Source organism: Homo sapiens, chromosome 1, assembly GCF_000001405.40.
Source record: "Homo sapiens chromosome 1, GRCh38.p14 Primary Assembly".
Classification (NCBI taxonomy): Eukaryota; Metazoa; Chordata; class Mammalia; order Primates; family Hominidae; genus Homo; species Homo sapiens.
Window position 1 is genome coordinate 195,567,290 of NC_000001.11, and position 288,358 is coordinate 195,855,647.

The window sequence follows — 288,358 nt, forward strand, 5'->3', positions numbered from 1 at the left end:
CACAGTATCTGTTTATAACACAATCATAAGAAAAGGGTAGAAAAAGTAGTTTTACATTACCTGTCTCTCCTTCCTTCAACCTTGGGTAGCACAGCAAGGATAGTGATACTTCCCAAATGGGAAAAGAGAGGGAAGTGAGCATAGGATTTTTCCTTGGAAACAGGTACTGGGCCTACACCGGTAAAACTCAGCAAAGCAGATATAGCTCCTGACTCCACGCTGGTAACCATGGGCTTACAGATATGTCCTGGACCCAGGTGGAAATACATAACACCGGTGGAGTAGACTCAATCTCCAGTCGGCATCACTGCCAGCTAACTACAGCAGCCTTAGGCAACCCCAGTGGCAGACAGACCTCAAAAAGACTCCAGGCATGCCCCAGCTCCAAACTAGCCTGAACATCCATGGGATTGCAGCCCAGTACAGCATCAGCCTCAGAAGTCTTTGTCTAAGGGAACCCCTCAGTGCTGCAATGATCAATGTGGCCCTGGGTTAAGGGACCACACCAGATAGTCTATTCAGAAACTCTGGACAGGCTTACTGTTGAAGGGCATACCTAGAAAAAAGTCAGTCTGTAAGGACTAGAATAAGTATCCACTTCTCCACATGTGCAGACATTGATGTATGGCCACAAGGATCAAGAATAATCAAAATCACGGTACCACCAAATGAAAAAAATAAAATAACAGTGACTTATCTTAAAGAAAGGAAGATAAGAAGCATTTGACAAATAATTTAAAGTAACTGTTTCAAATAATCTTAGCAAACTTCCAAAAATTACTGAAAAACAATTCAGTGAAATAAGAAAAATTATAAGTGAACAGGAAAAGAAACTTAACAGAAAGATTGACATTTTAAAAATATGAAACAAAAATTTGGAGCTAAATAATACAATGAAAAACATGAAAATGCAATATAGAAAGCATCAACAGCAGAAATGATTAAGCAGAAGAAAAAATTATAATACAGGTTCTTTAAAAATATGCAGTCAGAAGCAAAAGAGAAAGAAGAAAGCTTATAGGATTTATAGTACAGTATTAAATAAGTAAAGATTTGAGTCATAGGAGTTTAAGAAAGAGAAGAGAAAAATAAACAGATAGAAAGCTTGTTTAAAGAAATAATAGGTGAAAACTTTCCAAACCTGGAGAAAGATATAAAGAATCCAGATATAGGAATGTCTCTGGTCAGATTCAATCCAAATAAGACTACATCAAGACATAGTGTAATTAAATTGTCAAAAGTCAAAGATAAAAAAAACCTGGAAAGAAGCCACAGAAAAAGAAGCAAATAACACATGAAAGAGTTCCAATGTGCTTAGCAGCAGACTTCTCACCAGAAACTTTACAGACCAGATGGAATGACATGATACATTTAAAGTGGCAAACAAGAATACTGTCCTGAATAAAGCTCTCTTTTAGAAATTAGGGAGAGGCCAAGTGTGGTGGCTCACACCTGTAATCCCAGCACTTTGAGAGGCCAAGGCAGGTGGACCACTTGAAGTCAGGAGTTTGAGACCAGTCTGGCCAACATGTTGAAATCTGGTCTCTACTAAAAATACAAAAATTAGCCAGGCACAGAGGTGCGTACCTGTAATTCCAGCTACTTGGGAAGCTGAGGCGGGAGAATCGCTTGAACCCTGGAGGTAGAGGTTGCCATAAGCATAGATTGTGCCACTGTACTCCAGCCTGGAGTACACAGCGAGAGTCCTTTTAAAAAAAGAAAAAAAAGAAATTAAGGAGATAGAAAGACTTGCCCAGACAAACCAAAGCTGAGATTTCATCATTACCAGATCTATCTTACATGGAATGCTAAAGTTGTTTAAGGTGAAAAAAAAGAGAACACTAATGAATACCATGAAAACATAAGAAAATATAAAACTTACTGGTTAAAAGTACAGTCAACTTGAAAATACTATATTATGGTGGTGTGTAAACCACTGATTCCCATTACTTATTACTATGAAGATTAAAAGACAAAATATTAAAAATCATCATAATATAATAATTAGTTAAAGGATATTCTATATAAAAATATGTAAATTGTGACATCAACAATTCCAAAAGTGGGGGGGAACTGGAGTAAAAATATAGATTTGTGTGTGATCAAAGTTCAGTTGTTATCAGTGTAAAATAATTTGTTAGGACTATAATATTTTTTGTAAGCCTCATAATAACCACAAAGCAAAAAAACTATAGAAGACACACAAAAAACAAAAGCAAGGAATCAAAACACACCATGAGAGAAAATTACTTAATCACAAAGGAAGACAATAAAAGAGGTTGAAAGAAACAAAAGATCTACAGAACAACTAGAAAACAATGTTTTAAAATGGCAACAGTATGCTCTTTCCTATCAGTAATTACCTTGAATATATATGGAATAAATTATCCAATCAAAATACAGAGTAGCTGAATGGATAAAAGAAATACAGTTCAACTATATGCTGTTTATAAGACACTCACTTTACCTGTAAGGACACACATAGAAAGAAAGTGAAAAGATGGGAAAAGATCTTTTCCCACAAAATTGGAAACCAAAGGAGAATAGGAGTAGTTATATGTATATGAGATTAAACAGAATTTAAGTCAAAAATTAAAAAGAGAGAAAAATGGCATTATATAATTATAAAGGGGTCAAACCAGCAAAAGGATATGACGAATTCAAATATATATGCACTGAATATTGAAGACGGTAAATATATAGAGCAAAGATTAATAGGTCTCAAGGAAAAGAAAAACAGCAATACAACATTAATAGGAAATTTTAACATGCCACATTCCTAAAAGAAGAGATCATCTGCACAGAAAATTAAAAAATAAACACTGGGATTACACTACATGCTAGACCATATAGACCTAACAGGCATTTAAGGAATATGCTATCCAACAGCAACAGGGTACACTTTCTTCTCAAGCTCACATGGAACATTCTCTATGATAGGTCATTTTTTAGGTCACAAAATAAGTCTTAATAATTTAAAAATTATATAAAGTATCCTTTCTGTTCCCAACAGTATAAAAACGAAAATCAATAATATGAGAAACTGGAAAATTCACAAACACAAATAAATTAGACAACATGTGACCAAACAACCAATACATTGATGAAAGAATTTAAAAGGAAAATACTTTTAACAAACTGAGATAAAACTGAAAACCCAACATATGAAAACTAATAGGATGCAGCAAAAGCAGTTGTAAGAGGAAAGTTTACAGCAATAAACATCTACACCATAAAAACATGAAAGATCTAAAAAAAAAAAAATGCTCTTAAGTTTCACCACAATGAACTAGAAAAACAGGAAAAAAAAAAAAAACTAAGTCCAACATTAGCAGAAGGAAGATCAGAGTAAACCTAAATAAACTAGCAACTAGAAAAATATTGGAAAAAATAAAAATAGGAAGAGTTGTTTCGTGAAAAGATAAAACTGACAAAAATATAATAGACTGAAAAAAAGAGAAGACTCAAATACATTTTTAAGATGAAAAAAGAGACATTACAGCTGATACCACAGAAAAACAAAGCATCATAATAGACTGTTATGAAAAATTATATCAACAAATTGAATAATACAGAGAAAAAATATGTTCCTTGACATACACAATCTGAGATGAAATTATAAAGAAATAGAAAATCTTTACAGTTCAATAATTAATAAGAGTTTGAAATTACGAATAAAGATTCTCCCATCAATATAAAGCTGAAGATCCAATGATTTTCGAGAATTCTACCAAAACTTAAAAAACTAATACCAATACTTCTCAAATTCTTCCAAATAAATTGAAAAACAGGAAATACTTTCAAACTAATTTTATGGGGCCAGAATTACCCTGACACCAAGCTCAGACAAAAACCTTACAAGAAAATAAAGCTACAGGTTAATATCCTTGATGAACAGAGATGCGAAAATCCTCAACAAAGTGCTAGAACACTGAATTCAAATGCACATTAAAAATTTAATTCACTGGCCAGGTGCGGTGGCTTATGCCTGTAATCCCAGCACTTTCGGAGGCTGAGGCAGGCAGATCACGAGGTCAGGAATTCAAGACAAGCCTGACCAACATGGTGAAACCCCATCTCTACTGAAAGTACAAAAATTAGCTGGGCATGGTGGCACGCACCTGTAATCCCTGCTATTCCAGAGGCTGAGACAGAAGAATCACTTGAATCTGGGAGGCGGAGGTTGCAGTGAGCCGAGATTGCACCACTGCACTCCAGCCTGGGCGACACAGGAAGACTCCATCTCAAAAAAAGAAAACAAAATTTATATATATTATATATATGTGATTCATATCATATATTATATATGTGATTCATATCATATATTATATATGTGATTCATATCATATATTATATATGTGATTCATATCATATATTATATGTGATTCATATCATATATTATATATGTGATTCATATCATATATTATATATGTGATTCATATCGTATATATGTGATTCATATCATATATTATATATGTGATTCATATCATATATTATATATGTGATTCATATCATATATTATATATGTGATTCATATATATTATATATGTGATTCATATCATATATTATATATGTGATTCATATCATATATTATATGTGATTCATATCATATATTATATGTGATTCATATCATATATTATATGTGATTCATATCATATATTATATGTGATTTATATCATATATAATATGTGATTTATATCATATATAATATATGATTTATATCATATATAATATATGATTTATATCATATATAATATATGATATATATCATATATAATATATGATTTATATAATTCACCATGATAAAGTGAAATTCATACAAAGGATTCAATAATGTTTCAATATATGTAAATCAATAAACATGATACATCAAATTGATAGAATGAAAGCCAAAAACCGTATGATTACTTCAGTAGATGCAGAAAAAGTGACTGACAAAATTCAGTGTTGTTTCAAAGTAAAAATTCTAAACAAATTAGGTATGGATGGAACGTACATCAACATAATAAAGACCTTAACGGATGAACCCACAGTTAACATCATACTCAGTGAGGACAAATTGGAAGATTTTCACTATGATGTGAAATAAGACAAGGATGCCCACTCTCACCCCTTCTATTCTACAAAGTACTGGACCTCCTAGCCAGAGCAATTGGGCAGGAGAAATAAATAAAAGACATCTAAACTGGAAAGAAAGAAGATAAATTGTCCTTGTTTACACATGACATGAGCTTATCTATACAAAACCCTAAGGATATCATTAAAAACATTCAGAACTAATAAAACATACTTAATACAGTAACAGGATACAAAGTTACCATACAGAAACTAGCAATACTTCCATACACTAACATCAAACTATCCTGAAAAGAAATAAAGAAACAATCTCATTTACAATAGCTACAAAATGATAGAATTATTTAAGAATAAATTTAACCAATGTGCTAAAAGACTTCTACACTGGAAACTATAAAATATTGATTTAAAAATTGTAGAAGATACAAATAAATGGAAATATATGCCTTGTTCATGAATTACAATAGTTAATATTATTTAAACATCTATACTACCTAAAGCAATCTACAAAGTCAGCGCATTCCTTATCAAAATACCAACGACATTCTTTACCAAAATAGAAAAAGTGACCCTAAAATTTCTGTGGAAATGCAAAAGATCCTGAATAGCTAAACCAATCTTGAGCAAGAGAAGCAAAGCTGGAATTACCAGACTATCTGACTTCAAAATATGTCACAAAGCTATAGTAATTAAAACAGTATGATACTGGCATAAAAAAACAGACACATAGACTGATAGAACAGAATAGAGAGCTCAGAAATAGATCCACAAACCTACAAGTCAACTGATTTTCAATAAAAGTGACCAGAACACACATTGTAGAAGGGACAATCTCTTCAATAAATGGTGCTGGGTAAATTGGATATCCACATGCAGAAGAATGATATCAGAACTCTACCTCTCATCACATACACAAATGGATTAAAGATTTAAATGTAAAACTTGAAACTATGAAACTACCGAAGAAAACACAGGAAAAAAAAAAACTTCATGACATTAGTCTGGGCAGTAATTTTTCCAATGTGATCTCAAAAGTACAGGCAACAAAAGCAAAAATAGACAGATTGAATTACATTAAACTCAAAGCTCTGCATAGCAAAGGAAACAATCAGCAGAGTAAAGAGACAACCTACAGAAATGGAAAACAAATCCTTAGAAGCTATATATTTAATATTTTAGTATCTCAAATATATAAAGAACTAGGAACCACTCAATAGCAAAGAAAGAAAAAATAATAACCCAATTGGAAAATGGGCAAAGGATCTGAGTAGATATTTCTCAAAAGAAGACATACAAATGACTAATGACTACATATCACTAATTGTCAGGGAAATATAAACTATAATGAGCTATGACCTCACATCTGTTGAAGTGACTGTTACCCAAAAAATGAAAAGAAAAAGAAAAAAATAATAAATGTTGTCAAGGATGTAGAGAAAAAGGAAACTTTTTTTTTTTTTTTTTTTTTGAGACGGAGTCTTGCTCTGTCACCCAGGCTGGAGTGCAGTGGCGCAGTGGCGCGATCTCGGCTCACTGCAAGCTCCGCCTTGTGGGTTCACGCCATTCTCCTGCCTCAGCCTCCCGAGTAGCTGGGACTACAGGCACCCACCACCACGCCTGGCTAATTTTTTGTATTTTTAGTAGAGACGGGGTTTCACCATGTTAGCCAGGATGGTCTCGATCTCCTGACCTCGTGATCCACCTGCCTCAGCCTCCCACAAGTGCCAGAATTACAAGCGTGAGCCACCATGCCCCAACAGGAAACTCTTATATACTGTTGGTAGGAATATAAATTAGTACAGCCATTATAGAAAACAGTATAGAGGTTCCCCCCAAAATTAAACACTGAACTATCTTATGATCTAGCAGTCTCACTCCTGGGTATATAGCCAAAGAAAATGAAATCACCATGTCAAAGATACCATTTATTACAGTATTATTCACAAGATATAGCATCAACCTAAGTGTCCATCAAAAGATGCATGGATAAAGAAATTGTGCTGTATATATATGATGGAATACTTTACAGCCATAGAAAAGAAGGAAATCTTTTCATTTTTGACAAATGGATGAACCTGGAGGACATTCTGCTAACTAAAATAAGTCAGAAACAGACAAACACCACATAATCTCATTCATCTGTAGAATCTAATAAAGTTATCTCAGAAATGGAGTAGAATGGCAATTACCAGAGGCTGGGGCAGATGGGTAAGGGTAGGTTGGTAAGATATTAATCAAAATACATAGTATTATTGTAAATGGGAAGAATAACTTTCAAAGATCTGTTGTACAGCATAGTGAGTATAGTTAATGAGGATATACTGTATTCTTGAAAAATGCTGAGGTAGGAGAATCCCTTAAGCCCAGGAATTTGAGGTGGCAGTGAGCTGTGATCAACACCACTGCACTCCAGACAGCTCAGCAAAGTGAGAACCAGTCTCTGAAACAAAAAGAAAAAGAAAAATGCTAAGAGAGTGAATGTTAAATGTTCTCAATATAAAAATGACAAATATGTGAAGTATCATATTTGTTAATTAGGTAGATTGAACCATTACACAATGCATATATATGTTAAGACATCTAGCTGTAGGTGACTAATATATACAGTCTCATCTGTCAACTTAAAAATAAATATATTTAAATAATCATATACTAGATAGTATGTGCTGAACATAACAGTATCCCACAATATGAAATTGTCAATAACTTGACATTTTGGAAAATTTGAAATTAGAATGATAATTAAAAGTTATTCTGGTGGAGACACAAGGAATGGGATGAGAGAAAGTTTTCAGAAAGAATAAGCTTCTTGTACAAAGGAAATATGCATAAAAGAGTAAGGCACATTTTCGTAAGGACAGGTTTTAAAATGTTTAGTATGTAATGTAAAATAAAGTAATTTAAAAAGCTTGAAATATAGCTGAGATTATGAACAACCATAAAGCCAATGGCTAATAAGTTGACAATATCTCATAAAGTCTAGAGTGAACCATTTTCAACATTCTGTTTTCTAGAGTTTGTTTTCCCTTCTGTCCATCCATATTTTTTATTGTATGCTCATTTATCCACAACGATAATTCTTTCACTGGTTTTGATCAGAACTCCATGTATATAAAAAATCCTCAATTATCACATATTTTCCTGAAAATTGTGTACTAACAGGATGAAGTCATTTCACCTATTTTAACAGCGCTCTGCCACTTTCCTTCTCATTTTTTCTCTATCTTCCTCCCCAAACTTGTTTCCCTCTGTTATACAAATGAGTTTCCTTTGGAAATCTGGTACAAGTTATCCTTGGATCTAGAAACTTCATAACTAGAAGAGTTACCAAAGTATTCTTCCTCAAAGGTAAGTCTCTAATTAAAGGAAATATTTGAGCCACCTGCTCAGAGAACAGTTTCTATTGGCAAAAATTGCAATTACCTTTGCATCAACCTAATAATCCATTTTATTATATACTATCCTGATGAGAACAAATACTACACACACTTATTGAGGAAAACCTACTCTTTTCCTTACTATTACTTTAACATATGTAAATTAGGGTTTGGTGTGATTAAAAATTGTATAATTAACTGTTATGATTTCTTCTTTAAAATGAAGTAAAAGTAATTATCAAATAACTATTTATTTTGCAGAAAGAAATCTAACTCTTGGATCTTGCGAAACATGCCCTGTTTTCAAACACATAAAAATAAACAGTTTGTACCAATCATTTAACTGAGTGTTTTATCTTTTAAAAATCATTCTTCTATGCAAACAGACATGGGTTCTCATGACCCTAGTATACATTTATTGTTACCTAATTTCAGATCCTTGCTTTCTATATTTGTAATATTATATAACACCTACACAGTAGAGCTATTATAGGAATTATTGATAAAATATGCATAGTGCCTAAGACAGGTGGTAATCAATATTTGAATCAAAATAATGCTCTCTCCTTGAAAACTGCAACACACACACACACGCATACATACATACATCCATAATATTTTAATGTATACATTTTGGGGTAAATGGAATAAGCAAAATAAGTAATTGAACACATGCTCAAAGAAAAATATTTTATTTCAAAATCATATTCATATCAAATATGGTGGTTTTCCAATTCACTATTCCAAATATAGGCCATTCAATACAATGATATATTAAGGCTCAGTTATTCTACATATATACAGTGACTATCTTTTTCCATGTGTTTTAGTTCTGCTTCTGTATTTAGCTGTCAATAAACCAACAGATTAAAGCTGTAGCTGTTACATAGCATTAGAGCTATTCTTTAGAGAGGCTAATAATTTTAATTCTAGGCTTCAGATTTGCCTGTCTAAAGTAAACCATTTTCCATTCTTATTGCAGGTTCATTTCCATTCTGAAGTAGTGGCCATTCATTTTCCCTTTCACCCTCTGAACAGAGCTGTTTGAGTGTATTTAGTTCAATTGACTTTACATGTGCTCCAGGTGCCATTCTCTGCTACAGCTCTGCTTCACTGCTTACAGATGAAGCTCAGCCTAAGCAGTGTTTAATTCCCTAACAAGCTGTCATCTGTGACTTGCATATATTTTTAACTGGGCTACCACAGTACACACAAAGCAATGTAATATTAAATAAAGGTCCATTCTAACTTGAATTGGGTTGGGTATTTCCACAAAGCAAAATAGAAACTAAATAACAGGCTTCCAATCTCTTAGGCCATATAAACGTCTGGACAATGATTTAAAAAGTGATGCTAGAGCAGAGTCTTATTTTCATAAAACAGCTAAAAATTCGTAAACTCATTCATCCCTTTAAAAGATGAATCAATGCACTGAATTCCAATCAATGAACACACAGTCAATAAAAAGCTTCATTGCATTTTTTTTTTTTGACTGAGTCTCGCTCTGTCACCCAGGCTGAAGTGCAAGTGCAGTGGCGTGATCTCAGCTCACTGCAACTTCTGCCTCCCTGGTTCCAGCGATTCTCCTGCCTCAGCTTCCTGAGTAGCTGAGATTACAGGAGTCTTCGTCCATGCCTGCCTAATTATTTTATTTTTAGTAGAGACAGGGTTTAGCCATGTTGCCCAGGCTAGTCTCGAACTCCTGACCTCAGGTCATCCACCCGCCTCAACCTCCCAAAGTGCTGGGATTACAGGCATGAGCCACCGAGCCCTGCCCATTGCTTTTTAAAGGACTGAAAATATTACCTTTACAAGGTGCTTTTTGCATCACAATTATTTCACTGTAAGCCCATTAAAAACTAGAAACAAAACACCATTCATTATTGTTTTGTGTACCTCCATGAGCTAATTTGACATTATAAAGTGGTATATTGTTATATGGGAATTTTTCATTTTCTCACAGACAGTGAAATTCCACTAAGATACACATGCTCCCTTATTGTAGCAATTTTAATTTTCACACCAAAATAAGCCATGCATTTTGTTGTTCTTGTTAAAACCAAACACAGAGAAAATAGTATGTTTGTTGCCATGTTTCCTGGGCCTGCCTGACCTCACTTCCATTACTCAATGTTCACTTGTTTGGCTGTCTAAACAGGGTCAACATGTCCAAGACGCAGTCTTCAGGCTCCAGTGTTATCTGCTTTCCAGCTCAGTCCACCACAGGCATTGCTGACAGGAGATTAGAGTGTACAATGAGAAATAAGCTATAGCATTTTTCCTTCTCCTCTTAAATAAGGTGATGTTTCTGGCAGCAGTTCTGACTCTTCATGGCTCCAGTTTCTCTGCTCTACAGGCCACGCTGCTAGATCCTATTTGGTGATTCCTGCTCTTGGCATCTTATAACCCATAGTGGTACACTGAACAATGCCCCCCCACCAAAAATGTCCACACCTTAATCCCTGGAACCTAAGAATTTGTTACCTTACATAGCAAAAGGGACTTTATACATGTGATTACGTTGAAAGTGTATAAATAGAGAGATTATCCTTGATTATTTGGGTGGGTTCAGTATAATAGGAGAGTCAGAGTTAGAGAAAATGATGCGACCGCAACCACAGAGATTGGAGACATTCAGAGCCAGGCATGAATCAAGAAATATGGGGAGCCTCTAGAAGCTGGACAAAGAAAAGAAATTTTTTCTTCCCTAGAACCTCCAAAGGAACCCATCTCTGCTGACATATTTTGAACTTTTGACTTCTACAATTGTGAGTTAATAAACCTGTGTTGATTTAAGCCATATCATTTGTGGTATTATGCTACAATAACAATAAAACTCAAACATCCATTTATTTCCTTTGCCTCTAAATCCACTTGTAATACTATTTTCCTGTACCTGTTAAACTCTACTGGGCTTTCTACTTTTGACCCTTGAATTCCATTGTAAGAATGTAACCAAACACCTACATTAAATATCTTGTGTGATCCACTTCCAATATTGACCATGACTGAATAACTTGTGTCACTGTAAAACTCTTATCAATATCAACTACAATAGCCAAGAATTTTTTTTTAACCTGAAGTAACAACTGTTTGAAAGCTCTTGAAAGCAACTAAGGTATCCAGGATTTGAAGTCCAATATTCTGAAGAGTGGGAAAGTAACTAGAAGCTTTATTTTTCTCTACAAATTTTTTCTTCAAGGCATTTGCCTGTTCCTCACAGGTGAAACAGAAGTTTAGCACAAAGAGGTAGCCTGGAACCCATTGTATCTCACTAGGCTGAGAAGTCCAGTGTGGGTTTCTGGCCTTACAAAATAAATAAGCATAAGAGTACAAGTTTCTACCTATGTCGGCAAAGGCCATGTGGGAAGTGTAGAGTTCAAACCTTTCCAGGCATGTTATGTCCACCACATGCCAGGGTGGTGTCAGAGAAGGCTAAGTAGTGAACCAGGACTGAATACAGCCAGGCAATAACAAGGCCTCCTCCCAGTGGTATCAATGGAGACCACCAGGAGATCCTGGAGTTATCCATACCCTCTGCTGGTACCAAAGCACCAATGCCCCTCTTATCTGGGATGGAGTCACAGGAGACCTGGTGAAGAGTTAAGACATTTTCCATAGACCGGTGATAACAAGAGCACTCTAGCCTATGTAGGGAATAGTAATTAGGCAATACTATTCCTTCAATAAAGGCAGGTATCACTAGAGGCCTGGGGAAAAGCCAGAACTTTTATTTTAGCTAGGCTGTGTGGAGGAGACCTACCCCACTTGTGTCAATTGCAGCAGTACTTAGAAACTAGACTTTCAACTCCGCTTAACAGTAATTATTCAGGGCCCCCTCTTTCTGCTGAAGTGATATAAGCAGCAGCTAGCTAAACAAAAGATTTAAATAATACTGAAAGCATAAAAACATAATACCTAAAATGTATAGAACTCACTTGAAAATCAATCATCATACCAAGATCCAGAAAAATATAACTTTCAATAAAAAGAGACAATCAGTAGATGCCAGCACCAAGAAGTCAGAGGCTTTAGAATTCTTTGACAATGATTTATAAAAACCATGATGAAAATGATTCACTCATCAGTTAAAATCTACTTTAAACACATAAAATAACTTGAAACAGAGATAGTCTTAGCAAAAATTAAAGATGTAAAAAAGAACCAAATGGTATTTTAAAACTGAAAAGTACAATAAGCAAAATATCCAAGTATTAGAGTTATCGAAGGAGAGAAAAAAGCAGGTAGGGCTCAGCAGTATTCAAAGAAATAATGGCAAAAACTACCCATATTTTGTAAAGGATATAAACCTACATATTCAAGAAATTGAGTGAAGCCCAAACATGAGAAACTCAAAGAAATCTAAATGGAGAAACAATAAAATCAAACTTCTATAGGATAGAGACAAAGGAAAAACCTTGAAAGCAGTCAGAGAGACATGACACCCTCTCTACAGGGAATACTATCCTAAAGACATCAAATTTCTTATTGAAAACCAAAAAGACCATGGGGAAATGACACATCATTTTTCAAAGATTGAAGGAAATGATTTATCAAGTTAAAATTCTACATGCAGTAAAAAGTATGCTTCATGGAAGAGAATACAGAGCCCAGAAATGAACACTTGAACATTTGGTCAATTATTTTTAACAGTGGGGTAAGCATATTCAATGGAGGAAAGGATCAACATGCAAAAGGATGAAGTTAGATCCTTATCTTACACTATATACCAGCATTAACTCAAAAGGTATCAAAAACTTAAACGTAGTATATAAAACTGTAAACCATCTGGCCGGGCGTGGTAGCTCACACCTGTAATCCCAGCACTTTGGGAGGCCGAGGCGGTTGGATCACAAGGTCAGGAAATCGAGACCATCCTGGCTAAGACAGTGAAAACCTGTCTCTACTAAAAATATAAAAAATTAGCTGGGTGTGGTGGCGGGCGCCTGTAGTCCCAGCTATTCAGGAGGCTGAGGCAGGAGAATCGCTTGAACCCGGGAGGCGGAGGTTGCAGCGAGCCGAGATCGCACCACTGCACTCCAGCCTGGGTGACAGAGCAAGACTCCGTCTCAAAAAAAAAAAAAAAAAAAAAAAAAAAAAAAGCTGTAAACCATCGTAGAAATGAATATTAGGAAGTGTTTCATGACACAATAATTTCTTAAATATGAAACCAAAAGCACAAACAACAAAAGAATAAATAAACTGGACTGCATTCTAATTTCAAACTTTTGTCCATCAAAAGATGCAGTTGGTTTATGTTTTTTTTTATTCCTCGCTCCCAATTCCCATTTTTTAATTGAGGTATTTAGAATAGTTACATAGACTGTAGTTATTAATATGCCAGCTCTTAAATCTGACATTTAATCTTGTATTTTTTTATTTTGTTTTCCTTTTTCTGCCTTTTTGTGCATTATTTCAATTCATTTTGGTTTAAATGTGGTGTTTCTGAGCGTTGATATTGGTATTAATGTGTCAGTGGTGGCTTTGGGTATTACATCATATATACAACCTATCACAGCCTACTGGTAGTCATGTTTCCACTTTGAGTGAATTGCAGAAACCTGATCTCCCTTTGTATCCTATTACTTTTCACTATTGAAAATTATTTAAAATACATACTTGATGTAAAATTATTTAAAATATACACTTAACATCCCAGCAGTGCTGTCGTTTTTGTATCAACCTTTAACCATAATTTAGACAACTCAAGAAGCTAGTTGTTTATATTTATCTACATTTGTACTTTGTAATTTGTTCTTTCTCCCTTTCTGATGTTCCAATATTCCTTTTCTTGTAATTTCTTTTCCGTCTATACTACTTTCTTCTTTCCAGGTAGAGCTGCTGGCAACAGATTCTCTTAGTTTTCCATCATCTGAGCTTATTTAGATTTTCCCTTCATTCTTGCAGTTATTTTTTAGTTGCGGTAAAAATGTACGTAAAATAAAATATGCCATCTTAACAATTTTAAGAGTACAGTCCAGTGCTATTAATTGCATTTATGATGTTGTGCAACCATCAACATTGTCCATCTCCAGAACTATTCTATCTTCACAAACTGAAAAAATACATTATATATTAAAGATACATAAAAAATACATAATATATTAAAGAAAGTTCTTCGGACACAACATACTTACGAAATAATAACTTCCCATTCCCCCTCTTTCAAGTCCACCATTCTACTTTCTGTTTCTATGAATCTGATGATACTAGATATCTCATATTAATGGAAACATACAGTATTTGTCTTTTTCAACTGGCTTATTTGACTTAGCATAACTTCTTCAAGGTTTATCCATGTCATGACATATGTCAAAATTTCATTTCTTTTGAAAGCTGAATAATATTATTATGTAACACCACAACTTGTTTATCCATTCATTTGTGGATGGACGCACATTTGGCTCTTTCCACTTTTTGTCTATTGTTACTAAAACTACTATGAACATTCGTGTGCAAATATCTGTTTGAGTCTGCTTTTACTCTTGGGTAGATATGTCAGAAGTGGAATTGCTGGATCACATGATAATTCTACATTTAAATTTTGGAGAAGCCACCATACTATTTTCCAGAGTAGCTGCACCATTTTACATTTACATTTCCACCAGCAATTCACAAGAGTTTTAAACTGAACTAATTTACATTCTCACCAACAGTGTATAAACACTCATTTTGTCTGCATCCTCACCAATATCTGTTATTTTTGACTTTTCAATAATGCCCATTCTGACTGGTTTGACATGGTATCTCATTGTGGTTTTGATTTGTGTTCCTCTAATGATTAGTGATGCTGCGCATTTTTTCATGTGTTTATTTACTGCATGTATATCTTCTTTTAAGAAGTGTCTGTTCATGTCCTTTAATATAGGACCCAAATAACACGAATTGCCAAAGCAATCCTATGCAAAAAGAGCAAAGCCAGAGGAATCACATGACCAGACGTCAAGCTATAGTACAAGTCTACAATAACCAAAACAGCATGGTACTGGTATAAAAAGAGACACAATAGGCCGGGCATGATGGCTCATGCCTGTAATCCCAGCACTTTGGGAAGCCAAGGTGGGCGGATCACCTGAGGTCAGGAGTTCGAGACCAGTCTGGCCAACATGGTGAAATCCTATCTCTACTAAAAATACAATAATTAGCTGGGCATGTGGCGGGCGCCTGTAATCCCAGCTATCTGGGAGGCTGAGGCAGGAGAATCACTGGGAGGCAGAGGTTGCAGTGAGCTGAGATCATGCCACTGCACTCCAGCCTGGGCGATAAAATGAGACTCCCTCTCAAAAAAAAAATAAAATAAAAAATAGACACGATAAACACAAAGACCAATGGAACAGGATATAGAACCCAGAAATAAAGCTGCACACCTACAACCATCTGATCTTTGACAAAGTCAACAAAAACAAGCAATGGGGAAATGACTCCCTATTCAATAAATGGTGCTGAGAAAACTGACTAGCCATATACAGATGAAACTAGAGCCCTAACTTCTTACGTTTTATTAATTATATATATATACACACACACACACACATCAACATATATTTTAAATTTAAAATTATATATTATACTATTACTTATGCATTTTATATATGTTATACTATAACATTATATATTATTTTATTATATATTATAATATAACATATATATTTTATATATGTGTGTGTGTGTGTGTGTGTGTGTGTGTGTCAAGGTGGATTAAAGACTTAAATGTATGACTTGAAACTATAAAATTCCTAAAAGAAAACCTAGGAAAACCATTCTGGACATTGGCATTGGCAAAGAACTTATGACTGAGTCTTCAAAAGTAATTGTAACAAAAATAAAATTTGACAAGGGACCTAATTAAACTAAAGAGCTTCTATATAGCAAACCAAACTATCAACAAAGTGAAAAGATCACCCACAGAATGGGAGAAAATATTTGCAAACTATGCATCTGACAAAGATCTAATAACCAGAATCTATGAGAAAGTTAAACAATTCAAAAAGCCAAAACAAAAATCATTAAATGTTTCTGTCTTAATATAACATTACTAAAATTGTAAAACTGTAGAAGAACAGGTGAAAGGGAAATAGGTGTGGGAATCCTTGTGGTGATGAAAATTTTCTGTATCTTCAATATAATAAGGTCAATTATATTATAGTTTTGCAAGATGGTTTCAGTGGAGAAAATTAATAAAGGATATTTGAAATCACTCAGTATTATTTCTTACAAATGCATGTAAATCTATATGAAAACTTGTCTTAAAGATTATTTGTGACAAAAATGTAATATCTGACTTGGAAAAAATAATGGAAATAATGAAACATTTTCAGAGAAACCAAATTTAAGAAAATGTGTTATCAAAAACCTGCACTAAAAATATATTAAAGAAAGTTCTTCAGACATAACTAAAATAATTTTAGATTAAAAAATTTTAAATTCAGTCTGGTAATGCAGAAGTTTGATGTATATGACTTTTTCATTTGTTTAGTGACTACATTTTATTTATGTCATGTCTTTCTTTTTTCTTCTACTTTTAAAATAATATTCAGTTTTTAAATTCTCACTTTTAACTGAAATATTTAGTCCTATTTACATTTTTCTGATATGTTTGAAATAATATTATCATAACATTATTTATTCTATTCATTCCTTTTTTTTGTTCTTCCCATTGGATTTTTTGCCTTCTTTAGAATAAATTAAATCATCTTTTTATATCATTTCTTTCTCTCTACCTTATTTATTATATCATCTTTTAATAATTATACCTAAGATTACAGTAGTCATTATAAATACATGATATACTGGTGCTTCACCACTTCAAAGCACAGGAAGCAATTTACAATGAATTAAATCTATTTACTCTTTCTCTTGCATTGTTTTGCTACTGTTATCTGGCTTTTAATGCCAGATAAACTCTATACCCCCAAACACATTATTATTTTTAATAGGTTATTATGTTAGTTTTACACATACATTACTTCATTTAGAGTTATTCATTCCTCCCTGCAAGGTTAAGCTGAATTCTAAGAATTTAAATGAGCCACTACGTAGCTGCTACAGAGCAAAAGTCCTTCTGCTTGAGCAAAGTAGAACACAAAGTAAAGGGGACTTTGTCTTACCTTAGGTACCAACACAGCCACAAAAGGGTAAAAAACCAAGCAGACTCTTGAGATCCCTGATTCCAGGACTTGACTCTTAGATGGCATTTTTGGACCTTTTCTGGGACAGAGGACAGCCCACTGCCCTGAAGGGTGAGTCCCAGGCTAGGCAATATTCATGACAAGTGGACTCAAGAGACCTTGGGCCTTGAGGGAGCATCAGCAGTAGCCTGGCAGTACTCCTCATGGCCTGGGGTGGCGGTGGCTGCAGTTTGAGGCTCATCTGTCTTTGGAAAATGGAGAGAGGAGTGGGACAACTGCACCTTGTGGTTTGAGTGCCAGTTCAACCACAGTAGACAAGAACAGCAGTTAGACTTCTAAGGTTTTTGACTCTAATCCCTGAATCCTAAATTATACCTATGGACCCACCTGGGGCCAGGGGGAGCTTGCTGCCCTGAAAGGAAGGACACAGGCCTGGCTGACTTTGTACATTGGCTGACTGTAGAGCCCCAGGTCCTTGAGCAAACACAAGCAGTAGCCAGGGTGTGGTTACAGCAGGCCTTGGGGACCCAGTGCTGTGCTAGCTTCAGGTCTGACTCAGCACAGCCATTAAGGCAGTGACCAAAGGGCCACTACACCCCCAGCTTTAGGTGACTCAGAACAGAGAGAGAGAAAGGCTCTGGTTTTTTTGGAGAAAGTAAGGGAAGAAAACAAGAGTCTCTGCCTCGTGATCCAGAGAATTCTCTCAGATCTTGTCCAAGACCATCAATGTGGACCACTGAGTCTGTAAGAACAGCAGTGTTAGTGGGCTTTGGGTGCCCCTAAAACAGATACGGTTTAGCTCAAAATACCCAAGTCCTTTCAAATATTTAGAAAGCCTTCCCAAGAAGGATAGGTACATGTAAGACCAGACAGTGAAGACTACAATAAATACCTAACTCTTCAATGCCTAGACACTGAAGAACATTTCCTAGCATCAACACCATCCATGAAAATTGACCTCACCAAATGAATTAAATAAGGTACCAGGGACCAATCCTGAAGAAACAGAGATATATGAACATTCAGACAGATAATTCAAAATAACTATGTTGAGGAAAATGAAAATTTCAAGATAACACACAGAAGGAGTTCAGAATTCTACTTTAGTAGCAGAATAGATCAATCCGAAGAAAGAATTAGCTTGAAGACAGGCTACTTGAAAACACATAGTCAGAGGAGACTAAAGAAAAAAGAACAAAAAACAATGAAGCATGCCCACAGGCTTTAGAAAATAGCCTCAAAAGGGGAAATCTAAGAGTCATTAGTCTTAAAAAGAAGGTAGAGAAAGAGATGGGGTAGAAAGTTTCTTCAAAAAGATAATAACAAAGAACTTCCCAAACACAGGGAAAGATACCAATATCCAAACACCAAGCAGATGTAACCCAAAAAATACTACCTTAAGGCATTTAATAATCAAACTCCCCAAAGTCAAGGATAGAGAACGGATTTTAAAAGCAAGAGAAAAGAAACAACATACAATGGCACTCCAATCCATCTGGCAACAAAATTTTCAGTGGAAACCTTACAGGCCAGGAAAGAGTGGCATAACATATTTAAAATGCTGAAGAAAATGTCCTATATTTAAAATGCTGAAGAAAATGTCCTATAATAGTATATCCAGTGAAAATATCCTTCAAACACGAAGGAGAAATAAAGACTTTCCCAGACAAACAAAACCTAAGGGATGTCATCAACATCAGACCTATCCCAGAAGAAATGCTAAAGGAAGTACTTCAATCAGAAAGGAAAGGATGTTAATGAGCAATAATAAATGATCTGAAGGTACAATATTCACTGGTAATAGTAAGCACGCAGAAAAACACAGAATATTGTAACACTGCAACCGTGGTGTGTAAACTACTCATATACTAAGTAGAAAGACTAAACAATGCACCAATCAAAAATAATAACTATAAAAATTTTTAAGACATATTTAATACAGTAAGATATAAACAGAAACAACAAAAAGTTAAAAAGCAAGGAGATGAAGTTAAGGTATATAGTTTGTATTAGTATTATTTTTGCTTATTTGTTTGTTTATGCAAACAGTGTTAAGTTGTCATCAAGTTAAAATAATGGGTTATATGATAGTATATGCAACCTCATGGTAACCTAAAACAAAAAAATACAATAGATACATAAAAAATTCAAAGTAAGAAACTAAACCTTATCACCAAGAAAATCACCTTCATTAAAGGAAGACAAGAATGAAAGAAAGAAAGAAGACCACAAAACAACCAAAAAAAATAGCAGAAATACGTTCTTACTCATCAATAATAACATTAAGTGTAAATTAACTAAACTCTCTAATCAAAAGATATAGAGTACCTGAATAGATGAAATAACGAGGCCCATTGTTCTGTTGCCTACCAGAAACACACTTCACCTGTAAAGACACATATAAACTAAAAATAAAGGGATGGAAAAGTTATTCTATCTTTTTGGAATATCTTGGACAATGGAAACCAGAAAAGAGCAGGAGGTGCTATGCTTATATAAGAAAAAAATGAATTTCAAGACAAAAGCTATAAGAAGAGACAAATAAGGTCACAATATGATGAGAAAGGGGTCGATTCAGCAAGAGAAAATAACAGTTTTAAGTATATATGCACCCAACACTGGACTATATAAAGGAAATATTATTAGAGCTAAAGAGAGAGGTCTCAATACAATAATAGCTGGAGACTTCAACACCTATTTTTAGCATTGGACAGAACTTTCAGACAGACAATCAACAAAGAAACCTTAGACTTGATCTTCACTATTGACCAACTGGATCTGATAGATATTTACAGAACATTTCACTGAACAGCTACAGGGTACGTTCTTTTCCTCAGTTCGTGTATCATTCTCATTGATAGGCGATATGTTAAGACACATAACAAGTCATAAAACATTAAAAAACACTGGAATAATATCAAGCATCTTCTCTGACCACAATGGAATAAAACTAAAAATTAATAACAACAGGAACTTTGGAAACTATACAAACACATGAAAATAAAACAAAATGCTCCTGAATGACAAGTGAGTCAATGAAAAAGTTAAGAAGAAAATAGAAAATACTCTTGAAACAAATGGTAATGGAAACACAACATAGCAAAACCTATGAGATACAGCAAAAGCAGTACTCAGAGGGAAATTTATAGCTATACATGCCTGCATAAAAAAAACAGGAATCATTTAAATAAACAATCTAATATGCATTTTAAAGAACTAAAAAAGCCATAGCAAACTGAACACAAAATTAGTAGAATAAAAGAAATAATAAAGATCAGAGCAGAAATATATGAAATTGAAATAAAAAACAAAAGATATAAAACAAAAAGTTATTTAGTTGCAAAGTTAAACAAAATTGACAAACCTTTAGCCAAAGAAATATGAAAGAAAAAATAAATAAAATCAGAAATTAAAAAGGAGATGTTACAACTGATACTGTGGAAATTCAGTATCAGGATAACTATAATCATAGTGGTTACTATGAGCAACTATATGCCAGTAAATTGGAAAATCTAGAAAAATGGAAACATTCCTAGCACATACAACCTACCAAGATAAAACCAGGAAGAAATTCAAAACCTGAGCAGACCAATTACAAGAAATGAGATTTAAGTGATAATAAAAAGTCTCCCATTAAAGAAAAGCCTGGGACCCGATGTCTTTACTGCTGAATTCTACCAAACACTTAAAGAACTAACACCAGTCATACTAATACTATTCTGAAAAATGGAGGAGGAGGAAATGCTTCCAAACTCATTCTATGAGGCCAGTATTACCCTGATACTGGAACCAGACAAAGATACATAAAAAAAAAAAAGAAAGAAAGAAAGGAAGAAAGGAAGGGAGGAAGGAAGGAAAGAAGAAAGGAAGGAAGGAAAACTACAGACCAACATCTCTGATAAATATTGATGTGAAAATCCTCAATAAAATACTAGCAAATCATATTCAACAATATATTAGAATGATTATTCCTCATGACCTAGTGGAATTTATCTCTGGGATGCAAGGATAGTTCAACATATGCAAATCAATCAATGTGATACATCATATCAACAGAATGAAGGATAAAAACCACATGATCATTACAATTGGTACTGAACAATCACTTTATAAAATACTACATCCTTTCCGATAAAAACTCTCCAAAAACTGGGATAGAAGACACATACATCAACATAATAAAAGCCATATACCACAAAACCACAGCTAGTGACATATTACATGGGGGAAAAAAAGAAAGCGTTTTCTTTAAGATCTGGAACATGACAGGTGTGCCCACTGTCACCACCGTTATTCAACCTTGTGCTGGAAGTCCTAGCTAGATCCATCAGACAAGATAAGGATACAAAGGTATCCAAAATGGAAAGGAAAAAGTCAAATTATTCTTGTTTGCAAATGATATGATTTTATATTTGAAAAACAACTAGAGTCTATGAGAAGACAATTAGAACTAAAAAAATTCAGTAAAGTTGCAAGATAGAAAATCAACATACAAAAATCAGTAGCATTACTGTATGCCAACAGTGAACAATGTCAAAAAGAAATAAAAAAGTAAGCCCATTTACAATCGACACACACAAAATTTAATACTTAGAAATTAACCAAAAAAGTGAAAGAGCTCTATAATGAAACCTATAAAATACCGACAAAAGAATTGAAGAGAACACTAAAAACAAAGAAAAATGTTCCATGTTAATGGGTTGGAAGAGTAAGTATTGTTAAAATGTCCATACTACCAAAAGCAATCTACAGAGTTAATGCAATTTCTATCAAAATACCAATGACATTCTTCACATAAAGAGATAAAAAAGAGGATTCACATTACCTGACTTCAAATTAAAATACAGAGCTGTAGCAACCAAAACAACATGGTCCTCGCTTAGAAACAGACACATGGGCCAATGGAACAGAATAGAGAACTCAGAAACAAATCCACACACCTACAGTGAACTGATTTTCAACAAAGTTTCCAAGAACATACACTGGGGAAAAGACAGTCTCTTCAATAAATTGTGCTGGGAAAACTGCATTTCCATATGCAGAATAACGAAACTAGTATATGGCCATATACAAAAAAAAATCAAAGTGGATTAAAGACTTAAATCTAATACCTGAAACTATTAAACTACTACAAAAAAGCACTGGGGAAATCTTCAGGACATTGGTCTGGGCCAAAATTTCTTGAGTAATACCCCACAAACACAGGCAAACAAAGCAAAAATGGATAAATGAGATCACATCAAGTTAAAAAGCTTCTGCACAGCAAAGTAAACAATCAGTAAATTAAAAGGACAGCTCACAGAAAGGGAGAAAATATTTGCAAACTACGCATCTGACAGGGGACTAATAACCAGAATATATAAGGAACTCAGACTCCTCTACAGAAAAAAATCTAATAATCTGAAAAAAAAAATGGGCAACAGATCTGAATAGAGATTTCTAAAAAGGATACATACAAATGGCAACAGGCATATGAAAAAGTGCTCAATATCACTGATCATCAGAGAAATGCATATCAAAACTGCAATGAGATATTTTCTCACCTCAGTTAAAATGGCTTATATCCAAAAAACAGGCAATAACGAATGCTGGTGAGGATGCGGAGAAAAGAGAACACTTGTACACTGTTGGTGGGAATGTAAATTAGTGCATCCACTATAGAAACAGTTTGGAGGTTTCTCAAAAAACTAAAAAGTTAGTTACCATAAGATCCAGCAATCCCACTGCTGGGTATATATAAAAAAGAAAGGTAATCAGTATATGAAAGAGATATCTGCACTCCTATGTTTGCTGCAGCACTGTTTATAATAGCTAAGATTTGGAAGCAACTAAACGTTCATCAGCAGAATGAAGAAAATGTAGTACATATACACAATGAAGTATCATTCAGCCATAAAAATGAATGAGATCCAGTAATCTGCAATAACATGGATGAAACTGGAGATTATTATGTTAAGTAAAGTAAGCCAGGCACAGAAAGACAAACATCACATGTTCTTACTTATATGTGGGTTATCAAAATCAAAACAGTTGAACTCATGGACTTAGAAAATAGAAGGATGATTATCGGAGGCTGGGAAAGTTAGTGGAGGGCTGGAGGATGGGGGAGGAGAGGATGGTTAACAGGAAAGAAAATATTTGAAAAGAATGAATAAGACCTACTATTTGATCGCACAACAGGGTGACTATAATTGGTAACAACTTAATCGTACATTTTAAAATAACTTAAAGAGCATAATTGGATTGTTTATAACTCAAATAATAAATGCTTGAGGGGAGAGATACCCCATTCCTCATGATGTGCTTATTTCACATTGCATGCCGATAACAAAACATTTTGTTTAGTCCCATAAATAGGTACACCTACTGTGTACCCACATTTTTTAATCTAAAAAATAATTAAATGAGCCACTATATTGAATGAATGTGCTAATATTTACAGTATATCTCAAATAATACTAAAAAGTAAACATGAAGAGGGTAAGTGGAGGGCAAGAAAAGGTGAGAAAACCAAGCGAACTAATACAAATATCTAATGAAAATAGCAGCAAAGAAATTAGTGTGAAAATAGGGTGGGAAGGGAATATAGTGATGGACATTACTTAAGGAGTAAAACCTCACTAGACTAAAGATGTTATGTAAATAGTCTTGATACATTATATATTATGATACTTTTATCACAATGATATTTGCATGTTTACAGCTGTCAATTTATTAGAAACCCAAGTTGTAGAAAAACTGTAATGGAAAACATCTTAGATAACTAAAAATAAGGATTTACAGACTTAAATTATATAATCAGAGCAATCAACTCTGATTTTATTTGATTTATATTTGAATGACAATGGTTTCAGAGCTCTGAATTATAGCTGAAAATTGTTTAGAAGCACTGATTAAAGTTTTAAGCACTTACATAAAAATATATTTTGGAAGATCTTTATTTTTTAAAAAGAATTTAGGTGTCTTCAAAAACATTATAGGAATTCTTGATAGAGATTTGAAGGTAAAAAAAATGTTTTTGAACAACATTTTTTTCTAAGCTTTATAAAATATCGTATTCCACCAGAATTTAATATACTAGAAAATCCCTGTGGAGTGCAACAAAAAGATTTGTATGTAGTTCTTATGTCTTTTTTTCTGACTAATGGAAAACAAATGAAATGATGAAAAAGTCACATTAGATTCAGTCACACATCATAAATTGCCTTTCTTAGTGTGTCATTGTATAAAATGACTCAACGTGCCCCAGGGGAGAATTCCATTAGAACACATACCCTTTTCATTTAGAACCTAAGCTTCAAAAAGCAGAGAGGATAGAAAGTTAGTAACTTCATCTGAACAATTGATGTTATAATAAATGTAGGTAACTGTGGTTGGAAAACAAAGTGAAAACTTACAAAGAACGGAAAATTTCCTTTCTGTAATACTCTCTATGTAACAAGAGGATTGATCAATATCTAAAGGCCTATTTTCTTTATTTGACCACTTAAAAATAGTATAGCCATTATGGAACACATTATGGTAGTTAGTCAGAAAATTAAAAATAGAACTATCATATGATCCAAAAATCCCACACCTGGTATTTATTCAAAGGAAAATAAATCAGTACAGGCATGCCTCAGAGACTGCTGTTTTGGTTCTTAATCCCCACAATGTAGTGAGTCACACAAATACTTTGGTTTTCCAGTGTGTGCAAAAGTTATATTTACACTATAGTGTAGTTTAGGTGTACAAAAACATTATATCTAAAAACAATGTACATGCTTTAATTTCAAAACATATTTTATTGCTTAAAAATACTAACCGTCATCTGAGCCTTAAGTGAGTAGTAATCTTTTTACTGATAGAAGGTCTTGTCTTAATGTTAATGGCTGCTAACTGATTAGAGTGGTAGTTGCTGAAGGTTGGGGTGGCTGTGGCAATTTTTAAAAAATAAGACAACAATAAATATGTAATTACTTCAAATAAAAACTTTACTTAAAAAAGGTTTGTGACAAAAATTTAATATCTGACTTGAGAAAAAATAATGAAAACATTAAACAATTTTTTTGGGGGGCACATTAATTGACTTTTTCTTTCATGAAAGATTTCTCTATAGCATCTGATGTTCTTTGATAGCATTACTCACAGTGGAACTTCTTTCAAAATTAGAGTCAGTCTTCTCAAACCTTGCCACTGCTTTATCAACTAAGTTTATATAATATTCTAAATTATGCGTTGTCGTTTTAACAAAGTTCACAGCATCTTCATCAGGAGTAGATTCCATCTCAAGAAACCACTTTTATTTCCTCATTCATAAGAAACAACTCCTCATCAATTTTATCATGAGTTTGTAGCAATTAAGTCACATCTCATGGATCACTTCTAATTCAAGTTATCTTGCCATTTCCACCACATCTGCAATTGCTTCCTTTACTGGAGTTTTGAACCCTCAGTGTCATCCATGAGGGCTGGAATCAATTTCTTCGAAATTTCTGTTAATATTGATATTTTTACCTCCTCCCGTGTATCATGAATTTCCTTCATGGCATCTGGAATGGTGAATCCTATGCAGAAGGTTTTCTACTTACTTTGCCCAGATCTGTCAGAGGAATCACTATCTACGGCAGGTCTAGCCTTACAAATGATAAGACCTGAAAGTCTAAATTACTCTTTGATCCATAGATTGCAGAATAGGTGTTGTGTTAGCAGGCATGAAGACAACATAAATCTCCTTGTACATCTTCACTGGAGCTCTTGCATGACCAGATACATTGTCAATGCGCATTTTCTTACCAATAGGTATCAAAAGTGGGCTGAAAGTGTTCAGTAAACCATACTACAGACAGATGTCCTGTTAGCCAGGCTTTATTGTTCTTAATGTAGAGCACAGGCAGAGTTGATTTAGAGTAATTCTTAAGAGCCCTAGGATTTTTGGAATGGTAAATGAATATTAGCTTCAACTTAAAGCCACCAGGTGCATTAATTTTGAAAAAGAGTGTTAACCTGCCTTTGAAGCTTTGAAGGAAGACATTGCCATCATTTATTTTAACTGTGAAAGTCCTAGATGGCATCTTCCTCCAATACAGGGCTGTCTACATTAAAAAAAAATACATTAAAAATGTCATTAAGTGTAGCCTCCTTCATCGATGATGTTAGCTAAATCCTCTGGATAGAACTTGTTGCAGCTTTAAACCTCAGAACTTGTGACTTCCACTTTTGGGTTATGAAGATGTCTTCTTTCCTTAAAGCTCATTAATTAAGCTCTGCTAGCTTCACACTTTCCTTTCACAGTTCCTTACCTCTCTTAGCCTCCACAGAATTGGACAGGGTTAGGGCCTTGCTCTGGATTAGGCTTTGGCTTAAGGAAATGTTTTGGCTGGGTTGATCTTCTATCCAGGCCACACAAACTTTATCCATATCACAATAAGGCTGTTTCACTTTCTTATCATTCGTGTGTTCACTGGAGTAGCACTTTTAATTTCCTTCAAGAATTGTCCTTGGCGTTCACAATTTGGCAAACTGCATGGCACAAGAGGCCTATCTTTAACTTATCTTAGCTTTTGAGGTGCCTTCTTTATTAAGCTTAATTATTTCTATTTGTTGATTTAAAGTAGAGACAGATCACTTTTCCTTTCACTTTAACATGTAGAGGCCACTGTATGGTTATCAAATGGCCTAATTTCAATATTGCTGTGTCTTAGGGACCAGACAGCCTCAAGGAGAGGGAGAAACACAGTGAAATTGCCAGTTGGTGGAGCAGTTAGAACACACACAATATTTATCAATTAAGTTTGTTGTCTTATATTGGTGTGCTAAGTGGCATCCAAAAACAATTACGAAAGTAGCATCAAAGATCCCTGATCACAGAACACCATAACATATAGAACAGTAATAATTTGAAATATTGCAAGAATTAGCAAAATTTGACACAGAGACATGAAATGAGCACATACTTTTAGACAAATGACACCAATAGATTTGTTCAATGTAGAGTTGTGACAAACCTTTATTTTCTAAGACAGAAAATATATGTGAGGTATAATAAAGTTCCATAAAACTAGGTGTGCCAGTGTATTGAAGTTATATATGCACACACACCCGTATTTATTGCAGCACTATTCACAATAGCCAAGATATGGAATGGACCTAAGCCAAGATATAATGGAGATATATATATATACACACACACACAATGGAATACCATTCGGCCATAATAAAGAATGAAATCATTTTATTCAGGGCAACACGGATAAGCCTGGAGGATATTATTTTAAGTAAAATAATTCAGGCATGGAAAGATAAATACTGTATGTTCTTACTCATATGTGGGGGCTAAAATGTTGAGCTTATACATGTAAAGAGTAGAATAGTGGGTAATAGAAATGGGGAAGTGGAGGACAGAGAGGGGTTTGTTGACAGTCATAAAATTACATCTAGATAGAAAGAACCAGTTCTAGTCTTCCATACCCCTGTGGAGTGACTGTAGTTAACAATTTATTGTGTATTGTCAAATACCTAAAGGACAATTTTGAGTGTTCCCAACTCAAATAAACAGCAAATATTTGAGATAATAAAATTATTAATTACTCTAATTTCATCACTATATATTGCAGGTATGCACTGAAATATTATTCTGTACCCCAGAAATATGTACAAGTATTACATGTCAATTAAAAATAAAATTAGAAAAATATCCAACAATTATTTTAAAAAGTATATACAAGTTCTTTTGTTAAGTAAATGGTGGCAACATTTGGGGACACAGGTCACAAAAAGTTAAATTTTCTTTTTCCATAAACTGATTATGTGAATTATTTCAAGTGATGGGCTTAATTTTACTACATATTTTAAAATAACGGTCCATGTAGACCCATGCTAAATACCAATAAACCTTCAATTAAATACTATGTTTGTCTGATTCTAAATGATTCTCTGTCTTTGAAACACACACACACACAATTAAAAATTCTCTCAAAATGAAAAAGAATGAAAAGTGTTTTTGCATTCATGCCCTGCTACATAATACTTATAATCCACTTACCGTAACAACCCTCTCAGCTTTGCAAATGATATGTAGTAATTGGTGCACAATCCAAAACCGGTAGGCACTATTCACATAGAATATAATTTGACTGGTACATCCTGTAGCTTTGGTATTTGCCCAAGTATTTACTTTTCATTATAAGGACAAAGAATTTTCATATTGATAATGATGGGCACATATAGACAAAAAAGGATTTTAAAAACAGTGTCCATAATGTTGTCAGTAAAATTAAGATGCTTGCTAGGCGTGGTCTTTATCATTGCTTAATCCCTTTATCATCTAAACTACGTGTGGAGTTTCTCCTTATTTGAGGTTATTTTTTAAACTTTTTATTGATAGCTATTATTTAGAAAAAAAGTGTTAGTATTGAAAGACACAAAAATAAGGACACTATATTTGTTATATGAGCATATATTATCATCCTCATTTCTACTTCTACACCATATCCACCCCTTCATTTTTATAGAATCTCAACTCTTTAAAAGAACCTATTTTTATTTTTTCACTCTCAATTTGTCTCAGCTTTTAGCTGTTGTGTAGTAACAACATTTATAACTTGAGTATCTAGTTTACTCTCTTTTTGTCCATCAAAACTCGTGGACGTTTTGATTTTATTGCATAAACACATTTTCAACACAGTAATTTTTCCAGCCCTTTCTAAGTTCTAGAGCTAAGTTCTTTTCCTTCATCTTTTTCTTTTTTTCTTTTTTTTTTTTTAAGCTTTCCACACTCATGGTTGGTCAAATTCTAGTCAAACACTATCTAATAGTAATACAATACAACTACACTAAGTATAGAGTAGGTCACTTACACACTCATGCAGTATAAAGAAAAAGGTGAAATTAATTGGATTTGTATAATATATTTAAACCATTATGTTCAAAGTATTTTGGACATTGATAAACAGTCCTCAGCAGATAAATGGCATGACTTAACATTATGCACTGTTCATAGTCAAGATGTTAACAAAAAATATATATAGTGTATAAGCAACCTGGAAATTAGCAAAACCTGAGGAAATTGCAAGAATTACAAGTAGCATAAAATATATCTCAGCATCCTAATAAAAAGGTTTTTTGAAACAGTAATCAACTAAGTTACCGAAAAATTAAGAATGACACTTTTCTTGCACGAGAGGAATGAGATTATACCTAATACGCTATTAACAATAAAAACATTTATTTTAATAAAATTATTTTTGATAAGCCAGCAAAATTATAATTTGAAATAATTTTAATAAAATAATTATAGAATATGGCTGTCAAAAAGAGCTCATGATTTTAAAGAGATGACTTGAACCATGCAAATTATAACAAATAATATTATTGTTTTTCCATTGGTTACACTTTCACTTATGTTTTTCACACAGTGTCTAATCTAATATCATTTTTGGAAAGCTGCTGGTATGCTTACTACTGCTTTCTTCTTCTCTTAAAGTAATTAAAAACGACTTTGTTTTTCTGTTTTGATAATTTCAAAACTCTGTGTTACAACCATAATTTCTACATGTCCATTAGCAATTCCCTTTGTAACAAAAGTTATATGCTTTGTCTTTTAAACTAAAATTTATTTTATTTTCTGCCAAAAAATTTTACTAAATCAGAAAATAATATTCTATTTAAAAGAAACACAACTAAAAAGAGATGGTCAAAAACTGAAAGTTCTGGTTTATTCAAAGCTGTTGAACATCATGAGAAAACGTTGGAATTAAAATAAAATGGAATAAAATTAAATATAATACAGATGTAGAAATACAGATATCTCAATTTAAAAAAAAGTCCCTCTAGGCATATCTTCATTGTAGAATTAAAAATATAGACGTAAAATCTATATAAGTGTTTATATGTACATTTATCTCTATCCAAGACTGAAGAAAAAGGCAAATTCATGAGTGGGAAGAAAAAGGCAGACATCTTATCTGCAGCTCATTCTTCTACCTTTGAGGATGCTTGAGGAGAAAGAAAAATAAAAACATGATTTTGTCAAAATTATTTGTAAATATGCTAATCAATCATCTGATGGTCTCTAACAGAAAAATATAATAGAGATTCTTAATCTGTGAAATGTTTTTAGCATGGTCTGTCTGGGCTGCTTATGGTAAATGAACCTAGAATGTATGTATTTATGGGGTGTGGCCAGTTGTACAGTTGACTTGGTGCAAACTTGCTGTTGAGCATGAATAGTGTGCATTTCTTTTCTATTTAGAGTCCAATGACATCACATCAATTGTTCAAAATCATCCACAAGGCACTGACATGACAAAAAGTAGCTTACAGATCAAATCAGGGCTTTCATCTCTCCCTTCCTCCACCAGAGAGCAAAATGTTAAGCATTTTACAGCATATCATTTTCATCATCCCCCTTATATTTATTTTCATTATAAACAAAAAGCCCCTCCCTTCCCTTCCCTTCTCTTCCCCTCCCCTCCCCTCTCCTCCTCTTTCTCTTCCCTTCTCTTCCCTCCTCTCCTCTCCTCTCCCCTACCTTCCCCTCTCCTCTCTTTTCTTTCTTTTATTTTTTCTTTTCTTTCCTGACAGAGTCTTGCTCTGTTGCCTAGGCTAGAGTGCAGTGGCATGATCTCAGCTCACTGCAGCCTCTACCACCCGGGTTCAAGCAAGTCTCCTGCCTCAGCCTCCCAAGTAGCTGCAATTACAGGCTTTTGCCACCACACACAGCTAATTTTTTTTTTTTTTTTTTTTTTCTGTAGAGATGGTGTTTCACCATGTTGGCCAAGTTGGTCTTCAACTCCTGACCTCAAGTGATCTGCCTGCCTGGACCTCCGAAAGTGCTGGGATTACAGGCATGAGCCACCACCATGCCCAGCCAAAAAGCTCCATCTTTAAAGAGTTTCTCTCCTTTCTTTGTCTGATCTAAAATATGCATCTTTTGTTAGGTCGCTGCTTCTCATATAGTATCGTGAGCATTTGCTAATTTTAACATAGCCCATGCTCACTGGACGAGGCCTGCTAGAAAATGCCAGGTTTAGCTATGTAATTATTGAAGTATATAATGGAGATGCTTCACTGTGTAATTATTGGAGTATATAATTGGAGATGCTTCAAGATCAGTATTGTTCCCTTTCTGTAAAATAATTTTCACATGCATCACTGAGGGCTCTGTTGTTTTAAATACGAAGCAGGGAGCTTACCAAAAAAGAACCCAGGAATCTGTGTTGATGTTTCTCAGATTCTAGCATGACTTACCTGTGACACATGTTTACATGCATTTATTTCTTTCTTTTTGGATTTTAAGAACAGTCTGAAAATGGGCAGCATCTCAAATTCTTTGGGTCAAATTTGACAATCTGAATCAGTATATTCTCAACAAATAATGAAGAGTGAACACATTTAGTAGCATGGCTACTGCTTCTTCCACCCTGCAGTTCACTAATCTAAAAAATAAATACATTACATAAATCATAAACAAATTTAAAAAATATTTTTATAAAAAAGTTATTAAATTAAATAATAAAATTTTAAAAATGTAAAGTCCAAATAGGAGCAGGAATATGAGGATTTAATAAGAACTATAAAATGCTCAAAAAAATCAATAAAGAAATCGGTAAAGGCCTCTGGAAGTAGTAAGAATCATGAATTGGTGTTTGTGTGTGTAAAAGTGAGGACTGCAACATGGGGCAGAGGTGGTTGTGAAGCAATGCTGAAAAGACAAGTTAGGGAACACAAGTAAGCTGGATTTTTCCTCTCCAAGGCAAATATTGCCTCAACTTACACCGACAGCACAAGCCATCAGGAACTGTGGGACAAGATAAGGATATTGTGAAAGCACTGCTGAGGTGAGGACTGAATGCTACCAGGCAGGGGTTTACCCACTCACCATTGGGAATTAATTCCCAAAGTCTGTTTTCTTCCAAAATCACAAGCTTTTTGTCCAGGAATAAGTCTTTGACCAAAAGAGTTTCCTGATGGAGATGCAATAAAGGGAAATGGCTACAGGTTGGGACTTTGAGGATAGCTGAGTAAGGAGCCCAGCAGATCCTCTCTCGAACAGGCAAAAGAAAAAATGAACAATATTGTCAAAAACATAATTTAAAGACTGCAAAGTGACAAGGCAAATTTAGCAACACATCTTCAAAATATCTGCTAAATGTCAGAACAATTGTAGTGTGTACTCTGTTAATCACAGGCTACTCTCCCTGTTGCTTCCCTTCTCCACTGTGAAGAAATTCCACATGGCCAAGCAGAGCAGGAATAGCAGCTCCCTTGTCTGACTGCACAAGGTTGACTTTTGTTGGACCAAAATGCAAAGAAAATCCATGCTCAGATTTTAAAAGTCTCATCTAAGGCCACGTAGTCAGTTAGTGGACCAATCTGGCTGAAAGCTCTAAGAATTCTTGCACTTCAGAGGGTCTTAACAGCAAGCCATGCATTTTTTAAATTTTCACATTTGGTTCCCCAACCTGAATCTGCCTGATATCTCTCATTCCTCCTACTTTTTGGAATATTCCTAAATGCAAATCTTACCTATAATCTGTCTTTCATAGAATTTTATACCCAGATACTTTAGTTACATTGTAAAGAACCTCCCCCATCCTCATCATATGCAACATTTTTTACAAATAATTTGTCTCTCCGCTTCGCCTGAACTAAAATATTGGATCTCTTCTGAGATCACTCTTTCTTCTATGTCATCTATAGAAGGTTGCTAATTTTCCTGTAGCCCATGGCCCTAATGTCCCAAGGTGATATAGTGCTATCATTCATATGCTTTGTTCCCATTTCTAGGTTTATATCTTTAGGCAATAACATCTTCAATTGATTTTCATTAGCAGAATTTCCTAAACCTACAGAAATGAGTCCAAATTGACTGAAAATCTGGACTCTGGGTCACAATTTACTTTCTAGACATCATCCTAGATGACTTCTATATCTTCGTAGATGATCAAGTGAATACATTTGTTTCATAATCTCAATACCAAACTGACTTCTATGGCCTGTTTTCCTCACCTTCCTAGAATTTTCCCACCTTAGACAGCTCATTTGGTCATATCATAACCTAGAATTTGGTCGCACCATAATTGTATTAGTCTGTTTTCACACTGCTGAAAAAGGCATAACCAAGACTGGGAAGGAAAAGAGGTTTTAATTGGACTTACAGTTCCACATGACTGGGAGGCCTCTGAATCACGGTGCAAGGTGAAAGGCATGTCTTACATGGCAGTGGCAAGAGAAAATGAGGAAGAAGCAAAAGCAGAAACCCATGATAAAACCATCAAATCACGTAAGACTTATTCACTAGCACGAGAATAGCACAGGAAAGATCAGCTCCCATGATTCAATTACCTCTGCCTGAGTGCCTCCTACAACACATGGGAATTCTGGAAGATACAATTCAAGCTGAGATTTGGGTGGGGACACAGGCAAACCATATCAATAATTTTTTATATAATTTAAAAAACCTCCCCTAATCTTCATAATAAATTAACTTCTACTTTTCTCAATCCCTTATTTCTACCTCTGTTGTGCTTTGGCTTTCTTAAGCTTTTAAATATTCTCTTTCTTTCCTATGATACCCTTTTACTTTTAGCTTCTAGTCCCTTTTTCTTTCTTTCCTTTTTTTTCTTTCTTTTTTTTTTTTTTTCACAGAGTCTCGCTCTGTCTCCAGGCTGGATTGCAGTGGCGCAATCTCCGCTCACTACAACCTCCGCCTTCTGGGTTGAAGAGATTCTCCTGCCTCAGCCTCCCAAGTAGCTAGGACTACAGGCAAGTACCACCATGCCAAACTAATGTTTGTATTTTTAGTAGAGATGGGGTTTCACCATGTGGGCCAGGATGGTCTTGATCTCTTGACCTCATGATCCACCCACCTGGGCGTCCCAAAGTGTTGGGATTACAGGCGTGAGCCACCACGCCCAGCCAGTCCCTTTTTTTAACCAAAATGTTTTTTATTCAACCACAATTGCACTTAACCCATTTAACCACCTTATTTTTTTAAAACTGTTTCTATATTCGTAGAATTATACGTATTAATAGTTAGCCTTTTGCTAATCCTAACATTCATTTTTTTTTCCTGGTGTTTTTGGAGCCTAGATAATCATGATACAGTTTAAATTTGTGGTTTCTAGTCTCCAGTTGTTTATCAATCTTTCTTTGTACTATTTATTCTTTTTAAATAGTCTGATTTTTAATGTTTCTGGGTACACAATAGGTGTATACATTTATGGGGTAGATGAGATATTCTGATACAGGCATGCAATGTGAAATAATCACATCATGAAGAATGGAGTATCCATTCATCCCATCAAGCATTTATCATTTGTATAAAAAGCAATCTAATTGTACTCTTTTGGTTATTTTTAAATGTACAATTAAATTATCATTGACTATAGTCATGCTGTCATGTTATCAAATCGTATGTCTTATTCATTCTTTCTAAATATTAGCCATCTACACCTCTCCCTGCCAGCACCCCACTACCCTTCCCAGCCTCTAGTAACTATCCTTATACTTTATATGTCCATGAGTTTGTTTTGATTTTTAGATCCCACAATTAAGTGAGAAGATGTGATCTTTGTCTCTGTGCTGGACTTATTTCACTTAGCATAGTGACCTCCAGTTCCCTCCATGTTGTTGCAAATGACAGAATCTCATTTGAGTAGTACTCCATTGTGTATATGTACCACATTTTCTTTATTCATTCATCTGCTGATAGACACTTATATTGCTTCCAAATCTCAGTTATTGTGAACAGTGCTACAACAAACATGGGAGTACAAATATCTCTTTCATATACTGATTTTCTTTCTTTTGAGTACGTACCCAGCAGTGGAAATGCTAGATCATATGGTAGCTCAATTTTTAGTTTTCTGAGGAAGCTCCAAACTGTTTCCATAGTGATTGTGCTAATTTACCTTCTCACCAACAGTGTACAAGGGTTGACTTTTCTCCACATCCTCACCAGTACTTGTTATCGCCTGTCTTTTGGATGTAAATCATTTTACCAGGGGTGAGAGGATATCCCATTCTTAGATACATTTCTTAGAAATGCTTAGGATTTTCATTTCTCTGAAGATCAGTGGTGTTGATCACCTTTTCAGATGCCTGTTTGCATTTGTATGTCTTCTTTTGAGAAATATCTATTCAAATATTTTGCCTACTTTTTGATTGGATTATTAGATATTTTCCTATAGAGTTGTTTAAGCTCTTTACTCTAGTTATTAATCCCTCATCAGAGGGGTAGTTGTCTTTTCACTTTGATTATAATTTCCTTTGCTAGGCAAAAGCTTTTTAACTTGATGTGATCCCATTTGTCCATTTTTGCTTTGGTTGCCTGTGCTTGCAGGGTATTGTTCAAGAAATCTTTGCCCAGACTAATGTCCTGGAGAATTTCCCCGATGTTATCTTGTAGTAGTTTCACAGTTTGAAGTCTCAGATTTAAGTCTTTAATTGATTTTGATTTGATTTTTGTATAAGGTGAGAGATAAAGGTCTAGTTTCATTCTTCTGCATATGGAGATCCAGTTTTCCCAGTATCATTTATTGAAGAGACTTTCTTTTCCCCAATGTATGTTCTTGGAAACTTTATTGAAATGAGCTCCCTGTAAGTACGTGGATTTATTTCTGGGTTTTCTATTCTGTTTCATTGGTCTATGTTTGTTTATTTATTTATGTACTATTTTTTATCATTCCAGTACCATGCTGTTTTGGTTACTACAGCTCTGCAGTATAATTTGAAGTCAGGTAATGTGATTAGTCCAGTTTTGTTCTTTTTACTTAGGATATCTTTGGTTATGCTGAGTCTCTTATGGTTCCATATATATATTAGGATTTTTTTTCTATTTCTGTGCAGAATGTCATTGATCTTTTGATAGGGATTGCTTTGAATCTATATATTGCTTTGGGTAGTAGAGACATTTTAACAATATTTAATCTTCCAAACCATGAACATGAAATACCTTTCCATTTTTTGTTGTCCTCTTCAATTTTTTTTCCTCAGTACTTTATAGTTTTCCTTATAGGGATCTTTCACTTTTTTGGTTAGTTAATTCCTAGGTATCTAATTTTATTTGTGGTTATTGTAAGTAGGATTTAAAAAAAATTTTTTTCAGATTGCTCACTGTTGGCATTTAAAAATGCTACTGACGTTTGATTTTATATCCTGCAACTTTACTGACTTTTTAAAATTAGTTCTAATAGGTTTTGTGGGTATCTTTAGGTTTTTTCAAATGTAAGATCATGTCTACAAACAAGGATATTTTGACTTCTTCCATTTCAGTTTGGATGTCCTTTATTTCTTTCTCTTGACTGATTGCTCTAGTTAGGACTGCCAGTACTGTGTCGAATAACACAGGGGTAAAAATGGGTGTCTTTATCATGTTCTAGTTCTTAGAGGAAAGTCTTTCAGTTTTTTCCACATTCAGTGTGATTCTAGCTGTGGGTCTGTCATATATGGCTTTTAATTATGTTGAAGTATGTTCCTTCCATCTCCAGTTTTTTGGCAGTTTTATAATGAAGCAATGTTGAATTTTATCAAATGCTTTTTCAGCATCAATGGAAATGATCTCATGGTTTTACCCTTCATTCTGTTGATGTGATGCGTCACATTTAATGATTTATGTATGTTGAATCATCCTTGCATCCCAGGGAAAAATTTCTACCAATCTTTCTTTGTAACCCTTGAAAATGCCAATGGTCAATGTCATCTCATACTTCCTATGGGATCTCACTGAAATAATCATTACCAATCTTAACCCTAAGCACACTAACCTTTGTCTCAGCTTCTCTCAATCTTTGTCTCTGTCTCTCACAATCTGTCTTTATCTCCTTCCCTAAGAACCCAGGCCTCTTACTTCACAGAGAAAATGAATATTATAAAATAGCAACTCCCTTATGTTTCCATAATATAAAAAGAAAATACTTTGTACATATGTTCCCTTCCTGTAATCCTATATTAGAGTAGTAGGTTTCTTTCCTGTTTAACTTTAATCTGATCTATTCTAGTCTGGATCCTATTACATTTTATATTTTGGGGGAATCTATGTAATTAAATGTTTCCTTTCTCCAAATTCTGTATTTTTATATTTTCTCTCTTCACTATTTTCTTTAGCATACACTTGGCTCAACCCCTTCCCAGCTTACAAATATATACAAACAAACAATATAATCTGAGAAAACTACTCTCCCCTATCTAATTTGGGTTTCTTTTTAGGTGTCACTTTTTCTTTCCTTCATTCCACTATAATTTTCCTAGAGATAAAATATATACAAACTATCTTGCATTAATATTTTATAATAAAAATAGGAAAATTGATAATTTAATAACAAATAAAATATTTACAAAAGAGTCAATGATTTTCCTTAGGACTCAACTCATTAGTTTTTTGCATTTATTTAAACAACTATGGAGAATATATTATTCCTAGTGTCACACATAAATAATTTATACATTAACAATTTTCTTCTCAGTCTCACAGATACCCAGTTTCCCTTTGCTTCCAGAGCCTACATGGAAGGTCGTGATTGGTCTGGCCACTGTGATATGAAGGTAAGTAATGTGTGACATATTGGAGCTGAGGCAGTGAAGATGCCCGCATAATTATCCAGTCTCTGTTCTTTTTGTCAACATAATGGTAGAAGCCTTCTGTAGAGAATACGGAGCTGCAATATGAAGGCCAACAAGTTCACTGAGTCACTGCATGCAGTATAGATGTCCTTAAGAATTTCCTTGTCTTGCAGAGGATTTTGCATGTGTTAGGAACTAATTATTCTGCATAATCCAGGTTGACTGGCAGATTGTTGCCTCTCTTGGGGTTGATACCTTTTCTGAACCAGTATACTTCTCTTTTTGGTGATCTTTCTCTTTAGCCTCTGACACAATTGATTCCATTTGTATTTCTGAGGCGCTTTTCCCCTTGACTTCCATCATTGCCTTCTGGCCTGCTTCCTTGGATCAGCTCATTCTACACATCAGAATTTGTTGTTTATCATATGGACTTTATCTCCTGTTAACAATTTTATGTGAAATAGGATGTTTGGTTTAAATATAACAGACAACACATTTTAACTGGCATGAGCTACCAGTGGATGATAGTTCAGGTATGTTTCTCTTTTCTTAAAAAATTATTTATTTATTTTAAATTAAACAAAATTTTATTTATCATGTAAGACATGTTTTAATCAATATTTCTGTGGTAGTTTCTACACATAATTTAACTACACTCTTTGCTATATGCCCACTTTTGCCCTCCTGATAGTAAACTGACATCAGCTGTTACATACAGGTCCCATATGAAATTCTCAGAGGAAATGTGTATACTGGGATTTCCAGAGCAGGACTATGGCTGACCAATCCTTAGGGATATGAGGGGGTAGTAAGTTTGGTTATGTGGATCAATCATGGGTGCCAAAGGTAAAATATTTGCTCTTAATGACTTCTTTCAGCCAATATTCAAACAAATGTAATGGTGCTCTAAAGTGAAGGGAAGAAGTTTTGTAAGGAAGACCCTGAACGTTACTAGAAAAAGCAAAGAAGGTGAATAGACTGTGACATAGATGCATCCTGTACTTTAATTTGTGTTTTCTTTTTAATTAAGTGTAAACATAATTAACCTGAAGAAATAGATGTTACTCAAATTCAAGAAATTTTGCACTTCATAAAATAATTCTATAATAAATTTAGATTTATCTAAATTTATATTTTCTAATAAATGCTTTTAATTTTTGTTTATAAAATAAACATCAAAATTATAAAATAATTTTAAAATTATACTAGTATATATTTGATTCTGAAAAGTAGCACAGTTTTGATTACATCATCAATTCTGTCACGTCACACTGTTTTGATAGATTAAAAATGGGTAAAACTAATGTGACAAAGCAAAAAAAGATATCAATCTTAATATTTTAATAAGGAAACTTTTGAAGAGTTTAAGCCAAACATTGTTTAAATGAACTTTAAAGTTACAGTTTGTCTCAACATAAAGACAGACACCTATTCCTTATGCAAAGGGCCTTAACACAATGAAGAACAACTGAGGAGAGTATTTTTTCTTCTAACATATCAGAAATATTCACTTAGGTCTGTACATTATACTAATTAAACTTATATTTTTTAATTTCTTTCTCTATAAGGAATGCATTAAAATAATGGAAATGTATCTCAATATTATACCATAATAGGCCAGCAGTAAGTACTTCTTAAATAAATGAATCAATAATATTTTGCTTATTTATATTACAGTGCACACTATCTCAAGTATAAAGTAATTTTTACTTCAATTGTAATAAGAAAATAAGCTCTATAAAATGAGTTTTAGAATAATGTTGTTTATTGAGAATCATGTATAAGCATTATCATTAAAGAAAAAGCTATATATACTATTATTTTAATACTTTCCTGTTTGTGTTTGCATATCTGTGGGCATTATATTACAGACTTTCTCTTGAAGGCTTTGTGGTAACACATGAAAATGGAGAGAAATATAATTTTAAAACCCTCAGGTGATTTTAGAGGGAGTCTGCAGCATATTAAGTAATTATTGAAGATATAGGAAAAATAATATTAAAATATGTACATGCCAACAGGGATTTTTTTTACATAAACAGAATTTTGATAAGATATCTAAAATAAACAGTGGCTTTCTGTGTTCACAAACGTTATGTTTTTGGTGATATTAACAAGGCTAAAATAATCTGTTTAATGAAGAAAGTTTACATATTGCAATGGCAACAGAATTCATTTTAAATTTAAGGAGAACATATGGGAAAGAATTTAGTTTTCTGTACATACTCTCATTTCTTTTCAGTTATCAAATCCAAATGTTGCTTTTTTCATTTAATGTAGGAAACTGACTGGATTCTGTTCTCTTTGTCATGAATAAGTAATTGCGCTTATCTGCCATGGGATTTTTTAACTAAATAGACCAAGAGTTTTCTGCGGGAGTTCTTTAATATATTTTCTATAGGCATGTAATTTAACATCAGCCAATATCAAGTAATCAAATTTCTAGAAATTGATCTCAAAAATAATGTTGAATATTTACTTAGAAAAGAGAAACAGGATTTCTACACATATAAAGCACAGCTGAAAATAGAGGTCAGCATTTTTTGATGTATAGTGTACATAAGCTGCTCAATATATAAATAAATCAATTTTGAAAAGCAAAAAATACCCTAAATATATCAAGCTTAATTCATGTTATCAGAAATCTACAATGGTTGTATGCTGTCAAAACAGTGGCTCTGAAGAAAATTATGAAAATCACCTAGATTAAACACGTACAAAGTGTATTAAAAAGGCAGTATGTGCTATTTTGGTGTACTGATTATATACACAATAACAGAGAAATAAAAGTTACAGTATTTGAAGCTGTTTTTATAGAAGAGGTAGTACTGGAATTAATTCTGGATGAGCGATTAGAATACCCATAGGCAGAGTGTTTGGACAAATATTCTGCTATTTTTTGAGTAAATTATTTTTTGAAGGAAATGAGCATATTAGTAAGACTAAGACGGGAGATCAGGAATGTATTCATTTACTCTTTCAACAAATATTTATGCTTAAAAGAGAAGATGCACAATATATAATCCTTGTGGATGGTTAAAAAGAATAAAAAGAAAAAATGCTTCCTGGTTGCTATATAGTATGAAATGGAGGAAAGAAAATTATTGGAATCGAGCAAGTATATAATATTGGACAGGGGTCAGTAAAAATGCCCTGTGGGCCAAATTTGAACCACCACGTTTTCATAAAGTTTTATTTGATCACAGCCATACTCGTAGGTATGTATTTTCTGTGACTGCTTTCATATAACAATGGCAGAGTTGAGTAGTTTTGACAAAGTCCACATGGTTGACAAAGTCTAATTTTTTTTTTTTTTAAATCTCATCCATGCCAGAAACAGTTTGCCAACTAGTAGAATAAAATATATACAGTTTGGAGCAAGCCAAAATTATGGGTGCCTTAGTGGCAATCCAAAGAATACTAATTTCAATCCCTGGATTGGTAGACCACAGAAAGCTGTTAATGAATGTATTAATCTCTTGTGGCTGCAGTAACCAATTACCACAAATTTGGTGGCTTAAAAAGACAGAAATATATTTTCTCAGTTCCGGAGGCAAAATGTCTGAAATCAGTATCAGTGGGCCAAAATCAAGGTTTTCCAAATTCTGCTCCCTCTAGAGGAGAATCCATTCCTTGCTTCTTTCAGCTGCTGATGGCTGTCTGCACACATTGGTCTAGGTCACATCACTACAATTTTCAAGGTCAGTATCTTCAAATATCTTTCTGCTTAGTCTTCACATTACCTATTCCTGTGTATGTTCATGTGCATGTAAAATCTCTCTCTGCATTCCTTCTTATAAAGGATACATGTGGTAGAAGTCAGGGCCCACATGGATAATCAAGGATAATCTCCCTATCTGAAGACCTTTAACTTAATCATATCTGCAAAACTTTTCCAAATGAGGTAGCATTCCTAGCTTCCAGGGGTTAAAACGGATCTCTTTTTTGAGCGGAGAGGGGATGGGCATTGGCTATTGTCTGAAATAGGATTTTGAAAGTATGAAGAAAAAGAGAGAGAAAGATTTGGAACTGTGAAGAAAAAATAGTGTGATAGTTTCTGTTATTATCTTTTAAGACTCACAAACAGGCCAGGCGCAGTGGCTCACGCTTGTAATCCCAGCACTTTGGGAGGCCGAGGCGGGCGGATCACGAGGTCAGGAGATCTAGACCACGGTGAAACCCCGTCTCTACTAAAAATACAAAAAAAAAAAAAAAAATTAGCCGGGTGTGGTGGCGGGCGCCTGTAGTCCCAGCTACTCGAAGAGGCGGAGGCAGGAGAATGGCGTGAACTCGGGAGGCGGAGCTTGCAGTGAGCCGAGATTGCGCCACTGCACTCCAGCCTGGGCGACAGAGACTCCGTCCCAACAAAAAAAAAAAAAAAAAAAAAAAGGCTTACAAATAGCACTCAAGTAATTTACTGAATCCAGGGATTCTCTACTCATTGTCTTGCCATTGTTTTCCTAATCTTAATAATTACTTTATAAATAATAACCACTGTATAAATAAAAATATTACTGATGTAAGTAAATTGTACAGGGAAAAATTATGGAAAGAAAAAGAAACAAAAAAGATTGAGATCCATTATTTTCATCTAATCTTTACTATATCAGAATGATATAGATGGTTAGACATTATTATATGCACCTCTCAGAAGAGGGATCTATGGCTTGGAGACCTTAAATGATGTTCTTCTGGTTCTTAACTCAAGATACAAGTTTTCTATTTTAGAAACAAATATTTGATGGTGCTCTAAAATGCATGCACTGTGATGTTTCTCTTTCTGGTCAATTTCAATATTCCCAGCTCCTAACACAGATTAGTCCTACAGTAAGTAGTTAATTATCTAACCAAAGGAGTTAAGGACTCTACTCACCTGGACAAGATTCTGGACTTCAAATTGATACTGTTACAGATAAGATATTTGGGAACTTTGGAGGAGATGAGTGTATTTTGCATGTGGGAAGAACATGACACATCGTGAGCCAATGGACAAACTGTAGTAGCTGGCCTCCATAATGACCTCTGGGTTCACTTGTCTGTTTTCACACCCTTGCATGCTTACCTCCCATATTGTACCAGGTTGCTCTGCATGAACAACAATAATATGTAACAGAATTTATTTTTTAAAAAATTTCAACTTCTATTTTAAATTCAGAGGGCACCTGTTCAGGTTTGGTACAAAGGAATATTGGATGATGCTGAGGTTTGGGGATACAAATTGAACCCATCACTCAGGTAGTGAGCATAGTACCTAATTTGTAGTTTTTCAGCCCTTGATCCTCTCCCTGCCTCCTCTCTCCTGTAGTTCTCAGTGTCTATTGTTCCCATCTATATGTCCATGTGTATCCAATGTTAAGCTCCCAATTAAAAGTGAGAACATACAGTATTTGGTTTCTGTTTCTGCATTAATTCACTAGGATAATGGCCTCCAGATGCATGCATGTTGAATTAATATTATGTCACTTCCAAGATTAAGTTGTTAAAAACTGTGACTTCCATCTTGTGTTCTGTATTCCTCAGGTCACTCACTCTGGGCAGTATGAGCTGCCATGTTTTGAGCAACCCTATGAAAAGGCCCACCTGGCAGGGAACTGAGGCCCCAGGCCAACAGCCAGCAAGAAACTGAGGCCTGCCAGCAACCATGTGAATGGTCCTGGAAGTGGAATTCTTCATCCCCAGTTGACTTTTCAGATGTCTGTAGCCCTGGCTGACAGCCTAACTGCCACCCAACAAGACTCCACATATAGGACTCTGGTTTCCAGATATACAGAAAACGCTGAGTGAGATGATAAATGTTTGTTGTTTTTAAGATGCCAAGGTTTAGTATATTTTTATGTAGTAACAGATAATATAGATACACATACACTCATACATACACATATACTAACACGAAATTTTTAACGAACCAAGTTCTGTTTAAAAATTATGGAAGACAGTGTGGCGATTCCTCAAGGATCTAGAGATACCATCTGACCCAGCCATCCCATTACTGGGTATATACCCAAAGGATTATAAATCATGCTGCTATAAAGACACATGCACCCATATGTTTATTGTGGCACTATTCACAATAGCAAAGACTTGGAACCAACCCAAATGTCCATCAATGATAGACTAGATTAAGAAAATGTGGCACATATACACCATGGAATACTATGCAGCCATAAAAAAGGATGAGTTCATGTCCTTTGTAGGGACACGGATGAAACTGGAAATCATCATTCTGAGCAAACTATCACAAGAACAGAAAACCAAACACCGCACATTCTCACTCATAGGTGGGAATTGAACAATGAGAACACTTGGACACAGGAAGGAGAACATCACACACCGGGGCCTGTTGTGGGGTTGGGGGAGTGGGGAGGGATAGTATTAGGAGATAAACCTAATGTAAATGACCAGTTAATGGGTGCAGCACACCAACATGGCACATGTATACATATATAACAAACTTGCACATTGTGCACATGTACCCTAGAACTTAAAGTAAAATAAAAAAAGAAAAATAAAGAAAAATAAAAATTACATTAAAATAAGCATGCATAAAAGGATAGTTCAGAAAGGATAATGAAGAATTCCTAATCTTCCTTAATATTTAAACATATAACAAAATCATAACATTTAGAATAGAGTGATTCTAGTGCATGAATACAAAGATAAAACAATGGAAAGAAGGAAGGCAAATTTAAAAACACAGCGAACTTGATGTTTTCAATGATTGGGGAAATACAGATTTTTTAACAGATCGTATTGCTATGTCTCACTAAAAAATTGAGTAAAGAATTAAATTTCATTTTTACCAAACATCTGACCAAATTCATTCATATCAAAGATCCACTGTAGAAAATTAAATTGGACTAACTTTTGAGAACACAAGAAGAGGGACTGCTTTTGTTTTCCTATTTTTTTCTGTTTTTATAGATGTAAGGGGTACAAGTGCAGTTTTGTTACACAATATATTGCATAATGGTGAAGTATGGGCTGTTTTTAGTGCTCCCATTGCCCGAATTGTCTACATGCCCAGTGATTTCTCATTCCTCGCTCCTCTCCTATACCTGGGCCTCCAGCATCTATTATTACACTATCTCTGTTCATGTCTACATATTATTTAACTCTTGCTTATCAGTGAGAACAAGCGGTACTTGACTTTCTGTTTATGAATTATTTTACTTAAATAATGGCCTCTGGGTTCATCCACATTGCCGTAAAAACATTACATCGTTCTTATGTCTGAGTAGTATTTTGTGGGATATATATATATATATATATATACATATATATAATATTTTCTTCATCCAGTCATCCATTGATGGGCACCTAGGTTGATTCTATGTCTTTGCTATTGTGAATAGTGCGGCAACAAACATATGAGTGCAGGTATCTTTCTAGAATAATGGTTTCTTTTAATTTGGGTAGATAGCCAGTAGAGGAATTGCAGTGTCTAAAGGTAGTTCTATTTTTAGTTCTTTGAAAAATCTTCATAATGTTTTCCATAGAGGTTTACTAATTTACACTCTCATGAACAGTGTTATAAGCTTTCCTTTTCTCTGCATCCTCTCCAACATCTTTTGTTTTTTGACTTTTTAATAATCGCCATTCTGACTGGTGTAAGAGACATTTTGATGGTAAAAGTACTTTGAAAAATAATTGAAAACTGAGAAACCAAAGAAATTTTAGACAGTAAAATTTTTTTGTTATTTTCACATTTCTAGGATTGAAATTAATGAAAATTTAATGAGTGGTAATTAAGAAGGCCTACTGAAACTAGAGTATAGCTTTTTATCTAAAAATTCCATAGTTTGCTTATTTCCTACAGATATAATTGAATGTCTGCATAATATATGCATAAATTTATAGAAAGTTTCTTTTCTAAAAAAAATCAGAAGCAATATGACTAGCTACATGAATCACATGACATCCATAAGAACACTTCCATAGCCATATAGAATAATAAAGAAGCTACATATGTTCTAGTTTAGAAAAATCTACAAGAGAGAGCATTAAAAACAAAAAAGTTTAGAACAATATGTATACTCTAGTACAACTTGTTCGAAACAAAATAAACAACAATTATATGTGTTAATATCTATAACCATGTAAGGCATGAAATTGAGTTCAAAGGATAGAGGCAAAGTCAGATCAGCAGCTGTCTCTTGAGAATGAAATAGAGTATTTAGAGATAAACTTCAAAAGAAATATATTTTGGTAGTATATTATATTATAAATATATTTGGAAATAAATTTTGAGTTTTGTAACATGAGCATTATTATCTATTAGTATTAAATAAATATTTTTGGTTTTATTTTTTTGAGACAGGGTCTCACTCTGTAGACCAGGCTGGAGTTTAGTGGAGTTTGGTGGCACCATCTCATCTCACTGCAGCCTCAACCTCCCACCTCAGCCTCCCAAATAGCTGTGACTACCCACACAGCACGCCACCACACCAGGCTAATTTTTGTACTTTTTGTAGAGACAGGGTTTTGCCATGTTGCCCAGGCTGGTCTGGAACTCCTGGGCTCAAGCAATCTGCCTGCCTCTGTGGCCTCCCAAAGTTACAGGCCTGCGCCATCGTGCCATGCCCATAAATATTTTATTTTTATTTTTATTTTTTTTAATTTTATTATTATAATACTTTAAGTTTTAGGGTACATGTGCACAACGTGCAGGTTTGTTACATATGTATACATGTGCCATGTTGGTGTGCTGCACCCATTAACTCGTCATTTAGCATTAGGTATATCTCCTAATGCTATCCTTCCCCCCTCCCCTCACCCAACAACAGTCCTCGGTGTGTGATGTTCCCCTTCCTGTGCCCATGTGTTCTCATTGTTCAATTCCCACCTATAAGTGAGAATATGCGCTGTTTGGTTTTTTGTCCTTGTGATAGTTTGCTGAGAATGATGGTTTCCAGTTTCATCCATGTCCCTACAAAGGACATGAACTCATCATTTTTTATGGCTGCATAGTATTCCATGGTGTATATATGCCACATTTTCTTAATCCAGTCTATCATTGTTGGACATTTAGGTTGGTTCCAAGTCTTTGCTATTGTGAATAGTGACGCTATAAACATACGTGTGCATGCGTCTTCACAGCAGCATGATTTATAATCCTTTGGGTATATAGCCAGTAATGAGATGGCTGGGTCAAATGGTATTTCTAGTTCTAGATCCCTGAGGAATTGCCACACTGACTTCCACAATGGTTGAACTAGTTTACAGTCCCACCAACAGTGTAAAAGTGTTCCAATTTCTCCACATCCTCTCCAGCACCTGTTGTTTCCTGACTTTTTAATTATCGCCATTCTAACTGGTGTGAGATGGTATCTCATTGTGGTTTTGAATTGCATTTCTCTGATGGCCAGTGATGATGAGCATTTTTTCATGTGTTTTTTTGGCTGCATAAATGTCTTCTTTTGAGAAGTGTCTGTTCATATCCTTTGCCCACTTTTTGATGGGGTTGTTTGTTTTTTTCTTGTAAATGTGTTTGAGTTCATTGTAGATTCTGGATATTAGCCCTTTGTCAGATGAGTAGGTTGTGAAAATTTTCTCCAATTTTGTAGGTTGCCTATTCACTCTGATGGTAGTTTCTTTTGCCGTGCAGAAGCTCTTTAGTTGAATTAGATCCCATTTGTCAATTTTGGCTTTTGTTGCCATTGCTTTTGCTGTTTTAGACATAAAGTCCTTGCCCATGCCTATGTCCTGAATGGTATTGCCTAGGTTTTCTTCTAGGATTTTTATGGTTTTAGGTCTAACATGTAAGTCTTTAATCCATCTTGAATTAATTTTTGTATAAGGCGTAAGGAAGGGATCCAGTTTCAGCTTTCTACATATGGCTAGCCAGTTTTCCCAGCACCATTTATTAAATAGGGAATCCTTTCCCCATTGCTTGTTTTTGTCAGGTTTGTCAAAGATCAGATAGTTGTAGATATGCGACATTATTTCTGAGGGCTCTGTTCTGTTCCATTGGTCTATATCTCTGTTTTGGTACCAGTACCATGCTGTTTTGGTTACTGTAGCCTTGTAGTATAGTTTGAAGTCAGGTAGCGTGATGCCTCCAGCTTTGTTCTTTTGGCTTAGGAAAATATTTTAAAGTAAAAATAGAACATGCAGAGTTTGAATATAGTGTATCAAATGTATTTAATGTTCAACTGCTAAACAAGAAAGTGTGTTTTTTATTGTTGTTGTTGTTGTTGTTGAGTCAGGGTCTGGTTCTGTCACCCAGGCTGAAGTGCAGTGCTACAATCTGGTTTCACTGCAATCCCCCTGTCTCCCCTCAAGTTCAAGTGATCCTCCAACCTCAGCCTCTGGAGTAGCTGGGACTACAGGCGTCGCCCCACCAGGCCTCGCTAATCTTTATTGATTACTAGAGATGGGATCTCCCCATGTTTCTCAGGCTGGTCTCGAACTCCTGGGGTCAAGCTATCTACCCGCCTCCACCTCCCAGGCATGAGCCACCTCCTTCAGCCTTGGTTTCATATTTTAAAAAAGTCTTTCTTGGCTGGGTGTGGCAGTCATGACAACAGGCCTGAAGTCCCAGATACTTGTGAGGCTGAGACAAGATTGCCTGAGCCCAGGAGTGCAAGGCCAACCTGGGCAACATGGTGAGGCCCCATTTCTTAACAAACACTAATTAAAAAAATTTAAGATCTGTAACATAAGACTATATATTTAGATAACTATTAAAATGCAGAGTCATGTGATGAATAATTCTTTTCAGTACAAGAGAGACTCAGGACGTGGCTCATAAAGCGTAGTTTTTCACATAAAAAGTAAAATTGCCAAAATTAGTATAATTTTTAATTTTTAAAAAAGAAAAAAATAGTAACTATTATGGTTACTTATTATTTTACTTATTATAGATGAGGTCTGTCTATGTTGTCCTGGCTGGACCTGAACTCCTGATCTGAAACTATCCTCTCACCTTAGCCTCCAGAGTAGCTGGGACTGCAAGCAAGCACCATCGTACCCCAAAATTACTTATTAATGAGAAAAAAAGGTATTTGCTTGTAATTATACTTTGAGAAGTTACATGTTAACACTTCAGTGAGAAAAAGTGTCAAAAAGAAATCAAATGAGAGAAATAAGTAGCTGAAATGAAAATTTACTCTTTAAACATGGCTGTCAGCCTACATTATTTAATGCCATCACAGTACATTATAATCCACAGAGATGTTAATTAATATGAACATTTTTAATGCGTGCCTTTTAAACTGAGCATTTTTAAAACACATTCTATCAACTTCAGTTTTAGACATGTCACTAATTCATTTTATGTATTTGACAGTAGAGCAATTTAATAAAATTTTTCGAAAATACATTCTATACGTTTGCTTCCTGGAAGCCCAAAAATGGAGGAAATTTTAAAAATGAGTGGTTATAGCTATTTAAGAAAATCTAAAGGTATTAAAAAGAGCATCTTCAGGAATACTTTCGTTTGAAACACTATTAAAGATTCCACAGGAATTATGTGAGAAATTTAGCAGAATGTCAAATGATGGAAGCCTTAAAGCACGTTAGAGAGATTTCATTCCTAGCACTACCTACAATAGTTGTAAAATGAATTATAAAATTCTACTCTACAATTTTTTCAGCAAATTTTTAAAAAAGATGAATAATATGTACAATTTACAGAGAAAAATATGACTATGAAATTAATATATCATGAAATGACATGTACAGGCAAATTGCATTGATAAGTATTTTTATAGAGGAGCTAATATTCTCCACCTTTTTCATTAGTATTTCAATTCCTCACATTCTTTGCATTCTCCGTTTTTTTGTAGACATCCTTTGCATAGTCTTTTCATTCATGTATCTTTTAACTACAAAGAAGAAAAAAGTGAGTTCATAATATAGCTATTCTCCTGGCTCCTTTCACCATAGTTCCAAAGAGCTAATTGAGTGTGACACCCCTTTTCTGCTTGGAAGAAACTGCCTGCTGTCAGCATGATTTCACTTCTTATAAAATTGTCATTGCAGTTTCACCTGTCTCCTTCAGGAAGGATGCCCTGTCTTAAAGAGGAAGAAGCTAGAAAATCTCTTTGATAAGAAATTAAAAGATTTCTGGCCTCTCGTTGAATATGTGAGCCCTGGCATGATTATTTTAAACTATATACCTTAGAACACTAACTGAAGAGTTCATAATATTATATATAAATATTCCATACAGTAAGTCAGTGTTCTCAAATGTGTTTCTCAGACCAGCAAAATAAGCAGCAGCAGGGGCTTGTTAGAAATTGAAACTACGGGGTTCTACCCCAGACAAACTAAACTAGAAATTATGGGCATGGAATCCAGCAATCAGTATATAATAAACTCTCCAAGTGATTCTGATTAATGCACAAGTGTGAAGAAATAAGCTTAATAAAAATAGCCAGGGATAGTAGGAAATACCTGAGTTCTAGAATAGGAAGTACCTAATTGTGAATACTTGCTCTTCCAGAGGAAGCAGTGGAAGATAATTGTTTAATATCGTGGCCTATCAATTGCATTGAAATTGTGTCTCCAGCAATTACAAACTCTAAGAGCTTATGCAAGATACTTAATAATTTGTTTATAATTTCTATTCTCTGTAAATAAGTGATAATGTTAGTGTTTAATGGCTATTTAGTAAGAACTTAATATATACTATATTTTGTTTGCCATATTATTGATTTTATATATTTTCATAGGCAAAATGCTTAATTTTCTGAGCATCAGTCTCTAATTCAAAAAAGTTGGAAAAATTATGTTTGCCTTGTAAGACTATTATACAAACCAAATATGAAAATGTGTAGTATGAAATTTAGCACTGTACTTCAGGATACGCTAAGTAACCAATCCAAGATACCTTTGTATTTGTTTGAAATGATAATCATTTAACTAAGTTTTCACCATTTAATGCTTTTATTGCTAAACATTAATTTCAGTACTTTCTTCACATTTTCTCTTGCTTAAAGTCAGTTTCTATTTGACATTCTTCAGTAGGCTGTATAACTCGTCTTTCAAAATGAATATTTCCTAAGCTGAACTCTTGATTTGCATACTATTTCTCATCCACCAGCCGAAATTGCTGCTCTCACAAACTATTCAAGATCAGTAAATGTCAATTTCTTCTACTCGCTCAGGCCAGACCTTTGAGTCATCCTTGATTTTTCTCTCTCTCTTTTCACTTCATATGTAATCTTTCAAAACTTCCTCTTTTTCTGGTTCCAAATATATATCCAGAACCAGAACATACCTCACTTCTTCCTCCACTTCCACTGTGCCTTGATCACCATTCTCCCTCACATGTTTGTTGAGTAGCCACCTGACTCATGTCTGTGTTTCATCTCCTGCTCTACCTTTATTTTCCAACAGAAGCCAGAGGGATGCTTTTAATAAGTAACTCATCCTCTATCTCTTCTCTCCTTAAACACCAACTACTCTCCATCACACTCAAAGAAAGAGTCAATGTGTCCTAAATCAGTGCTTCTTAAACTATCTGTGGGACAAAAGATAATTTTCCCCCTAGCTTTCATAGACCAATGCTATTGTAAAGATAGATAGATAGATGATAGATAGATAGATAATAGATAGATAGATAGATAGATAGATAGATAGATAGATAAAATATTAATGGAAAAGTTTAAGCCATGCAAATTTAAGTTTAGTGATCACATGCTCGGATGTTATGGTAATATCAAATAGCTATAAAAGTGTTTAAACACATCCCTTCAGTGTCTCTATTTATCTTGGCAACTGATATATGGATCAGTTTTTGAACAGCCCTCTAGCCAGTTGTCTGTCCATACATATTTAATTCTTTGGCCTCATCTACAATTTTGCCCCTTGTTCAATCTGCGAACTGTGCTACTTGTAGGCATGTTTGTCCTCAAGATTTTGCCTTTGTTGATGTTTCTACTTGCACAGTTTTTTTTTCCCCCTGAAAACTAAACATGCAGATCCTCACTTTTTCCACTCAAATATCAACTTCTCGTTGAATCCTTTTCTAAGTGCCTTTCTTAAAGTGTGCTATCCCACACATTCCTTTTCTGTTTTGTTTCCTCGTTTATACTTATCATTATGTACCACATATCAGGTATTTTACTTAATTATGTTAGCTACTGTCTGTCTTCCCAACCAGAATGCAAGCTCCATAAAGAGAAAGCTCATTGATTTTCCTGTGTAATTTCCTGAATGCAAAATACTCGCCAAGGAATGTACTGATTCTAAATTATTTGAATTAAGATACTAAAAGAGATGGTTTAAATTCAATAGAAAGTCTTGAGGAAATGGTAACCCAGACTAGATTTCAGTCGAGATGCAATTTCTAGTTTTAATTGAAGTTGAACATGTCACATACATTTTGTTTGCTCACAATTGAATTTATTTAGCATTTCATCAGGGAATCACAACAGCCATATAACACTGGTCTGATATTCCAGTATTTGCCAGGTTAAAAATTACACACACACAAAAACAAGGCTAAACTCCTGAACCTAACAGTGCTTTTACTCTTCAATACCTCCTGCTCTACCTAGGCAATACCATTTAGGACATAGGCATGGGCAAAGGCTTCATGACTAAAACACCAAAAGCAATGGCAACAAAAGCCAAAATAGACAAATAGGATCTAATTAAACTAAAGAGCTTCTGCACAGCAAAAGAAACTATCATCAGAGAGAATAGGCAACCTACAGAATTGGATAAATTTTTGCGATCTATCCATCTGAGAAAGGGCTAATATGCAGAATCTACAAATAACTTAAACTAATTTACAAGAAAAAAACAACCCCATCAAAAAGTGGATGAAGTATATGAACAGACACTTCTCAAAAGGAGGCAGTTATGCAGCCAACAAACATATGAAGAAAAGCTCATCATTACTGGTCATTAGAGAAATGCAAATCAAAACCACAATGAGATACCGTCTCATGCCAGTTAGAATGGTAATCATTAAAAAGTCAGGAAACAACAGGTGCTGGAGAGGATGTGGAGAAGTAGCAACACTTTTACACCGTTGGTGGTAGTGTAAATTAGTTCAGCCATTGTGGAAGACAGTGTGGTGATTCCTCAAGGATCAAGAACCAGAAATACCATTTGACCCAGCAATCCCATTACTGGGTATGTACCCAAAGGATTATAAATCATTCTACCATAAAGACACATGCACACGTATGTTTATTGTGGCACTGTTCACAATAGCAAAGACTTGGAACCAACCCAAATGCCCATCAGTGATGGACTGGATAAAGAAAATGTGGCACATATACACCATGGAATACTATGCAGCCATAAAAAAGGATGAGTTCATGTCCTTCGCAGGGACATGGATGAAGCTTGAAACCATCATTCTCAGCAAACTAACACAAGAACGGAAAACCAAACACCAAATGTTCTCACTCATAAGTGGGAATTGAACAATGTGAACACATGGACACAGGGAGGGGAACATCACACACTGGGGCCTCTCAGGGGGTGGGAGCCTGGGGGTGAATAGCATTAGGGGAAATACCTAATGTAGATAATAGGTTGATGGGTGCAGCAAACCACCATGGCACATATATACCTATGTACCAAACCTGCACATTCTGCACATATACCCCAGAACTTAAAGTATAATTAAAAAAAAAAAGACTCAGGTATGTTCCAAATACTTTTTAAACATGTATTCTTAGTTCTCTATAACATTATCAAGTCACATATATATACACATATACATATGTATTATGTACATATATATACATATACATATGTATTATGTACATAATACATATACATATACATACACATACACATACATATATATATATATGCATGCCATGGAATACTATGCAGCCATATAAAAGAATGAGATCTTGTTCTTTGCAGGGACATGGATGGATCTAGAGGCCATTATACTTAGCAATCCAATACAAGGGCAGAAAACCAAATATGGCCATGGAATATTATGCAGCCATATAAAAGAATGAGATCATGTTCTTTGCATATATATATATACACACACACACACACACACATATATGTATAAAATCACATATATATATAAAATCACATATACACATAAAATCACACATATATTTTATATATATATATATATAATGTTTTATTTACCAGTCTACCATTGATGGGCGTTTAGTTTGATTCCATGTCTTCATTATTGTGAATCCTGCTGCACTGAACATATACATGCATGTGTCTTTATGACAGAACTATTTATATTCCTTTAGGTATATACCCAGTAAGGGGATTGCTGGGTCAAATAGTAGTCCTGTTTTTAGGTCTTTGAGGAATTTCTGCACTGTTTTCCACAATGTTTGAACCAATTTACACTCCCATCAACAGTGTAACCATTCCTTTTTCTCTGCAATCTCACCAACATGTGTTATTTTTTTACTTTATAATACTTTTTGATATTTCTACAACTTTTAAGTATCCCTAAAACATATTTCCTTCTTTTCAGACCAATATCTCATTGGTTAATAAATATTAATCTTATAATAACAATAAAATACAACTAACATAAGGTTGAAAAAATGCAAATGAGTATTTCCCAAAACATCATCAGTTTTGGGAAGTGTGCCAAGATATTAAAGAGTGGCCTATTGGCCATAAATAATCAGCATCCAATGAGAACCAGCAGCTGTATTTTACAATGGAAATGGATACCTTTGCTTAATTATTCAGTTATTTAAAGGAATTTTATGAAGAGTACATCTGCAGTACAGATGAACAAGTCTATATTTGTGTTAATCTCAGTTATTAAGCTAAACATTAGTGATAAGATCTTAGAAGTGGACAGGTCTATTTTGAGTATGCATTACATTGTACCATTTGTACCATTTCTGTAAAGTAGCAGAGCAGATTTCACTGTGGTGGTGATGCAAACGATTATTAACTTTCATAAGGGTTTATGTAGAGCCATATTTTATATATTAAATATATTTTTTATTATTTATTCACACACTATAAAAGGATCTCATTTACAATAATTTGAGTCTTTTATTTTGATACAAGGTGGGTATTTACAATTAAATTAACACAGGTATACCAATTTAGATATGTATGAAAGAAAACAGGTTATTTTATCTCATTTACTAATTCACTACACCTTGTGCAAATTAAAGTGTATGTGTATTTTCTGGTAGACACTAATGAACACTGAAGAAATGTCAGTTACAGGGCAGAAGTAAGGGTGGTTGGTAAAGAGCTTAAAATAATTAGAAGTTAACAGTCATATTATCTTCTTAAGGTTTTTGATGTGGTTTGGCTGTGTCCCCACCCAAATCTCATCTTGAATTGCAACTCCCACAATTCCCATGTGTTGTAGGAGGAACCTGGTGGGAGATGATTGAATTTTGGGAGTGGATCTTTTCTGTGCAGTTCTTGTGATAGCCAATGAGTCTCACCAGATCTGATGGTTTTAAAAAGTGGAGTTTCCCTGCACAACCTCTCTTCTTTTCTTGTCTGCCATCACGTGAGACGTGCCTCAGGTATGTCTTTATCAGCGTCATAAAAACAGGCTATTACAGTAAATTAGTACCAGTAGGAAAAGGTGTTAATGAAAAAGCATCCAAAAATATGGAAGTGACTTTGGAACTGGGTAACAGACAGGAGTTGAAACAGTTTGGAGGACTCAGAAGAAGATAGGAAAATGTGGGAAAGTTTGGTACTTCCTAGAGACTTGTTGAATGACTTTGAGAAATTGTTGATAGTGATATGAGCAATAATGTCCAGGCTGAGGTGGTCTCTGATGGAGAAGAGGAACTTGTTGGGAACTGAAGCAAAGTCTTGTTGTTTCAGCAAAGAGACTGGTGGTATTTTGCCCCTGCCCTAGAGATTTGTGGAACTTTGAACTTGAGAGAGATGATTTAGGATATCTGGCAGAAGATATCCTATTCAAAGCTAATCATTCAAGAGATGACTTGGGTGCTCTTAAAGGCATTCAGTTTTAAAAGAGAAACAGAGCATAAAAGTTTGGAAAACTTGCACCCTGACAAATGAAAAGAAAAATCTCATTTTCTGAGGTGAAATCCAAGCCAGCTGCAGAAATTTGCATAAGTAACAAGGAGCCAAACATTAATCGCTAAGACAATGGGAAAAATGTCTCCAGGGAATGTCAGAGGTCTTCATGTCAACCCCTCCCATCGCAAGTCACAGACCTAGAAGGAAAAAGTGGCTTACAGGGTCCCCGTGCTATGTGCAGCCAAGGGACTTGGTGCCCTGCATCCCAGTTGCTCCAACCATGGTTGAAAGAGGCCAACGTGGAGCTCAGACCGTGGCTTCAGAGGGTGCAAGCCCCAGTATTTTGCAGCTTCCACATGGTCTTGAGCCTGCAAGTGCATAGGAGTCAAGAATTGGGGTTTGGGAACCCCCACCTAGTTTTCAGAAGATGTATGGAAATGCCTGGATCCCAAGGAGGGATGGGCTTTTCATGGAAAACTTCTGCTAGGGCAGCATGGAAGAGAAATGTGGGGTTGGACTCCCACATAGAGTCCCTAATGGGGCACCACCTAGTGGAGCTGTGAAAAGGGGGCCACTCTCCTCCAGAACCCCAGAATGGTAGATCCACTGGCAGGTTGCACTGTGTTCCTGGACAAGCCACAGACGCTCAACACCAGCTCGTGAAAGCAGCCGGGGGTGAGGCTGTACCCTGCAGAGCTGCAGGGGCAGAGCTGCCCAAGACCATGGGACCCACCTCTTGCATCAGTGTGACCCTGATGTGAGACATGGAGTCAAAGAAGATCATTTTGGAGCTTTAAGATTTGACTGCCCTGCTGGATTTTGGACTTGTATGGGGACTGTAGCCTCTTTGTTTTGGCCAATTTCTCTCATTTGGAACAGCTGTATTTACCCAATGCCTGTATCCCCATTGTATCTAGCAAGTATCTAACTTGCTTTTGATTTTACAGGCTCATAGGCAGAAGGGACTTGCCCTGTCTCAGATGAGATATTGCACCGTGGACTTTTGAGTTAATGCTAAAATGAGTTGAAACTTTGGGGCACTATTGGGAAGGCATGATTGGTTTTGAAATGTGAGGACATGAGATTTGGGAAGGGACAGGGTTGGATGATATGTCTGTAACCAAGCAAAAGTTGGGTGTCCCCCACCCAAATCTTGTCTTGAATTGCAACTCCCACAATTTCCACATCATGTCATGGGAGGAACCTGGTGGGTTGTGATTGAATTATGGAGGTGGGTCTTTCCTGTGCTGTTCTTTTGATAGTGAATGAGTCTCACAAGATCTGATGGTTTTAAAAATGGGAGTTTCCATGCACAAGCTCTCTTCTTCTCTTGTCCGCTGCCACGTGAGACATGGCTTTCACCTGCCACGATTTTGAAGCCTCCCTATAGACATGGAACTATAAGTGCAATAAACCTTTTTCCTTTGTAAATTGCCCAGTCTCGGGTATGTCTTTATTAGCAGCGTGAAAACAAACTAATACAGTTTTCTTAACAAAATTCCGTATTATTTACATACATGTGTGTATATCTACTTGTGTATGTGCATATGTGTAAGAATACATGTCTGAATAATTGTGGCATTTAAATACATACCATTTTTAAATATTTTATTATAAGTTACTTGAAGTGGACACTTCCCTGAAATAGTTACTCTACTCTTTTAATATTTAATCTTATGAAGAAAGAGAGTATGCTTACTATTTTAACAAGATAAAAATGTTTGACTTTAATATGATAATTTTTTTCATGAATATTAAGAAAAACAGACCATGGTAAAGGTTTCTAACTTTGTGCCATGTGGCAAACTGGCACAACATATACCTTCTGCAAATAGAATGGCTTATAGAAAAATCCATTGAAAAGATAAATTCTTGTTCCTCCTAAACACCATCATCAGTCTCAGAATAGTGTTTTCCCTTTTTGCAAAATTATACCCAATAATTAAACAATAATAGAACAAAAAATATCTTATTGTGAACTCTCATTTTGCATTCCAGAAGCATTCTACCCAGCACCAAAGAAAATCACAATTCTAAGTAAATGATACGTCTTTTTCAATATCAAACCAAAATTATTTCTGAAGAACAAGTTAATTTAGTCTCTAGAAGTACTGATACAGCCAAGAATATTAAAATAATCAATGAGCAGCGTGTTACCGATTGGCCTCCTTTTTGTCAAGTCTTGAAATAGACTGTTTATTCTATGTGCTTTCATGATAAGCCTCTTTTTACAAGTTACAAAAGTTGAAAAGCTCTGTATAGCGTTCCTACAAAATGAGTTATTTATTTAGAGAAAAAGGTTTTTCCAAAGGAAAAAATAGATAAGGCAACATAAGTTCTTTAAGATAATTTTGGATAAATGAACTCAACAAAAATTAGTACTTTAAAAAAAATCTATTGTATAAACTTAAGATTCATGACAAAAGAAGAAAAGTCTCTGGTTGATTACATTTTAGGAAAATACAAAAAGTCCAATCCTTGAAACTTATTTTAGGAAAGGATTCCAAAAAAATTCTTTGAAAATGTATTATGAAATGTATCCAGAAAATGTCTTAAAAATAAGTTCTTTCATGTTATATAACTAATATTGTGTATTTGATTTAAGATTCTAATGTTTTCTTTATTATTTGAGGTCTACCATTTAGGTCAGATTATAAATATATAAACTCTAATTCAATACTTTTACCATATAGTTCTTCTTAGAGGCATTTACATATTATCTATGATAGTTATATATAATATAGATATCATATATATGTGTGTGTCATATATATATCATATTTATTTGTGTGGTTTTAATTTCTACTTTTATGTTTCTTCAGATAATCAATTATTTTTTCTAGACTTGCTATCTAAAGTTCATCCTCGCAATTTACTGTCTCGCCCTCTGCCAAACAATACTTGTAGAGTTTAAGCAAAATAATTGAAGCCAAACTGCATTATTGTAAAATTGTCATCCTTTTTTATTCTGAGATACGCATTTTCCATGCTAACATTTCTGAAAATACAATATGTTTTAAAATCAAAGTCATGAACATATGCCAGTTACCACCAAAGTGATAAGCTATGATGCAGTTATCATTGTCTACGCCAATTTAAAATTAGCCAAGTCTAGAAGGGATGTGAATGTCACTTCAGTTAAATTTTTGTATTGATGTTTTCTCTCCAATTTGAACATCAGGTAATGCAAGTAAAGGAAGAGAAAGTAGCCAAAATATAGACTAGATAATGATTTTCAAAATGTCAGAAATTTGTGTGGCTGAGATGCACTTGTGGAGGATTTTTTAGTAGGACGCCAACAATCTATTTGCAAAACATTTCTAGGCAGTGTTCTGAGAAGTTATGTAATTTCCTCCAATGATGCACTAGTCCAAAAGGGGAAGAAAACCCAGTTTAACCAAGCAAAAGTTTCACAGGAAACCTTAATATTCTCTATAGAATTTGTAATTTTACTATCTGTTCTAAATGTTAAGAACATAAACAGTATCAACATGCAAAAGCAAGTCACGTGTTATGTTGATAGTTTTCATAATTGCTATGTCACAAGTAAATTAAATAAAACTTTAGACTTTTGATTGAAAAACAGATTAAAATTGTAAATTTTACTTAACATTAATTGGGTTCTTACTATATCATGATATGTATTTTCAATGTATTACACTTACAAATGCTTTTTATTTTACAACAGCCTTATGATGTAGGTACCATTATTCACCCTAGTTTACTAATGAAGAAACCAATGTTCAAAGATTAAGAAAACTGCTAGTGAAGTACAAAAACAAGAATCAAACTTAGTTTAACTGGTTCTAGAGAACACCCTCTTAATATTTGCCTCTCAATATTTCCACTAAAGAATAAAGTGATAAGTTGTTTAACTTACTATGCATTTTTGTTTGTTTGTCTACTTTCTGTTGGTGAGAATTCTCTTCTTTTGGAAAATGGATTTTATGCCCACTACCATAATTTGGCTTTTTTTCAGAGCTTCCAGGTATTTCACATGATCAAGCTGGAGAAAATAATTATTCTTCTTGTTTTGATTAGAAACATGGTAGAGTTTAGATACATAGCCCTAGCTTTTTCTGGCAACCATTATTCCTGCTCTTTAAAAACAAAAACAAAAACAAAAGAAACAAAAAAACAAGTCTACCAATCTGAAACAACAACAACAACAACAACAATTGAGTTAATATGAACACATATTTTTGATGCCAGCATACTACAGGCAAACACCTCTTAAATCAATCTAGGAGTGGTCAGGAATACAGAGCCACTTTAAATATTACATAAATAAAGGAGTTGATATACATTTAATGCTTGATTTACATGAATATATAAAGAGCTGGGTGAGAGAAGATCAAGAAGGGAAATATTTCCTGAGGACCTCATTGTGAAACACTGAAGCAGGTTTCCACAGGTTATTGGAAAAATACCGCTACCACCTGTGTACGTGTCAGAAAAGAAATGCTCCCCTAGGCCCCACCAAGAGAAAACCACCTTAGCACATTTTGGCAGACAACAGGGACTAACTCTGTCACATCCATGAGTGTAAGCAGCACTCAGTGTGGCCTCAAAGCCTACCCTTGGGTCCCACCAAGGGAGTGAGATGACCACCCTGCAGCACATTTCAGCAAAGAGCAGGAGCTGATTGTGACATGCCCAGGAGTATAAAAAGCACTCAGCTAAGCCTTAAAGGCCACCCCAAGGCCCTGCCTGGGCAGGCAGTCAAAACTCAACCGTGTATTTCTACTAAGCACAATGGCTGGTCTTGCATATCTGAGCAGTGGCTCCACCCAACATTGGGGCTGCTTCCCACATCCCTATCCAACTGTTGAACTCAAATAGTGGTACCATCTGTCCAGAAAATACACCCTGTGGCCAAGCCTGATTACAGGTTACTGTAGGGTCCATTCACCTACTTATTCTAATTGCAAAGCTCAGTCAGTGGTCTCATCAAACAACAGAGCTCAGCCAGCTGCTCCACCTGAACTAAGAGCAAAGAAAACAGCCCAGCCATTTATAGAATGTGAAAGCAAGCTCTATCTGTTCAGGGTCATTACCACCTGGCCCATTCAGAACCACAGGATAGACTAAATTCATGAAGATCTATCCCCACCAAAGAACACCTATAAAAGCTAGAAGATGTAGCTGTCTCCTCAAATGCAGACAACAATGCAAGGACACAACAATGAAAAGATGCAGGAAAATCATTACCCTTCCAAAAGACACCAAAAAAAACACCAACAATGGACTCCAAATAAATAGAGATCTATAAAATTAAAGACAAAAGTTCAAAATAATTCTGTTAAGAAATTTCAGTGAACTACAAGAATAGATTTTTAAAAATTAAGTGAATTTTGGAAAATACATGAAGAAAATTAGAAGTTTGAAAAAAAATTAGAAAAACAACAAACAAAAAAACCCATCAAAATCCTACAGATGAATACAAAGACTGAACTTTAATATGCAACAGAAAGGTTTAACAATAGGCTTGATCAATTTGAAGAAAGAATCTGTGAGCTCAAAGACAAAACATTTGAAAGTATCCAACCAGAGGATCTAAGAGGAAATTAAGAAAACAACAATGAAAAGGAATGAAGGCCTATGTAAATTATGGAACACCATCAAGAGACCAAACCTTTGCATAATAGGGATTTATGAAGGGTATGATACAGCAAAAGGACCAGAGAACATATTTACAGAAATAAATGTTGAAAACATCCCTAATATAGGGAAAAAAGCCAACATCCAGGTTCTAGAAGTGTAGAAATCTCCAATCAAACTCAGCCTAAAGAAGAGTTCACCAAGACACACAATAATTTAACTCAAAAATTAAAGACTAAGAAAAATTCTGACAGGAGGAAGCAATAAGAAACTCATCACATGGAAAGGAGTGCCTATATGACTATCAGCAGATTCATTAGCAGAAATCTTACAGGTCTAGAAGAAAAATGAGATGAAGGCCAGGCACAGTGGCTCACGCCTGTAATCCCAACACTTTGGGAGGCCGAGGTGGGCGGATCACGAGGTCAAGAGATCGAGACCATCCTGGTCAACATGGTGAAACCCTGTCTCTACTTAAAATATAAAGATTAGCTGCATGTGGTAGTGCACGCCCACAGTCCCAGCCACTCAGGAGGCTGAGGAAAGAGAATCACTTGAACCTGGGAGGCAGAGGTTGCAGTGAGCCAAGATCGCGCTACTGCATTCCAGCATGGTGGCAGAGCAAGATTCTGTCTCAAAATAAAAAAAAAAAAAAAGAAAGAAAAGAAAAGAAAAATGATGTGATATAATCAAGGTGCTAAAGGAAAAAAAAAGCTGCCAACCAAATATATTTTACCCAGCAAAGTTGTCAGACAGAAATGAGACAGATTAAAAACTTTTCCGGAATGATAAAGGCTAACAGAGTTACTAACCACGAGAATTGCCTCAGAAGAATTGCTAACAGAGCCAGTTAAGCTAAAAGGCCACTAATTAATAACATAAAATTTACACAAGTAAGCACAAAACACAAAGGCAGAACCCTATTTGAAATACTGTAAGGACTGTAATGGTGTTGTGTAAAGCAATTTTCTACCTAGTATGAGGGTAAAAGACAAAACGGTTAGTAACAACTGTAGCTGAAATATATTAGTGAAGAGATAAATATTAAAACTTATGAGCTGGGCACAGTGGCTCATGCCTGAAATCCCAGAACTTTGGGAGGCCAGGGAGGGTGGATCACTTGAGGGTGGGAGTTCAAAAAAAAAAAATTCTCAAATAAAAAAAAATTAACATATTCCCCAAGGAAATGGAAAAAGAAGAACAATCTAAGCGAAAGGTTAGCAGAAGGAAAGACATAAACAAGAGCAGAAATAAATAAAATAGAAACTAGAAAATGATACAAAAAATAACAAAATTAAGTGTTCATTTTTGAAAAGATAAAATCAACCAACCTTTAGGAGGACTAAGATAAAAGAGAGAAGACCCACATAAAGAAAATAAGAAATGAAAGAGTCTATATTATAACTGATATCACAGAAATACAAAGGATTATAAGAGGCTATTATGAACAGTTGTATGCCAACAAATTGAATAATCTAGAAGAAATGAATAAATTCATAGACACATACAATCTACCAAGACTGGATCATAAAGAAATAAAAAATCTGAACAAATCAATGATAAGTAAAAAGACTGAATTAGTAATAAAAAGTCTCTCATCCAAAAACAAAACAAAACAAAACCACCTCGAGATTTGATGACTTTACTGCTGAATTCTACTAAACATTTAAAGAATACCAACCCTTCACAAACTTAAAAATCAAAGAGGAGGGAATACTTCAAACTCTTGTTATGAGGCCTGCATTACTGTGTTACTAAAGCCAGTTAAGAACATTACAAGAAAAGAAAATTAAAGGCCAATATTTTTGATGAACATAGATTCAAAAATCCTAAAATAAAAAATACTAGCAAACTGACTTCAAAAACACATTAAAAGGATCATTCAACATAAGCAAGTAGGGTTTATCCCAATGAAAGATTGTATTTCATTTATCTCTGCTCTTTATTATGGTTTTCCTTTTGCTAACTTTGGGCTTAGATCGTTCTTCTTAGATGTGATGATGGACACACACTCACAAATCAATAAACATGGTACATTACATTAATAGAATAAAAGATAAATATCATATGATCATCTCATTAGATGCAGAAAAAGCATTTGATAAAATTAAGAATCCTTTCAGTATAAAAACTCAACCAATTAGGAACAGAAGAAACGTACCTTAACACAATAAAGGCCATATATAATAGTCCACAGCTAACATTATACTCCATGGTGTAAAATTGAAATATTGTCCTCTAAGATTCATAAAAAGATAAGGATGCTCACTCTTACTATTTCTATTCAACATAATTTCAGAGTCCTTGTCAGAGCAATTATGTAATAGAAAAAATTAATAAAAGGCATCCAGTAGGAAAGAAAGAGGTAAAATTGTTACTGTTTGCTGATGACATGATTTTATAGATAGAAAATTCTAAAGATTCCACCAAGAAACTGTTAGAACTAATAAACAAATACAGCATAGTTAAAGGATAAAAAAATCAACACACAAAACCAATAGCCTTTCTATTAACAACAAACTACCCAAAGAAATCAAGAGAACAATCTCATTTACAATAGCTAACCTCCCAAAATAAATAAAATAGTTTCTAGTAAATTTAACCAAGGAGATGAAAGATCTATACACTGAAAACTTTAATGAAAGAAATCGAAGACACAAATACATAGAAAATTATTGTATGTTCAGGGTTAATGAAAATTATATTGTTAAAATATCTATACTCCCCAAAGTGGTCTACAGATTCAATGCATTTTGTATCAAAATCCCCTGTTATTTTTCATAGAAATAGAAAAATAGTCCTAAAATTTATATGAAATTACAAAAAAATCTGAATAGCCAAAGTAATAATGAGCAAAAAGAACAAAGCTGGAGACATCACACTACCTGATTTCAAACTATACTACAAAACAATAATAAAACAGCATGGTACTGACATAAAAACAGACATATTTACGAATGAGACAGAATAGAGAGCCCAGAAACGAAACTATGTATGTATGTTTAACCGATTTTTTACAAAGTTGCCAAGAATACACAGCAGGGAAAGGAAAGTTTTTTTCATATTCACATGAAAAAGAATGAAATTAAATGTTTTTCTTACACCATATATAAAAATCAATTCAAAATGGGTTTAAGACTTAAATGTAAGACCTAAGACTGCAGTACTGCTATAAGAAAACAGGGGAAAAAACTACAAAATATTGATCTGGGCAATGACTTTTTTTTTTTTTTTTTTTTTTTGGCTCCCAAAATGTAGACAACAAAAGCAGAAATAGCAAATGGGATTGCATCACTTTAAGAATCTTCCGCACAACAAAGAAAGCAATTAACAGAGTGACGAGCCAATCTAGAAATTGGGAGAAAATATTTGTAAGCCACACCTCCAATATGGGGTTAATATCCAAAATATATAAGGAACTCAAACAAAATTTTATAGTAAGAAAACAAATAACCTAATTGTATAAAATAGCAAGGGACCAGAACAGACATTTCTCAAACGATGACAGAAATGGGCAAAAGATGTAAGAAAAAAATGCTCAACATCACTAATCATTAGGAAAATGCAAGTTAAAACCATAATGAGATATCATCTCATACCTATAAGAAGGGCAATTATGAAGAAGATGAAAGATAACAAGGGTTGGCTAGGATTTGGAGAAAATGGTAACCCTTGTAATACTGTTGGTGGAAATATAAATTAGTAGAGCCATTATGGAAAATGGTACAGAGTTTCTTCTAAAAGCTAAAAATAGAAATATTATATGACTCCAAAATCTTGCTTCTGGGTATTTACCTAAAATATTTGAAATCTGTATGTCTAAGAGATGTCTGCCCTTTATGTTCACTGCAGCCATTTTCACAATAATAAAGTTATGGAATCAACCTAAGAGTCCATCGACAGATGAATGAATAAGAATAAAGACAGATGAATATGTCTATGTGTTATATATACACAATAGAATACTACTTTTCAGCCTTAAAAAAGAATTTTGGTCATTTGCAGCTACATCAATGGAATTGGAGAACATTAAGCTATGTGTAATAAGCCCGGCACAGAAAGAAAATACCACATGTTCTTAACTACATATGAAATTTAAAACCATCAAACTCATAGAAGCAGAGTGTAGAATGGTGGTTACCAGAGGCCGGGGGATAGGGGGAATGAGAAGAAGGTGGTCAAATGGCACAAAACCTCAGTTAGACAGAAGGAATTTTTTTTCTTTTTCTGAGAATCACAATGTGGTGAATATAGTCAATAATAGTGTATTGTGCCTTTCTAAATTACCAAAGGAGTAAATTTCAAATGTTCTCACCACAAAAATGAGTATTGGGAGGTAATAAATACATTATTTTGATTTAATTATTCCACATTGTATTCATATATCATAATATTACCTTGTACCTCACAAATATAAAACATAATTTGGCAATTTATAAATAAGTTTCAAAAAGAAAGAAAAATAGTGCTTACAAAGAAGTCTGAGAAGCCACTGGGTTGGCCATTGCCACCTCTCAAAATAAATAGCTTCTCCCCCTCCCACTTTCCAAATATACTGTTTGTTACTTTCAGTGGCAAACTCTAATCTAGAATCCTAGAAAGGAGTATCTTGTAAACGTAGCTTCTGGGCTAGCTATTCTCTGCAATGCAATGAGAAGGAGACGTTTCAAGTCAGTGCAAACATGCAAAATTAACAACTGGCAGAATGTCACACTATTTTTCTACAAATTGCCTTATTATGGCAAACAGTGATTTGGTGTTATTGAGTGAGATCAGAGAAAAGGAAGAGACAATAGGAAATAAAGAAATCATGGAGCTTGGAAAGAAAGATATGGTTGTCTACATTTCTTGGATAATTTAATACCTATGAAAAATCATTCCAGTAAAACTTAGGTTCATAATCGCTTGCCAACTTCATGTATAATGACATCTATCTTGAAATTTCAGCAGCAGTTACTACTATGAAGAGTTTATCTTAAGACTTCTCATTAACTGAAAATTACTTTACTTCTGGAATACCTCTGACCACAAACTTGGATGCCTCTAAAATAGTCACACTGAGATGGCTGAGGATCAACAGTATCTGATCAACTTTATTTCATCTCTATCTTTCAATATCCTTCTTATTTGTTTTTCTTACGCCAGTTATTACCTTGATTCTTTAGTGTGTGTGTGCATTCACCACTCATTTTCCAGTGAATGCACCTTAGTTCATTATTTTTCACAAATGAGTATAATGTCATTGTATGGTGTTAATCATATTGTTCCTAAGCATATGGGAAGTTTTAAAGTTTTTATTATTTAAGAAAACATTATGAACATACCTGTAGATATCTTCTAGTACATATTTGTAAACAGTTCTTTAGGACATTAACTAGGAAATAGAATTAAGGGTTAATGAGTACTGCTGCAACTTTACTGTTATAGATAATGCCAAATGGTTTCTATAACAGTTCTACTCTTTTATGTGATTATCTTTTGATATTTGTGGATTATATTTTTTAACTAAAGTTGGGGCAGCTAGGAAAGAAACACCTTTCTCTGTGTCAAGAATATAAAAATATTCTCTTAAGCAGTATTGAATTCTATTGCTATTTTATTCTAATATTATAAAGTTGCTTTCCACTTGGTATATATTCCACTTGGAATATTATATATTATATATATAAAAAAATGTATGCTTTAAGATAGTTCAATCTCATTTATTTCTACCTGAATGGCTGTTATATTTCTCTATCTTACTCAATACTGATAAAGATTCCCCTTCTCCTTTTTATGTTCTCATATAATGTTATTCCTTCTACATGATTAAAAGTTAAACATACTTTTTATATCGTTATCTTGGTTCCCCTTGAGATTTCACCATTACTTTTTCCTGAAAAATCAAAATGAATTACTGTCCCTCCAGACTGTGATACAACTTAAGTACTTTAAAATACACACATTAGGGGGTCTCTTTCTAGCGTTATATTTTTGTCCTTACACAATATAATATTATTATTACAAAAATAGGTAATATTGTAATATCATTATACACAAAGACATTAGATTTACCTATTTATTAGTTTCTTTACTCACTTTTCCTTCTTGAATCTTTGACTTTCCTTTTAGGCTTGTTTCACTAATGCACCACCTTTAACAATTACAAAGTTGTTTAGTGAAGTTATAATGGTGGTAATTTCTAAGATTTTTTTGCTCTGAAATGATTTATTTCACAATTTACTTATGGATGAAATTTTGTTACATACTTATTTTTTCTCAGTTCTTTAAAGATATAATGCCATTACCTTTTTGCTTCTGTTATTAGGGAGCAGTCTGCTGTCAGTTAAATTGTCATTTATCTGTAATTGGTTTGCCTCCCTTGTAGATTGAAATATATTATTTTTGTCTACAGTTACATAAACACACTGTAATGTGCCTAAATTTTAATTTCTGATCATTTATCTTTTTTGATATATGTTGGGTCTTTGGGTTAATGTTTTTTAAACATGAATTTGGAAAATTCATTTTTGTCTCTTGAAAAAGTTTCCTTTTTTGCTTTCATATTATCCTCTTTGGGGACTCTATTTTAAATGTATGAGAGATTTTTTCAACTTTACCTATTTTCAATTTAATATTTTTTCTCTTCCGATATGCCAAATATTCCATTTCACACATCCAGTGATATTTGCAGTATATATACATATATACCACACATGTATACACACACACACACAGATACACACATATATATATATCACAATTCTATGAGGGTGTTACTATTGTCATCTTCATTTTATAGTTGAAAAAATTCTGGAAAAGCAGGTTTAAGCGATAAACCCAAAGATTGTCTGTTCTTAAGTGTCAGAAGTAAAATTGAATAAAGGTAGTCTGAATCTAGGGTACTTTCTCTTAATCCTATGCAGCTCCAATCATGTGACTGTAAAAAGAGAAAATTGTGAATTTCAGCCCATAGGAAAATAACGTATGTAACATTCAATTTCTTTCATTCACATTTCTTTCCTTCTTTACTGATGCCTAATTAGCATATAGCTCAATTGCCCTAGATTTATTTTTAACCATGTCTGATAAAAGGTGTAAAACATAATTTAAACGTTTTTACTTTGTGTGTGTGTGTCTCATTTATTTTGTGTCTTTGGGTGGTTCTGAGAGAGGGAGGAATGGAGAAGGAGAGAGAGAGAGAGAGACTCTGTTTTGAAATGTGCTCAATAATTTAGTGATATTTAATGGCTTTATAATAAAATTCGCAATTCTTTTTAACAACAGTTATACTAATAAAATTGTTCTGACCTTTACTTATTCTAATAGAAGCCTTAAGAAAACTTTTAACTAAATCAAGAAGGTGAATTTGAAGCAAAAATGTGTTGAAAATTTATTTACCTGTGAATTTTTTTTTGGAGCCATTATGTTCAATCACAAAATATTTATTGACTATCTTGGAGAACCTTGAAGCAAGTTTAAGGTAGGCTAAAAGATTTCAAATGCTTCTTTCAGGTAGAAAAATGAGAAACAGCTCAAGCTTTCTTGAACAGCATTTATTATTACTTGAGCAATCAAATAATTCTATAAAGTACTCTGGGAAAAAATGAAGTATTAATTGCATTTTAATATTCATCATAACATATATATCTTGATGCATCAAACTTATGATAGAAGTATATAGTACCTTTTCTATTATGCATATATAAAATGCACTGTGAACCCTTTATAAATACAGTTTAAAATATGTGCATGTTTATTTCATGGTACTCACACCAAATTGTATTATTCCAGATTCTTGTAAAGCTGTAATTGTTGTAGCTTTGCTTTAAAAGCATGTTATTGATCCTATCTATGATTTTATATAGACACTAGTAAGAAATGCTAACTCCTACAATTTTATCGTTGTCCTTATGGGAAATAATCATCTACTTTACAAGAAGTAAATTATGATGCAATTTCTAGGAATGCATTGGAGTTATAAATTTAGATTGCATATAGATCAAAATTTATGTATACCTTTGATTCTACGTAGTTAACTGGTGTTTCTTTGTTAAGATATTCAGAAGGAAAACAGATTAAAATACAAGTCTTAGTGTATAAATGTTTTGAAATTGATCTCTAAGGTCTCTTAAAAAAAGTCTTGGGGCTATTTAAGCAGACATTAAATATCACATATAATGTACTGTATAATAACCCTGTCTAATTGCAATATAGCAGTTACAAACTTTACATGCAAATTAAGCTATGATCATATATATTTAATACATCTTTTAGCTGCACTTATGTCTATTGCTCAGAAAGTCAAATTTATTTAAACTCACTATTTTACTCTTAACTTTTTACATACATGTTCAGATCCCAATCTTGATTATAAGAAAAATTATAATTGTCTAGAATTAAACTCATATTAGAGTTTGACCTAGATCATGAATCTGTTTGTTAAAAAATCATATTGTATTTTGTGCTCTGGAAAACAATGCATGTCAGAATTCATGTATCTTAAATCTGTGAAAGGATTGAAACTTGAAAAGCAGATACTTATGTCCTTTCAATAATGGTATATTGAGCCATAATGGAAAGGAAGAGATGATAATATCATATTTAAAAATCCATGAAGTTCTTTAATGCAAAGGAGACTGACTTTAGCAGCATTAAGCACAGAGCTGCTGACATAGCGAAGGATTACGCTGTAATATGAAACAGTATGATTAAGTGATATGCAAACTTCCTACCAGAGGAGCATGCAGGATACCGGAACATATGGTTCTGGACGTTTTTTTTGTTTGTTTGTTTTCTCTCAATAACTACAGATTCTGGCCAGAGATTTCTGTTGATTCATACAAAATCTCTTGATTAGAATCCTCAGCCATCTGCTGTAGGATGGCAATGTACGAAAATGTCAGCAGAAAGAGCAGAACTTAAAGCTTATTTGTGGAAAGGATTTAAAGCCAGCATAACCATGAATAAGACAAGGTGATCAGCTTTAATGTGGTCAGGAGCTAACATATGTTGAGAGTAAAAAGGGGATGAAAAGTTGGATAAAAGTATTCTCCAGAAAAAGCAAAGACAACCATATAAACACATCTCTACTGTTTATAGTTCTCTATTGTTTATAGTTAACACAGCTGCTGAACCTTTGTTAGACAGAAGCAGAAAAACAATTTACACTGTAATATTCTAAAACTGAAATTTTCTGAAACATAAAACTAATAATTATTTATATTTTATTACAGAGGAAACCTGGGTACATAAATATTAACTAATATTTACATAATATTCTAAACTATTTTAGGATATTCCATAATACTTAATAATGTAGATTTGATAACTACCATGTCATTGAAATTTATTCTTTATAAGTCATCAGTAGTAATCCAAATTTCACATGCAACTTTTTTTGTCTTTATCCTTTTGACAAAATCTTTTACTCTCTCAAATTATTCTCATTTATCTTTCATTACAGTACATATATCTGATTTTCCTCCTAGTCTTTTATATTTTCTTTGGTGTCAGCACTTATTTTCACTTCCCAAAATACATAAATTCCCCCAAATATTCTATTCTTTTTTACATGTCCTGTCAGTTTCATTCACCCTGACATGATTTCAACTACTAGGGTTATTCATTGACACTCCCAGAATTTTCTCTCAAAGTTGATAATCCACCTATTAGCAGTATATTGAACATATCACCATAATCTTAAAGTATAGACTCTACAAAAACAAACCTTAAAAACGTCTCCAATAGATTTTTCCACTTAACTAAAAAAAAAAAAATTGAAAAACCACAGAATATATCAGCTTTTTTTCCTGACTTTCCTATTTTGGTAAAGTGTAAGGTAATAATCTTAGCCTAGAAGAAATGAAAAGAAAACAATTCAAGAGTTGTAGGTATTTTTAAAACACATAAACATAACTGGGCGCAGTGGCTCACGACTGTAATCCAGCAATTTGGGAGGTCAGAACTCACTTGAGTGCTAGAGTTCAACATCAGCCTGGCCAAAATGGAGAAACTGCATCTCTACAAAAAAAAAAAAAAATACAAAAAATAACTGGGCTGGTAGTGCACCTGTGGTCCAAGCTGAGACCACAGGAGCTTCAGGTGGCAGGTAAGAGTATCGCTAATCCCAGGAGGTTGAAGCTGCAGTGAGCCGTGATTGCACCGCTGCACTCCAGCCTGGGCAACAGAGCAAGACCCTGTATCTGAAAACCAAATCTAAACAAAGTACGTAAACATGAAAGTTGCTAATGCCAATATCAGTGAAACTTTTGAAACACTCCTCTCTTGTACATGGTTCATTTGGCCCAGGCTTCACATGGTTTAGACAGTAAACAGAGTGGACACTATTGCATTAGTATCCTAATTAAGTTGGATCTAAAAAGCAAGAGGTACATTAGTAATCTAGCTAAAACTAACAGGCTATCATAATTAACATTTAAAAATAATAGTAATTAAGCATGCTGAATATGAACAATATGTGCCAAATCAATAAATAATTTCTTCCCTATTACCCTTGTAATACAATAGAACACAGACTGGAAAAAATAGACATGCTTCCCTCTGAGGGACTATTCAGAGGGGAGCCTCCCTCTTTTTTCTTTTTCTTTGATTCTTTATTTACCCATCAATGAAGACTGACCCATGATTTGGTAATCCAGCCAGGAGGTCACTACTCAAGAATGGTGCTGACCATTTGACCCTTGAGTATCTTTCTTGTACTTCCCTGCATTCAACTGGAACTGCCATTTCCTGAAATCTCAGTCTCATATTTTGTCCATACTAGGGTCAAGGCAGCTTAAACCCTGGCTGCTAGAGTTATGACTGTAGCCCCATGGTCCTCCTTGACTAGGAGGGCAAGTGAAGTAGACATATCATAATCACATTTTATTATAATTAGGTTTATAGAGACATAGTATGAGGTCCCCAAACTACAAATAGATCCTTTTGCAGATTATCAGTCTAGGTTTATAAGCAATAAAAAAAATCCTATTTTGAAGAATATGTTAGAAAATCTTTGTGACAGTAGGTTAGGCCAAGATTTTTCAAAGAGAACAATATAAACACAAGTTACAATTAAAAAGATAAAAGGGAATTCAAAAAAAGGGGAATATTTTCAAAAAAATTATTAAGATAATAAGAAGGCAAGTACACTTAGAGAAAATTTTTGAAAACTTATATTTGACAAAGAGCTTATATCTGGAATACTTACAGAAGTCTTACAACTTGACAATAAGAAGATAAACAACTCTATTTCAACAAACTTTCAAAATAAATGTCATATAAAAGTCCAATAAGCACAGAAAATACAGTCAACATTGACATTCATGAGATAAATGCAAATTAAGACAAAAATGAGTTATCAATACACACCCACTAGAACAGTCAATGTTAAAGACTGACATTAGAATCAACATGGTTAAACTCCATCTCTAGTAAAAATACAAAAAAAAAAAAAAAATTAGCTGGACGTGGTGGCACATGCCTGTAATCCCAGCTACTTGGGAGGCTGAGGCAGGAGAATTGCTTGAACCTGGGAGGCGGAGGTTGCAGTGAGCCAAGATCGTGCAACTGGACTCCAGCCTGGGCAACAAGAGCGAAACTCCCTCTTAAAACAAACAAACAAACAAACAAACAAACAAAAAGACTGACATTAGAAATGTGGATGAGAAAGTGACCCAACTGGATATTTACTAGATTACTGACGTGAATGCAAAGGGGTACAGGCACTTTTGGAATAAGCATGGCAAAAGGTGAACAATGCTTTCTGTATGGTCCAAATATTCCACTTCTAGGTATTTACCCAAGAGAAATGAAATCATATACACACACAAAGATGTGCTTCCAGATAGCCAAAATCTGAAGTAGCACACGTACCCATAAGTGATAAACAAATTGAGTATTTCCATTCTATGATATAATACTCAACAATAAAAAAATTAATACATGTAACAACATGGATGAATTTTATAACAATATTTCAAGTGAAGAGTTAAACACACAAGATTATGTACTGTATAATTCCAAACAGATGCAATTCTACAAAAGCAAAATTATAGTGACTGAAGGCAGATCAGAGGATGCCTGGGGCCAGGGGTGGGGTGCAATGCTCAAGTACAATAAAAAATTAGAAAAATTTATGATAAAAAAGGCGTTATTATGATTATACAACTGTAAACTGTTATATAAATTCATCAAAGTTTGCATAGAGTGAGTGAATTTCATTGCATGAAAATAACTTAATTAAAAAATCCTCTCAGCTGGGCACAGTGGCTCACACCTGTAATCCCAGCACTTTGGGAGGCTGAGGTGGGCAGATTGCCTGCGCTCAGGAGTTCAAGATCAACCTGGACAACATGGTGAAACCCCGCCTCTACTAAAATATAAAAAAAAAATTAGCCAGGAGTGGCAGCATGTGCCTGTAGTCTCAGCTACTCGGGAGGCTGAGGCAGTATTGCTTGAACACAGGAGGCGGAGGTTGCAGTGAGCTGAGATCGCACCACTGCACTCCAACCTGGGTGACAGAGTGAGACACCATTTCAAAAAAAAAAAAAAAAAAACCTCTCTAGGCTGTTTATTATCTAAGTGTCACATATTATTTTTTACAGCTTTATTGTATGTTTGGCAAACAATAAATCCCAAATACTTAAAATATATATTTTTGTGAGTTTGACATTTGTATACACTCATGAAACAATCACAATATTCTGGATGATAAAAAAAAAAATCCATCATTCATTTCCTTGTGTCCTTGTGTCCCTTTGTTATCCATTCCTCCCCATCTGGTCCCCAGGACACTGATATGATTTGTCTCACTATGGATCAATCTGCATTTTCAAGAATTTTATATAAGTAGAATAATACAGTATGCAGCTATTTTTTTCTGTTTCTTTCAATCAGCATAAATGCTTTGAGATTATTGTAGTTGCCTAAATAAATAATTTGTTCCTTTGCACTGCTAAGAAATACTGCATTTTAGAGATATACAACTGTTAACCTAGTCAACTTTTGATGGACCATTTGTGTCACTTCCAGTTTGAAGATATTATAAATAAAGCTGTTATGAGCATTTGTAAAAGTATTTTTATTTTCTTTTCCTATTGTAAATACTTAGGTGTTGAATGATTGATTCATAGGGTAGCTACATGTTTTACCTTTTCAAGAAACTGACAACCTTATTTCTAAATAGACTATATCATTTTTTATCTCTGCTAACAATGTATAAAAGTAACAGTTCACATTTCTGACAACATTTGTTATGTTTATTCTTACTTTTTAATCTGAGTGTTGTTTCTGAAAATTGAGATTGTTGTCAGGATTAAATAGATAATTTTTTTTTTTTTTGAGATGGAGTTTTGCTCTTGTTGCCCAGGCTGGAGTGCAATGGCGCGATCTTGGCTCACCGCAACCTCCGCCTCCCAGGTTCAAGCGATTCTCCTGCCTCAGCCTTCCCAAGTAGCTAGGATTATAGGCATGCACCACCAAGCCTGGCTAATTTTGTATTTTTAGTAGGGATGGTGTTTCTCCATGTGGGTCAAGCTGGTCTTGAACTCCCAACCTCAGGTGATCTGCCCACCTCGGCCTCCCAAAGTGCTGGGATTATAGGAGTGAGCCACCACACCAGGCCAAATAGATAATATTTTTAACAAACTTAGTGTATCTGAATTTTAAAAAATCTGTGTATTAGTCAGTTTTCACATGCTGATAAAGACATACCCGAGACTGGGAAGAAATAGAGGTTTAATGGACTTACAGTTCCACATGGCTGGGGAGACCACACAATCATGGCAGAAAGCAAGGAGGAGCAAGTCACATCTACATGGATGGCAGCAGGCAAAGAGAGAGAGAGGTTTTGCAGGGAAACTCCTGTTTTTATTGCCATCAGATCTTGTGAGACTTATTCACAATCATTGGAACAGCACAGAAAATACCCATCCACATGATTCAATTACGTCCCACAGGGTTCCTCCCATGATACATGGGAATTGTGGGAGTTACAATTCAAGATGAGATTTGGGTGGTGACACAGCCAAAACATATCATTCCACAATCTGGCCCCTCCAAATTTCATGTCCTTACATTTCAAAACCAATCTTGTCTTCCCAACAGTTTCCCGAAGTCTTAACTTATTTAAGGATGAACTCAAAAGTCTACAGTCCAAAGTCTCATCTGAGACAAGGCAAGTCCCTTCCACCTATGAGCCTGTAAAATCAAAAGCAAGTTACTTACTTCCCAGCCACAATGGGGGGGAGGGGCACAGGGGGCACTGGGTATAGGCATTGGGTAAGTACAGCCATTCCAAATGAGAGAAATTATCCAAAATAAAGGGACTTCAGGCCCCATGCAAGTCCAAAATCCAGCAGGGCTGTCAAATCATAAAGCTCCAAAATGATGTCCTTTGACTCCACGTCTCACATCCAAGTCATGCTGACGCAAGAGGTAGGCTCCCATGGCCTTGGACAGCTCCGCCCCTGTATCTTTGCAGGGTATAGCTGGCTGCTTTCATGGGCTGGTGTGGAGTGTCTGTAGCTTTTCCAGGCACACAGTGCAAGCTGTTGATGGAGCTACCACTCTGGGGTCTGGAGAAGAGTGGTCCTCTTCTCACAGCCCCACTAGGCAGTGCCCCAGTAGGGACTCTGTGTGGGGGCTCTGACACTACCATTTTCCTTCTGCACAGCCCTGGCAGAGGTTCTCCATAAGGGACCCACCCCTGCAGCAAACTTATTTCTGGGCATCCAGGAATTTTCACACATCCTCTGAAATCTAGGTGGAGGTTCCCAAACCTCAATTCTTGACTTAAGTGCACCTGCAGGCTCAACACCACATTGAATCTGCCAAGGCTTGGGGCTTGCAACCCTTTGAAGTCACTGCCCAAGCTGTACCTTGGCTCCTTTTAGCCCTGGCTAGAGCACTGTGATGTAGGGCACGAAGTCTCTAGGTTGCACACAGCAGGAGGGCCCTGGGTCTGGCCCAAGAAATCATTTTTTTCTTCCTAGGCCTCTGGGCCTGTGATGGAAGGGGCTGCCTCAAAGGTCTCTGACATGCTGTGGGGACATTTTCCCCATTGTCCTGGCAATTAACCTTTTGGCTTCTCATTACTTATGCAAATTTTTGCAGCCAGCTTGAATTTCTCCTTAGAAAATGTTTTCTTTTTTGTATTGCATCATCAGGCTGCAAATTTTCCAAACTTTTATGCTCTGTTTCCTTGTTAAAACTGAATACTTTTAACAGCACCCAAGTCACCTCTTGAATGCTTTGCTATTTAGAAATTTCTTCCACCAGACACCCTAAATCATCTCCCTCAAGTTCAAAGTTCCACAGATCTCTACGGCAGGGGCAAAATGCCGCCAGTCTCTTTGACAAAACATAGCAAGAATCACCTTTACTCCAGTTCCCAACAAGTTTCTCATCTCCATCTGAGACCACTTCAGCCTGGATTTCACTGTCTATATCATTATCACCATTTTGGTCAAAGACATTCAACAAATCTCTAGGGAGTTCCAAACTTTCCCAAATTTTCCTGTCTCCTTCTGAGCCCTCCGAACGTTCCAACCTCTACCTGTTACCCAGTTCCAATGTCTCTTTCACATTTTTGGGTATCATTTCAACAGACCCCACTCCCAGTATCAATTTACTTTTTTAGTCCGTTTTCACAGGGCTGGTAAAGACATACTAAGACTGGGCAATTTACAAAAGAAAGAGGTTTAATGGACTCACAGTTCCATACTGCTTGGGAGGCCAAACAATCATGGCAGAAGGTAAAAGACACATATCATATAGCGGCAAACAAGAGAAGACAGCTCGTGCATCAAAACTCCACTTTATAAAACCATCGGACCTCATGAGACTTATTCAGTATCAGGGGAATACCATGGGAAAGACTCGCCCTCATGATTCCATTACCTCCCACCAGGTAGCTTTTGTGACACGTGGGAATTGTGGGAGCTACAATTCAAGAGGAGATTCGGGTGAGGACATAGCCCAAACCGGTATCAGGGCACTAATTTAATACATGAGGGGGTCTGCGCTGTTGACATAATGCTTCCCAAATGCCCCACCTTCTAATACCATCATAGAGGGGGATGGAATTTTACCATATGAATTTCTGGGAGACCCAAACATTGTGTCCACACATAATCCTTCTTATTACTAATCTTTTTATTTGAGTGTCAAGCTACACTAATGAAAACAGACCCAGAGTTATACCTATTTGATTAACAATACTGAACTGGTCAGGATCAATTAAGTAAATAAATAAATGTTTCCTTGCAAGCATACACCAACCAGGCACATTCGCTTACTACCTTCTGCAACACTAAATGCATGAAGATAAGGTCAAATAAATGAAAACACAAAGAAAGCAGATGGCCACATATGTATCAGCCATATACAATGCAAGGGGAAAAAAAAGCACTCAGCACAGTAATAAGAGTGATGTTTCATGCAGATAACATTAAAATTTGCAATACAGATGAACCTGTGACAATCCCTCTAATGCAAAAACTTTATAAAATGTACTCAGAAAACTTCATTCTTTCCATTTTTGTTCTGGTAAGCTAAATGGAAACAAGTCTATCAATAGTTTTCTTTTTTTTCCTTTTTTTTTTTTTTTTTGAGATGGCATCTAGCACTCTCGTCCAGGCTGGAGTGCAGTGGCGCCATCTCCGCTCACTGCAAGCTCTGCCTCCTGGGTTCACGTTGTTCTCCTGCCTCAGCCACCCGAGTAGCTGGGACTACAGGCGCCAGCCACCACGCCTGGCTAATTTTTTGTATTTTTAGTAGAGACAGGGTTTCACTGTGTTAGCCAGGATGGTCTTGATCTCCTGACCTTGTGATCCACCCATCTCAGCCTCCCAAAGTGCTGGGATTACAGGCATGAGCCAGCGCACCCGGCCGACCTATCAGTAGTTTTAATAATATTTGTGTATATATTCACATAGATCTCTCTGTTTCTTTTTCTTGATATATTTTTCAAAGCCTGTAATTCTCTGCAAGAGAAGGATCTTTTTTATAATGTCCATAAAACCTTTCAAATTTCCTTCACATATTATCATAAAAATTAAATCTCAATAAATAAAAACCACAGTTGTATAGGCTGAATTATCAGAATACAATGGTATTTAAGTAAAAGTAACAGATGGTGAGAAAGAAAGATTATGTAATACCCTAAAATTTGAGAGTAAAGATAAATGTTTAAAATTCATTTTGCATCAAAAGGAAAATCAAAATTAAGATTGCAGATTACCTAAAAATGGTGAAAATTAAAGATATAAATTTCAAAATGAGCAAAATAATGGAATAAAATAGATTAATATTTATAACTTTATTTTATTATTAAAACAGAGTATAATAATGTTAATAAAGTTTTAAAATATAAATCCTTCTTATAATGAAACAGTATAAAAATCATTTAACTCAAATTTTAAAATATTTATTTTACTGGTTAAGTTAAACTTGTAAATCAAGATAAGCATTATACAAAATGAAGAAAGCAACAGGAAACATAATAATTATAAAATATAGATTGAAAATGTTTGAAATCAATACATAAGTATAAAATACACCAGGACAAATGAATTGTGCAAAAGTTAAGAAAAAAGAGAACAAATATAAAAAATTACACAACATTAAAAATGAGTTAGCTACCAATATAAAGATTTTTCAAAATCCTAAGACTGATTCATACCTATCTTTGGGCAATAGGTAACACCAGCAGATGGAATATTTATCAGAAAATTACATATTTTCAAATACAGCGAAGAAAAAAGAAGGAAAAATAAAACTATATACACAGAAATAAAATTACATGCTTTAAAATGATTATTACCAAAAAGTAATTTACCAATAATTTTTTTAAGTAAAGGTTATTAAATTTTCAAAATAAATGATTACTCTTATGTTAGTTAAATTAATTTCTCTTATTTTACACCTACCATTTTCACTTAACTATATATAAGTAAACATATATATGGTACCACAAGTTCCTAAATATCTTTTTCTCTTTATTATAAATATAAACATCTTAATTTTCATTACATGACTATTGATAAGCAGTGATACAGTTTTCCTGCAAGAATTTCATTTGTTGAACCAGCCTTGCATCTCAGGGATGAAGCCAACTTGATCGGGGTGGATAAGCTTTTAGATGTGCTGCAGGATTCGGTTTGCCAGTATTTTATTGAGGATTTTTGCATCAATGTTCATCAGAGATATTGGTCTAAACGTCTCTTTTTTTGGTGTGTCTCTGCCAGGCTTTGATATCAGGATGATGCTGGCCTCATAAAATGAGTTAGGGAGGATTCCCTCTTTTTCTATTGATTGGAATAATTTCAGAAGGAATGGTACCAGCTCCTCTTTGTACCTCTGGTAGAATTCAGCTGTGAATCCGTCTGGTCCTGGATTTTTTTGGTTAGTAGGCTATTATTGCCTCAATTTCAGAGCTTGTTACTAGTCTATTCAGAGATTCAACTTCTTCCTGGTTTAGTCTTGGGGGGCTGTATGTGTCCAGGAATTTATCCGTTTCTTCTAGATTTTCTAATTTGCATAAAGGTGTTTACAGTATTCTCTGATGGTAGTTTGTATTTCTGTTGGATCGGTGGTGATATCCCCTTTATCATTTTTTATTGCGACTATTTGATTCTTCTCTCTTTTCTTCTTTATTAGTCTTGCTAGCGGTCTATCAATTTTGATCTTTTCAAAAAAAACAGCTCCTGTATTCAATGATTTTTGAAGGGTTTTTTGTGTCTCTATCTCCTTCGGTTCTGCTCTGATCTTAGTTATTTCTTGCCTTCTGCTAGGTTTTGAATTTGTTTGCTCTTGATTCTCTAGTTCTTTTAATTGTGATGTTAGGGTGTTGATTTTAGATCTTTCCTGCTTTCTCTTGTGGGCATTTAGTCCTATAAATTTCCCTCTACACACTGCTTTATATGTGTTCCAGAGATTCTGGTACGTTTTATCTTTGTTCTCATTGGTTTCAAAGAACATCTGTATTTCTGCCTTCATTTCGTTATTTACCCAGTAGTCATTCAGGAGCAGGTTGTTCAGTTTCCATGTAGTTGTGTGGTTTTGAGTGAGTTTCTTAATCCTGAGTTCTAATTTGATTGCATTGTGGTCTGAGAGAAAGTTTGTTGTGATTTCTCTTCTTTTTCATTTGCTAAGAAGTGTTTTACTTGCAATTATGTGGTGAATTTTAGAATAAGTGTGATGTGGTGCTGAGACACACCTGACAAAAACAAGAAATGGGGAAAAGATTCCCCATTTAATAAATCATGATGAGAAAACTGGCTAGCCATATGTAGAAAGCTGAAACTTTCGAGATGGATTAAAGACTTAAATGTTAGACCTAAAACCATAAAAACCCTAGAAGAAAACCTAGGCAATACCATTCAGGACATAGGCATGGGCAAAGACTTCATGACTAAAGCACCAAAAGCAATGGCAACAAAAGCCAAAATTGACAAATGGAATCTAATTAAAATAAAGCATTTCTGCACAATAAAACAAACTATCATCAGAGTGAACAGGCAACCTACAGAATGAAGAAAATTTTTGCAATCTATCCAACTGACAAAGGGCTAATATCCAGAATCTACAAATAACTTAAAGAAATTTACAAGAAAAAAAAAATAACCCCATCAAAAAGTGGGCAAAGGATATGAACAGACACTTCTCAAAAGAAGAAATTTATGCAGCCAATAGACACATGAAAAAATGCTCATCATCACCGGTCATCAGAGAAATGCAAATCAAAACCACATTGAGATACCATCTCACATCAGTTAAAATGGTTGATCATTAAAAATCAGGAAACAACAGATGCTGGAGAGGATGTGGAGAAATAGGAATGCTTTTACACTGTTGTTGGGAGTGTAAATTAGTTCAACCATTGTGGAAGATAGTGTGGTGATTCCTCAAGGATCTAGAACTAGAAATACCATTTGACCCAGTGATCCCATTACTGGGTATATACCCAAAGGATTATAAATCATGCTACTATAAAGACACATGCACATGTACATTTATTGCAGCACTATTCACAATAGCAAAGACTTGGAACCAAGCCAAATGTCCAACAATGATAGACTGGATGAAGAAAATGTGGCACATATACACCATGGAATACTATGCAGCCATTAAAAAGGATGAGTTCATGTCTTTGCAGGGACATGGATAAAGCTGGAAACCATCATTCTCAGTAACTATCACAAGGACAGAAAGTCAAACACCACATGTTCTCATTCATAGGTGGGAATTGAACAATGAGAACACTTGGACACAGGGCGGGGAACATCACACATCCGGGACTCTCAGGGGGTGGGGGCTGGGGGAGGGATAACATTAGGAGAAATACATAATGTAAATGATAAGTTGATGGGCGCAGCAAACCAACATGGCACATGTATACCTATGTAACTAACCTGCATGTTGTGCATATGTACCCTAGAACTTAAAGTATTATAATAATAATAAAAGAATTTCGTTAGCCAATTAAATTACTTAGTTTTTTAAACATTTCCATTTTTTTCACTTTAAAATGCCAACTGTAATTATGCAGCTTGGATGCATCAAAATTATATTTTTCACTTATTTTGTTTCATGGCTAATGCATTTATCTATTTTATCAGTATTTTATTTTACCAACCACTATTTTATTTTCAGGATTGGTGGTTATATTTTTTATTTTAAATTAAATATTTTTCCCTGTACTACTTATTGCAAGTTTTAGTAAGTAATTAATAGTTTGTTGTAAGGATATGTTTACTGCAGTGTTGCTTTCCCCTTCGCTTTTCAGATCACATAATTTGGAGAAAATATAAGGCAAATTTTAGTGTGAAAATATGATCACAGCACAGAGAGACTATTATTACTAGTTATGAACTACTGGTATTAGATTTCCCCTCCTGTTGAATAACCATAAAACTAGAAAAAATGTGTGCAGCAACTCTTTTCAGGTATTAGACAATAGATGGCATAAGACTGTAATGCCTGAGCAAAAAAAAAAAAAAAAAAAAAAGAAAAAGAAAGAAGAAAAACAACCACAAAGTGAGTTTTACATTCATTCTTGCACTCTGCCTTGAAACAATTTTCAGATATCTGCACAGGGAGCATGGGAGATAGACTCTAAGGTCATGCCATTCCCACTGAGCTAAGGAGCCAGATATTGAAGTTCAGAGCTGCTGAAGCAGCTACAACATGTAAAGTAGGTTATTTACCATTGGAAAGGGAGATGAAAGGTAGGCTTCAATAAAGATGTGTAATTATTCCCCATCATCCCTGTTGAGAGCTGGGTTGCAAATAAGGTAAAGAGCACCATAAGCCCCATAAGCCCTTGCAGAAAGTTGCTACTACAGGGTTTAGAAGAGAAAGTTAATCAAGATTGTACAGTGCTTAGGGATATTGAGGGTATACACATGCTAGAGTAAAGTGATATCCTAAATACTCAGGGAATTAGTTTTAGGAGCAAGAAAAGTCATTGAGGAGTATTGCTTTTGGCCAAAAACTGTGTGTGATCCTTCAGGCCCAAACATGGGCAATTACACAGAATTATCTGGCAGGTTTCATGAGGGAAAGCTACCCTCCCAACACCAGACTTGGTGCACAGTCAATGCACTGCAGTCTCTAAAGGGAAGCAGTGCAGCCAAGAGCTCAGGCCTCATGCTTCTCTAGCCCATCATACATTTTGCATATCTACATCCTAGCCCCTGTACCTTCTTTCCTAGGCCTCTTTATCTGAGGCCTTGGACAGAGGTATTACTCAGTCACCTGTGCTGAGGCCTCCTTTGAGGGTAGTAAGGAGATCTTTAAGGACATTTTATCTATCCTGACTCAGTACCTAGTACTTTTGCACTCCTAGCCCTCCTCCCCTTGCTGTCTCCCCAGGGCCTATAAAACTTCCAGAGCCTTTTGTTTGGGGCTCCCTGGACAGTAAGATGACCCATGAATATGGTCAACTTATCTTTGATAAAGGGGCAAATGCAATGCAATAAAGCAAATATAATTTTTGAGCAAATAGTACTAGAACAACTGGACATCTACATGAGAAAAATAATAGTCTAGGCACAGAATTTACACCATTCAGAAAAATTAACTCAATGTATACCATAGACCTAAAGGCAAAAGGAAAAGCTATAAAATTCCTTGCCAGGAGAAAACTTAGATGACCTTGGTTATGGCAATGACTTTTTAGCTACAACAGGAGAGACAAAATCTATAAAATAAACTATTGATAAGCAATAAAATTAAAAACTTCTGCTCTGTGAAAGACATTGTCAAAAGAGTGAGAAGACAAACCAAAGACTGGGAAAAATTATTTGCAAAAGACGTATCTGGTAAAGGAGGTTTATCCAAAATATATAAATAACTCAAACTCAACAATAAGAAAACTCAAAAAATAGGCAAATAAACTGAACAGACACATCTCCAAAGAAAATATATAGATGCTAAGTAGCATACGAAAAGGTATTCAATATCATATGTCACTAAGCAACTGCAAATTAAGACAACAATATGATACCACTATGTACTTATTAAGTGGCCAAAATCCAGAACACTGACAACATCAAAAGCTGACAAGGAAGTGGAGCAACAGGAACTCTCATTCACTGCTGATGAGAAGATAAATAGTATAGCCACTTTTGAAGACACTTTAAGTTTCTTATAAAACCAGACTTATTTTTATCATACAATCCAGTGATAATGTTCCTTAATACTTATTCAGATGAATGAGAACTTATGTCCACACAAAAACCTGCACATGGCTGTTTATAGCAGCTTTATATGTAAACCTGGAAGCAATACAATATTCTTAAATAGCTGAATGGATAAATAAACGGTAGTACATCAAGATAATAAAATAACTATTTGGTGCTCAAAAGAAATGAGCTATTAAGCTATGAAAAGACACTGAAGAAAGATAAATGCATATTACTAAGTGAATGAAGCCAATATAAAAAGCTACATATTGTGTGATGCCAGATACAACATTCTTGGAAAAGCAAAAGTATGCAAACAGTAAAAATATCAGTGGTTGCCAACTGGGTGGAGGAGAGAGAGGAATAAGTAGAGTACGATAATTTTTAAGGCAAAAGAATTTTCCTGTATGATATTTCAATGGTGAATACATGTCATTACACATTTGTCAACATCTATAGACAGCATATCACTAGAGTAAATCCTAATGTAAATTATGAACTTTGGGTGATAAGGGTGTAACATAACTTCATCAATTGTAACAAATGTAGCACTGTGATGGAGAATGTCAATAGTGGGGGAGATTGTGTGTGGATGGGGATGGGGTGTATGCAAATGCTCTGTACTTTCTGCTTAATTTTGCGGTTAACCTAACACTGCTCTTAGAAAGGTAAATTATTTATTATACTTAGTAATAGTTATTTATAATAACCATAATTCAGAATTATTTATTAATAAAAAATGTAAAAATGAAGACAGCTTGGGCAATCAAGAAGTTATGTCTGTGTGGTGTGTGTGTGTGTGTGTGTGTGTGTGTGTGTGTAATTGAATTTCCTAAATGAATGAAGAGAGAGAAAGAGAGAGTGAGAGAGTATAGGAATAAGGGTTAGGGAAGTACATTGAAGAAATGATAATCAAAATTTTATTATATCTGTTGAAGTAAATTCAAAGTTCCAAGAAGGCAAACAAATCTCAAAGGGAATTTTAAAAAGACTGCATGTCATAGTCAAGCTTCTGAAAAATAAAAAATAAATTTTTAAAGATCGATAGCATCTAGAGAGAAAGATCATATACTTAAAAAGTTATGAGACAGACAATTTCCTACATATTATTAGAAATCATAGAAGCCATAAGACCAAAAAAAAGCATACTTAAAGCAATAAAAAAGAAATAGAAACTGTTAACTAAGGATTCTATATCAAGTAAATATATTCTTCAAAAGTGAAAGTGAAGTAAGGCCATTTTCAGATAAAAGAAAACTAAGGGAATATTTTGCTTGCAGACCTGTTTTCAAGAACTAATGTAGAAACATCTTGATGAAGAAAGAAAATTATACCAGGTCAGAAACTTAGATGTGCAAGACAGGATAAAGAGAACCAAAAAAAGTAAATTTGTGGGTAATTATAATGGACTAGGTTTTTTTAACCTTATCTTGATATTATTAAAAGTGACATGATTGATAAAGCAAAAATACCACCACTGAAAAATGGGGAACATAATGTATCTATTTCACCGAGGATATGACAAGAAGAGATAATGAGAGTCCTAAAGACTGGAAAGGAAAAATTTTTATTAACAGACAATATTATTGTCTGTCTTAATTATTCTAATGAGTTTACCAAAAAATGTTTGAAAAACAAAATTTAGTAAACTCACAGGATAAACAATCAATATAAAATAATCAATTATATTTGAAAATAGTTGTAATCCACAATTACTATAATTTTAAAGTAAATATTTCAATTAAAGAACGCCAGTATATAAAATATTTAGGAACAAATTTAACAAAATATGTGAAAATTATCTACATGGAAACTGATAAATGTTACTGTGAGAAATTAAACACAAACAAATTGTCACTTGAAAAAAATTGAGATAGGGTAACAAGTTAGAAATCTTATAACACTAATTTTAAGAGGTATAATAATGTAGCTAAAAGTGACAATGTGTCATTGAAAAAGGATATATGTATATACATACTTGTATAAATCAGTGGAATAGAATAAAGAGCAGCAAAATAGACATAGATATTTAAGGTCAATTGATTTTCATAAAAATGCCAATGGAGCTTTTTTTTTTTTTTTTTTTTTTGAGACAGAGTCTCCCTTTTGCTGCCCAAGCTGGAGTGCAGTAGTGCAATCTCGACTTCACCACAACCTCCACCTCCCCGGATCAAGCGATTCTCCTGCCTCAGCCTCCCCAGTAGCTGGGATTACAGGGGTCTGCCATCACACCCGGCCAGTTTTTGTATTTTTAGTAGAGACGGGGTTTCACCATGTTGGCTTGACCTCAAGTGATCTGCCCGCCTCGGCCTCTGAAAGTGCTGGGATTACAGGCATGAGGCACCATGCCCGTCCGCGAAGGTAATTTTTTTTTTTTTTTTTTTTTTGAGACGGAGTCTTGCTCTGTCACCCAGGCTGGAGTGCAATGGCAAAATCTCAGCTCATTGCAACCTCTACCACCCAGCTTCAAGCGATTCTCCTGCCTCAGCCTCCAGAGTAGCTGGGATTACAGGCACCCGCCCACATGCCCGGCTAATTTTTGTATTTTTTATTAGAGACGGGTTTCACCATGTTGGTCAGGCTGGTCTCGAACTCCTGACCTCAGGTGATCCACCCGCCTAGGCCTCCCAAAGTGCTGGGATTACAGGCGTGAGCCAACACGCCTGGCCCTGTCAAGGTAATTTAAAGGAAAAAAGGATAATCATTTTAACAAATGCTACCAGTATCATTTGTTTATATCAAATGATTATCGTTTTATCCTTTAAATTCCTGAGTAGCCACATGAGAAAAACAAAATAAACTGAAACTTCATCCTCAAAGTTTACATAAAGTTTCATTCAAAGTAGATATGAACTAAAATGTGAAAGACACAAATATAAAATTTTAGAAGAAAATCAAGGAATATTTTCATGAACTCGGTATAGGCAAGAGTATATTAGATGGAAGCAAAAGTTGTTACCAACAAAAAATTAATTATAAAAATTGTTACTTCTTAAAACATTTTGCTTTTCAAATGTTAGCACTAAACAAATAAAAGACAAAAGACAGCACTCAGGCTGGGAGAAATTTATACACACACATACATACATATATGCATATGACCCAAAATATTACGTACAGATATATAACAAACACAGAAATATTAGAAGATCAGACTCTAATACAAATTATGTTTGAGATCTCAAGAGATCCTTCACAAGTTATATAAATAGCTAATGTATACACATTTAAAGATGTTCAACATAATTAGGCAATAGAAAAATGGAAATTAAAACCACTGTTAGCTATAACTACACACCCACTGTAATGCAAAAAGTTTTTAAAAAGGACAGTACTAGGCAGGGCGTGGTGGCTCAAGCCTGTAACCCCAGGACTTTGGGAGGCTGAGGTGGGCAGATCACGAGGTCAGGAGATTGAGACCATCCTGGTTAACACGGTGAAACCCCGTCTCTACTAAAAATACAAAAAAATTAGCCGGGCTTGGTGGCTGGCGCCTGTAGTCCCAGCTACTCGGGAGGCTGAGGCAGGAGAATGGCGTGAACCTGGGATGCAGAGCTTGCAGTAAGCCGAGATGGTGCCACTGCACTCCAGCCTGGGCGACAAAGCGAGATTCCGTCTCAGAAAAAAAAAAAAAAAAAAAAAAAAAAGGCCATAGTAAATGTTTGCAACTGTGTAGAACAATTGGAACTCTCATACAAATCTTATGGGAGTATAAAATGGCCAACTAGAGAAAACAATTTACAAGTTTCTTAAAATTTAAATATTTGACCTAGAGATTCCAATCTTAGGTATTTCCCCAAGATAAATTAAAACTTATATCTCCAAAAATATTATATACAAATGTTAATAGCAGTTTCATTTATAATAGCCCAATCTGTAATTAACCCAAATGTCTGTCAACAGGAGACTAAATAGGGAAAATAATGGTGAAATAATGTGAACAAATGGTGAAATGTTTGCTAATTCTAAATGGTGAAATAACGTTTACATTTATAAAATGGAATACTATTCTTATATAAAAATGAAAAATATGAGATACACAGCATCATAAAATAATCATATAGATATTATATTGAGTAAAATTATATTTTTAGCTACACAAAAAAATACATATTGGATTCTTCAGGATAATTTAAAGCACAAAAAAGAAATAAAAACTGTTAACTCAGGATTCTATATCTAATCTATTTTACTAGATATAGAATCCTGAGTTATAAAAAGTACCCTGAGTTATATAAAATATGAAATTCAAGAATGGATATGGGGAGTGGGAGAAATATTTGCAAAGCTTTAGGGAACATTCAGGGAATAAGGAGATATTCATTTTATAAAGATTCATATTGCAATGTTGTATATATTGGTCAAATCTCAATTCCATTGACAATAATAGATACATCTGTGTAACATACATTTTTCAAAAATTTAATTAATAAAGATTGTGCATTAAAAGTAGTGTCCTCTACAGGTCTATGTCCAAATTAGTAGTATTTCTAGAAAAAATATACAAAAAATAAATCCCAAATTAATTTAATGTTGATTCTGGAATAAATTCCATAAGAAAATAGTTTGGTATATTTAAAGATGTATTCATAGAAAATCTTTATACTACCAGTTGGAGTAGCAATCCAAAACTCAAAAATTTGATTAAGTGTCATAATTTATCTACATATAATTCATTACTCTTAGGCCTTCAATTCTATGCCATAATAGTTACATTATGTTAAGTGAACAAACTGGTTATATAATGATAGGTGTAATAAGAATTCAGGCAAATGTTTAGGAAAAATATTCTGAGGTTAAAAGAGTAAAGAATATTTCTTCTTTACATCCAAAAATAAGTACATATTGTCTTAAAACTAACAAAGAAAACAAACTAATAAAAAATACAGCCTGCAGTATTAGGCTTTAATTTAAAAAGAGCTTATTGATATAAATGTTCTTATATATTTTCCAATGACAGTACAAATAATAACTGCTTAAATAATACACACAAATACACATTATATATTATTAAATATGCAAATGATAATAGCCTTTAACCTTGTAGAAACTTTATAATATAGCAAATTTTCTCATTCCTTTTCCTGAGGCTATATACATTTCCATTAAAAGGGAAAATTCTTTCAAACAAGGATCACATCACTGAATTTCATGGTTTGACACAACAAAATTTTTATAGCATTCATTTGGATTTTCTTCCTAGTTAATATTATAATCCTTCCAAATGTATACAAATTATAATTAAACCAAGCATACACATTTAATCAATAATAGCACCTAGAAATGAACTCAAAATCCACTAATAAAAGTTATTAATTATTTAAGTTTTTTTATTGTGAATAACTTTAAATTCACTATATGCTGAGTCAGAAAAACACTGGCCTAGGGTTTATTATCTTTGCATTATTTATTTTAAAAGATTTGGCAAATAATAACATGAACAAGATATGAGGAAGAAAATGTTCTATTTAGGGAAACAATCTCATTTCAATGAAATTAGAAGCAATGATTTGCATACCAATATAATTAAAAATGTGCCTTATTTGTGCAATAAATACGGTTTGGCAAGATTTCTACCTGGCAGTGTTTGTACATTAACTTTAATTGCTGAATGCCCTGGGAATGACTGAAAGTCTTTCTTTAAAAATAATTGACGTTTCAGATTATGATGATGCTTCCTCTAGTTGGGCTGAATTAATAGAATTTCATCTTGTCTTTATCAGTGATTCCTAAGTATTTTTATTTTCTTTACAGAGGCTAATCCCTGTCAATAACAGATTTTAAAATGGTGCTTTTCATTGTGAAGCAGTAAGCTCACAGTCAATGTAAAAGTGAAATCAAATGCTAAGTGACTTAACAGGAAGATAATAGGCTGTGAGACATAATCTTTAGACACTAGAGTTCTATTATTTAATATTTTATTAGTAAATAAAATATAGTTTACACTATTACTGAATTCAATAATATTGTTTGAAAGTTTATTTTTTAACCAATGATTTTGCTGTAGTGAGATGCCATTCTCCTGAATCTGAATAATATACCCATGTCACACCTGTCTAAAAAGTCACATAACAAATTCAATGAATTCAGGAAAGCATTCCTACAGTTTATTGCCTTCCATAAATAAATGCAATAACTCATAATCCCCTTAGAGATACGCCCCCAAATGAAGAGGTTTGTATCATTCCGAAATGGTACAGTGGGACAGTAATTTTATTCAGAAAGATGTACTCTTCCCCTTTCAACTATCTCATTTTGCATAACATTGTTGCCTCTGGGTCAAGAATAAAAACTTGTGATTGAAAGAAAAAATAACTTGGGAAATAGTCCTGTCAGTCATGTCATTTCTGAATAATAATAATGGTGATAATGATAAATATATTTTAGAGCACTGTTCTCTCTAAAAGTTCAAAGCATCTATGAAGGTCAAGAACAGAGAGTTACACCCTTATTCATTCTACCTGATACAAGACTACAGTGGTATAATGTGGCAAAAGTATTTATATAAAAGGGCACTTTTCTCAATGATTGACAATGGTTCTCTAAGAGCTGTGTGTCTGTCATCACCAGAATAGCTACTTAGCTGAAGACCACAATTATTAAAGGCTATTGGAATCCATTTGCATGTGTGCATGCCGTGTGTGTGTCTATGCATGTGCACAACAGAGTTTCTAAATAAATGGGACAAAAGTAATACAATTTAATCAACCAGGGCAGTTTATTATAAGTATTTTAAGGAAATACACTTTTTTTCTGGGATAAGTCATAATATGTTTGATTCAGCATAGATTGGATTCCAGGTGAATCAAAAAGCTGCCTTAAATATAAAAATGCTTATTTGGGGATAGGTAAGATATCGCTGAATATTTGCAGTATAATGCTATTTAATTTCAGTTAAACATATACTTATTCTATATGTTTTTCATAAAATTGAGCTCTTTATTAATCATTTAAGAAGTGAAAGACCTTTTTTAGTATTGAAAGATAAATATGATAATTCCAACGACTCTTGTAATATTGGATGAGAATATGAATGCTCGTTATAGAATACTGTATTTGTTTTATCTGCTATAAAGTGTTCAATTACAAATGTAAATCATTTTGTCTTCATTTTGGCTTTATCACCCACTTCTGTGATCATTAATTTGTGAATGGTGATCTTACTGATCTGTATCTCTTTATCTTAATTGACTTTTTATTTCAAATATAGATCCCCCAAAATAAGCATATGGCTAATTTATTTAAAAATTTAAAAAGGTAATTAATATGTATTATGTATTTTAAGACACATACCATTATTTGAACTGATATAGAAATTGTTATAATATTCAATGCTTTTATATATTATGAAAATTTATGCATATTTTCCTCTGTCTTAGGCCAATATTCTAGAAAACAAACTGAGAAAACCTTAAGTGGCAATATTTAATTGGGTGTAATCTTTGGGTTCTGAGAGTGATGGCACAGTGATATGCGGCTGGGAGGAATGAGAAGCAAATGTATGGTGATATGTTACTGAGCTGGCTGCCACTTTGTGAAGAGCAGTGACTGTCACTGAGCCATGTGAGACAGCCCTAGGAAGTCCCTGGGAAGTGAGACAGTTATATAGAATTGGTTCCTATGGGCACTGGGATGGAGCAAGTGAACAAGGGCCCAGAAGACAGGTAAGTTTTAGCAAATATTATGAAACACAGAAGATGTGCCCTATATAGTCTGTTTTATTTGTGGTTTTCAAATGTGATTGTGCCCCACTAGTGTATCTGAATCCCATACCAACAAATGGGACACCACTTAGTAAAACATTTCTTTACTAATTGTAAAATACAAGCTAAATCAGGCAGAATCTAAGTAGACACCAATCTCAATCTTCTAGAATCTTTAAGAAAGAACATTAATTTTAAAAATAAAATGAAATAAAAGTTATAGCCTCCTGTGCTGCAACTCCATTCATCACATCACCACCCATTCTAGACTTTCTTCATCCTTGGCCAACACTCCAACTGGCAGGGGCAGTTAGACATGCGTTAGGTGAAGCTTCTAGTTCAACATCATCATTAGTATCCCCTAGAACAAAATGTTTTCCCTCTGGGAACTAGGATACCATCCCTGGCAAAACTTAAAGCTGCAAGAAAGAGAAACAATAATTGCACAAATGATTCAGTGGGTACGATGGCCAGATGTGTTTTACTGTTTGAATCCCTCATTTCCATGGATCATTTAATCTACTTATTGGAACATGCCACCATATATTGGCAAATGATTCAATGTATGTTGTCTTTCCTGGTATAACTCCACAAGGTGTTCCCCAAAAACTTACATATGCCTTCAACACTTCTAACGGTCTGGTTGTTTCTCAGTGATAAAGCATAATGTAAAGCCAGTGAGATCCATGATCCTAAGCTTATTGTTCCAATTCTTTGCATAGTATGTGCCTCCTGGTCTGAATCAACATTGCTTTTGATACCATGTTCATGAATCAGGCATTCTATAAGCCCTCAGACTGCATATAGAGACAGCACGATGAAGAAAATCATCTGTCTCTCTAGAATGTGTATTAAATCTGGTAAAATGAATAGCTACACCTCTCAAAGTGCAAGAAATATAATGTAATTGACCAGCTCTTAGGTGGCAGGCAGTTTCCTATGCATTATCAAGGGCTCAGCATCTTTCTTTTCTGCGAGCAGGTTGGGCATTGATGAGTGTCAAAAGCTAGATGCCTTGTTAAGAAGAATTCCATTTTCTTAGAACAATGCATAGTCCTCATATTTGTTACTATGTCCACCCTGCCCATGGGCCCACTTTAAATAACTTAGGTGGCACAGGAAAGAAGCTATCTAATTTCCATAGCATATACTCTTCTCCACCTGCTGGCTAAAAAAAAAAAAAACTCATCTGTGCCATTGCTATCCTTTGACATTTAAATGAAACACAAAGATTCATGCATTTTTACTCATGAACAGAAATTCATATATATATATATATTATATATATATGTATACATTTGTGTCAGAACTACCTCGCACTTATCTTCTAAGTTGTTCATGCCAGCCCACTGACCAGGTGTTTACAGTTACCTTGCACAGAAGATAGGACATACATGTATATATATTCCAGAACAATTTTCTTCCATAGGAAGTAGATAACCAAGTTTACTGATTGCACCTCTATGTACCAGAAAAGTTTTTCTCTACCTTTATCTTTTGGATCCATGCTGATGTGCCAGTAATATGGTAACAATTCATTTCCAGTTAATGCTATCATAAAGGTTTAACTCTTCATTAAATTGTTTTTGAAACTAATTCCTTTCATCTCTCCTTTATTTGGTCTTATTATTGTATTAGTCGCAGTTCCCTAGAAAAACAGAACCAATAATCTATCTATCTATCTACCTACCTACCTACCTATCTATCTATCTATCGATCAATATATTTATCTAGCTAGCTAGCTCCATCTTCTGCAAGCTGGAGAAACAGCAAACCCATTGATGTACTTCATTCTGAGTCAGAAAATCTGGCAACAAGGAGTGCTGATGTCCAAGGGCAGAAAAAGATAGAAGTCTCAGCTCAAACATAGAGAGTGAATTTGCCCTTCCTTCTTTTTGCTCTGTCCCAGCCCTCAGTGGATTGGATGATGCCCACCCATATTGTTGAGAGCAGACCTTGTTTGCTCGGTCTACTGATTCAGATGCTAATTTCTTCTGGAAACACCACATAGACACATCCAGAAATAATGTTTTACCAGCTATCTGGGCATCCCTTAGCCCAATCAAGTTGACACATAAACTAACCATCACAGGCATCATGAAGTCTTTGTTGTATATTCAGGAAGAATGTAAACAAAGGTAAGTGACATTGAGTTTTACCCACCTGTCCAGGTGCATTCCTTCTCTATCTACTAAAAGCTGTTCCCAAATGTGCTATTAATAGAGAAGAACAGAACGATGTCTTTCAAAAAGGGATTATGACCAAGTTATTCCCATATAATGTTTTAATGAGAGCTAGGCACTGCCTATAGAGCTGACTATAGTCCCAGCAAGTTGGGAGGCTGAGATGGGAGGATAATTTGCTGCCAGGAGTTTGAGATCAGCCCAGGCAACATACTGAGACCTCATCTCTAAAAAGTTTTAAAAATTAGCCCGTTGTGGTGGTACATGCCTGAAGTTCCAGTTACTCAAGGGGCTGAGGGTGAGAGGAGCGTTTGAGCTCAGGAGTTGGAAGTGCAGTGAGCTATGATCATGCCACGGCACTTCTGCCTGGGCAAAAGGGCAAGATTCTGTCTCTTAAAATGCATGTGTATGTGTATACACACACATGTACATACATGTTTGTGTGTATATATATTTTAATTAACAGCAAGAGAATAATTACAGCTAATACAGTAGCAATGTAGACAATATGGTAAAAATTTACTGTTGTCCTTACCATACAAAGATGAATTGGCTTTAATGTAAGTTGCAAAAAAAAGAATGGGCACAAACTAAATCCTAGACACAGTGTTACCATACCAGTAAATATAAAATATCATACCAGTAAATACCATACCAGTAAATATAAAAATATAGAATAGTTGAAATAAAGAATATATTCTTGTTATGTTTACAGTAGTCCACTGATTTCCACCATAACCTAGTTGTTCTATCAAGAGGCCTGACAGATAAATTGAATGGCGAATATCACCTTGTATCTTTCAATATTTGATTGTGACTCTAACTTTTGAATTCATTCAGGAGCACAGTATCTCTTCTTATTTTCTATCATAAAGATAATGTGTCACGGTGGTAGGCAGTTCCTGGGCCTTCATTTGGCCTTTTCTATTACTATAATTATCTTAATCCTTGGGTCAAAAGTGTATGTAATGATATGTTAGCTGTTAGGTTGACAGATGCATTGATAAACAGACAAAAGTGTATCAATAAATTAAACATAGTATAGATTTGTGAACAAACTGAGCCATCAATTGATTCCAAACCCAATTTATCACCTTACCTCCTTATGCCACAGCCATAGGATCAAAAATAATTTTTGGTACCCTGACATCAAAATTTACTTTCCTAAACTTACCATTTTATTACTGCAAGGTCTAAATAACATTGAAGCAGGTGAATCCAGTCCACAGTCTTCATAATTATCACTGCTACTCATATTAAGTGTTATGGCTGCTTGCCCTCTCAATGCCTTAAAGTCTACGTGTTTCTATCTTAGTTAATCACAAAAAAAGCTTTTAAAAATGCTATGTCACTTCCTGCCAAGAATAATTACTTTCTCAGTTACCAAGAGGAATGATGCCCATATTGCTTTCAAACAAGTTTGTAATTAAAATCCAAAATAATATCTTGAGCATCTATCATTTAAAATTATGTTGTATAGTGATAATCTTCGATCAAGTAAGTTCAAAAACAGAGAAACAAAAATATAAAGGAAAGCTTTGCTATTAATGTATTGATCCTTAGGAGGCCCAGGCAAGAAGAGTGATACTAAAATAAAATGTGGTAAAGAGTTGAAAGAAGATATTAGTTCATCTGTTACCAAATTCTATTTCCTTTACAAAGACTGCCACTATCCTTGGAAAAATCCATTAGATGAAGACATTAAAAAGGAGTTTACTTTATAACCACCTCCCCTGTGCACTCTTTCACTGCTCAGAATTTGTCTGACCGGTAAGTAACCCCACCACACTTCTGTGTAACTGAATTTGGTCTATAGGCAGCTTCTGGGCAAATGAACAGGCATACTCAGTGTCAGTCACAACCAGGGTGGCTCAGCTGGAATGGGGGATAAGAGTCCAGGAACAAGTTGTGCCTCAAAGAATCTGAAGCATTAATGCACAAAAGGTGCGCATTAATAATTCAGCAACACTCAACATGGATCAGTCTTAAAAATATAAAGGGGTGTTTATAACCTAAATTAAGGTTGAAGACAAATAGCTATACATGTTATCACCACTAATAGGCACTGTAACAGTTATCAATGTATTGCCCCTCATTTCCAATCTATCCTTATTTACCCTTCTTTGTGATACTGGGGCTGCACTCTGAATGCCTCCTTTGCTAGATAGGACAAAAGAAGCTATGTCAACAAAGGCTACTGGAGTGATGATGCAAGGCTATCACGAGAAGAAGGAGCTCCCCTTATCCTGGGGTTCTGTTTCTCCTTCAGCATGGTTGCCCGTTGGTGGTATGCTGGAGGGCATGTCACTGACCTCAGTAGTCCTAGCAGATCACTTCTACCTTACTCATATGTACCAGTGATTTTTTTTTTTTTGCTTACTCAGGGGCCATTCCTTTGACCAGCTTTAGCCCACCTTCACTATCCAGTAAGTTTTTCAGCACTTACTGAATCATTCCCATGGACTAACTTCAGCCCGCCTTCCAGTGAATTTCTCAGCTGCCTACTACATACTTTTTGTGAACCAGTTACAACTAAAGCTCACCATTTGGTGAATTTCTCCACCACCCTATGAGTCATTCCTTTGACTCAGCTCCAGACTGCCACACTTTCCAGCAAGTACCTCTACTACACAATATCCAGTTTCTTCAGTCCAGTTTTGGCCCAAACCTCTGGCAAGTTTCTTTGTCACCAGTACTCCATTTGTTTCTGTCAAAGCCATGACCTGACTGACAAGGTTATAATCTCAACACCGGGGAGCTGAAAAAGGGAGAAAAAGGGAATCATCTAAGTGCTTAATTTCTTTTTTATTCATTCTCTCTTGGTCCTAGAGATAGCAGCCACTTTCTTTGTTATTTATTTTTTTTTTATTCCTTAGGGTGCTCCTGTGACCAATTTCACCTCCTTTTTTCTAGCTAATAATTCCTTTAATTTTTCCCACACTTCAATTCCTGGTATAGGTGACTGTACCTTGACTAAAACAAGTACGATCTTCTTAGTACTCTGTTGGTTATTTGAATGTCTTTGGCATACAGTGATTTTATTTAAAAGCCAAATTGCATTCCATCTTGGAGCTACCGTATGAATGTGAGTGTGACTCTGGATAACTGTTGTCCGTGGTAGAATTTTACTTCAAAATTATAAGTTGTAACTTGATTTTATGGCCCTGGCTTAAACACTCTAACCTGGGATTCTTTCATCTAGGAACACTCAGGCTTAAAACTGAATGTGTGCGTGTGTGTGTGTTTGTGTGTGTAATGTGTATGTGCACACACAGTTCCAAATCAATTGACATTGTGACTCTTGCATAACAGTTTTTGTGCACTGGTGATAAACTTAGTGAGTCATTCTTCCTCTCATTCCTTCAAAGTTCTACTCAATGTCCCTTTACAGAAAGTCTTTTACTACTAGCATTACACAGGAGTCTTTTTTATTCCAATACTGCTATTTTTCAGAGGGGGTAGTATTTCTAAAGTGATAAGGTAGTTGTTCTGAAATTCAGGTTTTTATAGTAAATATCCATGATTCAAGAGAGCTGGTATGGACACCATGTCTGAAATGAGTGTCTTAAATACTGTGACCATCATTCTAGTGTTTTACTTACTAGTTGACATATAAGAAGTTAAGAGAATGAAATTTTTCAGTGCAGAGAACAGTGAAAATATTAACATGTCCTCTTTTTTTATTCAAACTATTTACTTAACATTTTGATGAAAACTTGCTCACCTCCCATCCAAGAAAATCAACTGTTGGTAAGTTACAGTATTACTAACATTACATTTTGCTTGGTATGTAGAAGTGAAATTCCCTAGATATCATTTTACAAGTACTGATTCTGCAACATGCAGTAATTGAGGTTTCATTTATTTTACAGGGCACACAATATGCTGAAATTGCATTATATAGAAATACAGTTCATTTAAATATAAATTTTCTAGGAGAGCAAAATAATCTACATTGTCTGCTAAATTTCTTCCCCACTAAAATTATATTATAATTAATCTTCAAATAATTTTAGAATAGCAACTATGACTATCAAATACTTTACAGCAATAAACATAACTGATTGAAAATGGAATTTTTCACCAATTTTCCAACTGAGGAAACTCTACTCTCTAGAATAAAATAATATGAAAATTAAATTGGATATTATATCCATAAAACTGCATTTTTGGAATGCAAATGTTAGTGTCCTGTGTACAAAATTAATTAAAACATCAGTCTTTCCCAAATTACAACTGTATAATTTCATTGCTGTTTATAATGATTCTTTCTACCAATTTATGTTCTGGAAGAAAGTAAAATTATATCCCAGAAGCAAAGATGAAAACTAGCACCAACACCATCATTTCAAAGTGTCTTCATTCAAAAATTCACTGTGTTTTTAAGATCTTGGTTTCTAAACTCTGTCCTTGTGTATAATAGTGGAGGCAACTCTAAATGGTTATTTAACTTGAAAAGACATTTGCAAAACCAACCCCAAGAATGAATAGAGTTCACTTTCTTGAAAAGCTGAATCATGAAATTAGCTGTGACAAAGTACATGCAAGCCTGAAGCATGTGATTTTTTTACATTTTTCTTCACATGCCATATAGCTTCTAAAATCAAATGATCCTATAACTTCAAAGGAAGCTGAAATCTTAAAAATTAGTAGTACAAGATGTAAAAGATGAAGGAAAACATCAGACAGTATTTAGAGAATCATACCAATAGATAAATAAATCATTATGTATGTAACTACTCCATTAAGCCCTACTAACAGTGCACTTTCCACCAGAGAGACAAAGAGGAAGGTGGACCCAAGAAGAGTCCTGTAGCCTTGGCTGTGTATAAGCTCTGTGCTAATTAATTCCTCATGTCCTTTTCCCACTTCTTACTTACTAAAATCAATCTAGTTTCTTCAGGCATTCTCACATGATCCAGGGAAATGTGGCCCCCACCTCAAGTTCCAGGAGTTAAGATTGTGATTCTTATAAAACAAATATAGTAATACTTTTCCTTCCAAGAATGAATGATTGGCTTATGAATGGGCAGGTAACCAAATAAGGGCCAATGAAAAATAAGAGAAAATTAGTCACAAGATTTATCAAAATTTTTTTCTCACGCCTAAGAAAGTCATTGAAGCACATCGTTTCTATGTGTGCTCCATAAGGGGTCACAATTTGGTTGTGACATATAAAATTACTGCAGCTACTTCCTCCAAGCCTGTAGATTAAACTAACATAGACAAGCTAATGTTACCCCTACCTCCACCTCAACTTTTGAATGTCTTTTTTTTCTGAACAATAAATTTCCACTTGTTTAATCCAGTTTAAACTGTGCTTTCTCTCTCTTACAGCTAAGAGCAGCCCAGTTTACTCAGTATATTTTAATAAGATTTATTATTTTTCACTCTGGAAATGCTTGATTTGGTCCATCTAAATAAAATCAATATAATAACTTCAAATACATATGAATGACAGTTATTAAATTTGACTGTAGGTTGAATAAAAAATAAACAACTATTTTAAAAATATAAATATCAATTCATATAGTCAGAAATGACTGCATCTTCATCTCTTATAAGAGAGGATCAATATTCGATTTTATAAAACCAAAAATGACTAAAACATGTCCTGTGTCTTCAAAGTGTCGAAATCAGCTGATAAAAGTTAAATAAGTAAAAGCATTTCATATCCACTCTGTTTTTATTTTTCAAGAATAAAATATATAATCGTTAACTACAGACTCTTATACTCATTTTTCCTGTCTAACTGTAATTATGTATCCTCTGACCAACATCTCCAAACCTCCCAACCCTGCAACCAACTAGCTTCTGGTAACCACTATTCTACTGTCCAGTCTTATAAGAATTATATGAGGTAATGCATTTGTTACTTAGCTAGATTTAACAATTTCACAATGTATATATAACTTAAAAATCATGTTGTCTATTATAAATATATACAAGGTTATCAATCAATTTTTAAAAATTAATTAAATAAGCAAAGTATGATCTAATCAGTAGACTTGGCCTTAATGGACAGAGTACAAAATAAAAGGCTTCGCTGAGCATATAAAAGTCAGGAAAGGTTTTGATGAATTAAAGTAGGCAATGTTGGAGGAAAAAGAAAGAAATAGGAAGCAATTACAATTGTTAAGGCAAGATGAAACAAGTTCCTGGAGTTTGGCAAGGCAGTAAATATTGAAAACTGTGAATGCAGTTGTTGATTTATTGATTGTATTGAATGAGAGAGATGGAAGATTCCAAGATTGCCTTAACTTGCATCACTACTTAATAGATGAAGTCACTAAATTGAAAATGATATATAAGACAAAGAATAAGTTGTGTATGTGGTTGATTATAATGAACATGTTATTTACATGTTATCTGAAACCCCCTTTATTATATTTAGGTAGAGATGTCCAGTAGCAATTAGAGTTCCGGGCTTGGAACTAAAAAGATGGAGTTTAAAATATCTAATCAGGAGTCATTGGTACATACGGTTAAAATAATGAGATTCGATGAAAAATGCTTGACGATTCTGAAAATGGGAAAAGGAAACATGAAACACTCAAAAACTGATATTTGATAATCTGTCAAAAGAAACAGATTCAATAATGAGAACTAAAAAGCTATGGGCAGAAGGTTTATAGGAAAACCAGGATGGAGTTATTGATTTCCTTTGTCAGTTAACAGAGTCCACAAATGATTGTGTTCTGAGAGGTTGTCTAGTTTTACATTTGTGTGTGTGTGGTTTTCTGGAAGAAGCAGGGTACTATAAGTGTTTCCATCCACAGTAGCCAGAAATATCAGCCCTGAGATCCCCAGATTATTTTGTTGAGGTCCAGTAGCCTAATGCCCATGGTTCTCTGGATCAATAATGATTTTTAAACATGAGTCCATGTTATTGCTGGCTTCTTTCTCAGTCCCCATGTACTGGGAAATACCCCCTACTCTTCCATTATTATTATTGTACTTTAAGTTCTGGGATACGTGTGCAGAACATGCAGGTTTGTTACACAGATATACACATGCCATGCTGGTTTGCTGCACTGATCAACCCATCAACTACATTAGGTATTTCTTCTAATGCTATCCCTCCCCTAGACCCCCACCCCCCGACAGGCCCTGGTATGTGATGTTCCCATCCCTGTGACCATGTGTTCTCATTGTTCAACTCCCACTAATGAGTGAGCACATGTGGGGTTTGGTTTTCTGTTCCTGTGTAAGTTTGCTGAGAATGATGGTTTCCAGCTTCATCCATGTTTCTGCAAAGGACATGAACTCATCCTTTTTTATGGTTGCATAGTATTCCATGGTGTATATGTGCCACATTTTCTTTATCCATTCTATCATTGATGGGCATTTGGGTTGGTTCCAAGTCTTTGATATTGTGAACAATACTGCAATGAACATATGTGTGCTTGTGTCTTTATAGTAGAATGATTTATAATCCTTTGGGTATATATATCCCAGTAATAGGATTGCTGGGTCAAATGGTATTTCTGGTTCTAGATCCTTGTGGAATCGCCACACTGTCTTCCACAATGGTTGAACTAATTTACACTCCCCACCATTCCTATTTCTCCACATCCTCTCCAGCATCTGTTGTTTCCTGACATTTTAATGATCAACCACTCTAACTGGTGTGAGGTGATATCTCAACGTGGTTTTGACTTGCATTTCTCTAATGACCAGTGATGATGAGCTTTTTTTCATATGTTTGTTGGCTACATAAAGGTCTTCTTTTGAGAAGTGTCTGTTTATATCCTTTGCCCACTTTTTGATGGGGTAGTTTTTTTTTTTCTTGTAAATTTGTGTAAGTTCCTTGTAGATTCTGGATATTAGTCCTTTGTCAAATGAATAGATTGAAAAAAATGTCTCCCATTCTGTAGGTTGCCTGTTCACTCTGATGATAGTTTATTTTGTTGTACAGAAGCTCTTTATTTTAATTAGATCCCATTTGTCAATTTTGGCTTTTGTTGCCATTGCTTTTGGTGTTTTAGTCATGAAGTCTTTGCCCATGCCTATGTCCTGAATGGTATTGCCTAGGTTTTCTTCTAGGGTTTTTATGGTTTTAGGTCTTACGTTTAAGTCATTAATCCATCTTGAGTTTTGTATAAGGTGTGAGGAAGGGGTCCAGTTTCAGTTTTCTGCATATGGCTAGCCAGTTTTCCCAACACTATTTATTGAATAGGGAATCCCTTCTCCATTGCTTGTTTTTATCAGTTTTGTCAAAGATCAGATGGTTGTAGATGTGTGGCATTATTTCTGAGGCATCTGTTCTGTTCCATTGGTCTATATATCTTTTCTGGTATTAGTACCATGCTGTTTTGGTTAGTATAGCCTTATAGTATAGCTTGAAGTCAGGTACCATGATGCCTCCAACTTTCTTCTTTTTGCTAAGGATTTTCTTGGCTATACGGACTCTTTTTTGATTCCATATGAAATTTAAAGTAGTTTTTTCTACCTCTGTGAAGAAAGTCAATGGTAGCTTGATGGGGATAGCATTGAATCTATAAATTACTTTGGGTAGTATGGCAATTTTCATGATAATGATTATTCCTATTCATGAGCATGGAATATTTTTCCATTTGTTTGTGTCTTCTGTTATTTCCTTGAGCAGTGGTTTGTAGTTCTCCTTAAAGAGGTCCTTTACATTCCTTGTAAATTGTATTCCTAGGTATTTTATTCTCTTTGTAGCAATTGTGAATGGGAGTTCACCCGTGATTTGGCTCTCTGACTCCCATATAATAATAGTGGGAACTTTAACACCCCACTGCCAATATTAGACAGGTCAACGAGACAGAAAATTAACGTGGATATTCAGGACTTGAACTCAGCTCTGGACCAAGCAGAGCTAATAGACATCTACAGAACTCTACCACCCAAATCAACAGACTGTACATTCTTCTCAGCACCACATTGCACTTGTTCTAAAATTGACCACATAGTTGGAAGTAAAACACTCCTCAGCAAACGCAAAAAACGGAAATCATAACAAACCGTCTCGCAGACCACAGTGCAATCAAATTAGAACTCAGGATTAAGAAACTCACTCAGAACCACACAACTACATGGAAACTGAACAACCTGCTCCTGAATGACTACTGGGTAAGTAAAGAAATTAAGGCAGAAATAAATAAGTTATTTGAAACCAACGAGAACAACATACCAGAATCGCTGGGACACAGCCAAAGCAGTGTTTAGAGGGAAATTTAGAGCACTAAATGCCCAAAGGAGAAAGCGGGAAAGATCTAAAATTGACACCCTAACATCACAATTAAAAGAACTAGAGAAGAAAGAGCAAACAAATTCAAAAGCTAGCAGAAGACAAGAAATAACTAAGATCAGAGCAGAACTGAAGGAGATAGAGACACGAAAACCCCTTCAGAAAAGATCAATGAATCCAGGAGCTGGTATTTGAAAAGATTAACCAAATAGATAGACTGCTAGCCAGACTAATAAAGAAGAAAAGAGGAGAATCAAATAGACACATTAAAAAATGATAAAGGGGATATCACCACTGATTTCACAGAAATACATACTACCATCAGAGAACACTATAAACACCTCTACACAAATAAACTAGATAATCTAGAGGAAATGGATAAATTCCTGGACACATACACCTCCTCCAAGACTAAACCAGGAAGAAATAGAATCCCTGAATAGACCAATAACAAATTCTGAAATTGAAGCAATAATTAATAGCCTACCAACAAAAAAAAGCCCAGGACCAAACAGATCCACAGCCAAAATCTACCAGCGGTACAAAGAGGAGCTGGTATCATTACTTCTGAAACTATTCCAAACAATAGAAAAAAAGGGACTCCTCCCTAACTCATTTTGTGAGGCCAGCATCATCCTGATACCAAAACCTGGCAGACACACAACAAAAAAAAGAATATTTCAGGCCAACATCCCTGATGAACATCAACACAAAAATCCTCAAGATAATACTGGCAGAACGAGTCCAGCAGCACATCAAAAAGCTTATCCATCATGATCAAGTTGGCTTCATCCCTAGGATGTAAGGCTGGTTCAACATATGCAAATCAATAAACATAATCCATCACATAAACAGAACCAATGACAAAAACCGCATGATTATCTCAATAGATGCACAAAAGGCCTTCAATAAAATTCAACACCCCTTCATGCTAAAAACTCTCAATAAACTAGGTATTGATGGAACGTATCTCAAAATAATCAGAGTTATTTATGACAGACCCACAGCCAATATCATACTGAATGGGCAAAAGGTGGAAGCATTCCCTTTGAAAACCGGCACAAGACAGGGATGCCCTCTCTCACCACTCCTCTTCAACATAGTATTGGAAGTTCTGGCAAAGGCAATGAGGCAAGAGAAAGAAACAAAGGTATTCAAATAGGAAGAGAGGAAGTCAAATTACCTGTTTGCAGACGACATGATTGTATATTTAGAAAACCCCATTGTCTCCACCCCAAATCTCCTTAAACTGATAAGCAACTTCAGCAAAGTCTCAGGATACAAAATCAATGTGCAAAAATCACAAGCTTTCCTATACATCTACTCTTATTTCTACTGAAGTTTTTTTACATTTTCAAGCAGCTCACTTAAAAAGAATTAATTCTGGCAAGTAAAAGCTTTCTTTCACACACAATTCTGAGCCTCAACAGAATCTAAAAATGCATTGCCATTACCAGAATCTGGGAATACATTAATTTTAAACTTCAGACTTCTTATGCCCTGTCATAGGCTATGTCAGCAAGCAATGAATTGGATCTGTATTTATTTTGTCCCCAAGCTTTCTAAGTGGATTCCATGAAGGTCTGTCCCAAGGTTTGAACTGAAATGTTGACATATACTAAAACCTTCCCCTTTATTGGGAGCTACTCACTCACTATTCTGTTTCTAAGATCCACCCTGCTGATATGTATTGCTCCAGGTTATTAATCTTAATCGCAAAATGGTATTTTGTATGAATAAACTGTTACTTATCCATGTTCTTTTGAAACATGTGTATTTTTAAATCTGATTAAGCTACCAGAAAAGCCTATTTAGTGGTTTACCATCATCAGTTAAGTTGCCTTAAAAATAATATAAATGATTATTTTCTAGTATCAGCCTTTACAAATTTATGGAATATAAAATAGAATTACTGAGTTTATTTAAGAAGTCATTTGTGAAATGACCTTAAGGAGTCCAAACCTGAACACAATCAAGTATAGGTTGTAGGTTGCAACAAACAGTAAAATGTAAGCAAATGAGTTTGAGGTAACTGTGACAAGTAATTCCAAGAGGAATAACACCATGATTTTTAAAACCATATATAAGTAATACTATTTAATCTACATAACAATGTAATATTATCGTCTTTGTTGAAACATGAGAAAATTAAGGCAGAAGGAGTTTATGCACTTTTCCAATTTTAAAAAGTGAATTGTGGACTTTGGACTTAAACCTAGACACTCAGACTCCAGTCTGTATATCTAGAGGAAATATGTAGAAAATATATTCTAGATTACAAGATAATGGAATGTTGAAAGTGCTATCTCAGTAACAATTTAAAGGCAGAAATTCTACACACATAAGGAAAGTTGTAGTAAATCTCATCAACTTCTAAGGACAATAGAATACCTGCATCAAACTACACTTATAAAGATCAGCCCAATAACCCTGAAACATTTTTTCCTCCTCTCCGATTCAATCAATTTTATATTTTATATTAGGCCTCTATCAATATAATTATCTTGCTAGATAATGATAGTAAAATTAATGTTAGAACATAGATAATATGCAGGTACAAAAGGCCACAGCAACTAGACAGTATTTCTATGCATTAAACTATAAGAGTATAAAACATGTCCAAAATAAGAAAATGAAAATCAAATAACCGAGTGAGAATCATTCAAATAATCAAGTAACCTCTCTCTGAAATAAAGGATCATAATTCTGATCTTAAATTTTAATTAGTATCTACAAATGGGTTTAGATTATTGGCACTTATTGAAATCAGGAAGCATATTCTAAGTATATCTTCTCCTGAACTTTTAGTTCAAACATTTTCTTTTCTGTTGTGTTTTAATGAAACACATTATCACATTAAAGGGCACATTTTAAACACTTCACACAGACATACAAATAGGCTTTATGTTTCAATAACACTACATGCTATTTTCCTGAAAGGCTCATTTCCAATATCCCATTAAATAATTTAATATATAAATAGTATAACTAAAGCAGTTCTAGTGCACTGGTTTTTAGCACTGCTTAAATGGCTTGATTTCCAGGTCAGTAAGTACACCTGCTAACTCTGTTCTCCTTAAGCCAAGCTATTCATCAAGGGAAGCAGCAACTTTTTCCTTAACTGTTTTTTCTTTCACCATAAATTCTACTCGGTCCCCAGAATTTTCAAAGGAATGAAGGAGGTTCATATCATCCTGATATATTAGAATGCTGCTACGCAGGTAGAAGAGACTTGTTTCACTTCTATAAGCTTTAGAGGTTAAACTTTAAATGGCTCCTAGTGTTAATAGCCTAATATTTTTATTATCATAATATGAAAAGATTAATTTGAGGAAAATATTAAGATAATAATGAAAAATTAACATCAAGTTGAACTACCGATTTTTACAAGTGAAGGGTTAAGCTTCCAATATTAAATTTTTATAACTGAGTCATACAGTTAAGTCAGTTTTATATCATTAAAACTTAGAAACATAAAGAGTAATTCAAGTAGAAAATGTAAGATAAATGGATGAGCTGAAACTTGCTTTTTAAAGGGCTGAGTTAAATTAATGTGTGTTAAATCATGTTTAATTAAGGGTAAAGGAAGACATGCTTTTTAGAGATATTTGCTTATTGTGACATTTAAAGTCAAGGTGGGCAGCATTAAAATATTCCTGCTACATAAAATAGAAGATATGATGTGTTATTGGTACAAACTGACTATCAATACTTTAAAACACCTGGGAAAATTAACATTTACTTTAATTATAATTGTTTAAAATATGATTACTTACATTTTAAAAGCTTCATAGTATACTTTTTAAAGAAGTCAAGTTATCTTAAACATATTCTTGGTGATTTGTGTTACTAAATAGAAGAGTTTCATGGTATCTATTACTTATAACAGGGTATTTCAGAAGTGATAAAAACATACAATACCATTAAGATTTCATACAGTTGCACTAGGTTTTTAATAACTGCTATTTATTGAATTGTGATTATGTGTATCACTTTAATACATCGGCCGTAATTACAGTAAAAACCCTGAAGGATGATACTGTTATCTTCCTTTTGCCAATAATAACACTGAAGCTGTGAATGAAAGCGACTGGCTGATTTCAAACACAGGTATAGCTGACCTCATAGTTTGTGTTGTTTTACATATATGGTAATCATTAGATTAGGGGCTTGAGCAATAAATAAAGGCTCCCATTTATTTTCAGAATCTATGCATGGGCACCAAAACACAGAAGAGCTTTAACAATTCCATTTAAATTTGAATAGAGGGAGGAGCCGAAATATGTGTGGGCTGACTTATGGCACCAGGGTAGAGGATGTATTAAATCCTGTATATAGTCATGCTAGAAAAAAAAATATGGCATAATTGAAACTATTGAACACTGTCTATCAAAAAGAAGGGATTCTAGTTGAAAAATTGAGATTAAATCTCTTCCAAAAACAAAATGCCAGTCTAATCTTAATCTTATCACATGTCTACCTTCTTTCAGTTTATACTATACCTTGCTACCTGTACCTTAATGATATGGTAACAGCATCAGCACAAAAAAATCACCCAATGCATCTTATTTTTCTACTATTATTTTTTGTACTCAGTCTTTCACAAATCTCCTCATCCCATTATATTTTTGTATTTGCTTCATGGTGATTGACAAATGTATATGTTTACATTTTTTCAGTGATATTCGTATTGACATACATACCAGAATTAAAGTCTAACTTTCCCAAAGTAACACCATTATCTTCAACAGTTATTTCCAAAGAATGGAGTTGGTCTCTTCCTTGCTACCCAGTGTCGTCCTTAGCTTTTATAACACTACACTTGATTTTATCATTGTTCTTTCCTTCTCCTAACTTCACTATTATTATTATTTTTATTTTTTTTTTTTTGGAGACGGAGTATTGCTCTGTCACCCAGACTGGACCATGGTGGTGTGATCTCGGCTCACTGCAACCTCCACCTCCCGAGGTTCAAGTGATTCTTCTGCCTTAGCTTCATGAGTAGCTGGGATTACAGGCGCATGCCACTGCGCTTGGCTAATTTTTGTATTTTTAGTAGAGAAGGGGTTTCACCATGTTGGCCAGGCTGGTCTCAAACTCCTGACCCTCAGGTGATCCACCCACCTCAGCCTCCCAAAGTGCTGGGATTACAGGTGTGAGCCACCATGCCCAGCCTTATTTGTTTTATACCTCTTTTATATTAGTATCTATATGCTCCAAAAATAAGTTAATTATCTTTCTGCTTTAATATCCTAAATTATTAATTCTAACTGGTTTTCCAGTCAAAAAAACATTTTTCTTATGATAATAACTAGTTTAAAATTGTAAAGTATTAATGTATATTCCAAGTCCCAGTCTATTTCCAGCTTTATATATCAATACTATCATTTATAAATCTCACTTTCCTTTCTATTGAAATAGTCATTCACAAAAAAGGCATTGTGTTTTTCATACACAATGCCTTTATTTTAACATTTTTGCTTCTCTAAAATTGCTTCACTGTACTTTAAAAAAACATACACCATGTTTCAAAATCTGAGTCACCACCTCTTCTATGATGTCTTGTTGACGTTAAATATATTCTGCCTTTTTGGACTATTATAACAATCAGTTTAATTATTATTCACAGTAGTAATCACCTTGGATTATGGTGACATGTTTGTGTCTCAAACTCTAGAAATCATTTCAAACTTCTTGGAGGAATGATCTTGATATATATACCTTTATACCTTTGTTAACACACATCTGTTTGTGTAGTGAGCATTGAGAAAATGTGCTTTGGGATAGATGAGCTACTAGAGTCCAAATAGAGTAATTTGAAGTGTAATATGGATTAAATGTGTTTATTTTGACAGCATGGAACGAGGTGCTCAAATATTCATTATTTAATTATAAAATTGAAATGTGTTAAATCGACTACTGTAATAAGTTTGATGGAATTGATTTGTAATTTGTTATGTCCCCTACTTATCAGATTAACTGGACAGAAGATTCACATATACTGACATATGTATTTCCAGTGGAATGTGTCAATCTCTTGAAACTCAATTCACAATTGAACAAAAATGGAGAGAATCAAAAATTGAGATTGCTTTGCATTCTGAAATTATGTTTTCAAAATTTAGAAGCATCAATAATGATGCAAATCTTAGGATCTGATTATACAATGCCAAAAATTAGCAAAAAAAAAAATTGAATGTTGTGCTCAACTATTCATACTGACTATTTCTAATAAATTAACTATTTTTTATTTCACCCTTATTAAATTGGTTAATTGTGGCATTATAGTTATAACTTAAAGTTGTTAAAATCAAGCACTATATGAACTATGAAGAATCTTTTACTTAAAGAGGATTAACAAAAATATAAATCCTAATTGAAAAAGACATGAATTAAATGTGAAAATATAGACCAATTATACAGATGTTTGGAAATATTAACCTAGTTGATATATTATGAGCAAAATATGGTTAATTTTTTTTTCTCTTTTCAAGCAAAGAAAAAAAATCCCTGGCCAGATTGTAAAAAGTGAATCATAATTTTACATATGGAATGGCATTTATAAAGATAAATTCTATTTTATGTGTTATTAAATTTTACTCTAAAAATACATTGTTTTCTCAAAGATGAAAAAAATCTAAGTAACTATCTATATAATTAATTTTGCCTCTGACGTTTATTTATTTGTGACCATTATTTTATTGGCTCAAACATTGTGTTTATTATCAAAAACCATTGCCATCAAAAAGCAGAAATGATTTTAAAAATAGCTAGAATATTCTCTGTATTCTACTTAGCAGAGTTATCTTTAAACCCATACTTTTAAGTAATGACTTCCAAACTTGGGACTTTGATTTTAATTCAAAATTCAGAACTAGGAAAATTAAACATTTTGATATACCTCTGCAAATGTATATCAATACGGTTGGTCCATTAAAACTTTAATCATGTATGTAGAAACTAGTCTAAATTATTTGACAGAATTGAATGTATAATCAAAGTTATTGATCTATTAGCTTTATATTGACACAGCCAAAACACTCATTTTGGCCATTATACTATTTACAGCAGTTTCTATCAAAACATCCTGATTTCTTGAGTTTTGTCCTTGAGAGCAGCTGAAACTTCTTAGACTGCAAAAGCAAAATTACCTGGAGAAGAAGGTATTTTTAAACACATGTTTTCCCAAAGAAGGCAGCTGCTCACTACATGAATTCTTTGAGCACTGCCATGCTCAGCAGTTAACTTTCTTTACTTGAAGGTACCAGGGCAAGGAAGATAACCTCAACACATTGTTCTTCTATTACTGTTACTATGTTCTCAGTACTATTAAAAGGCTGATATTTGACAGCAAAGAAATTATTTTTTTAAAACAATCTTAGAAGAAAGGAAAGGTTTTTGTGTTTTTTAGATAAAAAATATTATTACCAAATCTTCAGTCACTTTAGTTATTCTTTTTTCTTTTTCTTTTTCTTTTTCTTTTTGAGACGAAGTCTTGCTCTTGCTGCCCAGGCTGGAGTGCAGTGGTGCAATCTCGGATCACTGCAACCTCTGCCTTCCTGGGTTCAAGTGACTCTCCTGCCTCAGCCTCCTGAGTAGTTGGGATTACAGGTGCCTGCCAGCACTCCCGGCTAATTTTTTTTTTTTTTTGTATTTTCAGTAGAGATGGGTTTTCACCACATTGGCCAGGCTGGTCTAACTCCTGACCTCATGATCTGCCTGCCTCAGCCTCCCAAAGTGCTGGGATTACAGGCGTGAGCCACCACACTGGCCTAATTATAATTTTCTAAAGAGTAGCAAAGAAAGTCTATCTTGTATCTACAGAGAAAAGAAACTTCTGCCTAGAATATTCCTTTTCCTTGAGTTGTTTTATCACTTGTTTTTTAAATACTAACTTTATTTTCATTTTATCCAACAGTGCACTGATATTGCAATACTGAATATTATTTAAGTCAAAATTAAGATAAGTGTATTTTTATCATGTGCTTTGCTTTTGCATATAAGGATGTGTAAATACATTGATTACTTGATTGTTTATAGAAAATGTTAATAAGTACTGACACTTTTCTTATACATGCAAATCTGTTGCCAAGTATGATAATTATACTAGGCTAAAATCACTCTCGTATAAAATTTATCTATGTATTGGCCAAATGTGCTTCATAATTGGCAGCAATTGAGACCTGTATTGATAGATATTTGTAATTAGAATGATAATCATTTGGACTTGCAATCAAGAAGGCCCTGTATTAGGTTGGGTGGGAAAGCAGAATTTTTGGATAAGCAGAGAAAAGCAAATAAATTCCAAATTGGAGTGCCAGAGAATCTAGCAGTTAATTAAACTAAGACTGCTCTCCTATCATCTGGCCAAATAAGAAAATAATTACATTTATTTTCTTTATGTCTAACATCAAGTCATCAACTGCATAGTGCTTTTCTTCCAGCCAAGCCAAGAGGTATGTGTGAGGGTTCACTGTTGAACACAAGCTACCCCTAAAACCTGAGTCTACCCGGGTGCTTGCCTGGAAGACTGATAATGGCTTGCTAGTGGCAGGTAGCTAGAGTAACTCATTCTTCAATTATCCAAACTCCAGTCTTAGCATTTGCTTCCCGATTCTTTTTGAAAAGAACCTAACTGACATATATACAAGCATTCTTTTCAGTTGGCTGTAGCTTTCACTCTATAATACAAATAAACCTTTACCAAATAATAGCTTTTTAAAAAATTATATATATGTATATATATTTATATATATAAATTATTTCAGTGGCTAACTTTGAAAAACCGATTATTTCATTAAGATACATTAAACTGAAAAGAGTAATTATGTGTAGGAAAAAAATGCTCACACAAAATGCTTATGCCCTAATCCCGGAGCCTATGAATATGTGACCTTAAGTGGCAAAAGAGATTTGCATATATCATTATTTAAGAAACTTGAGATTGAGATATCACAGGTCCTTACAAGAGGAAGGAAGAAGGTCAGAGTACATGAGATGTGGAGATGGAATAAGATGTCGAAGTGATATACACTGAAAATGAAGGAGGATGGGGCCACAACCAAACATTGCAGTGTCCTCCAGAAGCTAGAAAAGGCAAAAAACCCAATTCTCCCTTAGAGCCACCAGAGGAAATGCAGTTTTGTAGAGTCTGATTTTAGCACAGTGAGACCTATTTCAAATTTCTAACCTCCGGAACTGCAAGTTCATACATTTGTGTTGTCTTAAGACAAGAAATTTGGGGGCAATCTATTAAAAGAGCAACTGACAACTAATGTGCCCATTAGAAAATTGTATATAGAAACTAGAAACTGTAAAAAATTCATGGAAAGAATTCCTTGGTAATATTGTTTAGGATGTTAAACTCAGGAAAGAATTAAGTTTCTCGGCTACTAATTGTTTCATATAAGCATTTACTTATTTATCCCAGTATGTGCATATTTATTCCAGTAGCACCTTTTTTGCTGCTGAATCTTTATGAATTTTCATGATTTTTTTTCACTTGTATCAACAATTGTGTCCTGTATAGTATTTGATATTGGGAACATGTTACCACTCCTCAACTGATCTTAACCAGAAATTGACATAAACCATGGTGCTCATCTACTTTTAAGTTTACATTTTTGAGTGACACAGCAAACAACCCTTGTTATACAATATATGACAATATATGAACACTTTGAGATTTATTTTCATAGACAATTATCTGTAGCTTTACTCCAATATATAGGCATAGCATGTAGTTTATATAAAGTATAAATGTTAGGTGTCCTGTGTCATTTAGGACTAAAGCATTTTAATTTGTGCTTTCAATGAGCTTTTTCCCAATCTAAGCAGTGAGCAAATTGTCCTCTCATATAATGTGACATAAAGAGTGGAAACAAAACAATAATCTCCTAGCAACACATGCAAATGGACATCGCACAAAAATCCCATAACACTAATGACTTCTAATCATAGGCAAAAAGACCTAAAGACCAAATTTATACACTTTCTGTCTTTAAGTTTTTACAATCATTGCTTTAAATTAAAATGAAAACTTTCAGATAACATGTTTCCATTTCATAATGTTGTGTTACATATAGTCTCCCTAATTTTTATTATGAAATCCTTTGAAGCTATTTTATTTTGTTACCAATAATTCATTAGTTTGATTTCGAGCACAATGCTCTTTTCAATATCCAAGAACCATTGGGAAAATGCTATATTATCTATAATTTAACCAAATAACTTTATGTTTAATTTAATAAATAAAGCCACTTGTTCTGTTTTCAAATTCAGTTATTCCATTTTCAAGCTGACATAAGTTAGATCAATGAATATGTAATTAAAAATTGGTACCAAGAGATCTCAGAACTAGTGATTATAAATCAAATAGGAAAGGTAATTTTATTAGTATCCTATTGGTGAATTAGCTTCCAAATTCTCCCGAACTTAGTGGCTTAAAACAACAGAAATTCATCATCTTACAGTTCTGTAGGTTAGATGTGTGACATGGGTCTAACCAGGCTAACATAAAGGTGTGTGTTCTGGAGGTCCTAGGAAAGAATCTGTCCTTGCCTTTTCCTGCTCCTAGAGGCTGTCCCCAATTCCTTGGCTTGTGGCCCCCTTGGTCCATATCCAAATCCAGCAACAGTTCACCTCTCTGATTATTCTTCCATACTCACATCTTCTGACTGTAGCCAGGAATGATTCTTCAGTTTTAAGGACCCATGTCCTTTTATACCAATAGAGTGGTATATAATTAGGTTGGGCCGTACTGGATAATCCAGGATCATCCCCTCATTAAGTTCCTTTACTTAGTCACATCAACAAAATCCCTTTTGCCATGGACTGTAACAGATTCACAGGTTCTGGGGATTAGGATGTGGATATCTGTGAGAGTCACTATTCTTCCTACCACAGTAATCTTCTACAGCATTTTTTAAAAAATCAGTGATTTGAGGAACTTGAGAAAGCTAAGAGGCAAAAGAAGCAAGTTTGACTGTTGACAAAATGAATGATTTTGGCAGAATATCAGCTATTCTTATAGAGATAACTATAAATTCCTGCATTAAAAACAAACAAACAAATGAAAAAACTAAACCAACCAGTAAAATGTGAAGACAAACAGAGATTTGCAAGAAATACATACCTAGAAGAGTGAAGGCTTTTAGCTAACTCTAAAAATAACATGAAGCAATATAATCTTACAATGTATCTATTCAAAAAGCTGAGACACCATTTTAGGCAGGCTTTACACGTGTACAATTTTCAGAATGTGGAGTCTGGTGATTTAACAAATTTCCGAGATGACCAGATGAGAATAGAAGGCGATAATAAATTAGAATGTATCAAAAAGAGGGTGATTACAATGACAAGTAGAATGAACGCATGCTGGATGCAAAAGAGTTAAAACAACTAGAGATGGTAAACTAGGAAATGAGAATATTGATAAAAATACAGTGATTATCATCATACTCTAGAAATACTGTAAAAGAAACTAGTATTTAGCGGGAGGCTATTCTCTTGCCACTGCAGTATCTTTATCTGATTGTTGCAAACTTATTCCATCTTTATATTTGTATAAAAGGCTTTAAAAATATTCTTGAAATAAAGTAGCAGCATACTTAAACTCCTAGCCATGAACTATAAATGATGATTTTTTATGAAAAAGTAGTCTGAACAATAATAATTTAGAGGAAACTAATATACCCAACACACTTGAATTACATATCTCTAAAATTCATTACAATTCTCATTTATAATAAATTGGTATGTAAAGCTAATGGATTTTTCAAAGAATATCTTTTCTATATTAACATTGTTGCTTTCAGTAACTTTCCATTTATTATAATTACTAGGGTTTACAGATTAGTAAATTAAAAATAGGAACTTCAATAAAATTTGAATTTAAAATAAACAAAGAAAAAGTTTTTAGTATAATTGTGCCCCATGCAATATTTGTCATTTATCTGAAATTCAAATTAAACTGTACCACCTGCATTTATCAGACAAGTCTAATTAATTTTAAAAATACAAACATAGAAAAAGAGCAGCCATTAACTGTTGCAAGAAAGGCTATTCCAAACCTTCAAGATTTATTTTAACAAAAAATAAAACTTTATGAATCAAGTAAAGTTGATGATTATTCACTTTATATTAGTCTCTGCTTTCAGTTTCTAAGTATGTTTCAAATTTATTTTTCACTTTTTATATTTATTATATTGTTGTAGATGGCTTTTGATATATTGCTACTTATTATTATCATTTACTAAAAGGAAATTAAGTAGCTCTGCAAGATCTACAAAGAATAAATTTATCTCCATGCAAAAGTTGATCCAAAAAATCAAATTAATCTGAAAGAGAAAGAAAAACTATAAGAAACTAAAATAGTTCTATTTATAGGCTTAAATGTGTAATGATGCTGCATCCAAGGTTCCCTAACTTGGGATCCAACAATTATGCCCATTACAAGGGCCTGGGATTACATCTATATTATAAAAGTGGCTGCTATTTTGGGATATTAACAAAGTTTCATTAATAACTGTATTCAAGGAAGGAAGAATTATGACAACACAGGATAATGATTTAGAGTTTAGAGGGATAATATAATCTTATTTTGTTAAAAGAACAAGAGGAAAAGAACAAAACCTGACATAATACAAATGTATTAAATCATTTTGATGATATGCTAAATCTACATAGTGTAAAATGACATAGAAAACTTGTTCTGCTGATGTGAAGTAGATAGTTAAGACCTTTGACATATGGGAAAGGGAAATGGTTTTCAGAAATGGTAGACACAAAGTTGGTAAAAGAAATGTGGTGAATAATAGAGCCCCAACATAAGGATAATTGTTTAGAGATTTTGGAGGGGTATGGGACACACTCTGAAAATGTGCTTTTAAATCTTTTGACAATAAAGCTAATGGAGAAATTTATGAATAAAGCAAGAGGGCAGCCACAAAGCCATGATAAAATATGGCTTTTCTGCAATTTGAATTTAAATACAGTACCTTAACATGTCCTACCCTAGGTTGCCTTCTTTATTCATGCTTATCTGTTTAGATCCTCCGGGCTTCCAGTATTTTTTATGTGCCTCCATTTATAATTAGCTACATAGATGAGTTTTAATGCTACTTTATAACATGAGTATAACATCTTATACTATATAAGATGAGTTTAATAGCTTTTATGCTATTGCTATCTTATTCTTTTGACTATTCTTAAAAAATAACCCTAATATATAATTGGTAGTATCTATTATCCAAATGAGTTTCTGTAGTTTTTAAACAAGTGACTATTAATAATTGTGCTAAAATATAGTTGGAAATCTCATTGAAATTAATAGCTGAGGCAAGATAAACTTCAAAACAACACAAGATGAAAGATGATGAATTTTACTTAACAATGTACACACTTAAAAATATATGATATGTTAATGAAAATGTTATCCATGAAATAACTGTTATTTTTAACACCTGTTAATTTTTAAATAATACTAATACAATAAGATAGATGTCATGACAACAAAAGTGACTGACAATCACCCAATGAGCAAAGTTCAGAATCTATTTTAGAATTTATAGGGACACAAGCTGGTCATTTGCAGTAAAAATTGCTGTGATGTAGTTTCAAATCTGTGACCTTTGCTAAGCCCCTGGGTTCATTTGCAATAGTAGTACCTAGCAATGTCAAGATCAATACATGCCAACCATTCTATTTATTTAATACATGCTACCTCATTTAATACTGAACAGTACTATAAATAAATGTTAATAATTATTTCCATTTTAGAGATAAGAAACTGAAGGTTAACTAACCTTTTCAATGTTATACAGTGAATAAATGATAAAGCTGTATTTCAGACCCAGGTTTTCTTGGTTTGGGACCCAATAATTTCTGATAGACACTAAATGTCTGAGAATTTGTTTTGTGAATTTATTGCATTATTATAAATTCAAGTGCAGGAAAGCTGCACTTAGGAATACTTTAGGTGTAGCAACTCCCAAATATTTGCAGGTAGCATCATATCTGGGGAGTCACACAGGCAACTGATTGGCCATTTGGTGGTTTAAAATCAATATATTCAGCAACTATGTCATTACTAGTCTTTTGGAAATAAGTATAATTTTTGACAGTGACAAATACTGACTTTGTGATACCCAGAATTATGACTGCCTGTCTTTCCAGTTCAAGGACAATATAATAAAACAAATAATAAATTTTTAAAACTAAAAGCAATGCATTTTCATTATTTGCATATATAATATAATTACAGAAAAGTTGCTTAAAGATGAGAGAGATAGAAAATAGAAGACAAAGAAAGAAGAAAGTCATCAGGGGAAAAAAAGACAAGAAAGCAAGAATTTAAAATTGAAATGTGGTAATTCTACTTGTTGATCAACCTACTGGGTATGGGTCTTGGGGAAAGACTGCCATGTCTGCCAGCAGCCCAGTTCTTGAGCACTTCTCTTGAGCACTTGAGAGAATATAGCCTCCTGGAGTGTGAATTTTATTTTTAAAGTTTGTGTGTGTGTGTGTGTGTGTGCATATGTGCATGTGCACACATATATTTTCCAAGATGGTTTTAATAACTATCTTATCTGGTGCTTATATGAAACAGAAAATTTAAAAAAAAACTGTTTCAAAATTGAAGAGAAATACATGATCAAATTTGCTGAGAAATTATATGTCAGATTACAATGTGATATCTAACTATGATCATATACATGTTGAGGAAAAAAAAGAAATTAAATTTGAAGGGACTTATAATTTTGCCTGAAAGGTTTCATCCAAATATTATTTCTAAATGATTGCTATTTTAAAAAACTGCTTTTGGAAAGAACATCAAAATTCTCTTTCCTTATTTATTATACTCTTTAGAAATTAATTACGAAATATATATATTTTTTTCTTCAGGCAAAAAGCTACTTGCCCAAGTTCAATTTACAAACCACAAACTTCATAAACAACCAAAAAGGCATACTTTTTTTTATAAAAGAGACCATTTTTTGAGATCAGATGAATTTTAAATTTTTAAAAATTATATGATACACAATAAAACAAAACCTTAAACTCACCCGCTCTGCAGAAAATTTGTGTCTCATACATGTTAAAATTTGTGAAGGATATAAAAAGTCATTCCCTACTTCAAAGCTAACAAGTTATCCTGCTACAGCATTATGGAAAACACAAGATTCCTGAGTCAGAAACAAAGGAGTCTCTCACTCATGGATCAGATGGTAGCATTCGCATCAGTTCCTTTTGCCTCCCCTATCCCAGTACCACAGGGATGATGGCAAGACGGGCCCAGATCCATGTGCACACTCAATAGGTTTGTCTTACATCTGAGGATGCCTAAGGTTAGGAATCTTCAGTCACAGCTGGGTGATGCTAGAAAGTTGCCCAACTCTGCCCCCAGAGGAAATATTACCTTAATTATTCTGTTCAAGAAATAATTCTGAACCCTGGCTTGGAGGGATACACTGTTTCTGTATTTCTAGGCTGTTTTTATTTAACATCCTTGAACAGATGGTCCAAAACAGAATTGGATTCAAAATGTGCAGAAATTTGAAAATTATGGAGAATTATCTCCCAACAATATGCAAATATCAGAATATTTGGGGGAAAATAGAGTTTTTTAATAAAAAAGTCATTGTCTACAGGTTAACTATCATTGAACTCATCATATTATCTTTATCACTGTGTGGCAGGAAAGAACAAAATCAATGTGATGGATGATTTAAGAAATTTCAATCTAAATTTGGTCATGTGTGATTTTCCCTTTACATACTGAGTTTAAACTTAAAATATTTTTCCACTTCCTTCATATTTAATTTCCAAAACTCCTCTGAGAGTTGTGGTTGTTGTCACTATAGTTGCTGTCGTTCTTGTGTTATTATTTTTACCTTCTTACATATCAGACAAATGAGGTTCATAGAGGTTAAGTAAATTTGCCTTAGGCCATATAGCTAAAGGCTTTTGTTTTTTTAATGTACAATGCTGCTTTACAAAAATAATTACCAAAAGATGACAGTTCCTTAGTTTACCATAGATATGAAGATTTTAAGAACAGATCATATTGATTTTGAATTCAGCTGGAAATTAGCTGGATAATACAGGCTTCTTCGAGGAGAACTCACAAAGTGTAGTGGAAAAAATAACTTCTTAGAAGATAGCACGATGCTAAAATAATTTTATCTCCACTATTTATCATCACAATCATGGTAACAACTTAAGTTTCCTTTCCATATGTCTGTAAAGTGGTGGTAACTTTAGTTGCCATAGAGGTTTATCTGCAGATTAGATTAGATACGACATGTAAAATTAACAGCATATAATTGGTGTTCATTAAATTGCAGTAATCATTTTGATCATTTTCTCATTCTGAAAAAAATGTCAATATGTCTCATTGTTTCCTTCTTTTGTAAAGCTGCTAGACATAATAAGCCTGAGTTGTTTTTGTAAATTAAAAGACAGAATTAGAAAACATATTTCCAGATAGAATAAAGATATGCTCCATTAGTTTTTTTATGGCATCATAAATCAGTGTTTCAAAATTAAGTAATTCAAGAGACCTTTTAGCTATTAAGATGTTGGTTCATGTTCTAGTTCAAACACATGACTTTAGTTCAGCAAAATATTACAATATGTTAGTGATTTGCATATTTTGTGTGACATGCTAACTCAAGTATATCAAATGATAATTTTATGCTCACCTTAGAACTGCTTGCAAAAAATAAGACGGTGTGTAATTCTCTAGAAACTCATTTCTAAATGTGTCTTAAAATTATACTTTATTTTCTACAAGAAACTTTTTCAAATATGCGTGCATTTTCCTCTTAATTATTAAGTTTCATATTTTATATTTTCATAGATATTTTGTATAATGTGAGTGGCATTTTGATTAAATCAGTAGCAAGTGAATTTTATGCAAATATTACTAATATCTTTTGAATTGGAAAAGGTGACTATAGTTTTAATTGTATCATTCAAATAGACTTTTAATCATATTCTTAAATTAATATGATGTGTCACTATACATTTTACACAAAATGTATCTGATGTCATTACAATAGCGCAGATAATCACATATAAATTGCTTTTTTTCTCTACAAAAACACAGTAATAGAAGTACTCATAGCACTAGCAGACCAATTACAGTCCAAAAGTCAAATCTAGCCCACCGTCTATTTTGACAAAGTGTTTTTTGTTTGTTTGTTTGTTTGTTTGAGACGGAGTCTCGCTCTGTCGTCCAGGCTGGAGTACAGTGGCGCGATCTCGGCTCACTGCAAGCTCCGCCTCCCGGGTTCACGCCATTCTCCTGCCTCAGCCTCCCGAGTAGCTGGGACTACAGGCGCCCACCACCATGCCCAGCTAATTTTTTTTTTGTATTTTTAATAGAGACGGGGTTTCACTGTGTTAGCCAGGATGGTCTCCATCTCCTTACCTCGTGATCCGCCCCTGCCTTGGCCTCCCAAAGTGCTGGGATTACAGGCATGAGCCACCGCGCCCAGCCGACAAATAAAATTTTATGGAAAGCAGCCAAACTGATTCATTTATATATTGTCAATATCTGCTTTCTGGGGGGTGCAGTGGCTCATACCTGTAATCCTAGCACTTTGGCAGATCGAGGCGGGAGGATCACTGGAGGTCAGGAGTTTGAGACCAGCCTGGCCAACATGGCAAAACCCTATCTCTACTAAAGATACAAAAATTAGCCAGGCATGGTGGCACGCTCCTGTAATCCCAGCTACTTGGGAGATGAGGCAGGAGAATCGCTTGAACCTGGGACGGGGAGACTGCGGTGAGCCAAGATCGCACCACTGCACTCCAGCCTGGGTGACAGAGTAAGACCCTGTCTCAAAAAAAAAGGCAACAATATATGTTTTCTCACAATGACAAAGAGAAGTAGTTATGATAGAGATAATATTGCCCTCAAAGCCTAAAATATTTACTTTCTGATGTTTATCATTTTAAAACTGTGCTGGTCTCTGCATAACACAATTATATTTGCATTATTTGAAAAATGTAAAAGTAGTTTATCTTGTAGGCAAATGACATTGAAGTATATAGGCCAAAGCATCAATGATTCCTATCCATTCTCAATATCTCACCCACCATCACTCTCCCACAGAGAGTAACCCTTTAATTAGTGTTTATCCATTTCAACTACTTTATTTTAATTATCTAAAGGGAATTTTCATATTTTAAAAATAGCTGAAATTCTATAGAAAAAAGGCAAAATACGCCCATAAATTAAATCTAATGTTCCAGCTTTCAATAACACTTAATCTACACTTGCCCTGTCCTTTCCTGAATCCCATAAATAATCACCATTATTAGTTTGATATGAGTTCTTTCAGGCTATTTTGAATATATTGATATGATTTTTACTTGTAGAAATAGGTAATTGTGTGGTATGTGTAGTGTTTGTATCAATTTATTATATATTATGTACTTTTCTGAAACTGCCATTTTTCACTTAACAACTCGCCTTGACCATTTGTGGATACTGGCATGTTTACACATTCGGCATTTTGTTTAACTTTTTCATTAACTGCCTGGATCATAATTTTTTAAGATTATTCTACTGAAAACACTTAAACTCTTACTAATTTCTTAGTAAGGTACATAAGTCTTACTTCCTGGTTGAGGAATAAGTTGATTGTTTCAAATTGGATTTTCTTGAATGATTGCTAAGTTGGTCATTCTTTATTGGTAATTGTAGCACTACTGTATATTGCATATTTGCACAGTTTGATATATTTGCCACTTCACTATTATTTTTCTTATTTAAGGTTAGAAAACCACATACACACAAAAACATTCTATTCACAATGTCAAACAATTCACCAAAAGTACTAAACATGCAAGGAAGTAGGAAAAGGTAAACCACATTTAAGAGAAAAATGAAGCTAATGAAAATGATTTAAAAATGATTACTATAAATATGCTTAATATTTATAATGAAATCATGAATATTTGAAGAGAAGCAAAAACTATAAAACCAAAACAAAACTACTAGATATAAAGATACAAAATCTGAAATGAAATATTCATTATTTTTGGTTAATAACAAATTAGGCACTACAGAAAAAAATATGAAGCAAATTGAAGCCATAACAATGAAACTAAAATTAAACCTGGGGAAAGAAATGTTAAAAATTAAATAAAGCTTCAATGAGCATCAGGAAAATATTAACTGGTTTAGAATATATATATACATGTGGGCTCCAGAATAAGAGAAAAACAATAGTAAAATATTTGAAAAAATAATGGCTGAATACATTTAAAATTTGTTGAAAAGTATAAATGTTTGTCAAGGAGTTTAAGGAGGGGGGCTAAAAAGGGAAATATATTCTTGTATACAGCTAGCATCATACATTAGGGTGAGAATGAAATGCATTTTTCCTAAGACTAGAAGTAAGGCAAGAATATTCACTTTCAATATTTTTATGCGACATTTTACTGATCATCTTCAAGCCAGTGGAATAAAACAATAAAAAGAAAGAAATGGATTATATGTCAGAACAAAAGACATAAGACACTTTATTTTGCAACATATCATGTTCATCAAAAATTCTAAAACAGGAGTCTGCAGACTTGTTATAAAGGAAAAGTTATTAAATATTTTAAGCTTGCAGCATATACAATCTAGCTAGCAACCATTCAACTCTAAAACTGTGGTTCAAAAGCAGCCATAGACAAATGACTGTGTCTGTGTTTCAGCAAAACTTTGCTTACAAAATCAGGCAAGGGGAGACACCAGAAGTAGAGTGATCAGAAATTCTGGGCCCATCTGCCCCAGAAACACCAAAAAACATGAGAAAACAGTCAGAACCAACCTTATTGTGTCTCTTGAGGCTATTTATGCTCTCTCTGAAACATGCAGAAAAATTCTTACCAGACTGTTCCAAGCTTCTGGTGACTTCCTGGCAATCTTTGGCATTTTATTGCATGTGGATGGATAATTCCATTCCTCTGTCTTCACATGGCATTCTCCCTGTGACTCTTCACATGGTCTCTCCTCTGTTCATGCCTGTGTCTGTATCCAAATGTCCCCTTCTGTAAGAAAACACCAGTTAGACTGGATGAAGGTCTACCCTGACAGCTTTATTTTAAACTGCTTACATCTACAAAGACCATATTTTCAAATGAGGTCACATTCTGAGGTAATGCAGATTAGGAATTCAACATATGTATTTTGGGAGGGGGTGTAAAATTTGACCCATAATCTATTGCAATAAATTAAATAAACTAGATGAACATATTTTTAGAAATAAACAAACTACCAAAATTAACTCAATAAATAGAAAATCTGAGAAGACTCAATAAAGGTAAAGAAAATGAATCAGTAATCAAAAACATCAAAAAAATCCCAAAAAACAAAATTCCAGAACCACATAGTTTCACTAATGAATTCGATCAAGCATTTTAAAAATAATTAACACTAATCTTTCCCAATTTATTTGCCCCCAAAATATTAGTAGAAAATTAACTTATTCTACAAGGCTAGCATTATATGGTACCAAAAATAGATAAAGGCATTATAATTAAAGAAAACTACATATCAATATCCCTTATGAATATGAGTGAAATAATTATCAACAAAGTACTAGCAAACTGTATTGTTTTTTACTATTTTTTGACTGTCTGTAAGAAATCACAGACATAGTACTTTTGTAAACAGCATATTAAAAATGTTTTATTTAATGACCAAATGGAATTTGTATCAGGAAAGCAAATGTGGTTCACAATAAGAAAACTAATTAATATAATAAACCACATTAATAGAACCAAAAGGAAAAAAACAAACAATTATCATTTCAATTGATGCAGGAAACATAATAAATTTAATATTTTGTCACAATAAGAACATTCAGATAACTAGGAATAGAAGGAAACTCCCTGAACCTAAAAAGGGCAGGTATGCAAAACTCTTAGCTAACATCATGTTCAGTGGTAAAAGTCTGAAAGCTTTGCCTCTGACATTAGGAACAAGACAAGGATGCTTGCTTTTGCTATGCTATTAATATTTACCATTGTAGTAGAAATTCTAGTCAGAGCTATTACCCAGTTGAAAAAAAAAAACCTATCCAAAGTGAAAAGAAAATAGTAAAAGTGTCTATTTGCAGATGACATGATTCCATATATAGATTATTCCAAGGTATACACACACACACACGCACACACACAAACACACACAAATACACATACCAAAACTGCTAGTGCTATAAGCAAATTCATCAAAGTTGTAGGATAGAAAATGAACCCAAACAAATTAGTCCTGTTTCTATATACTAGCAATAAACAATTAGAAAAGGAAACTAAGTGAACAATTCCTTTCCCAATAACACTAAAAGGAACCCAGAAATATCTAGGAATACATTTAGCAAAGAAAGGTAAAGACTTGTTTACTGAAAACCAAAAAATATAGCTGAAAGAAATAAAAGAACACCTAAATAAATGGAAAACATTCCATGTTCATGGCAGTAATATTGTTAAATTGACAATACTACCCAAAGTGATCTACAGATTCAATACAATACTTATAAAATTAATTGAATCCTCATTTTGATGGCCTTTTCTTTTGGGAGAAATGGAAAAGCCAATCCCCAAATTCATATGGAGTTGCAAGGGATTCAAAATAACCAAAACAATCTTAAAAAGGACCGTGTTCTAGATTTCTAAACTTACCACAAAGCTACAGTTAGTTACCAAGACTCTGTGGAACTGGCATAAGCATAGATAAATAGATCAATCAAACAGAATTAAGAATCCAGAAATAAACACATATATTCATGGTCAATTCATTTGCAATAAGAGTGCCAAGATCATTGAGTGGGGTAAGAATAATTTCTTCAAGATACCGTCCTGGAATAATTGGTCATCCACATGCAAAGAAGGAAATTAGACTCCTACCTCACATCATATACAAAATTAACTCAAAGTAGAAAAACAACCCCAAATATGAGTTAAACAATTAAACTCTAAGGAAAAAATAGAAGTAAATCTTTATGATCTTGGATTTGGCAGTGGGTTCTTAGGTATGGCAGCAAAAACATGAACAAAAAAATGGACAAATTGGATTTCATCAAAAGTAAAAACTTCTGTGCATGAAGGGACATTATAAAAAAGTAAGACAAACTATAAAATGGGAGAACATATATGCAAAGCATATACCTAATACAGGTCTTATATTCAGAATATATAAAGAGCTTCTATAACACAACTTAAAAACAAAGGACCTAGTTTCAAAGTGGGCAAAATGCTTTACTGGAAATTTCTCCAATTAAGATATGCCAAAAAGCACATAAAAAGATGAAAAACATAAGTCATTGGGAAATGGAATTCAAAACCATAAGGAGATACTCTCTCACTTGCTATTCCTTGTCTTTTTCTATTATAGGATTCAAAAAACAGATATACGATACAGAATATAATTTTTTTCATAAGAAATTGTTTTAGGTTTTGATTCTATATGCATTTTTATATTTTTTTTATTTTCCTAGTATTACCTATCTGTTCAATCATGATATGTTTTTAGGATAGCTGTGGTTTTTGCATTTATTTTTAATTGACACATAATGATTGTACATATTCATGGGATACAGTGAAATGTTTCAATGCATGTATACAATGCGCTGATCAAATCAGGGTAATTAGCGTATCTATCATCTAAGACATTTCCCATTATTTTGGGTAGGGAACATCCAAAATTTACTCTTCTAGTGATTTTGAAAATATACAATAAATGGTTGTTAATTGTAGTCAACCTACAGTGCTACAGAACACCAGAATGTCTTCCTTCTATCTAGCTGTAATTTTATATTCATTAACCAACCTATGGCTATCCTCTGCATCCTTTCCAGTTTCTAGCAACCAGTATTCTACCCTCTACTTCTGTATCATTTTTTTATTTTATAAACTTTTTATTTTTTTGCAAACTTGACTCTTTTGTAATATTTAGCTTAAAACACAAACATTCTAAAGCTGTACAAAACATTTTCTTATATCTTTATTCTATAAGCTTTTTTCTATGTAAAATTTCTTTTTCTTTTTTAGTTTGTAAATGTTTTGTTAAAAATGAAAACACAAACACACACACATTAGCCCAGTCCTACACAGGGTTAGGATAATCAATATCTCTTTCTTCCTCCTCCACACCCTGTCCCACTGGAAGGTCTTCAGGGACAATAACATGCATGGAGCTGTCATCTCCTAGGAAAACAAGGCTTTCTTCTGGAATGCATCCTGAAGGACATGTCTGAGTCTGTTTTATATTAACTTAAAAAAATATGACAAATAGTCATATTGAAATAGGAACACTCTTACATTGTTGGTGGGAGTGTAAACTAGTTCAACCATTGTGGAAGACAGTGTGGCGATTCCTCAAGGGTCTAGACCCATTTGACCCATTGATCCCATTACTGGGTATATACCCAAAGGATTATAAATCATGCTATGGTATCATTTTTCTTTGCTTCCACATATGAGAACACTTTCTGTTTCTGCCTTATTTTACTTATCCTCCAAACTCATCCATTCTGTGTAAATATCAGATTTTCATTATTTTATGTAGCTAAATAGTATTCCATTGTGTTTATATAAACATTTTCCTTATCCTTTCAACTGTTGATGGGCACTTAGGTTGATTTCATGTCTTGGCTATTGTGAATAGAGCTGCAATAAACATGAGAGGGCAATTATTTCTTCAACATACTGATTTTCTTTATTGTGAATATATACTGAATAGTGGAATCGCCTAATATTGTAGTTCTATTTATAGTTTTTTTGTGAAACCTTCATACAATGTTTAATAACAGTTTTTTCGGTACCATTTATCAAAGAGAATGCCCTTTCTCTAATGTATGTTCTTAGTGCCTTTATCAAAAATTAGTGGCTATAAATTTGTGAATTTATTTCTGGGTTTTCCATTGTTTCATTGGTCTGTGTTTGGTTTTATGCCAGTTCCATGCATTTTTAATTATGATAGCTTTCTAGTATGATTTGAAGCCAGGAAGTATGATGCCTCCAGCTTTATTCTTTTTGCTGAATATTGCTTTCCTAAAGTCTTTGGTCTCCATATGAATTTTATAGCTTTTAAGCATTTCTATGAATTGGCATTTTCATAGGTATTGCATTAAATCTTTAGATCTCTTTTGGTATTATGGTCATTTTCACATATTAATTCTTCCCATCCATCAACATGGGATGTCTTTCCATTTTCTTGTGTGTCCTCTTAATTTCTTTCATCAGTGTTTTATAGTTTTCCTTGTAGAGGCTTTTCATGTCCTTTGTTAAATGTATTCCTAGGTTTTTTTTTTTATATATATAGCTACTGTAAATGGGATTGCTTTGTTGATTTTTTATTCTGCTATTTTGTCATAGTGTATAAATACACTACCAATTTTTGCATGTTGATTTTGTATCCTACCACTTTACTGAATTCATTTATCAGTTCTAAGAGGTTTTTTGGTAGAGCTTTTAGGATTTTCTATATGTAAGATCATTTTGTCTGCAAACAGGAACAATTTGACCACTTGACAATTTGACTTCCTTCTTTTCAATTTGGATGCCCTCTATTTTTTCCCTTGCCTAATTGAACTGACTAGGACTAGTTGAATAAGAGTGATGAGAGTGGACATCCTTGACTTATTCAAGTTCTTAGATAAAAAGCTTTCAGCTTTGCTCCATTTAGTATGATGCTAGCTGTGGTTTTGTCATATGGCCTTTATTGTGTTGAAATATGTTCTTTCTTTACTTAGTTTTTTGAGAGTTTTTATCGTGATGAGATGTTGAGTTTTATCAAATGCTTTTTATGCATAGATGGAAAAATCATATGAGCCTCCCACAGAAAAAGTGCTCAATAAATATCTGTCATTGGTGAAAATAGATTATAGATCATATTTTGTTGGAAGTTTGGAGGCAAAGTCTCAAAGGTAAACCTATAATTTTAGGCTCATTCCCTCCCCCACAATATTTGTTGAATACTTAACAAATATTGTTGTTTTTTCTTCATTCTGTTGATGTGATGGATCAAGTCTGTTGATATGAGTATGTTGAATCATCCTTGTATCCCTGGGATAAATCCCACTTGATTATGGTGAATAATCATGTTAACGTACTGCTGGATTCTGTTTGCTAGTATTTTGTTTAGGAGTTTTGCTTCTATGTTTATCAAGTATCTTGGCCTATAGTTTTCTTTTGTTTTTATGTTCTGGTCTAGTTTTAGTATCAGGATACTGTTGGTCTTATGAAGTGAATTTAGAAGAATTTTCTTCAATTTTCTGAAAGAGTTTTGAGGAAAATTGATATTACTTCTTTGATAGAATTCCGCAGACGAGCCATCAGACCTTAGACTTTTCTTTGATTGGAGTCTTTTTTATTACAGATTCAATCTTGTTACTTGCAATTGTTCAGGTTCAATCTTCTTGGTTCAATCTAAGTAGGTTGTATGTATCTATGAATTTATCCATTTCCACTAGGTTTTCGATTTTGTTGTCATGTAGTTGTTTGTAATAGTCTCTCTAATAATCCTTTTTCATTTTAATGGTATCAGTTGTAATGTCCCCTTTTGTGTTTTCAATTTTATTTATTTGAGTCTTCTACAGTCCTTTTAACTAAAACATTTTGTTCTTCTCAGGGTTTACACTTTTTGGGTGTTTTCATTGTGTGTGTGTTTGTTTTGTATAGGAGGAAGTAAGCCATAAGCTGAAGAAATCAGAAGGCCTCTAGAAGCTGGAAAAGGCAAAAGGAAAACAAACAACAATAACAACAACAACAACAACAAAACAGTTTCCCCCCAAAAGCCTCCAGAGATAAACTTAAACATTTAATACCATGAATTTAGCCTGATATAACATATTTTGGACTTCTGAAATCCAGAACTGTAAGATGAAAATTATGGGTTGCTTAAGCTGTTAAGTTTGGTAATTTTTATAGCAGAAATAGGAAATTAATAAGCTTCCTAAACAGGTAATACTCAGCAATTAATTTAACATATGTTTTAATCCCCGTGTCAGGAAAAGGAACATACAAGTCTATTAAATGCAAAGGTTTATTAGCAAAATGAAAGAAGTAATGCATATGAAATATTTATCCCAGTGCCTGACAGTTAAAAGTGTTTGGTAAATGTTCACTTATTCAACAGAATGTTTAGAGCACCTACCATGTGTTATTATCTATTCTAAGGACTGAAAATATATTAATGTATAAAAGGAAAAATAAGGCTCTGTCCTCACATCATTCAAATTATAGTAATATTGTAGCATAGCTAGCATTTAAAAAATGTTTTCCTGTGTTTCATCACCTCTTTTAAGTGTTTTATTTTTCAAGTACTCTTAATTCACGTGTTCTTCACAGCAATCATCTGAGGTAAGTTGTATTATTAGCATTCATATTTTATAGATAGAAAGTTCATGTGCCCATAGTAAATAGAATGGCTGGGATATAAACCCAGACCATTTGTCCTAGAGTCCGTGCTTTGAAATTCTAATTAATTCAGCCTCTTACTGGACTATTATTGTTATTAGATAATTTAGTATTCAGTGTGAAAGACTTAGGTGTGATGCGACAGAATGTGTTTAGCTATACTAAAGAATGAAAACAGTGAGGTTGCTTTGTGGAGAGGAGGCTTACCACAATGATAGCAAATGAAACTAACAGCTGTAAAGAGCACCATCAAGGTACATTACCTAATCCATTGTTCTAGCATCATGCAATGAATTTGGGATATAAAGAGAAAATGTTAAGTGACAAGCTAATATTGGTAGTGTACATTCTTTTTTAATATTTAAAAATAACTTTTGATACCTCAAACAGCATATGGAAAGTGGTAGATATTTGAATATTTCTTGAAATTACATCATGGTTATTTTTTAATATAGGTTTTTTTTTTTTTTTTTTTTTTAGATGGAGTCTCACTCTGTCGCCAGGCTAGAGTGCAATGGCGTGATCTCGGCTCACTGCAACCTCCGCCTCCCAGGTTCAAGCGATTCTCCTGCTTCAGCCTCCCGAGTAGCTGGGACTACAGGCACGCACCACCACACCCAGCTAAATTTTTGTATTTTTAGTAGAGACAGGGTTTCACTATGTTGGCCAGGATGGTCTTTATCTCTTGATGTCGTGATCCGCCCACCTCAGCCTCCCAAAGTGGTGGGATTACAGGCGTGAGCCACCGCACCCTGCCAAATTTAGTTATTTTTAATAAAACATTATTTGATTTATTTTCACTTTGCAATGATAATTATAGAAAGGTAAATATACTCCTAGGTATTCAATATGATCTTTTTAAGATTTGTTTTCACTTATTGGTTTTGATCTTAATTTGGGGTTAAGGTTAGTTTTATTCCTCTCTTTTAATTTCCTAATATTTGTGTTTCTGTCTCTTTTAAAATTTATCTTAGAAAGAAACTGGATTTTTAAAACTTTATTTTTATTTTTTGAGATGGAGTCTCACTCTGTGGCCCAGGCTGGAGTGCAGTAATGCGATCTCAGCTCACTCCAACCTCTGCCTCCTGGGTTCAAGCAATTCTCCTGCCTCAGCCTCCCCAGCAGCTGGGATTACAGGCGCCCTCCCCCACCCCACCACATCCGGCTAATTTTCGTATTTTTAATAGAGATGGAGTTTCACTATGTTGGCCAGGCTGGTCTCGAACTCCAAACCTCAGGTGGTCTGCCCTCCTCGGCCTCCCAAAGCGCTGGGATTACAGGTGTGAGCCACTGTGCCCGGCCTGGATTTTTGAAAGTTTAAATGCTTTCTCTTTTAAAAAGCTAATTTGGAGAGAGGGACAATTACCTTTAATGTTCTTTGATAAGGTTCTTATACTTCAAAGCTATAGGACATGATTAGCCTAAACCTTCTGTGAACTTATGCATGGTCACAGTCATAAATTCATAAGGCTGAAATGAAATGTGTATTAGCCAATAATGTCAATTTATGGTCCTAAAATTGTAACACCTCAATAACAGACTCAAGTTCCAAATTCCAGAAAATTAATGGTAGACTTATTTTCCCATATTAGTTGTATATTTTTCCTGTTCTTATGTTTTCAGTTATTTTCTAATGGAAGTTTAAGTATGCCAAGGATCAACATGTCAAACTTATGCCATTTCAATCCCAGTTTTGACAGTATATCTCTGTTACTAATTTCTACTTTTTTTTCCAGTTAGGCATTCAGCACGTTATATTTATTTATTTTAGTGGAATATATGTCTAAGTAAAACACAGAGAGGAAGAAAGAGAGGGGAGGGAGAGGAAGGGAATAGATCATTGACCCTCATAACTTAAGAATATAGTTATTTGACTAGATGATTGAGATTTGAAAAACCAAGAAACAAGCAATATAAGCAATAAGAAACCTTTCACTTACCACCCATGCCCAGGCTGGAAAGCAAGGAAAAGACTGAGTGGAGGCAATGAAAGAAAAAGGCTTTAGGCCCAAGAGAGGGGATAGGATGCAGAGGGCCTTTGTGGAAAGAAATGGAGAGACTTTTGTGAGATGCCACTGTCCTATCCTCTATATTTCATCACCAATAATTGGGAGTCAAGGCAGCTCACACATTTTGTTCATCAGAGCACCTAAAGCGCCTAAATCTGAGAAGCTACCTAGATTGTCTTATCCATTAGTTTCAGGTTCAAAGCAGGTCATTAATAGCTGCAAAATGTTTAGGCTACTCAGCCATGCCAAAGACAGCAAAGTCTACTTTCACTTTGTTTTCACTTTTATTCCATGTTAAGAAAAAAAAAAAAAAAGGCTTTCTGTCACCAAAGACATTCTTAAGTTCCTTCAAGAAAGGGAATGGGCTCCTAGACACCTATTGTTATACTCGGAACAGTGCTTCAGTGCTTCCAACTCTTAACCAATAATGACGTCCTCCAAAATCTGTGATATGAAAGAAAAAGCCCCAGGAGCACCCCTACCTCTCAAACCAGTTTTTGGATCAAATTTAAGCAAACCATATTCATGTTGAGGAAGTTGGATATTACCCTGAAAGCAATTGTCAGAATTTAAGTGTTTTAAACAGGAGACCAGCATGGTCTTTTTTAAAATTATTTTTTATTTTTTAGTTGTAGGACTATCACTTTTACTGCAGTGCAGAAAATGAAAAAAATGGAGATAGCAAGGTTAGGAGAAAGTGTAAGTGTAGAAAGATCTGGGGAAGGTCCTTATGACTGCAAAGATAGTATATAATTTTCAACAAGGTACTTCTTAAAATTTAGTTTATTTGTAAATTAAAAATAAATGTCATATATTTATGTTGTGAGATTTCAATTATATCATACCTATGACCATATTACGTGACCATCTTATATAAGCTCTTCCACCAAAATGTTAATTCCTTGGGGGTAGAGAGTTCATCTTCTTTTTTTCATATATGTGTTTCATCTAAGTGTATAGTAAGTCTTAAATAAAGGGTTCCTCAATAAAGGGTAAATGTATAAAATATTTATCAATGTATAAGTGGTACTATTTAAAGTAAGCCTAATTCCTTTGGGCTATCAAAATTTATAAAATATTTATATTTCTTTATACTTCAGTGGCTTTTTATAAGAAAGTATTATCTGGAGTGCACACCTTAGTGTAAAATTAACAAAAAAAGGAAGATATTAGACTTGTAAGGAATTTTGCTCAGATGACTAAATGCATGATGTGCACAGATCTAAGATAGATGGGAAGATATATCAATGGGAAAAATTCATAGATATCTTCAACCACCAAAATATTACAATGTACTGACAGGAGATAATTATTTAATGCTAATATTTAGCAATCAATTTTATTTGACTTCTTAATTATTTTTCCTGTGCGTACATGGTTAATGACTTTACAGTTCTCCCCCAAGCTTCTTTGCAATATTCAATCTTTGAAGCTTGAATGAAACTTACCTTTGGAAAATAAGGAATTTTTAATTTGCACCTCTGGGAATGTTATTTATTATGGTCTATCATTTGCATAAGTAATTTCTTCAGCAGCTTATTGATAAAATAGATTTTAAATACAGGGCTGTTGCAACTGCAAAGGAACCCAATGAATTACATTGACAGTTTAATTCAAAACTCATTTTTGCAGATGGGCCAGATGATAGCCCTAGCTTTAAAAACAACAATTAGTTCAGTAAATATAACTGTTTCTTACTAGAAATTTTCCCTATGTTTTATAATAAATTAATTACTATATTCAGAAGTTAACCTTAAGTTAAAACTTTATGACACCTCTCAGAAACAGTGAATTAAATGTATCTGTGTACTAGTGGTATAAAATGGTATTTTATTTAATACAAGTAAAATATTTCAAATAATAAACCACATATTTAATAGAATAAAAATTACTTGAATGTTTATTCTCTGTATGTTTTCTATCTAATAAAAAGGAGCCAACACAGTGGTTAAAAGTACATTCAGGCTGTCTTCACAACCTAGGATCTGAAGGACCCAGGGCAACTCATAGTCCCTCTATGCATCGATTTGCACATCTCTAAGAAGACAGTAAAATTTTTTATTTCATAATATTTTTAGAAATATTCAGTTAATATAGTATCTTAGAATATTTTCTTATATGTAAACAACGTTATGGAAGTAACTTATGATTATTATTAATGGTTTATTTAATAATATAGTCATTAAAATTGCTGAGTATCACAAATTCAGCCATAAAGCTTGAGAAGATCACATGAAAACGATCATTTATTTTAATGCCATGTGCCATGAAAATTAAGCAAGCATCCCATGGCAGACAAATGTGCATGTTAATTGTTATCTACATTAATCATTAAAGCTGTATATTTTAGCTAAGTCACGTTGAAAGTAAAGAAGTTCATAAACTTGATACCGTAACATTTTGACTCCCACAGTGTCAGATGATGAATTTAAACTCCAGCTGAGGTATAGCTATTATGTTGTTTGGCATAAAGTAATTTATGATGAAGATTTTAATGGGAAAACAGTAGATAATTGCATGTTTCTTATCCAGTTTAACTAAACTTATCTCTTTTATTCTGTACTAATGCACAGACAATCTTCTTATTGACCATCAAGGTGAAATAATTATGCACATTAAATAATTTATTGAAATAGAATTCACTAGTATCAGTCCTAAATTTCACATATTATTTTAAAGTAACAATGTTTCAAAATATTGTTCAACATTTAAAAAATTATGCATTATTGTTTTGAAAATGTACTTCAAAGCTTTTGACTGAAGATATAAGAAAAATCCTCTCAAACCTGCTTTCACTAAATAGAAATTCAGAACTTAGGTGTTTTTACTGTTGATTAATTCATTCACACAATGATGACATCAAGGACCCAGATTCTTTCCCTCCTTTTATTTTGTCATCATGAGCATGCCATACACAATAATTACCTGAAGCATAAGTGAACAAACTTTCCTATGTCTCACCTTAAGAAAAAGAAAATGTACACAGAAATACCACCAGACTTCCCTGTAACTCTCATTCACCAGAGGTGCATCACATGCTAACATATCTGGTAAAATTCACCCCCAATATTTCACGTAGGTTCTTTTCTATTTTCTCTAAGTGTCAGCCGGTCTGAGAAATAAAGGGACAGAGTACAAAAGAGAGAAATTTTAAAGCTGGGTGTCTGGGAGAGACATCACATGTCGGCAGGTTTCGTGATGCCCCGCAAGCCGCAAAACCAGCAAGTTTTTATTAGTGATTTTCAAAAGGGGAGTGTATGAATAGGGTGTGGGTCACAGAGATCACAGGCTTCACAAGGTAATAAAATATCACAAAGCAAATGGAGGCAGGGCAAGATCACAGGACCACAGGACCAGGGCAAAATTAGAATTGCTAGTGAAGTTTTGGGCATGCATTGTCATTGATAACATCTTATCAGGAGACAGGATTTCAGAGCAGACAACCGGTCTGACCAAAATTTATTAGGCAGGAATTTCCTCGTCCTAATAACCCTGGGAGCGCTACGGGAGACCGGGGCTTATTTCATCCCACCTCTACAACCATAAAAGACAGCCACCCACAAAGCGGCCATTTTAGAGGCTTCCCCTCAGGGGTGCATTCTCTTTCTCAGGGATGTTCCTTGCTGAGGAAAAGAATTCAGTGATATTTCTCCCATTTGCTTTTGAAAGAAGAGAAATATGTCTCTGTTTCACCCGGCTTACCAGCAGTCAGATTTTAAGGTTATCTCTCTTGTTCCCTGAACGTTGCTGTTATCCTGTTCTTTTTTCAAGGTGCCCAGATTTCATATTGTTCAAACACACATGCTCTACAAATAATTTGTGCAGTTACCACAATCATCACATGGTCCTGAGGCAACATACATCCTTCCTCAGCTTGTGAAGATGATGGGATTAAGAGATTAAAGTGAAGATAGGCATAGGAAATCACAAGGGTATTGATTGGGGAAGTGATAAGTGTCCATGAAATCTTCACAATTTATGTTCAGAGATTACAGTAAAGACAGGCATAAGAAATTATAAAAGTATTAATTTGGGGAACTAATAAATGTCCATGAAATCTTCACAATTTATGTTCTTCCACCATGGCTTCAGCTGGTCCCTCAGTTCGGGTCCCTGACTTCCCACAACACTAACCCCTAAGCCAATCACTGGCAAAAGGAATGGAAATCTCTTTGGCTTAGCACCAACTAGACTTTGCATTTGAACAAAGGATGGAGCCATCTTCCTTAAGACACTTAGTGAAATGATGAATTAATTAACAAAAAGGAGATTGTGCTACTCAAACAATCCCTGCTTAAACAATCAGGAGCATCTTACTCTTCAAAAAGCATGAACTACAGTTGTACACAATCACCTACATATTTGACTATTTATAGATTAATAATGCTAGACTATGTTAAAGCCATATGTAATAAAATTGATCAATTTAGCATTGTAACAAGACTAATTTTCAGATAATTTAATAATATCTTCAATTTATTTCTCAACTTTGACAATTGTTGTTTGACAAGAATATTGAGAATGTATTATATGCCATGCCTGAGTAAGGTGTTAAATATATTCTCCTAACAAGTTTAGAGTGACAAACCAAACATTAAACAAATATACAAATAAGGATATAATATGATAAATGATATGAAAGAAATTGCAAGATGTGGTGAAAGAAAATAGTGGTAGTGGCAGCTATGTTAGATTGTATGACCTTGGGGGTCTGGGGGGTCACACTGAGGAAATGACATTTAAAATGAGTCCTCATTTAAAGAATGGGGAGTAGCATCCCTGCAAGAGAGCAATCTCTGCAAAAAACCTTAAGGAGAAATAAACTTTTATGTGTACAGAGCAAATAATTTTTAAAAAGAAAATTTCAAAGTAATTATTAGAAATCATATAGTTTAGTAAAGATTTTATTAAGCCTCCTTTAATTTTAAATTTACGTCACTAAATCTTTGGTACAAAATACATTCTATTTTTGCCCTTTAATTATTTTTCCTTTTAGCTAGGAAAGCATCAAACTTCTGGAAAATGAAATTAGCAAATAGAAAACAATGTTCCAGTCTTGCAACTTCAGCAAAATTATGTGTTTAATTAATACTATTTGAAGGACATTTCCATATTCAGATTAATATAGCATAATTGAATCTTTACAGAGTTATCAAATAAATAGGATCTACAATGGCACTACTTTGACTGATAATTGTTCTTTGAAAGACATTCATAGTGATTCCCGCCTTTAGTCAAAGCCACATATATTCATCTCAGTGTTTACACTGTTTCATCATTTTATGAAGGAAAAAATTTATATAGAATGGTTAAGAGTTTGCATTTTACAAATCTTGTAAATTGCATTTACAAGAATGTAAATGCAATTTAGCATTTTACGTTCTTGACAGAGCAAGAAAAATAGAGGATTCCTGATTATTATAATCAAGGGAAAATGTCCTTAAAGTCTGTGATTCTTTGTGCTTGTCGAAGAAACAAATGAAATATTTTTCCACTATTATTTATCATTGTCTGGCTAGAGCCTCATTATATTAGAATTTTCCTAATTCTGCCCCTTGCATTTATGTGAGCCTGAGAAAAGTCTGTAATTGCTATAAGCATTGGTTTATAAGCTATAGAAGGGCAGAAATGTTTGTTTTATTTACTGCTATATCCTAAGCACCTAGAATAAAGTCCAATACATAGCAGAAATCCACTAAATATTTAATAAAATAAAACTCTTTAATGAAACTAACAATATTTATGACTATAAATTACATAATGCATTTAAATGTATGCAATCAAATGTAAAATCTGGGCTCTACCCTTTATAATTAAAATAACAAGTATTTTTATGAATAAATCTCATTTTTTCTCACATTAGAAAAGACAAGAATTTCATTCTTTAACTGTTTCAGCACATATTTATTCCAAAACAGTTTCAGACAGAAAAGACTGGTTATGCAGATATTTTAAAAATCAGATTTATGTCTTACCTACACTAATAAACTTAATAAGGTGGCTTACGTGATGAGGTCATATGATTTGCAATTTCTTAGTGGCATAATAAAGCCATTGAAAACATTTACATTTTGTGAAACTCGAAAGGCATTAATGATTAAGTGTAGTCATGAATGATTTCATTGGCTATTGTAATTTAGATTAAGATGTCATACAAGGTTTTAGTTACACAAGAGGAATAAGTTTTTGAGATCTATTGCACAGGATGATAACTATAGTTAATAATAAAGCCTCATATTTTTAAAATTGCTACAAGAGTAAATTTCAAATGTTCTTACCACAAAAAATAATAGGTTTGTGAGGTGATAGATATAAGCTAAATTTAATCATTACACAATGTATACATATATCAAAGTATCATATACATGTATACAATTATAATTCATCAATTAAAAATAAAAATATAAAAAGAATGAGAAGAAAGATAATACTATATTGATTGACTGGGGTAAACATGGGAAAGGAAATTAAACAAGATCAAGTGAAGGACAATCAATGGAACTATGGACAGTTGTTTTGAATAAAATGAAATTTGAAGTTAATGACATCTTCCATCAATTTCATTACTTTAGTGTGGCCATATGGGAAAGAAATTTTATATATTTTGCTTGGAGCCCCCAAACCAAAACCAAAATATCAGATATAGGTGAAAAAAAACGAGAAAATTTGTGTACAGCAAGAAAAACAGCAGTCATTAATATTGTCCTAAAATTAAATGCCTTAAAATGTAATGGATTTCAGTCACTGTGATTGTACACACAGTTGAGCAATAATTATTTGTTGACATTATTAACAAGATTTATTTATCAGGTATTAGTTTGGCTAAATAACACAAATATTCACTTTCACTTTCAATAATGTATTGTGAATGAATATTGACAGCATCAAGTTTAATTGTGTTCTTCAGAGTGTACCACTGATCTTCGGAGATGGAAACTTTCTTCATGTACATTGTATCTGATATTTTTCCCCCACAACTATCTGTTTTGTTTCTGTTCACCTTAGTGTATAGTATTGCATATCCTTAAATCCACGGAAAAACTCACGACTTATTTCTATTTGCTTCCTAGTTATTTACTGAAAATGTTCACATCATGCTGAATATAGAAAAATTGATACGTATAGACTAGAGGGTGGATGGGCCCAAGAGCAAACCACAGAGTAAAGTTAAGGTGTGAGTATGCAGATGTGATAGCTAAAAATTAAATCATATTTTTATGGTAAATGTTGAACCTTGGGTCACCAGTCTATAAACATTATTATCATTCAAAACCCAAATGGTGCGCTATTACTGGGGAGAACTAATAATAGATTTTTTACTGAATAGAGATGCATTTAAGAATTATGCTACAAAATAACTTTTCATTAGGAGTCAGGATGGTGGATACCTTTGCTGGGTGGGGAGAAAACAGTGACTGGATAAGGCTACTAGAGGGCTTCAGGGAGGTTAGCATTCTTTTTGTATTTGGGAGCTGGTTAAACAGGTATGTTCAGTTTGTGAACAGTCACTGAGTTTTACTTTTATTAGAGGTACACTTTTCTGAACTAATTTAATATTAATAAAATGTTTACTTAAGATTACTACATATTCATGACCATCTGAGATTACAAGAAGATTTGGCTTTATATATTTTTGACATTGTTACAGTGAGAAAGGGCATGTTTTATAATAGAAAGGATTTTATTCTGTTTAGTCATTATAACTAATTTGTCTACAAAAATCAGTAGCATCTCTATATGCCAATGACGTTCAAGCTGAGAGTCAAATCGAGAATGGAATCCCATTTGCAATAGACACACACACACAGACACACACCCTAGGAATGCATTTAACCAAGGATGTAAAAGATCTCTACAAGGAGTACTACAAACCTTGGCTGAAAGAAATCATAGATGAGACAAACAAATGGAAAAATATTCCATGCTCGTGAACTGGAAGAATCAGTATCACTAAAATGGCCGTAATGCCCAAAGCAGTCTACAGATCCAATGCTATTCCTATCAAACTACCAATGTTGTTTTCCACAGAACTATAAAAAAGGAAACTATTCTAAAATTCACATAGGACCAAAAAAGAGCCCCAAGAGCCAAAACAATCCTAAGCAAAAAGAACAAAGCCAGAGGCATCACATTACCTGACCTTAAACTGTACTTTAAGGCTATAACCAAAGCAGGATGGTACGGATACAAAAACAGACAGACCAATGGAACAGAATAGAGAACCCAGAAATAAAGCCACATACCTACAATCATCTGATCTTTGACAAAGTTGACAGAAACATCCAACGGGGAAAGGACTCCCTATTCGATAAATGGTGCCTGGAAAGCTGGCTAGCCATATGCAGAGAATAAAACCACACCTTTACCTTTCACCAAATACAAAAATTAATTGAAGATGGATTAAAGACTTAAAAGTAAGACCTCAAACTACAAGAATTCTAGAAGAAAATCTAAGAAACATCATTCTGGACATCGGCCTTGGGAAAGAATTTATGACTAAGTCCTCAAAAGCAACTGCTGGCATGTCCAGCTTCCATCCTGAGCCATGTTATTACCATACACTGTTTTGGCATAGACCATGGGTCGCCTCTTAGCATAAACTATCAAGTGTGGTCAAAGGGGCCCATCAACAACACAGAGGCACACCCGTCGTTCAGGAAATTCCTAACACTCAGGTTTACAGGTTACCTTACAGGTGCTGGAGCAAAGGCTCCATTTCTCATTGAGTAAAGCTATTTCTTCACTACATACTTATTCATCTCTTATCCCCAGTACCCAGCCTAGTATTTGGCACATATTGTCTTAACAGTAAATCTTTCAGAAATAAGATGGTGCAAATCTTTTAACATAAGATTATTCAGTGTAAGGAAAATGAGTAGAAACAGAATTTTCTGTTTCTGTAAGCATAATCTAAGGAATTTAAGCATTAATTTGAAAAAGAGAAACCTTGAGATATCTCATTTTACATATGCCCTCTCATGTCCATGTACATATTTTACTGTAGTTTAAAACTAGAAAATATATTTTCTTGATGCTTACTGATGCTTACAAGGCTGTAACTTGACGAGAGCTATATTAAATTGCTTTAAATTGTTTATACTTGATGTTTACATATCAGAGGGATGTTGACTTAAATGGATTAACTGTAAATTCAACCCTCCTGCCAAGCTATCTCCAAACGTGGTCTCCCACCTGACTATGCATTCATTAGCCCGCCTACTAATAGGCTTGCTTCATCTTGCTCAAGTTCTAACATCAGCTAAGGTCTTCCCACCATGGGTCCTCTTCCACTCTCCCCATGTGGGTACTACTTTCCTTGGCTTCTCATAATGGCTTTAACCTCGAGTAGATTTTAAAAGCTATCATGCAGAGATGAACATAGTACAACAAATCTGTGAGGATTGGGACTTCCTTCATTTTCATAAAAGTAAATACAAAAATCAAAAACACCATTACAGGGCTAGTGAAAGCAGTCTGAAACATAAAACACTCAAGATAACGTGAAAAGAATATGGATTGTAAAATATTTTAAAAGATAGCTGAATATAGTACTGTTATACATCTGTATTGTGTTCCCCCCAATATGTTTTTAAAGAACTCTGAGAAATAAGCTGATACGTACAATAACTGCAACAGACAATAAAACTGAAGAAAAACAAAACAAATTCTGATTGAGAGCAAGAGAATGTGATGAATCTAGAAATCTCATGCTAAAATATCTAATTAACTGTTCGAACTCACAAAATAGAATTGATAGTGTATTAGAAAAAAAAATCTTTTTGAGAAAATATTCTCACTCATGTCAATACCTATGATAAAGTTTTCAATTCCAGTCCTTTATTTCTCCACCCCAAACCACTATCCTCCATTTACCCAGTGATAAGAGTACACTCTTATCACTGGGTAAATGATATTATGGCCTAGTCGGTCATAATATCCAACTACCTGGCAATAATGAATGCCACAAGTCATGCAAACATCACCCCATCAGAGACAGTTAAAGGACTTCTATGGAATTTTTATTTGGAAGTCCATAGAAAAACAATTTTCACTGTATTTAGAGAGCAAAAAAAGGTTGTTTGTGGCTTTCTTAACTGTCATGCAAAGGTTTTTCTGAGAGAAAAACACAAATTAAGAAGGCATGTTAAGAGATAAAAGATGGAAGACAAGAGAGTGAAACCAAAAGACACTTCATATAGTAGGTCTTGGGTCCAGTTCCAAACCCCTTGCTCTTCAGATCTGCTGAGCTGCCATTGAGCCAGTTACATGCATCACTTCACGGTGCCTTTTGTCTACTCTACACCTCTTTCCCATATCTCCCCAACACTTTTTTTTTTTTTTTTGGGCTATCAGAGCTTACCTCTAGTAATAATAGGAGCTGAAAATGCAAGGTACTTTCTCAGCCTTAATTATATTTGAGCACAGATACAATCCCAGCCTATGGCCCTGCAGAAGTGTGTTGATAAAGTGTGTGAAGATAATTCTCCTTTTGCTTCAGGTTTGTGCATTGTTTGAGAATGACTGGATGCTGGTGACAGTGATTAAGTGATAAAAAGAAACATGGAGACATTGACTCTGAGCCTTAATATGATGGAATTCTTGAATACCTCCTAGACCTGTCAGTCTGAAAAATTGTGTTAAATATAAGAAAATGAAACCTCCATTTTTAAACACTTCTAAATTTATTTTTGTTAGTCCATTTTGCATTGCTACCAAGGAATACTTGAAGCTGGGCAATTTATAAAGAAAAGTGGTTTTGCAGGCTGTACAAGAAGCATAGTGTCAGCATCTGCTTTGGGTGAGGGCCTCAGGAAACTAACAGTTATGACAGAAGGCAAAAGGGCAGCCAGCATATGGCAAGAGAAAGAGGAAGGAGGTATCAGGCCTTTTAAACAACCAGATCTTATGCTGTCTCATAGAGTGAGAACTCACTCATTAATGCGATGACAGCACCAAGCTATTCATGAGGGATCTGCCCCCATGAGGCAAACACCTCCCACCCCACGAGGCCCACCTGCAACACTGGAGGTCACATTTCAACATGAGATTTGGAAAGGAAAAAACATCCAAACCGTATCAACGGCCTGCTACATACAGCCAACTGAATACTAAATCATATACCTATCTGTTTTAGACTAAAAACATACTCCTAACAAAGCACTTAACTCTAAAAATCATAAAACAAAAAGCAGATTGTCTACAAAGTAGGTATCATGAGGATGTGGGTACAGGGCCCACTTCATAATTTGTGTATCTCCATAAATTATGGATGCCCATGTTCAAAATGAGGGCTTCTTATTTTAAAAACAGGAAAAAGAGCCCTGTTAAAGGTATTAAAATATATATTATTTTCTTTCTGTGGTTTCCCTTTCAAATTGCCATGATGCTTTTTATTTATCTTTATAAGAAAAAATGTAAATTGTATATTATTTGCATGCATGCTACCATTTAAGTTTATATCATGTGATATCACTTTTAAATATAAATATTAGAGCAACTAAATTTGCAGAATCACAAAAATTGCACAATTCATATTTTTAGCTTGTCCCTGACAGTGCCTCTAGCAGGCCTGAAGAAAAAAGATGTAAGCCAGATTCAGGAAGGTTTGAACAAGAAAGAAAGGGCCCTTCCAGACCAGGAGCCAACCCAAGGGTATGCACTCTATGGCAGCAGGGATGCTCATGGGACAAGTATAAACTCACAAAGGCTCCTGAGAGTGCCACCCTTGATGAATGGCAAGCACCAGGCCTGACAGCTAAAGGATGCCACCTCCTGCCAGCCTCCGGGTGGATTTGCTACAACCTAGCTGGAGATGGTGTCTAGGAAAGCCAAGTCTGTCATCTCCCTTTGCTACAGGCGCATGGTTACAATCCATAGTAGAGGCATCCCCCAAGGGTCTTTTAACCTTTGCTGCAAGACATGGTAGATACTAGATTGAGGGTGGGACAGAAGTTGTAGGTTCTCTTTCGCAAGGACACAGTCGAGCTGGATGCCTACCTGACAAAGCTGGGTGCTGTCTGGTGCTGTCTACTCAGATGAGGATGGCTATTGCCATCCACTACTGAAACACTTCAGTGCATGTGTGTACAACCTCCACTTTATCCATTTCATGAGTACCTAGGCCCCTGCTGGGAAGAGAGTGATGACAGGGAGAGGACATGTACATGAGTTGAGGTTCCAAGCTCTCAGCACATGCCCCATTATTCCATTAGGCTTCAAATAAAAAACACAAGTTTACAGATCAAATAATTTCAAGATAAGAACAGAGCATTAAAACCAAGCATAGAGTCCTTCAGAGTATGGAGTCAGATTGACTACGGAGGTCTCATGCCCATAAAGCCACATAGCCAAGAGCTGTGGCAGCCTCTAGTTGCTGAAAATGGTCTCTGAACAACAGTTCAAAGAAAATGGGAACCTCAATTCTCCAACTGTATATAAATTAATTATTTCAACAAGACCTTGGAAGAAGATTCCAAGTTTCATTTTCCCCACCAACACACCTTGATTTCAGTCCCATCATGAGTCTCTGAGCAGAGAATCCAGCCATGCCATGCTTGAACTTCTAACCTATAGAAAATGTGGGATAATAAATGTGTGCTATTTTAATATGTTTTATGTAATTTGTTACAAAGCAAGAGAAAACTAATAAACACCCTATCCCTTCTGCTCAACTTAAAGAAACCTACAAATCCTACACATGATTAGGAGCATAGTGTATAGTAGTCCACTTTTACAATCGCAATAATTGTTGGAACTTTTTCTATTAAAAATGTGTAATTTATATGTATGTTAGAAGTTTTTATTTTAATCACATCAGATTATGAAAATCATGCAAATAGCAAAGAAAGGTCATTGTAAGTTATTATTAAAAGGAAACTTTCCAGTGTGACAATGAATATGTCACATATCTAAAGTCAAAATCATTTATAAAAGTGACGATGGAATGACAAGACATTGATGAAAGAATTCACGTTTGTTTAAAATAGCTGTTATAATCCAACAATTCAGCTATGAATAAAAACAAAACTGTATAAATACTAAAAATCAGAACAGCCAACAAGATGCTGTTGGCTCATGCATAATAGCTCGGTTATTTCAAAACAATTCAGTTAGAAAAGAAAATAAGTCTGTAAATATTGAAAATGAGAATAATTTTCTACAGAAGAAACACTTTTTTGCCCACGAGACCCAGAAAAATTACATCAACTGTAATTTTTAATTGTTGTAATAAATGTAATATTAATTACATCAACTGTAATTAATAAATGTTGGTTTTGATTTAAAAATCCTAAAATAAAGAATAAATTATTTTTCTATAAGGTGTATTTGACAGGTTAGAACATATAATGAAGATAAATCCTATTAACAATAGCACTAAAAATATAAAATATCTAAAACAAAACAACATTGGAGATTTATGTATAAAATTACATTGTTAGGTAGATCAAAAGGTGGCAAGTATGGGCATGGACATACATTCTTAAATTTTTATTTCACAGATTTTGATACTTGTTCAGTTATTTATGTTATTAGTTGCTTGTTCACTTAAGTTATGTTAACATATCACTGTTGGAACGTTTATGGCTCCTTTGCTATTCAGTCTTATCTATTCTATTTTATTCCCATCTATGACACTAAATTTGCCTTGCATTCCAATAGACCATTATGTGTTAATTTTGTATATATTTTATATATCTGTGTTCTTTCAAAATGTGTCATTTTATTGGTATGCATTTAATCCCATGTTCGTTTTTCTATATCACCCATTTTATTTTTCATGGAGGAATCTGGTTTTGAAACCCATCCCTATTACTATATGTGCATCTAATCTATCACTTAATTATTTCATGATAGTTCATGGTATGCACCCATCATATTTGTCAAACCACTCTCTAATGACAGAAAGCTGTATTACCTCCAAATCCGGGCACCATAAATAATGTTCAATGAACATGCTTATAAATATCCCACTTGGAATACTGTAGGGATTTATTTGAAATATGCCACTACCTCTATATTATACATTATGTCTACATTTAATTTGCTTGAATATTTCTAGATTGATTTACAGAATGACTGTTTTCTGGGCTTCCTCCAGCCAGCAATGCATGGAAGTGTCATATCACCAACATCTACCAGCAAATTTTTTGACTTTTAAAGTTTTAAAACTTTAAAACTTTGACTTTTAAAGTTTTAAAAATTTTTAAACTTTTGCCAGTGTAGTGGATATGGCTACATTTTTCTTTTAAAAATTTCCATGTCTAAGCATCAATTATTTCAAATATATTCTTTTTATTTGTTTCCTTTTATAAATTGCCCAGTTATACCATTTACCTGTTTCACTCTTAACTCTCCCCTCTTTTTATTGATTTGCAGAAGTCTTTATATATTCTAGATATTGTTTCATTTTTAGACATTGTGAATATTCTCTTACACGTGTTCTCTTTCTATTCACTTTGTGATTTACTTCATTAAATAAAAATTCCTTGATTTTATTATAATATATTTAATATTTTGCACATTATGTTTTGCTTTTGAAACTTTGAGAAATCCTTACTACTGGGTGCTTTGGCTCATGCTTGTAATCCTAGCAACTCAGGTGGCCCAGACAGGAGGGCTGTTTGAAAAGAGGTGTTCAAGGTTACAGTGAGCTATAATCACCACACTCCAGCCTGGGCAACAGAGCAAGACCATATCTCAAAAAAAGTCCTTCCTCAATCCGAATTCATCAAGATATTCTACATGGTATACATGCCCAGATTGCCCTATGCCAAATGTCAGTCCAAGTAAACAGCCTTGCCAGCAGAAATGACTTACACATTTTACCATTGTAGAAATGACAGTTGCTGATGCCATTTTTTAATCCATTTCATCCTTGAAAGAATAAGAATTTTAGGAGTGATAACTGTATATGAACAGGAAAAAATCTTTAAAAAGGATAGTTTACATTATTAGTAAAATATATTGACAATATTTGCATTCAACATAAATCTTTTTACCAGACTCCAAGTTCCACTGAGAAGCTATAAAAAAAAAAAATCTAAAGGCTTGAAAGATTATAAAATCATACAGAATTTTAATCTGCTAAAATTTATATTAAGAACCAACATCTAGGAGTACAAATATATATTTTTGCAGACATCTTATATAATGCTTTTGGAATGTTTGAGGTAGAAACATATCTTCTTTCTCTATCTGCTACCCAAATACAGGACATTATCCACCTCTGTAATTCTTCTGAATAAGATACTTTAGAATCAACTACGGCATCCCTGGTTATGAAAGAACTAGAGGAAGTTCTATGACAAGTTCATGCTTATTTATGCTTGTTAGATGTGGATAACTATGACTAAGCATTAAAGCTACAAAAGACAGTGTGGTAAAACCAAAAGGTTATTTTATATCCAAGGAGAAATACTTTGTTATACATGGCTTGGACTATTTGGATTTTCTCTGTATCAGGTGAAGCAGACCATTTTTAACATATCCCTGTAGTCTTCTAATATATTCCGGAGCAATTTCTGGATGAAATCACCATTCTTCTGAGTTGCATTTTTACTGTTTCAATTTTCCTAAAATTTGCTCCTTTAAGGTAAATGACTATCTAACAGAACATTAATAACAAAGAATTTCACATGTCATTCTCTTCATTGACTTGCAAATGCAATCATTCATGTTCTCTTTTGAAGGTAAAGGAATACAGTATATCACATTACAGACTGCAATTCTCATTAGGCAGTTGTGTGAAGAGCTAGTTCTGTTTCTAATTCATTTCTTGGAGAATCCCACTGAAAAGTATCATATTTTGTATGAAAGGTTAATCCTATCCCTCAACCAGAAAAGAATAATCTATTTTTCTTGCTGAGGTATAAGTAATAGAATTAAAGACAATTGAAGACTCAATAGCAGAAAAAGGAGAATATCTGAATCCACAAATCAAAGTATGAATAGCCGAATGACTTAAAACAGAAATATGCATGAATTCAAGACAATGGAGAAATAGAATATATCCTGGTTGTAAAGAAAGATTTAGGCATATTAGCTAAATTAAATTAATTAAAAATTAGACTTTTATTTTCCTTAGAGGATTGCCTCTTAGACAGGAAATGTCAAAGGTGGGGTGTGTGTGTGTGTGTGTGTGTGTGTATTCTAATTTGGGGGCATATATTTCATCTTGTTTGATCCTGTAAATAAGTTCAAGCTTGTACCACTTGCTGCATGACTGCCAATAAATATAGAAACAAGGCAGTGAGGCAAGGAAAGTGACTTCAGAGGTCCAGCAAACCAAAAAGATGAACTTCTGTTCCAAAGAACCATCTTCAGTTAGCATGAACTTTAGGCTCATTTTTATTTTAAGGGAAGGGGGAAGAAAGGGGATTGAGGTCAAGAGGTGACTGACAACCTCAGACATCTGGGCATCAGCAAGGGTCCCAGTAGGTTGTGAAACTTCTTTGTGCTTGGTCAGCTGACCTCTGTTCAGATGAAGTAGCTCAAGTCATAATGTTGCCCTAAATCTTCACCAAAATACCATTACTTGTATGTGTACTTCCTTATCTCCTTGTGAGTTAGTTTTGATAAAGGAACCGTTATTTTTTTTTTCTTAAAGTTGAACTACAACCTAAACTTCTCCTATAATTAGCTGATCTACAAGCAAAGCTAAGCAGACACTTTTAACGTAAAGGATATGACCACAGGAGGCAGGGAGTCAGAGGAAAAATGGAGTCAGTCATGCTAAGCTTCCTTCCACTATTACAATCATAACACATTATAAAAATGAAGTGAATATAATGATAAAAAGATTACAATCAAATTGTTAATAACAACTGAAATTTTTAAAAAATTTGGAGAATTGGACCAAAGTATCCTAATTGACTATATGAACCAATAAAAAAATATTTTCATCAGGTAACAGAAAATTAGAAAAAAATAAAAAAGAAGAGGATAAAAAGTCAGATGTCCAGGAAATGCTTGGAAAAGTGATATTACTATTCTATTTTTTTTTGGATTTTTAGATAAAATCCAACACTACTCATCGATCAGTTAAGAACATTAATATCTTTAACAAAATATGCCCAGCTAGAGGAAAATTTAAAACAATACCATCTCAAAGGTCTCTCCAACTTTAGAGCTATTGAGAAAAAGAGAACATCTAATTTGAGAATGAAGACCCCAAAACCCCAAACCAGTTTCAATACAAATTTATCAAATTTTCTACTCTTCTTAGACACTGCAGTAAAAAATGTCTTAGTCTCAAAATCAATTTAAATGAATGAAAATAAAGTATCATTGAAAAAAATGGGGACTTTTTTTTTATTCTGTTTTATGAACTTCAATTGTCATTTGTTCAGGTTGCTCTACACAAAGTTTTTCAAATGTGTTTTTTTAATTTTTGAGAAACACAATATGAGGCTTAGCTGTGATTTTCAGCCCGGAGACATTATGAGTTTTTTTTGCTAGTTCTGAATCATTGTGTTAAAATTATGATTTGTTTTAGTATAGTGCTTCAGGAAATAATAACAACACTTTTAGTATTTCAAATAATACTTTTAAATAAAAAATCTTAGGAAGGTTGAAATTTCTGAAGTTGGCATATAGTGTTCCTCATGCTAATATGCTTCTTGAAAGGTTAGAAACATTTAGAGGTGCCAGTAGTTGTTCAGGGCACAAAGATACCATAAATCTTTCTCAGACACATATATATATGTGTGTGTGTGTGTATGTGTGTGTGTGTGTGTGTGTGTATATATATATATATATAACACATTAATTTTTCAGTATTTTAGGAAAGATTTAAGAGTATAATATATATACTCTTAAAATCTGATAAACTCCAAATGAAATTTATATACTGGTGGGAGCTGAGCTCATTTCTCAGCTCAGCATTTCTCAATGCTTTCTACTGTGCTAAAAGTAGAGAAAATGTTAACGAACAACTAAAGAATAAACAACACTGCCTTATATTAAAGGTACAGATCAGCAAACAGAAATGATGCCTGTTATATAAGGAATTTAGCCTCCAGTCCAGGCAAGGCTTCACAGGGTCACAGGTTGAGACAAGGTTACAAACTTCCAGAATCCCTTTTGTAACATTTGCATGTGCTTAAGGGAATGTGACCTCAGTGGAAATGGCTCACATTAGCCAAATTCATAGGAGACTGACGTGACCAAATGAGAAATCATTAATGTATAAATAAAAATGTAATTCTAAAAGAAAGTGTAACACTTATTTTCCTTGTTTGACACAAATATTCTCTGGAGAAAAATCCTCTTGAAAAGCACAAAGAAACTACAGTTGGGTGATGATAATAATTAGCACTTGTGACCAGAGGAGTCTGCATCTGCTGGGCAAGGCTGCCCTAAGGACCAGGGCTGAAGACACCATACAACATCTTTGCTCTCAAACTTTTACTTTTCTAAAGATACTCCCCTTACTGATCACACAGTCTTTTTATGAACAGGACACATCATAAGAAATTGAGAGAAGGCAAATTAGGTTAATTAACTTCTTACATAAAATCTCAATGGACGGGGGGACAGGATGACTGATTAAAGCAGAACTGAAATGGTCAAAATGGATTGGAGGTCCACTTTTCCACTTCAGAAGCTTTCTCATTCCACCTCCATTCCATTTCATCTCTACAGAACTCTGGAGCTTCGCTAACAAAGACTGAAAAGTTTCTGGATTAAAGAGAAGCAGTATCCTCTAGTGGTCAATGATAGAATCTTATTTGCCCACTGTTTAAAACCGAAATTTCTTTGTTCCTAAAACAGCATATTAGTATCTTATCCCTATACCAGTGTGAATGAGCTAGCTTATCCTTTAGTAAAAACAATTCTCAAATCTCATTGACATAAAATATAAGGTGCTTGTTTCCCACTCTGTCATGTTTTTCACAATTATCCTGCATGTTTTTTTTTTCTTACTCCAGACTCAACCAATCTCTGGACATTGCTGGAAACTGCAAAGAGGAAAAAAAGAACTTATATAGACCCTAGAAACTTCTACCCAGAAGTGACACAACTTAATTCTGCTCACATCTTACTGACCAAAGTCACAAGGCCGAGGCTGACCTCATGGTGCAGGCTCATGTAATACTGATCTGGAAAACAATATTAATGTGATCCAACACACAACTAAACAACACATTTCCTACAAACCTGAGAAGTGCTTAAGGAAACTGTATCGCTATCATTTTTCAATGTAGCTCAGAAATATTATGGTCCCATATATTCTGTTAATTCTTAAATCTATGGTAAAGGTGGAGTTGGTGCTGGTGGAGGAGGGGGTATGTGGTTTGTGATCATTTTGGAACATTTGCCAGCAGCAGAATTTTGTTTATCTTTCAGTGTGGATTCCTCAAGGTAGGAATAGAATGGGCACAGTTCCAGCAGTGTTAGAAGACATGGCAGCACTTTCTGTATATTTCATTGTTTTCTTGAGTTTTAGTTTGTGTTCCTGTTTTCCTTAAATATCAAATATGTTTATTTTCTTACTGGTCCTGGAATATAAACCGCATAATTTAACGAGAGGAGCATCTTAAATGTGATTGAAAGCCTCACTCTCCTGGGCAGGCTGGCAAGCATTACGTTCAGATGTCTGTCATTAAAATGGCATCTTTGGTTTTTCCATCATCATTGTTAATCACTAGTAATGAGAATTAACTACTGGAAATAGATAATGCCTCATGAACCTGTCAAAGTCTGGAAAAAGATACTGAAAAAGATGCTATATACTGCAATGGTTTTTAAATATATATATATCTAAATAAAAAAATGCTTGCTTATCTATCCAGATACCTTCAATAGTTTTTCAAAAAATAGTTTTCACCTGGATTGGTATTTTAAAAATGTGACCCACAGAGGCATGCCCCTTTATGAGCTGTGCAACCTCAGAGAAGAAAGAGCCAAGAAATGTGTTCCCAAGTGCGAGGGCCTCTCCTCTGCTTTCAACAAAGGAACTACACTAGTTTTTATCTGTATAATTTTATTTAGATTGCTTAGGTTTTCATTTAAGGAAAGGCATCATGGCTAAAAACAACAGCAAATCAAAACAAAAACAAATTTAAAAAATAATTGAATGCCACTAATCTATATGATGTAAAGAACTTTCAAAGAGGCACTATAGCATAGTGATTAAGACTGTTCTGAAACTAGAATGCTTCGGATAATGTTCTATAGCTAGAATGCTATATAAGCAGGCCTGATAGAAGTGTTGGTCTGATTATTGATTTTACAATTAGCCATTGATTTATTTAGAGAAAAGATAAACAAAGCTTGTTTTAAAGTGTATATTTTAAAAATTAAAAACATAGCAAAAATGTTGTTTGTTAAAATATTCATTATTTGGGGGAAAGTTTGAAAACAAAATGAATTCCCAAGTTAAGAGAAAGTCTCAATCTTTAACAATTAACAAGTTAGCATAAATTACTAATTGACATTACCAAGTACAGGTAATTTTCATGTAAAAAGAAAGTAGAAACAGCTTTAAGAGGTCAATGTATCAACTTCTCGTGATTCAGAACTCCAAAAGTTTGTTGTTTAGGATGTTTTCATATTTTTCATGTATATTTGTTTTACACTATCAAAACCTTTGTGGTAATTACCTTAATAAATTTTTTAAAAAATTATTGTTTTATATGACCAATTTATATTTCTTATTTAAAAAAAGTTTGTAATTATTCCTATTCCTTCAGAGAATAGAGCTTCTGAAATTTGTTTTTACTTTTATGTCAGGCCTCTGAGCCCAAGCTAGGCCATCATATCCCCTGTGACCTGCACGCATACATCCACATGGCCTGAAGCAACTGAAGATCCACAAAAGAAGTGAAAATAGCCTTAACTGATGACATTCCACCATTGTGATTTGTTCCTGCCCCACCCTAACTGATCAACGTACTATATAATCTCCCCCACCCTTAAGAAGATTCTTTGTAATTCTCCCCACCCTTGAGGATGTACTTTGTGAGATATACCCCCTGCCCGCAAAACATTGCTCCTAACTCCACCGCCTATCCCAAAACCTATAAGAACTAATGATAATCCCATCACTTTTTACTGACTCGCATTTTGGACTCAGCCTGCCTGCACCCAGGTGAAATAAACAGCCTTGTTGCTCACACAAAGCCTGTTTGGTGGTCTCTTCACAGGGACGTGTGAGACACTTTAAATTCAAGATAACTTCTATTTCAAAGTCTCAAGAAGTATTTAATAGAAAATTCTATCTCCCTTTCAGTTTAAAAAAATTATGAAAGATGTGCTCAAAATCAACTCCAGTACAATCTGTAAAGATTCAATATATCTGACAGAAATAGTAACCACATCCTGAATTTGAGAACATACACCTACATTTTTAGTTTCTGCTTAGTATATAAAAAGCTGAGAAGACCATTACTTCTACTCTATTACCAAGGGTGGGGGTGGGGGGTTGAAACAAATATACAATCTACTGTAAAATTTAAAAAGCAGACAGTCATTGACAGACTATCTCCATACTTTTAGTTCCTACGTAACAAACTGTAACACAACTTATTATGAAAACAAACCAAGGCCTGGAGCAGTGGCTCCTGTGTATAATCCCAACATTTTTGAAGGTGGAGGCAGGTGGATTCCGTGAGCCCAGGAGTTTGACATCAGCCTGGGCAAAACAATGAAACCACATCTCTACAAATATACAAAAATTAACCGGGTATAGTGGTGCATGCCTGTAGTCCCAGCTACTGGGGAGGCTGAGGTGGGAGCCTGGGAGTTCAGGGGTGCAGGGAGCTGTAATTGTGCCAGGGCACTCCAGCCTGGGCAACAGATTGAGACCTTGTCAAAAAAAAAAAAACAAGGAAAGGAAAGGAAAAAGGAGAGGAGGAGGGAAGGAAGAAGAAAGGCAAGGCAAGGAAAAGAAGAAGAAAGGCAAGGCAAGGAAAAGAAGAAGAAAGGCAAGGCAAGGAAAAAAAGAAGAAAGGCAAGGCAAGGAAAAGAAGAAGAAAGGCAAGGCAAGGAAAAGAAGAAAGGCAAGGCAAGGAAAAGAAGAAAGGCAAGTCAAGGAAAAGAAGAAGAAAGGCAAGGCAAGGAAAAGAAGAAGAAAGGCAAGGCAAGGAAAAAAAGAAGAAAGGCAAGGAAAGGAAGAAGAAAGGAAAGGAAAGGAAGAAGGAAGGCAGGCAGGCAAAACCATGCTTATTAGTATAGTCTTGTAACAAACAGCTGGTTTTCAGCCAGACACAAACAGCTGAACTTCAGGCAATCACAGGTAGCCAAGGATCAGACTATGCCCAAATAAAGCAAATGCCTCATCACACCATACCCAGATAAGGCAGATACCTAATTGTAGCCAATCAGACAATTTCCCTTTTTTGTTTTGTTGGGGAAACCAGCCCCACACCGCCGGGCGGGTACCCCAAGTCCAGCAGAGACAAAGGAATTAGAAAGAGACAGAATAAGAGTTTAAAAGGCAGGTCCAGGGGACCGGAGCAGAGGCTTGCTCACGGCCCAGAGCTCTCAGCCTCCACCCAATTTATTGGTTTACAAGCTCTTTGTTCTCAGGGCAAATGGGAGAGGTAAGAAGGGATGAGGAAAAGAATTAATCAGTAAAGGAGAACTTGTGAGTCATTCAATAAAATGTATAGCAGTGGCGGTTTCTGTCAATTTCCTCGAGCAAAGGCGTGTGTCTAAACTACTTAAGCTCTTACCAGGACCGAAACAGGTGGGAGCGGGTTTCAGCAGGAGCCAAGTTGTTTGATTATACTCCAGTACTTCAAGGGAGTGTTATCTCCCCACGCACCCGTGGCATGCCCCGAGCTGTTATGCTCTCGGGGCATCAAGACATGAAGGCAATAAGGATGTGTCTGGAATTGGTGGGTTCTTGGTCTCACTGACTTCAAGAATGAAGCCGCAGACCCTCGTGGTGAGTGTTACAGTTCTTAAAGGTGGCGTGTCCGGAGTTTGTTCCTTCTGATGTTCGGATGTGTTCGCTCTTCTGGTGGGTTCGTGGTCTTGCTGGCTCAGGAGTGAAGCTGCAGACCTTCGCAGTGAGTGTTACAGCTCTTAAGGTGGCACGTCTGGAGTTGTTCTCTCCTCCCAGTGGGTTCGTGGTCTCGCTGGCTTCAAGAGTGAAGCTACAGACCTTCACGGTGAGTGTCACAGCTCATAAAAGCAGTGTGGACCCAAAGAGTGAGCAGCAGCAAGATTTACTGCAAAGAGCAAAAGAACAAAGCTTCCACAGTGTAACAGGGTTCCCAAGCAGGTTGCCACCGCAAGCTCAGGCAGCCTGCTTTTATTCTCTTATCTGGTCCTACCCACATCCTGCTGATTGGTAGAGCCCAGTGGTCTGTTTTGACAGGGTGCTGATTGGTTCCTTTACAATCCCTGAGCTAGACACAAAGGTTCTCCACCTCCCCACCAGATTAGCTAGATACAGAATGTCAATTGGTGCATTCACAAACCCTGAGCTACACACAGGGTGCTGATTGGTGTGTTTACAAACCTTGGGCTAGATACAGAGTGCCGATTGGTGCATTTACAATCCTTGACCTAGCCATAAAGGTTCTCCAAGGCCCCACCAGAGTAGCTAGATACAGAGTGTGGATTGGTGTATTCACAAACCCTGAGCTAGACACAGGGTGCTGATTGGTGTGTTTACAAACCTTGAGCTAGTACAGAACCTTAGCTAGACATAAAGGTTCTCCACCTACCCAGCAGACTCAGGAGCCCAGCTGGCTTCACCCAGTGGATCCAGCACGGGGGCTGCAGGTGGAGCTGCCTGCCAGTCCCGTGTCGTGTGCCCACACTTCTTAGCCCTTGGGTGGTCGATGGGACTGGGTGCCGTGGAGCAGGGGGTGGTGCTCGTTGGGGAGGCTCGGGCCGCACAGGAGCCCGTGGAGCAGGGGGAGGTTCAGGCATGGCAGGCTGCAGGTCCCGAGCCCTGCCCCGTGGGCAGGCAGCTAAGGCCCGGCGAGAAATTGAGCACAGCAGCTGCTGGCCCAGGTGCTAAGTGCCTCACTGCCCAGGGCCGGTGGGGCTGGCCGGCCGCTCCGAGTGCGGGGGCCGCTCCGAGTGCGGGGTCCACCGAGCCCACGCCCACCCGGAACTCGCACTGGCAGACAAGCACCGCGCGCAGCCCCGGTTCCCGCCCGCGCCTCTCCCTCCACACCTCCTCGCAAGCTGAGGGAGCCGGCTCCGGCCTTGGCTAGCTCAGAAAGGGGCTCCCACAGTGCAGCGGCGGGCTGAAGGGCTCCTCAAGTGCCGCCAAAGTGGGAGCCCAGGCAGAGGAGGCGACCAGAGTGAGCGAGGGCTGTGAGGACTGCCAGCACGCTGTCACCTCTCAAGGAGACTTTTCTCCTCAGAGGCCGCCCATGGCTCCCCATGGGTGTCTCACACAGGGGAGACCAACTTATCTGGCATCCCAGAAACTCTTTCCCACATGTTTCTTTTCTTGGCCTATAACAGCTTACTGCTCATGCTGCTGGGTGGAGCTCTCCTAAGCTCCTCTGGTTCTGAATGCTTTTCAATTCATGAATCATTCTTGGTTCAAGCAAACTGTCAAATTTGTCTAAAGGCTTTCTTTTTACACTACAAAGATCATGTATTTACTTGAGCTTATTAGAGACCTAAGGTCACAAGGCAACCAATTAGTTTGAAATCTAAGGAAAGACAAAGACTTAAAGGAGAGACAGACAAAGACTTAAAGGAGAGACAGACAAGAGCTTCCCTGGAGCAGACTGTAAGATGAAAAGAAGTCCGGCTTAAAAGAGGGTCTGGTGATTTTAGCCACACTTTTAAGAACTTTCTAAAGGTCAGGTGACAAATTACTAGACTAGAGTGAGAAATTAGAAACCCTGAAACTCGTGAGGGGAATTTGACCTCACAAAGAATTTCTTCTTCATTGGCCTCAACAGGGGTTCATGAGAGATATTGAGATCAGGGTAGGATACCAGAGAAGTTTCCTAGAGTGTTGCAGGCGTGTTGGAGGGAAGTAGCTGCTGCTACAGAAGAGGCACATACCTCTATTCCGTCCTTTCCCCTGTGGAATGGAAGCCTTTGTTACAGTAGAAAGAGCAGCAAAATCAATATACTTCAAGGCGAATAGTAACCACAAGAAACCATCTTAAGCCCAGAGTGACAAACATCCTTGACCACTGAGATAGGATCTTGTGAAAGAGCTGGAAAATTCTTGTGACACAAGGCTGGTTATAGATTCTAGAGAATTGTCTATCTTGGGAAGAAAGACAAAGATCACTGAGAAAACCAAATCTAGACAAAAGGTATGCCTAAGAATGAGACTGAACCAATAAAATGAAAACGCCATAGAACTAAAAAGTTGGTATATATTATTCCAAGTATATGGATAATTACAAGAAGAATATATAATCTAAATATTACAGTTAAATACAGAGATTGACATTAAAACTTTGAAAAGCACAACCAACTGTATATTGTCTCTAAGACATCTACTTTAAATGTAGCAACTCAGAAAATTATAGTTGTAGACTTTAACATTCCTTTCTCGGTAACCAGGAGAATCAATAAAATCAGCAGGGATTTAAAATATTCAACCAAAACTATCAACCAATTTGATATAGTTTATATTTATGCAACACTATACCCAACAATGAAAGAATATGTACTATTTTCAAGTGGGCATGGAACATTAATTAAGATAAGTTGAATCCTGGATCATGGTTAAGTAATTGAAATAATACAGGCCACGCATGGTGGCTGGCTGGATGCGGTGGCTCACACCTGTAATACCAGCACTTTGGGAGGCCGAGGAGGGCGGATCACCTGAGGTCAGGAGTTTGAGACCAGCCAGACCAACATGGCGAAACTCCATCTCTACTAAAAATACAAAACCTAGCCAGGCGTGGTGGCACATGCCTGTAATCCTAGCTTCTGGGGAGGCTGAGGCAGGAGAATTGGTTGAACCCAGGAGGCAGATGTTGCAGTGAGCCGAGATTGCGCCACTGCACTCCAGCCTGGGCAATAGAGCAAGACTCTGTCTCAAAAAAAAAAAAAAAAGAAAGAAAAGAAAAAAGAAATAATAGAAATAATATAACGTATGTTTTCTGATCACAGCATAGTTAAACTGGAAATCGATGAGAGAACAAAAAGATATCTCTAAACTACCCAAATACTTGGAAAGGAAATATCACCATTCTAATTAACCTGCAAGTCAAAAAGAAACAGTGGATATTAGAAAATATTTTAAACAAACTGTTAATGAAAGGACAACATATAAACGCTGTGTGATGCAAACTGACCGGTAAAGAAAAATTTATTAGAAAATAAAAATATTGCATAACAATGAAAAAGCTTCCATTTAAATGATAGAGATAAAAACAGGAGAAAATTAAACAACACAAAAATAAATAATAAGTGCATGTAGAAATGAATACAGTTAATTTTTTTTAAATAATGGAAATCAATAACACCAATAGGGGGTTGGTTGGAAAGAACAATACACTATAATTGCTAAATCAAGCCACTTAGAGCAAAATAAAGATGAAAAACACAAATTACCAATAAGTGAAAGAGGGGATATTATAACACATGCTATAAACATTAAAATGATAGCACTATATTAGGCTTATGTAATCCTATATTTTTTAATAAGTTGAATTCATAATTTTAAAAATTCCAACAACCACAAAAATTCCAAATCAAGGAGTCTTCAATAGAGATTTCTTCCTGTCATGTGTAGAAGAAGTAATACCAATTGTATGCAAATTTTCCAAAAAATTAAAGACTAGGGAAAAGTTTTCATTCATTTTATGAGGTCTGCAGTACTCTGACACAAAAACAAGACAAAAATAAGAAAACTAGAGGCTGTTATTACCAATAAAAATAAAAATAAAGAAAATCTCCAGCAAAATATTAGCAAATGAAATCCAGCAATATATTAAAATAAAAACATATCATGACCAAGTAAGTTTTATCTGGCATACGTAAGACTGGTTTAACACTTGAAAGTTAGTATATTCACTGTATTAACAGATTAAACTAGAAAAATGATGTAATTCTCTTGCTAGAGAGAGAAAATACATTCGTTAAAATTCAACATTCATTCATGATAAAAATGATTACTAAACTAGGACTAGAAGGAAAGTCCTTTACCCATGCTGAAAAAATTTGTACATAGATCAATGAAATAGTCTGCATTATTATTTTATTTTTATTAAGCTATTACATTTTTAAACATATTTTATACACATGTTCTTTACCAAGTATGTGATTTGTTATTTTTTATTTCTTTATGTATTTTTTGCCTGTGGCTTTCAGCAATTTTTCTGGAAGACAGGAGAAATGCTATCGTTTTTGCCTTTCACAATTGGTAGAATTCTCTGATCTTTAGATTTAGCCTGATATATCTTTTTCTGTCTTTTTATTTTTAACCTATTTTATCTTTAGCTTTAAATAGGTGTCTCATAAGCAGCGTACAAATAGGTCATAGTTTTTTATGCAGTCTGACAGTTTGACTTTTTTTCTTGAGACAGAGTCTCACTCTGTCATCCAGGTTGGAGTGGTACAGTGGCACAATCTCAGCTGACTGCAACCTCTGCCTCCCGGGTTCAAGTGATTTTTCTGCCTCAGCCTCTGGAGTAGCTGGAATTTCGGGTGCCTGCCATCATGACGAGCTAACTTTTGTATCTTTAGTAGAGACAGGGTTTCACCATGTTGGCCAAACTGTTCTCCAACTCCTGACCTCAGGGGATCCTCCTGTCTTGGCCTCCTAAAGTGCTGGGATTACAGGGGTGAGCCACCCTGCCTGGCCACAGTCCGACTTTTAATTGGGGTATTTAGACTACTTACAATTAATGTAATCATTAATGTGATAATTACCTTGTTAATTGTTTTGTACTTGGAAGTTCCATCTGTCATTTGCTTTTTTTCTCCAATTTTCTTCCTTCTTATGCACTAATTAAATGTTTTCATTGATCCTACTTTGTGCTGTTTGTTGGCTTATTAGCTATAAATCTTTATTTTATTATTTTAGTGGCATGTTATAGTGTGTAGTGTACATTTTTAACTTATCAAATTATCACAGCCTATGTTAATGTGATATACCACTTCATATATAGTATGTAATCCTTGCAACAATGTAATTTCATTTCTCCTTTCCTGGCTTACATGATATTGTTTTTATGTATTTGACTTTTATATTTGACATGTTACAAGCCTCGCAATACATTGTTATTATTTTTGCTTAAACAGTCACAATCTTTAACACAAATTTAAATAATAACAAAAAATATTATTTATATTTACACATATATTTATAATTTTTAGTGCCCTTTTTCTGTGAGGGTCTAATTTACTATATGGTTATCATTTTACTGCTACCGGAAGCATTTCTTTAATTTTCTGATGATTTTTTTCGGATACTTTTTTATGTATTCTAAATGTTTTATTTTGTCTTTGTATTTTGAAGATATTTTCACTAGTTAAATAATTCTCATTTGGCAGTTATTTTCATTTCAGTACTTTGAAGGCATTGCTTTACTGTCATATAGCTTGTACTGTTTTGACATGAAATCTTCATTTTCTTTATATTTGATCCTCTATCCATAGTTGTATTTTTCTCTGATTCCTTTAAGTATTTTTTCCCTTTTATGGATTTTATGTAATTTGCTTATGATATGCCTTTTATAGTTAACTTTGTTTTTCTTACTATTTGGGTTCATTGAGGTTTTAGGCCCTATGGGTTTATGGTTATCGTTTTGGAAAATCTTTGAAGATTAGGTCTCCAAATTATTTTCTCTCTACTTTTGTCTCCTTTAGCAATTCCAGATACTTATATAAAAAGATGTTGGTGGGTAGCCTACGGATCTTGATGTTGCTGTCTTTTTTTTTAATCTTTATTTCTCTTCAAGTAGTTTCTATTGCTACTGTTTCAAGTTTCCTAAGCTTTTCTTCTGTAAAGTCTCATCTGTCATTAATCCCATCCAGCATGTTTTTCATCTAGAATTTCTTCTCACATGAACCCTTATTTAACCTCAAACCTTTCTCCAAGTTTCACCTTCCTTTCAATAACCAAATCCACCTCCAAACCGACCTTTTTATCCAGTGACAACTCATATAATATTATTTTTTGAATTGTTTAATTCCTCTTTGCTCCAACCTCTCCTTTCCTAAGTGGGGCATAGAGCTCAAATTACTTAATCATAAAGTGGATTTACTTGTCTTGTTCCTCAACCAAAATAGCCACTGTTCCTAACGTTATCTATGCTTATGCCTCTTTCCTAGAACTCTCATTGTGGTAGACTTGAGGGGGATCATTTGAGAGAAATAATATATTATTTTTGCTTGCATTGATCTATTTATATAAATCTAACTAGTCATATCATAAAAAACTTGGTTCTCAAACTAAAGACAGGAAAATCTGTGTGTAAAACCAAAATGTAGTAAATCCTTATCTTATGTGAAAAGAGTAAAAAGACACAATTTCATTTATAAAAAATGGTTAATCAGAGAAATGCAGATTAAATTATACTTTTTAATGTCCATAGTGTCTTTAATTTTAAGATAGCTGATCAATAACCATTCCTAATTCTTTCTCAATTTGTGTAAAACTGTTCTTACAAAAATAAGATTAAGTATAAGTTTATAATAAATTTGGAAATCATAAATATTACACAAGAGTTAGTTTTTTTCTCACTAAATTCTGCTAGGACAAAAGTATGGGGTTCAGGTGAAAACACACCTACTAGGATAGCTCATTAGGTATCCATAACTTAGAGGCCCAAGAAACAAAATGTGAACAAAAGTCATTTATATGTGAATCTCAAGTAAAACCCCCAAAATCCAATAAGCAGAAATTAGTTAAGGAGTAAGTAAAGGAAATTTGGCTCTAATATACATATTTGAATTTTTAAATATTATTTAACATAATTTTATTGTAAAGTTGTATATATTCATTTTCTTTTTCTTTTATTTTTATTAAATGTGGAATCTTAAGTTTTCATCATATAATTATCTCCTCTCAAATTTCTCCCAGTTTGTTTCCATTCTGGTGAATTACTAAAATTTGATAGCAGCCTCTTCTATTAATGCCATTTTATCACACACTGGTTGCCCAAAATTCTAAAAGCACAGCCAGATTGTGTAATTAAGGAATCAAAAGAAAGAAGAGAGAATCATGTCTGAAAAGCACTTATTAACATTAATTCAATACCATAATATTGTAGATTATTAAAGAAGCTTTGAAGAATTTAAGACAGTTGCCTTGGCTCACAGCATGTTACTATCTAGTTAGCAATACAACATAATTTTCCTAACTGCAAGTCCAGTTTTTTTATATTACTCACTACTGCCCTCTTAAAAGGATATCAGGATATCTAAAAAGAACTGTAAAATAGTATTTTTATAACATTAAGAAATGTATTTTTAATTGATAGATAACAGTTGTGTATATGTATAGGGAAGAATAGTATTTTGACACAGGGAATATTGCATAATATAAGCATTCTGGAGAGCAAATTTTTGTATGGTTTTATGCTTGCATTCATCAGTCTGGATTTCACTTGTCTTTAATTACTTCACTTAATTAGCTCAAACCATTGGTATATCCAAAATAACAAAGTTTATGTGATGTTTAATTACCTTCTCTTACAATTTGCATGAGAAAAGTACCTGAGTGTAAAATAATTTTGTTATGTCTATGATGTATATGTGGTGCTACCCTCCACCGGAAATTGATGAATGAGGGTAGTTTATAAACAAAAGTAAAATGAGCCATAAAAGATGATGGAAGTTTTTGGAAGTCATTTTTGGAAGAAGTTTTTGGAAGTTATTTTTGGAAGAAGTTTTTGGAAGTCATTTTTGGAAGTTTTAGAAGTTATTTTATGCACCTAATGATGAGAGAAAAAAACTCAGAAATGTCTACAAAAACTCTTCAAGACCATTTATAGCTTTTAAAGAGAGGTAGTTGAAATGTGGAATCTTTTTAAAAGAAATATAGACTGGGCCCGGTGGCTAACATCTGTAATCCCAGTACTTTGGGAGGCAGAGGTAGGTGGATCGCTTGAGTCCGGGAGTTCGAGACCCAGCCTAGGCAGCATGACAAAACCCCGTCTCTGCAACAAATACATAAATTAGCCAGGTGTGGTGGCACATGCCTGTAGTCCCAGCTACTTGGAAGGCTGAGACAGGAGGATCCTTTGAGCCTAGGAGATGAAGGTAACAGAGAGCCAAGATTGCACTATTGCACTCCAGCCTGGGTGACAGACCAAGTACCCTGTCTCAAAAAAATTTGTTTTAATTAAATAAAAGGTGTTGGTATTTTTATACTATGGTTTCTATCCTGATGCTGAGTAGGTTCTTATATTTTCTTTGTGTTAGCTTTACTAATACTACTTCCTATACTGTTCTAACCAATTACTTAAGTACAATGGTATTTGAGGAATTTCATCGAAGTTTTGTTAAGATCTATAAAAGATCTCTTTTTAAGACTATAAACATACTTATATATTTTATTATAAAATGCATACTCTAAGTTCTTTGAACTTGCTGCTCTTGAAAGTTCTAGAAGTGGGGAATATTTTATAATAGAATCAATTACTAGGAAACAGAAAGCATTTGTTTCTCATACTAGGTCTCAACATATGTTTCATCCGTTTCTGCAGGAGCAAAAATTAGTTTACAAATTCAAGTTTACATGACATTTTACAATTTAGAATATTGCTTAAACATAGCTGATGCTGCCTTATATACACCTATAATAGTAGTGAATTGTATTTCTATTTCTAAAATACCTAATTTAAATAAAATATTGTCTTTGATTATTATTTTCTTTGTATTACTATAATACATGCAAAATATGTATATTCGAACCAAAGTGGCACATTAAATGACAGTTTGTTATTTCTTCTGTGATTTTTATTTTATATCACACTTGCCATTATATAAAACGGCATTATATAAAAAGAAATATTTTCTAGACATAAAAAGTTGAATTTCTGATTATTAATCTAAAAATAATTACTGAGACATTATAGTTGGTGCCTAGGACACAACAATGAAAACAACAGACTTGGTCCCTGCCTAGACATAGTTTACAACCTCTGTTCCCTGACTATGAATGATAAAAGACAGATTTTTTTTCCTCTAGCATTTCTTTATAACCACAAAGAACAGATTTTATTCCATAGGTTGTCTCCTCTCCTTCAACTTTGAAACCTGTTGCAGAGCTTTTGATAGTTAACTATTATAGGAGTAGGAACTAACTTTATTAAAAAACATGTTTTAATATGCTTCACATACTTTTTCCAAACTCTTAATAACGTATGTTACATATGTATAGATACACAAGAACAATTACTATTTTACTGTCAAAAGTACTGTTTTGAAAATTCAAAGCTCTTCTGATACACCAAAGATGTTAGACAACATTTCGTGTTTTCTTTTATTCTTCATTTGTCTTAAATTCTTGCCTAGATTTCATTTATGTTGTAAATTTTGCCATGTCATCTTATTTTTGTTTAAATCCAATCTTTCAATATTTATTCTGTTTAGATTTACCAAATGCTAGACATTAAGCAAGAAAAAGGTGAATGTTATAGAGTACATTCCTTTTAGAAACTCTTAATCAAGATTAGAAGAAAGGCATATATAAAGAATGTTTCATATATTCTGTATGATATAATTGTGTGAAGTAGCTGGGCATGGTGGCTCACAACTGTAATCTCAGCATTTGGGGAGGCTGAGCTGGCCGAATTGCTTCAGCTCAGGAGTTTGAGACCAGCCTGGGAAACATGGTGAAACCCTGTCTCTACAAATAAATACAAAAATTAGCTGGGTATGGTGGTGTGTGCCTGTATGCCTAGCTACTCAGAAGGCTGAGGTGGGAAAATGCTTGAGTCCAGGAGCTGGAGTTTGCAGTGAGCTAAGATCGCACCACTGCACTCTAGCCTGGGCAACAGAGTGAGACCTTGTCTCAAATAATAACAACAATAAAATTGTGTGAAGTATAGTTAAGTTTTTAATATCTATCTATTGATCTATCAATATTATTCCAAATGAAGACACTATGTTTCTGGAGCAGAAAAGATTATTATTTATTTATGTTGTAGTAGGTAGCCAGTCAGACATAAGAAGGACAGGAGAGGACCCCTGCCCCAACCAGGAATGTCAGGCAACCATCTTGTGATGATCAGGCAGTTGTTAACCCGTCCCTCAAAAATCATAACTGGTCACAGCCCATGCCAGGGAAAGGCAGTCTCCCAATAAACAGAAACATCTGAAACTGGGGACCAGCAGCTTCCTGATAAGATCTCAGGAGTTGGGTGAGTGGGATCAAGCATGTGCACTAACAGGTAAAATGGCAGAGTTTAACTGGTATATGACCTCCTTGGGATATTTTACTGGTAAGGGGAAAATGCCTCAAAGTGAGCATGCACACAATTCCAGGAAACACACTATGCATAGTCCCCTCCCAGGCGCTAGCCAGCCACTGCACATGCAGACAGGCCACCCCAAGGGAAGAATCAGGGGAGAAGAGATGCAAGACCCTAGAAATGTGCCAATGTATAAAAGTGCAATTAAAGCCCAAACAGGGCACGTGATCTCTCAAGCCGCCTACTTGGCCCTCTCTCAAGTGTACTTCATTACTTTTTATTCCTGCCCTAAAACTTTTTAATAAACTTTCACTCCTGCTCTATGACTTGCCTTGATCACTTCTTCTTCCTTGTGCCCCTCAGTCGAATTCTTTCTTCTGAGGATGCAAGAATTGAAGTTGCTGCAGACCCATGTGGACTCACCACCACTAACATAATTTGGTGCTGTGACCCAGATACATTCCACTGCTAACATACTTTGGTGCCACGTGACTCGGATACATTCCCTAGTGGTAAGAAACCTCTACACCTCACCTTTGGCTAGAGATATTCAACCCCCATAAATAGTTTTCTTCTCCCCTTTCACTCTTCTCTTTATTAACCAACCCCAAAATGATTCCTCTCAGACACATATGGCTCTGCTCCCACCAACTGATCTCTTCACTCACCCTGATAGGTGGCTTGTGGGGGTGGGAAGAACCTTGGGGTCTGCATCAAGTAGAACTGAGGCCCTAATGGCCCTCCTGGACAGGACGCTCATAAGAATGGTAGAGCTAAAGCCTAAAACCGTGCAATGTCTGGGGTTTCATCTGCTTTTTCAACTAAAATTGTCTCTTTCCCAAAAACCTACACTACTTATTCTCCCATTTTCTCTGTTTGTGTTCCAAAATGGCCTTGAGCACACACTGGACCATCAACCTTAGGGCAAATCTTCCTCTTTGCTTTCACTTCACAGGCCACCTGGCTTCTCAAACACACGCTCCCTGTTATTTGTGCTTCCACAGCTCTTACTGCATTTGCCCAGCAGCAAAGACATGGGCTCCCTTGCAGATACCCCTTGAGATTTATACTTGTTCTTACCTTAACAGCTAGGATGACCACCACCCCTGGTACAGACACTGATTGGAATACTGTCTCTGCCAGCATCTTATGACTCACTATACGCTTTTAGTTCCTGTTACATCTCAGGGCCAAGTTTCTTAGTGTCTTTTGAAGCAGCTTGTTTACCAGCACGGGGCGACACTCTGGACCTTTAAGGATCCCACTTACTTGCTTTTTTGAGTTAGCACCCCTTTGGGAAAAGGTAAAATTCTTCCTGAACTGTTTTGAAGTTTCTATCCCAGGTCCCAAATTATCCAAAAGTTACTACTTCACATCAAGAGGGCAAATAAACATTGCCCTCTCGAATCCAAGGGCTGCTGTTTCTGCAAGCATAAGAAGGCTTTCCAGGAGTATTCCTCTCACTTTCTCCCACTTCCTCCTGTAGCCTGCTTTTCTCTAATTACTTCCACACCCATCTCAACTTGCATCAAGACCTTCAAGGTCACATTCAAAGCAAGAGGGAACAGAAGTCCAGCCCCCTTGTGGCAGTTAACTGAAAAGCAGGCTTCTCATCTACTTAAAGAACATGGGAAATGGGAATCTAAGAAAAGTGATAATCATTTTGTTGCTAAAATGCTCTATGAGAGAGTCACTATAAGGTCATGGAGACAAAGATATAGGCCAGCCCAATGCCACATGCCCAAGAGATCCATAGAACAGAGATAAAGTTTGGTCCCCAGCTAACAGATTGACATTAGAACAGAGGTGAAGGCAAGATTAGGGGTATACAGTAAGACCAGTTCATTCCAGAACCCCAAGGATGAACAGGGGGCACACTGTTCGCTCCAGTATCTCCTCTGTTCTAAAGTGGGTAATTGTGGGGATGAGATGAGACCAAAGTTAAGAGTACATGATAAGACCAGTTCATTCCAGAACCCAAAGGATGATGGGGGACCACATTCATAGGAAAGTAAGATGGAACACCTTCTTTTTCCTTTTTTCTCCTCTCTTCTTTCAGATGGGTAATCACGTCTCCATAGCACAGGCATGTCCTTTGGTGCAACCTCAAAAAAAGGGAAAAGTTTGATTCTCCCAAACCTTAAAACAAATAACTCATTTTCCTTTGTAATACTGTTTGGCTTAAAAATGAACTGTGAGGAAATTACAGAAGACAGCCTTGAAACCCAGTGCCTTTATGCAGGAGATACTCAGATTAGCCTCTTCAATCTTTCATAACTGAGAACAAAAACAGGAAGACAAGGGTAAGAAAAAGAAGAAACATAGGGACCAGAGGCAAGCTCAACTATTGGCTGCTTTACAAGCTCTCCAGCGCCCTCCTGGTTGCCCTCAGAATACCCTCCCAGGTAACTTCCAGTGGTGCAAGAAGCAAAGCCACTGGAAGGCAAACTGCCCCAATAGCATAAATGGGAAAAAACCCCTCATGGCTTGCTCCCTCTGCCACAAGCTTGGAGGCTGAAAACAAGACTGCTCTGAGGGCGAAAGTTCCCCTAAGACAGAATTTCAACTCCTGATAGACTTGAGGTTAAGGGGCTCTCTGCTCTGGCTGGCTTCCAAATCAGACATTGTCATTAAAAGGACAAGGGCAAGGGCAACTCCAAAGGCCACAAGTAACATCACAAATTTCCCTTTTGGGTTCCAGAGCTGCCTACTCTGTGCTAATCTCCTTCTCTGAGGAAGTCTCCTTCAAGTCCTGTTGGGTAATAAGGAAAAATAGCACTCCTCTTTCCAAAAGAAGAAATTCACACCCCTTTATATTACTTAAAGGACCAATTATCATTCTCCCACCAGTCCTGGGGAATGTCTAAACACTCCACACCTGTTGGAGGAATCATAAAGTTTCCAAGATGGGTGCTCACTTAATATTTACCCAATCTCTGAATTCATCCTCCCCTTTTATAGCCCCATTCCTCCTGGGAAAGCAAAGTAAATCTTTAACCAATGACTTTAACCTGGACAGTCCTACATCAGGGATTTCAAAATAGCCACCACTTATTTGGACCAGCCCTAGCAAAAATTGAACTGAGAAATCTCTTGTGGGAGGGGTGGGGGTAATTTCTACAGTATTTAGATAACCTTTTTATTTGCTCCTCCTTAACAGGACTCACACAGCAATATGAAGTACAAACCATAAATTCCTACAAGAAGGTTATAAATGTAAAGAGGTATTTTTGTAAGGAAGGTTACAAAGAAAAGAGATTTTTATATCAGAAATTATCTTGTATAGTAAATTCTTGTCCTAAAGTAAAATAACTGGTTGTTTAAAAAGGGATGTTTAGGAAAAGTCAGAAAGTTCAAGCATATAATAGATGGTCTGTATACGTCATGAAAATATTCATGAAAGGGAATTTATAAAAGAAATATTGTACAATTTAAAAGTTATTAGGCTTACTGAATGCTTCCTAACTTGCAACTATGTATGACTTTCAAATATACAACTTGCCTGCTTTAATATTAGGTAAGGCCTGGGGACATACAGAGTTAGCTATGTCCCCCCGGCTATGCTGGAAAGAGTCAGAACTTATCTGCACTTCTGACTGGTGTACTAGGCTCTAATCCTGGTATAATTAGAAACATTTACCATATTTTTCACTAAAAGTAAAAGTTGCTAAGAGTTAACAGTGTAACACGTATTTGAGATTACCTGAAAAACAGTGTTAGATAAAAGGCATGTAAGGACAGTAAGATGTACTTAATTTTAAGACAACATAGGGATGAGGATGTTTTCTCCTAGTTTAGATGGTTGAAGGATTGTTTTAAGTTAAACAGGATAAAGCTAAAGTTTGAGCAAGTTTTACAAGATCTGTAAAAAATTAATGTTTTAAAAAATTCTGTGTGTGAACATATTAGCTAAAATTAAAGGGATGTTATTCAGTTTTCCAGAAATTGAACATTGGAATAAAAGCATAACATTGTTTTCTTAGAGAATTATCCTGCTTTTTAAGAGAAAATTGTAAATAGTTATAAAATGTTTATGAAAATCTTACCTTATGGTCAAATAGATTAAGATTGGATACATTTGTCTATAAAGTTTTATTAAGGATTTGGTTTAACACCAATAGTAGGCTAATACAAAGGTAATATCTGGCTTTATTTGGACTGTATTTGTGTAAATGTGTTATTGATATGTGTTCCAAAGTACATAACACAATGATATGTGTTAAAACTCCTATCATTCTGATAAAACTTAAATAGTAAATGTTATGTGAAATTATTGTGTGCCACCAAGGTAACAAATTTCCTTGTCAATCGTAACTTTCAGTATGGTTGTCCTAAGACAATTTGTGATCTACAGACAATTGTTGTCTTACTTTAATCCTCTTCCAAAGGTGGTTTTATAATCAACTATAGGTCTCTAACAGGTGATCTTAAAGGCAGGTTTATAATAACTTTCAAGACTGTGACATTAGAATAAAGGAAAAAAACTTTCAGGACCATCATGGAGAGTGGAAATATTCACGAATATAAGCATAACAAGACTAAACTAATAGAAGACTAAAATCATCCTGTTATGATTTTTTGCTTAAAACTGCTAATCTTTGGCTTTTCAAATCTAAAAAATTTTTCTTTTGAGCTGTTTTCAGTTTTTAACAATTGACTATAGTGTAATCCTATAAACAAAATTTGGAGCATATTTCTTTCTCTCTACGTAATTTCTCCAGAATTTTGAAACCATTTTTGAGTATTATTAACTTATAGCCATATGGCTATTTGCATAAGTAATCTAAGAGTCTTTTTTCTTTAGCAACAGGACACAATTGGAGAAACTATTTTACCAAGACTTTGACTGGAATGGCCTGCTTTTCTTTAAGGAATCTAATTTATCTATGGAGCCAATAAAAGCCCCTTGAGAAAACTGGCCTCTCTTACCTTCTCTACACAGTCACTGTACAGCTCTTGTGGTAAATAAAGAATGTCACTTTCTGACAGGACCAGGAGCCCCAATTTATCCTGTGACCTCAAGAGGAGAAAAATTTATCCAACTCGCACAGGTACTTGGTGACACCAACCTATGGCTGGGCTTAAGGCTTTAATAAAACTCTTATCTGAAATTTCCTATGAAATGAAGTTACATCAAAGTCAATTTAAAAAGGAGCCTATATGGCAAATAATTGCATTTGTTGTGCTTTATGCAAATAATCGAGCCAAGTGTAATAAAACTAAAGCTTAGTTTGCAAACAAATCAGTCCTATCATCATTTGTTTTTAAGAAAATTGAACACTGAAGAAAAAAATTGTTTCAAAAACTATGGTATACATTTTATTAGATTCTAGTCTCATCAGTTATTTTTGAGTTTTTGTCTTCAATTTAGACTAACCCTGCTTAGCCTTATGAACCAACTAGTGATCTCTGGCTTCAGGTCAGAAGAAGCAATAGGAATGGGTAATATAAAAAATCTGGATCAATATTGTGCTTCTGGGAACATAATGGAATTGTCTAGCAACCCCATGCACCCAAGTCTTAGCAGACATAACTATAGCCACCAGATACCTGGGCTTGTTGGAAGCCTCTGAATTTTTTGGAGCTGCCCTCACCCACTTATTTTGTTTTTACATTCTTCTAAATCTAATAACCCAATTTGTCTCCTTTCACCTTCAGGCCATCAATATCCAGATGATCCTCAGTGAGGGATACCCTCCTGTCAATATTCAAGAGTCATTCTTCTACAGAAGACCCTACACTGTCCATAAGTGAGAAATGACAGGGGCAAAACACTGCTGCTGTGTCCTTTGGACCTAACTGGATAACACTTTCACTAACCCATGGAGTTACTTTCATGCCCTGATAGCTAACAAGAGGCCAAGACTCACAGAACAACCACCACCACACCTGTCTGCAGTAAGCAATTACCGAAGACAGATCTTCGTCCATTTGTCCTAAAGAATTGGGGTCTTTGCGCCTTGATGGGTGGAATACTATGGTAGGTAGCTAGTCAGACATAAGCAGGGCAGAAGAGGGCCCCCTTCCCCAACCAGGAATGTCAGGCAACCATCACATGATGGTCAGGCATTGTTAAACTGCCTCTGTAAAATAATTGTTCACAGCCCATGCCAGAGAAAGGCAGTCTCTCAATAAAAGGAAACACCTGAAACTGGGGACCAGCAGCTTCCCGATAAGATCTCAGGAGTTGGGTGATTGGGCTTAAGGGTGTGCATGAAGAAGCAAAACGGAAGAGTTTAACCGGCATATGACTTCCTTAGGACATTTGACTGGTAATGGAAGAACACCTCAAGTGAGCATGTGTACAACTACAGTAAACACACTGCTCATGCTTCCCTGCCAAACACCTGCAGGCCACTGCACAAGTAGAAAGCACACCCCAAGGGAATTATCAGGGGTGAAAGGAGAAAAGACCCCAAAAGTATGCCAATATTTAAAGCCTTAAGTCAAAGGTCAAACCATGCACTTGATCTTTCAAGTCACCTACTTGGTACCTCTTCCAAATGTACTTTACTTCCTTTCAATCCTGCCCTAAAACTCTTTAATAAATTTATCTCATGCTCTAAAACATACCTTGATCTCTGCTTCTGCCTTATGCCCCTCAGTTCTTTGTTCTAAACAGCCCTTTTTTTCTAAGGAGGCAAGAATTGAGGTTGCTGCAGACGCCTACATATTTGTCGCCAGCAACATACTTTGGTGCTGTGTGACTCAGATAAATTCCACTACTAACATTTATAGCAAATTGTTCCAATTTCTACTCCTGGACAAGACAATGAGAACTAGACATCATTCTAAGCTTAAAGAGGCCTATGATAGGTAAGAAATTTCAAAAATATATAATTCCTTATTGATTTAAGAAAAAGAGGCAACTGTCCCCTTTCCACTTCTTAGAGTATCTTCTTGGAAAGTAATGGAAATAATTCTAGTTACTTCCTCTAACTGTTTGGAATGCAAATAAATCCTGCTAGCGGAAAGATAAGATCACTGTTTCCAGCTAAAACACCCTAGGGATGCCTCTATGGCCCCAGGATCTTGTGAATCTTTGATATGTAAACACACAGCTCAGGACAGGCAAATCTCTCTAGATTTCTCACTCTTTCTTCAGTTATAAATTAATTTCTTAAGTCTTGTGCTTTAAACCCAAGCCCCAAATTCCACTAAAATTTGCCCACAAAATCCTAATGGTGCAGAAATATTGAAATATTTTCTCTACAGCCCTATAGGTACATCCAAAGTGTTATGGAGTCACATTAAGGGGAGGTACAACCAACTTGGATGGATTAGAGATAGTTATCCAAAGAATTGATTCTGAGTCTTAAAATATTATCTCTTAATAAAAAGAAAACAAGTTCAGTACAGTTACATCCCTTGCCCAAGTTCATTTAGTACTAAGTATTATTTGCTACTACCCTTCACAGAATAAAAAGTGAGTAGTAAGAGGGATAGTGAGAGGCCGGGCACGGTGGCTCACGCCTGTAATCCCAGAACTTTGGGAGGCCAAGGCGGGTGAATCACTTGAGGCCAGGAGTTCAAGACAAGCCTGACCAAAATGGTGAAACCCCATCTCTACTAAAAATACAAAATTAGCCAGTTGTGGTGGTGCACGCCTGTTATCCCAGCTACTCGGGAGGCTGACACAGGAGAATCACTTGAACCTGGGAGGCAGAGGTTGCAGTGAGCCTAGATTGCAACATTGCACTCCAGCCTGGGCATCAAGAGTGAAACTCCATCCAAAAAAAAAGGGGGGGCGGGGGTGGATAATGAGCGCATTCCAGGCGAAGGGGAAAACACTTACAAAGACGCATTAATATAAGTAAACTTCAAATAACATGAAACTTAAAATGTACATATACACGTAGAAAAAGATAAAGCAGAGATTTAGGTGTGAACCAGAACTAAAATTCTAAGCCCCCCAGTGACTGAACAGAACCCCCCTTGGTCATGAAGATTTCAAAGAAACCTGAAAAACTAGTTCAGGTCATGACAGAAAGGGAAGTGTTGGATATGCTTCTTTGTACTCTCTTTTCTTCGGAGTTTAGACACAACTGACTAGCATTAACATTGAAATAGAGATCATAAGACTGGCAAAATAGGCTTTTGGTACCAATAAGACACCAACACCAGCCTGACTCTGATATAGCATCTCATGACAGCAGGCCCTGAAGGAAATCAAAGAATGTTGACTTTATTAATTTAAATAGGAGATTTTATGGAAAAAAGAAATTGTGAAGAATAGGCAACAAGGCAATTTTGGATAGGATGAGCAATAAAATCATGGAATCAGATGATTGGAAGAACTCACAAGACTTCACAGAGCATACTCCTTGAAGGTGTTTTACATAGGCAACAATTATGGTATAACTGGAAAAATAAAGAACATGAAACAATTGGAGCCCTATTGACTTTGAGGTACTTCTTCCTAGGGTCATAATTACACAGGACATGTTTTATCTTTAGTTTATAAAACCACCACCTAGATGTGTGCAAGAAGTTTCAGTTTCAGGGAGGTCAAGCAAAGATTCCAATGGGGTTTTTTATGCCTTACTGATCATATAGCCAAACGACACATTTTTACCAGTGACATCAGACAAAATTTATGAATAATCAAGCAAGATCTGCATGCCTCCAGGGGAATTTCAGATGTTAAACAACATATTTTCAATTATTAGTCAGCCCACTCACCCTATTTGGGCAAAGAGTCAGTACTAGACTTTCCATCATTCCTGGAGATAAGCATAGAATTCCATCAGTCCATCTTTAAAATAACTCTGTCCTATAAAATTTGAAATATAAAACCTACAAATACAATCAAATAAAAGAGCCCTATAAGAACCTACATATGTAATACTAAAGGTTATGAAAAAATGTAAGATTTAAGAGTAAAACATAGAGTAATGAAAATGTAGAAACAAATTGTATCCTTGAAGAGTATATACCCTAAGAAAAACATGATAAAAGTAAATGAACTTAAGTTTCATGTATCTGTCAGAAATTTTATTGGAAATTTGATTCAATAGTAGTATAATTGTATATATGAATCTGGATCTTTGGAAGGAGGTCTAAGATGAGATAGAGAGAGAAGGAGATAGAGATACATAGATATCTGATATTCGACTAGGGTATTGATGGTATATGAAGAAATAACATGAGACTGCATGAAATCACCAAAAGAATGAAGGGTAAATTAAAGTAAAAAATAATTAGAATCAAGTGACAAGGCACCAGCCCTTAACATTCTACTGTTGGACTTTGGAGAATAGCAGTGAATCAGCAAGAGGCAGAGATGGAACAACTAACTAAGAAGGAGAAACTAACAAGAGCACGTGTTGCCCTTGCAGGTTAGTAAGGAAGCTGTTTTAAGAAAGGAAGAATGATCATTTGTGCCCAGTGCTGCTACAAATCACGGCCTATGAAGCATGAGACACGACTATTGCATTTTAAAATGTAGAGATTGTAGGTGGACTGAAAATAGAATTTGATGGATGGGTGAGATTGCCAGCATACAGAGCAGGATAGACCATGACAGGAATGGGTTAAAAAGACTAGTGAAAATGGAGGCATTTGGCGGGGCGGGGGTGGGGGGAGGGGGGGCGGGGGTGGGGGGAGGGGGGCGGGGGCAGGGGAGATTCTACAAAGATACTGAAACCAAGCAGCCAGCCAGAGATATGTGAGAGAAACTGGAAATACATCATTTTTGTAGACAAGGGAAAGGAGTATTTCAGCAAGAAAAGCCTGAGTTAGATGCTGCTACAGGTCATATTAAAAAAGAACAGAAAAAATGTCTGCTGGGTTTAGCAACGTGTTCCTCAGGCCATAGAAATAGTGTTTTGATAGAATAATGGTTACAAAAAACAGATGGGTGTGCATTGAGGAAGAATCTTCTCAAGAAAACAGAGTTGGTTTTCTTTGTGTAAAGTTCCTATTTCTTTTATGATGCTAATCTCATCACAACTGTGATACTTCACCCAATGGTAACTATGTTTAGTATACTGATATTAAGGAAGGTTAATTCTCTCCGCTGTCAGCAGCGCTAGAATTTGTCCAATACAGGTGCTTCCTTTTGAATGAGAAAAAAATGCTGGAAGTTGAGTGCTAATTAACAGTCAATTTATAGTGTTGAAAAATGGATGCTTACGTCTCTGATAAAACAAATGATGATAAACTAATTTTAAACACTAAGGATCACAAAAAATCTTGTTTTCAGTAACTAGTTCTACATAAAAATTTGAATAAACTTCCTCCACCAAAATAGCTGTCATTATTTCCTTTAAACCTAAAACCTACACATAATACCTCTAAAGCAGAACAACCAAGTCTGAATATTAGAGAAAAAAATAAAAGCCCTAAACACCTGAACATTAAGTTTATAGATAAATACCATTGAGTTAAATGAACCATGGTCCCTTTAAGAAATGCTGTAGGAAGAAAAATAAAATATGGTACACTGATTCTGCTGACCACAACCAGAATACTTACACTGTAGTTGTTGAATAATCCAGTGGACTCCATGCTGTCTTTAAAACAACTGTGTACCATATTACTAAATAGTCATGAGGATAAACTTTTCAATTAGAGTTCACTGTTATTTAAAATTTTACACAACAAGAAAATACTGTGTATTTCAATAAACATTTATGGTAACTATGTACCTGACATTTGGAGTTCCAATTTATAAAACTGTGCTTTTTTATTACAAATATAGCTCAGGCTGGGTATGGTAGCTCACTCCTGTAATCCCAAGACTTCAAGAGGCCAAGGTGAGAGGATCACAAGAGCCCAAGTGTTCAAGACAAGCCTGGGCAACATGGCAAAACCCCATCTACGCATAAAATACAAAAATCAGCTGGGTTTGTTGGTGTACACCTGTAGTCTCACCTACTCAGGAAGCTGAGGCTGGAAGCTTTATTGAGCACAGGAGGTTGAGGCCATGTTTATGCCACTGCACTCCAGCCTGAGCAACACAAGGAGACCCTATCTCTCTCTCTTACTCTCTCTCTCTCTTTCACACACACACACACACACTACATATGAGCCATACACACACACGTCATACATTCAATGATTATGTTGGCTCTTTTAAATAATTGCACACTAAAATTCATTTCATTGCAGACTGTAGGTTTAGGTATCAAAAAATAATGTTTTTGATAGCAGCAAGAGCAGACAAATGCCTGGGCAAAAAGGGACAGGTACCCAGTGAAACCCCACCTTCAAGCCACAGTTTAAAGCCTGAAGGCCAAACTACAAGTCAAATCCATGGAACAGATTAAGAAACTGTCTTCCTCTTAGGTACACTTTCCTTTGATTGATCATGGGGACCCTTCACCTATTTTACGTACACCTACTATTCCCTAATTGTTTTTACACTGCTCACCTTTGACTGGTGGCTTTGTTTTAACCTTTCTTGCATACTCACGAACGAATCAGCACACACTCCCCTATCCTGTGCCTATAAAAGCCCCAGACTCAGCCACACTGGGGAGATGACCTGACTTCAGGAGAGACGACCCAACCTTCCCAACCCCTCTCCACTGAGAGCTGTTTTGTCACTCAATAAAATTCTCTGCCCTCATCACTCTTCAATTATCAATATGACCTCTTTCTTCTTGGAGGCAGGACAAGAGCTAGGGACCCACTGAACACAGGTACCCAGAAAGGCTGTCACATTGGCCCTCTGCCATTAACCCTCATTGGCAGACAGCAGATGCCGCACGTGAGGGAAGCAGTGGTGGGGCTGAGCTGGTCCCAGAGCTGTGGACCAGAATGGGGCAGGGACTGACTGAGCTGCTAACACACTGCCATCTCTCAGCCTGCAGACTGTGGTACTGAAAGAGCTAATTACCATACTGTAACACACCCTCCAGGGCTTTGGGGTCAAGAGCACCCCTCTGGGTGCAGCCACATTCCCCTCGGGGCGAGACTCCTGGTCTGGCCACAGGCACCACATGGAGCCTGCTTCTGTGTTGGCACTCAGAGTGGCCGGCCAGATGCCACTCTTGCCTGTTCACATGCTCCCTCTCGCCAGGAACTGAGTGCAGGGTCACAATGACCACGGGAGAAGCAGGCCAGAGTGCAAGCCAGATGAGGCCCAGCTGGCTGAGTAGATGGGGGCCTTCTGTTGCTAGTCCAACAAAGAGACTAAGAAAAATCCTGCATCGTTTTGATTTAAACTCAGCTAAGGTATTTTATAGCTCATCCTCTAGTCTTTTCCTTTTGTTAGTTAGACCTGTAGGTAATAGTACATTCAATGGGAAGTAACTGCAAAAATTTACAATTTGCAGAATATGAAGAAAACATTTTGCAGTATTCATGGTTATCTTTCATTTTTAAATAATATAAATCTTGGAGAAAAAGCTTGAACCTAATCTAAACTTTTACCACTAATAGAAAAGTAAACTGAAATACCCTAAAACTTGACTTCTAGATGCCAAATAATTTATTACACCTATCTATCTATTTTTATATTAAGTTTTTTAGTTAGGATATATATAGTGAAATGTACCCATGTTAATTTCAGTTCTGTAAGTTTTGACAAGTATATATACCTGTGTAACCACCACTATAATTAAGCTATCAAACATTTACATCACCCAAGTGTTCCCTTGTGCCCTTTTGCAGTCAATGCCTTTCTCACACATCAACCATTGTCAACCAATGATATTTTTTCTGGCATTGACATTGACTTTTCACATAAAATTTCACATAGAATTTCATATAAACGAAATTATATGGAAAATAACCTTACAGGCTTGACTTCTTGCACTTTGCATAATGCTTTTGAATTTCTCCCATGCTGTTACTAATTTTTTCTTTTCTATTGCTGAGTATTATTTCATTTTGGCTATACCAAGACTCATTTATCCATTCATGAGTCAACAGACATTTTAGTGTGTCTTACATAAAGCTGCTATGATGATTCATGTCTTGTATGCAAATACTTTTTTTTAAACAAAATTTCTCTTGGCTAAGTACTTAGGAGTGCAATTACCATCCCATTTGATATGTACCTATTCAACTTTACAAGAAACTGCCAAATTATTTTCCAAAGTAGCTGTGCCATTTTTCATTCCTGCAGGCAATGCATGAGAGTTCAAATTGTTATGCTCATCAGTATTGTATATGGATATTTATATTTGCTTCCTTTTTAGTCAATCTAGTGGCTACATAGTGCTATTTCATTTTGGTTTTGCTTTAAATTGCACTTTTATGATGTATATTATTGAATAGTGAAGTCGGAGAGCTTTTTTCTTAAAGGGTTAAAGAAGAAAAAAAATAAGCTTGCTGGCCATGCATTGTATCTCCAACCTACTCAACCCTGCCATTGTTGTTCAAGAACAGCCAGAGGCAATATATAAGAGAGTGGTTGTGGCTGTGATCCAATAAAAGTTTATTTACAAAAGCAGACAGCTGGCTACATAATACCTGTAGTTTGTCACACACTAAATGTGGAACATATTTTTATGTGCTTCTTAGCAATCCATATACTTTCTTTTGTGAAAGCTCTATTAAAACTTTTGAGCATTTTTAATTGAACTTTTGCTCAATAATAAGTTTTATTAATAGTCATCGCTGAGTTTTATAACATTGCTTCAATTTAGATAGATGAGATAGATAGATAGATAATATTGTAAATGCATTTTTGAAAGCTGAGGCTTATATTTTTATTTTCTTCTTGGTATTCTGGAAAAGCAGATGTTAACATTTTTAAAGAAAAAAATACCAATTTATTTTTGTTTTATGAGTCTGTGTCACAAGTGGAATACCTTATTCTACACCAAAGTCACAATGATTTTTTCCTAACATTCCTTTTAGAATTTGTATAATTTTAACTTTTAAATGTAGGTCTAAGTGAAATTTTTATATATAGTGTGAATGAGCAAAGTTTATTTATTCCCAAATGGATATTCAGCTGTTTTATTACTATTTGCCCGAAAAGAGCATATTTAGCTGAATACTTTATCTTAACAACATGGTGAAATATCAATTAATCACAGATATGTAGATCTATTTCCTTTCTATTGATCCACTATGTTCACAATCTATCATTATGCCAATAACACACTGTCTCGATTGCTGTAGATTTATATTGTCTTAATGTCAGGTAGTTAAAATCATCCAACTTTGTATCTGTTTTTCAAAATCCTTTTGACTATTATTCACCATTTGTATTTCCATATAAAGTTTAATATTAGCTTTGCGTAATATATAAAATTCTTGCTGATATTCTGCATGAAATTTTGTTGAACCTATTGGTCAATTTCAGTAAAACTGACAATAATAAATTTTTAAATTAATAAAAAAATTTAGAGACAGGGTCTTTCTCTGTCACCCAGGCTGTAATGCAGTGGTGCAATCAAAGCTCACTGCATCATCAGACTCCTGGGCTCCAGCGATCCTCCTGCCTCAGTCTCTCAAGTGGCTGCGACTACAGGTCCAGCCATTTCAATCTTCTGGGCTCAAGCAATCTTGCCTCGGCTTCCCAAAGTGCTGGTATTATAGGCATGAACCACCCTGCCCAGTCAGTAATGAATTTTACAGTTTTCAAAATATATTTCTCCATTTATTTAGTTTATGTTTTGTTTCTTTTAGCAGTATTTTATATTTTGCAATGTAAAGAAAACTTGTGCACATGATTTAATACATTTAGTCTGAAACATTGCATAATTTATTTGGTAATAGATTTATTGAGATTGAATTCACATGTCACAATTTGCCCATTTGAATTGTACAATTCAATGGTTTTTAGTATAGTCTCAGAGTAGTGTAACCGTCACCACAATCCACTGGAGAACAGTTTTATCACCCCAAAAGAAACCTTATGTCTTCTAGCATTGAGTCTCTAATTTCCCATATTACACACCAGGTTACATTAAAAAAAAATACCTACTGATCCACTTTCTTTCTCTATAAATTTATCTATTCTATACACTTTCTGAAAATGGAATTATATAATATGTGATCTTTTGTTACTGGCTTTTTTCATTCATTTAATATTTTCAAGAACCATTCAAATTTTGTGGAATGTACTAGTCAGTAATTCCTTCTTTTTCTGCTGAATAATATTTCACTTTCTGTTTATACCACATATTATTTATTGATCAGTTGATGAGCAATAAGGTGGTTTACACTTTTTGGTTATTAAACGTTTCTAAAAACATTCATGTACAAGTTTTTGTGTGGACATATGTTTGGTGGATCACATGTTAAATTTATGTTTAACATTTTAAGGAACTGCCAGGCTGTTTCCCAAAGTGGCTGTAACATTTTACATTCTCACTGGCAATATGTGAGTTCTAATTTTTCCACATCTTTGGCAAAATATGCTATTATCTGTCTTTTTCATTATAGTCATTCTAGTAGGTGTAAAGTAGCATATTGTGGTTTTGATTTGCAATGTTATAATCTCTAATGATATTGAAGGTCTTATTCTGTGCTTGTTAATCATTTCTATATCTTCTATGGAAAAAAAATCTATTCAGATTCTTTGTTAATTTTTTAAAAATTGAGTTATTTTTAATAATGAGTTGTAAAAGCTCTTTATATATTCTGGATACAAATTCCTCATCAAAGATATGATTTGCAAAGATGATCTTTCTTTCTGTTTTGTGCTTTTATTTTCATGCTCAGTTCTACTCCACTGAGTTGTATGTGTCTCTTTATGCGCGTACCACATTGTGTTAAGTTTTGTAGTAAACTTTGACATCAATAAGTAGAAGTTACCCAGTTTTGTTCCTTTTCATTCCCAAGATTGTTTTGGCTATTCTGGTTCCCCAGAACTTCCATATAAATTTTAGTACCAGCTTGTCAATTTCCAGAAGCCAGCTGGGATTTTGTTAGAGATTGCACTAATGCATTAATTGTTAAAATGACAATAATAGGAAATATTGTCATTTTAACAATATTTAGTCTCTTTGCCATGTACATAGAGTGTCTTTCCATTTATTTACATTTTCTTTAACTTATTTTAACAATGTTTGGCAGTTCTAAGTGTATAAGATTCCACTTTTGCACTTTTGTTAAATTTATTGCTAAGTATTTTATTCTTTCAGATGCTATTAAATTGGATTTTTTCCTGCAGTCTTGCTCTGTGGCCCAGACTGAAGTACAGTGGCATGATCATAACTCACTGTAAACTTGAACTCCTGGGCTCAAGTGGTTCTCCACTTTAGCCTCCTGAGCAGCTAGGACTAACACGACCAACTAAGTTTTTAGTTTGTTTGTCTGTTTATTTCTCTGTTTGTTATAGAGACACTCCTGCTATTGCCCAGGCTGGTCCCAAACTCCTGGTTTCATACCGTTTTCCTGCCTTTGGCTCCTAAAGTGTGGGGATTACCTGCCTGGCTGGGAATTATTTTCTTAATATCATTTTGAATTGTTCATTCCTGGTGTGTAAAAATATAGTTGATTATTTTATCCTGTATCCTGAAATTCTGCTGAACTAATTTATTAGTTCTCTTTGATTTTTAGTTGATTTCTTAAGTTATTCCATATGCAACATCATGACATTTATGAATTGAGATGATTTTCTTTATTCTTTTTCAATCTAGATTACTTTTTTTCTCATATTTTTACATAAATGTCCTGGCTGGCACCTCCAGTACAATGTTGAATAGAAGTCTGCAAGAATAGATATTCATGCCTTCTTCTTTTTGGAAGATCATTGAGTCATTCATTAATCACTAAGTACAAGGTGAGCTGTTGATTTTTTGTAAATCCTCTTTTTCAGATTGAGGAAGTTCCCTCCTAGTATTTATGTGTGTGTGTGCGTGTGGTTCTAATCATGAAAATGAATCAGAGTTTGTCAAATACTTTTACTCTTTGCATCTATTGAGATGATCAAGTGGTTTTTGACCTTTGTTCTACTGATATGGTGTACTATATTAATTTTTTACATATTAAACCAATATTACATTTCTGAAATAGATCCATTTGTATATGGTGTCCACACATCTGTATATGTTGCTTGATTCAGTGCTACTAGTATTTGACAAGGGCATTTTTGTGCGTATATTCATTCATAAAAGACATCTGTCTGTAGCTTTCTTTTTACCTGATGTCTTTGATCTTCTTTTAATATCAGGAAAATACTAGTCTCATTATTATTTCTTAATGTTATTTATTAATAGACCATTTTCAAATAGAAATAATCTACGGTTTTAAGATGTCCTGAAAGCCTGACATTTTAGCATGCTTTTATTTTCTAAAAGTATGTTTTTCTTCTTGTTATCCTTGTTTATTCCTTACAATAGCTTTTTTTGTTAAATTAAAACTCAATTTGTTATGTAAATTTAATTTTTCGAAACTGAAGTAGGCATGCTACAGGATAAATTTTCTAATGACACAGAGCTCTGTGTGTGGTCACTTTTGGTATACTGCTAGAAAATATGGTGGTTTTGCACTCTGAAATTTTCTGATACAGTTTCCTTTCTCCACTTGTATCTATAATCTATCTTTTTTTTTCCACTTTTATCTGTAGCTTCTCTTTCTTTTGTTCTGTTGTTGCCTCTAATTGGCTTACTTTGATTCCATTTCAAACGATTTCTCTTCAGTTTGCTGTCCTGTCCTAGAAAACAGTTTAGCTGATCAGTTTTAAGTGTTTACTGTGACATTACAGCTCCAGCCATGGGGAACCACTATGAACTCCTTGTACTCATCTGCTATTGGATTCGGCAAAACTACTTCCCTTTTTCAACTGTTATTTTCAAACTGGACCCCATGTTTTCCATTAAATAGCTGTTGGCTATTTAAGGATTCTCCTATTATCATGACTATCAAATACTGTATTGAGTCTCACTACTTTTTCTTTGCACATATAATATTTACATGAACGTCTTGTGGTCATTTGCCTTTTGCACTTTTTGAGGTTCATAGGGATACCTTGTCTCTAGACTTTATTGTAAACAGTGTTCATGGGTTTTGAGTTTTACATATATAATTGCTCTCCTGTTTTTTTAATGTTAGGATTTAGAAAACTATGCTGCAATCTTCATCTTCTCAGATTTTCTTTATTATCTCTACATGCCTTCAAACAATTGGCTAATAAAATGCTTTTCAGTCACTAATTTTGGTTCCTAAAGTTATTTTCTCATTAATTTCAATGTGATTCACCAAAGATGAATGTGATTAGTTATGGTCACTATACCAGTTAACTGTTAATATTAAGAGACATGTTTTTAAATTTTCTATGATTTATATCAATCTCAACTTTAAGAAACAGAAAATATGAGTTCTGCAGCAGTTTCAAATGGGAAGGCTTAAACTAAATGAATCACAGGCGATATCTCTGAGACCTGTATTATAAAAAATTAAGTTGGTTGTTTTCACTGTTTATATTGAAATATTAACTGAATAAAATTGAATAAATAGTAAAAATAATTCTTATTAGCCAAATTTTGAGGATTTAACCCTGTTCCTACATATTTGAGAACTAAGCCAAGGTTCAAGTGAACTGATAGAAAATGAAGATAAAGTTCAAAATATTCTTTTAAGTTCAACAAAGAAAACACTAATGAAGGAAATAATTTTGGTATGTCTCAGGAAATATTAATGGAGTGACAAAGTGCTTAACTATTCTATAGATAATGATTTGTCAGTATTTATTACGAGACTTAGTTTGGCCAATATAGTGACTGTAAATTGACCCTTACTGCTATGGGAAAAATAGCAGTCTCTCCCTGTCTCCCAGGCTGGAGTGCAGTGGTGCGATCTCGGCCCACTGCAAGCTCTGCCTCCTGGGTTCATGCCATTCTCCTGCCTCAGCCTCCTGAGTAGCTGGGACTACAGGTGCCTGCCACCAAGCCCAGCTAATTTTTTTGTATTTTTTAGTAGAGGCAGGGTTTCACCATGTTAGCCAGGATAGTCTCAATCTCCTGACCTCGTGATCCGCCTGCCTCGGCCTCCCAAAGTAGAACTAGCTAAACTTTTATTAACGTGCTCTACCTAGTTCACATTCTCACAATTTCAAATTGAACTACATCACATCCTGAGTAGAAAATGAAGATATGAACAATATTGCAGATAAATATTAAAACTGAAGATATTAACACCCTTGCCAGTTATTTGTTGACATTTTTCACTCTTGATATTGGTGTGGTTTATTATAACATTTGGCTTAGCACCTAAGTTTGACAATGTTTTACAAAATCCATTCTTAAATTTCTGCAGTCCTCTATCATAGCAGATGACTATCTGGTATAAGAAAAGAAAAGAAAAGTTGGTCATAAAATAAGTTAAACACTCCTCTCTTTTGTTTGTTCACTTATGAGTTATATGTGAAACACATGAGAAAAATTCATGATTTTGACAATATAAAGGAAAATAGATTTTAAAAAAGAATGTAACTGCCTGTAAATATAAATAATAATTGGTTTCAGTAGACAAAAAATAATTCTTAAATATGATGAATAATCCAGTTGTAAAATGTGTATTATTCCTATAAGTTGGTTTGAATACAGACGTAAACATATATGTAAAATTTAGAAGCAAAGTAGTAAACAGAAAACGCAATAAGTAGCTGCCGCTAACTCAATAAATTCTTAGAGTTGGAGATTGAACTTGCTTTTTTGTCCCCAAGATCACATTCACTTCATCTTATGTTCATGCTTTCTCTTTTGCCAGGAAATATGTTCCAACAGATTTTGCCAACAATTTCAATATTTCTAAAGGTAAAAAATGAAAATATGAAAAAATAAGAAAAATATATGAATGTTACTACAGAATATATATACATAAAATATATAACAGTGTATAAAATACATTCAAATGAAGTTTTGGCCTATAACTTATACTCAGTTTGTTACTGAATTGATCAAAGGCATCACCATGTAAAAATTACCCTCCTCTTATATTGCTGTTATCCCATATGAGATTATATTAATATAAATGTGCATCACAATTTTAAAAAATAGAAAGATAACTTATTAAAATTCATGAGTGTTTTCTCCCTGTATGACTTCAGGCCCTGGGCATAAGGAACATGTGAATTTTCATGTCAAGGTTGAAAAATAAATCCCATTAGTATAGCAGTAATCAATTGGATGTATTTAGCAGAGAAAATAAAAGGTTTTTTAAATACAGAATATGTCCCTCTATAAACTAATAAACATTTATTTTAGAAATATATTTTATAAACATGGAAAAAACAGGCCAAATATAATGTGAGAATTTTTATATTGATCCATAGCAGTTTCTACTTCTGCACATTTAACCAAATGTCTTAGTTTGAAGGTAATCAGCCAAGTATAATATGTTCATATCATATTAATATTATGCCTTATAAGTAGGGAGAAATGTAAAACAAATTTCTGGGAGTTTTTGTCCCATGTAAGGACCCCTAATAGTTAAAAGATGGAGTACTGGGGCAAAGAATCCACTGAGATTAGATAAACAAGAAAGGTACAATAGCATTTATTTTTATAAAAGAAACAATTTTGCATGTAGCTTTATCTTTAAAATGTGATGCTAGTTTCAGGTAATGGTCCTCAGATCTAATTTCTATTTGTTTAATCACATACTATTATTTTGCATTACCTGGCATTTTTCTTGTAAGTAGTTATAAAATCTGCTAATGCTTCTACATGCATTTTAATAGAAAAATATTTTTTGTATTAAAAATAGAGAGCCATTTTAAAAAATAAGAATGGGTGTAGAAAAGTCAAATTAGGATAAAAAACACAAATAAGTTTTTTATGGTGAATATTTATTGCTTAAAGTATTTTGAACTATTTTACAAATCTATTACCCTTCAATACTATTCTCATGTCCAGTTTAATGCTGATACGGTGCAGTTAATTGAATCATGGGGGTGGTTCCCCCATCCTGTTCTCATGTTAGTGAATAAATCTCATGAGATCTGATGGTGTTATAAATGGGAGTTCCCTTGCACCCGCTCTCTTACCTGCTGCCATGTAAGACATGCCTTTGCTCCTCCTTTGCCTTCTCCCATGATTGTGAGGTCTCCCCAGCCATGGGGAAATGTTGAGTCCATTAAACCTCTTTTTCTTTATAAACTACCCAGTCTCAGGTATGTCTTTATCAGCAGCATAAGAACAAACTAATACAAATGCTGAGGAAGAATGATGTGATTTTTTCACTCATATAGTTCCTCTTCCAGTGGTTTGGTGAAGTTGTTAGTAGCAAAGGCAGGATGAAGATTTTGTAAAGAGTGGTTCAAAAGGCATAGATTACCCTATTTGATGAAAGAATAAAAAAGTCCACTTAGGTGAAAAGCATTTTTCAACAGATATTAGCAAGTTGCTTGGCTGTTGGAGACATTATTAGGCAGGTGATGGGTATCAGTGGTCCCAGGGTTATTCTTAATGAACCCATCGGTAGTAGAAAAAATTACCCACTTTATTGCCCATTTTAAAACTTTGACACATAAAGATAACTTCTGGATGACAGAAACTCTTGTTAGATGACAAAATATGTAGCAAGGATTATATCTTTCCAGCAAAATAAATTTATCTTTCATATTGTCATTCACAAATATTGTAAAATCTTGTATTTATTTATTAACATCTTCACATGTCCTACTTCTGAATTTCTTGAGGGTAAAGCACAATTTTAATTTCTGTTTATCTTTACATCACTTAGTACAGTGATTGGCATATAGTACACTACATATGTGTGTGTATTTAAATTAATTATGCTTATAATTAAATTACAGAAAAAAGAAATGTTGATATCAACTCAATGCTGACATTAAATAATCATATTACTTACAATATATTTTCTTTGACATTACAAATTAAATATTTTGAACAATAATGGCAAACTCTGAAGGAGGGTCCAGTTTAGAAAGACTATATGAATAAAAACTTATTTGGTATGACATTTCCAAATTCTATTACTTTTTGAGATAAGTGAATGCTTTATGGCTTGAAAAAATAAGTCTCTGAATATTTTTACATTCACTTTGGCCTGCAGTGCTTTTTCAAACAGATATAAAAGCGGAATTATGCCTTTAAGCCATTAAGGTCAGGATGTAAATTTTCAACATGTCTAAATTACGGTTAGCCTATGAATAATTTCTAGACAAAGCACTTACTGAGATGAATATCATGCCCCGGTATCTCAAAATTTCACTGAAAACAGAAAAATACACGTCAGCATGGAGTGACTCTCCATAAACATGTCAAACAAACCCAGAGAGAAACAAATAAAAGTAAGGCAGAGAAGGTATCTGTTTCTTATGAAATCATTTCTTGTGCTATGCCATAAAAATTAAAGTTATATCTTCACTATTATGTGATATAATATATATTCAGTCAAATCATTTAAGATATCTCATTTCCCATATCAACCATTTTATAATCAGATGCCTATTTCAATCCAAACACACACACACACACACACACACACACACACACACACACACACACACAGAGAGAGAGAGAGAGTGAGAAATACGTGGTTAACATGTATTATCTAAAAAAAGCAACCTGAATTTTACACTGTTTCAATGGAACAATGGTTTTTAAGTAAATCAATGAATCATAAATATTAGAACATGCACTTACTGAGATGAAAGTGACAGATAATAATTGGCACCTGGTTGTAGCTCCTATGTGGGATTGCACAATTTCAGCATGTAATTTTCATCTTTGCCTTTAGACTCAATTTCACCACAGCATTCACAAATCAGTAGACACTTAAGGAATGATTCATTCTAACCAAACCTTGTGGCTAGTCTAGATTAGAATACAGTTCTTTGCAAGCGGAATGATAATTTTCATATATTTTCAACAGTCAAGTAAGCTATACTGAATGTCTCCTTCCTGATATCAAATCTCTTAGGTTGTTAGCCAGTAATAAGAAAGTTTAATATTAATCACACAGTCATGCTTAAAATAAATGTCATACTTTAATAATGAAGTTTAAAGCCATGTTACCTCACTTCTTTTTCTTATTTCTCCACTGCCATTTCCCTATCAAGTAAGTTGTACTCATTGTCTCAAGAGAAGTGTGGATTTAACATAAAACAAATAATTTAATCAATTGGTGAATTTTAAGTGACGGCAAATGCAATAGTATGTGATCAAACAAATTTTAATGAATGTAAAGTTATTTTGAATAACATTAAATAATTTTAACTTTAATAATTTAAAATTTCAGTAAATTGTAAATAGAAAATATTCCCATATAATTATTAGTTCTCTATTGTTAATATCTTACATTAACATGGTGCATTTATCAAAATGAGGAAACTGCCATTGACTCTTTATTATTAACTAAACTCTAAACATTATTTAAATTTCTTTTTTTTCTGGTTAACATTCTCTCTCTGTTTCAGAAATTTGTTACATGTACTCAGTCTCCTCTGATGTGTGACAGCTTCTCAATATTTTCTTTTCTTATTTTTTCATACCTTGATAATCTTGAGGATTAATAACATAATAACCCATTTTACAGGTCACCTGTAAAATGTCCTTCAAAATGGGTTTTTCTGACAGTTTTTTCATGATTAGATTGGGGTTATAGGTTTTTGAAACGAATACAACAGAGGTGATGTGCTCTTCCCATATATCAGATTAAATATGATATGCACATGAGACCATTAATAATTTACCACCTGTGTAAGGTAGTGTTTGCCAGGTCTCTGAAAGCTAAAGTTACTGTTTTTCTCTTTGCATACTCTCTTCTTTGGAAACAGGTCACTAAGTCTAGGCCATCCTCAGAGGATAGTGACTGGCTGGTAATTAAGCACTTCTGGAGGGGGCAGTATCTATGTATATTATTTGGGCTTCTGCAAGGGAGGTTTTTTTTTTCTTTTTTCCTTATTTGTTTGTCTATGCAATAATTTATATAGGTTTGAGCTCACATATATATTTTATAGATTGAGTTATTGTGCAATACTACATTATCTATCTCATTGTTCAATTTTCTCCAGCTTGACCTTTTGGAGCTCTCTCAGATTGAATCCAGTGTCCCTTTGGCATGCCCCTTCTACTTTAATTTTTGAGGACTTTGTTACCTTGTGGTTCTATTTGAGCTCAAGGCTCACTTGGCATTTTCCCTGCCTTAGCCTTAACATGAGATATTCATTCTAAGAGTGCTTGTTTTTATTGGTTGGAGAATAATTAAAAAAAAAAAAAAAGACAGGATTGAGGTTTGTTGCTCAGGCTCTGGAGTGCAGCAGCACAAGCATAGCTCACTGCAGCCTCAAACTCCTGGGTTCAAATGATCCACCTGTCTCAGACTCCTGAATAGCTCAGAGTACAGATGCACACCACCATGCCCAGCTAATTATTTATTTTTACTTTTGGTAGCGATAGGGTCTTTATATGTTACACAAACAGGTCTCGAACTCCTGACTTCATGGGATCCTCTTGCCTCAGCTTCCCAAAGTGTTGGAATTGCAGGTATGAGCTACTGCTCCCAGCTGAGAATGGCATTTAAGTGCCAAAATCTGAGTGCTTCGTATGCTCATTATTATAGGAGCATCATTTTAAAGCAAACATATTTTACCTTTTAAATTTTGACTCTTGAGAGAAGGTTTTTTGTTCATTAAGAATTCTAAAATGTTGAATATATGTTGCGAAAACAAAATCTTTTGGATTTCTACCTTGTCTTGAAGGATTTTAAGATGAACTTGAGAATAGATATTGGCGTGTGGTGGTCAAATGAGAAAAATTTCCCTTCCCAAATGGATTAACAGTAAAGACTAGATGGTTGGCAGAGAATCAGAGAGTCTGTGACTAGATCTCATAGACTCTAAGAAGTGACCATCTCTTCCCTACACTTTGGGTTGAACTAAAAAAAAGACAGGGAGGCTAAAAAATTCATAAATAGATTTGAAGTGTCTTGGGGGCATAAATGGCATCACTGTCCTTTCCATAATATAACCCAGTAACAACTAAATCTTCAAAAAGTATGTTAAACATGGTACCTTTGCCAAAGGCTCAAGCAGCTTGTCTTTAGGACAAGTAGAGTCATGATGTATGACAGCTATGTCTAGATAAGAGTATTTGTAGGCATTCTCAGATGGTCAATAAAAACAGTGGGTGTCAAGAACCTAAACCAGATGAGTTACAACATAGCTGAGGTCAGGGAGAAAGAGAGAGGTACCTGTCAAGATCAGTATTGCTCCAAGTATTTCAGTTCTCCCTGTAGGCCTAAAGTAAGATCAAAATGTCTTACTACTTGTGCCCAGATGGGACCTTGGGGCTACTTCTGGTTGATGATTGTCAGCAGAAATGGGAAATGGGATATTCCATGTCTAGAATGAGCATTTGATTTCCAATAGTAGGCTCTCCAAAGCACTTTTTCCCTTCGTTTACAGCTACCAGTAACATATCACATGTCTTTTCTTTTTCAGATAATTTTGCTGTTATCATGAGCACCACAGAAAAGATAATAACAATAAAAGGTAGAACTATGCATTGGCCCTTGAAGGACAAGTAGCAGAAGCAAGAAATGAAACCATTGAGATTTTGAGGTTGTTACTCCAAGCATCCCGGGTAATCTTGACTAAGACAGAAATAAAAGCAGGTGACCTTCCCTTAATTCCAGGACAATATAGAGCTCTAAAAAGTAATTCTGACTTGGGGAGAAATAATAGAGAAATAATCCGCAAACTCTGAGTTTATAAAGAAGAGAAATAAATTGTTTAATAGAGTATCATGGGCTATATTATTATTAGTCACCTTTAACATATTTGCGTATTTGCTATATCTGCTGATATGTAAAAAATAAATTAGCTATTCAGCCACACAAAGTAATGGAGGAGCTTTAAATGCATATTACTAAGTGAAAAAAGCCAGTCAAAGGACTACATATTGTATAATTACAATTATATGAAATTCTGAAAAAGGCAAAACTATATAGAGATAGTAAAAAGTTTGGTGGTTGGAGAAGAGAGGAGGACCAAATAAATGAAATACAAGGGAATTCTAGGATAGTGAAACTATTCTTTATGATTCTTTAATGGTGGATGCATGACGTTATGCATTTATCAAATCCTGTAGAACTTTACTACAAAAAGAATAAACCATAATATTTGCCAATTTTAAAAAGTTATGCAGGAAGTCAGGGTATCCTAGGAAAGAATGCAGATTATGACAAACATGAGGATTTCACTGTATTACAAATGAAATATTCTAACAAAGGTGGTGAGGGAAAGGGGCTGACGGAAGTAACTGAAAATAGAGTCTACATAACTAAAGAAAAAGACGCTGCACATAAGCACTCTAATAAAGTTTCTTTTACGAGGACAGTTTAACAATTTTGATGATACTGTACATGTGTACTGGCATTGAACAATTAAGAAATGAATGGCAAATGCGAACCTGATTTCTGACTGCTGGAGTGGAAATTTACAGATCAGCAACAGGAGGAGCTATATTGATCCATGCTATAATGGGTTAGAGTTGGAGATATTATTAAGAATTCATGTTTAACTAAAATAGAGGCAGATGGTTAAATACAGAAGTATTTATAGGTGTGTATACACACTCAGGTTAGCAAACACTTATATTGTATATTCCTTTGCTTCATTGGCTAAGAGAAACTAAAAGAAGCAACATCCCAGTAGCAAAAGCACGTTTAGTACCCAAATCTTGATTTCTAACATCATTATCCAATAAGATGAACAAGCGTTCCTTGGCAAAATGGCAGATTCTAGGACTGAGGCAGAAAATATACAAGATGAGTTTAGGGTGTCTTACAGTACCCGAAAGTAAAGAAGTGCTAAAGGAAAGAAAAAAATACATTGATGGAACTATGTCAAAGTGGCATAGGAACCATCTGCACGAGCTCCCAAAGACCAAAACTGGAATAATTTCAGCAATTTCATCTCCACCTGCCAAATCCATCACCTCAGTCTAGTCATGAGGAAAACAAGACAAATTCTGATAGAATAGCAGTCTAAAATATACCTGACCAATACTTCTCAAAAACTGAAAAGGTCATCAAAGCCAAAGAAAGTTCTGAGGAATAGTGGCTGCTAAGATGAGCTTAAAGAGATGTGACAACTTCATGTATGTTGTATCCTTGATGGTATCTGGAATAGATAAAGGACATTCAGTAAAAATTAGGGAAGTCTAAGTAAACAAAAAAAACTGTAGTTAATATAGCATATAATATCCCTTTATTAATTGTAACAAATGTAGACTACAAATGCAAGATGTTAATAGGAAAAACTGTCTTTTGGGTATGTTATGCTCAACTTTTCTAACAACCTAAAATTTTTCTTAAAATGTTTATTTAAAATGGTATATACAGTAGGATTCTTATAACACTTATATCCTTTTATTTACCTTCTATCTCTATATATTTATCTGTCATATATATATAGATATATATACATATATACACACATAGCTTAGAAGTCAGAAGTCAGACAAAATACAATTTTGTTTAAATGATATTCATTTTAAAATTAAGATTTTACCACTTCTGAAGTTCTGGTGAATATCAGCATCATGTAAGAAAATTATTGGAATACAAATAAATATCTAAAATTTTATCTAAAATTGTAATTTTATTATTAAAAAATTTGCAATTAACTTTAAAGTTACAAATTGCAGGGCTGGAACTATGATTTCTCTGCACTGATGGCTGCCAGATTACTTCATTACTCTTATGTACATTACTGAATACCTTTTTAAATGAAGTTTAGTGAATGAGGAATTTTTTTTAATATCTCACTTTTTTTATGGTACCCTATTTGCTTCATTATATCTGGACCAATTTTGAATAATCTGATATGGTCTCATTTGTGATTTCCTTGTTTTTTCAACCAGTTAAAATTTGAGATAACAAAAGTAACTTCTATTTTATTTTACCCTCGCAGAATGTGGGTATTTATAAGTAGGATTTCTTTCAAAATTGATGGTATGAAAATCATTAAATTTTAAAACATTACTTTAATTTAAAATTATTAAAGCTTTAATAACATTATAAATATTGAAATATCAAATAATTATACAAGATTAGAATTACAATATCCAAATGCTATTATTATTTTATCAATCAACTTTTTATAAATATTTGGTACAAAGACTATAGTATTTTTCAAAAAATTCTCCAGCTAAAATACTTTCTAAATACATTTTAATCGACTCTGAAACTTTATTATGTTGTTTTGGTAGGAATTAAACAATTTTTATAATCATTATTATCTCAGCAATTGAGTAAATAATATACTTTTATGTGTTTATTGAATAATATAATTTTAATATAGAAAGAGTATAAAAAACCTTTACTCCAAATTACACATAAAATGCCTTCCTATAAGTGAAAGTAAATGTTTGATATTATTAGTACATTCAAATCCATAACTCTTTGTATCACTAAAGTTGTTAGACTTTATAAATCAAGAACAAGTTTATTTATGAATATATATAAATTCAAAATAATGAATGTAATAAATAGTAATACCATTTTTATATTATTAGAAATTGTAATGAGTATTCATCTGCTCATAGGACTTCCAAAAAGTGATTTTCTCCAATTCTGAAACAAAACGTAAATGTGTTCTATGTTTAAATCTATTCAAACTTTTCTGTAACTTTTATGCCAATGTATCTGAAAGCATATTTACCAGATGCTCACTAACATCCTTGCATTTTTCTCTCTTATATATGTTTGTTTCTGTCTTAAAAATAAGCATGTATAATTTTTACACTATTTGTAACATTATAATTTTCAAGTGTCACTCATGATCCAACATGAAGACTGTTTTTATCTAATAAAAGGTTGGAATGTCCTTATTCATAGCTCATACTCAGAAAGGTCAAGCAAAATTAGTACTGCATTTGTATTTACAAGATGTTAAACAATTACTCACAAGTAGGCTAATTTTAGTACCTTTGTGCCATGTGGAGATTAATCCCTTTCTTGAAGGTGTCATGTAGATTGTTGTTTGTCAGTTGATTGTGCAATTGAACAGTTTAATCACTTCTTGCTCTTCATTGCAGGCAGGAAGAGTTGGAAATTAGCTTTAAGAAGTCTAAATTTAGAGACATTGTTTAAGCTGTAACATTAGAAAATTTCTTCATTAAATTATCACACCCCTGTGCATACACACAAACAAAAATGGATTAGTTTAATAGAAAGACTAAATCAAAACTTAACTAGTATTGTTATTTTTGAGACAAATATTAATGCCAGAATTTTGACATTTTCTAGTGTCATATATGTGCTAATGTACTATTTTGTCATTTTGTTTGTGTTTGAAATGGTATATATACTATGTAAACTAAATTATTTATTAGGCATTTATTTTGTTTAAGAGTATATAGTAACATCACAAATTTTATTTTGTAAGATAATATTTTGCTAAAATTGATCTCAGATTCATGATATACAAAATAAAAGTAATAGAACCTCAAACTATCACTATCTATGTTGTCTTTGGTTGCTCTTTTATATAATATTATAATTAAGAATGGAGAGATTTGTTTATGTTGCCATTTATGACACCATTTGTGTTGTGTTGCAAACTTAAACTTTGGAGCAGAGAAACTTGCTGAAAAAAAAAACAACTTGTATAAATTAAATAAGAAACTGAAACACATTTTAAATATTTTGATTTCAGGTCATATCTTTTAAAATTTTATTTCTTTTCAGTGTACATCAATTTTTAAATTTTGATTTCTTTTATCTTATGAAGTTGAGTACTTAGATCATTTATGTTCAGTGTTTTCTCTACTTTTTTCATCATTAAATATTACCTTTTTCTTTCCTTATTTTATTTTTTACAAGCATGCAACAAAGCAATTCCTTCATGCATAGTTACTGGATATGTAAATCATTGCATTTTATTTTGAGGCCACTACATATGAAATCCCTTTAAAATCTGCATTCATTCAACCAACAATTTCATCTCTGTGCATACTCCACAATTAATTATGTGTATGTGCAATGAATTTTCCTCATGGATATATAATCACATTGCTGCTAATAGAAGAAGAAAAAAGGAAATAACACAAATATCCAAATCTTGGATCTTAGGAAATTAAGCAATGCTATAATCATACACAATTTCTTTGGGTTTCCTTAAACTTTCATGAAAACATTTAACAGCAGGCAACAATGCACACTATGTGTTAGTGTAGAAGAAGGTAAGATTAATGATTAAAGATAAATCAACCCAAAAAAATTCTATACATAAAAACAACAAATAACGTAAAATGCTAAAATAATCTATGTAAAATCTTTCAGACTCAAAAGTAATGTTTACGTAGAAGAAAAGAGAGAGCTATACCTCACAAAAAAATATTAGCTCTGTCACTAGCTATCAGTATGATCATTAACAATTCACTTAACCTGTTTGGGTCTCAGTTCCTAATAGTTAAAATAGGGATAAATACAGATGAGGACATATTAACTTCATAGATTTTTGTGACTATGTTAATTGAGGTAAAATGCATTTTTAATCTATTTGTTACATGTTAAAAATCATTATGAAGGTATAATTGTGATACAAAAATTGTACATATTTTGTGTACATATTTCGATACATTTGAACTTATGTATACACTTATAATACTATCACCACAATAAAGGTGCTAGACATATCTATCACCTCTAAAAATTTCCTTGTATTCTTTTTGTGTGCATGCGTTAAAAGAATACTTATCATGGGCACTATCGTCTTAACATATTTTAAATTTGTTAAAAGAAAAACTTTAGACACAATAAATTTAACAGTTTATTTGAGGAAAAAATGATTCATGAATCGAGCAGCTCTCAGAATCAGGTTTGCAGAGCTCCTCCTAGCAGTGTGAGCAATGAGATTTTGGTGGCCGCGGAAAGTAGGAACGAGAGAGCTGGAGCACGCCCCCTACCTCTTTGGCCTCTGTGGTTGCTGGCGTCTCACTCAGGTTTTTGGGTGCCACTGTGTTCCCCTCATCCAGACCCTGGTACTTGCAGCGGAAGCCGCCTGTGGTACACCTGGTCCAGCTGCAGCCTCGCAAGGAGCTGGTGCCGGTGCCGGTTCCTGGAGCTGCATGCCCTGCCGCAGCAGCTGGCGTGCCTGGCTGTGTGCAGTGGCCAGACCCCACGATCACTTGCTCACAAACCCCTTGCCACTCTGTACCTGGCTCTGTGCCTGGCTTGCCTTTGGCAGCCGTGGGATCCAGGGTGGTAGCGTGAGCCGAGTGCAGCTTGCCAGGTCGAGTGGGTGGAACCAGCCCAGCAGGCATGAGCAAAACTCAAGCAGAGGTACCACCGGCTACTGGGGCTGGTGAAGCAACACCCCAAAAAGTCCTGCATCATTTTAAGTGGCTCATCCGGGATCTGTAGATGTGTGAGTAAAAGCGGACTTGCTGCTTTTCTGTCCTTTTTTTTTTTTTGAGTCCCTAAACTCCACAATAGCTAAAATGAAAGAAAAACACCGGGCCTCTGTCAGCCAGTTAAGGGCTGTCAGACTTAAGACATGGAGGACAGGTTTGCAGGCAAGGACACTGTCAATCCCCCTGTCGCCTTCAGGTGTTGGGAAATGTTGGCTTTTTTCCAATCCAGTTTCCCTTCTCAGAGGTCTAGCCATTGCCTCGGCGTGGAATAAGGTCCTGGAGGAAATGAAGGCATCTGGCTGAGGCCACACCTTGGTGTTGCCTGAGGGCCCCTAGACCAGCTCCAGTCCCTGACAGCCCATTAGGGTGTCAGCACTAGGATCTCCAGTCTTTCCTATCACATTTTCTGTCTTTCGTGGTTGTCATAACTCCTATCTCTTCTTTGTATTCAGTGTTGAGGATGTTGTTTCAAAGCACAGAGATATTTCTGGGTAGAATCAGCACTTGGCTTAGTCATCTGGAGTATAATTCAGAGCAGTATTATTTCTGTCTATTCTTAGAATCAAGAGGGATGTAACACGTGAGAGTTTTCTTTCCCCTGTTGAAGGAACCCATTTCCAAACTTTAAAATGTGCTCTCATTTCTTTGTCTTACTGCACTGATTTCTGAGCTCCTTTCCTCTATTTAACTTCTCCATTTTAGTATATTTTTCCATATTTATGGTAAGTTCACCATGAAAATAACATTAATTAGTTATCTATAAATATATGTTCATGGATAGTATACAAATTTATTGCATTAGATTTGAGGCATCTAGCCATAGAATCACTATTTTTTCTTTGAATTTTGATACAATTAATCAACATGTGTCCTTGTATTAAAAACATTATATTTGTAACACACTCTCTTATGTACCAGTACCATTAAATGGTTATGCTTAGAATTTTCAGTTTATATTTACTGGACGGTCATGCATAGACTTTTTTGGGTATGTAATAATTCTTTCTTAACACTTAGAAAATTTACTTGAAAATTTGAAGGACACTTTTAGACACATAGTCATAGATTGTTCTAACTTACATGACCCTTATGCATATGTTAGGAAGACAATACAGGTTAATTAATTGGTTAAATGTTTCTAAAATGTCTTCACAGTTGGCTTACCTTTCTAAAACACTTTTAAATCATCTGTCATTGTCTTCTTTTTCCAAATAATTATATTTTCTATGGCAACAAGAGAGATGATATTGCAGGCTTTCTTAAAAGATCACTTCACTCTTGTTTCTAGTGTTTTCTTCCAAATCAATAAATACGGAATTTTAACAGAAAATGTTAAAGATGGGTTTTGAACAATGAGAAAATATATTTCTTTCTCAGATGTTTCTTAGGTGGAAAGAAGATTTCTGATCTACAGTCATAACACCAAGATTGACATCACTGTTACTGTTAAGCCAGCAGTAATTTTGTGATGTTATTGCTTGCGTGTTGAATTTAATGATACTAATATATTAAGAAAAAATGTTTACTTGAGAACCTTTGAAATGTAATACATGCATAGTGTAATCTCATATTGAGTTATGTTTATTTTCCATAATAAACCATAGTCAGCAATATCATCTTACTATTTTAATAAATAGTATGATACAATTATCTAGAATATTATCTAGAATTTTTATTACACTTTTGTAGGCCTGAAAATGCTTACTTTATCTCTCTCTGTCTCTCTCTGTCTGTCTCTCTCAGATCTTTTTATCAGGTTCTGATAAATTAAATTTAATATTTTTAAATAGAAACAAAACTTTGGAAGGATTAATCTAAATTGGAAATAAGTTTTTTCCAGAATAATAATGAAAAATGAACCCTAAAATTTTCTAGATACAGTAACTTTCAATAATAATTATATTTTGACATTTTATACTGTTTTCATTCAAAACATTTATTTAATTTTCAACATGAAAAAGTTGATTACACCTAGGAAAGCTTGGAAATCACCATTCTTGCATCTTCATATTTTCCCTTTTGAACTCAATAATATTGTATTCATAAAATACAATATTCATTAAATACAATATAGTATTTCTGCGTATTTTCCATTATTAAGTGGCTTTACAACTTGTATATTCTTTCTCAAGAACTCTTTTGGACACTAGAATTACTTATGAAATTATGCACTACTGATTTATATTTAAACACTTATAACTTATTACCTACTTTTAATTAAAATATTAACACTTTAAACATGAAGCTGTAGGCATATATAATATAATAATAGAACATAAATATCTCTATCCTCAATACTGCTTTCTAAAATTGACCTCTGATAAAATATGGGGGTAGTCTTTCAGATGCTTTGCTATGTTTAACTAGCAAAGTGTAAATTGCAGAATAATATACATTTTATTGTGCTATTTTTTGAAAATAATACAGGTAATATATTCCTAATGTATATTATTACAAAATAAGTCATAATGAACAAATTGCTATAAAATATGATTTCTGTTACACATGTATTATATTGAAATTTATGTAGTCACTACACATAAATTGTTTAAAAAGTTTTAATTGTTGAATAGTATTCTGTTACTGAATGTGTTAAAGTCTGCCCAGATATCTTAGATGTTGAAACTTACTCTCCTTTTGTCAGGGTTATCATTTATCCGTTATAAATAATGCTTCAATAAGAATATCTGTGCATATATTTCTTTTTCTTTTTCTTTTTTTTTTTTTTTTTTTTGAGATGGAGTCTTGCTCTGTTGCCAGGCTGGATTGCAGTGGCATGATCTCTGCTCACTGCAACCTCTGACTCTCGGGTTCAAGCGACACTCCTGCCTCAGCCTCCCAAGTAGCTGGGATCGTAGGTATGTGCCACCACGCCCAGCTAATTTTTGTATTTTTAGTAGAGACAGGGTTTCACCATGTTGGCCAAGATGGTCTCGATCTCCTGACCTAGTGATCCGCCCGCCTCAGCCTCCCAAAGTGCTGGGATTACAGGCGTGAGCCACTGTGCCTGGTCCTGTGCACATATTTCTATCATTTGTAGGAAGGATTCTACCAAATAAAACCTTGAATATTAAAAGTTTGCCTTAATGTATGTACATATTAATTTTATATCTCTACTGCTTAATTGGCAACCAGAAAGCTTGTGGTGAATTTTATTCACAGCAATCATGACTCAGAGTTCAGTGCTGAGTCATAGGTTGAGGACACTTTAAAATTTAGAACAAAACTATTAGATAATCTATACTGTAAGTGTTTAGTTTTCCCTAGTTATGCTGTATTTGCATTTTTATATGTTTATGAACTTTTAAATATTTCAGTTGGTGGAAATAAAGTGTTCAATCCCCTTGTTCAGTTTTGTAGAATTTTGTTTCACTTTTAGAAAGCTAAGACAGTGTCTATGACAATCATATATAAATCAAATTGTGCATTGTATACCATTTGTTTGTTTGTTTTGGTAACAAATACATTTTAATGCTCTCAACATTTTATCTGATGTTTTTACATTATATTTGATGCAATGTATGAAGAAAAATTGATATGTAGATGTTTTTTCTACAATTGTATATTTGTAAAACATCTATATATCAACTTACATGTGAGCAGGATTTATTTTTATGTTTAAAATTTTTGAAGAACTTTCACTTTATTGTTTGCTTGATACTTGGTGAGGTATTTTTATATGCACATTTCGATTTTTCATAAGATCAGGAAAGTAGACTTCTATTATAGCACTGAGTATCTTTTTCTGTCTTATTTTTTCTGGTTTCTTTGGACATCATTAACATGCATGAGTTTGCTCTTTTTTTTTTCCTCTGCAATATTCTCAGTTACTCATTTACCTTGGCAATCTACCTGCTTTTCTTTCTTATTTTCCAAAATATTAATTATTCTTGCCTTGACTCATCTTAATTCATATTCACCTCAACTTTTTTTATTTTTATAGAGCTGAAATTTATATAACATCCAATTAACCATTCTAAGGTGAGCAATTAGTAGCTTTAGTTCATTCACAATGTTGTACAACTACCGTGTCTATGTCCAAGCTTTTTCATCACCCCAAAATAAAACCCTATATTCCTTGATACGGTTTGGCTCTGTGTCCTTACCCACATCTCAACTCGAATTGTAATACCCACATATCCAACATGTTAAGAGAGGATACTGTGGTCCCCACGTGTTGAGGGAAGGAAGTGATTGGATCCGAGGGCGGTTTCCCCCATGCTGTTCTCATGATAGTGAGTGAGTTCTCGCAAGATCTAATGGTTGTATAAATGTTGGGAAATTCCTCCTGTGTCCTTTTTCTCTCTCCTACTGCCTTGTGAAGACGGTGCTTGGTCCCCATCACCTTCCGCCATGATTGTAAGTTTCCTGAGGCCTCCCCAGCCATGTGGAACTGTGAGTCAATTAAACTTTTTTCTTTATAAATTACCCAGTCTGAGGTAGTATTTCTTATAACAGTGTGAAAATGGACTAATACATCCATTAAGCAGTTTCTCCCCAATTTACTTATTATTTCCTGAGTCCTGGACAGCCACCAATTTACTTTCTGTCTCTATGGATTTAACTTTTCTGAGTGTTTCATTTAAATGGAATCGTACAATATGTGATCTTTCATTTTTTCAGTTAGAATAATTTTTCCCAGATTTATCCATGCTGCAGCATGTATCAGTATTTCACTCCTTTTATGGTTGTATAATATTCTATTGTATGTGTATTTCACATATTGGTTAGCCATTCATCCTTTGAGCTATGGAAGGATATTTGGATTGCTTCAACTTTTGGCTATTTTGAATAATGTTGCCCAAATGGCCCTATACAATTATTTGTTTTAGTACCTGTTCTCAATTATTTGAGTTGCATAGGAGTGAATTGCTGAGTCATATAATGATTTGATGTTAACTTTCTGAGGAGCTGCTGAACTGTTTTTGACATCAGCAGAACTGATTTATAATTCCACTAGCAATGTCCAAGTGTTCCTATTTCTCCACGTCCTTGATAACATCTGCTATTTTACATTTTCGTGATTATATCCTCTATAGTAGGTATTTCATCTCAAATTTTTACTTCATAATCTCATTTAATCTTGTATTTTACAGAATTTATCTTTTCTTGATGTCATAATGCAGATACCATACAAAATCATGTTTCCAATGATAGCTCTATTCAAAGTGTTTTCTTCTTTTTCAAGTTGTTTAGAATCTTGTTTAGTTATTCTCTTTCCATGGACACTTCTCAGGATGTTTTCAATCACTCTTATATATAAAAGCAAAACATCTTATGGGGAAAAAAGTCCTGTTTTTTTGACCACTGCTGTAATGTTTATCTCAAAATTATAGTAATTTCTAGAATTAGCTGATGCAAGTTATTCATTCAGGAATTTATCAGACTGTGGAATCTCAGGAGAAAATGTGTGCTGTGGGATACTGATACCTAAACAGTGTAGTCAGTGTGGTTAAACTGACATCTTGAGAATTATCTTCATATATCTCTACATTTTTTCTTCTTATCAGTACTCAAAGTATATACTATGACATTTGTTAATTGCTGAATGCCTCATTAGCAGTGAGATACTCAGTGTTAGGGGTGACCCAGGTTCCTAGGGGCTGCCTGAATTTTGCAATGGCAGTTGCTCTTGTACCTTTTCTGCATTGCTAGTTATGTGAGCTCTGGGTCTGCACTAGCAAGATGTAATCCATCTGCCTCTAACTCCACCCTTAGTTCTATTTTTTGCACTCTTAATTTATAGAGAGTCCTAATAGTTTTCTATGAGTATGACCACTTCTTTTTACCTCAATATACCCACTACTTTCTCAGGAAGGGTGTTTTTTGAATCCCCCAAGTCCTTTTTTATTCTAGAATAATGTGTACTATATTTAAAAGACATTCTTCCCTCCTCTAAATTCCAATACTAATACAGTTTCTCTGTCTTGCATTCTTTTTCATACTATGCATCCTTTATCACTCAACAAACATCTAGTCATTGCTTCCTAAGCATCAGACTCTTTTAAGCACTAATTAATTCATTTGCTTTCTGGAGAGGGATGAGGGGCTGGATATCCTGCTCTCCTCTGCAGTCACCTTAGTTGGCATTATTTAAAAATTTGTTTTAAACTTTAATAATTCATGTGGTTTTCTGTAATCTCCTAATAGGCCAAAGTGTAAGCTATATTTGTTAGTCAATCATATTTACAGAATATACCACAGATGAAGTTACCCTGCCTTTAATCTATAGAGGGAGTATAACACAATTTAAGAACATTAAGTTGAATATAATTTGGCAATAGAAATTTGGTAACTATTATTTACTGGTTGTTTAAAATTTTAGGCACATAATGTAAATTTTATACCTTGTTTTTGCTTTCTATTAAATAGGGTTAAAATGATTAAGATCATGAACTTTGGAATTAAGACACACCTAAGCCCAAATCCTGGCTCTCACACTTAAGAATTGTGAAACTCCAACCAAGTTACCCAATTTTTTCTATTATTGCTTATTGTGGAATAAATTGTGTCCCCTCAAAAGTCATACATTAAAGCTGTAAACCTCAGTACCTCAGAATGATTGTATTTGGAGATAGGACCATTAAAGTGATAATCAAGTTAACACAGGGCTGTTAGGGTGGGAGCTAATCTATATAACCGGTGTCTGGTATAAGTAGAGGTCGAGACAGAGAGATACCAGATTCATGCACACACAGAGAGAGGGAACCATGTCAACACACAGCAAAAAGGTGGCCATCTGCAAATGAAGGAGAGAGGTCTCAGAAGAAACAAAAGCTGTCAATATCTTGATTTCTCACTGATAGCTTCAAGAAATGTGAGAAAGTACATTTCTGTTATTTGAGCCACCCAAACTGTGGTATTCTGCTATGGAAGCCCTAGGAAATTAATACTGTGGTATTATCTTTATAATGAATAATATGTCTCTTGAAGTATTTGTATGAGAATTGAGTGAGAATAAGGTATGGGTAATATTTAGCACAGTGCTTAGCACAATATATGTACTAAAATAATAGTGGTCAGTAGGACTCATGTTATATATGGTGTATGGTTAACATTATATGTATTTCAGAGTTAAATTGTAGCATATTGATTTTCACAATATGTTAGCTGTGAAAATTAGTACTGTACAAAATCATATATACACACATGTGTATGTGTTTGTGTTTTTCTGTATGTGTGTGTATGTGCATGCCAAGAGAGGTATAGAAAGGTAGAGCATTAAATAGCCTTTAGTTTCCAGTATTTCCCCGCTGAATCACAACTTCTTATTTTCCCAAAGGCGTATCCAGATAGCTTAGAGCTGAGAAAATTTTTAAAAACCCGGCAGGCAAGGAGACTGCAAGAGTTTGTAGATTTACAGGTTTACAAAATCTACTCTATTGATCTATTGGGAGCAGTTGCAGCAGACTGGTGATGAGAGTGGTTGGCATCCATCAGGGAGGTTGTACACATGTTGAGGATAAGAAGGCCAGCTTGGTAGTCAAGAAGCATTGGAATGGATCTGAGATCTGCTACCTTATAAGATTGCAAATTTTTAAAGTTATAAATATTCTAAGGTACGCTTTTCTCACCCTTGACTTAGGAATAAACGTGCTTGTTTTACAAAATTGCTGAGCACATAGCAACTCTTAAAAATAGGACACTTATAAGGATACCAATATTTTTGCTAGTAATAAATATTAGCTTCATTTTGATTTTAAATAGGCAAACAAGTCTCTGGCCTTAGTAGTTTGGGATCCTGATTTTCTTTCATTTGCTATAAATAAGACCTATAAGGGGTCATGTTTTTTAAAACCAATTTAAGTTATTTATAAATAAAGCAAATATCCTAAGACACTGATTTTTTCCCACTTTCCTAATATTGATCAATAATTCAGTTCATTTGTTCAAACTTTAAGGTAATTTATTTAGCTCTTTATTAGCATAAGTATTGAATTTTTAAAAATCACCAAATTTAACTTTGGTGACTAGATAAATTCAGTTTTAAATCCTTCCAATTTTATAAAAAGCTCAAGAAAAAAATGAGGTAAAGCCAATTCATCTTCAGTAAAATAGACACATTCTTGGCTAACATACTTCAAGGAAAAAAAAAGTTAAAATTGTAGTACAACATGCACTGTGTACATAAAATTGTATGGATATACATAGCATTGTTCTATTTTTTATACTTCAATTTGCAGACAGAAAACAAAGAAAATGCTTACTTTTGGGAAAAAACATAAAATGCAAAGGGATGATTATTTTAGTAACCATTGATAAAATTACCAACTATCTGAGGCAAGTTTTGTCCACTTTTCCAGGTTTTTAGATATCACTTCATTTCACATGCTATAATCTCAATTATCAGCTAATATAGTATAGCATCTGATGCAGTTACTTGATAGTTGTTTAATGTTAAATGTTCTTCTCCCTCTACCAAAGCAATAGATTGTAATACAGTGATAACTTCTCTGTTTGGCAAAATGTCACTTACATTAAAAAACCAAAACATTTAAAAAGAAAATTCTAAAATATCTATTGTTTTAATTTAATATTGAAAGCATAAATATTTCTTATTATTTTCTTATCATATTTTATGATTCTGACACAAAGAATATGTAACAAAACATTCAATTTTTTAACAACATATGAGCACATGAAATAGATATTTATTAGCTTACATTTTTATTTTATGCCCAAATTTTAATGAATGCACATAATTGAAATAACCAATATGTATTCAGAGTGATAGATTCCAAGTTGGTCCCTAAAATGAGTTAACCTACCTAAATGCAAAGCTCTTCAAATAAACTTTATGTGCTATGTGCTGTTGATTTGAGAAAAGTAAAAGACATAGATAAATCCCTTGCCTACAGTTTTTATGATCTGCAAGAGAAGGTACAGTTATATTCACAAAATACTGTGAAGCAGACACAAAGCATGCTGATGACTACAAAAAACACTCCAAGTGTTTAACAATAAAGAAATTGTATTGCTATTGAAAACTGAAACTACTAAACTAAAAACATTTGAAATTTTCAGTTCAATATCAAATTTTAAGGTCGAACTCATAGATTTTTCTATTGCAAAAGCATTTTAAAATTTTCTATTGGTGATTGTCTTAATTTTGTTCAATCTATTCAAAAAATTTGTATTTTTAAACTTTTTAAATTGTTGAATTAATCTATAGAGTGCATGGTACATTTGTTGACCTCTTATAATTTTAGCAGAGAGATCTAGAGACAAATTGCTTATTAATACCTCACTACTATTTCAGATGCAAATTAATGGTGTTTAAGTAACAATTTTGTTTTAGAATAACTCACAGCAGCATGAAAGTATACATTGTCCATGATAATGAGATATTAACAACAACAAAAAAATACCACCTAACCCATGAAATGACTTTCTTACAGAGAAATAAAATAATAAATCACAATCTTCAGCTTTATCTGGATTTCCATCTTACCAAAAGCAAATTGTAAAAGACCAGTCAGTAACTAACATCTTCCAGAGAAAAATAAAGATATATGTAGATATCTTAATATTTTATATATAAGATAAAGATTATAAGTAATATAAGAAAGATAAAGATATATATCTTTACATATATATCTTTACAATGACTGCTGCATTGTAATTAACAAATCAAAATTAGTTTACTTTTAAAAGCATGTGAAGATATTCTGAAGACAATGTTTAAATTCAAAAGACTAAGACAGTAAAATTTTTAAAAACTCTAAACCATGAACTGTGTTTTCTGGCTTTAATTAGAAAACTATAAGGATTTTTGGTGGTATTATAAATCACAGTATTTAAAGGGTTATAGGGCAAAAAATTAGTAAACATATTCATAAGTAAAATTTGTTAATACAACTTATAAAAATTACTTTACAAAATTTACTAAAATCGGAACAGAAAAAATATGCAATGTGCAAGATATGAATTTATGAAGATGTGAGTTATCAGCTCAGGAACCTGTTAAAATGGCTAGTATCAAAAACATAAAAATAACAAGTGCTGGTGAGAATGTGGAAAAATTGAGACTTTTGTACACTGTTAGTGGGAATTTAAATGTGCTCAGCCATTATCAAAAACAGTATGGAGATTCCTCAAAAAAGTAAAAGTAGAACTACCGTATGATCCAACAATGTCACTCCTGGATATATATATCCAAAGGAAATGAAATCAGTATGTTGAAGAGATATCTGCACTCCCATATACATTACAGAATTATTCACAATAGCAAAGATACAGAATCATCCTAAGTGTCCCACAGTTACACGGGTAAAGAAAATGTCATATATATACATAATGGAATGTTATTCAGTCTTAAGAAAACAACAAAAGAGAACTGGAGATCTTGCTATATGCAGCAATGCGGATGAACATTATGTTAAGCGCAAGCAGCCAGTCACAGGAGGACTAATACTGTATGGTTCCTCTTATATGAGGTATCTGAAATAGTTCAGTTTATGGAAACAGAGCATAGGATGGTGGTTACTAGAGGCTGAGTGGGTGGAAGGAGGAACTAGGAAATTGTGGCTAAATTAATACCAAGTTATACAAGATGAGTACATTCTAGCAATCTGCTGTGGAACACTGTCCCTGTAATTAACAATATTATATTGCACACTTAAAAAGTTATTAAGGGGGTATGTCATGTTGTGTTTGTGCCACAATAAAAATAGCTTCCAATTATGTAAGTAATCTTGAATAAAGAATTTGCCTCTAATTTTTTAGAATATAAAATTATTATATTGTGTTGAATTCTTGTATGAGCACTGTTAAAATAAAGTTGCGATTACATTTCTTTCAATAGTCTATGCTTTCCATGAGTACCCAGACTCTTTTTTTTCATAAATGTTGACTTAAATACAAATCTTTAAAATGAATTCTAAGTATTCTAGTTTACTCATATGACTGTTTGGGTTCTAAATTTGTACACAAATTTCAGAAGAAGGAATTATCCTACTGTTTCCTTCCTTTTATAATTGTTGTAAATTCTAAGCATTACTGTTTTTGTCATTCTGGAGAAAGAATGGAAACAATAATAATTTTTTAGATCATTTGAAAACTAGCATGTAAATATAGATGGGGAGTGCTACCCAAAAATTAGAAATTACCCAAATTTTCTATTATAATGGGCGCATATATCCTACGTCTAAATATCCATTATTTCTTAAAATGCATCTACACTAAAAATTTAGTATGTGTGTATTCATGATAACCTGTCAGAAGTAATGAAGTTGCCCACAGGGAGGTGGGTAAGTAATTATTACTAATTTTCTGCAAATACAAACTAGGTATTTGAATAAATGTGTTGGAACAAAGAAATACAAAGCAAACGAAACATCCTTAGTATTTAATAATATTAAATATTTTGTAAAATATATTACAACAATTTAGATAATTTTTTTTTTCGAGACAGAGTTTCACGATCTCAGCTCACTGCAACCTCCACCTCCCAGGTTCAAGCGATTCTCCTGCCTCAGCCTCCCGAGTAGCTGGGATTACAGGTGCTCACCACTATGCCCAGCTGATTTTTGTATTTTTTTTTTAGTAGAGACGGGTTTTCACCATGTTGGCCAGGCTGGTCTTGAACTCCTGACCTCAGGTGATCCACCTGCTTCAGCCCCCCAAAGTGCTGGGATTACAGGCGTGAGCCACCGCACCCAGCCTAGATAATTTTTAATGCATAATAATAAAACTAATATTCATAAATCCACCTGAAAATTAAGTAGCAGTTGAACATTGTATAATATAATTGATTCTACCTATGTGCTCTTCCCATCCTATCTTCCTGAAACACCTCAGAAATACCACAGACCTGAAAAATATTAACAGTCCTATATTTTGTTAAAATAGTTGTACACACATGCATACACAACTGAATAATATTAATTTAGTTTTGATTATTTTTGAGCTTAGAAGTGATTCCTAAAGATAATAGTCCTCACTATGTGGATTTTCCCCCTTGCATTATGTTTGTGAGATCTATCCCATGTTGTCACTTAAAACGATAATTCAATCCATTTTCACTCTTGCAAAATATTCTATTGTGTGGATATCCTAAAATCAATTAAGAATGTTTTTTGTTGTTATAAAAACTAACACTATTAGATTTCTTGTACATCTTCTGATAAATATATGCAAGAGTTTCCCTAGGGTATGCACTTAGAGAAGGACTTGCTAATTTATAATATATTTACAGTTTTAAATGTAATTATAAACTGTTTTGCAAAATAGTCTCCTAGTTTTATATTTCACAAGAAATTATGTGTTTCTGTTACTCCACACCCTAGCCATTATTTGTTATTGTCCAACTAAGTATGAAATAAAACCATGTCATGGTATATTTTACAGGCTCCAATTAACATCTTTTATTATTTTAAAAAATATATGTTAAGTCATTTTACAGCTACTCTTCAGTAGTAGCAAACAACTTTGTTAGAAATTTTAAATCTAAGTTATTGTTAAGCAACATACTTCTGTAACAATTTTAATATGTTTTAATTTAAATATCTGTTTTACCGAGATGTTTTCCTGAATGTTAGGAATTAAATGGTTTCACCTTTTATATGGTCCCAGACCACCTTCTCCTTCCCTTATTCTAGCCTACATCACACACTATACCTGAATTTATTCTTTCTCAGTAGAATATAAGCTCAGCATGTCTTGAATATCATTGCATCCCCAGGCATATAGTTGGCAATCAATAAATATTTGTCAGCTGAATAAATGAATAAACTTTTAGTTTAAAATGTTAGAGAATTCTACAGAATTGTTTACTAAATTTTGAGTCACTCATGAATGTAGAGAATCACTACATGAATAATGAGCTGTTTCTTTTGATGTATTTTCATTCCTCTATTTCTCACCTTGACAAATTTTTTAATCACTAGAGAATCCTCCAACAAGTCTTCACAAATGCTACCAAATGTATTTTGTCTCTGTTCTATTTTCTCAAAATGCTTTTTTTAAAAAAAGAAAAAACAAACCCGAATCCATGAACATCGTACGTGGTACTCAACACTAGGCTAGAAACAGAAGACAAAGGCCTGATAATTTTTACATTGTAGGTATTTAAAACTGTGCCCCATAATGTACTTATTGCATTGTATTTTATGAATTTTATTCATTTTAGCCTGACACAGAATGAGAAGCCTTAGAATTGAGTTTTCATCTTTGGGGTCCTGTGTATTATACTCCTTTGTGTGCATGCTTTCAGCCTGATACTGGACAGAAATGAATGCCGAGATGATTTATTTTACTCAATAGATGTATTTGTATTCAATAAAATTTTAAACTTAGTAACGATCTGTAGAAAACATACTATTTAAAACTTATTTTAACTGCTAAATATGTGAGACAAGACACCATAAAAATAGACTTTGTGTAAGAATGAAATTATGAAGATAACAAATATGCAGAATTTAGACTAGAATTTTAAAATGGAAGCAAGCAAGAACCTGAGTAGCCTTATGTAGGGATAAAATGGTTTTACTGGATTTAATTAACTTACCCTATAAGAAATGAAAATCAAAGAATCATTCTTGTCTGAACTGAGCTATTAACATAGTTTTAACTGCAGTCTTTATGGCTTGAAAGTCTTAGAGCAGATGGTAAATTTATAGTCCTTTTGCCCCTATGGAGAAGAAAGAAGGAGAAAATATAGTGCAGGAGCTTTATGTGTTTCATGAATAAACTCAGAATGCAAGTGGTTGGAACCATTTCTTAATGGTGTATGAAAGTTATCATCATATATTCTATAGCAATATAAACAACACATATTTTTATGCTCTGATAAACTCTTTCATAAATAAGAGGAAGGAGCTGATTTTTCTGAAATACTGACAACAATTTTACTGGAGTACCCAAAAGAAAGAAATGAATGTGTATGCTTATTTTCTAATTAATTTTAAGTATGAAAGCATGAATATATATATATATATATATATCTGATGTGTATAACATGATACGTTTCCCTGAGCTGTTATTCATTATATCCACAGAGAACTGTATTTCAATGTGTAATGTGTCAAGATATTGTCAAAAAGCTATATCTATATCTGCTATTATAATATATATATGATTCATGATATATATAAATTGATAAATTTATATGTTACATACATAAATATAAATATATATACATACATATATATATTTAGAGAGAAAGAGAGAGAATTGTTCTGTCAAACTATCAAGTCAGTTATATTAGCCACAGATAAATGGTGATATATATACATGAATGTATATATAAGCATTATGTTAAAACATATTCTCCAGAGCTATTAGTTCACCATATCCAAATGGGAAGAATTTGCACAAATACACAGAGCTTTAAGGAGTAGAATCAAGATTCAAATAGTAGTTATACAGCTCCAATAGCTGCATGCATTTTAAACTATTACATTATATTTCTAAATTCTTCCTATATACCATTTAAAGTATAGCCTCGTGTGATTTTTTCTTTTTATATTTTATAGCTATGCCGTTAATGCTCCTTATGGTATAAAACATACATGTAATATAACTTATAACATTATCCCATATATTTATATTTATTTTGAGACATTCAAATATAATTTTCTTTTAAATATATTGTTAGATAAACTCAAAACAGAACTTGTTATTTAGTTATTAGAATAAATTACATTGCGAAACTTCTGATGGTAAGCCATTAACTATTTTTCTAATGACATTGCTGTATCATGTTTCAAAGTCTCATTTATCTGGTAAATCTTGTCTTAAAATACACCAATAATTTGTTGAAATGTAACGTTGGAAAAGTGCTTTAACAGTCATTTGATTATATTAGGTAACAGTGACTATTGAATATCTCAGTTAATATATTTTTCATATTATATAATTTCAACTTCAATAATTGATTGTCTATCTTAATAGCACGTCATATAAATGAATCATATATACATAAACATAATAATAATATTAGCTAACATTAACTGAGCACTTCCAATGTAGCAGTCATTAATGCATTTGCTTTTTATTTTATTATAATATGAACACTAAAGCAAAACAAAAATATTCTAACATCATAGGCAGTATAATGGCGGGAAAATAAAAAACAGAAACAAAATTACATATGATGCCCCAAATATAATACATTAACACAGTGGATCATATTAAAGTTTTTTTTAGTCTGGAGGGTCTATATATAATTCAGGTTAAATGAAGAAAAAAAGCAAAGCACAGCTTCTGCTATGTGTTAGAGTCTTTATTTCCTGATATTTACAAATGGTTGTACTAGCTACCATTTGTTGAGTTATTGTTTGCCAGGCATTTTCCCTCTTGCCAACCCTTTGCTGTAAATGAATTTAGTTTACAAATAAAGTTATAGCCATCCAGAGAAAGTAAATAACAGGACTACTATACTTCAGAATGAGGATTTAAATCTAGGTGTATGACTACATTATATTTTTTCCATCAAATTAAGCTGCATCACGAAGAACTGAGAACTATTCTAATTTAATTCTGGCATTTTTATATAAGATGAGATCCAGAAACAATTTTATTTTATTTCCAAAAATGTGTTGAACGTCCACTATAAGAATAACGTATTTAGATACATAGGTTGGGAGGAAGAGAGGAAAATATAAATTTAACATTACACTATGCACTAAGTTACAAGTTCTGTTAAATCTGTTTCTTTTGGTATACTCTGTTTGCCTTTCGTGTTATGATCTGATGATGATGGACATGATTATAGAAGCCATTTTCTTTGTTGTTATGGGAAGCACCAAAAAGCCTAGGCTTGAAGTAAAAAGATTCTCTCTTACCATGTTTCTGCCTGGATTAGACTGTTAACATTGGATGTGAAAAAGGGCTGGCAAGAACCAAACTGGGCTTAGCCCATGAGGATTTTACTGAAGTGGTAATGTTACAGCACCAGTGGTGCCACAGCTCAGGCAAGGTTACAGCTCTGTGATTGCTCCCGTAGATCAGGGGTGCCTCATAAGCAGAGTTCTAAGAATAGCAACTCAGGGGCAAGTTTGCAGTCATATTTATAATAACCTTTAGTGTCACACAGATTAAGGGGTGGTTTATGCAGAAATTTATAGGAAAAGGATGGTAAATTGTCGGTGGTGACTTTCCATTGTAAAGGACGGGGTGGTAACTCCCAACTGTTGCAATGGCAATGGTAAACTGACATGGCACGTCTTCTGGAAAGCTGCTTCTGCCTGTCCCTAGCTTCTGCTACTCCTCAGTTTGGTCTGCTGTCCGAGATCCACCTTTGGAGTTGAGTCTCACCTGCTACCTCAGATGCAACACTCAGAGATTTTACTCTGCAATTATTTCACCACCAATATTAAGTAATGATCAATTAAGTTAATGATCAATAGCTTTCCAAGTTTAATAAATTTAATAATTCATGTTTCCAAAGCACCAAAGACTGATCATATAGATTTCTAAAATTTTCCTATTTGCATGTATGATCCTGGCCCAGCACAATTCCCTCAGACTAGGCATCAAGTTCTATACATTATCTACCCCCTCCAATAATAGCTTATCTCTTTACCAAAAGACATAATTTGCACAGGTACAGAAATATTTATTTTTATTTTCTTGATAAAGTATAACTATCACTTATTTACACTCCCAGTACAGATTTTAATATAATAATTGGAATCCTATTTGAATGCAGTCTCATGTTATTAAATTGGTTATGCTGGGAGTAATCTCAGTCATGCTATTATTTTTGGTCCTTGTTACAGTGGCTAGCTTCCAGAGTAAAATAAGACCCAGGTCTAAAATATCTGGGAGAACCAAAAGTTTTTCCAAATATTTATATTTTTCTAGTTATATGCTAGATTATTATAAAACCTAAGGGTTCTAACCAGACAAAACACCTCATAGGTGCCATAAAATAGCCTTCTCAAAAGTTAATGTATATAAATTAAATACTGTATATATAAATTATTCAGAACAATAATACAATGAACAACTATGAACCACTACTCATCTTATGAACTATAGTATTACTTGTAACATTACATCTACAATTGTGCGTTAAAAAAATTACTACCTTTTCTTCCACTAGATAAGAAATTTTTTGATTATTAACCCCATGCCCTTAAAAAGTAGTTTTATTACCTATATATGAGTCCCTCATAAATGTATTAATTGCTTTCCATATTTAACATTATGAAAATGTTATCATACTATAAGGAATATTGCTCACATCTGTTTTTACTTAACATTAGGATTCTGAAATCTAATCATATTTTTGTATGTTGCTTTAAGTCATAACTTTTTACTACTGTCTAATATTCCAGAGGATACATTTGGCTGCAGTGCTATTTGAAAACAAGCAAGACCATGAACTCCATGTAGTTAATGCTTGATGGGAGAAGGCAAGGCAAGAGATGAGAGTTGTCTATTTAAGAGTAGAATTGAAGCTCACAGACTCTGGGAAGTATTTGGATATTCACATTCTTGATCTGTTAGCCGACAGCCTTACTGTATGATCAGGCAAATTGGCTCTATATGACTGAACAATAAAGAATACCCTAGAATAGATAAATCTTTATGGTAAAGAATATTCTTGTTTGGAATAGTTATTTATGGTGAGAAACATCACTGAATGTGGCATCTAGTTACAGAAACATTTTGGGAATTTAGAGGAAGAATTAAAGTGAATGATGTAGTTCTTTCTACTAAAAAAAAAAAACAAAAGAAAAAAGGAGGAAGAAGAAAAGGAGGAATGGAAAGGGAAGGGGGAGGGAAAAGGAAGCAGAAGAAGGAGAGGAGGAGGAGGAGAAGTAAGAAAGACAGCAGGAGCAGCAGCCTCCACGTGCCAGGTCAGATGAAGGCTGTAGTCATAAAGCATATATTTTCTCTCTATAGCCAACTTCCTGAGTTCATAAAATGAACAAGCGTGTAGGTGTTCAGGCCATGCATCAAAGTGCTGAGAGGTACCACTTTCCCTGTGAACTGATATAATGATTAATGTGACCAAAATAATTTACCCGATGACAATGGGAAATGAATTCTGTGAAGGTGGCTGTAGGTAAAATTCCCTAAGGACAAGGACTGGAGCACAGCTGGCTCATTTGACCAGCGGCTAGCACCCTTAGAGGATACAAAGCAATTTTGATATCTATTCTACTTTAGCTAATGTATTCTGTAACAGAAGTAACCAACACTTACAGGTTTGGACAAGGAAATTCTTTATCAATTAAGGACCCTTTTATATGTTTCTTCTGATCAAAATATGCATTTTGCTGCCACCAAGCTACAGAAATTGGCAAGAAAAAAATAGTCTTACCTACTCAAGCCATATTCTTAATTACCCTTGGAACAGTGGTCTCATTTAAAATTCAAATATGCAATTAAAACCTTCTTACTCAAAAAAAGTGTTAAATAAGCTAAGACTAAACAAATGCATCCTAAAATTGAATATGAGAGAAACTAAAATGGATGTTCAACTGGGAAGTCTTCTAGGATTAGAAAGTAGAAATTAGCGGGTGGAATAAAATGCAATTACATAAGTATAAATCTTTCCTGCATCAAAAACTTTCATTTTGCCTGATTCAGCGTTCTCAGGCCAAGGTATAAAGTTACTTGTATCCAAGGAAGTTTGTATATCAGATTCAATGCTAGGCAATTGAAACATATTAATTCATGTAGTATATTTGAAGGAAAAAATGTTTATCTCTATTTGGAGGATGATATTGATGGTTTTGCTTGCTTAGTTGTTATGAGATACAGATTATTTCCATTATAAAGCCATTATATGCATCTCATACTGTTGTCTTATTAGAAGTACATGAAAAATATTCTGTCCACAGAGAACAATAATTTCAGTGGAAAACATTTTATTCTGTTCTATATTCTACTAAGGGCAGCAACTATTAAGATGTAGTTCAAATGGCTAAATGTTTCAAAGGAAACACACTACATTAAGAAATCTACACTATGACTTATAGAGGTAGCTAGATGATAGATACATAGAGATAGATGGATACACACACAACAAGTAGAGAGTATCATAGAAGCAAATGTCCTATAACAAAAGAAGAAAATGCAAGTTAATAACAAGTTGGTGTTATTATTGTGAAATTAACTCTAAAACTCCCACATTTTCAAATGCATCTTAAATTTTGACTAATATTTTTATTTAATGAACCTGCTTAGGGTAGCAGTTAAAATACTTCTTTACTCCTATACATTTGATCATTTCAGAAATTTTATGCACATTCACACCATATTTTGTTTCATACAAGAAAATACTTAATCCTATTCATTTTAAGGTACTTGATATGCTTCTTTAAGAAATGCAAGAATGAACTAATATTTACCAGTGCCCATTAGACTGTGGAATGACATTAAGAACTATATAAAACAGGTGAAATAAATATTGCCCTGGAAAGGCAAAAATTTACAATACAAATGTTAAGAAACCTTTAATATACATGGAAGAGAGATGCTGGAATTAAAAAAATATTCACATCAAACAGTAAGAATAGTCACCTCCAGTCAAAATTTAGGACATGGTAGGCTTTTGCCCACACAGTAATAGGAAAATATATTTTTAAATTTAAATATTATTTTAAGTTTAAATTTAGATAAATGATAATTTCTAGGGAGGAAGAGAGAGAATTCATTCAGCCACATGCTGTAATGCTTGGATTTCAGAAACCTAAAACAAGTGAATCTGAAATATGCCCAATCTATCCGAAACTGCATTTCTTTTATTTATTTATTTATTTATTTTTGAGATGGAGTCTTGCTCTGTTGCCCAGGCTGGAGTGCAGTGGCGCGATCTCGGCTCACTGCAAGCTCTGCCTCCCGGGTTCACGCCATTCTCCTGCCTCAGCCTCCCGAGTTTCTGGGACTACAGGCGCCCGCCACCATGCCCAGCTAATTTTTTTTGTATTTTTAGTAGAGACGGGATTTCACCGTGTTAGCCAGGATGGTCTCGATCTCCTGAACTCGTGATCCACCCGCCTTGGCCTCCCAAAGTGCTGGGATTACTGGCATGAGCCACCGCGCCCGGCCCTGAAACTGCATTTCAACCTCTTCTTAGATAAAATAGTGACAAGATCAAAGACTTTTGCAGCTAAACAAAGGAGAGCTGAATTTAATTAATGCTGCAGCCTTATCTTAGGACACTTAGATTCTTAAAGGAATCTGAATGATCAGTCCAAGGTTCTTAACAAAGGATCTACACTCTCTGAAAAAAAAAAAAAATAGCAAAATAAGTTATATTTTCCTGTCCATTGTATTTTCAAATCGAATGTCTGGATTATAATAAATTATGAATCAGGTGAAGAAAAAGGAAAATATGATTGAGAAAAAAACAGTAAATAGAAGGAGATCCATATATGATGTATATGATCGGTTTTGTAGAAAAAAGACTATAAAATAACTATTATAAATATGCTACAGAATTTGTAAGAAAAGATGTATATAATGGCAGAAGAATTGGCAGATTTTATAAGTTACATGGGAAATCCAGTTTAAAAAATTGAATTTCTATTCTCAAAAATTTTATCTGAAAAAATGCAGTAAACAACATAATGCTCTTATATATATATATTTTTCAAATAAATACTAATGGGTCATGGAATCTTTAATACAATCTTTGCATGTCTACCCTCATATAAAATACTATTTATGTGAAATTCATAACATACATTTTAAAACAGTTTTAATGTGAAATTATTCTGTCATGTCATAACTATATACCCATAAGTTAAAGTCAAAATACTTTAGCACTGTTAAAACAAAAAAGCAAACAAACATTAAAGCACTAGACATATTATCTTTAAACAATAGACTATAAATGACATTTTCCATAATGTCATTTAGTATAGTGTGGTATTCTATTAAAAATTGTATAAATGTACATTATCTAATCCTTTACAATGAAAGGCATTACATATCCATTTTAATTGTATAAAACTCTGTTGAAAACAATCTTTTTACATAACTCGTATTAATCATTTTAAAAATAGCTATTCTCATGTTTCACTGGAAAACAAATGAATTGCCAGGCCTACAGAAGAACTAAATAATGACACACTTTCTGAATGCTATCTTATTAGTGATCCACTTGACTTTATTAGCCTACTTAAACTTATTTTATTAAGTGGAATAGTTAGAATGTTTAAACATATATATATATATATATACACTTATGGTAGATGATATAACATAATGATGTATGGCTGGGAATATAAATAAAACTCTCTTCATCACACAATTGTGAATTAAATGCTCAACTATAATACCAATAAAAATGTAATGTTGGGAGGTGATGGCATTTTGAATGCTTAGTCAAATATATACATCAGCCATTCTAAATTACAGGCATGAAACAATCAGAATGAACACAAGCTGTAAATAATTGCTATGACTGTTCTAGGGCATATTAGATGCATGACGAGTTTGCTTGAGAAGAAGTCTCACTCTGTCACCCAGGCTGGAGTGCAGTGGTGTGATCTCAGCTCACTGCAGCCTTCACCTCCCAGGTTCAAGCGATTCTCCTGCCTCAGTCTCCTGAGTAGCTGGGATTACAGGCACCAGGCACCTTCCACCATGCCCAACTAATTTTTGTATTTTTAGTAGGCATGGGGTTTCACCATGTTGGGCAGACTGGTCTCGAACCCCTGACCTCAAGTGATCCACCCACCTTGGCCTCCCAAAGTGCCAGGATTATGAGAGTTAGCCACCACTCCCAGCTTGGATTTGCTTTTACATTATTGACATAGTTTGGAGTGACTCTACCCAAATCTCTTTTTGAATTGTAGCTCCCATAATCCCCACGTTTTGGGGAGGGCCCCACTGGGAGGTAATTGAATCATGGAGGTGGGTCTTTCTCATGCTGTTCTCCTGGATGTGGGTAATTTCTCATGAAATCTGATGCTTTTATAAAGGGGAATTCCCCTGCACTTGCTCTCTTTGCCTGCTGCCATATAAGACATGACTTTGCTCCTCATTCACCTTCCACCATGATTGTGAGGCTTCCCCAGCCATGTGAAACTGTGAGACCATTAAACCTCTCATTTATAAATTATAAATTACCCAGTCTTCAGTATGTCTTTATTAGCAGCATGAGAACAGACTAATATGACTACATACAGTGGAATTAAAATTTAGAAAAAAATATAAACATATTTGTATGTTTGAATCAGGAGGATCCATCATAGTTGTAGTAACTTGTACAAATGTATTGACCTGTCATTAAGTAAAATATAAACATATATTGATTTCAACAGAATAAATGTTTCAAATTTCCATCAGAATAATTTCTCATTTTACTTAATGACAGGTCAATTACATTTGCACAAGTTAGTGTTTCAGTTAGCTATTGCCAAAATAATGTTGCACAATAAGCAGGCAACAAACATTACTGACAGAATAATAAATATTTTGCTCATGCATCCTGGGTTAACTGGAGCTAAGCTAGGAAAGTTTGCTGATCTCGGGCTGGGTTTACTCTCAGTGTTAAGTTTCAGGTAACTGTCAGTTCACTTAGGATGGTTTCAGCTGGGGTAACATAGTTTAGTTCCCTTTGTCTCTTGTCTGACATTTACCTGGTGCTGGCATGTTCTGTGGTAATAGCAGAGTAAGAGAGAGTGTTCCAATATACAATGCCATGTTAAGCCTCTGTCTGTGTCATATTTGTTGACATCCCCTGACCAAATCAAATACTATGGCCAAGTTCCAGGTGACAGGATGGGGCAAATCTGCATGTCCATGATGAGAGGCCAGTGTAAAGTAAAATGTGTAAACCTGTAATGTAATCCAACATTGCCCAACTTCACATGTGCATTTATTCACATCCTTCTCATGAGCAAACATGCTCAACTCCCCAAGTCTCATTTAATCATGGGATCACCTTCAACACCTAGGAATTTTAATTTGACACCAAGGGTTAGATATAGATCCTCTTGATTCAGAGAGCTACAAACACATTTTAAAATGTTATCTGTATCCTTATCGAACCAACATTCAGCAGTGAAGAAGACAGAGTTCCATTTGAGAAGGAGAAGAACCAGAGGTGTATAGGAATAAGTAGTCAATAAAAATACTGAAACCCCGCTGGAACAATGCTTACAGGTCCCTGTAGTGATTTTATGCAAATGGTGAACTTATTTATAAACTAACAGAGAAATTATTCCTGGGAAATTTTACCTAAAAATAAATCTGGAGGAAAAAAAGAGAGAAAAATATATCCCCCAAATTACTTAAAAACCATGTCTTGATATATTCAAATCAATTTTCTCTGTTTAATTATTATTTTTATTGTTTTTTTAATTTACTTTAAGTTCTGGGATACATGTGCAGAATGTGCGGCTTTGTTACATAGATATACATGTGCCATGGTGGTTTGCTGCACCCATCAACCGTCATCTAGGTTTTAAGCCCCGCATGCATTAGGTATTTGTCCTAATGCTCTCTCTCCCTTTTCCCCCAACTCCCCAACAGGCTCCCGTGTGTGATGTTCCCCTCCCTGTGTCCATGTGTTCTCATTGTTCAACTCTTACTTATGAGGGAGAACATGTGATGTTTGGTTTTCTGTTCCTGTGTTGGTTTGCTGAGAATGATGGCTCCAGCTTCATCCATGTCCTTGCAAAGGACATGAACTCATTATTTTTTATGGCTGCATAGTATTCCATGGTGCATATGTGCCACATTTTCTTTATCCAGTCTATCATTGATGGGCATTTGGGTTGGTTCCAAGTCTTTGCTATTGTAAATAGTGCTGCAATAAACATACGTGTGTATATGTCTTTATAGTAGATAGTCATTTTTCTAAATATCACAATTATTTAGCACACTGGTTACATATAGCATATTTATAGGTCAATATTAAACCTAACAATGTAGAAATATAGTTAATATTAAGCACATTGGGTTATTTCTTCTTAAAGTATCTTATAGAGTGCCTCATAATAAATATATCTCCATTCACATTTGCTGCAAATACATAAAATAACTAGGAAAGACCTAAAGAAACTTGTGAACAAATAAATTGGTTTATTGTATGAAAAATACTACAATAACTTTTCTTAGAGCCATTAAATTAGTCTTTAAGTAATGAAAACATATATATTAGAATATAGATATCTCACTTTTTGTCAGAATAATTTGTATATTTAATGAAAATTGTAAAACATTAAACAACTTCATTTTTAACTTTTACTTTAGTTTCAGGAGTGCATGTGCAGGTTTATTATATAGATAAACTCCTGTACGGGAGTTTGTTGTACAGATTATTTTATCACCCAGACACAAAGCCTAATACCCAATAGTTATTTTTTCTAGTCTTCTCCCTCCTAACACCCTGCACCCTCCAATAAGCCCCAGTGTGTGTTGTTCCCTTCTAGGTGTCTATGTGTTCTTACCATTTAGCTCCCATTTGTAAGTGAACACATGTGGTATTTGGTTTTCTGTTCCTGTGTTAGTTTGCTAAGGATAATGGCCTCAAGCTCCATCCCTGTTCCTGCAAAGAAGATGATCTCATTCTTTTTTATGGCTGCATAGTATTCCATGGTATATATGCACCGTGTTTTCTTTACCCAATCTGCCATTAATGGGCATTTGGGTTGATTCTATGTCTTTGCTATTATAAATAGTGTTGCAATGAACATATGTGTGCATGTGTCTTTATAGTAGAATGAATTATATTACTTTGGATATATACCCAGTAATGTGTTTTCTGGTTCCAGTGGTATTCCTGTCTTTAGGTCTTTGAGGAATCACCGCACTGCTTTACGCAATGATTGATTTACACTCCCACCAACACTGTGTAAGCTTGCCTTTTCACCACAACCTCATCAGCATTTGTTATTCATTTATTTTTTTTACTTTTTAATAATAGTCATTCTGACTTGTGTGAGATGGCATCTCATTTTGGTTTTGGTTTGCATTTCTCTAATGATTTGTGATATTGACCTTTTTATCATATGTTTGTTGGCTGCATGTATGTCTTCTTTTGAAAAGTTTCTGTTCATGTCATTTGCCAACTTTTTAATGTTTTTTTTTTTCTTGTAAATTTGTTTAAGTTCTTTGTAGATGCTGGATGTTAGACCTTTATCAGATGTATAGTTTACAAAAATTTTCTCCCCTTCTGTAGGTTGTCTGTTTACTCTGTTGATAGTTTTTATTTTTATTTTTATTTATTTATTTTTTGCTGTGCAGAAGCTTTTAAGTTTAATCAGATCCCATTTGTCCATGTTTGCTTTTGTTGCTATTGCTTTTTACATCGTTGTCATGAAACCTTTGCCGGTTCCTATGTCCAGCATGGTATTGCCTAAGTTGTCTTTCAGGGTTTTTATACTTTTGGGTTTTACAGTTAAGTCTAATCTGTCTTGAATTAATTTATGTATATGGTATAAAAAAGGGGTCCAGTTTCAATCGTTTGCATATGGCTAACCAATTATCCCAGCACCGTTTATTCAACAGGGAGTCCTTTCCCATTGCTTGCTTTGTCAGCTTTGCCAAAAATCAGATGGTACAGCTTCATTTTAATATAAATAAGTTATATTAAATTTATTTAACATTAAAAATAATAAAATGTTTAAAATGTTAATGAAGAAAATAAAATGAGTGAATAATTCTAGACAAGTGATGTTAAAACATTTATTAAAAATGGTTATTTGTTCCAGTATCCACTAATGAAGGATTAAGTAATTCAGAACTACCTTTCTGCTGAAGACAAGAAAAACCGGTAAAAGGTTTTTTTAAAAACTATAATTGAGGGCAATAGAGTCTGAAATATTTCTAGGACACAATCCAAAGAAGAAAGGCGTCTCAAGGAATAGAGCCCAGAAACAAGAACAGCTTTTCCTCTGCAACTTAGCCAATTCTGTAGCAGCCAACTGAATGTTGGAGAGTTTGAGCTTTGCAGCTGTTTAATCATCTCACTGATCAAGGGAAAGGAAATTGGAATGCAGAGCCTGCTAAATGGTGAGGGTTTAGAGAAAGTGGAAGAGGCTGGCAAAAACTTTACTTGTGGTTCAAATCTGAAAGTCTTCACTCTAGCAAGAGAAGGAAACCCAGTGACTGAAGTCCAAATTTGAAGCTGACAATATCTGACATGTAATAAAAAGATAATTGGGCATAATGGAAAAAAGCAAAGACAGTACAAATGTTACTGATAGGAGAAAACAAAATAAAATACAATAGAAGGAGATCATCACAGAATATTGGAGTTATAAATACAGACTTTGAAATATATGATACACCTTTGGGAATTAAAATTTATGCAAGAAGTCTCACTAATTTTGGTTCAGTCAACGTCAATGAGACAACTTATAAGAAACTTGGAACTAAAACAATTTTGATCTTTAATTCATATCATAGATCAAAATAAATTCTGAATAATTTTAGTATATAAATATATAAAATTGCACAACTGGAAGACAGTTTAATATAAAATAATATGACATTCAATTTAGAGAGAAATATGTTCTATTTTTTAAACTGATACATTTATCATAAAACAAATTAGTTATTTAAATTAAATACATCAAGTTAGAAGTTATGCTTTGTCCATCCTGTTCCCAGTTGATTGTGGAGTATTGCCTTGGGAATATGATTGCCAGGATAGTCAGTGGTTACCTCATTTACTAATTTTTATGTAGGCAAAAATAGAAAATAATGCAGTCAGATGAATATGTGTCTTTTGTGTTTTTTTTAACAAGTATTTATGGTATATCCTTTGTGCCAGGGACTGAGACATCTATTCTGGGTACCTCAGTATACAAATCAGCTAAATCTCCAAGAAATTAGAGGGGAATTCTTGGACACTTTAGAAACACTCATATAATTTAGGGCATAGTCATAGTCAAAGACAATAGAAGATGTGTGGTGGTGATGGCAGTGGGGGCCCATCTGGAGCTGCCACTGCCATGACACCGGCTGCAGTGGAAGCAGCAAGGCTGGGGCTGTGTGCTCCATGGAGCCGGCAGGAGCTGGGAACAGTTGGGATCCCTGACCTCTTCTGAGTTGGAGGGGTGGGAGCCCTGCCCTCCTGGGCACAGCTACAGCTACCCAGCCACGGCTGTGGACCCTGGAATTCCTGCACTCTCAGGGACCTGGGAAGCCTCCCTGGCCCCACAGGCACAGAAGTGCTTTGCCACCACTGCCTGGAATCTCCCTGCTCCCAGTGCCCACTCCAATTTCGGAGCAAAGGTGAGGCCCAGGCTGGGCGCTGTTGCAACCCAGCTGGGTGTGCATGCGCTCAGGGAAACACTGACACTCCAGCCCCCTGCTGCTTTGGGCCCCTCTGGTTGGGCACCAATGAGCATGGGAGCAAGGCTGAGGGGGAGCTGAAGGCAGCTCAGTGTGGGCCTGCAAGAACCCTTGGCACAAACAGCTTGGTCACCATGTGCACCATGGACAGGAGGTTGGTGGCGGCAGGAGGCAGACAGGCTCCTGGGTAGAAAGGGGTGGGTCCCCGGTGAAGTCCCACCTTCAAGCCAGAGACTGCTTGAAGCCTGGGGACTGAGCTGTCAGTTCTGCAGACCAAAGTGAGAACTTATGATGCTTTTATAGAGCTGCCGTGGCCACCTGTGGGCCAATCAGCACCCACTTCGTCTCCTCTGAAGCCCATATAAATCCCAGACTCAGCCAGATTCAGGCAGTGGACAGGATGACCTGCCTGTGGAGAGGAGCTACCTATTGTGGGTCCCCATTCCACTGACAGTTGTACACTGGTCGGGACAACCTACCTGCAGAAAGGAGCTACCTACTTCGGGTCTCCTGAGAACTGTTCTGATGCTCAATGAAGCTCTTCTCTGCCTTGCTCACCCTCCAGTTGTCCCTGTACCTCATTCTTCCTGGACATGGGACAAGAACTCAGGATGCACCAAATGACAGGACTAAAAGAGCTGTAACACAAACAGGGCTGAAACACACCCTGCTACTTGCCATGTTGCGAGTGGCAAGAAGAAGAGAAGAGTTGTGGCCTTTTGGGAAGCCAAGAGGTAGGGCCTTCCTGAGCCAGGGCTGTGACACCCTCATTGGGGTTCTGAAGTTCCTGAATACTCCAAGATTCTGGACACCACTGTGTTCTCCTCATCCAGAAGTGGATGCCCACAGCAGAAGCCATGTACAGTACATCTGGTCCAGTAGCAGATTCGCATGGAGCCACTACCTGTGCCTGGAGCTGCCTGCCCAGCCCGCTGCAGCAGCCAGCATGTTTGGCTGTGCACAGTGGCTGGACCCCATACTCGCTCATCTACACACCCCTCACTGCTCCATGCCTGCCTTGCGCTTTGCAGGTGTGGGATCTGGGCCAGTAGAGTGAGCGAGCAAAGTCTGTTAGGCTGAGTGGGCAGAACGAGCCCAGAAGGCATGAGCAATACTCAGGCAGAAGGCGGCACCAGTCAGAGAGGATTCTGGCTGGTGAAGCAATACCTTGAGAATCCTGTGAACAGTGATATAATGCATTCCAAAAAGTTGACTTGCTTTTCCCTCTGAATACCTGTAAGTCAGTATAGCTGTTGCTCTGATTAGATAGGTGTAAAAGTAAGTTTTTGGGTTTTTTTTCCTACTGATGTCATGCTCATCTCTCAGTTATCTATACTAATATGGAGAAGCAGTAGTGTGGAACATCCAGAATGCCTGATCATCATAAAGTCCTGAATGGCTGCAAACAATTTATACGCTATATGTTTTAGAAGCATCACCTTCCTGGTAATATTTTGCTTCAGTGCACATTAAAATTAGTTTGCATTCCCTATATACACAGTGTCTAGGTGATGAGGGAACAAGTCCAGGAAGTATGAAGGATGGTTAGCAATAGCCCTTTTAGTAGATAATACACAGAGCGCCAATCTGTATGTAGTTAACACACAATTGGCAATACATAAATCTGTTGCTATGATTGAGGTTACAGAGTGTTATATTACTCTATTATTATGGTCTGTATTTCATCTTTCCTTAATCATGTTTAGGAGAACCTAAAATAACTTACATGTGGAAGCATATTGTAAAATCTTATATTTATTGCTTAAGCAGAAACAAAACTATAGCAGTCACTAGAGATGAACAGATTACAGAATAAGGTCATTGATATTTCTCTAAGTATACTGGTAGCTCAGGGAAAAAATAAAGCAAATTTAGTTAAATGTTGGTTAATATAATGTACTGGTTTATGTTACTTCTGAAATTTAAAATATTGACTGTTCACTTTATGAAATTTTAAAATTCAAAATGGGTAAGGGAAAAAATATAATAATAGTAGCATCACTAACTAGAAGAGAGTGTTGCCAATACTGTATATATTTCCTTCATCTTAAGCAACTATTTTATTTTATGAGAACAAATTGATCACATTGAACATTGTTTTTTAATCCATTTTCACTTTTTATGCTCTTATATACCCTATTATTTGACTGTATGGTTTTAATACTATTATATTATTTATTAATAAAGTTAAATATTAAAATTAAGGTTCTATTATTGAATACTAAGGTTTCCTGAAAAAATTTTTAAGGACAAGGGAATATCTTGGGGTTGTTACAAGTTTGGTCTTTAAAAGCAAAAATCTTGTGTTTAAATTCCATTTCTATATTTTGTTTGCTGTTATTTATTAAATATTCAATTCCCAGTCTCAGTTTTTCTAGGTAAATTATTATAAATTTAATAAAATCATCTCCTTTATTATGCTGGCATTTTTTATTTGATTATTTGTATTTACTTTCATTTATTTTTCTTATTTTGAAATGGAGAGAATCTTTAGAGCAATGTTAATAGAGGAGATAAACTGCTGATTTATATAGAAACACTGATAAAAGAAAAACTTCAGCCAAATTAAATTTAAAGGAGTTTAATTGAGCAATGAACAATTCATGAATTGAGCAACCCACAGAATCACAGCAGATTCACAGAGACTCCAAGGGTGCCTTATGGTCAGAACAAATTTACAGACAAAAAAGGGAAAGTGATGTACAGGAATCGGAAGTGAGGTACAGGAATCGGAAGTGAGGTACAGAAACAGTAAGATTGATTACAGCTCGTAGTCTGCCTTATTTGAATGCAGTTTGAACATGCAGCAGTCTATGGGTGATTGTAGTATGGCCGCTGGGATTGGTCAACACTCAGCCATTATTACAGGTAAATACTATTAAGTCAGATTTTCAATTTTGTCTGACTATTAAGCTATGTTACAGTTCATCCACAAGGCCTCAAATATAAATGTATGGAGTCCTTCTCAGGCCATATTTAGTTTGCTTTAACAACACCTTTATCTGTTTCTACCTTTTTGTATTGTTTATCAGTTTGAAATAGGTAATATCAGTCCTTAAGATATAATCTTTTTCTAGTTTACTTGGAAATGTTTTTATTTAAGTCAAAATATATTGTGAATATCATAAAATAGCTCCATAATTAATTGACATTAACAAATTATTTTTCCTTTTGATATATTTGTTTCACAACCTCACTTATTTATTTATTTATTCAAGAAATATTTATTGTGAATTCATGAATTAAGGCAATATTCTATGTAATAAGAATATAATAGTGAAAAAATGTATAAAAATTTCTGCCTTCATGTTGCTGTGTTTTAGGAGGAAGAGAATAATAATAAAGTTAAATGATTAATAGATCATTTGGTAATAAATAATGTTGAGAAAAATAAAAAAGAAAAGAATTTCAGGTGTTAACAATGGTATGCAGTACATTGTCTCAAACAGAATTGACAGAGAGGATGTGGCTGAGAGGGAAACATTTGCATGACAGCCTAAAAGATGTGTTAAAGTAAGCCATGCAACAAGTTGGGAGGAGTGTAACAGACAGAGACAACACAAAGGAAAGACCACTTACCTGGTTTGTTCTGAGAAGAGCAAAGGGACCAATGAGTTAGAAAAGAGGAGTCGACGTTGAGTCAAAAGAATCATTAAAACGGGGGAGAGAGGGTATATCCCCTACAATCCACTGGGAAACTATATGTCCCAAAACCATTGATAAGGTTCTGACTGGCAAAGGAGTTTATTTGAATTCCAACTTTACCATGGGAGAGATTGTAGGGAGGCAAAGGCAGAAGCAGGAAAACCATTAGGAAGCCATTACAATAATCCAAGCATGAGACAGCAGAGACTTGGCTGAGATGGTAGAGTTCTGGAGGCTGAGAAGTGACCAAAATAGAAATACATTTTGTAAATAAAACACAGGAGATCATATGGTGTGGTAAAAAAAATAAATAAATACATACATACATAAAAAATAAGGAATCAAATAAAACCCAATGGTTTTTGCATGCATCCATATAGATAATAGTTACACTTACTATAATGAGAAAAAATAACAAGGAAAGAGCAAGTTTGGTAGTGATACCCTTGGGAGGTCCTGAAATGCAAGTAGTAGTCAGTGTCCAGGCTCTTGACATCATCTTAAGAAGGAATTCAAGAATGAGTCAGGAAATAGTGAAAGTTCGGAGATTTATTGCAAAGCGGAAAGTACACACTCAAGAAAGTGGAGTGGGGGTTTACTCAAGATAGAGTCATGCAACCGGGTTTGGAGTTTCTAACTTTATGGATTTCTTTAACTTCAGCGTGGAGCATTCATGAAAGTTCCTGGAAAGAAGGAGAAGAGTTTTCGAAACCCTAGTGCCACACAATTTTACACCAAATATGGGTGTTCTCAAAACTGTCATGGCAGTGCTGGTCGTGTGTGTGATTTACCGTGATTTAGCAACTTACTTAATTGCTGTGTGTCCTCAGTTCTATCACATGTAAACTAAGAGTACTATCCGCACTTATCTCATGGGTTGACTGTGATGACAAATCAAATAGTTTGTAGCACCTCATATGTAGTAAGAGTGCATAATGAGGTCCCAGGAGAAACCTAGGCCAAATTCAGTGCCATGTTGGTTCCGGTCAGTCTTAGCCAGCTTGGTTCACACCCTGTTTTTCAGGGTCTTATCCATCCCTCACTTCTGCAGCTCTTTCATCCATCATTTCTGCAGCTCTTTCAGCCGTTTCCTTTTGCTTATTCTTATGAAATTGCTGCCTAGAATTTCCTATTTTCCAGCAACCACCCGATATTATTCCTGTGTCAGCAGGGAGTGAAAATCTGGCATTTGGTTTTGGAAAGATTAAGTTTGAGAAGATTCTAATTTAAGTGGAGATGTGTTGTAGGCTGATGGATACTTAACTTGAAGGAGTGATCTAGCTAAGAGATAGAAATATGAAAGTGATTGCCATATAAACAGTATTTAAATGTGAAGACATCATCATTGGTGTGTGTGTGTGGGTAATAAGAGGTACAAATGTTTAAAGTTTAATAGATCAAGTGAAACCAGGAGAAGAGACCTAGTAGGAGAGACTAGTAAAGGGAGCTGAATATTTTCAAGAAAGCAAGTATAGTCAGTGTTTCAAGGAGCAGAGATGCATCAGTTGCAGCATATGCAGCTGATAGGACAAGTAAAATTAGGACTGAGAAATACCACTGGTTTAGAAACATAGAAGTTGTGTGAGGCCTTTTTTTTTTTTTTTTTTTAACATAGTGGAGCTGAGAGTCTAATTAGAAAGGATTTAAGAGAGAATGGAGGAAAGTACTGAGAGGCAGAAAGTACTGATGACACTGTCAAGGAGTTTTGTTGTAATGTGGCAGTATCCGTAAGATGGATATGGGGTGAAGAGAGGAGCATTTTTAAGATGGGAGAAATTGCATCATGTTTGATGCTGTTGAGCACGATCTTTATGAAACATTCCTACTAGAGAAAAAAAAATTCCTACTAGAGAAAAAAAAAAATGACACAGAACAGAGACAGTAAATTTCTGGAGGACTATTTATGAGCAGGTAGGAGAGATCTCACCTGGAGCACAAGTAAAAGGTTTTACCTTTGGTAGAAATGCAAACAGTCCATTCATAGTAACAGGAGGCCAGAAAGCGAGCAGCAGTCCAGATTAGAGTTACCAAAGCCCTGAGATAAAATACAAATTGCGTACTGCTGCAAACGCCAAAGGAAATTTCTTTGGTCGAACTTGCTAATTAGTAAAAGAAGAACAAAAAGCCAGCTCGATAGGTTCAAGGTATACAAACTCATTGCAATCCAAACAATTATTCCCATTCCCATTCTCAAAGTCCCAATATTTGCCAATAAACATCTTACATTTTATATATAAATTATAAAGAGGTAGTAAATGTAATATCTATTACAAGTTTAAATTCTGAAAATCAAAATATGGATCTGGATTACCTCAATTTTTTGGCTGAAAAATGGCAACAAAACATCTCTTAGCAGTTATGGAATCCCTCTAGTTTTCCAATCATGTCTCGAACTAAGAATAGAAAAGCAGGAGCATAGTTTATTTCTGTAAATTATCTTGTGTAATGAGAAATGTGAACAAACCAACAAGTTCTGTGTAGTCATGTCTACCATATTACAGCCTAGAAACTATTGCTCCCCCAATTCCTTACCTTCAGTAGACACTTTACCTCAGGACAATATGGCCAATAATTTAATAAGCTCTTTTTCCTTAATATATAATGGATTATCCATATCACTCCTAATGATGAGATCATTATGACTTTCAAATCCAAACATGTCAGATATTCTTCTCAGATTGCATTTATCATGTATTTTGCATGGATCACTTTTCACTTAAAAATATTACGAGAGTTTAACAGGGAAACATCAATTGTTCAAGATATTTCAGACTGGAAGATATTTAATTCAGATATTTGGAGACATGCAACATTTCTAGGAAGGCTACTACCACTAAAGACATTTTTAAGTGTAGAATTCACAGATAACTTTTACCAACAGTCTCAGTTGCTGCAGCCCTAACAAAATGATTCACAAGATAACATACAGAAATCTCAGCCAATTTCTTAAATCCAGGGATCTAGTTATTGTTGCCAGTGCAGCAATTATGGCTCCTGCTTCTTTTGCCCTTTCAATCTTGCATTTCACTGGCAGAAACGCAATAATCAGACTTCCAATCCTTGGAATAAGATAATAGAAGGGAGACTGTGGTGCTCATTTTTCAATAGACAATTTAGCCCAGATATTGAAATCCTCCCAATTATGTGAGGAGTAATGTTGGAAAGAGGGAGTAAGTAAGAGATAAATCTTTAAGAAATAAAGGAAGGTCATAAACTAGATTTTGTTCTTAGTTTTTAATATTATGTCTAAAAGCTTATGCCATTATCTCTCTCCATATGAAATGTTATTTGTTATTTTTCTCTTTTTATGTCCTAACACTGACATTTTCAGGTATGTTTTCCTGACTTTATGAAAACCAATGAGAAGTTCTCACTTGTCTTTATGTCCTGAAAGAGCTTCCATTACACATTAGGTGCATTACACCTAATGCAAGGTGTAAATTAATTGCACCTTGAATATTTCAAACTCTGAATATTTTAAATTAACTTCTGCTCAAACTACATCTGTTTGGAGAATTTTTAGATATAAAACTGACAGCACTTCAGTTTTCTTTTCTAGTCATTCTATGTAGTTTTTCTACCTTTTTATTAGGTGTTTTATATTTTTAAGGATAATCTTTAATTTTACATACATTTTATTGTTAATATTGATTTTGCATGATATATTTTCTTTTTTTGAAAAGCAATGTTGCCTAGTTATTAATATTGTGAGCTCAAGGCTGAAAGTGCCTGGAATAACAGCACCCACTCATACTGGTTATGTGTTCTTGATCTAACTTGCTAAGTTGCTGCATGTCCTCAGTTTTCTCACATGTAAACTGAGAGTACTATCAGCCCTTATTTCATTGGTTGACCATGATGATAAATCAAATAGTTCATAACACCTTATGCATAGTAATAACCAAGTTAACAATTGTTATAATGACTGTTTCAACACTAGACAAGGTTATCTTTGCTCTTAACTCCTGAAACTCAGGTTTTATGAAAATGGGGAAAAAAAGTTTTACCTCTTTTTTTTCTATACTTCACCAGTTCACAGCTTTTTTATTTGTTTGCTTGTTTTCTCTTTAATAGGCTACACAGTTTACACTACAAGTCCCCATGTCCCAGCTTCGCCATTGGCCTCCTGAACCTGAGCAAGTGAATCATAAAGCCTCGTAATGCTGGCAAGGCCTGGAATCTCCTGGGAAGCTAATTGGTGATCATGAGACTATATTGCTTTAAAAAATTCTTTTCAGTAAACTATTTTAAATTCACTTTCTGAACTCACCTGCTGACTGAATGAATCCTGATATGGTTTGCTCTGTGTCCCAACTGAAATCTTTTTTTATTTTTTCAATTTATAAAGTTTATTTTGCCAACGTTAAGGACACAGCTGTGAAACAGCCCCAGGAGCTCCTGATATGTGCATAAGGTGGTCAGGACACAGCTTGGTTTTATACATTTCGAGAAGACATGAGACATCAATCAATATATGTAAGATGTACATTGGTATATTGGTTCAGTCCAGAAAGGCAGGACAACTAAAATTGGGAGGGGGCTTCCAGGTCATAGGTAGGTAAGTGACAAATGGTTGCATTCTTTTGAGTTACTGATTAGCCTTTCACTACCCAAGTCTTATCTTGAATTGTAATCCTCAAGTGTTGAGGGAGGGACCTGGTGGGAGGTGACTGGATCATCAGGGCAGTTTCTCCCATGCTGTTCTTGTAGGGAAACAGTTCTCATAGGGAACTTTCTCGTAGGGAGAAAGTTCTCATGAGACTGATGGTTTAAAAGTCGCAGTTTCCCATGCAATCCCCCTCTCTCCTGCTGCTTTGTGCTTCTCCTTCTGCCACGACGGATCATAAGTTTCCTGAGGACTCCCCAGTCTTGAGGAACGGTGAGTCAATTAAACCTCTTTTGTATAGAAATTACCCGGTCTCAGTTAGTATCTTTATAGCAATGTGCAAATGAACTAATGCAGAGAATTGGTACTGAGAAAGTGGGGTACTGCTATATAGATAACCTGATAACATGGAAGTGACTTTGGAACTGAGTAACTGTCAGAGGTTGGAACAGTTTGGAGGGCTCCCAAGGAGACAGGAAGATGAGGGAAAGTTTGGAACTTCCTAGAGACTTGTTAAATGGTTTTAACCAAAATGCTGATAGTGATATGGACAATGAAGTCCAGTCTGACGTGGTTTCAGATGAAGAGGAGGAACATATTGGGAACTGCAGCAAAGGCACTCTTGTTATGCTTTAGCAAAGAGACTGGTGGCATTCTCCCCCCGCCTTAGAGATCTGTGAAACTTTGAACTTGAAAGAGATTATTTAGGGTATCTGGCAAAGGAAATTTCTAAGCAGCAAAACATTCAACAGGTGACCTGGTTTCTTCTGAAAGCATAGAATTATATGCATTCACAAGGAGATGATTTGAAATCGAAACTTATGTTTAAAAGGAAAGCAGAGCATAAAAGTTTGGAAATTTGCAGCCTGATCACGGGGTAGGAAAGAAAGACCCATTTTCTGGGGAGAAATTCAAACCTGCTGCAGAAATCTGAAATATACTGCAGAAACCCCTGATAAACCCATCAGATTTCGTGAGGCTTATTCACTACCATGAGAACAGTATGTGAGAAATCGTCCGTATGATTCAAATTATCTTACACCGGGTCCCTCCCACGACATGTGGGAATTATGGGAGTACAATTCAAGATGAGATTTGGGTGGGGACACAAAGCCAAACCATATCATATATGTATATATATATATCACTGTATATAAATTTAAACAGCTAATATAAAGAAATGGAAATGCAAAAAGAGGAAGAGAAGAAAAAATAATGGTAAACAAAAAACATAAAAATGATTAGAACTAAGAATAAGTCCAAACATGTAGTAGTCTTGATTTGTATGACTAGATTAAATTGTCTTATTATAAAACAAATGCTCACGTTTGATACTAAAAATTATATAACTTTATGGTATTTGCAAGATACATCTAAAACAGAACACATAGAAATAAATTTGCTGGAAATAAAGAGAATAAAAAAATATATACCTGCCATACAACCCAACAATTCCACTCCTAGGTATCTACCATAGAGAGATGAAAACTCATGTTTCCGTAAAGATTTGTACACTGATGTTTATATTTCCTATTGGTAATAGACAAAAATTACAAACTTAAACATCCATAAACAGGTAAATCAATAAACAAACAGTGGAACATGCATACAATGGAATACTACACTGCAATAAAAGGAATAAACTACTTATAAGAAAACATAGTTGAATTGCAAAGCCATTAAGTTGATCAAAAGAATGGAGGCATATAAGAATACATTCATAATACAGTATGAATTAATTTATTTGAAACTCCAGAAAGACAACTATTTAATTTATGGTAATTGCCTGGAATGTGAGAAAATATTTGCTGGGTACAGGTGCAAGGGGATTTTGTGGGATGAGCTAAATGTTCTGTATTTTGATTTTTGTGATGATTATTTGGATATATTGATTTGTCAAAGCTCACTTAAATGTGCAAGAAAATGGATGCTTTTCTGCTCAATGAAATAAAAGAGGATACAAACAAATGGAAGAACATTCCATGCTCATGGGTAGGAAGAATCAATATCGTGAAAATGGCCATACTGCCCAAGGTAATTTACAGATTCAATGCCATCCCCATCAAGCTACCAATGACTTTCTTCACAGAATTGGAAAGAAACTACTTTAAAGTTCATATGGAACCAAAAAAGAGCCACATTGCCAAGTCAATCCTAAGCCAAAAGAACAAAGCTGGAGGCATTACGCTACCTGACTTCAAACTACACTACAAGGCTACAGTAATCAAAATAGCATGGTACTGGTACCAAAACAGAGATATAGACCAATGGAACAGAACAGAGCCCTCAGAAATAATGCCTCATATCTACAACTATCTGATCTTTGACAAACCTGACGAAAAACAAGAAATGGGGAAAGGATTCCCTATTTAATAAATGGTGCTGGGAAAACTGGCTAGCCATATGTAGAAAGCTGAAACTGGATCCCTTCCTTACACCTTATGCAAAAATTAATTCAAGATGGATTAAAGACTTAAATGTTAGACCAAAAACCATAAAAACCCTAGAAGAAAACCTAGGCAATGCCATTCAGGATGTAGGCATGGGCAAGGACTTCATGTCTAAAACGCCAAAAGCAATGGCAACAGAAGCCAAAATTGACAAATGGGATCTAATTAAACTAAAGAGCTTCTGCACAGCAAAAGAAACTACCATCAGAGTGAACAGGCAACCTACAGAATGGGAGAAAATTTTTGCAATCTACTCATCTGACAAAGGGCTAATATCCAGAATTTACAATGAACTCAAACAAATTTACAAGAAAAAAACAAACAACCCCATCAAAAAGTGGGCGAAGGATATGAACAGACACTTCTCAAAAGAAGACATTTATGCAGCCAAAAGACACATGAAAAAATGCTCATCATCACTGGCCACCAGAGAAATGCAAATCAAAACCACAATGAGATACCATCTCACACCAGTTAGAATGGCGATCATTAAAAAGTCAGGAAACAACAGGTACTGGAGAGGATGTGGAGAAATAGGAACACTTTTACAGTCCCCTTGGTGGGACTGTAAACTAGTTCAACCATTGTGGAAGTCAGTGTGGCGATTCCTCAGGGATCTAGAACTAGAAATACCATTTGACCCAGCCATCTCATTACTGGGTATATACCCAAAGGATTTGAAATCATGCTGCTATAAAGACACATGCACACTGATGTTTATTGTGGCTCTATTCACAATAGCAAATACTTGGAACCAACCCAAATGTCCAACAATGATAGACTTGATTAAGAAAATGTGGCACATATACACCATGGAATACTATGCAGCCATAAAAAATGATGAGTTCATGTCCTTTGTAGGGACATGGATGAAGCTGGAAACCATCATTCTCAGCAAACTATCACAAGGACAAAAAACCAAATGCCGCATGTTCTCACTCACAGGTGGGAAATGAACAATGAGAAAACTTGGACACAGGAAGGGGAACATCACACACTGGGCCCTGTTGTGGTGTGGGGGTAGGGGGGAGGGATAGCATTAGGAGATATACCTAATGCTAAATGACGAGTTAATGGGTGCAGCACACCAACATGACACATGTATACATATGTAACAAACCTGCACGTTGTGCACATGTACCCTAAAACTTAACGTATAATAAAAAAAAGGGTGCTTTTTTTATTTTTATGTATAAAATTTTATGTATAATTTTATGTATAAAAATTATATCTCAGTACATAAAAAGCTGGAAAAAGTAAAACAAAGGACTGTCATGAGAGCACATACGAGGAATAGCTAATTTGGTTTTGGAAGCTAATAACAGGCTTTTCCGGGCAGAGGTATCAGAGCATTTTATTCTTTTTAAAGTGAGATCTATGAAAAGAACAAGACTGTGCTGGTAAAAGTGAAGGAAGAAAGAATATTCCAGACAGAGGAAGCCATCCGCACAGATTCAGGGAACAGATGAGAAAGACAGTGGCTCATTTGGAGAACTGAAAGTAGTTCAACAGAGCCAGAAAGAATAGATAGTGAGCTGGTGTGATAAAAGAAGGAGGTAAGGGTACTTGGGAGTGCATAAGTGAGGCTGTCTTTATTTTGCTCTTGAACATAAAGGATACTTTGTCCAGGTGTAGAATTCTTGGCTCACTAATCTTTCCCCTCTAGCAGTCTGCATTTGTGTTCATTGTCATTTGATGCTTAGTGTTGTTGAGACTTCTAAAATTGTCTGGAGTTTGTTCCACTTCAGGTAAACTACATTTTCTCACTCATTGAAGGTAAGGCTACGTTTCGATTTTGTTTTCTCAATATTATTTTTCCAGATAGTCAATGAATCCTATCAGTTCATTGTTCATTTTTATTATTGCCAATCCCTTTATCATTCTATTGTCAACTATTATAAATCTTACCAAACATACATTGGAAGCCTTACATCTGTTCTTCATGTTTCTTCTTTTCTGATAGTTTTATAAACTCCTTTTCCACTTATAATAAATTCTAAGGGAAAGTTTTATGCCTGTTATTCTCTCCTTATTTGATTTTCTGTTTTATTAATAACTCACTGGTTTTCCTTCTTCATTATTAATCTAATTTAACAATTGTTTTCTTTACCAGCACGTGATCATTCCCTTTTCATTACTACCAACTTTCATTTCATAGACACAATGTCCTCTTAAAAATAGTAATAACTAACAAAAAAGAGAGGGAGAGAGAGATTGATTGTAAGAAATTAGCTCGTGCAATTGTGGGGGTTTGCAAGGCAGGTTAGCAGCTGGTAACTGAGGCAGGATTTCCATGTTACAGTCTTCAGGGAGAATTCCTTCTTTGGGAAACCTCGATTCCACTTATAATGTCTTCACGTGATTGAATGTGGCCCTTTCCCATTATCAATGGGACTGTACTTAAAGTCAACTGATTGTAAATGTTAATCACTATGCAAAATAACTCCACAGTGACATCTAGATTAGTGTTTGACCAGGCAAGTGAGCACCACAGCCTAGCCAAGTAAATAGACCATCATGCAGTATAATTGACATGAGTTACTATGCATATATATAAAATATTATATTCATATATCATATCATATTTACATGGGATATTCTTGGTCCTCTTATTTCTTTTTCTATTCTACTCCTTATAAAAACATTTATCCTCATTCCTTCAAGTGGTTATATTTTTATGAAATGCACCATCATTCTGCTCGCCCAAATTGTTGCTTGTATTTTGTCTTTAATCAACAGAAAGTTATGTGAATGTCTGGATTTGGAGGTAGAAATGAATTCTGTCAAATCAGACTATGTTAGATAACCTGTCTCAAATTCCCATCTTACAATCTTTTATACGGGTTAAAAAATTAGCCCCTTTAATATAAGAAATATGTTTATAATAACCCTTCCTTGGTGTGCCTCACCTTGAATGCTCACTTAAGTTAAAAGTGACATTAGAAAAAAAAAAGTATACCTTCATCCAAAATTATTCTATGAAATAAAAGCAAAAATGTCCCTATCACACATAATCAAAGTGATTCATCTGGTAAGCTAGATATAAGCAAATTTTGGAATTTTGTTAAAATAGTTAAAGATAAACTATGTTACCTTTCAGAAAAGTAAAGGGAGTGGTCAGTGACTATTAATAAAACAAATAGTGCCATCTACTGTCAAAAAATTCTATTATGAAAGTTGCCATAAACATCATTATTTTTCAGTGTGATAGTGCTATAGTCATTTATTTGATATTCTAAAATTTCCAAGAATTTTTATTTATTTCAAATAATCACAGTTAAATTTCTAGTTCTGCTAACTGGAGTGGAATTTACATGTACTTAAATCAAATGACTGCCACTTTACAAAATCACTGTCATCAGGAAGCAATTTTTTAAAAGTGTTTCTTTGTGCTAAGAAGTACACGATGTAAAAACAACAACAACAACAAAATGCTTGTATCCTTTCCAAACACCATACACACACATGACTCAGTCAGAACTGCAGAAATGTAAGGATAACGATACTAAACAAGAGGAAAAATGAAAAAGACAGGAAAAAGCCTGGTCAAATTATTAAAGAAGTGCAAGCATTGATGCAACTTACTGATAAAGGTGAAACTGTAAAGTATACTTTAAAATAGATGCAGTAAGTAGAATTAGAGTTAGCTTCCATCACCTTTTAATCTACAAATGATTTTACAGAGAAAGCAGCATTAAAGATCTTTGTGGGCAATCAAAACAGTAATTTGAGAATAGCATTATACACTGCATTTAAGTAGGATTCAATAATTTTAAAGTGCAGGGACAAAATTTCCTCATATGGCTCACTAGCTACATTGCAAATTTCTTGAAATCAGAACACAGAAGTGCAGTCCTGTGCTCGCAATGCAGACTTGCAGGGTGTAGAGGCATAAATGGCTCCAGAGCCAGGGACATGGGTCCAGAGGGGGGTAGTCTCCAGAAGACTCCTTTCGGGCCTATTACCATGCCTCAGAGGTCCAAGTGGGGCATGGTGAATATATTATCCTTTATATTATATTTCTTATATGTCTACAACTGCCACTTCATGGCACTAGGACTAAAGGTTGGCCAAAGTACAAGATATTTGTCTTATCTGATGACAACTCTGTGTCCTGGACTCTCTTCCAGAATAAGACCTTTCCTGCAGCACTGCTTGAACTCCTCTTAGCAAGAGGGAAACATGTGAAATGCTACCAAAATAGAATAGAAGTAAATTCTTATTATATTCCTTTGTTCACTCATATCCTGAAGTGCATCAAATCAGGTTTTCTCACCTGTATAATGCTGTATTTTACTTGAGTTGGAATAATTTTGCTTAGAAATAAATAAGTAAAACAGCACCTGCCTCCAGACCTAGGGTCCATCAGGAAAAATATAAGGTATATGAGGTGTATGCTCTAAACCCAAGGCCAACATGTATAGGAAAACCTTAAGTCCTTCAGTGCATGTGCTTGGATGAAGAAGGTAATACAATTGTAGGCAACTGCAAGAGCAATGTAGGTAAAATTCACACCTACAGGCAGTCGTGAAAATTTTCCCAATATAAACTTGCACTTCACATGCACTTTTGTGGTGTGAAGGAGAGGAACTGGTGAGAAACTGATGAGAAATGATGATAAGCAGACTTTTACTGGAACATTGCTCAATCCCCTCTATAAGGCAATGATGCTATGTAGACAATCAAACATGAAATTGCTAGAAAGTTTATAGATTGATATAATCTATTTTAATGCATCTAGGATTCAGGTAAGCTGCGAAAAAGTAGTGCCAATATGTTTATTTTATAGGGGATATTTAAAATTAATTTTATTCTTTTTAAAATTGCAATGGTACCCAAATTCCCTAACTTCCTATGGTAGGCTGAATAACAGCTCCTAAAAATATCAGGTTGTAATTCCTGGAATGTGTAAATGCTATCTTATATGGAAAATATACCAATATGTGATTAAATTATGGAGTTTGAAATGAAGAGATTAACCTGATTTATCTGGGTGCATCCTACATGAGATCACAATTGTTCTTAAAAGAGGGAGGCAGAGGGAGGTGTGACACAGACAAAAGAGAAGGCCATGGGAAGACAGAGCAAGAGAGGGTAAAAGATGCTGGCCTTAAATATTGGAGTAATGTAGCAACAGGCCAAGGGATGCCAGCAGGAGTTGTAGGAGGTCAATACCTTGATTTTGACCCAGTGATACTGACTTCAGACTTGTGGCCTCCAGAACTGTGAAAGAATAAATTCCTGTCGTTTTAAGTCACTGACACTGATTTTGTGGTAGGTAATTTGTTACAGCAGCCACAGGAAACTAATACAATCTGGGTGAATTTCTCTTTCTATAATGAAGGATTCTTTCATAATTAAAAATATAACTTTAATATAGTTGGTATTATCAGCACCATGCTATAACTTCTGCAAAAAAGCTCTCTAATCCTTATATCTGTTTTCTTGATAAATCATACTGTTCTCCTCCCTGCTCACTGTATTTCAACCATACCAGATCCCTTAATGGGAAAGGGTATTTCAGACCTGGGCACTGGCTGTTTCTTCTGATTGGAGTACTTCTACCTCAGACATCATAATGATGAACTCTTTTGCCTTCTTCAAGTCTTAGATCAAATTATTCCTTTTTACTGTTTATATTCCAACTAGTGAGGGATAATGTCCCTCACTATCCCCTAGGAGATTGATTCCAGGAAGCTTGAGGGTACCAAACTCTGTGGATGCTCAAGTCTCTGATAGAAAATGCCATAGTATTTACATATGATCTACACAAACCCTCCTGCATATTTAAAATAGTCTCTAGATTACTTATAATTACTAGATTACTTATAGTCTCTAGATTTATATAATCTTATAAAAGGGTAAGATTACTTATTACTTACCCTTAATACAATGTAAATATTGCGTAGCTTTTATACTGTGAATTTTAAAATTTGTATTATTTTCATTACTATATTTTTGTTTTTTCTGCATATTTTTAATCCATGGTTGGTGAAATCCATGGATATGAAATCCGCTCATATGGAGGGACTGAGAACCAATCATATTCTATTCAACACTGCAACCTCCTTTCCCACCCAGCATAACAGACTAATTGTACCCTGCTTCTTCTGCTTTATTTTCTAAATCTCATTTCAATCTCTAAAATGTTATGTAATTTACTTAATTGCTATGTTCATTTTATATCAACTTTCTGCCTCTTCTACTATGTTATCTTCTTGAGAGAGAAGATTTTAATCTCTTTTGCTCACTAGTGTATTCCCAGTGCATAGAACAATATCTAGCCCATAACAGGTATTCAGTAATTTTATTCTTGAATGAATAATTGAAGGAAAACTTTTAAAAATCCATTACCATAAGGTAGGGATGCAGAGAGCCTAAATCATACTAAAGTGAATTTCAGCTTTCAGTTCAAGCTGACATATTATCAAATCTTCTTATGTTTTTATCATTTCAACTTCTGTTCTGTGCTAGCTAAAGTCTCGAACTTGGCTAGGTGTAGTGGTTTATGCCTGTAATCCCTGTGCCCGGGGAAGCCAAGGCAGGAAGATCATTTGAGGCCGGGTGTTCCAGACCAGCCTAGGCAACATAGCAAGGCCCACCATCTACAAATGATATAATAAAATAACAAAATTAGCCAGGCATAGTGGTATGTGACCTCAGTCCCAGCTGCTCGAGAGGCTGATGAGGAAGGATCACTTGGCCCAGTAGTTGGAGTTTGCAGTGATCTGTGATCACACCACTGTATTTCAGCCTTGGTGAGAGAGCAGACCCATCTTTGAAAAAAAAAATTAAGTCTCAAACTTTATTAATAGTGTAACAGAATGAGCAATACTTTGGAGACATGCTGCTGCTATATATATATATATATATATATATATATATATATATTTTTTTTTTTTTTTTTTTTTTTTTTTTTTTTTTGAGGCAGATTCTCACTGTGTCACCCAGGCTGGAGTGCAGTGGCGCCACCTCGGCTCACTGCAACCTCTACCTCCAGGGTTCAAGCAATTCTCCTGCCTCAGCCTCCCAAGTAGCTGGGATCACAGGTGCCCACTACCACACCCAGCTAATTTTTGGTAATTTTAGTAGAGATGAGGTTTCACTATGTTGGCTAGGCTGGTCTCAAACTCCTAACCTCAAGTGATCCACCTACCTCTGCCTCCCAAAGTGCTAGGAGTACAAGTGTGAGCCACTGACCCCGGCCCTTATATTTTTCTAATTATCAAATAGGCTGTGAGAGTTTCTATTTACCTAGGTCCTCAAAGTGTCTTTAGGAAAAGCTATACCCTGGACAAAGGCAGGTTGGCAGAAATACCAGGGGTTGAGCTTCTGCAACAAGTTTGGGTCATAAAAACTGCCACTAGGCCTGTCAGGCAACTTCCTGAGTCAATAAAATCTCACATTAATAGATATAAAGAAAAAGCAATTGAAAATTTTCCAGATAAACTGGATTCCATCTGTAAAGAGGAAAATCTGTTTTGTGGTCCACTTAGTTAGCATCTTCCCTGATCTATTCATAAGAGAAATCAAAAGGAACTTCCAATTTCTTTATGGAAAGGGGCTGAACTACTAAAAGAATGTATCACTTTAAATAATGAGGAAACAGTTTGTACTATGATATGATATTGTGAAGCTGTACCCTGTAAAAGAAGGAGAAACTGACCATGCTCTGACCTGAAGGAGCATGGCACCAGCAAAAAAGACCTGTAGGGAAGAAAGAATCAACATAGGAAGCTGAGGATGTGGAACTTCAGTAACTACCAAGTGATAGATGAGCAACTCAGGTTAACTTATCAGGGAAAGAGAATGTCCTTTAGCATGAAGGTCATAGCCATTTGGATGTTGAGGACATGCAACACAAGCAATTTTTCATACCATTTTGTTTAAAATTTATATTTCCTAGATGGTATTTTCCAGAGTTGTTTAAAACTAACTTTTACATTTGATTACAGAATGTTTTAATTTCGTAATCTGTGACACATTTTCTCCGTCTGTTCTTTAGAAATGCATTTTAACAATAAACAGATCCAATTAAAGAAAGTTGTGTTTTACTTTCCTTTTTAACGATGATGTAATTATTCAAATTAGAAATTAACATTATGCTGGCAGGTTTTGAATACTATTTTTGGAAGAGGTGAGAAATTTATCACCCTATTCTATTTCAAAAAGGTGCGTTTTAACTTATATATTTAGAATTAAATGGTTAAAGATGATTCTTTCAGGGAAAGTTATAGATCATAGGATCCTAGAATGATAAATCAGGAAACAAGGGTAGAAAAAAAAGAATGAAAATATAAAAAGTCTTTTGTTACAACAAAATCTAAGAAATCTAAATAACAATTCAGAAAGAAATTTGGAGAGAAGTTTGCAATAGAAAATGTGATATCCAAATAATTGTGTATCAGCAAAGATTAGAGAAATAACAATGTGGCATGCTCATGGTAGAAATTTCTCCTGAATCAAATTAAGTATGTTTGTATAGTATATTAATTCTGCAAAGAAAAATTATCAGATCATTAACACAACCTAGGATTTCAGGATGAATGAAAATTAAAGATTCAAAGAAAATGTTAATATATTTGATTGTTTTTATACAGTTGTTCTTAAAACTAATGGATGATAACTGTTTTACTGAACATTACATACTAAAGTGAATTCATTCCAGAATGTAGTCAGGCCAGGCTTGGTGGCTTACGCCTGTAATCCTAGCACTTTGGGAGACTAAGTTGGGCGGATTACCTGAGGTCAGGAGTTCAAGATCAGCCTAGCCAACATGGTGAAAACCTGTCCCTACAAAAAATACAGAAATTATCTGGGCATGGTGGAGCACACCTGTAATCCAAGTTACTCAGGAGGCTGAGGCAGGAGAATTGCTTGAACCTGGGAGGCAGAGGTTGCAGTGAGTCGAGATTGTGCCACTGCACTCTGGCTCCGATGACAGAGCAAGACTCTGTCTCAAAAAATCAATCAATCAATAAAATAAACAGGAGTGAAAAACAATCCCTATTTCCAGCTTCTTGGAGTTCGGTAGAAGAAAGTTACATAAATAGCTAATATCAGAATAAATTCCAATTGAAGAAATTATGTAGACACATTCTTTTGGTCTCAGCTGTTCTATACAGTCATAATTGATTTTGCTGCTTCTCAAGTGTCTTCTTACTTTCTTTTTAAAGCGGATGAGTGTTCTGCAGACAGAAACATTCCAGTCATGGAGATCAACCTGTGCAAAGGCAGAAAAGCACAGATGGAAATAGGACACATGCGGGAGTCCAATATCGCATTAATCCAGGAAGAAGGTGTATCATAGGTGAATGTTGAAATGTAGAAGCAATAAATTTCATAGAAGTATTAAAAGAAGGATCACCCAATGTATAAAATAATATCTCAGCAGGGTCCTTTATGATTCAAAGTACTGTGTTTGTGTGCTAGAGGATTTGTATGTTTGGAATAGGGAGTCTAAATCTTAAAAAAAAAATCCATACTTCACAGGGTATAATATGCACAAGGGATGAGGAAGAGTCTACTGTAGTCAGTGGAAAACTAGAGATGTGGATCTTACTATCCCTAGAATACATGAGCAAGTGGAAACAGGTTGCACAATCAACAATATGTGTTTAATAAAATGAAGATTCTGCAAGAATTTACAAAGAGGTATTCTAAATACATTCTGAAATAAAATTGTGAAGAATCATGAAATAATGGCTATATTAGTTTGATTTCAGCTGATCAAAAATAAATAATGAAGCATTAGTTACAAAAATGAGTCATATTAAACTATATTCATAAGGTTAGTGGCTGCCTCTACTCCCCAGAAAGAATAAAAAGAATATGCTGGAAACTTGGTCACTGGGATCAGACCAAGGACCTACTTAACAGAATTTGGATATAAGATGTGGACCTGATCACAGGAATATGTAGAACTTTCCTACATTGGTCAAAGATTGTCAGAAGACTTTCTAAAATAATCAAAAAGTCAGTAGCCATGGACTTCTCACATTTTCAGTGACTGGGTCTATAACTAATCTCTATATTTTGATAGGTGAGAGATGAATCAAATTATTAGAGCAATTGTCTTTAATATTCAGTATACATAGATATCATCAGAGATGTTTATTTAAAATTCAGATTTCTGCATCCTTTCTTCAGAGCTATAATTCATTATATTTGGGGTGGGTTTCAGGAAACATCATTTTGGACAAATATCCCAGTTGATTCTGACAAATATCATCTTTCAACAACAAAATGTCTCAGTTGATTCTGATAAATATCATCCTTCAACAACAAAAAAGAAACAAATAAATAAAAATGTTTAAAAATAAAACTACTATTACATTGTCTGTTTCCAGAAGAAGGTCCAGGCATCAACCACTTGAGAAGATTCCAATATACTGTGACAAGCACTTGCTGATTACCTTCCTTCTCACATTCGCCAGTGAATTCATACTGTCTCAGGTATGATCTGCATGGTCCCTATAAGGGTTATCAGCACCTAAAATAGTTGCTATTCTAATGCTAGATAATAAAATGGATCTCTGATCTGTAGGCAGGGAAAACAATGAGTCAAATTGAACCACTACTGTATTTTTGAATAATTGTTCTTTATCACAGACTCAAGTATCTTGTAAATTCTCTGGTCTAAATATGATTGTCAAAATACTTTGAAACTACTTGACATAACCACATGATAAATTATATATTACCAATAACCATGTCATACCCTTTGTGAGATCACCTCTGCTGATCTACCAAGTAATATGGGTCATAATTGCCATGGGATTTAGTGATTACTGTATTCCACTATGATAATGCTAAGGCATTTACAATTTCAAAATTATACACATACTAGAAATCTAGGTAGATGTATAAAAGCAAAGGAAATTTCATACTTTGAATAGATTCATTTGCACATAGCAGTTTGGTTTTAAAAGATACAGCCTTAAAATCATTGATATTTTTAAACACAGATTATATACAAGTGCATTACATCTCATTTTTCTTATATCATCACCTACAAAGAAAGAAGAAAAAAATGAAATATTTGATGAGAAGAATAATTGAATGAATGATAATTAAGAGCCGGGTTTATATCATACGCCAGTTTCCATGTTGTAAGTACTCCCAATAACTGATTTCAAACTACCCATGTGATGTCATTGAAGGCAGAGTTGAAAAAGATTTTCAGTAGAATACCAGAATATTGCTGTTTCCACAGCATTCATTCAACAAATACAAATAACCTTAAAAAAGCAGAGATAATATAAAATGTAGTGAAATAATATAAAATGTAGAGTTTATATTTACATTTAGCATATCACCTTTACTTTAAAAATTATTTAATCATAATTTTACATAATTTAATTTTTATTCATTTGTTTTACAAGTGCCTTGGTAAATTACTGATAATTTAAAAATTGTCTCTCACCAGCTTGTGTGAGTCAACTAGAGTACACCAACTAATATTTTATTTTTCGTACAGACAGGGTCTCACAATGTCTCCTAGGCTGGTCTCGAATTCCTGGGCTCAAGGAATCCTTCCTCCTTGGTCTCTCAAAGTGCTGGAATTACAGGCATAAGCCACTTCACCCAGCCAAAAATGTATTTATCTACAGAGAATTTATAATTTTATACAGGTAAGATGGAACTTCAATTTTATGTTATTATCTGGATAGGTAAGTTTTGTAATACTGTTTCAAATAACTTACTCTTTGCCCAAGTTGATGATAGCAACTTTCACATACATAAAATTCTTACATACTGAAGTCTATTCCTAGATTTTATTTTTATTAAATTTGATACATTTGTCTAATTAGTAATGAGAATACCACATTGATTTGATTCTCAATGCCTTATACTATGTTCTACAATCTGGTTAATCCCTTCCTGTTATTAAACTCTGTACTTTAACATTTTAGGTAATATTTGCTATAATTTTTGATAAATGATATTCATCACATTTATATTTTTCAATGATTTACTTACAATTTTTATAATAAGTGGCTGCTGAATTTTATCTTATGCTTTTCAGAATCTATCAATATGATCTTATAATCTCTAATATTAAATATTATCATATTACTTGAACTGCAAATATATAGATATATTAATATTAGTTTTAATATTAAATAGGATCATATTTATTTGAGCTGCAAATATATACTAATAGATACCTTGTTCTTCATTCTCCTTTGCATTTCTATAATATTATCTACTTGCTTAGATGAGCTGAAATAATTTACGTAAGTTTTCAGTTATTGTCTTTTAAAGAAGAAAATAACAACTTTAACCCCATTTGGTGCTTTTTAAAATAGATCCATCTTTTTCCACGGTGTCTTTGGAAATTAGTTTTTTTTTAAGTTGTACAAAGTTCTTCTAGGTTCACATATTTGTCGTTACAAAATTATTCATATAGGATTGGCTTAAAATCACTTAAATGTTCCCTATATCTACATTTGCTTTCCTTTACCATTCCTGGTCTCTTCTACAATAATTGGGTTATGTCTAAAATGGGAAGAGTGGTAACATTTCTTTTGATAAAAGTTTAATGCTATCTTCAGCTAACATGAAATATATATTTAAGTCTGTAAACTTCATATTTGTTTCAATGCCCTTAGTTTCATTAATTTCACATTTATGCTTAAAATTCTACTATTACTAGGTTGAATTAAATTAAACTGCTAACATTCCACTTGTTTTGACAAGAACAAAGCAAACAAACAAAAAAACAAACACACAATTTCAGAAGTTTCATAAGATTTAACATATTAAACATTTTTTTGGTCCTTTGCCCTTCATTGTGTTTCTAACCTTTAGCACAGTGCATGTCATACAGTACACCCTCTCTCTAAATTTTGTTGAATAAATAATTAAATTTGTTAAATACTCAGTTCTTACTATAGTTTAACACATCACAGTCTAGTATGATTCTGTCTTTCCAGAATTATTGTTCTTCATTAACAAACTCATTCTAATATTCCAAATGTAATAGAATTATTTTCATTCCATTTACACGATATGCAGTGTTTGCAAATGTCATTAATTCTATTCAAAGTGTCTATTGTAGTTTTCTCTGTTGCCTCATCATAAAAGGCACATTCTTACAAGTTATATTGCCATTTGGTTGTCCCAAACCTAAAGATGCATGCAAAAGTCAACAATTCCCATACTGACCCTTTTATTTATCTTGCCACTTTGCTGCTTTTCCATGATTCTCTCTTATACTGAATGGCATCAACATCCACTGGTCCAAGCCAGAAAAATCTCAGACATCTGCACAATTAGAATATGTAGTAATGAGAACTGTAAAGAACATATAAGCAAGGATAATATCTAGTTGGAAACTTATTTTAATATACCTCAATAAAATTATCACGTAAGTCAAAATTGTTTTAAATGACACATTTTTTAGAAGAAATGATTGGGGAAACTATATTTATATAATGATTACATTAGAAATCATGAATTTAAGTGGCATATATAGGCCAAATGCTTTTTTTCAATACGCATTAAAAACCAACATTTCAAGTATTTAATGTAGCATTACATCTTTATAGTAACTAAACAAAATCATGACTCAGAGAGAAAATTAAAAAATAGAAGATGAGTGATACAAATTTTCATGCTATCTATTCAAAATGTGCTTGACCTTTCTTTCTTAGACAAGTTTGTAAACACATCATAAAATATTATATGAGGTGATCAGTATGAGTATTGTAATAAATTAAAATGTTTGGCAAGGTCTATTTTTTAATTTACATACAATATTTGGATTTACCTAAATGAGTTGATGAAATTGCTAAAAATAATGCCTCCTGTAACAAGACTTTTTAAAGCATCTACGAATTCATATTATGAATGTGGAAATTAGTTGAGTAAAGCTAAGAGGTACACATATGCTTCAATTAATGTATTAACTAATGACAGATGATATAATGGCTTAATTATTGATTACTATCTTGCTGTTTGAACATGAACATTGTAGATTTTGCTGTTTCTTATAACTTTGTAGTAATATTTATGTGTTGTTATTAAAAATAAAGGTATGGAGATATTTCTAATTATACAAAAGATATACAAGGGCCAGATGTGATGGCTCATGCCCGTATTCCCAGCACTTTGGGTGGCTGAGGTGGGTGGATGGCTTGAGCCCGGGAGTTTGAGACCAGTCTGGCCAACATGACAAAACCCCGTTTCTACTAAAAATACAAAAATGTGCCACGCCTGGTGCCAGGTGCCTGTAGCCCCAGGTACTTGGGAGGCTGAGGCAGGAGAATCACTTGAACCCTGGAGGCAGAGGTTGCAGTGAGCCAAGATCGTGCCTCTGCACTCCAGCCTGGGCAACAGAGTGAGACTCGGTCTTTAAAAAAAAAAAAAAAAAAAAAAAGACATGCAAAAGCAGGCATAAAGTTTCAATTAAAATCTCTTAATGACTTTAAAGAACTAATTATACATAATATATAGTAATGTATTTATTTACTAATTTATTTTTTAATTCATTTTATTTTTCACTTATTTAATTTGTGCTTGGCTCTTTTCAAGTTTCTTTTATAGTTTCAAGTTTCATTTATAGTTTCTCCCTGCTTTAATATTATTTTACTTTTTTCTCAACTTTTATTTTGGATCAGGGACACATGAGCAGATTTGTTACATGGAAATATTGCATGATGCTGAGGTGTGGAGTATAGATCTCATCAGCCAGGTAGTGAACTTAATACTTGCTAGGTAGTCTTTTACACATTCTCCTGTCCCTCCACACTCTAGTAGTCCACAGTGCCTGTTTTTTTCTAAATTTATTTCCATGTGTGCTCAGCTTTTAGCTCCCACATATAAGTGAGAACATGCAGTATTTGGTTTTCTGTTCCTGTGTTAATTTGCTTATGTACATGTGGGCTCAGCTTTTTGCTCCCACTTATAAGTGAGAACATGCAGTATTTAATTTTCTGTTTCTGTGTTAATTCACCTAAGATTATGGCCTCCAGCTTCATCCATGTTGCTGCAAAGGACATGAGTTCATTCTTTTTTATAATTGTGTAGTATTCTATGGTGTATATGTACCACATCTTCTCCACTTTGTAAGTTGTCTGCTTGCTCTGTTGATAGTTTATTTTCCTGTGCAGAAGCTCTTTTGTTTAATTAGGTCCCTTTTGTCAATTTTTGTTTTTGTTGCAATTGCTTTTGAGGGCTTAGTCATAAATTCTTTGCCAAGGTCAATGTAGATAACGGTATTTCCTAGGTTTTCTTTTAGGATATTTATAGTTTGAAGTCTTACATTTAAATTCTTAACACATCCTGAGTTAATTTTTATGTATGATGAAAGGTAAGGGTCTTTTTCATATGCCTAGCCAGCTATCCCAGCACCATTTACTGAATAAGGAATGCTTTCCTCATTGCTTTTTATTGTCAACTTTGTTGAATATCAGATGTTTGTAGGTGTGCAGCTTCATTTCTGGGTTCTCTATCTTATTTCATTGGTCTATGTGTCTATTTTTGTACCAGTACCATGCTGTTTTCATTACTGTAGCCTTCTAACATAGTTGAATTCAGGTAATGTGATTCCTCCAGCTTTGCTCTTTTTGCTTAGGATTGCTTTGGCTATTTGGGCTCCTTTTTGGTTCCATATGTGTTTTAGAATAATTTTTTTTTCTAATTATGTGAATAATTACATTTGTAGGTTGATAGGAATATTGCTTAATCTGTAGATTGCTTTGGGCAGTATGGCCATTTTAATGATATTGATTCTTCCAATCCATGAACATGAAATGTTTTTCCATTAATTTTGTCACTTCTGACTTCTTTCAGCAGGAAAGATCTTTCATCTCCTTGGTTAGCTGTTTTCCTAGGTATTTCAGGGATTTTTTTGTGAATATTATAAATGGGATTGCATTCTTGATTTGACTTTGTGTGAGAACATATTGGTTTATAGAAATCCTACTGACTTTTCTACATTGTTTTTGTATCCTGAAAGTTTGCTGAAGTCATTTATTAGTTTAAGGAACATTTGGTGGAGTCTTTAGAGTTTTCTAAGTATAGAATCATATCCTTAGTGAAGAGTAATAGTTTGACCTATTTTCCTATTTGGATGCCTTTTATTTCTTTCACTTGACCTATTGTTCTGTCTAGGACTTCTAGTACTATGTTGAATAGGCATTGTGTGAATGGAAATGTTGTTTTTCTGTTTCTTGAGAGGAATGGTTTTAGCTTTTGGCTGTTCAGTAAGATGTTGGCTTTGAAATATGACAGACAGCTCAATATTTTGAGGACTATTTCTTCAATGCCTAGTCTGTTGAGGGTTTTTATCATGAAGGGATGTTGGATTTTATCAAATGCTTTTTCTTGTGTCTATTGAAATGATTATATGGTTTTGGTATTTATTCTATTTATGTGGTGAATCACATTCATTGATTTGTCTATGTTGAACCAACCTTGTATCCCAGGAATAAAGCCTAGCTGATAACGGCGAATTAACTTTTTGATGTACTGCCAGATTAAGTGTGCTAGTATTTGGTTGAGGATTTTTACATCTATGTTCAGCAGTTTATTGGCCTGAAGTTTTCTTTTTTGTTTTGTTTTGTTTTGTTTTCTCTCTGCCAGAGTTTGGTATCTGGCTGATGCTGGCTTCATAGAATGATTCAGAAAGGAGTGCCTCTGCCTCAATTTTTAAAAATAGTTTTAGGTTTAGTACAATTCTGGTAGAATTTGGAAGTGAATTCACCTGGTCCACAGATTTTTTTATTGTTGTTGGTAGGTTATTTATTACTGATTCAATTTTGGCACTTGTTAGTGGCCTGTCAAAAAAAGACATACAAGTAGTCAACAAACATATGAAAAAATTCTCAACATTATTAATCATCAGAGCAATACAAATCAAAACCACAATGATATACCTTCTCACACCAGTCAGAATGACTATTATTAAAAAGTCAGCTGGGGTTTTTATGGTTCTAGGTTTTATGCTTAAGTTTTTAATCCAGCTTGAGTTAATTTTTGTACAAGGTGTAAGGAAGGGGTCCAGTTTCTGTTTTCTGCATATGGGTTTTTCTAGCACCATGATTAAATAGGGAATCTTTTCCCTATTGCTTATATTTGTCAGGTTTGTTGAAGATCAGATGGCTGTAGATATGTGGTGTTATTTCTGAGGCCTCTGTTCTGTTCCATTGGTCTATATATCTGTTTTGGTACCAGTACCATGCTGTTTTGGTTACTGTAGCCTTGTAGTATAGTTTGAAGTCAGGTTATGTGATGCTTCCAGCTTTGTTCATTTTGCTTAGGATTGTCTTGGCTATATGGGCTCTTTTATGGCTCCATGTGAAATTTAAAGTAGTTTTTTCTAATTCTGTGAAGAAAGTCAATGGTAGCTTGATAGGAATAGCATTGAGTCTATAAATTACTTTGGGTAATATGGCCATTTTCATGATATTGATTCTTCCTATCCATGAGCATGGAATATTTTCCCATTTGTTTGTGTCCTCTCTTATTTCCTTGAGCAGTGGTTTGTAGTTCTCCTTGAAGAGGTCCTTCACATCCCTTGTAAGTTTTATTCCTAGGTATTTTATTCCTTTTGTAGCAATTGTGAATGCGAGTTCACTCATGATTTGGCTCCCTGCTTGTCTATTGTTGGTGTATAGGAATGCTTGTGATTTTTGCACATTGATTTTGTATCTTGAGAATTCCCTGAAGTTGCTTATCAGCTTAAGGAGTTTGGGGGCCGAGACAATGGAGTTTTCTAAATATACAATCATGTCATTGGGTAAAAGAGACAATTTGACTTCCTCTCTTCTTATTTGAATACCTTTATTTCTTTCTCTTGCCTGATTGCCCTGACCAGAACTTCCAATACTATGTTGAATAGGAGTGGTGAGGGACAGCATCCTTGCCTTGTGCCAGTTTTCAAAGGGAATGCTTCCAGCTTTGCCCATTCAGTATGATATTGGCTATGGGTTTGTCATACATAACTCTTATTATTTTGAGATATGTTCCCATTCATGACACAGGCATAGGCAAAGACTTCATGACTAAAACACCAAAAGCAATTGTAACAAAAGCCACAATTGACAAATGGGATCTAATTAAACTAAAGAGCTCCTGCACAGGAAAAGAAACTATCATCAGAGTGAAGAGGAAATCTACGGAATGGGAGAAATATTTTGCAATCTATCCATCTGACAATGGTCTAATATCCAGAATTTACAAGAAACTTAAACAAATTGAGAAGAAAAAAAAAACATCAAAAAGTGGGCAAAGGATATGAACAGACATTCCTCAAAAGAAGATATTTAAGAGGCCAAACAAACATGAAAAAAGCTCATCATTGGTCATTAGAGAAATGCAAATCAAAGCCACAATGAGAGACCATCTCACACCAGTTAGAATGACGATCATTAAAAAGTCAGGAAACAACAGATGCTAGAGAGGATGTGAAGAAATAGAAATGGTTTTACACTGTTGGTGGGAGTGTAAATTAGTTCAATCATTGTGGAAGACAGTGTGGCGATTCTTCAAGGATCTAAAACCAGAATACCATTTGACCCAGCAATCTAATTACTGGGTATATACCCAAAGGATTATAAATTATTCTGCTATAAAGACACATGCACATATATGTTTATTGCAGCACTACCTACAATAGCAAAGACTTGGAACCACCCCAAATGCCCATCAGTGATAGACTGAATAAAGAAAATGTGGCACATACACACTGTGGAATACTATGCAGCCATAAAAAATGAGTTAGTGTCTTTTGCAAGGTCATGGATGGAACTGGAAGCCATCATTCTCAGCAAACTAACACAGGAACAGAAAACCAAACACTACATGTTCTCAGTCATAAGTTGGAATTGAACAATGGGAACACATGGACACAGGTAAGGGAACATCACACACCAGATCCTGTTGGGAGGTATGTGGCAAGGGGAGGAAGATCATTAGGACAAATATCTAATGCATGCGGGGTTTAAAATCTAGATGATGGGTTGATGTGTGCAGCAAACCACTATGGCACACATATACCTATGTAACAAACCTGCACTTTCTACACATGTGTGCCAGAACTTAAAGTAAAACAAACAAACAAAAAACAAAATAAAATAAAATGCAGTGTGTTCTTAAAAAAATGAGTGAATAATTTAACTGTTGTCAAAAATTGTAACAATAAAGGTATCTTGAGAGAAAAAAAAGTAAAAAAAAAAAACAGATGTTGGTGAAGCTGTTGAGAAAAAGGAATGCTTATACACTGCTGATGGGAATGTAAATTAGTTCAGCTACTAGGGGAAACAGTTTGAAGATTTCTCAGAGAACTTAAAAACAGAACTACCATTTGATCCAGCAATTCCAATACTGGTTATATGCGCAAAGAAAAATAAATTATTCCACAGATAAGATACGTGCACTCATGTTCATCACAGCACTATTCACAATAGCAAAGAGATGGAATCAATCTAGGTGCCCATCAACTCTGGATTGGATAAAGTAAATGTAATACATGTACACTATGGAATACTACACAGCCATAAAAAAGAATAAAATTGTGTTCTTTGCAACAACATGAATGGAGCTGGAGGCAACTATCCTAGGTGAGCTAATACAGAAACAGAAAACCAAATGCTGCATGTTCTGACTTATAAGGGTGGCAAAGCATTGAGTACACCTGGAGATAAAGCTGGGAACAATACAAACTCGAGACTACCAAAGCTGGGAGAAAGAGAGGAGGTGTTGGCTGGAAAACTACCTGTGGGGTATTATGTTCATTACCTGGGTGATGGGATCATCTGTAGCCCCAACTTCATTGGCACCACTCAGTATAGCCATGTAACACACCTGCACATGAAGCCCTTGATTCTAAAATAAATTTTTTTTGAAAAAACATTGCACTGAATAGAGGTAACAAAGTTTGTTGGTGCATTTACCTTTTGAAGGATATCTTGGTTTCTTTCAGTTTGGGCAATTATGAATTAAACTATTTTAAACCTTAAAAAATGAACAAATTTCTGAAATCATGATGATGATGATGATGATGATGATGAGTGAGTACCATCTATTGTACACTAACACTGTGCTTGGCACAGGGCTGTCCTTTATCATATTTTGACATTTATTCCTCACAAAACTCTTAAGGATAAGACTTATATCTCCATTTTCCAGATAAGGAACTGAAACACATCCTTTCAGAACCAAAATAAAGATAAATATTTCTGGCCCAATGTCCAAGCTCTTAACAAGAAATGAAAAAGGTAAATAGGGAACTGAATAACTCAGCTTTACCAGAAGTGGAAATACATGTCTGAGAAAGAAAAATGAAAGTAAGTGGAATTATTAGCATGAGCTCAGACTCACAGTGCATTAATGATATGATAGTAACATTAATACTTATAAAGTGAGAAATAGGAGGATGTTGCCTACTTTTGAATGTGAAGGTGATGCAGTGATGCTGTAACATCATCACTCTTTTTGGCTTTAATAATGCTTTTTTAGGTCGGGCACGGTGGCTCACGCCTGTAATCCCAGCACTCTGGGAGGCAGAGGAGGGCGGATCACGAGGTCAGGAGATCGAGACCATCTTGGTTAACACGGTGAAACCCCGTCTGTACTAAAAAAAAAAAAAAAAAAAAAAAAAAAAAAAAAAAAAAAAAAAAAATTAGCAGGGCGCGCTGGCGGGCGCCTGTAGTCCCAGCTACTCAGGAGGCTGAGGCAGGAGAATGTCGTGAACCCGGGAGGTGGAGCTTGCAGTGAGCCGAGATAGCGCCACCGCAGTCCGGCCTGGGCGAAGGAGCAAGACTCCGTCTCAAAAAAAAAAAAATACATTTTAAAACCCTTTTTTTTTTAAACCACCTCTTACATTTTCTACTGCTGAAAAGATGTTCAGAAAACCTCCAAAAAATATAGGGGTACTAGAAAAAATATATATATATATGTTTTTTTTTTTCAAGAAAATTGCCTCTGGTGTTTTAGTCACTGCCTAATTCATCTCAATACCTAATATTCTATTTTTTAAACGTTACTATTAAAAATAAAAATAATTTTCACTAAATAATATTAGGAAGAAATAGCTTAGGGGAATATATAAATCTGAATGGTAAAGAAAAATGATAAGTTTTCTTCTAAAAACGTATCCCAAAATATCATAAACTGGTTATAATTATTTTAGTTTATTCGTACATTCATTTATTTATTCATATATATATACACACACATTTTTTTACTCTGTACTAGGTACTGTGCTCAGCAATGATAAAATGGACTCAAAAGACATGCTTTCTACATTTAAGTTGTACCACATAGAATAATTAAATGATCCTTTCCAGCAGTTATACACCCTAAAAGATATGACACATATACAGAAATCTTTTGATTTACTGTCAAAAATTTGCAAAAAGAAAACAAAAAAAAGAATGATGTTGATTTCACACAATGATATTATAATAGGTGTGAATCAATGTTTTGCTTTGTTTTTGTTTTTGTTTTGTTTTGTTTTTTTCACACTAAGTATGGTATATTGAAAAATCTGGGCCAGGTGCGGTGGCTCATGCCTGTAATCCTAGCACTTTGGGAGGCTGAGGCAGGTGAATCACTTGATGTCAGGAGTTAGAAATCAGCCTGTCCAACATGACAAAACCCTGTCTCTACTGAAAATATAAAAATGTGCCAGGTGTGATGGTGGGTGCTTGTAATCCCAGCTACCTGGGAGGCTGAGGTGGGAGGACTGCTTAAACCTGGGAGGTGGAGTTCACAGTAAGCCCAGATCGCATGACTGCACTCCAGCCTGGGTGACAGAGCAAGACTCCATTAAAAAAAAAAAAAATCTGTTTCAAAGATCCCATTAAGAACATTATTCCAGAAGAAACATACTTTGAGCCATTATTATACGCTAATTTAGAAATGGGCTGAATTTTATATATTAGTGCTACTAATAAAGTCACATGCCCCACAATGACACTTTAGTCCATAAGTAATCACATATATATTATGGTGGTCCTGTAAGATTTTATTATTGTATTTTCACTGTACCTTTTCTATGTTATGATAAACAAATATTTTGTGTATTATGTTTAGATACACAAATGGTTTGTGTATCTAGACTTAATAAACTTTGTGTATTCTTTTCTATGTTTAGATACACAAATACTTTGTGTATCATAGGCAGTGTGTTACTAATTGCCTATAGTATTCAGTACACTAACATGTTGCACAGGTTTGTAGCCTAGGAGCAAAAGACCACTATATAGCCTAGGTATACAGTGGCTAAACCATCTAGTTTTGTGTGAGTATAATCTATGATGTTTACACAAGGACAAAATTGTCTAACAGTGAATTTCTCAGAACATATCCCTGTCGTTAAGCAACACATGACAGTATTTGAGTTTGTAAGATTTAAGCATACATATCTAAGGGAAATTATCACTATACATTCTTACAGTAGGCTACCTTAAATATTTAAGAAGATTACAGAGCTTGGTGGATCATTGCTAGACCATGTAATGTTCTTTCTCCAACTTATTTTCCTTTCTAATAAACAACCTGGAAAACTTTGGTTCATATTATTCAATATTTATGCACTGGCTAATTTAAAGAAGCAGTAATCTAAATCCAGAAAGCTTAAAAATACATTTTTAACCAAAGGTATTTAAAGAGACAGTAATTGTCTTTACACATCACATTCAACAAAAAAAATCATGAGCTATCTTTAAGGATATATACTCATTGCCCCATCCTCTATCAATTCCTCAATTTGTGTTAATGGATGAAAAACATCAAACCCTCAACTGCTATTCTCTAAGCTGATTCTCAGTGCCACGCTATTGTATCACACAATCCCCTCACTTCTGAAAAATATTCTAAACTTTCCCATAAAAACATATTTTGAATTTTGTTTTGAAGTAAAAAGATAAAAGCAAAAAAAAATTAAAAATTAAAAATTATATTTTTTTTAACTTTTGAAGGTAAACACTGTTTTACAAGGACCCAGCCATGACACTGTCAACAGATTTGACATCACTTTACTCTATGAATCCAAGGTACGTGCCTTAAGAACATGTTGAACAAAATGTAAGAACATTTTGCCTACATGTTGGTTATTGAAAGACAATGTGAGGCAACTCATTTACATTGGTGGCAGAAATTAACCTTCAGAAATGTTGTCACCATAAATACATTTTTAGGCACACATCGTTTTATCCATACATTATTGAATAAAACAAGAATAATTAGGTAAAAATACCAGATTACTGCTCTACAAAGGCTGAGTGCTTTCATTCAAATGCAAACAAACTACAGTAGATATTTAGATTCAGTGGTAAGAAATAATACCACTTGTAGAGGACTGTGTTGCCTACTGCTTCTAGAAAGGCTTCAATGTTTAAAGGTAAAAATTAAAATGAGCAAAGGAAATTTTTTTAAACGTGATTTATTTTCTTTGGCTATGTGTCTTGAAACAGATCAAAATCATTGTATTACACACCTAAGGCAAATAATAATAATGTGTTCTCTGGATTTTATAAAATCAAATCTCAGTGATTTATATTCACCCTTTCTAATAGTGATGTGCAGATCATTACTGAAAGCATACAATTCTGAGTGAAGCTACAGAGCTATATGTAATTGATATCTTTATCAAGATTTAATATTCCTCACGGTTGAATAATGACTTCCTTTGGTGAATATATAAAACTTTCACCTTATTTTACCATTGTTTCTTTCATCAATCACAGAGCTACGAGTAATTGGAATGTTTTGCTGAGAACAAAGAAAATGTGGAAAAGTATAACTGCCAATGATTTTTAAAATTTATTTTAATTTTAAAACTTCCATTTTACATTAAGTTATATTTCTAGGAAAGTATTAAAAGTTTGTTGTTTGAAACTCAATACTTCATTATATCAGTGTTGTATCTCTGAATGTCATATATCTAAGAAATCATAATCCATAGTGGAAAAATCAATTCAACTCAAATGATTCTGCATTTGAAAATATCCAGACAATCTCTTATTAGATTTTAAAAATGTTAAAATATGATTTAAGGAATACTTTGTATCATTTTTAAGTGTCCAAGGTGCTACTGAGCAAGTCAAAAAAGAAGTTTTATATACAATATGCTGAAAAAAGCTCACTTCAATTAAATCATAAATCTCTGTTCAAAGAGTTGAAGCAGATTAAAAATAACAAGAACTTTATAAAAATATAAAAAACAAATTATAATGTACATTATTTTAAAATAACTTTACAACAAATAACTTTATAACAATATTAAAAAGGATACACACTTTTAGAGACTCAACTTATATCAGTGCACCCTCACTGAGGCGGAAGCTAAAATCTTTTCTATTTTTATTTGTAAAAATAAGTTTTAATGTTTGGATTACAATCTATTCATTTGTGGTTCAAATTTACAATAACTTTTAAATATGTTTAGCTCTGCTTGTATTGTAAATAATTTATCTCTATGAAAAATAAGGAAAAAAATCTCTGTTAATTCACTGATCTACAGGTGACCCTAAATGTTTTAAATCAATGAATGTTTAAATATATAATCCCTAGGTCCTTATGCTACTTTTGACGTTTACTTTTTGTATAACTTTTCTTACACATTTGTACAACTTTGATATGTTTAACAGATGGGTTCATTAAAAGCTAAGTATTCCAGGTTGCTGTATTGTGCAATTTGTCACCAAAATACTGGCTTTGGTCATATTTGCAAATTGTTTAATTAGCCAGTATTGGCTTACTATCCACAAGTTAGAGAAAGGCAGACAGCACAATGGCAAAACTAAAATGTCAAAATAAAGCAGCGAGTCACCTATTGTACTTAGTTTTTCTGGGACAGTCCCAGTTGATGCTTGTTATCAAGGTGAAATTACTAATTGTGCACAAAGCTTGATGAAAGATTAAATGACTATCCTTTTCCAAGAGGAAAATACCATTTTTTTATGAGACATAAAACAGAATCTTATACTCTTAATAAAAATTAAGTTATTTAGGAAGACTTGTTTTTTTAAACAGTAACACAATGTCTACCTTTTGGGCAAACCATATGCCTGTCCAAACTACACAGAATACCACTAATACTTATACAAACGTACACACATTATCCTGTGAAATCTTCATGAACACCATTATAATTAGAAATTAGGATCTGGGTACAGTGGCATGTGCACATAATCCCAGCCACTTGGGAGGCCCAGGTAGGAGGATCCCTTGAGGCCAAGAGTGTGCTATGATTGTGGCTGTAATTAGCCACTGCACTCTAGCCCGGGCAACACAGTATTAAATAAATGCATAAATAAGCAAACAAATAGAATTTAGAAATAGAAACAGCCACTGTTTGTTGTTTCAATAGTAAGTGTGTATTAGTAAAACTTTGGGCTAAAATTATAACAGCTAGAATGAATATTCAAAATACAATAAATTTCAAGTCCTAAAATAGTCACAAAAGAAAAATTTAGCTTAATCCGGGCTTAAAACATTAAAACTTTAAAACAATTACATAAAATTTAAAGGCAAATCACCAAATAGGATATGACTGCAATGAATAAGACAATTATAAAATTACCAGCCATAAATAAAACCTACTACGAATCCTTAATGTATCATCAATCTACTACAAAAAGTGGTAAAAAATATGAACTAAATATTATAGAATAAAACAAAAGTCCCACAAATATACAAAAAATGTTACATGTATTTGAAAATAAGTAGATAAAATTTTGAAACATTAAAATCTATGAGTATTAAACTAACAACTTTAAAAATATAATAACATTTCCATATTGTTAGCTATGTTGAGAGAAAATCACTGCTAATAAGAGTACAAATTTGTACTCGCTTTCTGAAAGTATTTAGATTTCTCCAGAAAATGCTCATATTTTTTGAATTGTTGATTTTTTTGAAAACAAAAAGTAATGAAAGTTATATAAAAATCTAATATTTTCAACATTTTTGAGGATATTACTCAAACTATTATCTTAACAAATAAATGTTTATATAATCTAAGAAGCAGTGTCTAAATATTAACAAATATTAACATGATTAAAGTAGTTATGATATATAGTAATATTAAAGTAGTTATGATCTATAGTAATATTAACTATTGGTGATATGTAATGCTATTATAAAAGGTAAATGCAAACATAAACCCATAAACAACATAATTCCAACTGTGTAAAAATAGATCGGTGCGTAGAAAAAAAGGTTTAAAGTAAAATGCTTTAAATTGCTATGTTAATTATGTATGGATAGTGAGAGTTTGAGTGGTTTTTATTTTTTACTTTTAATGTATTAGCAAATTTTTACTTAATGACGTTGAACAGTTACAAAAATTGTAAAGTAATTGAAGTAAAAATAATTGCCCATAGCCTAAGACCTATCTGAAAGTAACAACTGACTTTCTACTCATTCAATATATAATAAATAAAATAATATATACAAATACTTATTTTGTGGCCAAATTCATGTAACATTAAATTAGCTGTTTAAAAATATGCAATTCAGTGGCATAATCACACATTTACTATATTGTTCAACCATCTTTTTTTCAGTGTGTTCATGTATAAACATGTATATTGCATTCATGTATATTACTAAAAGCTATTTAATTCAGAAAGATTGTTTTCTTTCTCTCAATTTATATGATTCTATTCAATTATTCCCATGGTTGTATGTTGACTTATGCTGCCTCTGTTTCATTGATGAATACATCTCATTTTCTTAATTAGAAGGCAAAAATAAATACATAAAGTTTTTGGTTCACATCAGAAAAAGTTTTTCATAGGGATTGGAGATCCCCTGAAATATATCTAAAAATCCCTAGGGTACAGCAATTGCCTTTGGAGGAACACTCATAAAAGGTGAACACTGAAGTTTTGTGAGATCACTTAATTACTATGTCATAAGCCAGAGACCATCTTGACACACATACTGTGTAGCAGCATTCCTAACATGCCTGCACTATAGAGAATACATTAGATAGTCACTACAATAAAAGATGTGACATTGTAGCAGCTCACTATTTTGCATTTTTAGGGGAAGGCAAAGACATTCCAAAGACCACAACAAATAATTACTATACACTTCACAGATGAATATTGCACAGATGTAACATTTTATTTTACATTGTATAGCAGAACAGGTAAGTGCTTGCACTGTGGAGTTCAATTTATTGGGCTCAAATTTTAACTTTATTACTTAATAGCTGTGGGGCCTTGGAGGAATTCTTCAACTTTTCAAAAATTCACTAACTGAGAAAAATAATAAAGTATATACTCCAGAAGCTAAGATAATGTGAGAATTGATTGAGTGAACCTACTTAAAGTAAAGGTGGGGGTGGGTTTACTTGTTGTGAATCCTAGAAGCTCAGTTTGACGGAAGTCAGAACCTGAAGTTTCCTTAATCTTGTCACAGCTATATGAAAATGCATAAACTACTTTAAAATAATAAGAAATGAGAGTTCAAGGGCAGTGCTTTGAATTACTAACTAGATAGGGAAAACAATGATATATTTATAACCCAGGAAACTGTGTGAGAACAGGATTATTTAAGATAAATATTACAGAATTAAGGGTGAATGACAATCTAACAATGAAAAAATATTCTGGATTCCCAAAAAGTAGTAAGGGAAAATCACCAGCAATTGGATAATTTGTCTGTATTATTTAGATAAATGCTTCATTTTTATTCACAAAATTAAAGTAATTCAATTTGACATACACTTTTTAATTAAAAATACAATTTTAGAGATCAGCTTTAATATATTTAAATGAGTTGGAGACACTACTATATTATTTCACAATATTGCAGAAAACTACCATGTTAAACTGTCTTTGAATTCATTTCTGGGACACACCTGGCAGTGCGACTAAGAGAACTAGGCTATAGAAGGGAATCGAGCTTGTCTTATTTCTAAGCTCACCTTAGTTCACATTCCTTCAGGGGAAGATATTGATGCACTTTTAAAATGAATGTCTATGTCATATATTAGATTAATGAAATGAACAACATTTAGAAGTAAAAAGACTCTCCTATTATCAGATAGGCTGACAGGTGTTGGAATAATATAGTAAAAGACATTTAGTTGGTGAGAAAGCATACTATACTGCAAATAGTCCATGTTTGCCTTCAGCATTTGTTAGATCAAATAAGAATAATGTCTCAGAAAATTTAAAATCTTTTAATGCGTAGAAATGACCATAAAAGAATTATTTTTCTTGCCATGAAAATGAAGCTGTCTACTGCCTCGAGGGAAAGAAAATAATGGATTTGGAAAGTGACATTCATATTTTAAATATTTCCAGGCCTGGTGATTTGTTTTTTATTTGTTATGTTCTACTGTAACTTGGGAAAAACTGGAAATGAATACTGATTAGAAATTTAATCAAAGAATAATGAATGCTATTTTGCCCTTTTTAAACCAATAACATTATATTTTTCTCTGAATATATGCTTCCTAATAAAAGCTAATGATATTAGGACTATAATGCAATTTTTGAAATGGTCATTGATTTGTAAAGGTGCCTAAAATGTGCTAAGAGACTCTGATAAAGTACTTTACAAAATAAATTTAGACTATAAAATATCTCCAGAAGATATTTTATAATCCAGAAGACTAATAAATGGTCAAAAGTCAATGATATAATTCTAAGGTATAATGATTGTATTTATAATTTTCTATCACCTCAACCAGACAAAATTTTTCTATTAGAGAGAGACATTTTATTCATTCAACATTAATTCAAGTACGTATTGAGGGCCAATGTTGTAGCAGCTGCTTAATAGATGGTTGGCATATGGGGATTAAAATGTCATGTACATTTCCTACTCTTATTGAGATTCACATTCTAGTGGCAAACAGATAACGTAGCTAGTCACAATAGTGTGGGTGTTGACCATGAGAGAAAACATTCTGTTATCAGAGTACATAAAATGAACACTTAAACCTTATGAATTCATGACAATTTTCCTAGAGAAAAGAACACTTACGTCAAGACCTTAACTTCTAACCTAAAATTATTCCCCAAAGAAACCAGTAGTCATTTCATTCTTTCGAACATGATCACATTGATGCAAATAAAACTTTAGTGTAGCAGGGTCTCAATAATTGTTTGGTAAGGATTTCTTGAATTTTTAAAAACAAATTCCAAAAATTTTAGTGATGCTTTTAAAAATTGCTTTTATCAAACTAATACACCTACCTAGTTTAGAAATTATATAACAGTCTCAGACAGATAATAAAAATTGTGCCCCATATCCAAATAACACCCTCCAGAAACAACCGCTTTAAATATTGTAGCCATTTCTTTAGTTACCTTCAGATTTTCAGCATTACTTTGACTTTGCTTTCTTGATTTTTTAGTTTTAGAAACAATTGCTCTCCTTTATGGAAGGACATTAATTATAGTTTGTTTTAGTTCTTCTCCTGCTCCCTTCTTGTTCCCTTTAAGTTGCTGTTCTTTCTCATTGTGGTATTCTCTTTCATGCTGAGGACTTTGCTATTAAAAAATAAAAATAAAAAAACAATCTCTGGCTTCCATTAAATATTTTAAATATTTTAAAGTAGTGAAAAGTTGATTAGGTGTTTTCTGTTGATGGGCAGAAATATATATTCTTGGACTTGAGAGTAAAGTGATCTGGCAAGGATCAAACGTAAAAATGTCAGCCTCAATAGTAAATGCTGGCTCATTCACCTGTGTGGGTGTCAAAAGTGGTGGTATGCATGGCAGAAGCCTGGGAATGGTGTACAGGAAAGAGGTAGCAACCCTTGTCATTCTATGCATAGACTTTCTCTTTCACCGTCGTTGTCAATATAATACGTTAATTCTGTTCTCAACTGTGCTCAATATCCTGGAGCCCTTCTGTTGATTTTTGCCTAGAATTATCCTTCTGTCTTCCTGTTAGGATGCATAGCAGAACTGGGGGTGAGGGTGGGATAAAACTGATCCAAATAGTGTTTAAGCAAACTTGTTTTCAGCGGCCAGTTTTCAATCCCATTGCTAATTTCCGGTTGGCATTTCCAATTATCTACAAGATAAATTAAATTGCTTCTTGTTGATTTCTCCATCTGCGAAATGTTATGCTTCAGCTTTCACTGTTCTGACAAATATCCATCAAGTATTCAACTTGTCAAAAATTTTTTGTAGCACTTTTTTATTCACTCTTGCCTTTTTTCCATTCTTCTTTGCATCCATGGAATTAGATTATTTGTCCGTTTTTTAATGTTCTTTTTCTGAAAATTTAGGAAAGCATGGACATAAGCACATATATTCAATTCACCATATTTAACCAAAAATCTGCTGGGCATATATGTTACATAGATGCATGCACGCATGCATGCATTTGCTGATGGATTTCCTCATATAAAATCTTAGAATGCTGAGTCAGTCTCAAGTCTTTATGTCATTATTTGCCGCAAACCAGCACATGGGAAATAATCTTGTGAATGCTACCATGTGTCTCTGTTTGTCATTATGATATCCCTAGGGCTTTGACACAGAATAAGTATTTGGTGAATATAGTCGGCTGACTGACAAAATGATATGCCATTAAGCCTTGAATCATTGGATTTTAAAGCTTTGTTCTTTATGATTATTTTGGTGTGATTATTTGTTAATAGGAACAGTATTTCTATGAATAAATTCAGCAAAGTCTATTGAAAGATGTCTCTTGGTGCTGTAAACATATATATGTATATATATAATATACACACATACATACATTTATATAAATATTAAATTTATGTATATATAAATTTAAATTTTAAACATATAAATATTAAATTATGTATATATAAATTTAAATTTTATGTATAAATATTATTAAATGTATGTATATAAATTTAAAATTTATATGTTAAATATTAAATTTACATATAGTATTAAATTTATATATAAATAACAAATTTGGATATATAATTTGAAATTTTATGTATATTATTAAATTCACACATATAAATTGTATTAAAATTAAATAAAATTTAATATTTCAAATATATGTATATATACATATATACAACATAAAATTTTAGAGATATATTAACATATATTACTGTCTCCTATATATAATTAGATATAATATATATTATATAAATATAGACATATATTATATATACATTATATATTATATAGTATACATGTATGTTATATATTATATTACATATTAAATCATATACTTATATATTATATAATAGTATATTTATACATGATATATTAGTATATTAATTTATATATCATTTTATATTTAATATGTATTACTCTTTAAGGTAAGATGTATTACTTATTACTTATCTATAGTAATATGTATTACTCTCTAGAGCAATATATATTAAATTAAAAATGAATTAAATTAATATTTATTAAATTAAATTAAATTTTGGAGTCTTAAATTTTAGAGTAATATATAATTATATGTAACTATATAATTATAATATATAATACAATATTATATATTACTTATACTATAATTTATAGTATATATAATTTATAGTATATATACTATAAATATAATTTATAGTATATATACTATAAATATAATTTATAGTATATATACTATAATATTAAAATTATAGTATATATAATATAATATTAATATAATTTATAGTATATATAATATAATATTAATATAATTTATAGCATATATAATATATTAATATAATTTATAGTATATATAATATAATATTAATATAATTTATAGTATATATAATATAATATATAATAATTATATATAATATATGGTAAAATATATATTACTCTAGAGTTTATTTTTAATTTGTCATCTTATTCCATAAATTGGGCTGAGCAGTGTGCTCTACCTTCAAGGCAAAATGATTCAGGCCCTATGTGGAACAGGAAATTTTACTGCTTTCAGCAGAGCTGACACACAGTTATTTAAAATTCTGGTCATGTAAAGAAGCTCTGCTACAGTCTTTAGACTTTCTGGAACATAGCTTACCAAGTCTAGTTTGACAGTTTCTCCTGTATACCTCTAGGCCTGTTGCTCAGAACTGCATTGACGATGTTGCTTATATCACTTATTCTTCCAACCAGTTTAAAACTAGTTCTGGCTTATCAAAATCTATCACTGTGACCTTAACTGAAGTGCTTTGCTAATTCTATATCTTGCTTCTATATTTTTCCAACATACCCAGTAAAAGATATCTTTCAAATATTTCCCATGAGTTCACTTGCCTGCTCAGTATAAACCAGTGTTTCATTTAGAAAGTAAATCTTTTTCTTTTGTGCTTTAGATTTGACCTTTTTTTTATTTTTATAACCTGCTTTGCGTATCCCATCCACATGTCTTAAAGAGTAACAGCCATAGTCATCTTAAGTCAGATGTGTTTTCCTATATCCCTGCTTAGATGTATGTTTCATGATTATGGATTATGGTGATACATAGAAGGAATAGTTTTGTCTTTCCAGCAAAACAACTACTTTTTAATAAGAAATTATAAAACTTTGATATTAAAAAATCAAATCTATGTGACATATTTATTTTGCTTTTAACTCCAAATTTGGATATTTTATTGAATAAATAATATCAGCTCTTACTTTATTCTGAAAGACAATATAATATAATGGTAAATTAAATGGAATCTCCAGTTAGCCTACATATGGTATAATCCTGATTTTGCCACTTATAAGTTGTGTGATCTTGGTCAATTTACTCTAAATTATATAAACTTCACTTTACCAACCTGTTCAATAGAGATGGTTATAGTCACTATTTCATAGACTTTTTAAAAGGTTATATAACTTGATAGATAAATGAAGCATTTATAACATGTCCAACATATGGTATACATTATAGAGGTATTTGCTGTCATTATTCCTTTGGGTCACTATAATAATGAGAGAAATTTTAGTTAACATCTAGAACTTTTAATAGATTATTTAAAACATATCATTTAACTATAGAAGTATCTAATCTATCTAAAGTAAAAGTTCAATTAGCTGCATCTCTTCTATCCAATCCTTCAAATACGGCATGGGCTATTTAATTTTATCCAACATCTGCTAAATAGTTGTAGTTTGATTTGTTTGAGAATTCTCTCATGCTGAGATAAAATTTCTTTCATTGTTATTTCCACTAATTATTGCTAACAATATGTAATTAGAGGCAGAGGTAGACAATGTCCCTATTGCCTCCCAGTTACTAGTGCCTGAAACCCAGCAGCATAACCACCTTTTGATCACAATGGATGTACAGCATCCTTGAGTTAGCTTGATTTAGTTCCTCTTAATTGAGAACAAATTGTCTTGACCAATATAATAATATTTATACTTTAACCAGCATTCTTTATGTGTCTCTTTCAACCAATCAAAAAAAGATCCCAAAGTGTTATCCAATCCATGTTTCACCACTTTAATTTGCAGGAAGCTGTAGCCAAAGGTCCTGCTAAAATCAAAATACTCTGCCTTATGACCAACCTCTCTTAATCTGTTAACCCAATGATCCTATGGATAAAATGGTCAACAATAGACATAGTTGAACATAAAATCAAGTTCTGAATCAGTAGGTCTATGGGTCATTTAAAAGTAGAGGAATGTCTGAAGCAAAACCATCACACATGGTAAAGATAGAGGTAAAAAATTCTTTGTGAATGAAGACTAGGTTGTGAGGGAAGAGGAAGAACAATGGCCTTAAGAGAATTTAGGCAAACCAGGTTCTTTAATACCTCAACAAGACCATTTCATTTTACATTTGATTAGGTTATTGTAAGATGTGCTTTCATGATTTAAGGGCAAAAAATAGAAAGGCTAAGGGAGACTAAAGAGTTTCATATTACCAGAATATAACGCTTCAATTTGAGTGTATCTTAACTCCACACTTCTGAGAGGAAAGCTAATTATTCTTGATTAACTCATGACTCCTGCACCGCTGACAACACTGAAGCCTTGATTTTTTTATGTCATTTTTACTTGAGTCTTTTTTTAGATAAAGATGATTTAAAGTGCCCCATAAGGCTTAGAACTGAAAGTCAAGTAACATTTCATTTCGTTTTATAACTAGAAATTAAAAAACCATACAACTTATTTAAAATTGAAAAACAATTACAAATATCGTCAAACCCATTATTGCAAGTATAATTCGCTTATTTCATTATATAAATAGTTTCTGTTAAAAACTTGATCATTTCAGGGGATTAAAAATAACAGAAAGGATTTGTTGCAGTTTACACATTTGCGTTTTACAAAGTCATAGCCCTGGTACCACTTAAAAATGTTTGAACATAATTTGTTGATGCAATATGCAACATGCTATATGAAAATTCAATTGGCATTTGAGGTTTTTCTTTTTAAGAGATGTTAGAATTATAGTACTAACCAAGGCTAATCTGAATGCCTCTGACTTTAAAAACATTGCCATGACATTTTTCTTTCACAGTGACCTAATCCAAAAGATCTTGGTTTCTGAACTACTGCAGGGTTCTGCACAGGAGATTTAATATTTTCAGCTGTATTTCAGCAAAAGCCTCAACATAACGCCAAGAACATTGCCTTGATTCGTCCCGAAAACCCGGTAATACTTAACAAATATCACTTTCAATTTTCATGTCTCCTCTGTTATTTTCTTCATATTTCATTCATCTTTCCTCAATGTAAATTTTTCTTCATTGAGTTACAGTAAATCAAAAGAACAATAATGTTAAATTGGGGACTAGAGGGTTTTAGAAAAATGATATTATGTCTGGTAAATCTACTTGCTAAATGCTTAGATAGACCATGTGTATATGATATTATGAAAATGTAGCTCTAATGAGTGTAATTTAAAAAGTAAAATAAATATTTAAAAAAACCTTCATGGCTTTTAGAAGTACAAAATAAGATTTGAACTTAGGATTTTATAAAACAAATATATATTTTAGGCTGCATTTATAGTTAGCATTTTGTATAGATTACTCATATTTTCACTTTTATTTTACTTGGTCTCCTTACGTGTTTGTGATTGTCTTATTATGTTTTATGGCCATGTTATGTGACCATGTAATTGTTAACCCTCCATAAATTAGTGCTGATATATGAGAGTGTTATTTTATAAATCTAAAGCATACAATAGTCATTTTTTCTTGGAAGCATTTTTGGACTTCTATACCCTATTTTAAGCAAAATTTTCTGTATAATAGCTACTATTGGTTTCTGTCTTAAGGTATTCCTAGATATATTACAAGTATCATTTCCAGGCTTAGCTATAAATTTCTATTATTTGATAAACTTAATTTTTTCAAAATAGTTTTTGCATTTTTGGATATTTAATATTCTTTGGAAATTTGTAGAACAGAATTAACTGAAGAAGACCCAAATTTTGTTGTGAAAGATACATAATTTGTATCAATGTTAATAAAAAGAATAAGCCAAAATATATTTTTATGAGTATGCTTGGCATAACTGAATCTTTTGAAAAGATTTATGCTGATAAAGAGATATTTGGGAGGTACGCACACACACACACACATATACAACTTTATTTCAGATAATTTTTAGAACTAACATGATATCAAATGCAAAGCATATAGGAATACCATTTTATTGTTCTTTCCAGTAGCAGTGATAGATCCAATTAGCTTTATTCTTCATTTTTCACTCAGCTGGTCTATGGGAAGTAAACTTAAGTCAGCAAGAGAGTGTGAAAAGAAAGAACACACTCTTGAATATAATATATTAAATATTATATTCAATATATAAGTAAAATACATCACTCTCAATTATTTTACTAGAATATCATTTCCAGGTAATATTTCTACTATATTGATGGAAGCTATCTAGGCAACTTTTTATATTACTCCCTTCTTAAAACTGTTTCTAGCTTTAGGCAGATCCAAAATGACATGTCATAGGGTTATCTGAAAGATGTCATGTAACCATGGCAATTTTTTTCTTGCCTGATAATTCAGCCCATATTCTGTAATAAAAGAACAGATCACAAAGGAAAGCTAATGAGAAGGTGATGAGTCCAGGTGGTAACCAGGCAGTGAGCAAAGAGGAAGAAGTCAAGAAGAGCAACCTTGAGCTCAGACACCACTGTGCAAAGGGGAAGCTCTTCCTTCCTCAAGGAATTTTAATGCTTAACATTCTGAATTGTGAGAAGTATTGAAGAATCTCACCATCTCTCTATTTGGCTCTCACTCCTTCTGTTTTATAATTATTAACGTTCATTTGAAAAACAATTTAGCAACATTGTACTCTGATATTGTGGAGATAGAGTTGACTTACAGTTGGACTGGAAATACTCTTTATCTCTGGAGATACCTGAATATCTAGTTTTTAAACCTTAAACAAAATAAGCACAATGGAGTTTATATGTACTGTTTAAGGTCTGAAATCCTCTTGTAGTGATCCTCAGGGTGACTTTCTTTACTAATGGTTTACAACTGTCCTAAACCGTTTGAACCCTGACTTCATTATTGAAAAGGCTACTGACAACTGTTTCCAGGGAGTTCTTCAAAAGCCAAGATTCTTTGCACAGATCATGGCAGTGCAAGCCAGAGGCTGGCACAAATAAGGACTCTGGGGAATTCACAGTACATACTATCTCTCAGGTCTTGCACTCTATTTCTGTCACTGCACCACATCTTTGCTTACCCAGGTGTACCCTGTGGAGACTCTGGTGAGTCTCTCTTAGGAGAACTTACTATGCGTATTTGTATTTTGATATATCTTTTAATATTGGTCCAAGGTATAGTGTTCAGGTCTCCTTTAAATCCTTGAAACATTAATACCTTTAAAATAATGTACCTCATCTAGTGTGTAAACAGCTTTTCCCAGCTTTCACTTTGGCTTTTCTCTTCAAAACCTTCCCAGGTGGTTCTTGGTTTGGTCCATGCAAATACTACCCAGAGGCTAACATCCCTGTGCCTGAGCTGGCCATGGAGCTTCCTGTTTATCATGCTGTTAACCGAGTCAGGCAGGTTCAGGTGGAAAATTGCATAGGTAAATTTCACCGTATCCAATGATGCAGAATAAGATATATAACCCCATTCCAGTCATAAGAATAACATCAGACAAATCTTAATTGAGGAGCATTCTACAATACCTGGTAAGTATTCCTCTAACTGTCAAGACCATGCAAAGCAAGAAAAGTCTGAGAAATTATCACAGACAACAGGAGCCTAAGAATACAAGACTACTATCTGTAATGTGGTATTCTGAAGGGATCCTAGTACAGGAAAATGGCATTAGATAAAACTGAGGAAATGGCCGGGTGCGGTGGCTCATGCTTGTAATCCCAGCATTTTGGGAGGCCAAGGTGGACAGATAGCTTTAGGTCAGGAGTTCGAAACAAGCCTGCCCAATATGGTGAAACCCCATCTCTACTAAAAATACACAGGCTAGCCAGGCGTGGTGGCATATGCCTGTAATCCCAGCTACTTGGGAGTCAGAGGTTGCAGTGGGCCGAGATTGCGCCAGTGCACTCCAGCCTAGGCTTCGCAGGGAGACTCCGTCAAAAAAAAAAACCAACCAACCAACCAACCAACCAACCAACCAACCAAACACCTCTGAGGAACTATGAATAACATGTGGATTTTAATTAATAATACTGTATCAATATTGATATGCGAAACCGCAGAAACTGCATTTTAAGTATATGGGAGCTCTCTTTAAAATTTAAAATTTAAATTTAAAATATTTAATTTTTTCTGTAAATTTAAAGTCACTATAAAACTTAAAAAGTTTTTTGAAGGTATTCAAATGAGGTATTCTCTTCTTACATAGTGTTTTATCTTTAATAACACTTCTGTGATATAAAAAACAAAGTATGCTTAAATTACGCTAAGCTCAGTTTCAAAGTAATAGGTAATAATTACAAAACATTATTGGCATTCCAGACATTCAAGAACATGGAAAGCATGCAAAATCAATATTTTCAAGAAGACTGGGAGTCAATGTTGTGAACATTAAAGTAAACAAGAAGCTATCGAACATAAAACATAGCAAAATAGAGCATGACAAAGAGTCTAATTTCTCTTCTGTCAAATGCTATATTTTTCCTATGTATGCCCACAATTTAAATTTTTCTATGACCTAAAAAGAAATAGTTGCCAAAGTGAAAGTATTCAGAGAAGTTCTTCGGTAAGAAAAACTTTTGTTTTATTTATATTCATTGATAAATAAATCATTGATTATTATTTAAGCACATATATGCTTATCATCTTGAGCAGAATCCTTCTAAAGCAAGATAAATGTATGTATACAGTACGTTCTTTTCTGCACTAGATAGACCTTTTTCTGAAACACTTAATTTTTCAGAATTGGGTTTACATGGCATAAAGCATATCCCTGTGGAAAGCATAAAGATGGAATCAGAAAATCAAATTTGACTTAAAAAATAAATCAAATGGAAAGTATTTAGTGATATTATACATAAAGTAGTTGAAAGATATAGTGTAAATATGAAGGCTTTTATGTACACTATATATAAGAATTAAGTTGAAAATGAAAGTTGTATAGTGAATTAACAAAATAGAACCCAATTGAGGCTATAGTGAACTATCATGCCACAGCACTTGAGCCTGGGAAACAGAGAGAAGCACTGTCTCAAAAACAAAACAAAAATATAACTCAAAAATAATTTTAATTTGCTAGTATTATAATACTTAATCATTCTTTTTTAGTAACAATAAAAATTTTTAATGTAATTGTTTATTTTTTCTTAGAGTCACCTTCTAGAACAGTCATGATTTAGAATCCATTTGAATTACACGTTTGAAGTTTCAATATATTTTCTGTTTTACTAGTTCAGAATTACTTTGCATAATAATAAATGTATTTGCAAATATGATTGTTTTAGCAAATAAAGTTATGATCATCTATAATTCCACAATCCAGAAACAACCACTAAGTATCAAACTCTTCAATTTAAAAACTCTTAAATTATTTTCTTACCATAGAATTGAATCACAGAGTATGTACATTGTAAGAGAGTTTTGATATCTGTTCCTGATTCAGATTGTCATACAATATTTTAATACAGCCCATATTGGATGTGGGTTACCCCAATTTTTATACCATCATTGATATTTTGTATTATTCATTTATATTTATTAGTCTGGTAAAAAATTGATTTGTTTTGCAATTCTAGATTAACAGTGAAGCTCTTATGTTAGATATAGATGTGGAAAATGCACATAAGCTGTATATTCCACCATACACAAAAATCATTTTCAGAGGAATATAGATCAGAGTGTAAAAGGTCCAGTAATAAAGCTTCCATAAGAAAACCCAAGGGGGTATTTTCATGACCTTGAGAAAGGGAAAGAGTTCTTTAAAATGACACACAAAAAAAATAACCATAAAAGGAATTATTGGCTTGGTGCGGTGGCTCACGCCTGTAATCTCTGCACTTTCGGAGGCTGAGGCAAGCAGATCTCTTGAGTCCAGGAGTGCAAGACCAGCCTGGGCAACATGGCAAAACCCCATCTCTACCAAAAGAAAGTACAAAAATCAGCCAGGCATGGCGAGGCACCTGTGGTCTCAGCTACTCGGGAGGCTGAGGTGGAAGGATAGCTTGAACCCAGGAAGCAGAGGTAGCAGTGAGCCTAGATAGTGCCACTGTGTTCCAGCCTGGGTGAGAAAGCCAAACACTGTCTCAAAAAAAAAATAATATATATATATATATATATATACACACACACATATATATACACACACACATAGACACACACATATATATACACATATATATATATAGAGAGAGAGAGATTAAAAATAATACTTTGTTTTTTAGAGAGTAAAAATGCAAGAACAAAATGAAATATATTTTTAGCAAATTTAGCTGAAAACAGACTTGTATCCAGAGTATGTAAAAAACTGCTATGAAACAATAAGAAAAGATGTTCTGACAGAAAGGAATGGATATAATAAATGGACAAATATAAATAAATTAGAGGTTTGCAAATTAAGATATCTACATGTCCATTTAACATGTGAAAGTACTAAACTTCATTAGTCAGTCATCAAGAAAATGCAAGTTAAAACCAGAGTGAGATACTACCATAAGTTCACCAGAAGGGCAAAATTAAAAACACCACAAAATACTCCTGAGATATGGATCAATGAGAATTCTTATATATTGCTAGTGAGAGTGTAAATTTATGCAACTACTTAAGAAAAGTACAAAATTATCTAATAAATTTAAACATACACATCTCTCATTCAGCAATCCACTCCTAGATGTATGCAAAACTGAAGTGTACATATGAGCAAAAAAAGATGATATATATTAATTTTGTGTTATTTTTAATAGCCCAAAGCAACAACCCAAATGTTTATCAACTCTCATATAGATAAACAAATTGAATTATATTAATAAAATAAAATACCATAGCTATGTGTAATAACAGCGATAGATTTCAAAAATATAATTTGGAACAAAAACAGGTAGGCACAAAAGAATACATATTTTATTATTTGATTTATATAAATTTCAGAACCAGAAATACTATAGTGGGGATTAAAAGAGCAATGTTTACTTTTATATTTTTATTTTTTATTGTACCCATCCTAGTCGATATGAAGCATTATGGTTTTTCTGTGTCTTTTAAATTATTTTTTATTTTATTGTTTCTTTTGTATTTTTTCCTTTTATATTTTTTTACTTATTCATTTATTGACTTATTTATTTTGTTCATGACTAAGTTCTTTAGTGGTGATTTCTGAGATTTTGGTACCCCCATCAACTGAGCAGTATACACTAAACCCATTTGTAGTGTTTTATCCCTCACCTCCTTCTCACTCTTCCCACACACATCAAGCCCCCAAATCCATTGTATCATTCTTATGCCTTTGTGTCTTCATAGCTTAGCTCCCAATTATGAGTGAGAACATACAATGTTTGGTTTTTCATTCCTGAGTTACTTCATTTAGAATAATGATCTCCGATCTCACCCAGCTTGCTACAGATGCTATTGTTTCATTCCTTTTTATGGCTAATATACTGTGGGGTGTGTGTGTGTGTGTGTTTGTATATATATATGCCATGTGATATATATATATATATATCTCACATTATATGTATGTGTATGTATACATATATACATATACATAGATACATACATATATACATATACATATATGTGTGTATGCATATATATATATATATATATATATATATGCAAAACATTTCCTTTACTAGTTGACTGATGGGCATTTGGGCTGGTTTCATATTTTTGCAATTGTGAATTGTGCTGCTATAAACATGGTCATGCCAGTATTTTTTTTTTTTCATACAATAACTTCTTTTCCTCTGGGTAAATACCCAGTACTGGGATTGCTGAATCAAATGTTAAATCTACTTTTATTTCTTTAAGGAATCTCCACACTGTTTTCCATAGTGGTTGTGTTAGTTTACATTCTCACCAACATTGTAAAAGTGTTTTCTTTTCACTACATCCATGCAACATCTATTACTTTTTGGTTTTTTGATTATGGCCATTCTTGCAGGAGTAAGGTAGTATTGCATGGTGGTTTTCATTTGCATTTCCCTGATCATTAGTGATGTTGAGCATTTTTTCGTATATTTGTTGGCCATTTGTATATCTTCTTTTGAGAATTGTCTATTCATGTCCTTTGTCCACGTTTAGATGGGATTGTTTGTTCTTTCCTTGCTGATTTGCGTTCCCTGTATATCCTGGCTATTAGTCCTTTGTCAGAAGTATAGATTGTGAAGATTTTCTCCCACTCTGTGGGCTGTCTGTTTACTCTGCTTATGATTTATTTTGCTGTGCAGAACTTTTCAGTTTAAGTTCTATCTATTTATCTTTGTTTTTGTTGCATTTGCTTTTGTTTTTTTGGTCATGAAGTCTTTACCTAAGCCAACGTCTAGAAGTGTTTTTCTAATGTTATCTTCTAGAACTTTTACGGTTTCAGGTCTTATATTTAAGTCTTTGATCCATCTTCAGTTGATTTTTATATAAGGTGAGAGAAGAGGATCCATTTTCATTCTTTTACATGTGGCTTGCCAATTATCCCAACACCGTTTATTGAATAGGATGTCTTTTCCCCACTTTATGTTTGTTTGCTTTATCGAAGATCAGTTGGCTGTATTTGGCTTTATTTCTGAGTTCTCTATTTTATTCCATTGGTCTATGTGCCTATTTTTATACCATTACCGTGCTGTTTTGGTGCCTATGGCCTAATAGCATGGTTTGAAGTTGGCTAATGTAATGCCTTTAGATTTGTTCTTTTTTTCTTAGTCTTGCTTTCACTATGTGGGCTCATTTTGGTTCCATATGAATTTTAGGATTTTTTTTTTTCTGGTTCTGTGAAGAGTATTGGTGGTATTTTGATGGGAATTGTATTAAATTTTAGAATGCTTTTGGTAATATGGTCATTTTCTCCATATTGATTCTGCCCATCCATGAGCATGGTATGTGTTTCCATTTGTTTGCATCATCTATGAATTCTTTCAACTGTGTTTTGTAGTTTTCCTTGTAGAGGTCTTTCACCTCCTTGGTTAGGAATATTCCTAATTATTTTATTTTTCTTGCAGCTACTGTAAAAGTAATTGGGTTTTTTTATTTGATCCTCAGCTTGGTTGCTGTTGGTGTATAGCAGAGCTACTGATTTGTGTACATTAATTTTGTATCCTGAAACTTTGCTGAGATGGATAAATTCCTGGAAATATACAATCCTCCTAAATTAAACCAGGAAGAAATAGAAACTCTGAACAGACCAATAGCAAGCAGCGAGATTAAAATGGTAATTAAAAAGTTACCAACAAAAAAAAAGTCCAGGACTAGACAGATTCACAGCTGAATTCTCTCAGACATTCAAAAAAGAATTGATACCAATCTTACTGACAATATTCCAAAAGATCCCTCCTTCAATTATTATATAAAGTCAGTATCACCCTAATACCAAAACCAGGAAAGGACATAACAAAAAAAGAAAACTAAAGAACAATATCCATGATTGACATAGATTCGAAAATCCTCAAAGAAATACTGGCTAACTGAATCCAACGGCATATTAAAAAGGTAATCCACCATGATCAACTGGGTTTCATACCAGGGATGCAGAGACGGTTGAACATACACAACTCAATAAATGTTATATGCAACATAAACAGAACTAAAAACAAAAATCACATGATCATCTCAATAGATGCAGAAAAAGCATTTGAAAAAACCCAGTCCACCATCACTTTATGATTAAACCCTCAGCAAAATTTGCATAGAAGAAACATATCTTAAAGTGATACAAGCCATCTATGACAAACCCACAGCCAACATTATATTGAATGAGAAAAAGTTGAAAGCATTTCCCCTACGAACTGGAACAAGACAAGGATGCCCACTTTGATCACTTCTATTCAACTTAGTACTGGAAGTCCTAGCCAGAGCAGTCAGACAAGAGAAAGAAATAAAAGGTATCCAAATCGTTAAGAGGAAGTGAAAATTCCTGTTTGCTGATGGCATGATCGTATACATAGAAAACCCTCAAGACTTATCCAAAAAGCTCTTAGAACTGGTAAATGAATTCAGCATCTCTTTTTATTGTGATAAAGTATACATAACAAAATTTACCGTGTTAACTGTTAAGCTCAAAATTCAGTGGCAGTAAATATGTTCACATTTTTGTGCAACCATCACCACAATTTATTTCTACAAATTTTTATCACCTCAAACTGGAACTCTGTACCCATTAAACAGTAACTCCCATTTCTTTCTGCCCACAGGGCATGGCAAGCACCGTTTTACCTTCTGTCCCTATGAATCTGAAAACTCTAGGTACTTTATATAAGTAGTCTCATACAATACTTATCTTTTTGTTTCTTGTTTATTTTACTTTGTACAATATTTTCAAGGTTCATCTAAGTTGTAGCATGTGGCAAAATTTAATATTCCACTGAATGTGTATATATATATATATATATATATATATATATATATATATATCACATTTTGTTTATTTACATACCCATCAATGAACATTTGATTTGTTTCCAGCTCTTGAATACTGTAAATAATCCTGCTATGAACATTAGTGTACAAATATATTTTTGAGTCTCTGCTTTCAGTTTATTTTGATACATATCCAGAAGTGTTCATTGTTGAGTTATATGGTAATCCTATATTTAATTTTTTGAGAAATCACCATGTTTTACAGAGAAGCTGCACCTATTTTACATTCCTACCAGCAGTCCACAAGATTCCCAATTTCTCCGCATCTTCAGTAACGTTGTTTTCTATTTGTTTAACAATAGCCATCCTAATGAGTACAACTTGTGGTTTTGGTTTTCATTTCTCTAATCACTAATGACATTGAGTATCTTTTTGTGTGTGTCTTGGCCATATGTGTATTTTCTATGGAGTATTGTCAGTTTAAGTCTTTTGCTTATTTTTATTGGGTTTTTGTCTTGTTGAGTTTTTATATGCTTCGGATTCTATAACCCTACTAGATGTATGATTTGCAAATACTTTCTCCCAATTTATAAGCAGTCTTTTCACTTTCTTGATGATTTTTTTTTTTGATGCATAGAAGTTTTTTGTTTTGGTAAAGTTCAATTTATCTATTTTTGTTGTTGCTGTTAGTGCTTTTGCATGTCTAAGGAATCACCAAATTCATGAATATGTACCCCTATGTTTTCTTCAAAGAACTAATAGTTTTAGCTCATATATTTAAGTCTTTGATTCACTTTGAGTTGATTTTTGTATATGGTGTAAGAAAAGCTTTCAACTTCATATTTTTAAAATTGTTTTAACATCAGTACAGGTCAATGATCTTCAGAAATAATACATTTTAATTTTCTAGAAAGTAATGGTATGAAGTTCCAACTTTTTTTAAAAAAGACTTTTTTTCTAGCTTCTTAAAATTTTTGTGTTCCAGAAAGAGAATGATAACAGCTTTACATTTTATGGATATTCCATTAAAATTATTATATTTAGTATAAGGGAAGAAGTATAAAGCATCATTTTATTTGTAAAATATTACTGAAATGGTGATTTCTACATGCATTTGATTAGCACAATTATATTTGATATTCTGAGAAGGATATCGAATAGTTTCAATAGATAACATAAATGATTTCTCCGTGAATACTTGACTGACTATAACCATTACTCTATTTCCGAATGTGGATTCAAATGTTACATTAAGTATTAAGTTATTATTCCTGTGAAAGTATATTTTGCTATAAAACCAAAACTACAGGTGAGTGATCAGGATGTAATCATAGTGTCATATACAAGTTTAAAATAGCTTATATGTTATTATGCCTGCTGAGACAGCAAGTTTTATCTTGACAAACTATTGAAAGATCTGAAGCAAATGCTAAATACTATTTTTAAAAATGGAAACAGCAAACTATGAACAATGTTGGAAAAGTACCTTCAAAAAGAAAGACCATGCTGAAGGCTAGGAAAATATTTATCAATTCTTATTGAATTTTCAGTCTAGTCATGATCTGATAACTCTGGATAAACTAAAGGTAGATTAAAATGTCCCGGTCATTGAATACAGAGTCAGAGGGCATGTAAGGGAGGCAGCATAGAGTCAACAGGGTAGGCTTGAAGTCAGATTCTGATTTTGTCACTAACCAGATGTATTACATTAAGAAATAACTTCCCAATGGAAAAATTAAAAATGAAAATATGACTTACTTCAAAGTTGTTTAAGAAACATTTTATGTTTCTTTAATAAACATGTTTTTTAGGAAAACTCTCATAAACAAATAAAATTATATGTAGTTTTGACTAAAGTTTTCAATAAATGTTTAAAAATGTTTCTCTTTTTTATTAGCTATTTAATGAATTAAAATATAGACATATTTGATTCTTGAGTTACAACCAGTAATACTGTTTTTATTTTTAGTTACCTCAATGGCATGGCATTGTTCTTTGCAAATAATACAAATTTTATGCAAAAGGCACATTTATTTTATCTATTTAGTTCTTTATTTTTCTTTTTATTTCTTTGGTTTATGGGTGTGTTTTTTAAATATATGTCTCTGTATACACGATAACCTTTTTATTCAATTACATTTCCCAATTATGATAACTGGTGGAAAATTTAATCATCCTTAGAGACTGATTTCACCACAAGTACATTAATCAGTATAATGAATTCTGGTGAATAAAATTGTAAATATGTTATAGAAAATGGAAGAAAGATGCATAAGTAATTATATTATACAGCATTAAATATATATTTTTTACATATTAACCAGGAATAACAATATAAATATAGCTCTATTCATTCAGTTAAACACATTTAATGAACACCTTTGTGCCAGTTACTACAGTCTATAAACTAAGAATATAAAAGACAGCAAGACATAGGAGTCTCTTCCAACATAACTTAACTTTTGTGGGAAGGAGAGAAATACAAGGTTTCCACGTCCCTGTGAAGAGACCCCAAACAGGCTTTGTGTGAGCAACAAGGCTGTTTATTTCACCTGGGTGCAGGCGGACTGAGTCCGAAAAGAGAGTCAGCGTTGGGCTGGTTGGTCTGAGGACCCGAGGCTGTAGGTGGATCTTTCTCACTGAACAAAGAGCAGGAGGACAGGGGATTGATCTCCCAATGGATGTCCCCTGATCCGAGTCACAGCACCAAATGTCATGTGCGTCCGTGTGAAGAGACCACCAAACAGGCTTTGTGTGAGCAAGAAGGCTGTTTATTTCACCTGGGTGCAGGCGGGCTGAGTCCGAAAAGAGAGTCAGCGAAGAGAGATGGGGGTGGGGCCATTTTATAGGATTTGGGTAGGTAAAGGAAAATTACAGTCAAAAGGGGTTGTTCTCTGGAGGGCAGGGGCGGGGGTCACAAGGTGCTCAGCGGGGGAGCTTTTGAGCCAGGATGAGCCAGGAGAAGGAATTTCACAAGTTAATGTCATCAGTTAAGGCAGGAACAGGCCATTTTCGCTTCTTTTGTGGTGGAATGTCATCAGTTAAGGCAGGAACAGGCCATTTTCGCTTCTTTTGTGGTGGAATGTCATCAGTTAAGGCAGGAACCGGCCATCTGGATGTGTACGTGCAGGTCACAGGGGATATGATGGCTTAGCTTGGGTTCAGAGGCCGGACACAAGGTAATGAGTAAGCAAATCATATATGTTCAGATAGTGACTGACAAGTGTTATCAAGAAAATGAAATAGATGTGAGTGATCGAGAAAGTTGGTGGTTGAGGAATGTACACTAGTGGGGTCAGGGACAGCCAGGCCCTGCTCTCTCTGACAGATCCTCGTCCCACATAAGATAGGATGAGCTTGCTAGATCTCAAAGGCTAATGAAGGTTTGAGGATTAGAGAGAATGATGACTTAAATTCAACTGAATACATTTCTGCTTCTATTTTACTATCAAAGTATCAAAAATGTATGTAAATAAATTCAACTGCACAAAAAAATATATATGAGGCTATGTGGCTAACAGAGACACACCCGAAATTCAGTGTTGCATGAGCCCAGGTGAAGAAAGATTCTGCCAAATCAGAGATGCCTATGAACATGGATTCTACTGTCTTTTATATTGTTTTAGGAAAAATTGCTTAAAGATTATCCTGAAGACCTAAAAGAAATTTATTGCTTGCTGTAATTACACAATTCATTTTTACTTCTTGTTTCACTGTTAAGCTTACTTGGAATTTCAGTGATAGTACTCACCATGGCCAGGTAACTTTTGAGTTGAGTAGCAAATGATAAAATAGACACAAAAGTGTGACAATCTGGGAAAGAAAGCAAAAAAAAATCAGGAGATATAGATGAGTAAGAAGCTAAATATAGGTGTAGTTTCTTGATGACTGTGGAAAGGGGTATATATTTTCCTTAAGCACTATGAGAAGTTAATAGGACTCTTTAAGCCAAAGAATTTCATGACGTAATTTGTGATTTTGAATTATCACATTGGCTATTAAAATGAAAATATATTATAGGGACACATGTAAAAGCATGAAATCTAGCTAAGAAAGTAGAGGCAGTTATTGCTTGCAGTAAGATGGTGCTACTGGAATAAGTGTGAGGTTTAAGGTGATGAAAATAACTAAGAGTAATTCTGAGATATGAGAATTCAGTAAGAAATTGGAGGATTGTACCATTTATTAAAATGGGAGTAGAGTGATATAATGAGCAGAGGTACAATTATGATTTTTTTTGTCTGCCTTTGTGTTTTGATTTTTTTTAAGGAGAAATGTTTCTTTCATTTTTATGCCAATGGAAATGACCCAATATAAAAAGAAAAATTTAGGATTTTAGGTGAATATTATTTCAGGAATGATGTTCTTTAAGAAACTTAGAGGGCATGAGAATTAAATAAAAATTTTAGCAGTTAGACTTTGTTTGGAACAGCAAATCCAGTTCCCCCTGTAAGATAATCAAAGACAGGGACTATGAGTAGTATTAGTAGAGATACAAGTAGCTTTGTGTTGCAAATGTGAAGATTTGGGGAGATTTGTTTGTACTTTCCCAATGAATTATGAGGCAAATCTCAATGGAGGAGCCAAGGATGGAATCATAAGAAGTCTGAGGAGAGAGAAAAAGATAGGATCTTATCTTTATATGTAGAAAAATAAATTTCCTAGAAAAATGTAGTAGGATTGCAAGGCAGTGATATATTTTATGTATTTATTTATTTTTATACCTGACATTATTTTATGTATTTTACAGTAAGCATTCTTGGGTTCTGGAATTTTTATAAATCAAATAAAATTTTTAACAAACATATACAAACATTACTAACCTAAAATTTTGAAACAATTTTCCACCCCAAAAATGGCTATGAAGACAATGGTTGAATTTCTCTAACACAGTTCTATTAAAAATGAGAGTCTTACAAGGCCTTTAGAAATAAATAATCATAAACATGTTTTAATTTAATAGCTCTCTCCCTTATGAAAGTAACAATATAATTTTGGTCTTTTTCCTGGAACTGCTTAAGGCCTGAACATGTCAGGACTATTCCTTTATCCCTACTACATCTGCGACACCTCTAGACAAGAATTTTGTATATTTTAATCTAATGTGTATGTCTTTCAAGTATTGATTAACTTTAAAAATATATACCATAGGCCTTATATTAAACTTTTCTCTCACTTTTTGACAGCCTCTCATCTGAAATATTTTCTAAGTTTTACACACAATGATGTTAATAACATAATTATAATAACAACAAATTGAGAATAAGCTAAAAACACTAAACTAGTGCATGACAAAGTGAATCATGGAGGAATGCAACTTTATGTAGTCATTGAAATAATTTTAGGAAGAGTTTCAATAACACATAATTTTTTGTTATAATGCTAAGTGAAAAAGTACAACACAAATTGCATGTGAAGTATTTTAAACATTTGCCTCTTTGTTCCCAAAATTCTTAATATAGCTTCCAAAATTCCATACTATTCAGTGTGACAAAAAAAATTTTTAACTTGGGAAATGATTGAAAAAGAAAAATTACTGGGGTAAATAAAATGAAACCCTATTAAATTTATCATTCTAAAAATCTGCCAAAAGATATTATACATACTAGCTATTTTGGACACAATTTTTTTTTCTAACTATCCTTAAAACCATGTTTTCCTAATGATAAAACACAAGATCAGTCATATAATTTAGAGCCTCTGCTGAGGAAAGCAAACCAGCTGCTCCTGAGAAGTCCAGCTAAGACTGACGCAGGTACCTGTAAGACTTGCCTGTGCTATCTCATACTCCTTAGCATTCGTAGGACAGCTATAATTCTCTTCAGCAGAAAGGGGATGAAACAGAAGGGAAACACATTAACAGCTTTCCTATAAATACTATTGTCACAAATATACAGTTAAAAAGAGGAAATTACTCTCTGCTCTGGCTCATCAAAAGTCAATCGAAAAGGTCCTGACTCATTTATTTGCATTAAAGTGAGAATACCCCTGTTACTCTTGCTACTGTTGCTGCTGAGGCTGATATGATGAATGACTTTCTCTGCAAGTTTTTTTAAGTAGAAATAATAAGCCACTAATATGTTGGCCTACAATCACACTCTCTCACGAAGTGCACTATATTGATACTAATGTGAGTGAATTATTTCAGGCACAATGTCACTAATGCTTGGGACCACGTATATTTTGGAATGTATTTTTAAATTTTTTGAAGACTAGTAATACAATACATGTAATGCATACTATATGACACTTAATAAATCTGTTAATATTTCTGCAGAGAAACAAAGAAATATTCTCACTTGGTCAGATTAAAAAAAGTATAAATGGCATCACATTTAAAGCATGATTTGCTAACAAATGAATTTACAAAAACTTATACTTTGTTTTTTACTGTTTTTGTTTCATTTTACTTTATTTTATTTTGGAGTAGCGGACATGGGATATTGACCTGAGCATGCAGGGTGGCTATGAAGGTTCAGTGTTATTTTTTAAATTATTTGCCTGACACATAAACTGTGCTCATAGACATTACTTCCTTTGTCCATGTTCCTAGCAAGCCACAGGTCTCATCCAACACGCTATTTTTATAGACCTGTGTTATTCAACAAATAGGAATTTAGAACATCTTGCTAAATGCCCAACAGTGAAATAAGAGACAGGTTTTTATGTGTTACTGTTAGACTGTAAAACTAACAAGAACTTTCAATATTTCACTGTTATTTGTCTTTCATCTGATTTTTAATACAAAAGTAGGACAAGAGTTTATATTTTGATGTGAAGTTCTAATACCTAGAGATATTATATTTATTCATTCTGTAAGATTTCACAAGGTGTTTAATGTGTCTTTTATGTTCCTAAATCCCCAATTCTTCTCCAACTGAAGGACTACAATATGCCTCTGCAAATAATTTAGTGTGCTGGAATGCCCCCCTTCTTGTTTTAGTGTGTTGTATTTACTTAAGACTGATATTTACTAAATAACCAACATTAACATAGTTAACATTAATTCATAAAACTGAGTTCAAATCATACATATAAACATAATTTAAATTTTTCTCCTAAAGGTTTAAGAATTTTCTTGTCAGGAGTAATCTTTTTATGATATGTCACTGATATTATAGAACAAAGTAGCAGCAATAACCATAACAGTTTTGCTTTCTGTGTCTACCATTTCTTTTACACCATTCATGGGTAAATTATACAGTATTTATCACAATACTGAGATATAGGCTGTATTATTATATGCTTACTACTTTTAAAATATTTAAAACTTTTAAAACTTCTGTTTCTTTACACATTGCTAAATGTTCTTAATTGTGATGTTATAAAATAATGTTAACAAAATTCTTAAGATACTTAAAATTAGGGTAAAAAAATAAGCAGATATTTAATTCACATAGAACAGACTCCTGCATTTGTTTCTTCAGAACGTCTTTTCTCAATCCCCACAAGAGTGATTCCAATCTGACTAGAACACTTAAAATCATTATTCTTTCTTGCTTAATGCAAAATAAAAGGAAAAAAGAAAATTATTAAATAGGTCTTTAACTTTGCTTCTGTTTGAAAATTAGTGAAAATAAGTATCTGTTAACTTAAAAGAACACACATGACATGCATAGCACCTGTTTATCATCTATCTACCTACCTACATACGTAAAACTTTAATATTAGATAAATCCATTCTCTGTCTGTCTCTCTCTCTCTCTATCCATCTGTCTCTGCATATTTTAGGTATCTTTAGGAGGTTTCCTTCAGAATAAGGAAGTGAGAATTTTGCATTAAAGTGAGAATACCCTGTTATCCTTGCTGCTATTGCTGCTGAGGATGATCATGATCATAATTAATTATTTTCTCTACAAGCTTTTTATGTAGACATAATAAGCCACTAATATGTTGGCCTACAATCACACTCTCATGAAGTGCACTATAATGATAATAATTAGTGATAGTAATATAATGTGATAGTATCACATTAATTTCACATTAGTGATACTAACAATGCAATACTAATATAATATGTAATGTAATTAATGATACTAATGTAATGTGACAATAATCTGTTTACAACAGATTACTTGATTCTTCAATTCACTATGATATTTATTACTTAACTACTTCACAATGGTGATGACAAGGTTTCCAATTGATTTTCACTAAAAACCTAGCAATAAAGCTTGACTCACTATTGCCAATCTCATATAGTGACATTCAATATTATTATTAAAAATGACTTGACTTTATTAATAATACACTTCCATGCAATCTTTATTCACAGTTGAAGATTCACTGATGTCTGCTGGGTTTTGTTGTGTTACTCTGTTTATGTTAAAAAGAAATCTAACTTCTTGTGCTTCTGCATATGCTTAAATCCTTATTCTTTAAGAATCCACAAAAATATGTATTGACATAGATTTGCCAAAGAATAATGAGCATTATTTTGCAATAATAGGACCCATTCAATTAAAGAAAATGCTCATTAGTAACATATCCATTTTGCCTTGAGTGAGTCATTATGAATCATTATTTCATTTTGGAGAAAATGATATTTGAAAATTTCCAAAGATGTGTCAATGTGGGTTCATCAATTGCAGCAAATATTCCACTTTGGCAAGGATGTTGACAATGGAGGAGGCTAGGCATGTGTGGGTTCAGAGGATATATAGAAAATTTTTATTCCTTCCTTGCAACTTCTCTGTGAACTCAAAATTATTCTAAAAAAAAGATAAAGTCTTTTTAAAAATTACAGGAAAACTTCAAGCCATCATCATTTACACTAATCCAAGAGATTCAAAAAGCATTTTAACATCACAATTTTATACGTAATGGACCAAGAAGAGAGAAATGTTGTTTCTTATTTGCAAGCCTGCTGTGATAAGCTCCCTACAGTCACAAGAACCAAGGAAAATTGAGCAAAAACACCATTTCAAAGGAGGTGAATTGAGGTTGGCTGTTATGAAAGACACTATTTCATACAGAGAATTATTATGGATGTCTCCTTTAAGAATAAGCCCTGGTGACACTAGGATAGATAGAATTTGAGATTTCATATGTAATTTGTTTAGTGCACTTATTCTTACATAGTTTTAGAAAATACACATTTGAAACATTGTAAAGATGAATACATTGTTTTCAATGCTGTTGAGACTATTTGTAAAATTATTTTATGAGGGTAATGCTAATTTATTTTGTTTCTTATGTTACATTTTACTCATCTAAACTTCACAGAAACCTTAGGAAATAGGCACAATGTATATCACTGTTTTACTACTGAGGAAAAAGAATATAGAATAACAAAAACCTTGCCTGTTTATTTAAGCTAGGATTCAAATGCTAAGGGTCATAATCTTAACCACTAAACAATAGATATACTTACTCTTTTTCAAAAATTAATATTTGATTTAAAATATGCTGAGCAAATAATAACCTAGAGAGCTCTCTGATATTGGAACAAAAGACTGAGTTTTGAAATGGAGATCAAATCAATGTTTGAAAATAGATCAGCGCAATACGCTAAACCACTGTCTTATTTTAGTTCATCAGTTGGGTGACACTACACATATGACCTAATATCTTCTATTTATGTTTATGTTCTCTACTCTTTCCCAAACTAGTTTGGGCAAAAATAAAATAATGCCTGGAAATAGGTGGAAGAAAGTGGACAGAAAAAGGGAAGGATTGTCAAAATTGTAAAATTGTCTGGGTTCAGCTTCCATTTCCAGCCAACATGATCTAATAGAGATCAGGCTCAGCCTCTCCCTGAACAGATCAAGGAAAACAAAACAAACAAAAATACATGAAACAATTTTTGAGATACTGAATATCAGGCAATGAAGGACAGTGGTCTCTCAGAAATGGGAAATAAATGAACTGAGCCTTACAATTACTTAATTTACCACCTTGATAGAGTTTCCAAGTAAAGGAAGATATGAGTCAAAGATACATAGACTCCTTGACTTACGGAGCTGGAGCTGAGTCTGTGGATTCCATATCAAATAGAATTTGTAGAACAGGGTACCAAAGAGGATACAGGTAAACAGAAGAAATATTTTGGAGAACAACAGATGGTCTTTATAGAGTAGTCAACATAATATTGACAGGTAGAAAAGAGGAAAAAGGGAATGGAGATTGGTTGGGAGAAATGGAAAATAAATGACATGATGATAGATTAAACATAACTATATCAATAATTAAATAAAATATGATTCAGATTAAGATGACTGACTAG

At 34.2% G+C, this 288,358-nt stretch overlaps 2 long non-coding RNA genes across 2 annotated transcripts, besides 6 other annotated features; both read right to left on the minus strand.

Moving 5' to 3' along the window:
- Positions 1 to 7,110: 7,110 nt before the first annotated feature.
- Positions 7,111 to 154,610, minus strand: LOC105371671 (uncharacterized). The gene is made up of 3 exons (XR_922391.1): positions 154,531 to 154,610; positions 123,316 to 123,476; positions 7,111 to 7,516 (listed from the first exon to the last, which is right to left on the minus strand). It is a non-coding gene; the product is annotated as an uncharacterized LOC105371671 (long non-coding RNA).
- Positions 130,060 to 130,139: a silencer, noted in NCBI's record as "silent region_1658". NCBI's record gives its function as "represses an Ori minimal core promoter by ATAC-STARR-seq in GM12878 lymphoblastoid cells {active_cell/tissue: GM12878}" and the evidence as "EXISTENCE:reporter gene assay evidence [ECO:0000049][PMID:35858748]".
- Positions 153,226 to 153,755: an enhancer, noted in NCBI's record as "H3K27ac-H3K4me1 hESC enhancer chr1:195689645-195690174 (GRCh37/hg19 assembly coordinates)". NCBI's record gives its function as "activates a minimal SCP1, AML or CMV promoter by ChIP-STARR-seq in primed H9 embryonic stem cells {active_cell/tissue: H9 hESC(primed)}" and the evidence as "EXISTENCE:reporter gene assay evidence [ECO:0000049][PMID:30033119]".
- Positions 166,590 to 166,884: a silencer, noted in NCBI's record as "tiled region #1679; HepG2 Repressive non-DNase unmatched - State 13:Ctcf". NCBI's record gives its function as "represses a minimal TATA promoter and a strong SV40 promoter by Sharpr-MPRA in HepG2 cells {active_cell/tissue: HepG2}" and the evidence as "EXISTENCE:reporter gene assay evidence [ECO:0000049][PMID:27701403]".
- Positions 166,590 to 166,884: an enhancer, noted in NCBI's record as "tiled region #1679; K562 Activating non-DNase unmatched - State 13:Ctcf". NCBI's record gives its function as "activates a minimal TATA promoter and a strong SV40 promoter by Sharpr-MPRA in K562 cells {active_cell/tissue: K562}" and the evidence as "EXISTENCE:reporter gene assay evidence [ECO:0000049][PMID:27701403]".
- On the minus strand, positions 179,830 to 196,123 carry LOC105371672 (uncharacterized). Its single transcript, XR_922393.3, has 5 exons — positions 195,960 to 196,123; positions 193,978 to 194,119; positions 192,045 to 192,169; positions 186,065 to 186,355; positions 179,830 to 184,826 (listed from the first exon to the last, which is right to left on the minus strand). It is a non-coding gene; the product is annotated as an uncharacterized LOC105371672 (long non-coding RNA).
- Positions 280,267 to 281,059: an enhancer, noted in NCBI's record as "OCT4-NANOG-H3K27ac hESC enhancer chr1:195816686-195817478 (GRCh37/hg19 assembly coordinates)". NCBI's record gives its function as "activates a minimal SCP1, AML or CMV promoter by ChIP-STARR-seq in primed H9 embryonic stem cells {active_cell/tissue: H9 hESC(primed)}" and the evidence as "EXISTENCE:reporter gene assay evidence [ECO:0000049][PMID:30033119]".
- Positions 281,060 to 281,851: an enhancer, noted in NCBI's record as "OCT4-NANOG-H3K27ac hESC enhancer chr1:195817479-195818270 (GRCh37/hg19 assembly coordinates)". NCBI's record gives its function as "activates a minimal SCP1, AML or CMV promoter by ChIP-STARR-seq in naive and primed H9 embryonic stem cells {active_cell/tissue: H9 hESC(naive and primed)}" and the evidence as "EXISTENCE:reporter gene assay evidence [ECO:0000049][PMID:30033119]".